Source organism: Salmo salar, chromosome ssa10 (assembly GCF_905237065.1).
Source record: "Salmo salar chromosome ssa10, Ssal_v3.1, whole genome shotgun sequence".
NCBI classification, from domain to species: domain Eukaryota; kingdom Metazoa; phylum Chordata; class Actinopteri; order Salmoniformes; family Salmonidae; genus Salmo; species Salmo salar.
Window position 1 is genome coordinate 97,135,832 of NC_059451.1, and position 288,358 is coordinate 97,424,189.

The following is a 288,358-nucleotide window of genomic DNA, read 5'->3' on the forward strand; positions in this document are numbered from 1 at the left end:
AATAAGTATTTCACTGTAAGGTCTACCTACACCTGTTGTATTCAGCACAAATAACATTTGATTTGATGTAAAGTTCATATTATGGGTAGAGTTTGAGTTGACTCCTGTGTGTGCTCTAGATACTGAGTTGAAGCAGCATTCATGTTTTTAATGGCCAAGGGGCTGCTGGGTTAACCTTTTGAATCTCATAGAGGTGCCCTGATCTGTTTTTGCCTCACCATAGTTTGCACCCTGGGTGTGTGTGTGTGTGTGTGTGTGTGTGTGTGTGTGTGTGTGTGTGTGTGTGTGTGTGTGTGTGTGTGTGTGTGTGTGTGTGTGTGTGTGTGTGTGTGTGTGTGTGTGTGTGTGTGTGTGTGTGTGTGTGTGTGTGTGTGTGTTTGTAAAGTGCTTGAACATTTTGAAGCTTAGGTTTTCTAGACAGCTGCCGTGGAGCAGACGTCTACAGTAGCTAGTTGTTGGTGACATCATGATGAATGAAGGGCAGGTAAGGATGAATACCATGGATTGAAAAGAGAGTTGAGAACGAGACCTCACTAAGTTAAGTTTCTTTTCCCCAAATGGAAAGGATGACCTTCCAGAGAGCTTCCCCAGAGCAGAATGTGTCATACCTTTAAACCTGAGAGAGGGGTGCCTTTTAATGGTTTTCTACATGCCTCAAACTCTCTCTCCTCATAGCATCTCACACATCCTGTCCTCCCCATACTGCTGCTACTGTATATGGGGTTAACTAACAGAAAACTTTGAGTATAGGACTAAATAATCTGACAAAGTCATTTCCCCTGTCTCTTCTTCAGCCTTATCTTCGATATCATTCACATGCAGCAATAGACATGCAATGTAATTTAGTTACCCTATTATATACACCACAGTTATCGAGCTGTGTAATTAGTGTGGATAACATGCAGTTCTCTCTGCTCTTCCTGGATGATTGCCTCAACAAAGTGACACCAGGTGTGTCCACTCCCTGCCCGGAACACCTCTCATGGAATGGAAGGAGCTTTACCGGGCTCCCGGAGCACAGAGCAGGGTAACAACCAGCACCTCTTATCCTACTGTAACATGCCTCATTTCTGATACTCTGTATCATACATATAACGTATTCATGTACACTTTAGTACATCAACTAGACATGGCAGGTAGCCTAGTGGTTAGAGTGTTAGACTGGTAACTGGAAGATTGCAGATTGAATCCCTGAGCTGACAAGGTAAAAACCTGTTGTTCTGCCCCTGAACATGGCAGTTAACCCACTGTTCCTAGGCCATCATTGAAAATAAGAAATTGTTCTTAACTGAGTTGCCTAGTAAAATACGTATTTCTAATGTGAGGCCATTTCCATGTTCCCAGAACTTCTTTACTTAAAGTTTGACGTATGACAAGTGTCGGCATTGAATCAATATTGGGGCCATAGCGTAAAACATGTATTACAATTATAAACTTAAAAATCACAATGTGTTTCTGTATTAAAGATTTCATAAGGCTACGGCCGGGATTCAATCTGTTCACGCTTCAATCAGATCACTCAGTCCAATCAAGGCTTTTAAAGGCAATGTTACCGTGTTCATTGAGATCGCTCAATTGGCTCAACTGGAAATTGCCTTTGAATGTCAAGTGCACTGTGCGGTTTTGTCTTGAATCCCGGCCTTAGTCTAGGTGCTAAAGCCTTTACCACTGTTTTTAAACCTCTATTTTCACAAAGTATCATCCTCTAGGTCTATGGTACAGTACGTATTTCAATGCTCCAATTACATTCGCTAACCTCTCTAGTTGTGGAGTGCCATAAAGCAGCTTATTTTTTCCCAAAGCCTAGACTTTGAAACCAGTCCAACTTCCATTGGGTTCTCTTAGGAACAACACAGCCACTCCTCGGAAACAAAGATTCCTCTTCTGGGTGTTGGCAGGAAGAATTGTCAGGAAGGGAAGAGAACTACCCAGCCATACCTGGTGCACGACCACTAGGAGAGAACAGATACATGTTATGAAACAGAACAATAACATTTCAATAGAATCCCTTCCATTTGAAAAGTTTCCTCCTGTTTTCTGCTAAATGTGTTCCTATTGGAACATCAGTACAGTGACATGGTAAGCCTACCCACTGGGCACAGGCATCAATTCAACATCTATTCCACGTTGGTTCAATGTAATTTAATTGAAATGATGTGGAAACAATGTTGATTCAACCAGTGTGTGCCCAGTGGGATCATCAGAATGATGTGTAAAGTAATGATGTCAGCATGAGACATTCTAGCCATCACCCACCCCCCCTCTTCTTCCCTTTATTCCTGCACACACACATGCATGCACGCACACTCGCGCACACACACCTCCCCCTCTGTGTGAGTTTGATGGTGCTGATGTGAAATACTAGACAGATGGGGCTGGCAGTGAGACAACAGGCCCGTAGTCCTCAGCGTCTGTTCTTCTCCCCTTTACTTTCTCTCCCCTCGTTCCCCCCCTTTCTTTCTCTCTTCCCAACTCTCTGCCCTCCGTCTCTTCTCTCTCTCCATCTCTTCCCCCCTTCTCTCTCCTCTTTCTCCTCTCTGTCTTTTTATTGCGGCCCCATGCCTGGCCCTGCCTTCATTAAATGTCTATTATACGCCACAGACCATGGATGGGACACAAACGATTTCCTGACCCTAAAAGGTCATCATGCTTATGGCCGTTCAGCTCTCCCGGAGTGGCAGAATGGCAGATGCTGAGGCTAGGTGTGGGGATTCCCCCTGACCAGGGGTTGGACCAAAGATCCTTCTATCATTTCCTTCTATCATATCCCTGTTGGATAGTAATATCCTGAGCGATGTACACATGCTATTTACTGTTTGTCCATCAACAGCGCACCAGTGAAGCACAGATCTCCCAAGTGCATCCTGTGTATTTTCTGGGAAGCAATATGATCTCTGTGCCCTATCCTTTGTGGCCTACTTATGCATGCTAATGTGGATGAGGGCTTGCATGTATGGGTGTCCTGATATGAGTGTGTATTTGTATGAGGGGCCCCACATTTGATCATGCATGTGTGTGTCAATGTGTGTGAATACTTTGGTCACACATCTGTGCAGTCCCCTGCTCGGTGAGGGGCCTCTATGCACGGGACCGGGGCTCCTACCTTGGTGTGGACAGGCCAGATGGTGAGAGTTGGCAAGGGGTAGGCCACATGTTGCGTCTCCCCATTCAATTATGTATGACTGAAGCATCCACAGGCTCCAACACTAAATACAACTATGATAGAATCCAGGGTGCAGTGAAACACACAGAGGACAGGAGTGGAGGAACAAGGAAGGGAGAGAGGAAGAGAGAAAGAAAGAAAGAGCGAGAAGGAGGGAGGGAGAGGAGGGGAAAGAAGGGAGTCGTGAGGGGACACACAGCAGGGACTTGTGTTATGGTCTAAAACTACATGCCTTCAAATGTTGATTCCCATTTCCTCTCTCTTTCTTCACCTCCTGTTAGGCCTCTCTCCTCACTCTTTCTTCACCTCCTGTTAGGCCTCTCTCCTCTCTCTTTCTTCACCTCCTGTTAGGCCTCTCTCCTCTCTCTTTCTTCACCTCCTGTTAGGCCTCTCTCCTCTCTCTTTCTTCACCTCCTGTTAGGCCTCTCTCCTCTCTCTTTCTTCACCTCCTGTTAGGCCTCTCTCCTCTCTCTTTCTTCACCTCCTGTTAGGCCTCTCTCCTCTCTCTTTCTTCACCTCCTGTTAGGCCTCTCTCCTCTCTCTTTCTTCACCTCCTGTTAGGCCTCTCTCCTCACTCTTTCTTCACCTCCTGTTAGGCCTCTCTCCTCTCTCTTTCTTCACCTCCTGTTAGGCCTCTCTCCTCTCTCTTTCTTCACCTCCTGTTAGGCATCTCTCCTCTCTTCTACACGTCCATCTCTCCTATCTCTGTCTTCACCTCCTATTAGGCCACTCTCCTCTCTCTTCCTTCACCTCCTATTAGGCCACTCTCCTCTCTCTTCCTTCACCTCCTATTAGGCCACTCTCCTCTCTCTTTCTTCACCTCCTATTAGGCAACTCTCCTCTCTCTTTCTTCACCTCCTATTAGGCATCTCTCCTATCTCTTTCTTCACCACCTATTAAGCGAATCTCTCCTCTCTTCTACACATCCATCTCTCCTCTCTTCTACATGTCCATCTCTCCTCTCTTCTACATCTCTCCTCTCTTCTACACGTCCATCTCTCCCCTCCTACACGTCCATCTCTCCCCTACTTCTACACGTCCATCTCTCCCCTCCTTCTACACATCCATCTCTCCCCTCCTTCTACATGTCCATCTCTCCTCTCTTCAACACGTCCATCTCTCCTCTCTTCAACACGTCCATCTCTCCTCTCTTCTACACGTCCATCTCTCCCCTCCTTCTACACGTCCATCTCTCCCCTCCTTCTACATGTCCATCTCTCCTCTCTTCTACACATCCATCTCTTCCCTCCTTCTACTCGTCCATCTCTCCTCCTTCTACATGTCCATCTCTCCTCTCTTCTACACATCCATCTCTTCCCTCCTTCTACACGTCCATCTCTCCTCTCTTCTACACGTCCATCTCTCCCCTCCTTCTACACGTCCATCTCTCCCCTCCTTCTACACATCGATCTCGTCCCTCCTTCTACACGTCCATCTCGTCCCTCCTTCTACACGTCCATCTCTCCTCTCTTCTACACGTCCATCTCTCCTCTCTTCTACACGTCCATGTCTCCTCTCTTCTACACGTCCATCTCTACCCTCCTTCTACACGTCCATCTCTCCTCTCTTCTACACGTCCATCTCTCCTCTCTTCTACACGTCCATCTCTCCTCTCTTCTACACGTCCATCTCTCCCCTCCTTCTACATGTCCATCTATCCCCTCCTTCTACACATCGATCTCGTCCCTCCTTCTACACGTCCATCTCATCCCTCCTTCTACACGTCCATCGCTCCTCTCTTCTACACGTCCATCTCTCCTCTCTTCTACACATCCATCTCTCCTCTCTTCTACACGTCCATCTCTCCTCTCTTCTACACGTCCATCTCTCCTCTCTTCTACACGTCCATGTCTCCTCTCTTCTACACGTCCATCTCTACCCTCCTTCTACACGTCCATCTCTCCTCTTTTCTACACATCCATCTCTCCTCTCTTCTACACGTCCATCTCTCCACTCTTCTACACATCCATCTCCCCTCCTTCTATATGTCCATCTCTCCTGTCTTCTACACGTCCATCTCTCCTCTCTTCTACACATCTGTCTCTACCCTCCTTCTACACGTCCATCTCTCCTCTCTTCAACACGTCCATCTCTCCCCTCCTTCTACACGTCCATCTCTCCCCTCCTTCTCACACATCGATCTCGTCCCTCCTTCTACACGTCCATCTCGTCCCTCCTTCTACACGTCCATCTCTCCTCTCTTCTACACGTCCATCTCTCCTCTCTTCTACACGTCCATGTCTCCTCTCTTCTACACGTCCATCTCTACCCTCCTTCTACACGTCCATCTCTCCTCTCTTCTACACGTCCATCTCTCCTCTCTTCTACACGTCCATCTCTCCTCTCTTCTACACGTCCATCTCTCCCCTCCTTCTACATGTCCATCTATCCCCTCCTTCTACACATCGATCTCGTCCCTCCTTCTACACGTCCATCTCATCCCTCCTTCTACACGTCCATCGCTCCTCTCTTCTACACGTCCATCTCTCCTCTCTTCTACACATCCATCTCTCCTCTCTTCTACACGTCCATCTCTCCTCTCTTCTACACGTCCATGTCTCCTCTCTTCTACACGTCCATCTCTACCCTCCTTCTACACGTCCATCTCTCCTCTCTTCTACACATCCATCTCTCCTCTCTTCTACACATCCATCTCCCCTCCTTCTATATGTCCATCTCTCCTGTCTTCTACACGTCCATCTCTCCTCTCTTCTACACATCTGTCTCTACCCTCCTTCTACACGTCCATCTCTCCTCTCTTCAACACGTCCATCTCTCCTCTCTTCTACACTTCCGTCTCTACCCTCCTTCTACACGTCCATCTCTCCTCTCTTCTCCACGTCCATCTCTTCTCTCTTCTACACATCCATCTCTCCTCTCTTCTACCCGTCCATCTCTACCCTCCTTCTACACGTCCATCACTCCTCTCTTCTACACGTCCATCTCTCCTCTCTTCTACACATCCATCTCTCCCATCCTTCTACACATCCATCTCTCCTCTCTTCTACACGTCCATCTCTTTTAATGTTTCAGAGAAAGTCAAGAGAGGGAGAGAGAGCGTAAATGAGAGAGTGAGAGTGTGAAAGAAAGAGAGAGTGTGAATGAGAGAGTGAGTGACAGTGAGAGAGACAATAAGAGACAGTGAGAGAATGGAAGATAGGTAGAGAGCGAGAGAGGGCCATCTGTCAGTGCTCATCCCTCCACTGTGAGAAACGGGGAAAGGAGTGCAGAGCACCGAAGAACTCACGGAACTAGTACAGTCAGTCCATTGAAGATGTGCAGGCCAGTGAAAGGTGTAGTCTCCAGATAGATATGAGCTCAATTATCACTGCAGCATTGTGGAACAGTAACAGTAACAGTGAGGAGTACAATGTGAAGAAAATTCCTTCCTCTCCTCTACACAGTGTCTGTTCCCCTAATGACACCCTAATCCCTTCATAGTGCACTACTTTGACCAGGGCCATATTGCACTATATAGGGTATAGGGTGCCATTTGGGACACTCATAAAAACCCACATCCACAGCACTTTTATCTCCCTTTTCTCCTTACTACCAGGGGCCTGATGCATGCCCCTGTCAGCGGTTGCCCAAAATAGGCGAGCAGTGACCCAGATAATCATGTTGGGACTGACCCCTCACTAAGGTGAGAGCAAACGTTTGGACAGGAGCTGCAGGAATGCCAGATGCTATGGGAGAGGACTTCCTAATAACTGGCCTGTGTCCTCTCAACTGAGAAGAAGGCCTTTAATAAGATAAAGTTATGTTGACATTGGGATTAATTGGTTTAGCATTACAACACAAAATGCATAAACATGAAAATCTCCTTGTGGTCACCTTGCTTAGGTATGGTTGTGTGTTTAGTCACTACGTGTTGGAGGAGTTGATGGGGTTTTGCTGCATTGGCTTCTAAACGGTGAGAAATGTGACAGAGAGTGACAGAGTGTCAAGCTGAGGGAGATTCACGTGGGAGACTGATGGTTAAGTTCAGCTGCACCCAGTGACCCACGTCCACCCCTTTTGCCCCCGGTTCATTCCCTCTGGCCTTCCTGTCCAGTCTTTGTCCATCCCTGTCCACCCCCTCTGTGTCCAGTCAGTGTGGCCTGGGCCCTGGGGTCAGTGCAGCAGCAGCCAGAGTGAAACAGGTCCTTTCTTTGGGCTGTTTGCTCAACGCCTGCCTGCATTCCCCTGCTGCTTGTGTGATCAGGCAACCAAGTTCAGCTCCAAGACGAACGCCATTATCCATTATCCCCCTTTGTCCCCCCAGGGAGATCTATCCTAACTTCTCCCTCTGGCAAAGGTTCCAGTGTTCCATCCGTCACCCATCTGTCTCGCTCTCTCTCTCTCCTCCACTCCAGCATTTTTGCATCATTAGAATTTTCTCTTTGACTCTCAACTTTCTTTACCTTTCCCCCTCTCCTCTTTTTCATCTCCCTCCCTCCCTCCATCCATCCCTTCTCCTTTCCTCCCTCCATATCTCTCTTCTCCTCTTTCCACCCCTCTCTCCCAATGTGGCCCAAGACACCCAGCAGTCTGTAAACTGTCCACCCAGGCCCTGTCTCCGAGGCCCTACTGCTCAGCCCCATAGGTAATGGCCATTGTGTGTCCTCATTGTTCCCTGATGGGGCCATATTGTGGCTCGGCATGACATCAGAAGCACAAAGACACTAGGCCTGCCGCATTGTCTCACACTCCAAATGAAGAAGTTCCTCTTCTGGCAAAGAACTGAGCCCGGAAATGTTGAGAGAGAGAGAGAGAGAGATTTTATATGGGAGGGTGGGTATTGTTGGAGATGAGGGCTGCATGTTACTCATTAATGCACCAGCATTCCACTCATTTGGAGCTAAATCCCAAACAGCTTCTCGCCAACGCATACACACACTTGTGAGAGGGCATGCACGGAGTTATCCACAAGTACACACGCAAGCGCACACACATGCACCCATTCACGTACACACATGCATGTGTTCCTGTGAGGATGCAGTCAAGTGTGGCTATGTGAATGAGAGCAGAGTTGCAGCTTCTATTCCAGTGGCAATATTCTAGATATGAAACTTGTACCTGTGTTAAACAGGTTAATAGTAGAATCACTCCCTTATATTGGTCTTGTAAATTAGTGATAATAGAATTTATATGTTTAAGGTAATGTCTAAATGATTCCACCCTGAAAGGGGAGAAACCTTTAGGCTTACAGTAGATTATGTAACATGTTCAGGATATGATAAGCAATGTATATGTGATAGAAAACTTTGAAACAGAAAAGTAAGTGTCAGAGAGGAGGAGGGGCATTGATAGGACCAAATGTCAGGTATAAAAGGCTGTGTACTCATCCCAAACCATCTCAATTGTGTTGAGGTTGGATGATTGTGGAGGCCTGGTCATCTGATGCAGCATTCCATCACTGTCCTTCTTGGTCAAATAGCCTTTACACAGCCTGGAGGTGTGTTTTGGGTCATTGTCCTGTTGAAAAACGAATTATAGTCCCACTAAGCGCAAACTAGATGGGATGGCGTATCGCTGCTGAATGCTGTGGTCGAGATGATGGTTAAGTGTGCCTTGAATTCTAAATAAATACCTGACAGTGTAACCAGCAAAGCGCCCCCACACCATCACATCTCCTCCTCCACGGAGGGAACTGCACATGCAGAGATCATCCGTTCACCTACTCTGCGTCTCACAATGACACAGCGGTTGGAACCAATAATCTCAAATTTGGATTTATCAGACCAAAGAACAGATTTCCACCGGTCTAATTTCCAATGCTCGTGTTTCTTGGCCCAAGCACGTCTCTTCTTCTTATTGGTGTCCTTTAGTAGTGGTTTCTTTGTAGCAATTTGACCATGAAGGCCTGATTCATGCAGTCTCCTCTGAACAGTTGATATTGAGATGTGTCTGTTACTTGTGAACTCTGTGAAGCATTTATTTGTGACCGACCGGCTCAATTTCAAATGGTGTTTTGTACATTGGATAAAAGGAGAGACTCGGAGCTACAAAATGGTATATCATACACTGCATTTTTTAGGAACAATTGGAAAGTAATTTTGCTTTGAAAGTTGATAAACTTGTAAACTCACTTCTGAGAAAATAGACTTTGAATGTTTTGGAACCTAGTGAAGAGCTCTTCTTTGTCTACACCCATTCAGCATCATTCACACCCTCTTAAGCTTTAGCCCCACCAATCTCGTTTCACTAATGGAGCAATGAGAGCACACTCTTGACGCTCTGGCCAATGATTTGTTTACCTCTGTATAACCTCTGAAAACAGCCTAACCAGCTCTGCTGGCAACAATTGAATTTAGCTTTTTTTGCCGACGTTTATTGACACCGGCCATATTCAACGGGTGTTGTGCGTTCTTAAATTCATCAGTTATTCTGCTCTCTGGCATACTCAGCCTGTAAACAATTAACTTAGCTAGGTAAACAACGTGTAAGATCATACACGCCACGTAACGTTAGCTAGTGAGCCAGCCAGCTAAAGTTAGCTAGGTAAACAACAATGAACATAGTGTCAACTCATGATGTTACTATGCCTTGCATGAATCTACTTGTAGTGGTAGCTAACCAACCAGTTTCAATGTAGGCTAGCTAACATTAGGCTCTAACTGGCAAAGCAAGCGGCTCTGAGATACAAATAGTAACATCATACATGTAACATTAGCCAGCAAGCCAGCCAGCTAGGTAACATTAGGCTCTAACTAGCCAAGTAAACAGCTCTGGGATATGAATAATAACTTCATACACATAATGTTAGCTAGGGAGCCAGCCAGCTAACGTCAGCTAGCTAGCTAACAGTACACTTTAGCTTGAAATGAAACCACTTTCTGTCAGAATTAGAAAGTTGTAATATCTGAAAATGTAGCTAGCTAGACTATCTTACCCATATACATCATCATGCATGATAGACACGTCTCCCTGTCACGGATGCCATGCCATGGTTGCCCTTAGTTTGAAGATGTAATCCGGAGACAGGTGTTTTCTCCATATCTTTAGTTATCATACTCTAATTCCACTGATTTCAAAACTTGATACTCCAGAAAGTGGAGATCAACACGTATGCAGCTCCACTACATGATACATTTAAAAAAGCCGCGTTAGACAGGTTTACCAACACAGACTGACCAGCTCAAATAGACAGAAGCCTTCTATATGGCAGACCAATCTGAACTCCTCTCTCGACATGTTCAGCCCATTTATTATCTCAGCCAATCATGACTAGTGGGAAGGTTGCTTACTTTTTCTGTGGCTTAACCAAATAGGCTCGTAATTTAACAATTGTATTCGTATTTACAGATGGCATGCAAGTTTGTTATTAAGGCACATGAAAGTTCACATGTTCCAGAAGGCATTTCTACCCCAAAAAGCATTTTGATTTAAAAAAAAAAGTTTAGGTTCAAATGGCTCTCGTGTGAAGTAGTGACCCGCGACATACGCCAAGTTTCCTGAAACAAGTCAAATTTGACCCAAGCAAATCTGTTCTTCTTATTGGTGTCCTTTAGTAGTGGTTTCTTTGCAACAATTTGACCATGAAAGTCCGATTCATGCAGTCTCCTCTGAACAGTTGATGTTTAGATGTTTCTGTTACTTGAACTCAGTGAATTATTTATTTGTGCTGACATTTCTGAGGCTGGTAACTCTAATGAACTTATCCTCTGCAGCAGAGGTAACTCTGGGTCTTCCTTTCCTGTGGCGGTCCTCATGAGAGCCAGTTTCATCATAGCGCTTGATGGTTTTTGCAACTGCACTTGTAGAAACGTTCGAAGTTCTTGAAATTTTCTGGATTGACTGACCTTCATGTCTTAAAGTAATGATGGGACTGTTGTTTCCTTTGCAAGTCCATATTCTTGCCATAATATGGACTTGGTCTTTTACCAAATAGGGCTATCTTCTGTATACCACCCCTACCTTGTCACAACACAACTGATTGGCTCAATTGTATTAACTTCTATGGGCTAGGTGGGAAGCTTGCGTCCCACCCTAGTCAACAGCCAGTGGAATCGCGTGGTGCGAAATACAAATACCTCAAAAATGCTATAACTTCAATTTCTCAAACATATTACTATTTTACACCATTTTAAAGACAAGACTCTCTTTAATCTAACCACATTGTCCGATTTCAAAAAGGCTTTACAGCGAAAGCAAAACATTAGATTATGTCAGGAGAGTACCCAGCCAAAAATAATCACACAGCCATTTTCAAAGCAAGCATATATGTCACAAAAACCAAAACCACAGCTAAATGCAGCACTAACCTTTGATGATCTTCATCAGATGACACTCCTAGGACATTATGTATTACAATATATGCATGTTTTGTTCAATCAAGTTCATATTTATATAAAAAAACAGCTTTTTACATTAGCATGTGATGTTCAGAACTAGCATACCCACCGAAAACTTCCGGTGAATTTACTAAATTACTCATGATAAATGTTGAAAAAATACATAACAATTATTTTAAGAATTATAGAAACAGAACTCCTTTATGCAATCGCGGATACAGATTTTAAAATAGATTTTTCGGCGAAAGCACATTTTGCAATATTCTGAGTACATAGCTCGGCCATCACGGCTAACTATTTTGACACCCACCAAGTTTGGGGTTCAGTAAACTCAGAATTACTATTAGAAAAATTGGATTACCTTTGCTGTTCTTCGTCAGAATGCACCCCCAGGACTTCTACTTCAACAACAAATGTTGTTTTGGTTCCAAATAATCCATAGTTATATTCAAATAGCTCCATTTTGTTCGTGCGTTCAGGTCACTATCCGAAGGGTGACGGATAAAAAGCCAGACTACAGTTTGCAACTGCACATGGGGACAAAGATCATACTTTTTGGAGAAATGTCCTCTGGTCTGATGAAACAAAAATAGAACTGTTTGGCCATAATCACCATCGCTATGTTTGGAGGAAAAAGGGGGAGGCTTGTAAGCCGACAAACACCATCCCAACTGTGGCAGCATCATGTTGTGGGGGTGCTTTGCTGCAGGAGGGACTGTTGCACTTCACAAAAATAGATGGCATCATGAGGATGGAAAATGATGTGGATATATTGAAGCAACATCTCAAGACATCAGTCATGAAGTTAAAGCTTAGTCATCGCAAGGCCCTGACCTCAATCCCATAGAACATATGTGGGCAGAACTGAAAAAAGCGTGTGCGAGCAAGGAGGCCTACAAACCTGATTCAGTTACACCAGCTCTGTCAGGAGGAATGGGCCAAAATTCACCCAACTTATTGTGGGAAGCTTGTGGAAGGCTACCTGAAACGTTTGACCCAAGTTAAACAATTTAAAGGCAATGCTACCAAATACTAATTGAGTGTATGTAAACTTCTGACCCACTGGGAATGTGATGAAATAAATAAAAGCTGAAATACATACATTCTCTCTACTATTATTCTGACATTTCACATTCTTAAAATAAAGTGGTGATCCTAACTGACCTAAGACAGAGAATTTTTACTAAGATTAAATGTCAGGAATTGTGAAAGTTTAAATGTATTTGGCTAAGGTGTATGTAAACTTCCGACTTCAACGGTACATCTGACGGGGGGAGCAAATATTGGTGTATTGATATTTGTATTAAACTTTTCTGTACATAACTATAACCATAACCAACAAACGTTCCAACAACTTTAGAGAACGTTCCATTGAGAGTCTCATTAGGTCATTACCTACCGTTTTAATTGGAGTGTTCCAGTGATGTGCAAGGACTATTTCCAAGATACCATTCTCGTAGCCCTTTCCTGCCATCAAATGACCAAATCTCCCTCTAGTGGCCTCATGGGTGGAATGTTATTAATATTTTTTATAATTTTATAATTAATAAATATTATTTCTAAAAACATTCCAATTAAATGTGTCTAGAATATTAATATCATACACAGAATAACCATGTTCTGTTTGGTGTGACATTAAGGGAATGCTCTTCTTAATCTAATGCCAAAACATGCTAAATAGGTTCTTAGGAGGTTTTTGCTAACAGACATAGAATTTTCCCCTAACTAACAGAAAACTGAACACTCAAACATCAGAAGAACATGACATGTAACATAACAAAAATGTTCTCTCTCCCAAGAATTGTTAGCTGGGTATACACTGTATAGAGGAGGGGTGCATATTTATATTTGTGTTGCACTTGCATTCAAACACTATACACTCCTTCCAACATATTAAGGAAGTGGTTGTGTGTATTTGCGCCGTGAATCAACAAGGTCAACAAGCCCAGCCAGCAGGTTGAGCAAACTGCCCCCTGTGAATCCTCTGTGAATCCTCTGTCTTGGCTGTTGACACTGATCACAGTCAGCTTGGCCATGGCTGTAATGCGGACATGGCCAGGGCACTGGGTGGAGTGTGTGAGCCCCTATGGAATGTGTGTCCTGCTTTCATTGAGTATCTGTAATCTTTCAGTTCAAGCCCTGCCAGCTCCCATCTCTCTCTCTCTCTCTCTCTCTCTCTCTGTCTCTCTCTCTCTCTCTCTCTCTCTCTCTCTCTCTCTCTCTCTCTCTCTCTCTCTCTCTCATTCCTCATGCTCCTCTAGTTGTCCATCCTTTCTCCTTCTCCCTCTTTCTCTAGCTGTCCTCCAGTCATCCTCACACTCTCCCTCTCCATCTTCATAAAAAATGCAGTCATCCCTCTCTCTTTTCCTTGTCTCTCCCCCTCCCTCTCTCCCTCTTTCTCTCTCTCCTTCTCTCATTTCTGCAGTAATGAGCATGCTCTAGCCACAGGCCCAGCCGTGGTGCTAGTTAATCCTTCCATTCAGCACTAAGGTCATTTAGAGTAGGAGCACCCAGAGCCCCTTCTAACAGTTAATTAAACATTCCTGCTGCTGCCTCGTTACCTCCATCTCTAAAAACACTCCCCCTTTACCACTCCCCTCCAAACCCAACCTCCCCCCTTTGGCACCTCTCCCCTTCTATAAACCTTCCCTACTCCCCCACCTTCCACAGCCCTCCAAAACCATTCTGCCTAATAGGGTAGTTTTGGAGGCTCTGAATGCCCATGCGTGTTTACATTGAACACAGGCCACAGTCACCCCTCCCTGGCTGGTGGTTGATGGAGGGGGAGAGGGCTCTTTGCTGATGACACCGCAGTCACAGTTCTCTTCAGCCAGGTGATGTTCTGTACGTCAGTGAAATTAAGAACAGAGTGTGTGAATTTCATTTATTTTCTGCAGTAGGTTGCCATTTTGTGCTATTGTCAGATCAATAGTTAGGGAATATTGACAAACTTGTATAAAAAATGTGCAAAGACCAACAATCCTTTTGGATTGGTTGAAACCCTCTGGAAGTACAGCGCATTCAAAAATTATTCAAACCCTTTGACCACATTTTGTTACGTTACAGTCTTATCCTAAAATAGATTAAATTATTTTCTTCCCTCATCAAACTACACACAATACCCCATAATGACAAAGTGAAATTTTTAGCAAATGTGTTCAAAATTAAAAACAGAAGTACGTTATTTACATAAGTATTCATAGCCTTTGCATTGAGACTCGAAATTGAGCTCGGCTGCATCCTGTTTCCATTGTTCATTCTTGAGATGTTTCTACAATTTGATTGGGGTCCACCTGTGGTAATTTAAATTGATTGGACATGATTTGGAAAGGCACACACTTGTCTATATAAGGTCCCACAGTTGACAGTGCATGTCAGAGCAAAAACCAAGCCATGAGGTTGAAGGAATTGTCAGTAGAGCTCCGAGACTGGATTCTGTCGAGGCACAGATCTGGTGAAGGTTACCAAAACATGTCTGCAGCATTGAAGGTCCCCAAGAACACAGTAGCGTCCATCATTCTTAAACGGAAGAAGTTTGGAACCACCAAGACTCTTCCTAGAGCTGGTCGCCCGGCCAAACTGAGCAACCGGGGGAGAAGGGCCTTGGTCAAGGAGGTGACCAAGAACCCAATGGTCACTCTGACAGAGCTCCAGAGTTTCTCTGTGGAGATGGGAGAACCTTCCAGAAGGACAAACATCTCTGCAGCACTCCACCAATCAGGCCTTTATGGTAGAGTGGCCAGACGGAAGCCACTCCTCAGTAAAAGGCACATGACAATCCGCTTGGAGTTTACCAAAAGGCACCTGAAGGACTCTCCGACCATGAGAAACAAGATTCTCTGGTCTGATGAAACCAAGATTGAACTCTTTAGCCTGAATGCCAAGCATCACATCTGGAGGAAACCTGGCACCATCCCTACGGTGAAGCATGATGATGGCAGCATCATGCTGTGGGGATAGTCAGGATTAAGTGAAAGATGAACGGAGCAAAGCACAGAGAGATCCTTGATGACCTGCTCCAGCGCGCTCAGGACCTCAGACTGGGGCGAAGGTTCACCTTCCAACAGGACAATGACCCTAAGCAGACAGCCAAGACAACGCATGAGTGGCTTCAGGACAAGTCTCTGAATGTCCTTGCTTGGCCCAGCCAGAGCCCAGACTTGAACCCGATCGAACATCTCTGGAGAGCCCTGAAAATAGCTGTGCAGCAACGCTACCCATCCAACCTGACAGAGCTTGAGAGGATCTACAGAGAAGAATGGGAGAAATTCCCCAAATACAGGAGTGCCAAGCCTGTAGCGTCATACCCAAGATGCCTTGAGGCTGTAATCACTGCCAAAGGTACTTCAACAAAGTAATGAGTAGTGGGTCTGAATACTTATGTAATATGTATACTTATATTTCAGTTTTTGCTTTTGTCATTATGGGGTATTGTGTGTAGATTGATGAGGGAAAAACGATTTTATCACTTTTAGAATAAGGCTGTAACGTAACAAAACGTGGAAAAAGTCAAGGGGTCTGAATACTTTCCGAATGAACTGTATATTGAAGGAGTTTAACAGAATACCTGTCACTCACTACTTACCACTAAATCACAACAGTTTATCCATCCTTTCAGAGAGTAAACCTCATAATCAACGTGATGATGACACATTAACATTTACATTAATTACTTAAAATAATGAGTTAATTACTTTTTGCAAACATTGTGAAGTATTTCATAACGGGTGTGTTTTTTCTTCTTCTATGTGATTAGATGGGCATTTTACAGGAATTTAAGGAATTCACTCAGTGCTTCTCTGCACCCTCATTCTACTGATAAAGTTTCTACCCTATAAATGACCTCTGTCTCACCCTCCTTCACCCAAACCGCCTTGAAACACCAATACACCAGTCATAAAACACTGGCATGTCTAATTGCCTCCTTATATTTGGGTTAACTCTTCTTCTCTTTTTCTCCTATCACTCATTGCCATTCATGTCAGAGGTCATTTGGCCATTGTCATTAAACTGTTTTTCCCCCATCTGTTTTGTAGTAGCTTGACTTGCCCCCTCCCCCTCCCTCTGTCTGTACTCTATGTCATTCAGACTGTTGAATTCTGTCAGGTTGTCATGGTTAAATGTGACAGACATGCTCGATTCGGTCTTATGTAGCAAAATTTGAAGACTGTGTTTTTTACATTGGATAAAAGTAGAGACTCAGAGCTAGAAAATTGTATATCATACACTACAGTTGTGGAACAATGGGTAAGTAATTCTGTTTTGAAAGTTGATAAACTTGTAACCTCACTTTTGATAAAAAGGCCCTTGAATGCTTTGGTTCCTACTGGAAAGCTCTTTGTCTGCATCCATTCAGCATCGTTCACACCCTTTTAAGCTTTAGCCCCACCCATCTCTTTAAGGATTCACATGTGAGGATATTTACTCAACAACCAAAGATGGCTGGTTTATACTATGGGTTTTTTCTTTATACTATGGGTTTTTACTACAATTTTTTTCTGGAGTGCCAGAGTGTGCTCTGGGCGTTTGTAAACTCAGAGCGTTGTCAGATTGGCCGTTTGTAAATTCAGAGCATTTCGCTCTCGAAGCTTCAAAGTGCACACTGGATGGTCTGGCCGAAAAGTAGGGTTCATCCGAGCGTTCGGACCTAACAACAGCACTCAAGCACTCAAGCTAACTGGCTAATGTTGGCTAGCTTGCTAGCTACAGTTCACTTCTGACCATTTTACTCACGCTAGCAGAGCTGGTTCTGCTGGTTTTATGTTATCCAGAGCGTTGGTGACTGAAACTGTGTTGCTAGCAACATTTTAGGTAGGTTTTTTGACAACATTTACTGACACCGGCCATATTCAACGGGTGTTGAGTGTTCGTAAATTAGTCAGTTATTCTGCATTCTGGCACACTAAGACAAGAGTACTCTGAAATTGGAGTAGATAGTCGTGTAATAGAAACATGTAATACATGGATGGACACTTCTCTCTGTCTGTCACAGATGCCATGGCTGCCCTTTGTTTGAAGATATAATCCAGAGACAGGTGTTTTACAGCAGCCTTCTGTGTGAGATCTTTTCGACTCTGTCTGCATATCTGCAATCAAACCACAGAATAAGCCTTAGCTATCACACTCTAATTCCACTGATTTCAAAACTCGGTCCTCCAGAAAGTGGAGAGCAACACTTATGCAGTTCACTACGTGACATCTTTCAAAAGAACTGCGTTAGAAAGGATTACCTGCACATACCCGACCAGCTCATGTTATAGACATGTCGTGACTTTACTTCCATTAATCTGATGACTGTTATGTATTGAATCAACTAACTATGTTTAATTGTTACCAGATTAAATTAATCCTATAACAATTAACTAATTAGGAATTTGGGGCACCATGAGAAAGGTTGTTTAAAAAGTTACCATCTCCCGAATTAAACTATAAAGTTCTTTACCTATCACATCCATAAAAAGTAAATGTATTAAATCATAACCTCTTATCATATCATCTGCCACAGTATCCACAGAAGGTGGCGCCACTCCCGGTCGGGGCGGCGCTCAGCGGTCGTCGTCGCCGGCTTACTTGCTGCCACCGATCTATGTTTCTGTGTTTGGTTTTGTCTGTCTACGTCTGCACCTGTTCCTTGTTTGTAATTAGTGTGGGGGTATTTAGTTTGTCTTTTTGTTCAGGTATTCGTGCGGGATTGTTTTGTGTCATTTCGAAGGGCTGTTCGTATTTTGACGCTGCCTGTTAGTTCAGCGTTCTGTGGAGCTGTCAATTATTATTGCCGGGCTGCGCCCCGTTCTCTTTATTGTTTTGGAGCTGTGTTCCAGTTGGGTGTTTAGGCGCACCCAGTATTGCGGCTGCCTATTTTTCCAAACAGTGTTAATAAACATCTGTGTTTTTGGACCTCCGTCTCCTGCCCTTGACTCTGACCCTTCCTGCTACACTGATAGCCGTGACATCATCATTCTGAACAGTTGTAACCGTCTTGGATCTGCATAAACCCCAGCCTTACTTATGGTTCAGTACTACACAAATTGGTTTAATTATTTACTTACTAGCTATCGAAATAACTGCAGTAATGAGTTGACACAATATGGTGGCTTTTTACACAATGACATTACATTTTTACACAATAACATGGAGAGGGAGAGAGAGAGAAAAAGAAAGAGAGACACTTATCATTGATACATTTTAGAAACTATTATCACAGTAGTCATAGACTTTGCACACAAACCGCCTGTTTGAAGTAAGAAGTCCTGAATCTATTTTACATTACGTGTGAATGCCTTCATTCGCCATTTATCTCTGTCAGAACCAGCCCTCCTTAGGAAGGTTGTTAGCCTTTCAGCAGCACTCTTGAATGGCTCTGAGCTGTCTCCTCTTTCCCATCTTCTACTGTTGTTCAATCTGGAAGATACTCCTTGGAAGATAGGCTAGCCAGCCATATCGACGGTTCCCATTGGAGATGAGAGTAGTAGGACACGGTGACTTGAGAAGAGTAGTAGGATGGTCCCACTTAAATTGGCTTTTCTAGATATTTGACTTAGGACAGCTAATCAGCCTTACCAGGGATTGTCTGGAAGCTGAGCTTCTCACCTCTTCCTCGTGTTGATATTCAAGGTTCAAACCACTCTGGACGTGAGCTGCAGCTCTACAAGCCTCTCTGGTCTGGGAGGTGGGTTTATTTTCTTCACCTCATGTTGAGGTTCAAAGTTCCAACCATTTAGAACGTGTAGCTACCACTTCACATTTTCTGATCTAGTGTTTATTTGTCCAACAATCCTTTTATGCACTCTGGCCGAAGGGGACGGCTCCATCAGGTTGACACGCTCTCTGACCTCACTCGGGCGTGGCAACTTACTATTCACAGTTTATAGGAGATAGATTCTCTTATTGCACCTAAAATCACATTCATATATTAAGAAAAATACCTTCATCATTTTCATCTTTCGTATACAACGTTAAGGATGGAGACTTCATCATAGTGTATATACTTTTCAAGTTATAGTATTTCCTTTGTAACCATTTTAATGACATCACAAAATAACAACCCCATATGACATGATTATTCTTTACATCACATACATAGAAATATTGTTCCAGTATTCGCTTTTAGGATGTGTTAGAGTTTCGGCGGGAAGACTGTCTGTGTTGACAAAGCACATTCCTTGGTGAATTTTGGAGAGGGAGATCTCTCTGGATCTCCTCTCCTTTAATTCACAACAGGGTGTGAGCTGTCAAACAGGCCCAGTTCCCTCCTCCCCTCTTCTGTGGGTGAGAAATTTTGATTTTATTTTATTTTGATCTCTTTTAGTCCTCATTTGGACTAATCTTCCAAGAGTCCTTAAACATTAAAATAAAATGTATATATACGAACACATTTTCACATTTAACCTCTTACATCTAGACGTTCCGCTAGCGGAACACCTGCTCCAATATCCAATGATAGGCGTGGCGCGAATTACAAATTCCTCAAAAATACAAAAACTTCCATTTTTCAAACATATGACTATTTTACAGCATTTTAAAGACAAGACTCTCCTTTATCTAACCACACTGTCCGATTTCAAAAAGGCTTTACAGCGAAAGCAAAACATTAGATTATGTCAGCAGAGTACCCAGCCAGAAATAATCAGACACCCATTTTTCAAGCTAGCATATAATGTCACAAAAAACAAAACCACAGCTAAATGCAGCACTAACCTTTGATGATCTTCATCAGATGACAACCCTAGGACATTATGTTATACAATACATGCATGTTTTGTTCAATCAAATTCATATTTATATCAAAAACCAGCTTTTTACATTAGCATGTGACGTTCAGAACTAGCATTCCCACCCGAACACTTCCGGTGAATTTACTAAATTACTCACGATAAACGTTCACAAAAAGCATAACAATTATTTTAAGAATTATAGATACAGAACTCCTTTGTGCAATCGAGGTATCCGATTTTAAAATAGCTTTTCGGTGAAAGCACATTTTGCAATATTCTGAGTAGATCCCAGCATCACAGGGCTAGCTATTTAGACACCCAGCAAGTTTAGCCTTCACCAAACTCCGATTTACTATTAGAAAAGTTTGATTACCTTTGGTGTTCTTCGTCAGAATGCACTCCCAGGACTGCTACTTCAATAACAAATGTTGGTTTGGTTCAAAATAATCCATAGTTATATCCAAATAGCGGCGTTTTGTTCGTGCGTTCAAGACACTATCCGAAGTGTAAATAAGGGTCACGCGCATGACGCATTTCGTGACAAAAAAATTCTAAATATCCCATTACCGTACTTTGAAGCATGTCAACCGCTGTTTAAAATCAATTTTTATGCCATTTTTCTCGTAAAAAAGCGATAATATTCCGACCGGGAGTGGTGGTTTTCGTTCAAAGAGAGAGAAAATAAACAATGGAGTCGACTCGTGTACGCGCCTCAGTTTCATAGTACTGTGACTGGCCACTATCCAAACGCGCTAATGTTTTTCAGCCAGAGCCTGCAAAGCCACGATTCAGCTTTTTGCCGCCTTCTGACAGCCCATGGGAGCCGTAGGAAGTGTCACGTAACAGCAGAGATCCCCTGTATTGGATAGAGATAATCAAGAAGGCCAAGAAATTGTCAGACAGGGCACTTCCTTAATGGAATCTTCTCAGGTTTTGGCCTGCCAAATGAGTTCTGTTATACTCACAGACACCATTCAAACAGTTTTAGAAACTTTGGAGTGTTTTCTATCCAAAGCTAATAATTATATGCATATTCTAGTTTCTGGGCAGGAGTAATAATCAGATTAAATCGGGTACGTTTTTTATCCGGCCGTGAAAATACTGCCCCCTAGCCATAACAGGATAACACACTATTACAAACATACATAATATACTGACATAATGAACCAATAAATACTCAATCTAAAAAATATTGATTCTTCATCTACTGTAATCCCACAACATTTCTGTGTATTATATTTAAATCATTTTAAAATAATGTTTAAATTTATATATGGAAAGGTTTCTGGTTTGCTCAGTTAATTTATTCCATTTCTTTATTGCTCTAAATCGAAATGTTCTTTTGCCTATTTCTCTTTTCTGTCTGGATAACGCATAGATGGTGGACAATCTATTTCTAGTATTTACAGAATGTCTGTCTCTTACCAACTGATTACCGTTGTGAATAGAACTTGGCCGTTTTAAATTATGTATATTATGAAATAAAATAAGCATGTTTTTTCAATTGTCTTGTCGATCGATGACCAACCAAGAACATTGCGCATGACTGCAACAGAAGAACCATATCTCCACCGTAAAACAATCCTTGCTGCTTTGGTCTGTGCAATCTGCAGCCTCCTAACTTCACTTGATGATGCATTTCCCCAGACCACAGAACAGTAGTTCACCTGACTCTCAATTAATACTTGTGTTATTTGCTGAATAATTTTTCCTGGTAAATATTTAGCTATCCTTCTGATTATGCATGCTGTTTTAATAATTTTTTTTTACATAGATTAGTTATTTGAGACGACCATGATAAGCAGTTGTCTAGCTGTACTCCCAATAGTTTGGTTTCTGCCACTTCTTCAATTTGTACTCCTCCCATACTTAATTGTATCCCATGCTGTTTTGGCCTTTTCCTAGTGGAACAGACCAACATAACTTTGGTTTTCTTGGTGTTTAAAACAAGTTTGTTCTGGCAAACCCACTCCCTGATATTCTCCAAATCTCCTTGTAAAGCTTGCTGTACCTGTTGAACCGATTGTCATGCTGCATAAATTGTAGTATCATCTGCAAATATAGTAGCTTGAGTTTCAGCTAAGGCATAGGGAAGGTCGTTGGTATATATTAAATAGAGAAGATATGGTTATTGTCATCAGTTGCCAAGCTGATCTGACCCATTCGAATCCTCACAGGACAGTCGTGACAGAAGCGTGCTACATGGCAGACCAATCCGAACTAATCTCTCGGCATGTCAAGCCCTCTCATTATCTCAGCAAATCATGGCCCGGGGGAAGGTTGCCGCCTTTTACTTTGGCTAAACCAACTAGGCTCGTAATTTAACAATTTTATTCGTATTTACAGATGGCATACAAGTTTATTATTAAGGCACATGAAAGTTAATATGTCCCAGAAGGTATTTCTGCCAAAAAACACATTTTGATTTAAAAAAAAGTTTACGTTCAAATGGCTCTCCTGTGAAGTAGTGACACGCGACAGACGACTAGTTTCCTGAAACAAGTCACATATGGCCAGTCTCTCTCTCAACTCTACTCTCAAGACTCCAGCCTCTTAATCACAGAGCAGCAGGCTATCTCTCTATTCTTCTCTTTTTCTCACTTCATAGCTCAGCTCGACAGGTGTAAAACCAGTTCCAGTCAGTTATCCAATCAGCCAACCAGAGGCAAGCAATCATCTGCGCTCATTTCCGTTGCAGTGAGTTTGTGTTTGAGTGTGTTATCTTCAGACGCGCTAACAGAGCCCTCATTCATACTCAGGCCTCTATAACAGGCCATAGAAAGAGTGATTTGGGTGAAGGTTTGTGGCAGAAGGAGGGGTTGTGTGTGGGGAGTTGTATTGTTAGACTAATCCGCAGTGACTAGAAAGTTGTACGCTGTGCAAATACTGCAGCCCTGCTTCGCAGTAAAGCCCCATCTGGTTTTCCTAACATTGAGATAAGGGCTGGGCTAGCAGGGGAGTCCCCCTTTTAATGGTCTGAATGTTGAATCTTATATGGCTGTACTGTGTAGTCAGTGTCAGTATTATGGCCTGTCTCCTATAGCAAACCCCCCCGACAGAGAGAGATAGAAGGTGAAAAGGAGAATGAGAGACACACTAAGAAACAGAGAGAAAGATAGACTGAAGGGCAGGAAATAGTTGAACCTTCAACTCTCACTTTATCTCTCTTTCTCTCTCCTGCTCTCCTCCTCACTCACCATCTCTCTCTCTCTTTCTCTCCTGTTCTCCTCCTCACTCTCCATCTCTCTCTTTTTCTCTCCTCCTCTCCATCTCTCTCTCTAGCTCTCTCCCTCACTCCCCATGCTTCACTTCCCATGCTTCTTCAGTTGTACAACCCATCACACTTGCACGCAAGCAGGCAGACACACACACACACCCTGAGCTATAAGGGTCTTGAATAAACCCGTGTGCAGTGCGTTAATAAGACATTTTAATGTGCATTTGAACTCCCATAGTTTATGATGATGCCAGTGGAGGCTGTGTTTTGATCTGTGGCGGTAAAGACAGAGGGGTGAAGAGAGGAGGTTTCTCTGGCTGTCTGATGGCAGGTTGTTGGCAGAGACAGGACCATATAGATATTTCACCTCGTTTGATGGGTGCAGAGGCTTGTAACACAGCCTGCAGGCTGCATGTTGGGTGTTGTGATGCTGCATGCTCCATGGATGATGTCTTTACACAAACGTTGCCTTCTTCAGGGAGTAAACTATTGCCCAACCCTAAACTGGCCTGAGGTGGTAAACGTTCACCTCAATCATTAAAAACACTACTATAGCATTCACAATCATGGGGCTGGACTATTGGAAGGATTTCTTCTTTCAATACATTTTTCCTTTGCTTACAAAACATTTAAGTCATTTAGCAGACGCTCTTATCCAGAGCGACTTACAAATTGGTGCATTCACCTTATAATATCCAGTGGAACAACCACTTTACAATAGTGCATCTAAATATTTTAAGGGGGGGGTTAGAAGGATTACTTTATCCTATCCCAGGTATTCCTTGAAGAGGTGGGGTTTCAGGTGTCTCCGGAAGGTGGTGATTGACTCCGCTGTCCTGGCGTCGTGAGGGAGCTTGTTCCACCATTGGGGTGCCAGAGCAGCGAACAGTTTTGACTGGGCTGAGCGGGAACTGTGCTTCCTCAGAGGTAGGGAGGCGAGCAGGCCAGAGGTGGATGAACGGAGTTCCCTTGTTTGGGTGTAGGGCCTGATCAGAGCCTGAAGGTACGGAGGTGCCGTTCCCCTCACAGCTCCGTAGGCAAGCACCATGGTCTTGTAGCGGATGCGAAGCTTCGACTGGAAGCCAGTGGAGAGAGCGGAGGAGCGGGGTGACGTGAGAGAACTTGGGAAGGTTGAACACCAGACGGGCTGCGGCGTTCTGGATGAGTTGTAGGGGTTTAATGGCACAGGCAGGGAGCCCAGCCAACAGCGAGTTGCAATAATCCAGACGGGAGATGACAAGTGCCTGGATTAGGACCTGCGCCGCTTCCTGTGTGAGGCAGGGTCATACTCTGCGAATGTTGTAGAGCATGAACCTACAGGATCGGGTCACCGCCTTGATGTTGGTGGAGAACGACAGGGTGTTGTCCAGGGTCACGCCAAGGCTCTTAGCACTCTGGGAGGAGGACACAAGGGAGTTGTCAACCGTGATGGCGAGATCATGGAACGGGCAGTCCTTCCCGGGAGGAAGAGCAGCTCCGTCTTGCCGAGGTTCAGCTTGAGGTGGTGATCCGTCATCCACACTGATATGTCTGCCAGACATGCAGAGATGCGATTCGCCACCTGGGAGTCAGAAGGGGAAAGGAGAAGATTAATTGTGTGTCATCTGCATAGCAATGATATGAGAGACCATGTGAGGATATGACAGAGCCAAGTGACTTGGTGTATAGCGAGAATAGGAGTGGGCCAAGAACAGAGCCCTGGGGGACACCAGTGGTGAGAGCACGTGGTGCGGAGACAGATTCTCGCCACGCCACCTGGTAGGAGCGACCTGTCAGGTAGGACGCAATCCAAGCGTGGGCGGCGCCGGAGATGTCCAGCTCGGAGAGGGTGGAGAGGAGGATCTGATGGTTCACGGTATCAAAGGCAGCAGATAGGTCTAGAAGGATGAGAGCAGAGGAGAGAGAGTTAGCTTTAGCAGTGCGGAGAGCCTCCGTGACACAGAGAAGAGCAGTCTCAGTTGAATGCCCAGTCTTGAAACCTGACTGATTAGGATCAAGAAGGTCATTCTGAGAGAGATAGCAAGAGAGCTGGCCAAGGACGGCGCGTTCAAGAGTTTTGGAGAGAAATGAAAGAAGGGATACTGGTCTGTAGTTGTTGACATCGGAGGGATCGAGTGTAGGTTTTTTTCAGAAGGGGTGCAACTCTCGCTCTCTTGAAGACGGAAGGGACGTAGCCAGCGGTCAAGGATGAGTTGATGAGCGAGGTGAGGTAGGGGAGAAGGTCTCCGGAAATGGTCTGGAGAAGAGAGGAGGGGATAGGGTCAAGTGGGCAGGTTGTTGGGCGGCCGGCCGTCACAAGACGCGAGATTTCATCTGGAGAGAGAGGGGAGAAAGAGGTCAAAGCACAGGGTAGGGCAGTGTGAGCAGGACCAGCAGTGTCGTTTGACTTAGCAACGAGGATCGGATGTCGTCAACCTTCTTTTCAAAATGGTTGACGAAGTCATCCGCAGAGAGGGAGGAGGGGGGGAGGGGGAGGAGGATTCAGGAGGGGAGGAGAAGGTAGCAAAGAGCTTCCTAGGGTTAGAGGCAGATGCTTGGAGTTTAGAGTGGTAGAAAGTGGCTTTAGCAGCAGAGACAGAAGAGGAAAATGTAGAGAGGAGGGAGTGAAAGGATGCCAGGTCCGCAGGGAGGCGAGTTTTCCTCCATTTCCGCTCGGCTGCCCGGAGCCCTGTTCTGTGAGCTCGCAGTGAGTCGTCGAGCCACGGAGCAGGAGGGGAGGACCGAGCCGGCCTGGAGGATAGGGGACAGAGGAAATCAAAGGATGCAGAGAGGGAGGAGAGGAGGGTTGAGGAGGCAGAATCAGGAGATAGGTTGGAGAAGGTTTGAGCAGAGGGAAGAGATGATAGGATGGAAGAGGAGAGAGTAGCGGGAGAGAGAGAGCGAAGGTTGGGACGGCGCAATACCATCCGAGTAGGGGCAGAGTGAGAAGTGTTGGATGAGAGCGAGAGGGAAAAGGATACAAGGTAGTGGTCGGAGACTTGGAGGGGAGTTGCAAACCTGTTGGCAATAGTGGGAGATTGGCTTGAAAGTTCAAATTCTTATATCAAAAGAGTATAATGATAAGGTTGAACAATGTCTGGTGGTACACCTTACAGATCAGCTGCATGTGTTGGGAGTCATTGCATTCAGTGATTGTGGATGAATCTCTGTAGCTTTGCACTAGACATTGGCTTGCTACATAGTCTTCATCCTGATCTGGGGCGCTTTAGATGCTTTAAAGGCCTGCTAAATCCAGACCATGGTAATCTGCAAGTCATCTGCATAGAACTGAATAAAACCAGAGCTCACAATGGAAATGGAGATCGACAGCAACAAGGGAAACTTGTTCAACAAAGTGTTGCTTTATTTCAGCACCCCTTCAAAACCCACATGCATAATCTATGGGGGTTCAGATTGGGGCTCTGAATATCCCAAAAGACAGAGCTTCCCTTTTTTTCTGTTGTTCGTATTTAGGAATTCCCTTATCTCACCCCAGCAGTGGTGTTGCAGAGAAAAGAGCAAGCTATTCTATTGTGTGCCCTTTGGAGTCCCAGTGCTGTTTGATAGTGTTTTCTATGGGTCACTGGACACCCCTCACACGCACGCACACAAAGACGCACCAAAGTGCACACGCACACATACACACATAAATGCACATGTGCATGCAAGTGCACACACGTGCACACACGCAAACAGCGTGCACGCAGGCAAACACAAATAGACACACACCGACACACAGATACACACAGATACACACACACACACACACCCATGCAAGCACGCTTGCACCCACACACACAACCCACCCTCCCGTACCCATCCACATTCTTTGCCTCTTCTATTCTTCCCTAACCAGATTCAGGGTATTTTCTTCGGTGTGTGTGTGTGGTTGTTTGGCAGAAGGATGGGGGGGGGGGGTAAGTGTGTAGGTGTGTAGGGGGGTACGTGAGATTTGTGGTTGGTTTGAAACCCTGAAAGGTTTGGTGCCTGGTAGCAGCGAGGCAGGGTGAACCCAACAGCCACAGAAGCATATGGAGCCTCCAGAACAATCAAATGACCTTTTTCTTCTCCCCTCTTCTCCCCACTTTCTCTTTTTCTTTCAGAATTGATCACAGCCCTTTGAGTTGGTCCACCCCGGTCAACCCCGGGGGACCAACTCACCAGGAATAACTGTGCTGCTAGCTCACATAATGGATTTGAAGACAGACCCAGGAAGAATTCTGAATATGTTTCTTTCCTCACCGTTTTATATTTTACTTTTGCATATGATACATTATCATAATTTGAACAGTTTTTCACAGCAGAAAAATTATCCTACAGCAACAGGAAATGTGAATTATTGTGCAGATTATAATTAGGAGAGAGTGGTGGAATTGAGCCACCTTTGTTTCTATGAAACCATACAGAAAAGTAATAATTTTACCAAATATTAAGGAAGAGTCTGTGAAGGATGAAACCACATGGAAAAAGTGGTAAGCAAATTAGGTCTAAAAAGCTGTAATTCACAAGTCAAATGAATTTATAGGTTTCATGATGCTTGTATCTAAACCAAAGTAGATAATTTTAAGATTGATCTATACATCAGTTGATGTCTCTATAAGCTTCAATATGAGGTCCTAAACCTAGCATGAAAGTGCATCCTTGTAGCTCTGTGGGTTAATATAATCAAAATGTTTGCATTGGAGTAATTTGAGTCAATGGTTGAGCCAATGGCAAGTAGAGCAAATTGATGTGTTTTACTCCCAGGCTTACTGCAGGGCATTATTTTGTTTATTTATTTATTTTTATTTAACCTTTATTTAACTAGGCAGGTCAGCAAAGAACAAACTCTTATTTACAATGACGGCCTACCCCGGCCAAACCCTAACCCGGACAACGCTGGGCCAATTGTGTGCCACCCTATTTTTTGTGGGATTTGAGGTAACAACGGGGCTTGGCCTATGTTTAAAGTGTAAAAAAGTCCAAAGTGTTTGTTAGGTGTGAAGCCTGTGTTAAAATATGATTAAAATGATTAAAAGACAAAAAAGCGATTGTGATTGTGTTGAATTGTGTTTGGGAAATAAAGATAGACATGGTTTTAAAAGGTAGTGGTAATGTTTCATTCAGTAAAAACATTTGTAGGCGGCTTAACTTAACCTGCCCCACGGCTCAACTCACCCATACCCGGGGTAAGTTGTGCCAAAATACCACTTTCTTTGGACAAGCTATGTTTTCAAAACTGTAATTTTTACAATTATTCAGATTATTTCCAGGTATACACAACATCCTGAAATATATGTAGATCTCTTTGTTAGAAAGAACACTACCCTGAGTGTACAAAACATTAAGGACATCTTTGTATGACATAGTTTGAGCAGGTGAATCAAGATGAAAGCTATGATCCCTTATTGATGTCACTTGTTAAATCCACTTCAATTTGTGTAGATAAAGGGGAGGAGACAGATTAAAGAAGGATTGTTAAGCCTTGAGACAATATAGACGTATTGTATTGTATTCAGAGGGTGAATGGGCAAGACAAAAGGAAACCCAAAGGACATCCAAAGGACATCCAGCCAACTTGACACAACTGTGGGAAGCACTGGAGTCAATGTGGGCTAGCATCCTTGTGGAGCCCTTTGGACACCTTCTAGAGTTCTTTGTGCACCTTGTAGGGGGGGACTGATGCTGAATGTAAAAAATGGCTCAGCTTACCCCACTCTCCCCTAATGGACATTTGTTTTGATACACTTTCTATTAGTGCAAATCCAGTCAGAAATGTTCAAATGGAATTTACAAAGTTTAGAAGCCTTTTTCAACCTTAGATACAAGTTTGCATTTCCTGCTGTGCAGGACATTTCATGCAACAACAGGGTGATCAAATTAACATCTCTATCTGTACCAATAAGATACTAAAGGCCTAGGTCTCCCACTGCAGGAGAGATCAGTGCTATCCGGGGATCCTTGGGACGCCACTACCCTATACCCTAACCCTAACCTTAACCCCTACCCTTACCCTAAACATTTTAAACATCAACTTCAATGGGGTATGGATATACCAAGGATTCCGGATAGCACGGACTGTGCAGGAGAGTGTGTGTTTTCAATGACATGTGATGCTAAGCTGCATAACTTCCACTGACAAACATAAAGCACTGAAGATAAAGCTTTCCCATACAAGATGCATTTTAACAGTACATCAACAACATAAGAATGCTACCTTATGCAGTCTTCTGCAGCAGATAAGGGGGAAAACATTTTGGGTTGCACCTTGCATTCGTAGTAACCTTTGAACTTCCGTATACTGTTCCTTTTTTCATTTGTGGTCTCTCGCCATAGCAACAGTGGCATCCTTGGACATTTAAATGTGGAGGTATAGGGAGAATGACCTAGGAGGGGCAGAGGGGCGATGTACTGCAGGGGAGCTAGAGACTCACATATTGGGGGTAACCCACGAAGGAGTCAATGCCTGGGTGGCCAATTAGCAGAAAGGAAAGAAAAGACCCTGTGTCATCAACCAATGACGGCTAGGGGAGCGGAAAGGGGGAAGTATTTTTGTCTGCTTTCTTTTTCCTTTTCTCACTCACTCCCTTTCTCCTTTTCTCTCTCTCTCTCTCTCTCTCTCTTTCTCTCACTCTGTCTGTCAACTTAGTGTCCACTGTTCCCAAGGCAAACCTCCAGCGGAATACAGAATGAGGATCACTAGACTGGAAGCAGTGGGATCTCTGGAATGGTGCCCATTTATGCATGTGTGTGTGCATGTACTTGTGTGTTTGCGTATGTGCGTGTGTGTGTGAGAGTTGTAACAGAAATGTCCCAGTTTGTCCCCAGACAGACAAGTCTTTGGTAGTGTCCCATTGATTCCCAGTGAGGATGACAGAGCCCTTCCCTTCTCTGTGCCTCCTCATACTGGCCCCCAGTCCCTTTACTCCCTATAGCTAGCTAATGACCCAGTGGGATACATTCATCCCACCATGCCCCAGGGATATTGCGAAAGAGACCGTTAGAAAAGTGAGTGCACACTAAATATTGATAATTACCCATTCTTAATTCTCTTACATCAAATTGTGAAGGACACCAGTTTCCTGTGAAACAGGTATTCTTTGGTAGTTTTCAATGTGGATGTGCATAACCTAATTCCTCCTTCCCCAACCTGTGGTGTGACAGCAGGCTGCACTGTAAGTGACTGTGATAAGGTAATAAGGTCCTCCACCATGTATAGGCCCAAATTCCCCAGGGTTTGATTCATCTGCAATTTAGCTGTATAGGGAACATAGTGGACAGCTATGGGAGCTTCCTCTCCTCTCCTTTAATAGAAACGGAGGACCACTGCAGAATAATAGAGATTAATTATAGTTTAGGCGGTTTATTTCTAAGTTAGTCTATAGTTTAATTAAGCAATAAGGCCCGAGGAGGTGTGGTATATGGCCAATATACCACGGCTAAGGGCTGTTCTCACGCACAACGCAGCCATGGTATATTTGGCCATATAACACAACCCCCCGAGGTGCCTTATTGCTGTTATAAACTGGTTACCAATGTAATTAGAGCAGCAAATATAAATGTTTTATCTTACCCGTGGTATACGGTCTGATATACCACAGCTGTCAGCCAATCAGCATTCAGGGCTCGAACTACCCAGTATGTAGTTTGTCTCTGTTGAGACAGTTACATACTGAGTCACAGACATATACTATTATGCTTTGATTTGCAGAAACTGGTTTGTGTAAAAAGGTTATTTGTGCAACGTAACTCTATGTTGATTTGGTTGGTGTGTGTGTGTGTGTGTGTGTGTGTGTGTGTGTGTGTGTGTGTGTGTGTGTGTGTGTGTGTGTGTGTGTGTGTGTGTGTGTGTGTGTGTGTGTGTGTGTGTGTTGGGGGATCTGCAGTCAGCTTTAACAACCATGGGCCTGTCAGTCAGAGTGGTGGAATTGAGAATAACTAATGAGTGTGTGTGTTTGTGTGTGCTTGGATACGGCAGGCCTGGAGTGGGGTGCTGTGTTTGGGTCTTTGTGCGTGTGTGTGAGGCAGGGTCGACCTTGTAGGGCTGGGCTGTGGGGCTCAGACAAAAGGCAGTGCAGGATTAGCCATCCAGGGACAAAGTGTTTGATTAGCATGAGAAAACATCTAGCTCTAGCCTGCAGTGCACAGCCAGGGAGGACAGGAGAGGAGAAAATAAAAGAGGAGAGAAAAGAGGAGAGAACTTCAATGGGGTATGGAGGAGAGGAGAGGAGAGGAGAGGAGAGGAGAGGAGAGGACAGGACAGGACAGGACAGGACAGGACAGGATGGAAGAGGAGAGGTGGGGACAGGAGAGGAGAGGAAAAGAGAGGACAGGAGGAGAGGATAGGAAAGCAGGCCCATGGTGTTTATGGAATGTATGCATTCCTTTCACACTGTGTATGAAGTGTGTTTCACAGTGTGTGTGTGATCTAACTTTAAGGTTAGGGTTAGGGTTACAGTTAGGGGTTAAGATTAGGTTTAGGGTAAGGGGTTAGGGAAAATAGGATTTTGAATTGGAATAAATATTTTGGTCCCCAATTAGATAGTAAAACCAGTGTGTGTGTGTGTGTGTGTGTGTGTGTGTGTGTGTGTGTGTGTGTGTGTGTGTGTGTGTGTGGTGTGCCTCACAGTATATGGTATGGTGTTAAGTGTATGTGTGTGTATGTATGTGTTCCACAGTGTGTGTGGTTTGGGATCGGCATATTCTAATCTGTGGTATTAGTGTGTGTTGTATGGTACATGGTGTGTGTTCTTGCTGTGGTGAGCCCACTCAGATCCCCTGGTCCATTGTAGAGGTTGGAGAGGTTGTGTCCTAAGCCCCTGATCAGTGGATCTGTCACCTTTTCATTGGAGAGCCTCTCTCTTTCTGTGGATTAGGGAGTTGAGGGGATGATCTTACACTCCTCTATCTCCTTATCTTTCCTTTTGTCTTCTTGGTCTGAGGGAGGACAAGAAGAAGAAGACCTCTTTGGTTTGGGGGAGGGAACCCACTCCAGCCTGGCCAGAGAGATGAAAAGGGGATGGACAGGAAGATCGGGGTGTTATAGGACTGGGAACATTATCGATCTTCAGAAGAACATTATGGCCACAGGGAACCCTGTACTCACACATATGCTGGTGCGCATGCACAAACACACACAAACACATACAGAGACATACACACACACACAGAACCAGGAAGATAACGAGTGTATTGTTTTAATTGGGTGGTGTCACCCGGTCGCCTCTGAGGTCATGAGTTCAGCGCCCTGCCTCCCTGACCCCTCACTGTTACAGCAGGTTTTGAGTTCAGAGCCCTGCCTCACTGACCCCTCACTGTTACAGCGGGTTTTGAGTTCAGCGCCCTGCCTCCCTGACCTCTCACTATTACAGCAGGTTTTGGGTTCAGCGCCCTGCCTCCCTGACCCGTCACTGTTACAGCAGGTTTTGAGTTCAGCGCCCTGCTTCCCTGACCCCTCACTATTACAGCAGGTTTTGGGTTCAGCGCCCTGCCTCCCTGACCCCTCACTATTACAGCAGGTTTTGGGTTCAGCGCCCTGCCTCCCTGACCCCTCACTGTTACAGCAGGTTTTGAGTTCAGCGCCCTGCCTCCCTGACCCCTCACTGTTACAGCAGGTTTTGAGTTCAGCGCCCTGCCTCCCTGACCCGTCACTGTTACAGCAGGTTTTGAGTACAGAGCCCTGCCTCCCTGACCCCTCACTGTTACAGCAGGTTTTGTGGGTGATGTTGTGCTTTCTCTCTTTCTCTGTTTTTTAATGACCTTTTTTTTCCTGGATGGAAGGATGGAAGGAAGTGATATAAAGAAAGGGAGGATGGCTTTAATGTCTGTATGTTTCTTTATTCCCTATCTCTGTGTCCTCTATTTCAATCCTACTCTCTTCTCTTCTCTCTTCATCCTTCTCCCCAATCTTATTGTCATTGCTCTTGTGAAAGCTTTTAGAATATATTTGTTTGTTTGCCTTCATTCCTGTCTCTTCCTCTACTCTTCTCCCTTCTGTTTCTTTCTATTCTTGCTCTCTCCCTCCTTTCTTACTCTCTCTCTCTCTCTCTCTCTCTCTCTCTCTCTCTCTCTCTCTCTCTCTCTCTCTCTCTCTCTCTCTCTCTCTGGTAAGATTCATGATACAGTCTGCTATGTGGGCCGGTTGACGTTTATATCTGACGACTGTAAACTAAAATAAAATGGGAATGGATTGGTTGTGGAACTATTTATCTTGTGTGTGTTAGCTGCCAAAAGGCAAGCCCGTACAAAGTGTCCTTGCTTAATAATCCTTGCTTATAAATCTATAAATATTTGACTTTCCTCTCCCTCTCCTTCACCCGAGAAGAGTCTACCTATCCCTGCTCCTCTTACCTGAGGGAGTTAGGTGGCAAGCCAACTGATAAATTGACTATAAGAGAAATATATATTTTTTGGGGGGAAACCTAGATAAAGTTTTGGCCTTATCCTCTTCATCCTACAAAGTAAATGACTAAGCAATAGATTACATACTTCTTTGTCTGTGACTTCTATAGTTGTATAGGGACAGTGAAGGAATCTGCCAGTGCTGTCATGTAATTACCACGTTGACCAGTAGAGGGGGTAAGTAGGATGGCTATTTCTTCTTGAAGTGTGTGTGTGTGTGTGTGTGTGTGTGTGTGTGTGTGTGTGTGTGTGTGTGTGTGTGTGTGTGTGTGTGTGTGTGTGTGTGTGTGTGTGTGTGTGTGTGTGTGTGTGTGCGCGTGTGTGTGTTAGCATATTTGCCTGGCCTGTGTGAAGGGTTTGAGGAGGCGGCTATGGAAGCTATGAGAGGGTCTGAGAGCAACACAGATGGTCTGGGGTCCCACACACTGACAGTTTTGCTCATTTATAACCATCAGAGGCGGAGGGTGCACCCCTGTCCCCTGCCCCAACCCCCTAGCCCTCCACTAGCCCCCCGCTGGCTGCATTTTGCCCAGCAACGCTCAGCCCTGTGGGTGTAATATGGGACACACAGCTAAAAAGGGCTATGTTGGCTATAACTTCTACAGGGGAGAATCAATGTACAGGGTTGTTAAGGCGTATTAGAACTGACATAAACATCATTATCATCAGCAACATAATTTTATAATTAATATAATTAACCCATTGCCTTCATCTAAAATTCAGGAGCAAAATATACAACAGTAAAAGGATGGGATTTCTAACCCATCTCTAAAACCACAGATTCAATTCTTTAAAATCGGATTTCCTCAAGTCGTTTTTTTCTTTCTTGAACATGTATATTTTGAATGAATCAATGACTATTACATTTTACGTTACATTTTAGTCATTTAGCAGACACTCTTATCCAGAGCGACTTACATTTCATACATTTCATTTCATATATATAGTTTTTTTTTCGTCCTGGCCCCCCGTGGGAATCGAACCCACAACCCTGGCCTTGCAAACACCATGCGTTGCAAACACCATGCTCTACCAACTGAGCTACAGGGAAGGCGGATATGGATTACCATCCACATTTGCCTAGTCAGGGAACTCAACTAGCTGTCATCCAGCCCCTCTGGTCCTATCCTCCATCCTCAGCCACCAGTGTGCATCAAACACAAGGCAGAGATGATCTCCTTTTGCTGTGTTCCCTGTTTAGCATAGGTCCCCACCCCAGGGCCTTTGGGCACAGCTCCATGGCCCTGATGACTGACTAGGGTGCTGACTGCAGGAATGCAGGCAGGGTTAGCTCAAAGCCCTGCTACTCAATGCTTTCTTATGGATCAGAATGCTCTTTAATGGGCTGTAAGGAGCAACTGCCGGATGGTACAGTTCACCTGGGTAAATCACAATCTGTGCTTACTGGGACCACACACACACACACACACACACACACACACACACACACACACACACACACACACACACACACACACACACACACACACACACACACACACACACACACACACACACACACACACACACACAGACCAGCTTTCTGATGTCTCAGCACTATTGTTCGCAGAGCTGAATGGAGCCCGGAATGTGGTCCACCATAGCTCCATTAAAGGGATACTTTGGGAGTTTGGCAATGAGGCCCATTATCTACTTCCCCAGAGTCAAATTAACTCGTGGATGCCATTTTTATGTCTCTGTGTCCCGTATGAAGCAAGTTAGAGATAGTTTTGTGAGCCAATGCTGATGAGCATTAGCACAATGACTGGAAGTCTATAGGTATATGCTAACATACCCATAGACTTCCAGGCATTCCGCTAACACTAGTTAGAAATTGCACTAGCACCAGTTAGCAACTTCCTTCAAACTGCACGCACTCACTGCCAAAATCCTGAAGTATCCCTTTAAGGAATGGTATGTTCTTGGGGTGAGGGGGGCTGTTACTGTTTGTGTTTGTGTTTGTGTGTGTGTATGTTAGTGTTCTTCCACCTATCAAGGAAGAATCTCACTCCCTTCTTTTTTTTGAACTCTTTCTCAGTCTCTTTTCACTTTATTCTTCTTTTTCTCTCTCTTTCTCTTAGCCGTCCTCACTCATTCCTCAATGCTTCCATTCCTCCCTCTCTCTCTCTCTCTCTCTGTCTCTCTCTCTCTCTTCAGGACCATCTGCAGAGGGCTCTAACAGGTATGAAGGGTGTTGATGGCTGCTTTATCAGAAAAGGGTGTGGACGTGACCAACGTGGGACTGCCCTCTCTTCCTCTGGGCTGAAAGACCGGGCATGCAGCCTGGACCCTCAGACACACACAGAAAAGGACCTGCCTTTGTTTACACTTAATGGTAGTTAGGGATGCTTCCCATTCACTCTGTCTGTTTTTCCTTCTCTCCCTCTCTCTGTCCTTCTCTCTCTCTCTCTCTCTCTCTCTCTCTCTCTCTCTCTCTCTCTCTATGTCTTTCTCATATTGGTTGAGGAGGCTTATTTCTCTTCTTTATCTGTCTCTCTTTCTCCCTCATCTTTGGGCAGCTGGAAGAAAGGTCATCTAGGGTCGTATTCTTCGATCAACCTGAGAAGTGTGTCCCTCTGGCGCTAGTAAAGCCCACTGCATGTTTGATCTGTCTCCCACCTGTGAGCTAATGATCTCTTCTCCTTTCTGTTTGTCTCCTTTCTTACCTCTCTCTCTCTCTCTCTGTCTCTCTCTCTCTCTCTCTCTCTCTCTCTCTTGCTTTCTCTCACCTCTCTTTGGGATGGGAGACAGGTCACAGTTGCGGGGGATGGTCACTCTGTCACATGTTGCTTTGTCTCCTACTTCACCAAGACATACCTACACACGTTACCCTAGTTACTTGCCTCTAGGAAGTACAGTTTGAGGGAACAACGACCACAAATTCACTGTTGCCTAGTCTCTCTCTCTCTCTCTCTCTCTCTCTCTCTCTCTTTCTCTCTCTCACTCTCACTCTCCCTCTCGCTCACTCTCTCTCTCTCACACAAACACTCCCTGTTGATCTCCCTGTTTTTCTCTCTCTCATTCTCTCTAGTTTTGTTCCTCCCTCCTCACCTGCAGACCACTGATCCACACCATTGAGCACTAGTGATCTGAGTTCTACAGTTGAGTGGAGGGGCCCCTGTCCCATGTTGGCCCTCTGAGGGAGTGCGATGGGAGATGAGGGGAGGGCCGGGCTGGGGTACCCCCCTTTGACAGCCCAACACAGAGAGGTTGCTGGTGAACAGGGGGCTATAGAGGGGGTCGAGCGGCCTGCTTTAAAGAGCAACACATCCCTTTCTCAATACCCCCGTCCCCAGCCCGTTGTCCCCCAACAGGAGAGGGTGTGTTTGGGGAGAGGCCAGGCGAGGAAAGGCAGGCCGTGAAACAAAGGCCTGGTCCTAAGGCCAGCACTGTTTTGCATGGTAGCGGTCTTATTCTTCTCCTCCTTGCCTTTTCTTTTCTTCTCTGGCTGCTATTATGGGGCTGAGGTGTAGACTGGGGGTTAATATGATGGATGGGCCTGGGGAGATGGAGGGATATAAGGATGCGGGGGGGTTGGGGTGGGTGGGGGGAGCAGTGTCATGCTCCCTGTTTGAGAGGAACGTGCGAGGCGTGGGGCTGCCATGGGGGTGGGCGGGTCAGTGGGGGTGAGGATGGGGAGAAGGGGTATGTTTAGGCTGTAGAGAGGGGGTAGCTACATGTTGGGATATGGGTGGGGGGAGGCGATGCCTCAGAGGAACGTGCGAGGCGTTGTGCTGCCTTGCAGGCGGAAGGGAGGGGGTGAGGGATGGATGGAGAGGGTGCATGTATGGGAGGTTCAGGGAGTTGAACTAGGGTATATGTGATGGGGGGTTGAAGTACATGTTCGGATTTGAGGGGGGTGGAAAAGGGGGTACGTGCTGTGTGTGTGGGTGAGGGAGTGTATTGTGAACAAGGGAGTGTGTGGGTGAGGGAGTGTATTGTGAACAAGGGAGTGTGTGGGTGAGGGAGTGTATTGTGAACAAGGGCATGTGTGGGTGAGGGAGTGCATTGTGAACAACGGAGTTTGTGGGTGAGGGAGTGCATTGTGAACAAGGGAGTGTGTGGGTGAGGGAGTGCATTGTGAACAAGAGAGTGTGTGGGTGAGGGAGTAGTATTTAAGGAGTGGTGAAGATGGGATCCAGCCTGACGAGGTGTTGGAGGAGGTCAGACAATGGCTCTGACCGATCTTAGTCTGGGCTTTCACCTGCAGGCTACTATCTTAAGATAAATATGTCTGATAGAGAGCATGCCCACATTGTTTCTCTTTTGTAAGAGAAATCTGCAACAGACTACTGTGATTTTCAACAAATGTTCAGAGTCATGAGAGCTGGAATGTTAACATTGAAAAGATGGTTTCATTCTAAAATATTCCCCTTCTATTTCTGTCCATAAGAACCTTCTAGATTTACAGAAATATTGATGATGCTTAAAATACAAAAATGCACAGCTTGACCAGAGTACATACAACTAGAACTCTGGAAACTTCCAAACTACACTGAAGATGAACTGATGGCCAAGAGCAGAATGCTGAGGCTAGCCCCTTACAAGACTGGATGGTGTATGTGTGTGAACAGTGGGTGCTATGTGTGTCCCAGCTCATCCCCAGGGTGTAGAGACAGATGAGGGTGTGTGTTGGAACCAGGCCATCATCTTTCATCACGGACAGGATAGAACCAGGGTTGGGATTACAAGAGTTTATAATAATCATCATCTCCCACCAACACAACACAGTTCAATCGAGGGCAGGCTTAACTGAATGAACAACAGAGACAAAATGCAAGCATGAACATTTATTAAAATAGATTGGGGAGGGGTCTCATCTCTGAGGGATGATCCTCGGAGCCAGATGCTATGATGGCAGGTACATTACAATATGTATTCCCATTGGTGAGAAGACAGAAAGGTGATTGCACAGGTAGATTATTTAGCAAGCATGGTAAAGTTGCATTATTCAGCTATGCTCATTGGCCGTAGGGTAATAGGAATGACATTCCTCATGTGGCTAATTGATAGTAAAGGAGGAGGAATGACATGACACTGTGCTGTTGATGAGAACGTTGTCAACATCAGATATACATTCCTAACGTTTTAATGTAAATGCTCAGCTTTGTGAGGCTAGCTGTGCCCATAGAAGAGGAAGCAATGTGAACTACAGGCAACTGCCCAAATAAAGGAAACACTTGAGTAAATGTGTGATACAAAGTATATTGAAAGCGGGTGCTTCCACACAGGTCTAGTTCCTGAGTTAATGAAGTGATTTAAATCCCATCATGTTTAGGGTCATGTTTAAAAATGTCCAGTTGCCCATTATTTTAGAAGAGCTAGAAGAAGAGATCTCTGTGACTTTGAAGGAGGGGTCTCAAAGGAGCATAGGGGTTTAAAGTGTGTGTGTGTGTGTGTGTGTGTGTGTGTGTGTGTGTGTGTGTGTGTGTGTGTGTGTGTGTGTGTGTGTGTGTGTGTGTGTGTGTGTGTGTGTGTGTGTGTGTGTGTGTGTGTGTGTGTGTGTGTGTGTGTGTGTGCGTGTGTGTGCGCGTGCGTGCGTGCCTCAGTCACCAGATCTCAACCTAATTGAACACTTATGGGAGATTCTGGAGTGGCGCCTGAGAAAGCGTTTTCCACCACCATCAACAAAACACCAAATTATGGAATTTCTCGTGGAAGAATGGTTCCAGTTCCAGACACTTGTATAATCTATGCCAAGGCAAATTGAAGCTGTTCTGGCGGCTTGTGGTGGCCCAACGCCCTATTAAGACACAGTGGGTGTTTCCTTCATTTTGGCAGTCACATGTATATTATGCTTACTGAATGAAGTAAACTGAGCTATCCAATCAGACCAACCTTACTGATTGAAACAATGTTATTGAAACTACATTACCACTCACACACACGCAAGAAGCCCTTTCCTCTTTTCAGACAAGATCTCTAACAAGAACTTATTATATATATATAATTATCTGTCTCTCTGTCAACCAATCCATCTATCCTTTATTTTCTCTTATTTTCTTTTCTATGTAAGCCCATAACCCAATAAATGGAGTATTTTATTCCCCAGAGGTGACCTCTTCGGTCTCAAGCCGTGGCCTCCTCTCTGCACCTTGTACTGTGGAATGTCCAGACACAACCAATCAATGCTGACTTCCCCTCTTCGATCCTCTGCCTCTCCCCCAGATCTCCACCTTGCAATGAGGAATTCACTATTCCTTAGGGACACACAAACAGCCACACATCTCCCAGGACTGTCCCTAAAATCTCTCTCCCCAAAATCAAAAGTCTTCTCAGCCCCATTTGACACCAATCCCCTCCCTAACACAAAGAGTGACAGTGGTGAGTGCATTCCCTCCCTACTGCAGTCTATCAGGCCAGCCGGGGGGCTTTGTCTCTCACACAGACCACCCGCTGTAAGACAGACACCACACGCCACACTCTCACTACCCAGAGACAGCTAACATACCTCTCCTTGCACATCCCGGATGGAAGGGAAAACTAAGACAAATGCCAATCTTACGCCCTTCAGAAATCCATCAGGGCCTAGCAATCCACTGTTTGCAGCCCAGGAGAAACAAGCCTTTAGGATTTGCCAACCTGCTGGCTAAAGCAGGCTCATCCAGGCTGGTGGTTGTCACCCAGTGCCCAAAAAGAGACATTGGCGGTGGGTTGTGTGGGGACAAAAGTGGCCTGCCCTGGGGATTAGCTATTAGCATGCTGGTGTATGTTTAGGCCTGGTCTGATTGGGGAGGGCAAGAGGCAGGGACCTGGGCTATTCTTAAGCTGGGAATTGTTGCTGTTTCAGCTGCAATTTTATTTATTTATTTAATTTATTTCACCTTTATTTAACCAGGTAGGCAAGTTGAGAACAAGTTCTCATTTACAATTGCGACCTGGCCAAGATAAAGCAAAGCAGTTTGACACATACAACAACACAGAGTTACACATGGAGTAAAACAAACATACAGTAAATAATACAGTAGAAAAATAAGTCTATATACAATGTGAGCAAATGAAGTGAGATAAGGGAGGTAAAGGCAAAAAAAGGCCATGGTGGTGAAGTACATACAATATAGCAAGTAAAACACTGGAATGGTAGATTTGCAGTGGAAGAAAGTGCAAAGTAGAAATAGAAATAATGGGGTGCAAAGGAGCAAAATAAATAAATAAATAAATACAGTAGGGGAAGAGGTAGTAGTTTGGGCTAAATTATAAATGGGCTATGTACAGGTGCAGTAATCTGTGAGCTGCTCTGACAGCTGGTGCTTAAAGCTAGTGAGGGAGATGTGTTTCCAGTTTTGGAGATTTTTGTAGTTCGTTCCAGTCATTGGCAGCAGAAAACTGGAAGGAGAGGCGGCCGAAGGAGGAATTGGCTTTGGGGGTGACCAGAGAGATATACCTGCTGGAGCGTGTGCTACAGGTGGATGTTGCTATGGTGACCAGCGAGCTGAGATAAGGGGGAACTTTACCTAGCAGGGTCTTGTAGATGACCTGGAGCCAGTGGGTTTAGCGACGAGTATGAAGCGAGGGCCAGCCAATGAGAGCGTACAGGTCGCAGTGGTGGGTAGTATATGGGGGTTTGGTGACAAAACGGATGGCACTGTGATAGACTGCATCCAATTGATTGAGTAGGGTATTGGAGGCTATTTTGTAAATTACATCGCCGAAGTCGAGGATCGGTAGGGTGGTCAGTTTTACGAGGGTATGTTTGCGTTTTTCTGGATTTTTTGTTGTTATTCTGTCTCTCACTGTTCAAATAAACCTACCATTAAAATTATAGACTGATCATTTCTTTGTCAGTGGGCAAAGGTACAAAATCAGCAGGGGATCAAATACTTTTTCCCCTCACTGTAGGTCTGTAGCAATTTGGGTCAAGAGTGTCCCCCCCTTTGAAGAGGCCGCCTCCCTGAGTTAAGCATACATCCAAATATATGAGAGGATCATGATTATCTATCGGTATGTGGTTTTTGTGCTGCACTAACATTTGGGTTTTAGGAATTACATTTTCTCAAACAGGAAATATGGTATATAAATTAATTAGTGTATTTGAATGGTATGTATTAAATACTTTTAAAACAAATGACCAAGACTTTATTGATGATGAGGATTGACACCTGCAATGTGTAGAGGACATGTGAATAATGAAGGGAGGTAGCAGTTGTACTGTCATTGACACAGAACAGTAGCCCTCTTCTTCCTTCAGTAGGTAGTCTGGGGCCATCCACACTGCACAAAATAGAGTAGAACTGTAGCAGAACCCAAACCTATTGGTACAGAGACCCACCTATAGCTTGTGGAGCTTTGTTATTTTACACTAACACACACACACATAAAACCAATGACTCTGGCCAGGATGCTATTTTTAGCCCAGACCTAAAACCCAATTAAGCCAGGAGAAGCTGCCATAGGGAGATACTGTATGAAGGTCCTGTCAGCGGCCTGGAACTCTCAGATAGACCAGAGCAAACACAGCTAACTGGACCCATACATACACACAGAGACTTAACACTCTGGATTAGACTGGAGCAAGGCACAGATCTTTAAACAAGAACAGTGGCAATTCAGGCTTGTTTTCTACAATCCCAGTCTGTGAAAATGGGGGAATGCTGATAACACCACTTTTAGCTGTTTGGGTGTTTTCCATAATAACTCCTAAACAAATAGAACAGTGGTCTGGCTACTGATCTGCTCTGTGAGACCCTGGCACTTAGACTGGAAACAAATAGACTGCTTGATTTAAAAAACAAATCTGTCTGTGTTCCTGTGTGTGTTTTGAATGTGAGTGTGCGTGTGTGTGTATACAGTATGTATGAATGTGATTAACGCGTCTGATGTGTGTAATCATGTGTGTGTGTACTGAGGCATGCTGGTTGGTGGCTGAGCTTGATGCTGGTGTGTGTCAGTGTATGATTGTGTCTACTCTAATGTGTGTGATTGAGTTTGTTATTTTGGGATTGTGGTGTGTGTGTGTGTGTGTGCTTAGCCTCGCTGTCCGGTGGCTGATAATAACACGAGACTGTGTGTGTTTGTGGACTTCTTAGCGTTGGGCTTTCCCACCGTGCTCAGTGCGTCTGAGCTCTGTGTGTTTTGGGGTTAAACGCGTGACTCTGCCAGCTGTTCTATTCTCCCCTCTCCCAGTCTCCTAGTCCCCCCCCTCAGAGGCCTGCTCTTCATCTGATAAGGGTCCAGCTCGCCAAGCCCTCAGCGAAGCCCATCAGAGCCACGCTAACAACACACCCTCCTTCCCCTCTCCTGCCCCTCCACAATCACTACATTTACATGAGAAAACACAGTCTTATGTCCAGTTCACTGGAGCTATGGATGAGCAGCCCAGTAGAAGACTGTGGGCTGTTTTTGAGAGTGTAAGTGAGTGGGAAGAAGAGTGTGTGTGAGCGCAAACGGCAGATACTTCTTACCTTATGCCTTGACTCTTTTTAACATGAACACTTTTATATTCATAGATGATGTGCTGCTTTTAGTGTCTGTGTCTTTATTGTGTATTTATTGTTGATGTATGTTTTGGGTGGTGCAATCACATTTAGCCTCTGGGGGATGAATACATTACTATCTTAATGTGTGAGAACAGAAAAGAGAATTTTGAGATCATTTGTTGGTATTTACTGTATGTATATTATTTTGCAATCATGAGATGGAACTACTAGAGTCTCATGACTCAATAATGCATTTTTCCAATTATTTGAAAGGAAATGGGACATCAGCCAGCTGCATCACACATGAGGTGCATCCAACAGCCATGGACGGTGGTAATGTAACACAAAGGAGAGTCCAGGAGCGAGGAAGCCCTTTCCCCTTAGCTATTTATCCTGTCAACCTGCCAACTTTTTATAGTATCTGCATCCTCACACTACCACCACAATCATTACCACCACCATCATCACTACCACCATCATTACCACCACCATCATCACACTACCACCACCACAATCATTACCACCACCATCATCACTACCAACATCATTACCACCACCATCATCACCATCATCACACTGCCACCACCACAATCATTACCACCACCATCATCACACTACCACCAACCACCACCATCATCCCTACCACCATCATCACCATCATCATCCCCCCCACCTCAGCACACCACCTCCATCAACCAACCCCAGCTCCGCCATCATACCCCGGGTCATTAAATCTGAGTTATGGGCTTGCTTTCATTTCCTTGGGGACTCAATGAAGGTCATCAACTCCAGATCATGGGCCACACTGAATCAACACTTTGTCTGTGTCTCTGTGTGTTGCCACGCCACCTCTCATTTCCCTGGGTAGCTATTGGATGTCCGCTCTCCTCCACACCAGCTGTCTGCTAGGCCTGGTCTGCCTAACCCTGATCTACAGATTACAAGGTCCTAGTGGAGATGGAGACACAGGACAGAGAGAGAGAGCGAGAGAGAGTGTGAGAGACAGAGAAGTCCTTTAATTAAGGCTTGTGTGGCTGGGTTGGGGCTACGCAAACAGGGTACCCCGCCATCAGTGTTTGGGTAGAGGGGAGAGAGAGGCAGAGGGTGAGAGAAGGGAGAGGGGGACAAATAGTTAGACACAAGGACAAAGGGGAGAGGGGGACAGAAAGGGATGAGAGGGTAGTGAAGGGGAGCCAGGGAGTGGGGGAAATAGAAGACTAGGGACAGCCTGATTCAAAGATGTTATGATGCTATCTGTTGTGTCATAATGTGATGGGGAAAGAGGGGTGAGGAAGGCAAGGTGGGGGGCCTGGGTGTTCAAATAATACCTTAATAAGGAGGAATGGGTGACCGGCCCAAAGGCAATATACCCTTTCTCTATGACTTTATGATTTCATCAATGTTTTCTTCAAATTCAAACCCTTGACAAATATTTGATGTTTTTCCTCTTGTGCCCTGATATCGATCAAAGCATAGACATACTAACACTGAAAAAAACGAAAAAATACATTTGATCATTGTTACGTTCCCCAGTTTCTGTGTTGTTATGGGTTTGTATGTGTGTGTGTTTCAGGAAACGGCTTCCTGGAATCCTAAAGCAGCTGATTGGTCGGCCCCATTGCTGATTGGAGCTCTGGCCCTCCCTCTCGTCAGGGGAAACAGCTGTCTCGTCAATTACCAACTCCTTGTCCAGCTTGAGAAAAGCCAGTGTTCAACCGGAAGGAGAGCTTCTTTTTATGTCCTATGTTGGTTAGTGAAAGTTTTGTTGATATTATTTTGTAGCTGCTCCTTCAGAGGTATGTCATTAGGACTTACTGTGTTTGGTTATTGAAATTGTTCACGTAAATTATTCTTTAATTTGTTCACAGGTGGGGAAGGGGAACTCACATTGGGAGTGTTTAGGCAAGAGGCCTGCGGGCATACATAACCTGTAGTATTTAATCTGCCTATGTACACTAGGTAAGACCTGGGTGGACCACCCCATGCATTTCGGTTAGCGCGCCAGGTGGTACTAAATGTTAGGTAAGAAGTGGTAAGGTAGGAGAGGGGACCCTTTCATTTTTACTTTCTTTGCTTTGGTTCCGTCCAGCCCCTTTTCCCCACTTTACCGTGTTAAGGAATAATAAATTCCCTGTAAATGGTATTTTTCTCTGCCTCTGTCTTTCCCCGCACCTACGATCACAAACTTTTTTCACTCCACGGTGAGTTGAGATGTAACAGGGTGTTGCGTTCCCACCAAGAGGTGTATGTAACAATCATATATATTTTTGAATGTGATTGTTTTCAGTTAAAATGGTCAAAAAGAAACATGACTTGTTTGCAAAGAGCAATTTCTCAAGCAAGAATTTTGCAAGGACTGTCTGAGAGTGATGTAAATGGAGAGAGGAACACTGAAAACTGTATTTTATTGGCAGAGAGGTTTGTAACTTCTTATTGGTCTAACGAATTACCGGTGATGTCTCCAGGCAGGCCAAAACCCCATCTGACCAAAACTGAAATGTGAGCTCCTACAATATCATTTTTACAATTTCAGTGTTATTCCAACCTCTGTGGAAATATAAAACAGAGGAAAATCCTGTTTTTAATAAGAGTTGTATGAACTAAGCATTCATCTCATGTTTGTCTCCAGTTTAATGAGAGAGCCTTTAGGGAGAGTTTGCACAAACCTGCCCACACATACTGTAAAGGTGTAGACTTCAAACAACAGTTGGTCATCTATAACCCAGGCCAATTATATTGTATGGAAAGATTGACATCTGGTGGTAGGATAAGTGAACTGAATCCCAGGCACAATCATGTGAAATAAAACAATAACTACACTTTACATAGATTATGATGGGAAACAAATACTGAATTTTGAGAAAAACCCTTGACACATCATTGAATCAGAAACACTTTATATTACTTTCAATGTACAGAATATATTTCATTAGAAACAAAAAGGTGGTGTCATCATTAATAAATGATAAACACGAAACATAAGTCTCCAACAGAATGGAACAACAAATCAGTAATCACTGTCACAAACCAAAAACCAAACGGATATAGTGACGTGAAAAGTGTAACAGTGTGTTGTAACTGAAACGCAACAGACCAGGGCTTTATTCATTAGTGCAAACCATAGCAAAATGTTTTCCAACGGAAAAGAAAATCACTTTTTATTGGACATTTTCAGGTAGTCCCTCCCTGTTTCAGCCTGTTTGCTTCTGATGGTTCCTAGTGAATAAAACCCAGCCGTGAGCAGATTCATCCTGAGACTGAGTATCATTCTCCAGTTATCTAGTGATGAACAGGATTTCCCCCTTTGTATAAGAGTAATACTACTCTTCATTCTCTAGTCAGCTAGGTATCTGAAACAAAACGAGGCACAACACTGTTTTTGGATGTGACTTTGGAGAGTAAGGCTTATCTTCTGGGTTTTATGGGGATGATGAGTGATAATCTTTGGTTTCTATGTTGTTTAATAATGCCACCAGCCTGATGACTGCTGGGGATATGGACAAAAGACAGAGGTACCATCCAAAGTAGCACGTTTCATAGTTAAACATGATTATATTAGTTTAAAGTCGAAATATGCTGCTTTTAAATAAATCTCTCTCTCTCTACATACATGGTCACATGAAACCCTTGACAAGTTCTGAAATGAAATGACACGACAACCACAATACATATGCACAGATCCTTCAGATAGGCGTTTCACCAGTCAGTCAATTAATAATACTAGTTACTGGGCGGGTGGGAGGGGGGCAGACAAACAGACAGAGACAGAGAGACAATGACAGTCTTCTCTCTAACATCATCTGTACAGTCGAGACATCTGTCATGCAACTTACACATTTCTAAACATACAATGAATTGGGACACTTAAAAAAAAATTGGAGTCATTTTCTTCTTTATCCAAACAAACATTATTGGGTGTCAATTGAATCGGTCAGATAGCTATGGTGCAAATTCAGAAAAGAATCTGCATAACAGGATAGAGCATTTGAGGCAGTTGGGATCCTATGATCCTTCCCCGTAGCTCAGTTGGTAGAGCATGGTGTTTGCAACGCCAGGGTTGTGGGTTCGATTCCCACGGGGGGCCAAGTACGAAGAAGAAAAAAAATTGTATGAAATGTATGCATTCACTACTGTAAGTCGCTCTGGATAAGAGCGTCTGCTAAATGACTAAAATGTAAAAAAATGGGATCCTGAGTCAGTCGGGATCCTATGAGTCAGTCGAGATCCTATGAGTCAGTCGGGATCCTATGAGTCAGTCGGGATCCTATGAGTCAGTCGGGATCCTATGAGTCAGTCGGGATCCTATGAGTCAGTTGGGATCCTATGAGTCAGTTGGAATCCTATGAGTCAGTTGGAATCCTATCAGTAAGTGGTTGAGTATGAATCAAAGAAATACAGTAAGAGAGACATTTAAATCAGGTAAATCAGTCACTTCTAGAGCTCCATCCAAAAATGATTGTCTAACTTTACTTACACATGTTTATTTTAGTGAATATTTCTTAACTCTTATTTTTCTTAAAACTGCATTGTTGGTTAAGGGCTGGTAAGTAAACATTTAATGGTAAGGCACATGTGACAAATAAAATGTGATTTAATTTGATTTGCCTCAACAACCCAGTAAGGACATTGATCTGATACAATTCTGTTTAAATAAGCACTACAAAGGGTTAACATGTTAATATGTATGGAGTCATAACTGTATATAATGAATGTATTTAAATGTAATTCGTGGAGCAAAAAATACCTTTTCTGATTGACATATCGCATAGATTGAAATACACCAATACTATGACCAACCATTTGTGACTATCAACAATTTCAGTTTGTCAGGAAAAACATGGAGGTAGATGGTACATGGTGCAGTCAGTAACACATAATTATGGAACCAAGGAGGAAATGGCTGATCTTTTTGTTCAGTGACTACATAAGAGCCAATTGAACAGCTTCTGTAATTAGTTACTGACTTGAATGATGTTTTTAACTTGAGGAGGATCCCAAATGCTTATTTCAATCTACACATTTGTGTTCCAAGGTACCAAGTGGAAGGGTCTTTGCTCGAGTCCACAGGAGAAGCACTTTATGATGTATTCTCTATTGTTAGATATTCTAGCTGTGGGGATGTTCTCGTCATGCACCATTTGTTTTCCTGCCAATAAAGTTACTACTGATGTATTTCTACACTTCCTCTTTATGCACTAATGAAAATGAATCCTTAAATGTATTTTTCTCTTCCCTGCCAAAATGTTTGTCTTGTGCTCTCAGGCAGCAGAGTGTAACATTAATAAACATGAAAACACTAGTCAGACGAGAAGTTCAATCTGAACATTCTTCTCCCCTCTGCCAAAGAGTCTGGACAGATATAATATCAAAATAAACCAATATGGACTGTCCTCATGGGCAGTAGAACATGACCTTAATAACATTTTGTCAAACTAGACCCTGAGTGGGACAGTAGACAAAGTCGTTAAACTTATATTTGAGTGCTTTGAAAAGGTCCAGATACCCCGAAAACTAACTTTCTTTGGGACCTTACTCAGTAGGGAGTATTTTTTATCCAAACGTTATCTTCCTCAAATAATACTTCCATTTGAGTTCATGGCAAAACATGAATTACTTGTAAACCCAGCCATCATGATAAGTGCTCTATGACAGAGAAATACAGTTATCCCTATGAAATGAAAGAGATGGCCAATGAGAACAGATTGAAGAGAACCAGCATTGTGCAATATGGATGGGAGGAAAACGTGCCCCATATCCATGTGTCCACTACCCACATGTTTCTGTGGCTAGCTGGTTGTCCTCATGTGCTAAACTGTAACATTACAGATCTGACCCTGTATCTCTATGTTTGCACAGCATATACATCTGCTACTGTAACTGTAACACCATGTGACATTTGACCCTTTATGAGTACCACAAACAATGTTAGTTACTGTGAGTCCTACTACATTGTTAATGCATAACTGTACTATAAAAGTTGACCATCCATCCAGTCAACACAACCAAGCTACGGGATCTCGCACCAACCAGGGTCTTCACCAGTTCAACAGGAGATGCATAGTGTTGAGAGGCTGTGGTAGTTTTTATTTTGTTTTATTTTAGTTTCGACCCTTGAAGTTGTTAAGCACACTGAGAAATTAATTTATAAAAAGCACTATATAGCCACAGATGAAATGCAATTGACTGATGATTGATTGATTGAATAAGTGAGCAACCCAGTCAGGGGATATGTAGATAAATCTCCAGCAGAGGGTGCCAGCATATAATAGCAATAAATCCAAGTGCCTTAGTCAGTCAGTTGTAGTTATCGATAGACTATAGCCTTGTCTCTCATTCTCACATTAGGCAGGACAATCCATTGGGTCTTCGCAAATTGAACAGCTCCTCTCTCTTCAGCCTTCCACAGCCCTGAGGCTGGGTATTGTAGTCCTATGTACATGCAGTCATCAGAGGAGGACTACAGCTAGTCCGACTCTTCTCTGGAGCTGAAGCTAGGCCAGGACATGCCTGGGGCCACAGTTCTGGGTGTGGGGGGCTCAGAGGAACGTGTGCTGGGCTGAGTGGAGGGCTCTGTGGGGGCTTCATACTGGGGCAGCTCTCCTTCTGACGGCAGCTCCCCGTCTGGGAGGTAGGGAGGCGGGGAAGGTCAAACCAGGGAGGCCGGCTGGAGGCATGATGGAGAAGGAAAATAGATACAGGAAGAAGCACACACATAAATTAACAAATGATGCTCCGAAGTATTCTGAAATCAAGTTTAGAGGCAGATCAATCCAAAAAAACATTTAAATAGGCAAAGCTACAGTTGGCAAAACGATTAGTCTCACGCTACTCCCTCCAGTACAGTACATTTACTGTATGTCTACCTGACATCCAGCACGGCCTGGGAGTAGGAGGGTGGCGGAGTCCATGGATACGTCAGCAGGGTAGAGGGTCCTAGACAGCATATGTAGCCCTTGTGGACCTGCACTGAACTGGGATTCTGCAGACGGGGAGGTGGGGGAGAGGCCAGGGCCAGCTGGGTGGATGTGTCCCCGGTCTAGGATGACCACGCGGGATAGCAGCAGGGGCTGATGGTGGTGGTGGTGGTAGGAGGACCGGACCTCCCGGGGCAGCAGCACGCTGCGCTTCCTCTGGTGGTGCAGAACCAAGGCCAACAGCGCCACCACCAGGACAAAGATGACAGCGCTGCCGATGACTGCGTAGGTGATGCTGGGGTAGTTGCGGTAGTCCAAGGTTACAAAGTCCTGGCCTGGAGCTTCTGGAGGAAGGAGGGAGAATAGAATAAGAAGGGTTAAGTTTTATGCTACTGTCAAGTTTAATATTATAATGTCACATTCATAATTGTTGAGGAATTTCAGTTGTACCCAGTGGAGAGGAGAGCAAGATGTAGCTCTAAGGGGCAAATTGGAGAAGCAAAAACCTTTGCAGAGTTCAGGAACTTACAGTATCTGAGATGAAAACAGAAAGCAACACTACAGGGAAACTCTGATTACTGCTCTAGAGGACGCGGCAAAACACACACACACACACACACACACACACACACACACACACACACACACACACACACACACACACACACACACACACACACACACACACACACACACACTTGCTTGTCCGCACACACACACCAGAGAGAGTAACACTTAGGAACTCACAGCTCAGGATGTGAAAGTGAATAGTTGGTGGTCAAAAACGGAACAGATGGAGTTGCCACACTAATAAGGAGCACTGTGCCTTATTATTCCAGATGAGTGGAAGGAATGGCACTTAAACATTTCCTCTGATAGTACTGGCTGAGAATTTCAATCAGCTGCTGATTGAAATTCAGCTGCAGAGATAGGAGCCCGGTAAGGCATCCATATTAGGACTTACCGGTACGGAATCTTAGTACGATTGACGGGTTCGGTATCCATATTAGGACTGACTGGTATGGCACCCATATTTGGAGTGGCGTAATGCTGCTTTGGTTTAGCGGATTACTGCTCTGAGGCAGAGAGAAGAAATCACATTGACTGGCTAGATGAGAATCAAGACCAGTCCCAGTAAGGCTTATACATTTCTGTCACAGTCTGAACAAGACATTAAGGAGTAGGATTACTGGGGTCCTTAAGGGTGCTATAGCCAATCCCATTACAATTCAGAACACCCCTATACGTTTAGAAAATATCCATATTGGCCCAGCACATTGCTTCTATTGCACTCAAAAGATTGGATATGTAATTCAAATATGTAATTCAGATATGTAATTCAAAGCCTGATTACAACTGTAGAAGTATGAGCACCTCTTTTACGATCTTTTACGATAGTCTGCATCTGTACAGCAAATGAAATTAAGCAATGTCAGTAGCCCACACAGAATGTGCTGATTGCTATCCACTTTCAAATCTGTCAGGCTTTGCCAGAGTTGTTTGAACGCTACCTGGCTTTGAGAGGCAAGGGGGTTTTGTATTGTTGTTTTCTCAGGTTGAGATTCTACCTACTCCATATACTGTACCTTTAAAAAAAAAGTAGGGGTGTGGATCAGAAAACCATTCAGTATCTGGTGTGACCATTATTTGCCTTATGCAGTGCAACACATCTCTTTTGCATAGAGTTGATCAGGCTGTTAATAGTGGCCTGTGGAATGTTGTCCCACTCCTCTTTAATGGCTGTGCAAAGTTGCTGGATATTGGTGGGAACTGGAACACGATGTCGTACACGTCGATCCAGAGCAAGCTCAATTGGTGACATGTCTGGTAAGTATGCAGACCATGGAAGAACTGGGACATTTTCAGCTTCCAGGAATTGTATACAGATCCTTGCGACATGGGGCCGTGCATTATCATGCTGAAACAGGAGGTGATGATGGGGGATGAATGGCATGATAATGGGCCCAAGGATCTCGTCACGGTATCTCTCTGCATTCAAATTGCCATCGATAAAATGCAATTGTGTTCTTGTCTTTATGCCTGACCATACCATAACCCCACCACCACCATGGGGCACTCTGTTCACAACAATGACATCAATAAACTGCTCGCGCACAAAAACACCATACACGTGGTCTGCGGTTGTGAGGCCAGTTGGACGTACTGCCAAATTCTCTAAAACAACATTTGAAGCGGCTTATGGTAGAGAAATTAACATTCAATTATCTGGAAACAGTTCTGGTGGACATTCCTGCAGTCAGCATGCCAATTGCACGCTCCCTCAAAACTTGAGACATCTATGCCATTGCGTTGTGTAACAAAAACTGCACGTTTTAGTTTGGCCTTTTATTGTCCACAGCATAAGGTGCACCTGTGTAAGGATCATGCTGTTTAACCTGTTATGGCTAGGGGGCAGTATTTTCACGGCTGGATAAAAAACGTACCCGATTTAAACTGGTTACTACTCCTGCCCAGTAACTAGAATATGCATATAATTATTGGCTTTGGATAGAAAACACTCCAAAGTTTCTAAAACTGTTTGAATGGTGTCTGTGAGTATAACAGAACTCAAATGGCAGGTCAAAACCTGAGAGATTCCTTTACAGGAAGTGGCCTGTCTGACCATTTCTTGAACTTCTTTGCCATCTCTATCTTTTACAAAGGATCTCTGCTCTAACGTGACACTTCCTACGTCTTCCATGGGCGCTCAGAGCCCGTGAAAAAACAGAATGTCGTCATCCCAGCCCCAGGCTGAAACACATTATCGCCTTTCTCAAGTGGCCGATCAAGGGACGGTGGGCTTAGGCGCGTGACCTGGCCGCCCCGTCTTTGTGATTTTTCCTCTGTTTGCCGAAAAGGAGATTCCCGGTCGGAATATTATCGCTTTTCTACGAGATAAATTGCATAAAAATTCATTTTAAACAGCGGTTGACATGCTTCGAAGTACGGTAATGGAATATTTAGATTTTTTTGGTCACGAATTGCGCCATGCGCACGACCCTGATTTACCATTTCGGATAGTGTCTGGGACGCACGAACAAAACGCCGCTATTCGGATATAACGATGGATTATTTTGGACCAAACCAACATTTGTTATTGAAGTAGCAGTCCTGGGAGTGCATTCTGACGAAGACAACAAAAGGTAATCAAACTTTTATAATAGTAAATCTGATTTTGGTGAAGGCTAAACTTGCCGGGTGTCTAAATAGCTAGCCCGTGATGGCTGGGCTATGTACTTAGAATATTGAAAAATGTGCTTTCACCAAAAAGCTATTTTAAAATCGGACATATCGAGTGCATAGAGGAGTTCTGTATCTATAATTCTTAAAATAATTGTTATGCTTTTAGTGAACGTTTATCGTGAGTAATTTAGTAAATTGTTAGCAAATTCCCCGGAAGTTTGTGGGGGGTATGCTAGTTCTGAATGTCACATGCTAATGTAAAAAGCAGTTTTTTGATATAAATATGAACTTGATTGAACAAAACATGCATGTATTGTATAACATAATGTCCTAGGTGTGTCATCTGATGAAGATCATCAAAGGTTAGTGCTGCATTTAGCTGTCTTCTGGGTTTTTGTGACATTATATGTTAGCTTGAAAAATGGGTGTCTGATTATTTCTGGCTTGGTACTCTGCTGACATAATCTAATGTTTTGCTTTCGCTGTAAAGCCTATTTGAAATCGGACAGTGTGGTTAGATAAAGGAGAGTCTTGTCTTTAAAATGCTGTGAAATAGTCATATGTTTGAAAAATTGAAGTTTTTGTATTTTTGAGGAATTTGTAATTCGCGCCACGCCTATCATTGGATATTGGAGCAGGTGTTCCGCTAGCGGAACGTCTAGATGTAAGAGATTAATCAGCTTCTTGATATGCCACACCTGTCAGGTGGATGGATTATCTTGGCAAAGGAAATATCACCACATTCTTTTGGAGAGATTGGAAACCCAAATTGGTCTACATGGACAAGTTCTGGCCTGGTTTAGATCTTATCTGTCGGAAAGATATCAGTTTGTCTCTTTGAATGGTTTGTCCTCTGACAAATCAATTGTAAATTTCGGTGTTCCTCAAGGTTCTGTTTTAGGACCACTATTGTTTTCACTATATATTTTACCTCTTGGGGATGTCATTCGAAAACATTATGTTAAATTTCACTGCTATGCGGACGACACACAGCTGTACATTTCAATGAAACATGGTGAAGCCCCAAAATTGCCCTCGCTAGAAGCCTGTGTTTCAGACATAAAGAAGTGGATGGCTGCAAACTTTCTACTTTTAAACTCGGACAAAACAGAGATGCTTGTTCTAGGTCCCAAGAAACAAAGAGATCTTCTGTTGAATCTGACAATTAATCTGGATGGTTGTACAGTCGTCTCAAATAAAACTGTGAAGGACCTCGGCGTTACTCTGGACCCTGATCTCTCTTTTGAAGAACATATCAAGACTGTTTCAAGGGCAGCTTTTTTCCATCTACGTAACATTGCAAAAATCTGAAACTTTCTGTCCAAAAATGACGCAGAAAAATTCATCCATGCTTTTGTTACTTCTAGGCTGGACTACTGCAATGCTCTACTTTCCGGCTACCCGGATAAAGCACTAAACAAACTTCAGTTAGTGCTAAATACGACTGCAAGAATCCTGATTAGAACCAAAAAATGTGATCATATTACTCCAGTGCTAGCCTCCCTACACTGGCTTCCTGTTAAGGCAAGGGCTGATTTCAAGGTTTTACTGCTAACCTACAAAGCATTACATGGGCTTGCTCCTACCTATCTTTCCGATTTGGTCCTGCCGTACATACCTACACGTACGCTACGGTCACAAGACGCAGGCCTCCTAATTGTCCCTAGAATTTCTAAGCAAACGGCTGGAGGTAGGGCTTTCTCCTATAGAGCTCCATTTTTATGGAATGGTCTGCCTACCAATGTGAGAGACGCAGACTCAGTCTCAACCTTTAAGTATTTACTGAAGACTTATCGCTTCAGTAGGTCCTATGATTAAGTATAGTCTGGCCCAGGAGTGTGAAGGTGAACGGAAAGGCTGGAGCAACGAACCGCCCTTGCCGTCTCTGCCTTGCCGGTTCCCCTCTTTCCACTGGGATTCTCTGCCTCTAACCCTTTTACAGGGGCTGAGTCACTGGCTTACTGGTGTTCTTCCATGCCGTCCATGGGAGGGGTGCGTCACTTGAGTGGGTTGAGTCACTGACGTGGTCTTCCTGTCTGGGTTGGCGCCCCCCTTGGGTTGTGCCATGGCGGAGATCGTTGTGGGCTATACTCGGCCTTGTCTTAGGACGGTAAGTTGGTGGTTGGAGACATCCCTCTAGTGGTGTGGGGGCTGTGCTTTGGCAAAGTGGGTGGGGTTATATCCTGCCTGTTTGGCCCTGTCCGGGGGTATCATCGGATGGGGCCACAGTGTCTTCTGATCCCTCCTGTCTCAGCCTCCAGTATTTATGCTGTGTCGGGGGGCTAGGGTCAGTCTGTTACATCTGGAGTATTTCTCTTGTCTTATCCGGTGTCCTGTGTGAATTTAAATATGCTCTCTCTAATTCTCTCTTTCTGTCTTTCTCTCGGAGGACCTGAGCCCTAGGACCATGCCTCAGGACTACCTGGTATGATGACTCCTTGCTGTCCCCAGTCCACCTGGCCGTGCTGCTGCTCCAGTTTCAACTGTTCTGCCTGCGGCTATGGAACCCTGACCTGTTCACCGGACGTGCTTGTTGCACCCTCGACAACTACTATGATTATTATTATTTGACCATGCTGGTCATTTATGAACATTTTAACATCTTGACCATGTTCTGTTATAATATCCACCCTGCACAGCCAGAAGAGGACTGGCCACCCCTCATAGCCTGGTTCCTCTCTAGGTTTCTTCCTAGGTTTTTGGCCTTTCTAGGGGAGTTTTTCCTAGCCACCGTGCTTCTTTCACATGCATTGCTTGCTGTTTGGGGTTTTAGGCTGGGTTTCTGTACAGCACTTTGAGATATCAGCTGATGTACGAAGGGCTATATAAATAAATTTGATTTGATTTGATTTGATTTGAAATATGCTCACTAACAGGGATGTAAACAAATTTGTGCATTTGGAACATTTTTGGGATCTTTTATTTCAGCTAATGAAACACGGGACCAACACTTTACATGTTGCATTTATATTTTTGATCAGTGTATATTTATATTCCGGTCTCTGATATTGCTCATTCTGTTATTTCTTCATTTTTCTGGAATGTGTGTGTCTTTTTTATGTATTATTATTGATAGCACTGTCAATTATTATTATTGATAGAACGGCACTGTTGGAGCCAAGCATTTCACTGCACCTGCGATAACATCTGCAAATCTGTGTACGCAACCAATAAACTTTGATTTGGATTTGATTTACAACTGTAAGGGTAGACTTTAGAGGGGAAGTGTCTTGTTGTAGGAGTTTTAAAGGCTTTCTCACGTGGATCTCTCGTTGATCTGCTATATCAGGATCCTATATGTCAGCTTTATCTGGCTCTGTAAGGGTTTATGGTTTTCAGTGGCCCTACAGATACTGTATATATACAGTACATATAAATGGTGTGTTTTGTATGTAAACATTATTAAAGTGACCAGTGTTCAATGATTAGAATACAGAATATACATATAAAGTGAGTAAAACAGTATGTAACATTATTAAAGTGACCAGTGTTCAATGACTATGTACCATACATATGGTAGCAGGATAGAGTACCGGGTGGTAGCCGGCTAGAACTGTGACTAAGACAAGTGGTGACTGTTTGAAATTGATGAAGACAGCTTGTCTGTCGAAACATTGGTTATAAAATTATTGCATCTGAGCTCCTAGATTGAGGCTCTCATTTTCTTTCTCTAGTGGTGACTGTTTCACAGTCTCTCAGTCCCAGTTTTGATGCACCCGTTCTGTCTCTGCCTTCTAGCTAGTAGGGTGGTGAACAGGATGTGGCTTGGGTGGCTGAGGTACTTGATGATCTTCTTGGCCTTCCTGTGACACCGGGAGCTGTAGATGTCCTGAAGGGCAGTCAGTTTGCCCCGACTGATGCGTTGGGGTGACTGCACCACTCTCTGGAGAGCCCTGTGGTTGCGGACAGTGTAATTGTCGTACCAGGCGGTGAACAGCCCGACAGGATGCTCTAAATTGGGGAATCTGTAGAATTCTTTGAGGGTCTCAGGGGCCAAGCCAAATTTCTTCAGCCTCCTGAGGTTGAAGAGGTGCTGTTGCTCCTTTTTCACCACGCTGTCTGTGTAAAGGGACCAGTTCTGGTTGTCAGTGATGTGCACGTCTAGGAACATAAATCTTTTAACCTTCTCTACTGCGGTCCCATCGATGTGGATAGGGGCACGCTCTCTCTGCTGTCTTCTGAAGACCACAATCAGCTCTTTCGTTTTGTTGTCGTTGAGGGAGAAGTTATTTTCCTGGCACCACTCCCTGTAGGCCTATCACTGTTGTGTCGTCAGCAAACTTGATGATTGAGTTGGAGACGTGCATGGCCACGCAGTCATGGGTGAACAGAGAGAAGGGGCTGAGCGTGCTGCCACTGTGGGTCCCCCGTGTTGAGGATCAGCGTGGCGGAGGTGTTGTTGCCTACCTTCACCACTTGGGGTCGGCCCATCAGGAAGTCAAGGATCCAGTTGCAAAGGGCGGGGTTCCCACCCAGGGCCCTGAGCTTAGTGATGAGTTTGGAGGACACTATGGTGTTTAATACTGAGCTGTAGTCGATAAAGAGCATTCTTACACCATCCCCTAATCTCAGCTTGTTACCTGTATAAAAGACACCTGGGAACCAGAAATCTTTCTGATTGAGAGGGGGTCAAATACTTATTTCCCTCATTAAAATGCTAATCAATTTATAACATTTTTGACATGCGTTTTCTGCATTATTTTGTTGTTATTCTATCTCTCACTGTTCAAATAAACCTACCATTAAAATTATAGACTGGTAATTTCTTTGTCAGTGGGCAAACGTACAAAATCAGCAGGGGATCAAATACTTTTTTCCCTCACTGTAGGTATTTCTCTTGTCCAGATGGGATAGGCCAGTGTGCAGTGCAATGGCGATTGCATTGTCCTTGGATCTGCCGGGGATTGCAAATTACAATGCGAATTGTAGTGGGTCTAGGGTGTGGGGTAGGGTGGAGGTGCTATGGTCCTTAACTAGCCTCTCAAAGCACTTCACCTACTGTAACAGAGGACAAAGCTTGCATCAAGACTATCTCCAGCTGTATGGATGGTAAACAGTGTGTGTGTGTTTGTGTGTGTGTGAGTGAGTGAAAGAGTGAGTGAGTGAGTGAGTGAGTGAGTGAGTGAGTGAGTGAGTGAGTGAGTGAGTGAGTGAGTGAGTGAGTGAGTGAGTGAGGAGGAGTATGGGTTTGTTTTCTCTCTTAGAACTATGCTCAATTACTCGGACCTGGCTGTTCTTTTCCTCAGTCCACTGGTTCCATTCATTATGCACCGAGCTCTGCAGAGAGAGGTCCAAAACAAAGAGAAATTATTACAGTAATTACCTCATAAAAAACTGATAAAAGGATCCCACCGCTGCCACCAGTCCCGCCCGCCAGGTCTCAATGGCCTCTTTCACAGAGTTCACAGACAAAAGGAACTCATAATGCCCCCGCATAAACAACTGGTGGGGATTTGGGGATTTTAGCAATAGTGGGCCTAACTGGAATGCCTGCTGGGTTTTACAAACTCGTCGCACGAGAGAGAAAGAGAGACAGAAAAGGGAGAGAAAGAGGTGGTTTCTTTTTTACTCTACAGCAATTCCCTAGCTGTCAGGGGAAGGAGGTAGTGTCTTGTTTCTACCCCCCGCTGTGTGTGTGATTGCTCCAAGCCTCTTGCTTGTGTTTTAACCCCTTACATACCGTGAAGTTCTTCACACAAAGGAAGGAGCTGTGCTACCACTAATAGGGTAGCTTTTCCCCTTCCCAGATGACATCATCACCTCTAGCAGAGTCTCTATACTCTCAGTGCTTTATACTCCCGCCTCAGAACAGCCTCAATTCGTCGGGGGATGGACTCTACATGGTGTCAAAAGCGTTCCCACAGGGACGTTGGCCCATGTTGACTCATGGAAAGCGCTGGTATTCTTAATGTTTAGTACACTCAGTGTATATTATACACTCAATACAATATACAGCCATCTCTCTCTCCCTTCTCTCCTCCATGCTGTTTCCCTCTCTCGCTCCCTTTTCTGCGACATGATTTTTCTCTCATCCCATTATCTGCTGTCTGCATCCATCTCATTAGCTGTGCTGTGGAAGGAGAGAATTATAGGGAGAAAGGTCAGACAGAGACCAATGGGAGGAGAGAGAAGGATTGAGACAGATATGGACAGAGAGAGGGGCAGTTAGAGACAGAGGAAGAGAAATAGAAAGAAATATAGATAAAGATAATGCGAGAGTGAGAGGGAGGGAGAGACAGGAAGGAGAGCCAGGGAGAAATACAAGATGAAAATAGAGAGATTGATAAAGTATAGAGGACAGTGTAAGAGAGAGATTGATAAAGTATAGAGGACAGTGTAAGAGAGAGATTGATAAAGTATAGAGGACAGTGTAAGAGAAAGACAGAGAGATTGATAAAGTATAGAGACAGTGTAGGAAAATACAGAGAGGGAGGGATTGCAGGAGGTAGTCATGCCATTGTAAACCCTATTTCCCTCCTGCAGTAGAGAGAGACTTTGACTATGTACAGACTCAGTGAGCCTAGCCTTGCTATTGAGAAAGGCCGCCGTAGGCAGACCTGGCTCTCAAGAGAAGACAGGCTATGTGCACACTGCTCACAAAATGAGGTGGAAACTGAGCTGCACTTCCTAATCTCCTGCCAAATGTATGACCATATTAGAGACACATCTTTCCATCAGATTACACAGATCCACAAAGAATTCGAAAACAAACCCAATTTTGATAAAACTCCTGTATCTAATGGGTGAAATATCACAGCAAGATTTGTGACCTGTTGCCACAAGAAAAGGGCAACCAGTGAAGAACAAACACCATTGTAAATACAACCCATATTTATCTTTATGTATTTTCCCTTTTGTACTTTAACTATTGCACATCGTTACAACACTGTATATAGACATAATATGACATTTGAAATGTCTATTCTTTTGGAACTTCTGTGAGTGTAATGTTTACTGTTAATTTGTATTTTTTATTTCACTTTTGTTTATTATCTACTTCACTTGCTTTGGCAATGTTAACATATGTTTCCCATGCCAATAAAGCCCTTGAATTGAACTGAATTGAGAGAGACAGATCCATGACCCCAGCCCCTGCGACAAGGACCTCAACATGACAGCAGGACATATTCCCAGGCCGTGAGCAGAGCAACAGGCCCAACTGCCACTATTACACCCGCCCAAGCCCCATCCTGCAACCTAAGAGGTACGTATCAGATGCTCAACATGCTCTGCTCACACCTACTGTGATGGTCCGGGCCTAAACCACAGAAAAACAACACTAGACACTATGGAACACAAAGCTTTTAGTATTCTAAACAAACAACAACGCGAAGAGTAATCTATCCAAAATGGAGATGTATGGATAAACCACTTCTCCAATCTTTCTGTCTCTATAACAAAGAACAAACAGCAAAAACATATACATGAGTTAAATACACATCTTAGAATAATCTATTATAAACTACCAGAACCCATTGGATTCTCCAATTACATTGAATAAACTACAGGACAAAATACAAACCCTCCAACCCAAAAGGCCTGTGGGGTTGATGGTATCCTAAATTAAAAGATAAAATATACAGACCACAAATTCTAATTGGCCATACTTAAACTCTTTAACTTCATCCTCAGCTCTGGCATCTTCTCCAATATTTGGAATCAAGGACTGATCACCCCAATCCACAAAAGTGGAGACAGATTTGACCCCAAATAACTACCGGGGGATATGCGTCAACAGCAACCTTGGGAAAATACTCTGCATTATCATTAACAGCAGACTCGTACATTTCCTCAGTGAAAATAATGTACTGAGCAAATGTCAAATTGTCTTTTTACCAAATTACCGTATGACAGAACACGTATTCACCCTGCACACCCTAATTGACAAACAAACCAACCAAAACAAAAGACAAAGTCTTCTCCAGCTTTGTTGACCTCAAAAAAGCTTTTGGCTTAATCTGTCGTGAGGGTTTGCTATACAAATTGATGGAAAGTGGTGTTGGGGGGGAAAACCTACGACATTCTAAAATCCATGTACACAAACAAAAAGTGTGCGGTCAAAATTGGCAAAAAACACACATTTCTTTTCACAGGGCTGAGGGGTGAGACAGGGATGCAGGTTAAGCACCACCCTCTTCAACATATACATCAATGAATTGGCGAGGGCACTAGAACAGTCTGCAGCACCAGGCCTCACCCTACTAGAATCTGAAGTCAAATGTCTACTGTTTGCTGATGATCTGGTGCTTCTTTCTCCAACCAAGGAGGGCCTACAGCAGCACCTAGATCTTCTGAATGAATTCTGTCAGACCTGGGCCCTGACAATAAATCTCCATCTAGACACCGTTGCCCTAGAGCACACAAAAACGATACATACCTTGCCCTAAACATCAGCGCCACAGGTAACTTCCACAAAGCTGTGAACGATCTGAAAAACAAGGCAAGAAGGGTCTTCTATGCCATCAAAAGGAACATAAAATTCAACATACTAATTAGGATCTGGCTAAAAATACTTTAATCAGTTACAGAACCCATTGCCCTTCATGCTTGTGAGATCTGGGGTCCACTTACCAACCAATAATTCCCATAATGGGACAAACACCAAATTGAGACTCTGGATGCAGAATTCTGCAAAAAATATCCTCAGTTTATAACGTAAAACACCAAATAATGCATGCAGAGCAGAATTAGGCCGATACCCGCTAAATATCAAAATCCAGAAAAGAGCCGTTAACTTTTTCATAAGTGAGTTCCAAATATCTCTAACGGTTGCCCCAGCGTGAGTTGTTTTATGCAAGTGATGTCAGAATGCCCTCACTGTCGAAAATGTGATTATTACGCAACAGGACAGTTAACACGTGCTTCCTGCTAATTATCTAGAGGCTATGTTTCAACTTGTCCATTTCAAATTATCTTCCAACAAGTTGTGTTTTCTAACAACAGTTTGAATTGAGGTGTGTTCCGCCTCCTCACTAATTCACATAGAAGTAGCCCATTTCAGCATTGCGGCCAATTTATGTTTGAGGCTTTACTGAGTCGGACAAACTTCTCTCTTCCAAGAGAGCCAACACACTTCACCAATGTTTGCGCAGATCAAGTATGCAGACATTTGCGCAGTCTTGCACAAATTGTAACATTTTCTGGCTGGCGCTTGCATTGCCTTCCTTGTTGTTTTCTTTACAAATAATAGCTTTGGAAATGTGTGCATTCCTATCAAATTAAGTTCCTGATTTTCTGTATATCGTGTTTACCATTTTATTCACGTTTTGTGGTCCTGGTGACAAATTATGCATTCCGATTCTTGCATAGATTGTAATGGACACATATGATGTGTGTAAAATACTTTTTTGAAGGATGTACTGATGTACTGAAGACCCAATGGCAACCAAGTTTTAGCTTCCTGAATGATGTCTTTAGATGTTGCTTCAATATATCCACATAGATTGTATCATGGGCGATGAAAAATTATGTTGTGAAATGCACCAGTCCCTCCTGCAGAAAAGCACCCCCACAACATGATGCTGCCACCCCCGTGCTTCACAGTTGGGATGGTGTTCTTCGGCTTGCAAGCCTCCCCTTTTTCCTCCAAACATGATGGTCATTATGGCCAAACAGTTCTATTTTTGTTTCATCAGACCAGAGGGCATTTCTCCAAAAAGTACGTTCTTTGTCCCCATGTGCAGTTGTAAACCATAGTCTGGCTTTTTTATGGCGGTTTGGAGCAGTGACTTCTTCCTTGCTGAGTGGCCTTTCAGATTATGCCGATATAAGACTCGTTTTACTGTGGATATACTGTAGATACTTTTGTACCTGTTTCCTCCAACATCTGTACAAGGTACTTTGCTGTTGTTCTGGGATTGATTTGCACTTTTCGCACCAAAGTACGTTCATCTCTAAGAGACAGAACGCGTCTCCTTCCTGAGCGGTATGACGGCTGCGTGGTCTGATGGTGTTTATACTTGCGTACTATTGTTTGTACAGATGAACGTGGTACCTTCAAGTGTTCAGAAATTGCTCCCAAAGATTAACCAGACTTGTGGAGGTCTACAATTCTTTTTCTGAGGTCTTGGCTGATTTCTTTAGATTTTTCCATGATGTCAAGCAAAGAGGCACTGTTTGAAGGTAGGCCTTGAAATAGATCCACAGGTACACCTCCAATTGACTCAAATGATGTCAATTAGCCTATCAGAAGCTTCTAAAGCCATGACATCCTTTTCTGGAATTTTCCAAACTGTTTAAAGGCACAGTCAAATTAGTGTATGTAAACTTCTGACCCATTGGAATTGTGATACAGTGAATTATAATGTGAAATAATCTGTCTGTAAACAATTGTTGGAAAAATTACTTGTGTCATGCACAAAGTAGATGTCCTAACCAAGTTGCCAAAACGATAGTTTGTTAACAAGAATGTTGTGGAGTGGTTGAAAAATGAGTTTTAATGACCACAACCTAAATGTATGTCAACTTCTGACTTCAACTGTGTGTGTGGCACCATGTTTGTTGACTTTATACAATGCATTCTGGGTGTCACGTAAATGCCTGTCTGACCAAATATGTTATAATGAGATGAAGGAATGATTCACTCAACTTTCGGGTAAACTTCCGGAAGTGAATGAAGGGAAGTGAATGATGGTAGACGACACACCTCCTTCAACATGCATACTATAAACAGACCAAACTCATCTTGTCTCCTGTTATTATCTTAGGTTGATGCAAAAAAACAAACATGGCCACGCATAAACTGCTCATCTTTGGATTACTTCCTATTTGTAGAAAGTGTTTTACTCAATTATTTTGATCAATGGTGAGCTCACCCATGATGTGATTAATTATAAATAGTAATTGCTATTAGCTAATTTATATTGTAGTTTCTGTCAGCCTAGAGTTATACAAATATGACTGCTTGTGTTACGTCAATCTTTCCTCAGTTAGCGCTAGGACAAACGTAACCTACATTTTTCGGGTTTGGATGATTGTGTAAGCTGTTGCTTCTTCTGTGAATGTCTGAACATTGCATCCAAAAATAAACTGGTCACATTCAGGACATAACTTTGTAAGGACTGTGTTTGTTCAAAATGTTTCTGTGAAAAAACAGTGTGGCCAGCTCAAACGCTGACTGTTGTGTCAATCGGACCTGAAAGTTCTAAATTAGCGTTCTACTCACACTGGTTTGAGCGTACGCTGCAGGGACCACTGTAGAATGATCACACCCGTGTGTTGGTACATGTGAAAAGGTTAAATTGCATAACTACCTAAAAGGAAGCAATTCCCAAACCTTCCACAACAAAGCCATCACCTACAGAGAGATGAACCTGGAGAAGAGTCCCCTAAGCAAGCTGGTCCTGGGGCTCTGTTCACAAATAGACACCACACAGCCCCAGGACAGCAACACAATTAGACCCAACCAAATCAAAACAAAAATATAATTACTTGACACAATGGAATGAATTTACAAAAAAACTGAGCAAACTAGAATGCTATTTGGCCCTAAACAGAGAATACACAATGGCAGAATACCTGATCACTGTGACTGACTCAGTGAGCATAGCCTTGCTATTGAGAAAGGCACCCGAAGACTGGCTATGTGCACACTGCCCACAAAATCAGGTGGAAACTTGAGCTGCACTTCCTAACCTCCTGCCAAATGTATGACCATATTAGAGACACATATTTCCCTCAGATTACACAGACCCACAAAGAATTTGAAAACAAATCACATTTTGATAAACTCCCATGTCTATAGGGTGAAATACCACAGTGTACAATCACAGCAAGATTTGTGACATTTTGCCACAAGAAAAGGGCAACCAGTGAAGAACAAACACCATTGTAAATACAACCTATATTTATGTTTATTTATTTAACTATTTGCACATCATTACAACACTGTATATAGACATAGTATGACATTTTAAATGTCTTTATTCTTTTGGAACTTTTGTGAGTGTAATGTTTACTGATATTTTTTTATTATTTATTTCACTTTTGTTTATTATCTATTTCACTTGTTTTGGCAATGTACACATATGATTCCCATGCCAATAAAGTCCCTTAAATTAAAATTGAAAATTGAGAGAGAGAGAGCGAGAGACCAACCAACCAACCAACCAACCTGAACGTCCTCAATGCTTATTGTTATTGTTCAATGTATGGTTATTTTGACCCTTGGTTATTGTTGTTACTGTTGTCCAATTGACAATATTTATTATTATTATTAATTATGTTAATATTGTAAATCTCCAAAGTAAGCTTTGGCAATATGTATTTTGTTACGTCATGCCAATAAAGCACATTTTATTTATTTAATTGAGAGAGAGAGAGAGAGAGAGAGAGAGAGAGAGAGAGAGAGAGAGAGAGAGAGAGAGAGAGAGAGAGAGGAGCGTGTTCTTGTCATTTCAACAGAGAGGTGGTGGTGTGGGAGGTAGATCCTTTGTGTCATCACAGTGTGTGTGTGTGTGTGTGTGTGTGTGTGTGTGTGTGTGTGTGTGTGTGTGTGTGTGTGTGTGTGTGTGTGTGTGTGTGTGTATAAAGGAAGAACACACGTTCACACACCACGGACAGAAACAACGGCAGTTACATTATGACACATAAACCTAAAATCAAAGCCTGAAAATAAAGTAACCTAGTTAATCTTTCTCTAACTCAAGGACCAGATGCATAGATAGGAGGCACAGACAGGAGAGTGAGACACAGTATTGGAGAATGCCTGATGTATTGAGTGACAAACAAACTGAGGGCCAACATTGTAACATAATAGCCTATTGAACATGCAGTGGTTACAGTGAGCAGCCCTGAAACTCTTCTTTGTCTGATTGTATCAAACTATGCAGCCACATCAATGGAACACTGCAGTTGGTTGCTGGGATACCAGGGCTTTTTTTGAAGCACATTCCTTTATCCTGATTAGACACCTGCCTGCGGGTATTCTAATGAGAAACATGAATGAGAATTGAGAGAATAGAGAGAGAAAGAAAATAAGAGAAAGAGAAAAAAGTAGCACCTCATCCTAATTGCCCCTCTTTATCAACAAAAAGAGGGAGCTGGGAATACTGGAATAAAGGAATAGAGACACTTTCCCTGCTTATACTATAGGGGAGGAGACCAGCATCTATGTATTGCTGTGCAATACATAGCACAGCAAATCCTTTCTCTACACACCTAGGACACATAATGCCTACACAGAAATATTGCACTTTTTTCAAGTAACTAAAAACGTTCCCTAAAAAATAAGTTGAAATTGACCAAAGTATTTGGTGTCCACAATTATTTATTTCAATGTCAATATTACAGAACCTTTGTTTTTGATTCAGAACTTAATATATCCATTTGAGGGTACGATCATAAATACACTCTGGCGATCTACTCCGATTTCAGAGCACTCTCATGTGAGTGTGCCAGAGCGTAGAATAACTGATCATTTACGATTTCTCAACACCCGTTGAATAAATGGTCAGAGTGAGGTGATCTCTCATTTTTGTCTGGAAGTTGCTAGCAAGCTAGCCAACCTTAGCATGTTAGCTTGGTTGCTTGACTGCCGTTGTGAGGTCAGAACGCTCGGATCAACCCTACTCCTCGGCCAGAGCGTCCGAGAGCGAAACACTGAATTTACGGACAGAGAATCTGACAACGCTCTGAATTTATGAATGCCCAGAACGTACTCTGAGGTCACTTTGGTACTCCAGATTGAATTTACGAACATACCCTAAATCAGAAAATAAACAGAAATGGCATTGACAAAATTATTGACACCCTAGACTTAATATTTGGTAACACAGCCTTTGGTAAAAAAAAGAACCTGCAATGAAGCGCTTACTATAACCATAAATGAGCTTCCAGGACCTCTGTACTGGCAGTTTGGCCCAGTCATCTTGTCCAAACTGCTCATGTTCTCCCATTTTTGAAGGGTGCCTTCTCCCAACTGCTGTTTTCAGATCTCTTCACAAGTTTTTAATGGGATTTAGATCTGGATTCATTGATGGCCACTTCAGAACAGTCCAGTGCTTCGTCTTGAGCATTACTGGGTGCTTTTTGAAGAGTGTTTGGGGTCATTGTCCTGCTGGAAGACCCATGACCTTCGACGGAGACCCATCTTTCTGACACTGGGTCCGACATTGCTCTACAAATATGCCTTGGAATTCTCCTGATTTCATGATGCCATTCAAATGTTCAAGACACCCAGTGCCAGAGGCAGCAAAGCAACCCCAAAACATCACTGAACCTCCACAATGTTTGACTGTAGGAAAGGTGTTCTTTTTTCTGAAGGCTTCATTTTGTTTTCTGTAAACCTAGAGATGGTGTGTTTTACCAAAAAGCTTTAATTTGGTCTCATCTGTCTACAGGACATTATCCCAGAAGGATTTTGGCATGTTCAGGTGTGTTTTGGCAAATTGCAGTCCGCTCTCTTATGTCTCACTCTCTGCAGTGGGGTCCTCCTGGGTCTCCTGCCATATAACCCCCTTTCATTGAGTTGGTGACAGATGGTGTGAGTTGAAACTGTCGTACCTTGTGTCTGAAGGTCAGCTTGAATCTGTGTGGCAGTTGATCGAAGTGCTTTCTCCACCATTCAAACAATCCTTCACTGCAATCTTCCGTCAAGTTCTCTTGCGGCTACGTCCAGTGAGGCTGGACGTAGCATTACGTATGGTGGAAACAGGAACATCAAGGTCTCTGGTGATGGACTTGCAGCCTTGAGATTGTCCACGCTTGGCTACAATCTTGTGTCGGACCTCCTCAGATAATTATCTGGTTTTCTTTCTTTTCTCCATACTCATTGCGATATACACAGTGACACAAAACAGGAGAATGTGTCCTTTTCTCTATTCAAACTAGTTGAATGAGTGATTTTTATATTGTAGGCACCTTCAACTCACCATAGGTGAGTTCAATTCCAAAGTAAAAGATAATTACCTGCTTGAACTCAAATTATTTCTAACTACTTCTAGAAGGTGCAAATAATATTGTCTGGGCCATTTTAGGATTTCTTTGTGGAATAAGCTAACATTTATTCTTTTTTTTTAAATTGTATTTTTAACTGCAAACCAAAGACATACATATGTGGATAGCAAATATTTTTTAATTTCAACAGTTTTCTGGAAGAAATGGTGCATTATTTGAAAAAAGCGCAAGGGTGCCAATATTTTTGGCCATGAGTGTACTCTCCAACAGAGAGAAAAATTAGGAAACTGGATTGTCTCCTACTAAAACATTCCACTGCTTGTAGAAGGTGTCTCCAGTTGATTGGTTTGTCTCATTACATGGAGGATGCGGCACGCCTTGTGGCGGTTGATAGTTACAGGTGCTGGTATAGCGCGCGGCCGGCGGCCCGGTTACCATGGATATGGCCATAACAACGAGAGAGGTGTGTGATGTTGGTGCAGCGATGGAGTCATTGACCAAGCTGGCCACTCCATACATCAACATGTATGGACCTAGAGCAGGGATGGGCAACTCCAGTTTTTGGGGGCCTGATTGGTTTCACACTTTAGCCCCACATCATACACCTGACTTCAATAATCATGATCTTCAGTTTATAATGCAATTAGTTTAATCTGCTGTGTTTTCCAGGCATGGGGAAAAAGAATGACACCACTCCGGACCCCGAGGACTGGAGTTGCCCATCCCTGAGCTAGAGTAAAGAAGGGCCATGCTGTGGAGTGGAGCAGTGGTGAGACGTACCACTAGGTGGCAGGCTGTTCCTATTTTTTCACCACATTTGGGGAAATCTGGTTCCCCTCAAACTCAAACAAGACTACTCCTCCCATCCACAGTCGACCCCTCTCACCCTATGGGCAGCCCTCCATATCGCCAGCAGAGTGCAGGGTATAACACAGCACAAACAGAGGAACCAGCCATCTGGCTAACAGACTTCAAACCCACCAACACGCCCGCCCGCACACACAATACACACAATTCCAGAATTCCAACACGTCTTTCATCTTGGTCCAAACTTCACTAACTAAACCCTTCCCACATAGAGGGAAATCAATGAATGCAGGAGAAACTACAAACAAGTTGTAGAGGCCATGCTGTTAATTCTTACGTATGTTAGCTACTCACTGTCACAATCCTCTGTCTGTGGAACAGTGAAGAGAGGGAAAAACACTCTTAAAAATTACTGATGTGGTGGGCTACTTGGTTGAGGGACAGACACCACACTCCATCTCTTCTCTCCTCTCCACCTCTCCTCTCCTCTCCTTTTCTCTCTCCTCTCCTCTCCTCTTTTATCCTTTCCTCTCTCCTCTCCTCTTTTCTCCTTTCCTCTCTCCCTCTCAATGCGAAAGGCACATTTCAGTTGAAGGCATTCAGTTGTACAACTGACTAGGTATCCTCCTTTCCCTTTCCTCTTTTCTCATTTCCTCTCTCCTCCCTTTTCCTCTTTTCATCTCATCTTTCCTCCCTCTCTCCTGTCCTCTCTGTGATAATATTAACACTGTATTCCAGTTGCTGGCCATGCTGCTCTTCTCAGCAGTAATAGAAAAGCGTAGCATGTTAGCTGCTGCAGACAGACAGACAGACAGACAGAACGACAGACAGACAGACAGACAGACAGACAAGACAGACAGACAGACAGACAGACAGACAGACAGACAGACAGACAGACAGACAGACAAGACAGACAGACAGAGAAAGACAGACAGACAGACAGACAGACAGACAGACCAGACAGACAGACAGACAGAAGACGAGAAGACAGACGACGAAGACGAGACAGACAGACAGACAGACAGACAGACCAGACAGACAGACAGACAGACAGACAGACAGACAGACAGACAGACAGACAGACAGACAGACAGACAGACAACAGACAGACAGACAGACAGACAGACAGACAGACAGACAGACAGACAGACAGACAGACAGACAGACAGGGCTATTCCTTATCACCAGCACATCATTACTCATCCATGCCTGTTGCTGCTGTGCTATTACACACTTCATGTGTGACCCCTCCTGTGAATATGTCCTGAGAGAGAGAGAGCGAGAGAGACCAGCCAAAAATTCCCTAAATTGGACAAACACCAAATTGACACTGCAAAAACCTCCTCCGTGTACAACGTAAAACCCCAAACAATGAACGCACAGCAGAACTAGGATGATTCCCACTATCTATCCAAATCCAGCAAAGAGCAATTCAATTCTATTACCACCTAAACATAAGTGATTCTCAAATCTAACAAAGCCCTCACCTACAAAATGATTAACCTGGAGAAGAGTCCCCTCTGCCAGCTGGTACGGAGATTCTGCTAACAAACACAAAAAGACCCCACAGAGCCCCAGGACCGCAACACAATCAGACCTAACCAAAACAAAAGATAATTACTTGAAACATTGGGAAGAATCAACAAAAAACTGAGAAAACTGGAATGTTATTTGTCCCTAAACAGAGTCCACATTAGTAGAATACCTGACCACTGTGACTGACCCAAAATTAAGAACATCCTTGACTATGTACAGTACAGACTCTGTGATCATAGCCTTGCTAGTGAGAGAGGCCGCCATTGGCAGACCTGGCTCTCAAGAGAAGACAGGCTATTTGCACACTGCCCACAAAATGAGGTGGAAACAGAGCTGCACTTCCTGACCTCCTGCCAAATGTATGACCATATTAGAGACACATATTTCCCTCAGATTACACAGGCCTACAAAGAATTTGAAAACAAATCCAATCCTGATAAACTTCCATATCTATTAGGTGAAATATCACAGTGTGCTATCACAGCAGCAAGATGTGTGACCTGTTGCCACAAGAAAAGGGCAACCAGTGGAGCACAAACACCATTGTAAATACAACCTATATTTATCTGTTTATTTATTTTCCCTTTCATACTTAAACTTTTTGCACATTGTTACAATACTGTACTTAGCCAATAATATAACATTTGAAATGTCTATATTCTTTTAAAATGTTTGTGAGTGTAATGCTTACTGTTCATTTTTGACTGTTTATTTCCCTTGTTTTGGTAACGTAAACATGTTTTCCATGCCAATAAAGCCCTTTGAATGGAATTGAGAGACAGAGAGAGAGCGGGAGAGAGAGAGTGAGAGAGAGAGGGAGGAGAAAGTTAGGATGAGAGACAGGGAGTGAGGATGCGCGAGAAACAGAGAGAAAGGGGGGGATCAATGAAGTGAGAGGGAACAACAAAGAGAGATAGCGAGTACGGCCACAATAGCGAGTGAAAAATAAAAAGGGAGAGAAAATAAAAAGAGAGAGCAGAGGAGGCTGGTGGGAGGAGCTATAGGAGGACAGGCTCATTGTAATTGATGGAATGGAATTAATGGAATGGAGACAAACACGTTGTTTCCATATGTTTGATACCGTTCCATTAATTCCATTCCACCATTACAATGAGCCTGTCCTCCCACCAGCCTCTTCTGAGAGAGAGGTATACATAAAAAAGATAGAGCGAGAGGTAGTGAGGTAGGGAGTAAGGGAGGTAGCCCCGCAGAGATGTGAGGAGAGAAGAGGTTTTCATGCTCTATCAGGTCTCCATTTGCCTGTCCTGTAATAACTTGTCCGCTCCATTGCCTGCCACTATCACAGCAGCCATAACACTCAGTCACACGGTTACAGCAGCATGGCCAGCCATGGAGGGAGGCAGGGTAGTTAACAGACCACGTCACAGATAGTACCACATCCATACACACTTGGGGAGGAATGGAGAGATGGAGGAATGAAGGGGGATGAAAGACTGATAGAAGGAATAGAAGTGAAGAAGAAAGAGTGGAGGAATGGAGACACAAATGGAGGGTGACAGAGTGGATGAATAATTGTATTGCAGTGAGCCAGACTTGGCTGGAATAGTGCAACAAAGATGTCAATAGGGATCCCAGTGAAGGAAAACGGTTGGGTGCTTTGGTGTAACACTGAGTGTGTCAAAGACGTTCAAATGTAGAATTCTATGGAGATGAGCAGTGATGGGGTGTGATGTGTGTGTAGTGTGGTTGGAGGGTCAGAACCTTCTGGAGGAATGGTAATAAAAGGGAGGGGCCAAAGGTCAGAGAGCGCTTTGACTACAGGCCACTCCCACTGAACCTGAGGGGGCTAATCTCCATGGTAACTGTGTGCTTTGGGCCAAGAGTTGACACACACACACACACACACTGAAGCCCCCCTAGGTCTTAGCCTAAGATGAGTGATAACCGATCATAAGTCCTATTCATGTCTGTCTGTCTGTCTGTCTGTCTGTCTGTCTGTCTGTCTGTCTGTCTGTCTGTCTGTCTGTCTGTCTGTCTGTCTGTCTGTCTGTCTGTCTGTCTGTCTGTCTGTCTGTCTGTCTGTCTGTGTCTGTCTGTGTGACGGGAAGGATCCACAGGATTAGGAGCCATCACAAAACACCAGGTTGCAGCCGGACACAATTGGTGTTTCTCAGTATGCATACTACTACCGAGTGTAATCTCAGAGGACGTTCTCTTGAGTACATTCTTGTGAGGACGAGAGTGTGGAGAACACATAAAACATTACATTTCAGAAGCACTCGCACTCCCCCTACTGTATTACCTCACGCTGCTCCTCCCCCTACGTATTACCTCACGCTGCTCCTCCCCTTACTGTATTACCTCACGCTGCTCCTTCAATGAACCCTCTTCAGCCAGGACAATGGCAACAATAGAGACCAAACAAGATATACACAAAGCAAACGTTTTACTTCATAACTACTGGCAGCGTTGGGGAGTAACGGTTTATATGCAAGTGATTAAAAAAAAACGGTAACTGTAATCCGTTACGTTACCAGCAAAAAATGATGTAATCCGATTACAGATACTTTTGAAAAACTAGAGGATTACTTCGAGGATTACTTTTAAATTCAGAAAGGATTTTTGTGAAAAAAATCTTTGACACTTCTCTGTTTTCGCAAAGACATTCAAATCAGATTTGAGAAAAGGCGCAAGTTAAAATTTCTCCACCTGAGCGAGTCTGACCACAAGTCAGAGACCACAATGATGACACACCAAATGGGTTTGATGGATTGCGGGAAAAGAGCAGAAATATGCTTTTATAGGCTACAGTCCAAGCTATGTCTTCCAATGGTGCGACTGCTGTCAGCATCCAAAGATTATCCAACTGGAATAAACGCTTGGAGGTAAGGATGACAGCAGCGTTGTAGTCTATGGCGATAAGGATATCACTTATTATTGATATCTACATAGCACATTGATGTGAATCCCACTGCTGCTCTCTCATTTAGCTATTTGCGCCTTAAGGATTGCGTTTGTTGTGGATGGCTGTTCACAAATCTAAATGTGTATCTGAACCCAATAATGGTTGAATTCAACAAGTTTAAGCTGCCTATCAATCATTGTTTTTGAAACCAGTGGACAGCCAGTGAAAAATGCACTCTTGCAACAGCTGCATAGTGCGGATCCCAGCCTATGAAATAAAAGTGGGGCATTTATTGCTCAATCTAATTCATGCTGATGGACACATGCTCAAATTCGCACACTTTTGATAGACTTAAAGGGGCAATCTTTAGATATTACATCTATTTTTTTACTTATAAATATATATATATCCCTTGATTCTTGAAGAATATGACTTATAAATGCCTCATGAGCTTAGTTCAACTGTCACACTCCACTAGAACCCACAATATCAGCTTGTTTTTCTCCAATGCTTGTAAACATTGTAAATGTAAACAAACACTGTATAACCTCATAACATGGATAAAACAATAACTTTTGATATCAAGATGCTCAGTCCTTACATCCATAGCACTGTCTATTAATCTGAGAGGGGTTAGATTTCTCCAGGCCCATCCCTCAGCTTTTTACCAAAAAAGGCGGCGTGGGTGTCCTGTTATTGTTTCATCTGTGGATTTGCCCTTTAAACAGCTGCATATTATCAAGATATCAAAGTGCCTATAAACATAGATGTGAATAGGCAACATTTCATTCCAAAGTCAGAGTAGATTTTTTTCTCGCTTCAGCTCAAATAATGGCCGACATTACCTAGGTTTCCATCCAACCTTTTTATGTGAGTAAAATACATGTCAGATAAGAATTAATGACAGGCCTGATGAAAAAAGATCATTTTTCAGTAAACTTTCCAAATGTTGTCAAAACAAAATGAATTATGCGAGAAATGTCCATGTAAATGCTTTTATAGGCAAATATCGATATAATAACCATCATATGGAAGTGAACTTGGAGACATGTGATGACATGTTGTGTGGTCCTCCCACTACGACTCGTCAGGAAAGCATGCAGTTCATTAGGCTACAGATTAAATAAGTTATGATGAATTTGTGCAAGGTGATGAGCTTGATGCTCCTTTCCAATAAATATTGAGGGTTTTATTCTGGTGACAGGATCATCGACACCTGGTTGCATTTGACAAAAAATTATCTGACATTTGACAAAAAATGATCTTGCTCTTTTGTCCATAATAATATCATCCTGTAGGCTTTACATGCACTCTAGCCAACAGCGTGAGTGCATGTTGGCTACTATTGGCTACTATATAACCCAGTTTTTCTGTGAGAAAACCAGCAGTAGAGTTGAAAATGCATGGGAATTTAACTGAAAAGGGTATTTTTATGTGCACTACGTCAACACGCACAGCCTTTTATCTGCAACAAGTCAATTTTAAGGAAACATATCTATGGTGGGAAAATACAGAATTTAGAATATTCGCAGGAAAATCTGTCGTCAATTGGATGGAAACCTAGCTATTAATTTCAATACCTTTTTCGTTATTTTTGCGTGGTTGCGTCATATTTCTGTGCATACTTTCCTTGGAACATTGCATCGATGCATGCTTCAAAATATGTACAAATCGAGTACGCATTCGAGAAGTGCCTCCATGCTCTGTTTCGCATACTTTGATTTGGACTCATCCTCCGACCCTCCCGTGCTTGATTTGCGTGCTTGAAGAAGGGTAGTATGCATTTTGAGAAACACGGTATGAGAGAGATACAGAGCCATGGCCACAGTCAAATCTAGGAAACACATTTATTTGATTGTCCCTTTATTTATGCAGGTGATGCTCTTTGAGATTAAAAACAGCGGAAATCAGACTCATTAATAGTTCAAAGTACAGACACAAACATATTCAGCTCCACAGCCAGGGCAGAGCTGAATAACTACCACTAACTTCATGACAGGAACATGAAATTAGACCATTCTTATTTTCCACATAACTGCCAAAAAATGATGTTTTTAAAAATGGATGAATGGAATGGAGGGAGCGGCTGTGTTTGAAGTCAGGGGCTAATGGGACGAGCTAATGATGCTGTCATGGGGAGAATGGACGCCATCGGTGGGGGTGTTTGAAGCTAAACGAGATCATTATTTTCAGTGGCGCGCACACACACACACACACACACACACACACACACACACACACAGAGCAGAGAGACAGAGCAGAGAGAGATACTGGGTCTGGGTAAGAGAACGCTGTATGGAGCAAGTTTGTGAGGGAGGGAGGGAGGGAGGGAGGGAGGGAGGGAGGGAGGGAGGGAGGGAGGGAGGGAGGGAGGGAGGGAGGGAGGGAGCAGAAGAGAGGAGGTCCCTTGAATGCATAACTGTCCCCCAATCCTCTCTTCTTCTGTTGGTACTATCTCTCTTGTGTCTTTACTCTTTCTTTCAACATCCAATTCATCCCCAAAAGCCAATTAAATGTATCTTATTTGAGGATATTGCCGGGAGAAGTAGTGTCTTTCCATTCTGTTCTGACTGTCATCTACTGGTTTTACTAGTCAACTTTCTGAAGATATGAAATGGTTATGACAGGCACACACACACACACACACACACACACGTATAATAATCTAACAGGTCCTTTGGCACTCATTCTTACAGCAACAAATCCTCCTCTACAGTACCCAATGCCCCAGGGCTCTGGTTATGAAAACTAGCAGAGTTAAGGATATGTTCCCCTTCAAATGTACACAGCTTATATCAAATCCCATTATAAGAGACTCAGTTAGTGCTGGGTACTTATCCAACTTAATACCTTTCCTTGGGGTTTCTATCCTAACATTCACAGGCTTTGAACAGGGAAATGTTAAATGTTAGCCATATTTCAAGCTATATTTAGAGCACTTTATATTGCTCCCCTTAGATCCCATAGAATAGAATATGGCTCAAATTAACGATCCTAGGAGAATTGTAACTACAGGATGTTAACTCAAAGTGCTCCCCCTCTGGCCAGGGAGGTATATCGCAGCTGCTGGAGAAAACATATTCAAGCGTTAAGATTTAGATTTTATTAGGATGCATTGCTGATGCAATGACAACAGCTTCTCTCCCTGGGGTCCAAAACATAACAAAAAATACATTACAGACAAAAAGACTTTGGAGCATAGATGGGGAACTGATCTAGAAATGAGGTTGGGGGCTGAGACACACACACAAACACACACTGAGCATTCCTCATTGTAACTCTAGCCACATGGGAACTGGTGGCGACTGGAGTCTTTGTGAGCGTTTGAAGATCAGGTTGAAGGTATGTGATATGTGCTCAGCACAGGAAATCATGTGTCAGGGTTCATGAAAAGACAACACGTGTGGGGCCCTCCATATCTCACACACGCACCCTCCTTATGATAATAGAGAGAGTGTGTGTGTGTGTAGAAGGTCATTGCATGCTGGACCAGACAAGGACATAGAGATTCTGGGCATGGCTTATCTGCTATAGTAACAGAGACCAGTGGATTTTCTCTTAGATCCAGTGTATCCAGCCATGCCATGAAAGATGAGTCCAGAGTGGACTGGGAAAGAGAGAGGCTCAGACTCTGGCTCTACAGTATGTGAGGCGATCAGAGTAACATAGTATACATCCACCCTGCTAAGTTAATACAAACACATGCAGACACTACCCTTACACACCATGGCTCTGAAATGCACAAAGGCTCCTGATGCTGATCACAGCATCTAATCCCCTCTCCTCAAACAATAGTCTGTCCAGCACTGTGTATGGGAGAGGGCCTTGGTCTCCTTATCACGGTTCACAACACAGCTCACATTTATGGACCACACCACTGCAGCTATATGGCTCTACTCAGCTCTGCCTGGGTGGAAGAGAAGCCAAGGGGCTCTTTCCCAGAGATAAGGAATGAGATGAAGCAAGATTCCCTCCATTGTCAAGTCCCTTTCTCTCTCTCTCCCTCTCCCTCCATCCCTGCTAATTTGCATTTGATTGTTCATCAAGTGCGTCTGGAAATAGCACACACACACACACACACACACACACACACCCACCACCACCACACACACACACACACACACACACACACACACACACACACACACACACACACACCCACAAGAGAACAAAAAAGTTCTGCAATGTTCATTCAGGCACGGCAACACAGAGAAAATTCACTCGAACACAGCTCTCCTGGCTATTAAGAGCCCAGAGTGCTGCCTGCTTACTAGGAAAATCTGTCCCTGGAGAGTCAAAACGAAACCAATTAAGATCAATACTTACACAATTAATTATGTATGGATGTACTGCAAGGGGCCTTAGTGTGTTTGGCCATGTCAGTGGGGTACCCTTTGTTCTTCTACAACATCCATTTGTCTGCTGACGTCTAATTATCTCCCTTACTCTCTTATTTACCCCACCTCCATTCTCTGTCCCCCTCTCCCTCCCTCCCTGCTCTGTCATCTGCAGGAGATTCTCAACTTGGGTGAGAACTGGGACTGGTTCACTCAATCAGTAACAAAGACAGCCCAGCGCATATCAAGACATACACAGCTGCAACACTTTCACTCTTATTGATGGCTCTGCATATCAAAACACCCCCCCACACACACACACTCAGAGAACACACTCACTCTCTGTGTCCATACCTCTGGCATGTGAGAGTCCATAGAATTGTTCCCTACAGAGACACTAGAGAAAAAAAGAGAAAGAGAGAGAAGAAAAAAGACAGTGAGAGGGGAGGATAAAATAAAAACTTCCACAGGAGCCAAGCTGAATTACAATTTCAAGCGCTGTACTCAAGTTTTCCCTGTGAACAAGAGCAACCATGAGAGTGCTAGAGGAGTGGAGAGGAGCAGAGGAGAGAGGGGGGAAGGGGAGCAGAGGTGAGAGAAGGAGAGGGGGAAGGAGGTGCAGAGGAGAGAGGAGGAGAGGGGGAAGGAGGAGCAGAGGAGAGAGAAGGAGAGGGGGAAGAAGGAGCAGAGGAGAGAGGCGAGAGGAGGGAAGAAGGAGCAGATGAGAGAGGAGGAGAGGGGGGAAGGAGGAGCAGAGGAGAGAGGGGAAGGAGGAGCAGAAGAGAGAGGAGGAGAGGGGGAAGGAGGAGCAGAGGAGAGAGGAGGAGAGGGGGAAGGAGGAGCAGAGGAGAGAGGAGGAGAGGGGGGAAGGAGGAGGAGAGGAGAGAGGGGAAGGAGGAGCAGAGGAGAGAGGAGGAGAGGGGGGAAGGAGGAGCAGAGGAGAGAGGGGAAGGAGGAGCAGAGGAGAGAGGAGGAGAGGGGGAAGGAGGAGCAGAGGAGAGAGGAGGAGAGGGGGAAGGAGGAGCAGAGGAGAGAGGAGGAGAGGGGGGAAGGAGGAGCAGAGGAGAGAGGGGAAGGAGGAGCAGAGGAGAGAGGAGGAGAGGGGGGAAGGAGGAGCAGAGGAGAGAGGGGAAGGAGGAGCAGAGGAGAGAGGAGGAGAGGGGGAAGGAGGAGCAGAGGAGAGAGGAGGAGAGGGGGAAGGAGGAGCAGAGGAGAGAGGAGGAGAGGGGGGAAGGAGGAGGAGAGGGGGAAGGAGGAGCAGAGGAGAGAGGAGGAGAGGGGGAAGGAGGAGCAGAGGAGAGAGGAGGAGAGGGGGGAAGGAGGAGCAGAGGAGAGGGGGAAGGAGGAGCAGAGGAGAGAGGAGGAGAGGGGGGAAGGAGGAGCAGAGGAGAGAGGAGGAGAGGGGGAAGAAGGAGAAGAGAGGAGGAGAGGGGGGAAGGAGGAGCAGAGGCGAGAGGAGGAGAGGGGGGAAGGAGGAGCAGAAGAGCGAGGAGGAGAGGGGAAGGAGGAGCAGAGGGGGGAAGGAGGAGCAGAGGAGAAGGAGGAGCAGAGGAGAGAGGAGGAGAGGGGGGGAAGGAGGAGCAGAGGAGAGAGGAGGAGAGGGGGGAAGGAGGAGGAGAGGGGAAGGAGGAGCAGAAGAGAGAGGAGGAGGAGAGGGGGAAGGAGGAGCAGAGGATGAAGAGTGAGTCAGGATGCACACATGCCTCTGCTCTCAAACAGAGATTAGAGCATAAGTGTGTGTGTGTGCGTGCGTGTGTGGTCACACTTTATTTGGATAGCCTGGATATTCCATCTGTAGATGCTCTACAAATGATCTGTTGAGCAACTGCTTGCTAAGGTCACGGTTAGGTTTAGAATAAGGGTCAGGGTAAGGGTTAAGGTTAGGTTTAGAATAAGGGTTAAGGTTAGGGTTAGTAGATAGTTAGTTGAAATGTTAATGATTGTCTGTAGAACAAATAAAGTTGAAATGTTAATGATTGTCTGTAGAACAAATAAAGTTTTACCAAACGTACAGAGAGAGACACATGGATGCCCTCTGAAGCTGTGCATTTTTAACCTTGTCCACAGAGAAAAAGAGGGGAAGAGAGAGATAAGTACAGAGAGAGTGAGAGACACAGAGAGAGAGAAGAGAATGAGAGAGAGGTAGAGAGGGCAGTTGAGCTCAGTAATGACCATTAATGAAAGCAGTGTTGCATGCAGGGATGAATCCTGCTCTCTATTCACTCTCTGGGCCTCAGGGACACAGCCCAAAATCTCCTCTGCTTTCCCACCTCTCTCTCCCTCCTTTTCACCCTATACTCCCTGTCACCCTCCCGTTTCCCTGAAGTCCCTCCTCATTCTCTCTCCTTACTCCTGTCTTCAACTTCCCTCCCTCTCTCCTTCACTCTCTCCCTCGCCACTTTTCCTAATCTCCCATCTCCATAAACTCCCTATTCTCTCTCTCTCTCTCTCTGCCGCTCCCATATCCCTCACATTCCACTATTTTTCATCCCATATTCTATCTCATTTCCTCCTCCTCTCGCATTTCAATCTCTCTCCCTTTCTCCGACACACAATCACTCCGATCTCTCCTGGGCACTCAGTCTCACTCTACTCAAGGATCTTTCCCCCTGCATTTCCCCTGACGAATACACACACTTACACCTCCACCGTCCTACACACACACACACACACACACACACACACACACACACACACACACACACCCTGCTCCGTTATCGACACACACACAGCTCCAACCCCTAAACACTCATCTATGTCTGAACACCTACAGTAGAAGTCAGAAGTTTATATACACTTAGGTTGGAGTCATTAAAACTCGTTTTTCAACCACTCCACAAATGTCTTGTTAACACACTATAGTTTTGGCATGTCGGTTAGGACATCTACTTTGTGCATGACACAAGTCATTTTTTCCAACAATTGTTTACAGACAGATTATTTCACTTATAATTCACTGTATCACAATTCCAGTGGGTCAGAAGTTTACATACACTAAGTTGACTGTGCCTTTAAACAGCTTGGAAAATTCCAGAAAATTATGTCATGGCTTTAGAAGCTTCTTATAGGCTAATTGACATCATTTGAGTCAATTGGAGGTGTACCTGTGGATGTATTTCAAGGCCTACTTTCAAACAGTGCCTCTTTGCTTGACATCATGGGAAAATCAAAAGAAGTCAGCCAAGACCTCAGAAAAGAATTGTAGACCTCCACAAGTCTGGTTTCTCCTTGGGAGCGATTTCCAAACGCCTGAAGGTACCATGTTCATCTGTACAAACAATAGTACGTAAGTATAAACACCATGGGACCACGCAGCCATCATACCGCTCAGGAAGGAGACGCATTCTGTCTCCTAGATGAACATACTTTGGTGCGAAAAGTGCAAATCAATCCCAGAACAACAGCAAAGGACCTTGTGAAGATGCTGGAGGAAACAGGTACAAAAGTATCTATATCCACAGTAAAACGAGTCCTATATCGACATAACCTGAAAGGCCGCTCAGCAAGGAAGAAGCCACTGCTCTAAAACCGCCATAAAAAAGCCAGACTACGGTTTTCAACTGCCCACGGGGACAAAGATCGTACTTTTTGGAGAAATGCCATCTGGTCTGATGAACCAAAAATAGAACTGTTTGGCCATAATGACCATCATTATGTTTGGAGGAAAAAGGGGGAGGCTTGCAAGCCGAAGAACACCACCAAGAACCGTGAAGCAGGGGGGTGGCAGCATCATGTTGTGGGGGTGTTTTGCTGCAGGAGGGACTGGTGCACTTCACAAAATAGATGGCTTCATGAGAATGGAAAATTATGTGGATATATTGAAGCAACACCTCAAGACATCAGTCAGGAAGTTAAAGCTTGGTCGCAAATGGGTCTTCCAAATGGACAATGACTCCCAAGCATACTTCCAAAGTTGTGGCAAAATAGCTTAAGGACAACAAAGTCAAGGTATTGGAGTGGCCATCACAAAGACCTGACCTCAATCCTATAGAAAATTTGTGGGCAGAACTGAAAAAGCTTGTGTGAGCAAGGAGGCCTACAAACCTGACTCAGTTACACCAGCTCTGTCAGGAGGAATGGGCCAAAATTCACCCAACTGATTGCGGGAAGCTTGTGGAAGGCTACCCAAAACATTTGGCCCAAGTTAAACAATTTAAAGGCAATGCTACTAAATACTAATTGAGTGTATGTGAACTTCTGACCCACTAGAAATGTGATGAAAGAAATAAAAGCTGAAATAAATAATTCTCTCTACTATTATTCTGACGTTTCACATTCTTAAAATAAAGAGGTGATCCTAACTGACCTAAGACAGGGAATTGTGAAAAACAGAGTTTAAATTATTTTGGCTAAGGTGTATGTAAACTTCCGACTTCAACTGTATATTGTATGATCTTAGTATCAATTTGTTGGAAGGACACCATTTCTATTAACAGTAATCCAACTCTGCCAGTCCTAATGCCAATGGCTCAATACAAACATATTCACATCAGAGAGAGAGAGGGACAAACAAATATATTAACTCATATGCATTAAGGTTGACGGATTCACTAGCTCCTCTCTATGCTGTCCATTAGCCTGTTGTGGCACTGATGGATAAAGTCTGTGTCTCAAATGGCACCCTATTCCCCTATATAGTGCACTACTCTTGACCAATGGCAGTAAATAGGGTGTCATTTGGGACGGGCCCAAAGAGTAGAGTAGCATTACCATGGGACACACATATACATCATGTCTCATGAGTAGATAATTGACAGATGAAGCGTGTAATGGTAACGGTAATGTTGTTCTCAGAACTGAATGGAGCCAGAGACCTTTAATGGATCCCCTGCAGACAGCTAATGTCTAGTGCTACAGATTGGTCCCATTAGAACAGATCCTAATAGATCCATATGACCACACAACCAATCAGAGGAGGTTAGTCTGCTGTAGGCCAATAGAGATGAAGCTTAGAGGTCAAAGGTGAGGGTAAGTGTTTTGACAAGACACATGATAAAACTCGTGTCAGAAGTGATGCTCTTTACTCATATAAGCTCTTAGTTTCCACCATCAATAAAGTGGCCCTATAGTCATAGAAACAGCTTTGGCACAAACTCTGGCATTAGCTCCCAGTGATGAACAGTTTGTTGAGCTGCCCTATATGACCTTGCCTAGCTATCTGCTTCGCTCTGCTGCTTATGGATGAGAGCATTAGGTATGTCAGCCAGGTAAAGTAATGATATGATAATTAAAATGGGCTTCTGGGCACATCACCACCTCTGAGAGTAGGTCTATTTCTCATACATTCATCATCAACCCTGCTACCTAGAAGGATGAAGTCATATGCTGCACCTATTCACTCATATCTATGAATTCCTCTTAGTTCTCAATTTTATTAAACAACAGAAAATGGGTTTGCACACCTCCTAGGCTAAAGAGGTCTGGACTATTAACAAGCTTCATTTATATGCATGCGGCAGTGTTTTGACATTATAACAGGTCAGGCAAGTGTAGGCCTAATTATTCAAACGCCTCTTTTGAGTTACTTGATAACACATTCTCTTCAGCAATTACGTCCTGGCCAAGAGGTTGAGATGGTTATGCAAAAACATGCTGAAAGGAGAGGAGTGGTTTCTATTCAGGAAAGAGTGAGAGAGCGGGAAAGAGAGGTTGGAGAGAAAAAAAGAGACCCTCAACTGTTCAACAAAAGACCTGACCCTATGAGTGTCATCAGTGTTTGCAACAGAAGCACAATGCAGCTGAATGTTAATGCTACAGTAGCCTCCACTCTACTCTGGCAGGAGAGCTAGTGTATTGTGAGCAGAGTGGAGCTAGATGACTGAATGTTAATGCAAGTGTAGAGTGCTTGACGTTGGCACAGAGAGGGACGCCGCTCCTGAGCCCTATTCAAACACACATATACTGGGTAGTAGCTCTACACACGTACGTGCACATGCACACATCACACACCACACACACACTAGAGAAGAGGGGCATTGGGTATTAGGAACAGTAGAGCTTTTGTCCCGACTGGAATTCCTCTTCACATCCCTTGGTGCTGGTTGTCAGTTGACCACCATCGTCATGGTGACTAAATGGGGTTAGATGTAGCAGAAAAAAGTTTGTTATTTTTGGGGATCTCAGAGAGAGTGGAATGGCTGGCCCTGGTTCAAAGACAGAGGGATTCACACAGACACAAGTCCAGGGAGGAGTGCTCTTTCCAAGACTGTTAGGCCCCTAACACAAGGGTCTCCATGAACACTGACACTCAGCCATGGTCGAGGTTAGAGTGCTACTTGCAATGGAGAGGAACATGGAAGGGGGCGTAAGAGGAGAACAACAGAGGGAAGAGAAACTTGGGTCCACACACGCACATACACACAAACTAAACGTTTCTCCTAGTTGAACTCCCTGGGCAGTAGCGTGTCCAACATCTTATTTTTGGCTCTGTCCAGTGACTGCTGACTCTGATAAACTGCAGCCATTATATTTCACTCCCCCATCTCAAACTGCAGCCATTATATTCCACTCCCCCACCTCACACTGCAGCCATTAAATTGCCCTCCACTCCCATGCCATTCTCCCTCTGCCTTCGCTCTCTGTGTTAATGACAGGACAAGACAGACCCACACCTCACACACACAGACAGACAGACTCACACCTCACACACAAAGACAGACACATGCACACACACCTCCAAAACACCCTTGGATTAACTTGTCATTTTAAACTACTGTGCCTATTTTCTGGCCCAAACTCCTGCAGAAATCAATGTGGGATATGGAGGCTGAAAAGCCATTAAAAGCAGAGTGATACCACCAATGGTGAATACAACCCAGAAATCTGTAATCACTGACATTCTCCATTCAGTCTATATATCAGTGTGATTGCAGGCCCTAATGGGTGCTTTACTGTGGACTCTAATGGTGAGGTGGAAATGAGTATTATGTATGTATCTGTTTATGAGCTGGTGTAAGCGGTTGGCCCGGGATCCAGGTTTCTCATGCATAACGTCTATGCAAAGCAGCAGATGCAGCCGTGAATCTCCTTTCACACTGAGGAAGGATCTATTAAATATAGAGCTGTAGATTATACTCTGTAGACTGAGTGCTTCTCCGGAGTTCAAAAGAGGCTCTCTGGAGTTTTACTGAGAGAAAAGAGAGAAACTTGTGTGCCACAAACATTTGAAGCCAAGGATTCAGAAGCCAGCTTCAACGGGTTCATATAGACCAATCTGTAATGACAGATTAATTGTTCTATCCCAAGCAGTTCCTTTTCAATTTAATGATGATCTACACGCTAAAAGCCTACATTCCTTCATTGCCATTTGAGAATAACTTAGATGATTGGCGATCACCATTCAAACACATAGGCGAAGCGATGAGAACACATATTGTAGATTAGCTAACACACACACACACACGCACAGGCCTTAGGTTCTCCCACACTTCCAACCACCAAGAGATGATCTTTAATCTGTGATTTCCAGCAGGGCTGTTCATGTGCTGACAGGCTAGTCATGTAGCAGGCTAATGCATTATGTCAGCCTGCCTGCCTGCCTGCCTGCCTGCTTCCTCTGTGTCTCTGCTTAGATGTAATTGGCTGTCTGACAGTCCTCTATGGACCTGTAGGCCACTGATTACACTGATGGGGTTGGTGGCAGGAAACGTAATGTGACCAAATACATGTTGTGACAGAACAAATCAGTTGGACGGGCATTTGATTTCCAGAGGCGGGCCTGTTTTTTCATGGGACCTCCTATGTGTGCACGCGCTTGCACTCATTTTTTAAAATGGGAGTAATAGTAAAGACCACAGGCAGCTCATGAGTTTTAAGTTAGGGGAAGCTTACAATTTATCCTACCATTTCTACCGATCTGCATGCCAGTTATGATTATTTATATATGCACATTTTTTGTGGAACAGTTACATTTTAATAATAACCTTTTCGTTTCTCAAAATCATTGTCACGTGGTTAATCATAAAAATCTGAAGTAAAATTATAGAAATCTAAAAGTTAAAATTCAACTATGGCTAGAGCACTAGCCTCTGCTATATAGACACATTGATACACTGTGATCCATTGGCGGCTAATGAAATGATTGTCTAGAACTCAGTGATAGCCTATAGACTAATGCAGCAGTAGGCCTATAACTTCCATCACCAACTAAGTAAAATACATAGGCCTAAAGCCAACAAATAAAAAAAATAGAAAATATACTGATGAAAATTCTGGTTCTTTTAATCGCATTAATCTCTCTTCTCCGCCTGTCTGCCTCCCTTTCTAGCTGTCTTGACCTGAGCTATTGCTAGTGAAGTTCAACATTGTACCAAATTATCACAGGGTCCGGCCCGAAGTCGTCATTAACAAACTCTCAACAGTGTATCAACTAGCCTATTCCGGGACCACAAAGCTTCCTGCGCCAGTGCGCTCGGGACAAAAAGCTGTTTTTTATGAAATCATCAGATCATGATATTTTGCTCTTTCACACAGAGGCTTGGTGATTATTGAGGTCAGGAGTGTTGGAAAGATTTTTCAAATACTGAGGAACTATCTTTCACAATGGATGTTAGAAACAGATTTTGTTGACATGTGTGAGGCGAAGAAAAAAATGGTGGTGTACGTGGTGAGTTAAGACAATCAGAAAGACGACATTGCCAAATGGGCACTTTTCTACATATGGATGCATTCTGGAGACAGACCATATCTTCGCCACACACCCCTCCCCTTCTTCTTGATGCAACATTTTAAATTATACTCAAAACACATTGTCTTCACACATATTTTAGATGCTTTCACTGACAGCCGCTACCCAATCAGCTAGACCTATTGCCACGTGTAATAACCAAATTGTGGCCTTCCCAAACACACTTGTGATTTGAAACAATCCACAGCTATTTTTTATTAAAGAAGCTAATGATAATCTGTGGCTAAGTCATGCTCCCTGTTGAAGTATATTGAATGATTTTATTTAGACAGGAGTAACTACATAATTTTGATTAAACATTAATTTACTTTAGTGCAATGTCTTCTTTCCAATTTGCAAGAGCATCAGATACATGTTCTACACATACTGAGAAAGAGGGGCGCTGTTTCACTTGCTTGGATGCTTTAACTGAGATTGATGCGTCTTTCTGTCGGCGCGTGTCTCGGTCAAATAAATGATCTATATTTCAATATTTTATTTGGATGGGCAAGGAGGTGTGGTAGGACAGGCTAGGCCCCCTAAGGCCCTCCCATAATACCGACCCTGGTGTGGTTACTGAAGCAGCAAAGTCCCACTAAGCGCAAACCAGATGGGAAGGCATATCGCTGCTGAATGCTGTAGTAGCCATGCTGGTTAAGTGTTTCTTTGAATTCTAAATAAATCACAGACATTGTCACCAGCAAAGCACCCCCACACAATCACAACTCCTTCTCCATTCTTTATGGTGGGAATCACACTCATGGAGATCATCCGTTCACCTACTTTGTGTCTCACCAAGACACGGTGGTTGGAACCAAAAATCTCAAATTTGGACTCATCAGACCAAAGGACAGATTTCCACTGGTCTAATGTCCATTGCTCGTGTTTCTTGGCCCAAGCAAATCTCTTCTTCTTATTGGTGTCCTTTAGTATTGGTTTCTTTGCAGCAATTAGACCATGAAGGCCTGATTCACGCAGTCTCCTCTGAATAGTTGATGTTGTGATGTGTCTGTTACTTGAAGTCTGTGAAGCATTTATTTGGGCTGCAATTTCTGAGGCTGGTAACTCTAATGAACTTATCCTCTGCAGCAGAGGTAACTCTGGGTCTTCCTTTCCTGTGGCGGTCCTCATGAGAGCCAGTTTCATCTTAGCGCTTGATGGGTTTTGCGACTGCACTTGAAGAAACTTTGAAAGTTCTTGACATTTTCCAGATTGACTGACCTTAACCTGTTATGGCTAGGGGGCAGTATTTTCACGGCCGGATAAAAAACATACCCGATTTAATCTGATTATTACTCCTGCCCAGAAACTAGAATATGCATATTAGCTTTGGATAGAAAACACTCCAAAGTTTCTAAAACTGAACGGTGTCTGTGAGTATAACAGAACTCATTTGGCAGGCCAAAACCTGAGAAGATTCCATGCAGGAAGTGCCCTGTCTGACAATTTCTTGCCCTTCTTGATTATCTCTATCCATTACAGGGGATCTCTGCTGTTACGTGACACTTCCTACGGCTCCCATGGGCTCTCAGAAGGCGGAAAAAAGCTGAATCGTGGCTTTGCAGGCTCTGTCTGAAAAAAGTAGCGCGTTTGGGTAGTGGCTGGTCACAGTACTGTGAGACTCAGGCTCGTGCCCGAGTCGACCCCATGCTTTATTTTCTTTCGTCTGTTTACCTAAACGCAGATTCCCGGTCGGAATATTATCGCTTTTTTACGAGAAAAATGGCATAAAAATTGATTTTAAACAGCGGTTGACATGCTTCGAAGTACGGTAATGGAATATTTAGAAATCTTTTGTCACGAAATGCGCCATGCTCGTGACCCTTATTTACACTTCGGATAGTGTCTTGAACGCATACGAACAAAATGCCGCTATTTGGATATAACAATGGATTATTTTGAACCAAACCAACATTTGTTATTGAAGTAGCAGTCCTGGGAGTGCATTCTGACGAAGAACACCAAAGGTAATCAAACTTTTGTAATAGTAAATCGGAGTTTGGTCAGGGCTAAACTTGGTGGGTGTCTAAATAGCTAGCCGTGATGGCTGGGCTATCTACTCAGAATATTGCAAAATGTGCTTTCACCGAAAAGCTATTTTAAAATCGGACACCTCGATTGCACAAAGGACTTCTGTATCTATAATTCTTAAAATAATTGTTATGTTTTTTTGTGAACGTTTATCGTGAGTAATTTAGTAAATTCACCGGAGGTTTGCTAGTTCTGAACGTCACATGCTAATGTAAAAAGCTGTTTTTTGATATAAATATGAACTTGATTGAACAAAACATGCATGTATTGTATAACATAATGTCCTAGGTGTGTCATCTGATGAAGATCAAAGGTTAGTGCTGCATTTAGCTGTGGTTTTGTTTTTTGTGACATTATATGCTAGCTTGAAAAATGGGTGTCTGATTATTTCTGGCTGGGTACTCTGCTGACATAATCTAATGTTTTGCTTTCGCTGTAAAGCCTTTTTGAAATCGGACAGTGTGGTTAGATAAAGGAGAGTCTTGTCTTTAAAATGCTGTGAAATAGTCATATGTTTGAAAAATTGAAGTTTTTGTATTTTTGAGGAATTTGTAATTCGCGCCACGCCTATCATTGGATAATGGAGCAGGTGTTCCGCTAGCGGAACGTCTAGATGTAAGAGGTTAATGTCTTAAAGTAATGATGGACTGTCATTTCTCTTTGCTTATTTGAGCTGTTCTTGCCATAATATGGACTTTGTCTTTTACCAAATAGGGCTATCTTCTGTATAACACCCCTACCTTGTCACAACACAACTGACTGGCTCAAACGCATTAAGAAGGAAAGAAATTCCACAAATTAACTTAAAGAGAGGCACTTGTTAATTGAAATGCATTCCAGGTGACTACCTCATGAAGCTGGTTGAGATAATGCCAAGAGTGTGTAAAGCTGTCATCAAGGCAAAGGGTGGCTACTTTGAAGAATCTCAAATATAAAATATATTTTGACTTGTTTAACACTTTTTTTGGTTACTACATGATTCCATATGTGTTATTTCATAGTTTTGATGTCTTCACTATTATTCTACAATGTAGAAAATAGTAAAAATTATAAAAAACCCTTGAATGAGTAGGTGTGTCCAAACTTTTGACTGGTACTGTATTTGTATATGTGAGGGTGAGTAGTAAACAAAGGAAGTCACTAGAGAAGGCTACCCTATGTAGAGTACATAATCATTGAACACTGGTCACTTTACTAATGTTTACATACTGTTTTACCCACTTTATATGTATATACTGTATTGTAGTCATGACTTATCCTCTATAACTACTGGTATATATAACTTTTCTATTCACATACTGTCTATACACACCATTAACACATGTATGTGTATGTAACACTATAGCTTCCGTCCCTTTCCTCGCCCCAACCTGGGCTTGAACCAGGGACCCTCTGCGCACATCAACAACAGTCACCCAAGAAGCATCGTTACCCATCGCGCCACAAAAGCCGCGGCCCTTGCAACGCAAGGGGAACAACCACTTCAGGTCTCAGAGCGAGTGACGTCACCGATTGAAACGCTATTAGCGCGCACCACCGCTAACTAACTAGCCATTTCACATCGGTTACATGTAGATACGTATAGATTGCATTTGGATTAGTGTTACAGTGATATTTGGGTTGTTAATTGGTTTCGTTCCGAACATCTCTTGACTTCTTAAAAAAAAAAAAAAAAATGTGTGTACTTGTTTGACATTTTACTGCATTGTTAGGCGCTAGTAACATAAACATTTAGCTAAATTGTGTACACGACCAATAAACTTTCATTTGACAAACATTGCATCTGTATTCAAATGCTCATTGGATGCTGAAATAGGAGTAAGGTTTGGGATTGGGGACATGAAACAGAGCTTTGGTAGAAAGTGGATGTGAATGGGAGCAATAATGAAGATGTTTTCAGAGCCTTTGTGCGCTATACTCTACATGAAGTCACTAGCAGAATCCCCACTGCATTTCTGAATTCCTGGATATTGTTTGGAATGTAAATATTTTATGACAATCTCTATTTGAAAATGTTTATGTTGAATGTCCACAGTTTACTATGAAGGGAGGTGTTGAGTGTTCAAACACACACAGAGCGTGCCAAAACAAAAGCCTTTGATGGTGGTCATCAGACAAAGCATGCCATGTCTTCAGAAATACACAAAGCCAGTTGAAAGCTTTCCCCTCTCTCTCTCTCTCGCTCTCTCTCTCTCTCACTCTCTGGATGACTCACTCCAACCTCATCATGTGTAACACACTGTGTCATTAGTCTACTAAGACAATTCAATGGCAATACTTTGAAAAAATGTCCCTTCGTAGCAGATTTGAAATAACTTTCCCCCATTCTTTGAATTAATATTACTGTTAAGACACGGTCTCCAACTTTCCATCTAACAGAGAACACTTCATCTTCAGCTCTCTGCATGTCTCATACTATTTCACATTCACAAACTTCTCCTTCTGATATTAGACTGCTGAAGGTCAGGGAGTTATACTGGGTGTATTATTGCTTTAGTGTGTATGTGTTTGGTGCTTGGGCATGCAGAGTGTGTCTCTGGTCTCCAATGTGTTTGTGTGTGTGTCTGGGACGTCTGTGCCCCCGGGCTCTTCTCCTGCTGTGACAAGGCAAAGGGGGGGTCAAACACACACCCCGTCCCCAACCCCCAACCCCTCCAACACCGTGCACCCAAACACAGATTTGTGAGGAAAAGTAAACACTGCTTTGCCGAATGGGCTTTAATGTTATTTCTGCTTCCTGAATTACAGAGCCCTCCCCCTCCCTCGCTCTGCCTCGGGGCTCGACTCTAGACTACTGCTATCCCTCTCTCACTGTCTCTCGCTCTTACTATCCCTCTCACTCACTTCTATCTATTCAATCCTCTTCTGGCTCCCATTTCACTCTGCCTCTCTCTATCTCAGCATCACTCTCTCTCTCTATCACTCTCCTTCACTTGATCTCAAATCCCCCTTAGCCTCTCATGCCTTTTATTCCAATGGTTTCTATTGCACTTTATTCTCTGTCTTCCCATGCTCTTCTTAGATTACATCGCAATACGTTTTTCTGCCAACTTTACTATACTGCCAACTTTTTTCCAGCTTTTCTTTATATCTGAAAGGTATACCTGTATCAAAGCCAAAACTTTTATTTCCAGCAAACAACGTAGTAATCATTTTGGTAAAGTTCTGCCTATATTTAACAAATTACAAGTCGTATGATATGTTACGAATTGTAATTCGTACAATATGTTATGAATTTGCAATACGTATGAATTCCACATTTTTTATGGCTAACGTTAGTTAGGTGGCTAAGGTTAGCTAGGCTAGGGGTTAGGTTAAGGGGTTAGGAGTTAGGTTAAAGGCTTAAGGTTAGGGGAAGGGTTAGCTAAAAAGTAGTAAGTAGTTGCAAAGTTGCTAAAATACTAAAGTTGTCTGTGATGAGATTCGAACACGGAACCTTCGGGCGGCTAGACGTTCACATTTTATGCCCACCCATCCACGCGCATTTCCTTTTTACTTTAAGTAACCTTCTGTCTTATGTAACCATACCAAACGTAACATCATCCTGAGTCTGCACAACTCTGCCAGGACCTAGGATCAAGGGAGATACTAAAGTGTTTTAGTACTATATCTCTTGACACAATGATGAAAATAATCATGGCCTCTAAACCCTCAAGCTGCATACTGGACCCTATTCCAACTAAACTACTGAAAGAGCTGCTTCCTGTGCTTGGCCCTCCTATGTTGAACATAATAAACGGCTCTCTATCCACCGGATGTGTACCAAGCTCACTAAAAGTGGCAGTAATAAAGCCTCTCTTGAAAAAGCCGAATCTTGACCCATAAATTATAAAAAACTCTCGGCATATATCGAATCTTCCATTCCTCTCAAAAATGTTAGAAAAAGCTGTTGCGCAGCAACTCACTGCCTTCCTGAAGACAAACAATGTATACGAAACACTTCAGTCTGGTTTTAGACCCCATCATAGCACTGAGACTGCACTTGTGAAGGTGGTAAATGACCTTTAATTGACGTCAGACCGAGGCTCTGCATCTGTCCTCGTGCTCCTAGATCTTAGTGCTGCTTTTGATACCATCAATCACCACATTCTTTTGGAGAGATTGGAAACCCAAATTGGTCTACATGGACAAGTTCTGGCCTGGTTTAGATCTTATCTGTTATCTTTGTGGGCTATACTCGGCCTTGTCTTAGGACGGTAAGTTGGTGGTTGGAGACATCCCTCTAGTGGTGTGGGGGCTGTGCTTTGGCAAAGTGGGTGGGGTTATATCCTGCCTGTTTGGCCCTGTCCGGGGTATCATCGGATGGGGCCACAGTGTCTTCTGATCCCTCCTGTCTCAGCCTCCAGTATTTATGCTGCAGTAGTTTATGTGTCGGGGGCTAGGGTCAGTCTGTTACATCTGGAGTATTTCTCTTGTCTTATCCGGTGTCCTGTGTGAATTTAAATATGCTCTCTCTAATTCTCTCTCTCTTTCTTTCTCTCGGAGGACCTGAGCCCTAGGACCATGCCTCAGGACTACCTGGCATGATGACTCCTTGCTGTCCCCAGTCCACCTGGCCGTGCTGCTGCTCCAGTTTCAACTGTTCTGCCTGCGGCTATGGAACCCTGACCTGTTCACCGGACGTGCTTGTTGCACCCTCGACAACTACTATGATTATTATTATTTGACCATGCTGGTTATTTATGAACATTTTAACATCTTGACCATGTTCTGTTATAATATCCACCCGGCACAGCCAGAAGAGGACTTGCCACCCCTCATAGCCTGGTTCCTCTCTAGGTTTCTTCCTAGGTTTTTGGAGTTTTTCCTAGGGAGTTTTTCCTAGCCATCGTGCTTCTTTCACATGCATTGCTTGCTGTTTGGGGTTTTAGGCTGGGTTTCTGTACAGAACTTTGAGATATCAGCTGATGTACGAAGGGCTATATAAATAAATTTGATTTGATTTTGATATCATACTAAATTGAGTGTCCCGGATTCTCGGTTTGATCAGTCAAGGAAATAAAATTGCGGAAAACATAGATGGAGAACAAGCTAAAGGATGAAAAATACCAGAGTTTTGGCACAGGTATAGCTGAGTAGCGCTAGCGAAAGTGTAAATCACAGTCCATAGATGCTGATAATTGATTGTCCTGTGTCCCATTGTGACATAGCTCCACGGCTCTGACACCACCATCTGCGGGGGACGCATAGCACCTCCCCACAATTCCCAACCAACGCGTCTCCGGTATGTATCCTCTATCATTTGAATGTGTTGACAGTTGGAGAAATTGTTTGAGCTGCGCTAAAAATTCTAAAAAGTATGAAAGCTAACGGTCCAATATTCCACTGTTGTGCATATGTGTATACATTTTGGTAAACATGCACGGGTATGATAAACCCTTAACGCCACTTGGCAAAAAATGTAATAAATGCTCCCACTTTTATAATTTTTATTTCTATTTCAACAAATCAATCAAATCAAAGTATCAATATAATATCGTCCAAAATAATATTTTGATATTGTAACGATCGTCTGGAAGAGGGGACCAAGATGCAGCGTGGTAAGTGGTCATAATGATTTTTAATGAGACTTCAAAAACAAACAGGGAAAATGATAGCCAACAGTTCTGCCAGGTGAACACACAAGACAGAAAACAACTACCCACAAAACCCCAAAGGAAAACAGGCTGCCTAAGTATGATTCCTAATCAGAGACAACGATAGACAGCTGCCTCTGATTAGGAACCCTACTCGGCCCAAAACAAAGAAATACAAAAACATAGAAAAAGGAACATAGAACGCCCCAAAACACACAGAAAAACACCCCCTGCCATGCCCTGACCAAACTACAATAACAAATAACCCCTTTTACTGGTCAGGACGTGACAGATATGTAACTGTATCGATTTTTTCCCTCACCACTATTTTATATTGCTACATTGCATTGTTCGCCACTTTGTCACTTCCCCATCCAAAAACCCATTACCCAATGAATAAATAGATTAAAAAACATAGAGGCCATTCTCTGTGGCTGTCTAACAAATGGGCTAAATCAGACTGCAGGAATAAAACAATGGAAGGATAAAACAATGAGTGCAGGCTAGATGTAATTATCAGACACGTCAGAGGCAGGTAACCCAAACAGCATTCTAACTACATGAGATGGGGAGTATAGAGAGGAAGAAGGGAGTGTGGGATGACTTCAGGTGGCTTAAAGCGGATATTGTGTGCCTTATCTGTCATCTGCAGCACCTCTGCTCTTATTCTAGAGAGAGGCAAAGTCAGAGAGGGGGGGCATGGATTGTGTGTTTGTGGCTGTGTTATGCCTCCTCTTCCTCAGCTCAGAGGGATAATAAACCCTGAGCTTCTCTTCTCCTCTCTGCGTGCTGCAATCTGTCTTGATGGCAGACCTCTACACGGTTCCCACCTGATGGATCCTGACTCCGGCCTATATCAGGATGGCCATGGAGGTCTGGGAGATGTGTATTGAGGCACATGTGCATGTTAACTTCCTCTGCAGGAACAAGCTAGCTTCTTGCTACTGACTTAAAGTTTACAAAGTTGGCTTGGATTGCAATTGGTAGCAAAGTACTGAATCCTAGTGAGCAATGTTGGATACTAGTATAATGGTGCCTTGTGACTGTGAAACCATTAGCATGTAGCCATGTTAGTGTATAGCTAGCATGTAGCTAGCATGTAACTGGTGTGTAGCTAGCGGGTAGTTACTATGTAGTGTGTAGCTCCTTACCTGCGGTGGTGAGACAGTGTTCCTCGTCACTGTTGTCCTGACAGTTGTCCTGTCCGTTACACAGGAAACTGCGGTCCACACAGCGCCCGTTACGACACTTGAAGCGGGCCTCCATGCACACCAGCGGGTTACCTGCTGTGAGAGGACCACAACACAGCTCAGAGGTTAGAGGTCAGGGGATAGAGGTAAGGGGTTAGGTATGTGATAAACAAACTGTAGGCATTCTTTTGTTTCATTTTTATAACCACCAGCTCCTTAAACTGAAGAGCGGGAGAAACCTAAAAAAACGAGAGAAACCTCAAACCTTTTACACAGTCCAATTGATCAATTTATCAAAGAAATATCAAGAGGGAATTAATGAAAAAATGAAATGCATCACACCGCATCGAGAGATACAGTAAAACCATTTGATCTCGGTTTTTGATTAGATACACAAATAGCATGAGAGACCTCAGAACACTTCTGATTCCTCTATGCACTCTTGTGCTGCTTGGCCTTTGTTCCAAGCCTGAGCAGAATGAGGCTGAATTATCTTGTAAGAATATCCAGACAATTAGGCAGTAAAGACATTGTGGTCGGTTCTCAGAGCGCGGTGTTCTAGCACAGAGCACGCGGAAGGAGCGCAGTTCCATTTAAATGGCTAGATTAGATGTGCATCAGCGTGGGGGCCTGTAGGCTAGGCACAGTGTCTCTGACGATGGAGAGTGATTGGCTCGTTAGAAACTGCTCTGCCGAGATGGAGAGAAACAGGAACAAAGGGAGGGAGCCATGTGAGCCCACTCCCAAATCCACCACTTCTATACAGTGGGGGAAAAAAGTATTTGATCCCCTGCTGATTTTGTACGTTTGCCCACTGACAAAGAAATGATCAGTCTATGATTTTAATAGTAGGTTTATTTGAACAGTGAGAGACAGAATAACAACAAAAAAATCCAGAAAAACGCATGTCAAAAATGTTATAAAATGATTTGCATTTTAATGAGGGAAATAAGTATTTGACCCCTCTGCAAAACATGACTTAGTACTTGGTGGCAAAACCCTTGTTGGCAATCACAGAGGTCAGACGTTTCTTGTAGTTGGCCACCAGGTTTGACACACATCTCAGGAGGGATTTTGTCCCACTCCTCTTTGCAGATCTTCTCCAAGTCATTAAGGTTTCGAGGCTGACGTTTGGCAAGTCGAACCCTCAGCTCCCCTCCACAGATTTTCTATGGGATTAAGGTCTGGAGACTGGCTAGGCCACTACAGGACCTTAATGTGCTTCTTCTTGAGCCACTCCTTTGTTGCCTTGGCTGTGTGTTTTGGGTCATTGTCATGCTGGAATACCCATCCACGACCCATTTTCAATGCCCTGGCTGAGGGAAGGAGGTTCTCACCCAAGATTTGACGGTACATGGCCCCGTCCATCGTCCCTTTGATGCGGTGAAGTTGTCCTGTCCCCTTAGCAGAAAAACACCCCCAAAGCATAATGTTTCCACCTCCATGTTTGACGGTGGAGATGGTGTTCTTGGGGTCATAGGCAGCATTCCTCCTCCTCCAAACACGGTGAGTTGAGTTGATGTCAAAGAGCTCCATTTTGGTCTCATCTGACCACAACACTTTCACCCAGTTGTCCTCTGAGTCATTCAGATGTTCATTGGCAAACTTCAGACGGGCATGTATATGTATTCTTGAGCAGGGGGACCTTGCGGGCGCTGCAGGATTTCAGTCCTTCACAGCGTAGTGTGTTACCAATTGTTTTCTTGTTGACTATGGTCCCAGCTGCCTTGAGATCATTGACAAGATCCTCCCAGGGAGTTCTGGGCTGATTCCTCACCGTTCTCATTATCATTGCACCTCCACGAGGTGAGATCTTGCATGGAGCCCCAGGCCGAGGGATATTGACAGTTCTTTTGTGTTTCTTCCATTTGCGAATAATCGCACCAAATGTTGTCACCTTCTCACCAAGCTGCTTGGCGATGGTCTTGTAGCCCATTCCAGCCTTGTGTAGGTCTACAATCTTGTCCCTGACATCCTTGGAGAGCTCTTTGGTCTTGGCCATGGTGGAGAGTTTGTAATCTGATTGATTGATTGCTTCATTGGACAGGTGTCTTTTTTACAGGTAACAAGCTGCGGTTAGGAGCACTCCCTTTAAGAGTGTGCTCCTAATCTCAGCTCGTTACCTGTATAAAAGACACCTGGGAGCCAGAAATCTTTCTGATTGAGAGGGGGTCAAATACTTATTTCCCTCATTAAAATGCAAATCAATTTATAACATTTCTGACATGCGTTTTTCTGGATATTTATGTTGTTATTCTTTCTCTCACTGTTCTAATAAACCTACCATTAAAATTATAGACTGATCCTTTCTTTGTCAGTGGGCAAACGTACAAAATCAGCAGGGGATCAAATACTTTTTCCCCCACTGTATACTACAGCTAAAGCTGGCTCACAAATTATCCTAACAAGAGGACAAGTTGCACTGATCATACAGTAGGTCCAGAAGACCAACCTGTGTTTAAATACAGTATGTGGTTATATAGAGAGTGGCTTCCATGACATACTGTACATTAAGGTCATGATGGGGTATTATGCCAGGATTATTATGGGATGGGAGGTGGTTGCTGTGGGATACTCACTGCATTTCTTCTCGTCGCTCCCGTCAGGACAGTCACTGAAGCCATTGCAACGGAACCGCCCGATGATACAGTGGATCCCGTTGGCACAGGCGAAGAACGTCGGAGCACACTTGGACTTTATCTTGGCTGTGGGGAGGAGAGGAGTGGGGGAGAGAGCGAGGGAGAGGAGGGGGAGAAGGGTCTGTTATTAGGATGATGGCAGAAATGACTATGGATGGATGATGCTACAGTTTTAAGTGTCTCATAATAGAGTTGAGCTGTGGGGAAAAGAGAGAAATATGAGAAAGAAGAATGAATGAGAAGAAGGGAAAGAAGTAGAGGGAGAGAAAGGGAAGGAAGGAGAGAGAGATGAAGAACAGGACAGTGAGTGAGGGGGAGACAAGGAGTGAGAGGCGAGTGGGAGGGATAGAGGGATGTGGGTCCTACCAGACTATCACTGTATATTACAGGCAACTGCTCGCATTTCATTCATGGCCTTAAAAGATCCTTCTTATTGACATTCTGGCAATGGTGAGTTCTAATACAGAATGTTACAAATGTAGTTCTGTTATACTAAAGGTCAGTCAATTTATCAGTTCTACTTGTCCTGCAGTACTTCTTTGCACTTTCTCTATAGACCTACCCCCACCTTAAGAGCTACATGTTGGAAACAGAATGGAAAGCAGTTAGGAAGGAGAGCAGACAGAAAGCAGACAGAGACAAAGAGAGAACAAAGTGGAGGGAAGCGTTAGTATAGATCCACCATCGATCAATCTAACGGAGGGTAGACGGAGGGAGGGCCAGATCTCGGTGGATAGCCAGGAGGTTGATGAGCCTCCACCCCATCACCCAGCCCTGTTTAACCCCAGCAGCACCTAACTTTAGCTGCCTGCTTTAGATACATTGATCCCCTCTCTGGAGGAGGAAAACACTGTGGAGAAAGTAGCTACACCAGGCAGAGGACAGACAGGGTGACGCATGGGGAGAAGTCGGACCAGAAAGAACTAGGTTACTTTGGATGCTTTTCAGTCCAGAGCAGATAATTACTTTCCAGGGCCTGGATAGGCGTTTTGAGAAGTGCATTGGATTTGCATAGACCCATGGAGTCCGTTTCATAGTGTGACCCAAGCCTGCTATGGCAAGATGAGTCCATCTGGGACACTCTGCCGTGCAAATTAAAGAACCTTAGTGGATTTCTAATGTAGATAATGCTCTATCTGGGGTGGGGGGGTGGGGGACAGAGAGAGAGAAGAGAGAGAGCTAAAACCACTTATCCTTCAGAACTTCTACTTCTTAATCTGTACTTTATAATTAATTCAACATTCAAAGTTTAATTCCCTCTGGAAAATGTATGCAACACAAAAGCTTAGTAAATCAGACGCTATAAGAAGAGATCTAACCTTCTGTAGGTCGCATGGTCAACTCAGCAGTCAGTTGAGCAACCACCAGTAACCAGTTAGCCACCAGTATGTGGGCACAGACACTGCATACATAACCGGCGGCTCTAGTAAAACCCAGCATTACAAAGCAAGGCCTCAACCCTCTGAATCACTGACACAGGAAAGGGGTGTAGTGAGTGGGTACACAGTATATCTCTAAGCCAGCCAACACCCAAACATCTCCCTGTGTTTTCGCCACTTTGAATAACAAAGAGAATTATTATTGGCCTGTCCATGGCTTGGCACTGCGCCATTTAAAATGCCAGGGGCACACATTTCTCCCCCTACAATCCATTGTGGTAGGCTGATTTATGAGCTCTTTCAAGCTGCAGCGATTATGTGTGGAAGAAGGAGGGGTACGCAGAGCACCCGCATACTCTCTCCTCTCTGAAATGCAATCCCTCAACACTGGAGCGTCTGGTCTGCCTGTGTGTGTGTGTGTGTGTGTGTGTGTGTGTGTGTGTGTGTGTGTGTGTGTGTGTAGCCTTTGTTTACAGCCACAGCGGAGGCCCTGAGTGCTTAAAGCCCATTCTGCATGGATGGTATATCACATTCATTAAACTCTGCGGAGAAAAAAGACATGGCTCTGAGTTGTTGTTTTTCTTCATATTTTCTCAATCTCTCTCACTTTGCTGTAGAAAACAATCAAAACAGATTGCAGTCTGTTTCTCACATATCATGTCTTTCTTGCATTTCTTTTGGTCTCCTAAGAAAGTGAGAATTCGAGCGGAGAATGGTTTGTGGCTACATTGAACTGAAGTCTCAATCCACTTCTTTTGTCTGCTCCTTTCCTTTATCATCTACTCATACGAAGGACAGGAGACGAGGATGCACCCCTGGAAAGGGGCCCCTTTCATTTTTCCCTTTATCCCGGACCCGGGGTGCATCCTCGTCAGTAGTCCAACTAAAATGTGTCTTCCACATTTAACCCAACCCCTTTAAATCAGAGAGGTGCGGGGGGGCTGCCTTAATTAACATCCACGTCTTTGGCTTCCAGGGAACAGTGGGTTAACTGCCTTACTCAGGGGCAGAACGACAGATTTGTACCTTATCAGCTCGGAGATTCAATCCAGCAACCTTCCGGTTACTGGCCCAATGCTCTAACCACTAGGCTACTTGCCACCCCATGCCCTGTCATGGCTACCTTTCCTCCTTCTCCCCCAGTAGCACCAGTATGGATAGCCACTGTCTGATCCAAGCTTATATTGTCAGAATTAGTTCAAAAATTTGCATTAATGTTAATTTCATGGCGGTCGCACAGAAACTGGATTGGTGGGGGTGGGTGGTGGGGTGTGGAAGGGGGAAGTTAATGTGCTTATAGCTGCATTCACATCTGTTTGGGGTCACCTCGTCCTCCACAGGCAGAGCAGAGTGCAGCTCTCAGGACATAAAAAAACAATCAAAGTTAATTAGAGAAGCTACATAGTTTTGGGTAAAAGAGGGGGAGCGGAGAGGGGAGAGACTTTACAAAATAAAAAATTAGACCCTGTTATTAAATGTCCCTTGTTTATTCCTCTGTGAAGGTGTTCTCTTTATTTTTGTTTCCTGGAATCCCTTGCTCTCCACCTCTCTAAATGTAAGTACTTTCTTGTTTATTTTCCAGAGCATTGTCCTTCAACCTCTCCCACTCCCTCCCCCACTCTTCCACCACTCCTATCACAAGCTCCCTCTTAGTTGAATTTCTCTAATTCTGGGCCAAGTTTTCCCCTTCTCCTCTGAGCCTAAATAGAAGTTGTTTACAAAAAACAGCCCCAGTTTTTTTGTATGGCTTCCAAAGTCAGTGGGGGTGTTCGGCTCAGCAGTACAAATTAAAACAAATGCGCCTGCAGTCAGGTAAGGCCAATACCAGCAGGAAAATAAAATTGAAGCTTATTTACTGCATTTCTACACAACTTAAAAAATAAAAAATAAATTTTGAGAACAGCAAAAAATAAGCTAAATTTACTTCAGACGTTATTACCTTGTTGCTGTAGCTTCATTTTACAGTGCATTTGGAAAGTATTTAGACCCCTAGACTTTTTCCACATGTTATGTTACAGCCTTATTCTAAAATGCATTAAATAGATGTTTTCCCTCATCAATCTACACACAATACCCCACAATGACAAAGCGAAAACAGGTTTTTAGAAATGTTTTCAAATATATAAAAAAAATATATATATACCTTATTTACATAAGTATTCAGACCCTTTGCTATGAGACTCGAAATTGAACTCAGGTGCATCCTGTTTCCATTGATCATCCTTGAGATGTTTCTAGAACTTGATTGGTGTTCACCTGTGGTAAAAACACTGCTATGCACTAGCTACATAAGCACCGTGATTAAAACTCTAGTTTAGTTTCATGTCAAATCAAACAGCAGTTACAGTACCAAGCCCAAGTCATCTACACAGGGGTGGAAAACTCCAGTCCTCGATTGGTGTCACACTTTTTCTCCATCCCTAGCAAACACAGCTGATTAATCAAATTGCATTGTAAACTGAAGATCATGATTAGGTGATTATTGGAGTCAGGTGTGTTAGCTAGGGCAAAAAAAAGCACTCGAGGACTGGAATTATAGCCATCTTTACCTGCCAATTGATGCCGCTGGCGCAAAGGCACACACACACGCACCCACACACACACACTTCATGGGTGAGTGCTTTTCCTTTCAAATCCTTCCTAAACCTTATACTAGAGAACATTCTTAATTGCAAATATGTTTGCCATAAAAGTATCTAAGCAGCGAAGAGCATGATAGTTTTAGCCTTTATTAAATCATTTAGATTTTTTCCTTACAGCATCCCTCCAACCTTCTCCTCTCCTTCCGCAGCCAATACTTTCCCTCCTTATTTTCCTTCCCCCTCTCCTGCCCCTCAGCACATCCCCCCTCAGCCCCTCCTACCTTCCTTCTCTCCCTCGCTCCATAAGAAAATAAGTCTCTGAGCACAGGTGGACCAGGTCGTGACGAGCATGCATGAGCGAGAGTGAGGAGTGACATGGAGCGGAGGGGAATAAAAGAAAATAGAGAAAAGAGAGAGAGAGAGAGAGAGAGAGAGAGGAAAAGGCTGAGGAGTTGAAAGGATATTCTCTGACCTTGCCTGTGCGTTTGTGTGGGAAGGAAAATCGATGGGTAATGGAGTCTGGGTGAAAGCAAGGAGGGCACACAGAGACAGAGGCAGTCTGCTAGGAGGTTGGGAGATCAAACTAATCAATCTGGCTCCTTCAGAGTCCTGGCCCAGTCTGACGCTGTACAATGCAATAAACATCTGAGGGAGAACAATGTACAGTAGGTTGGCACTAAAGAGCAGCCTTCGGCCTTGCTCTCTCTTCGCCCCGAAACGTTAATGGAACTTTTCGATCACGCCCAGGCCAGCAACGTTCAGGCGATATTGCCAACATGTGTAGAAGGGGAGCAGTGACTCCTAGACACCGTATGTCTTTGCAATGATTGAAAATCAGTCTATTTCATAAACTGTCAAGGCACTATGTGTAACCTTCTGTCAAGAAAAGTGTGTGCTATATCAAATATGTGGCACTGAAGGAGATGGCTGCTGTTTTACAATCCCGTAACCAATTGTGCTATTGTGTATGTTTTGTCGTGTTATTTGTAACTTATTTTGTACATAATGTTTCTGCCACCGTGTCTTATGACCGAAAAGAGTTTATTGATATCAGGGCAGCGATTACTCACCCCGTACTGGAGAAATTCTTCTTCCTCAACGAGTCGGGCGGGAAGGATTTATTCCAGACACGTGACAAGGCCTTCATCCGGTCATTCGCAGGAAGAAAAGACGGAGGTATCGTGGACGACGGTCCGGGTGCCTTGTAAGGATCCCTCGCTGAGAGGGTAATCTACCTTTACCATCGGTCCTATTAGCCAACGTACAATCAATCAATCAATCAATAATAAAATAGATGAACTACGAGCACGTATATCCTACCAACGGGACATTAAAAACGATAATATCTTGTTTCACCGAGTCGTGGCTGAACGACGACATGAATAACATACAGTTGGTAGGTTTTAAGCTTTTTCGGCAGAATAGAACAGCGGCCTCTGGTAAGACTAGGGGTGGCGGCCTATGCATATTTGTAAACAACAGCTGGTGGACGAAATTTAAGGAAGTCTCGAGGTTTTGCTCGCCTGAGGTAGAGTATCCCATGATAAGCTGTACACCACACTATTTACCAAGAGAGTTTACATCTACAATTTTCGTAGCTGTCTATATACCACCGCAGACCGATGCTGGCACCAAAACCGCACTCAATGAGCTGTATACGGCCATAGGCAAACAGGAAAACGCTCATCCAGAGGCGGCACTCCTAGTGGCCGGGGACTTTAATGCAGGGAAACTCAAATCCAGTTTTGCCTAATTTCTATCAGCATGTTAAATGTGCAACCAGAGGGAAAAAAATAGACCACCTTTACTCCAGACACAGAGACGCGTACGAAGCTCTCCCTCCATTTGGCAAATCTGACCATAATTATATTGTTCTGATTCCTGCTTACAAGCAAAAACTAAAGCAGGAAGCACCAGTGACTCGGTCAACAAGAAAGTGGTCAGATGAAGCCGATGCTAAGCTACAGGACTGTTTTGCAAGCACAGACTTGAATATGTTCGGGATTCTTCCAATGGCATTAAGGAGTACACCACATCTGTCGCTGGCTTCATCAATAAGTGCATCGATGACGTCATCCCCACAGTGACCATACGTACATACGCCAACCAGAAGCCAATGATTACAGGCAACATCCGCACTGAGCTAAAAGGTAGAGCTGCTGCTTTCCAGGAGGGGGACTCTAATCCGGAAGCTTATATGAAATCCTGCTAGGCCCTCTGATGAACCATCAAACAGGCAAAGAATCAATACAAGGCTAAGATTGAATCGTACTACACCGCTACGACGCTCGTCGGATGTGGCAGGGCTCGCAAACTATTACAGACTACAACGGGAAGCACAGCCACGAGCTGCCCAGTGACACAAACCTACCAGATGAGCTAAATTACTTCTATGCTCGCTTCAAGGTAAGTAGCACTGAAACATGCATGAGTGCACCAGCTGTTCCAGACGACTGTGTGATCACGCTGTCCATAGCTTTTAAACAGGTCAACATTCACAAGGCTGCAGGGGCCAGACGAATTACCAGGACGTGTACTCTGACCAACTGGTAAGAGTCTTCACTGACATTTTCAACCTGTCCCTGATTGAGTCTGTAATACCAACATGTTTCAAGCAGACCACCATAGTCCCTGTGTCCAAGAACACTAAGGAAACCTGCCTAAATGACTACCAACCCGTAGCACTCACGTCTGTAGCCATGAAGTGCTCTGAAAGGCTGCTCATGGCTCATGTCAACACCATTATCCCAAAACCCTAGACCCACTCCAATTTGCATACCGCCCCAACAGATCCACAGATGATGCCATCTCTATTGCACTCAACACTGCCCTTTTCCACCTGTACAAAAGGAACACCTATGTGAGAATGCTATTCATTGACTACAGCTCAGTGTTCAACACCATAGTGCCCTCAAAGCTCATCACTAAGCTAAGGACCCTGGGACTAAACACCTCCCTCTGCAACTGGATCCTGGACTTCCTGACGGGCTGCCCCCAGGTGGTAAGGATAGGTAACAACACATCCGCCATGCTGATCCTCAACATGGGGGCCCCTCAGGGGTGCGTGCTCAGTCCCCTCCTGCACTCCCTGTTCACTCATGACTGCATGGCCAGGCACAACTCCAACACCATCATCAAGTTTTCTGATGACACAACAGTGGTAAGCCTGATCACTGACGATGAGACAGCCTATAGGGAGGTCAGAGACCTGATCGTGTGGTGCCAGGACAACAACCTTTCCCTCAATGTGATCAAGACAAAGGAGATTATTGTGGACTACAGGAAAAGGAGGACCGAGCACGCCGCCGATATCATCGATGGGGCTGCAGTGGAGCAGGTTGAGAGCTTCAAGTTCCTTGGTGTCCACATCACCAACAAACTATCATGGTCCAAACACACTAACATGTTGACCAGACCGGACACGTTGAGTGCGCAAGCGTTGCAAAATACATTTCGAAATCCATGTTATTCAATTATTGCACCCACACTGCTCGCGCGCGCATAACAAGTGTCTGCGATGCCAAGGGCTAAAATAGAACTCCTTTCTATTTCTGATGCAGTTCGCGCTGCAAGTCCTGCCTCTCCCATCTCCTCATTGGTTTATAGAAGCAGGTACCCACGTGCCATCTCCTCATTGGTTATACCCACGTGGGTGATTGAAAGACAAATGTTTTTCCGGTTGTCGTGGTAATGCTATGAAAGTGTAGATGCCAATCACCATATAAGTTCAAAGATGAAAAAGCCTGGAAGGAGGAGAGATGACTAGAAACGATTTGGTTGGCCGTTTTATGTGTGGATTAATTGTCGGAGTAGAGGACCTTGTGCATTTCAGGTAAAATAACAACTCAATGTTTATATCCCAGGACAAATTAGCTAGCAACAGCAAGCTAGCTAAATAGGACAAATTAGCTAGCAAGTGCAAGCTAACTAGCTAAATTGCATACATGTTTAATGCTTTTCGACCTGTCCCCAAATAAATGTCATTGGTTCACAGTTTGTTTTGATATTTTAACCTGCGTGTAACGATCGCGGTTGGTGTGGGAGGACAAAATAAATGTATGCACGATAGCACGTGCACAGCCGGTTTGGGTTCCGTGTACGACAGTCGTGAAGAGAGCACAACAAAGCCTATTTCCCCTCAGGAGACTGAAAAGACTTGGCATGGGTCCTCAGATCCTCAAAAGGTTCTACAGCTGCACCATGAGAGCATCCTGACTGGTTGCATCACTGCCTGGTATGGCAACTGCTCGGCCTCCGACCACAAAGCACTACAGAGGGTAGTGCATACGGCCCAGTACATCACTGGGGTCAAGCTTCCTGCCATCCAGGACCTCTAAATCAGGTGGTGTCAGAAGAAGGCCCTAAAACTTGTCGAAGACTCCAGCCACCCTAGTCATAGACTGTTCTCTCTGCTACCACACGGCAAGCGCCAAGTCTAGGTCCAAAAGGCTCCTTAACAGCTTCAACCCCCAAGCCATAAGAATCCTGAACAGCTAATCAAAGGGCTAGCCAGACCCCTCTTTTACACTGCTGCTACTCTCTGTTTATAATCTATGCATAGTCACTTTAACTCTACCTACATGTACATATTACCTCAAATACCTCAACTAACCAGTGCCCCCCACATTGACTCTGTACCGGTAACCCCTGCTGTTTAATTATTTGTTACTTTTTCCCCCTAATTTTTACTCAACATTTATTTGTATTTGTTTTCTTAACTTCTTAAAGCACTGTTGGTTTAAGGGCTTGTAAATATGCATTTCACTGTAAGGTTTTACACCTGTTGTATTCGGCGCATGTGACAAATCCAAATTTGATGAAAACATCATGTTGAATGCATCTTCCTTTAAAAGCTGGCTTTGACTGGCCCAGCGGTCTAAGGCAATGTATCTCAGTGCGAAAGGCGTCACTTTAGTACCTGGTTCGAATCCAGGCTGTATCAAATCCGGCCGCCGCAATTGGGAGTCCCATAGGGCGGCGCACAATCGGCCCAGCATCATCCGGTTTCCCTCTGGGAAAGGCCTTCCCCTCTGGGATTTACTGATGGCCACTCATTTTTTACACGTCCTACTTTTTCTGCCTCTATATATTCTCATCTCTCCCTCTTTCTCACTCTGTCCTTTGTATATATTTTGTATATCTCTAGCTCCTCTCTTTCTTCTTCTCTCACCATCCTCCTTCTCAACTATGAGGGCCAGGTCCAGTAAGCCCAGTCACCCCCCTTATCTCTTCTCGCAACCCAGGAAATACATAAAACACACATACAGTACCAGTCAAAAGTTTGGACAACTCATTCAAGGGTTTTTCTTTATTTTTACTATTTTCTACATTGTTGAATAATAGTGAAGACATCAAAACTATGAAATAACACATATGGAATCATGTAGTAACCAAAAACATGCTAAACAATCCAAATATATTTTATATTTGAGATTCTTCAAAGTAACCACCCTTTGCCTTGATAACAGCTTTGTACATTCTCTCAACCAGCTTCATGCGGTATTCATCTGGAATGCATTTCAATTAACAGGTGTGCCTTGTTAAAAGATCATTTGTGGAATTTCTTTCCTTCTTAATGCGTTTGAGCCAATCAGTTGTGTTGTGACAAGATAGGGGTGGTATACAGAAGATAGCCCTATTTGGTAAAAGACCAAGTCTATATTATGGCAAGAACAGCTCAAATAAGCAAAGAGAAATGACAGTCCATCATTACTTTAAGACATGAAGGTCAGTCAATCTAGAAAATTTCAAGCACTATGATGAAATTGGCTCTCATGAGGAGCGCCACAGGAAAGGAAGACCTTCTGCTGCAGAGGATAAGTTCATTAGAATTACCAGCCTCAGAAATTGCAGCCCAAATAAATGCTTCAGAGTTCAAGTAACAGACAAATCTTAACATCAACTGTTCAGAGGAGACTCCGTGAATCAGGCCTTCATGGTCGAATTTCTGCAAAGAAACCACTACTAAAGAATACCAATGAGAAGAGACTTGCTTGGGCCAAGAAACACGAGCAATGAACATAAGACCGGTGGAAATCTGTCCTTTGGTCTGATGAGTCCAAATTTGAGACGCAGAGTAGGTGAATGGATGATCTCCGCATGTGTGGTTCCCACCGTGAAGCATGGAGGAGGTGTAATGGTGTGGGGTGCTTTGCTGGTGACACTGTTGATGATTTATTCAGGATTCAAGGCACACTTAACCAGCATGGCTACCACATAATTCTGCAGCGATATGCCATCCCATCTGGTTTTGCGCTTAGTGGGACTATCATTTGTTTTTCAACAGGACAATGACCCAACACACTTCCAAGCTGTGTAAGGGCTACTTGACCATGAAGGAAAGTTATGGAGTGCTGCATTAGATGACCTGACGTCCACAATCCCAACCTCAACCCAATTGAAATGGTTTGGGATGAGTTGGACCGCAGTGTAAAGGAAAAGCAGTCAACAAGTCTTCAGCATATGTGGGAACTCCTTTAATAGTGATGGAAAAGCATTCCCGGGGAAGCTGGTTGAGAGAATGCCAAGAGTGTGCAAAGCCGTCGTTAAGTTTTTGGTTACTACATGATTCCGTATGTGTTATTTCATCATTTTGATGTCTTCACTATTATTCTACAATGTAGAAAATAGTAAAAATAAAGAAAAACCCTTGAATGAGTAGGTGTGTCCAAACTTTTGATTGGTACTGTTCATGCACATGCATAAACTTGCAGATTTTGCATGCACGCATGTAGACATATACTGCCAAACTACTGAGACATTGTCACGCTCTGACCTAGAAGAGCTGTGTTTTCTCTGTTTAGCTAGGCCAGGGTGTGATAGGTGGGTGGGCATTCTATGTTTTGTGTTCTATGTTTTGGCCGGGTATGGTTTCCAATCAGAGGCAGGTGTCTATCGTTGTCTCTGATTGGAAGCCATACTTAGGCAGCCTGTTTTTCCTTCGTTTTTGTGGGTAGTTGTTTTCCGTTTTGTTGTAAGTACATGACTGAACTGTCTGCTGTCATTTGTGTTTATTTGTAAAGGGTTCATTTCTTTCATTAAACTCAAGATGAACATATTCCACGCTGCACCTTGGTCTGCTCATGTTGACGCCTGTGACAGACATGCACAAAATCTCACTTAACCCAGTACACAGTAGACACACGCTGCCAAAATACAGAATCCCTGAAGTTCTGTGATATACATGTTTTCATTTAACACACGCTTTTTGAAGGAAAAGGTAGTTCATGAGTTAAGTTTTAGAGGGCATTGACTTTGCACTGGCTTTGGAATACAGTAAAACAATAACTTGTGTAATGTTCCTGTTAGGGCTAGGGGGCAGTATTGACACGGCTGGATAAAAAACGTACCCGATTTAATCTGGTTACTACTCCTGCCCAGTAACTAGAATATGCATATAATTATTGGCTTTGGATAGAAAACACCCTAAAGTTTCTAAAACTGTTTGAATGGTGTCTGTGAGTATAACAGAATTCAAATGGCAGGTCAAAACCTGAGAGGATTCTGTACAGGAAGTACCCTGTCTGACCATTTCTTGGCCTTGTTGATTATGTCTATCAATTACAGGGGATCTCTGCTCTTACGTGACACTTTCTACGGCTCACATGGACTCTAAGAAGGCGGCAAAATGCTGAATCGTGGCTTTGCAGGCTCTGGCTGAAACAAAGTAGCGCGTTTGGGTAGTGGCTGGTTACAGTACTGTGAGACTCAGGCTCGTGCCCGCGTCGACCGAAAGCTTTCTTTTCCTTTGTCTGTTTACCTAAAAGGATATTCCCGGTCGGAATATTATCGCTTTTTTACGAGAAAAATGGCATAAAAATGGATTTTAAACAGCGGTTGACATGCTTCGAAGTACGGTAATGGAATATTTAGATTTTTTTTGTCATGAATTGCGCCATGCGCAAGACCCTGATTTACCATTTCAGATAGTTTCTGGAACGCACAAACAAAACGCCGCTATTCGGATATAACGATGGATTATTTTGGACCAAACCAACATTTGTTATTGAAGTAGCAGTCCTGGGAGTGAATTCTGACGAAGACAACAAAAGGTAATCAAACTTTTGTAATAGTAAATCTGATATTGGTGAGTGCTAAACTTGCTGGGTGTCTAAATAGCTAGCCCGTGATGGCTGGGCTATGTACTTAGAATATTGCAAAATGTGCTTTCACCAAAAGCTATTTTAAAATCGGACATATCGAGTGCATAGAGGAGTTCTGTATCTATAATTCTTAAAATAATTGTTATGCTTTTTGTGAACGTTTATCGTGAGTAATTTAGTAAATTGTTAGTAAATTTCCGGAAGTTTGCGGGGGTATGCTAGTTCTGAACGTCACATGCCAATGTAAAAAGCTGGTTTTTGATATAAATATGAACTTGATTGAACAAAACATGCATGTATTGTATAACATAATGTCCTAGGGTTGTCATCTGATGAAGATCATCAAAGGTTAGTGCTGCATTTAGCTGTGGTTTGGGTTTTTGTGACATTATATGCTAGCTTGAAAAATGGGTGTCTGATTATTTCTGGCTGGGTACTCTGCTGACATAATCTAATGTTTTGCTTTCGTTGTAAAGCCTTTTTGAAATCGGACAGTGTGGTTAGATTAACGAGAGTCTTGTCTTTAAATAGCTGTAAAATAGTCATATGTTTGAGAAATAGAAGTAATAGGATTTTGAAGGTATTTGAAAATCGCGCCACAGGATTCAACTGGCTGTTACGTAGGTGGGACGAATTCGTCCCGCCTGCCCTAGAGAGGTTAAAAGATATTTCAAGGGTATGTTTTATTTACATGCTTAGAGAAGAGAAAGAAGTAAACTGAGATATTGTATTTTTTTTCTGTGTGCTGTAGAATGCTATTTTAAAGTGGGTGGTAGTATTTACATGACTCTGGCTGACCCTGCATCAGAGATGAGATAGAAAACACACACACAGAGAGACAGAGAGAGAGAGAGACAGGGAGAGAGAGAGAAAGATAAGTGCCCTCAGCTCTATCAGGAAGAACAGATGGAAAGAGAATAAGAGAGAAATCAGAGAGAGATCAGATAAGCAGAGAGGAATCAGAGAGAGAGCAGAGAAGCAGAGAGAAATCAGAGCGACAGCAGAGAAGCAGAGAGGAATCAGAGAGAGAGAGCAGAGAAGCAGAGAAATACAGGCCAGATTGGTATGACTCTCTGAGATTAACTTTTCAACTGGTTGTCGTGGAGATAGGATGCAAGGAAGAGGATAGCCTGGGGCAACATAAGCACCACATTTCATTTTTTATGGTCGAGGTGTGTGTGTCACCGTGTGTTTGTGTGAAAGTGTTTGATCTCTCATAGTGTATCTGAGGTGTGTGTACTACAAGTAGCTGGACGTGTTTACTTCTGACAGTCTGTGTGTGTGTATATATATATATATATATTTTATTTTTTTGGAGTGTGTGGTTGTGTGTGAGCTTTGTGTCAAGAGCTATGTCATCATGCAACAGATGCAACAGCCTACACTCGGATTTGTTTTTATTAAATAATTTTCATTAAATCGTTTTTAATCTTAACTAAAGGTTGTAATGCTATTGATTCACCAACACGGTTAGCCTTTACAGCTGGGACCGCACGTTTGTGTTCCGGACTCCTGTTAAGTAGCAGTCAGTTGCTAGCCATCATGAAAATGGAGCACGTTAATGCTAGCAGTGCTAGCCCACCGGTGTGTTTATCCTCAGCTGGGCACAAATGGTTCAGGTTCGAGATGATTTCTACACAAGATAAAAATGAGGTGGAACTGGAAAATGGACAGGGAATTGTCTGCTCTAAATGCACCACCATCAAGAATCTTAGGGAAGTGATCCTCCGGCTGTTAGCTTGGCTGTGAGAAAAGGAAAACCTGCTTTCTAAGTACACTGACCTTGCTGTAACCCAGGCAAACTGAATCTCAGTTTTTAATGACTCCTATACCAAAGCTGTTGATGAGTCGGGGGGCGTTGATCTGTCCCAATCCAAAGGACAGATGTAAAGCTCAAGTATGCGGCCCATGGGAGACTGAACACTCACAAGGCATAGGAGATCGGGGAGGCAGTCTGGCCACCCATCTATCAGAGAAGATCCGATCCCGCTATCAAACAGCTTTTCCCCACTTGAGACGAACCTATCAGCCCCGGGAGTCAGCACAGATCCTGGGTGTATACCAAAAGCCGGCGGCCGCCCAGTGGCACCCTCCCCCACGGCAACCACAGTTCAGCAGGTCGTTTCCTCATTGGATTCCATCACTACCACCATCATTGTGGGCAGCTTGATGGTGAGAGATTTTGGCCTGCCTACGGTCTGTGGACCAACCAAGGTTCACTGTCACCCAGGAGCCCGTGTCCATGATATCAACTCTTGTGCCTATGGTTCTGTCCATCTACTCCAAAATTGACACCATCGTCACTAACGTAGGTTTTAACGACCTTTGTTTTAGGCGATATGAGGAACTGAGGGAGGACTACCATTTTTTAATAGCACAGGAAAGAGAATAATTATCTCTGGCCCCCTCCCGTGCTACCAAAGGGGTTCGGAACATTTCAGTCGACTCTTTGCCCTAAACATGTACCCAAAGAAACTTTGCAAAGGCATGAATGTCACATTTTTGTGACAACTTTGATTTGTTTGGGAGCAACCAGCACTTTTTAAAAGACAAGGGATTCACCTTAACCCCAGGGTTTCCAGGACTATTTCCAGCAACATTGCAAACTGTTTTAGAGACTGACAGACAGGGTCTGGTAGTGCTCCAGTTCTCCCCTGTCAGAATAAGCAACAGAGGACTTGGAAACCATTGCATCTCCTGTGGAAATGGCACTATGGTTATTGTGAGTAACCTACATTTATGTTCCTTTAACTCTGCCTTCTAGTGAGTTTATACAACCGGTCATCTCCTACCATTCTGATTGGAAACTGTCAGAAAATGTGGTTGTAACATTAATAATTTGCTTGTTATTCCATTGGTTACCTCTAGGCAGATGCCCCAGGGAAAGAGTGGTCCGCACTCATTTAATATGACACTTTTAAATGTTAGGGAAATCACTAGTTAAACCTTTCTCAAGAATGACCTCATTACTGAGCGCAAAGTTGATTGCATGTTTCTCACTGAAACATGGCTGCCTTCAGACTGTAGTGTGGCTCTTACTGAAGCCTCCCCGTGGACTACAGCTTTTCATACTCTATCAGAAAAGGGAAAAGGGTGGGGGACAGCCTCTATTTTTAATAATACTCTCAGCTGTAAGGACATTTCATTTGGCAACTTTGGGTCTTTTGAGCATCATGCTATACTGTTTAAATGTCAGCCACCAGTGCTGGCCATAACCCTGTATAGGCCACCAAAGCACTGCCTCACTTTCTTTACTGATTTCTATGAACTATTGTCTATTGTCCTTAAGAACTATTATAAAGTCATTGTGTTGGGTGATTTCAACATTCATGTTGACAATGTATTTTCTGAATGTTTTGAGCTCTATGGACTTTATCCAACATGTTACTGGGCCCACCCACAACTGCAGCCATACTAAAGACCTGGTTATTACCAAGGGGCTTTCTATTGACATATCCTCCATTGTTGATGTTGCTTTATCTGATCACCACTGTGTATTTTACTACCTTGTTTCCCATAGCACAGGGTAATACTGAACGCATTATTAAGAAACTCTAGCTTACCTCTGAAGTTGCAACAGATTTTATTGAGTGTATGAACAATACTCCATCACCTATTCTGCCTTCCTCTTGTGATGATTTAGTCAATAACTTTAATAGCAAATTAAGGGCAACAATTGATGCCATAGCTCCAGTAAAGTTGAAAAAGGTGACATCCAAACGGAGAGCCCCTTAGATGAGTGAGGAAACTAATACATTAAAGAGAAATTGCAGAGCGGAAGCAGAGAAAGTCAAAGTTGCAGGTCCATTATGATATTCTGAGAGAGCAACTTGGCATATATAACAAGGCAATTAGAAATACCAGACGGGCACATTTTTCTAACTTGATCACTAATAATCAGAATAATTAGAGAGTGCTCTTCTCGACCATTGATGGCCTGATAATTCTTACCTCCACAAATGTATGTCAACTGTCCTCCACATCTAAATGTGATGAGTTTGCAACATATTTCAGAGATAAAATAACAAACATTAGGCTGGATATCAGTCAAGCAAGACCTGATGAGAAGTTTGATGATATGTGGCCTAGCCTACCACCCAAAGGCACTATGAATTTATTTTCCCTGGTTGACACAGACATGCTCAGGAAAGTGATATCACAACTTAAGCCATCTACCTACCTTCTTGATCCTATCCCCACCACCTTCTTCAAAACAGTTTTAATTGCATATCTGAAGAAATGCAAGCTAGTGTTCACAGGCACTTTCCCCTCTGCACTAAAAACTGCTATGGAACTGCTAAGGGGTTTCACCCCTTCTGTAGAAAAGTAATCTAGATTCTTCAGCTCTTAGCAATTTTCGGCCAATCGCCAACCTTAAATGTTTAAGCAAAATACTGGAGAAATTGGTTTTCAAACAGCTAAATTATTTTTTAAGTGCCACCTTTATTTAAAAAAAAAATCCAATCTGGTTTTCGGGCCCACCACAGCACAGTCTTAGTTAAGGTGGTAAATAATCTCAGAGCCAACACAGATGCCAAACAGCCCTCTGTCCTTGTATTCTTGGATTTAAGTGCTGCATTCAACACTGTTCACCATGATGTCCTTCTGGACAGACTGCAGAGGTGGGTTGGCCTCTCAGGTCCAGTTCTAAATTGCTTTAGGACCTATTCAACCGGTCAATAGTTTGTCACTCTTGGTGAACATAACTTAGAGAAAATACATATCACATATGGCGTTCCACAAAGTTTGATTTTGGGTCCGGTACTAAATCAGTTTATATATGTGGCAACGTTATCAGGAAGCACAGCATTGATTTTCACTGCTACGCAGACAATACATTTCTGTGTCACCGGAGGATTTTAGCTCCATGGATAAATTATTAAACTGTATTAGTGATTTAAATACTTGGATGGCTGACAACTTCCTCCAGCTAAATCAAGACAAGACCGAGGTAGTTATTGTTGGAGCCAAAGCATAGAGAGAATCTGACCAGTCAAGTTCTTCCACACCAATCTCGACAAACCATTTCTGTATGGATCGCGCTTTGTGCACAGGGGCATTGAAACATGCTGACTAGACCGTGCGTCTGCGTGCGTCATCGCTCGCATGTTGATTTTGTCCCCCCACATCAGACGCGATCGGGACACGCAGATTGAAATATCAAAACAAACTCTGAACCAACTATATTAATTTGGGGACAGGTTGAAAAGCATTAAACATTTATGGCAATTTAAATAGCTAGCTTGCTGTTGCTAGCTAATTTGTCCTGGGATATAAACATTGGGTTGTTATTTTACCTGACGTGCACAAGGTCTTCTAATCCGACAATTAATCTACAGATAAATGGGTAAAAGTTTGTTTTCCTGTAATCTCTCCTCCATCAGGCTTCTTTTTCTTTAGACTTTGTTGGCAACCAACTTTATGGTGCATTACCACAACCAACTGGACTGGAGTGTGGACCTCAGTTCATCTTTCAATCACCCACGTGGGTATATGCTCCTAAAAATCAATGAGGAGATAGTAGAGACAGGACTTGCAGCTCGTTGAGTGTCACAAATAGAACCAAGTTCTATTTTAGTGCCTGGCTACGTAGACACTCATTGACGCACTCATCAGTGTGGATGCAATGATTGAATAACATGTATGTGCACATTTATTTTGCAACACGAGCGGTGTGGTCAGCATGTAATTCTGAAACAGGAAAGGCCCTTCCCCAAATTGTTGCCACATAGTTGGAAGCACAGAATCATCTACAATGTCATTGTATGCTGTAGCATTAAGATTTCCCTTCACCAAATCTAAGGAGCCTAGCCCGAAAAATAGCCACAGACCATTATTCCTCCACCAAAACTTTACAGTTGGCACAATGCATTGGGGCAGGTAGCGTTCTCCTAGCATCCGACAAACCCAGATTCGTCTGTCGGACTGTCAGGTGGTGAAGCGTGATTCATTACTCCAGAGAGAGAATCTGGCTGTTCATTTTAATCCACGAGCAAAAGATGAAAAACCTAGGTGTTATTTTAGATTCTGAACTCAATTTCGAATCACACATTAGGAATGTGAACAAAACAGCTTTTTACCACCTGAGGAACATTGCCAAGGTGTGGTCATTTCTCTTTCAGGCTGATACAGCGAGACTCAATGCTTTTGTTAAAAGCAGGCTTGACTACTGTAATGCTCTCCTGTATGGTCTACCCAAGAAAGCCATTGGTCAACTGAAAAACATACAGAATTCTGCAGCACGGGTACTGACCAAGACCATATGGAGAGCACACATTACACCGGTTTTAAGGTCTCTGCACTGGCTGCCTGTGTGTTTTATAATTCATTTTAAGATGCTTCTATTGGTTATTAAATCAATACGCAATTGTTCACCCCAATGCATGTCAGGTCCCTCAGGTCCTCTGGCAATGTCCTTTTAACAATCCCAAAGCCTAGGACCAAGAGGCATGGAGAGGCAGCCTTTAGTTACTATGCCCCCAGCCTCTGGAACAGTCTGACAGAGAACCTGAAGGGGGCAGAAACCCCTTTTTCGCTTTCCTTAGGGTGCTTTTTAGTTTTTGTTATTCTTTAGTTTTCATCCTCTTATGTTTGTTGTGTAGTAAATATTTCAGTTTATTTTCATTGTTTTTATAAATTTTTTCCTGGAAAGCACATTGTGTTGCATTCCATGTCTGAAATGTGCTGTATAAATAAAGCTTGATTATGTGAGTTTATACATTGTCAGTGTATGCATATGGGTCTCAGTGTGTAAAAATCAGTCATTTGCAAGTCCAGTTCAGCCAGCAAGCCAGCGCTCCAGCCCATTCATTCCCCCTAAGCTACATAATTTCCAAAAACAAATTCTCATTATTGGGACATGGGGGAGATCCCATTGAATATGACCTTTACTTCCAGCTCTGCATGAAAAACCCAATTTGTGTGAAGTCCGCCCACATCAGTGCTAACCGCTGGCTAAGTAGCCCTGTCTCTGGGGGGTTAGGAGAGAGAACCAGATATATGATTCCCATCCACTAGACAGAGGCAGAGCAGGTAGCTGAAAGGTTACTGCACTGCCTGGTACAACGTTCTGGTACAACACAGCTGCCATGGCCTCACTTACAAGGGTGATACATGATAGTAGATGAGGTGAGTTCCTAACGTTCTCCCTTTACTATGTAAAGCACTTAGAGCACCTGGGAAATAGGCTATATCCACGTAAAATAGTGATTACTATTCAGGACACAGAGGTAGGGAAGCTGGATAGCTGAAGGCTAATGGAATAACAGGCTAGTCCAGGCTTTAACGTCTACAGTAGACATACTGTAGATATGGCCTCACAACTGGAGATATGAAAATGTAAGCTGGCAAACATACTATCAAACTAGTTGCAGCTCATCTGACAAGCGACACATACATGTCCTGTTGTTGCTGCTGCGACGGCAGGAAGGAAGCAAGGTTAACATTAATGATAGTATTGATAATAAGTGTTGCCATGCATACAGGTAAGCAAGCAGCCAGACAAGAAACAAGACAGTATGTATACTACTGGTATGGAGGTGGATAAACAGTGCCTCATCCAAAATACTGAATAAAGGCACAGCTCTAAACCACAGGTTTGTAGTAGAAAACAAAGACACAAAGTTGTTTCAGGTCTTATAGGCATAATAGAAACATCAATGTTTTGAAACTAAACAAATTCAATAGAAGTTAGTAGGCTTATTTAACCTGTTATGGCTAGGGGGCAGTATTTTCACAGCCGGATAAAAAAACGTACCCGATTTAATCTGATTATTACTCCTGCCCAGTAACTAGAATATGCATATAATTATTAGCTTTGGATAGAAAACACTCCAAAGTTTCTAAAACTGTTTGAATGGTGTCTGTGAGTATAACAGAACTCATTTGGCAGGCCAAAACCTGAGAAGATTCCATGCAGGAAGTGCCCTGTCTGACAATTTCTTGCCCTTCTTGATTATCTCTATCCATTACAGAGGATCTCTGCTGTTACGTGACACTTCCTACGGCTCCCATGGGCTCTCAGAAGGCGGCAAAAAGCTGAATCGTGGCTTTGCAGGCTCTGGCTGAAAAAAAAGTAGCGCGTTTGGGTAGTGGCTGGTCACAGTACTGTGAGACTCAGGCTCGTGCCCGCGTCGACACCATGCTTTGTTTTCTTTCGTCTGTTTACCTAAACGCAGATTCCCAGTCGGAATATTATCGCTTTTTTTACGAGAAAAATGGCATAAAAATTGATTTTAAACAGCGGTTGACATGCTTCGAAGTACGGTAATGGAATATTTAGAAATCTTTTGTCACGAATTGCGCCATGCTCGTGACCCTTATTTACCCTTTCGGATAGTGTCTTGAATGCACGAAAAAAACGGCACTATTTGGATATAACAATGGATTATTTTGAACCAAACCAACATTTGTTATTGAAGTAGAAGTCCTGGGAGTGCATTCTGACGAAGACAGCAAAGGTAATAACATTTTTCTAATAATAAATCTGACTTTGGTGAAGGCTAAACTTGCTGGGTGTCTAAATAGCTAGCCCTGTGATGCCGGGCTATGTGCTTTCACCGAAAAGCTATTTTAAAATCGGACACCTCGATTGCACAAAGGAGTTCTGTATCTATAATTCTTAAAATAATTGTTATGTTTTTTTGTGAACGTTTATCGTGAGTAATTTAGTAAATTCACCGGAAGTTTGCGGTGGGAATGCTAGTTCTGAACGTCACATGCTAATGTAAAAAGCTGGTTTTTGATATAAATATGAACTTGATTAAACAAAACATGCATGTATTGTATAACATAATGTCCTAGGGTTGTCATCTGATGAAGATCAAAGGTTAGTGCTGCATTTAGCTGTGGTTTTGTTTTTTGTGACATATGCTAGCTTGAAAAATGGGTGTCTGATTATTTCTGGCTGGGTACTCTGCTGACATAATCTAATGTTTTGCTTTCGCTGTAAAGCCTTTTTGAAATCGGACAGTGTGGTTAGATAAAGGAGAGTCTTGTCTTTAAAATGCTGTGAAATAGTCATATGTTTGAAAAATTGAAGTTTTTGTATTTTTGAGGTATTTTTAATTCCCGCCACACCTATCATTGGATATTGGAGCAGGTGTTCCGCTAGCGGAACGTCTAGAGTACATAATGTGAATTGAACTTCAGTTATCTGAGATAGATACACTACATGGTAGTATGTGGACACCTGCTCGTCGAACACCTCATTCCAAAATCACGAACATTAATATGGGGTGGGTCCCCCCTTTGCTGCCTTAACAGCCTCCACTCTTCTGGGAAAGCTTTCCACTAGATGATGGAACATTGCTGCGGGGACTTGCTTCCATTCAGACACAAGAGCACTAGTGAGGTCGCGCACTGATGCTGGGTAATTAGACCTGGCTCGCAGTCGGCATCCAATTCATCCCAAAGGTGTTCGATGGGGTTGAGGTCAGGGCTTCGTGCATGTCAGTCAAGTTCTTCCACACTGATCTCGACAAACCATTTCTGTACGGACCTCGCTTTGTGCACGGGGCATTGTCATGCTGAAACAGGAATGGGCCTTCCCCAAACTGTTGACACAAAGTTGGAAGCACAGAATTGTCTAGAATGTCATTGAAAGCTGCAGTGTTAAGATTTCCCTTCACTGGAACTAAGGGGCCTAGCGCGAACCATGAAAAACGGGTCCCAGACCATTATTCCTCCTCCACCAAACTTTACAGATGGCACTATGCATTGGGGCGGGTAGTGTTCTCCTGGTATCCGCCACACTCAGATTTGTCCGTCAGACTGCCAGATGGTGAAGCGTGATTCATCACTTCAGAGAACGTGTTTATACTGCTCCAGAGTCCAATGGCGGCGAGCTTTACACCACTCCAGCTGACGCTTGGCATTGCGCATGGTGATCTTAGGCTTGTGTGTGGCTGCTCGGCCATGGAAACCCATTTCATGAAGCTCCGGACGAACAGTTATTGAGCTGACCTTGCTTCCAGAGGAAGTTTGGAAGCGCTATGCACTTCAGCACTTGGCGGTCCCGTTTTGTGAGCTTGTGTGGCCTACCACTTCGTGGCTTCATTGTTGCTCCAAGAAGTTTCCACTTCACAATAACCGCACTTAGAGTTGACAGGGGTAGCTCTAGCAGGGAAGAAATTTCACGAACTGACTTGTTGAAAAGTCAAAGAGCTCTTCAGTACGGGCCATTCTACTGCCAATGTTTGTCTATGGAGATAGCATGGCTGTGTGCTCAATCTTATCCACCTGTCAGCAACGGGTGTGGCTGAAATAACCAAATCCATAAATTTGAAGGGATGTTCACATACTTTTGTATGTAGTGTACTTCTTTAAACGTCTATTAGCGAAGTTCCACACTATAGTAGCCTGTATAAAGGGCCAACATCATAGCCCTAGACAGTAGGAATCTGTGTATATCAGCCCCAGCTGCAGGCCCAGCAGCCTTAATGAAGCTCTCCTCTCCTACTCCCCACTCAGAGGGCCAGCTATGCAGCCACACAGCCTCTAATAGAGCAGGGAGATTTGCTGGGGATTTGGAGGAGCAGTCACTGGAGATATCAGGTGACACATAACCATCTATTGCAGGATATTAAGGCCCACCTACACCCCGGCGTCTCAGACATTGTGTGTATGTGTGTGTGTATGTCTCTGTGCGTGCATGTGTGCGTATGTGTGTATGTGTATGTCTCAAACTGGGGCCCAGGAGGAGATAGACAATAACAACTAAATGCTCCCACAATGTAGGGAGAGCTATCAGGTAATTTTATACCAATGCATTCACTCTGCTTCAGCGTCAATTAGAATAACTTCCTGTGAAGCCATTCACTTTGTTTCAGCATCAATTTTAAATGATCTCATCCATGGTTGCCATAGCTCCTAGAGGCAGCCTTGGAAGTTTACTCCTGCAAAAGTATTTTTTATCATCAAGATTAAATTAGTTAAAATATTTGGCTTCTTCTCCAACCTCGCCACTCAACTAGCAAATTGTATTGATTCAAATAACAGCCTAGTTAGATCTTCATCTCATCTACCATCTACTGGACCAAAGGCTGGACCAAAAGATTCAGAAATGGCAGCAAACTTTATTCAGGATTCCTCACAAGATTTGCACAGATTAAAACAACCCTGTGTAAGGAGCTTACAAACAGCCTCTTTCGATATGGGCTCCTACAGAACATACGCAGACGGTGAGGTCGACAAGGTGGTAGGAGACTAATTAACAAACTAAAGTTAATTGTGTGCACTCGCAATGAGAGCAGTACAACATGCCCAGTGGAGTTGGATGATAAAGGTCACCATTTCTGCAGAACTTTCTAAACCTTGTGCAACATGTTAAATGTTCCCACCCACAACCATGTACACACAGAACTCATTATCACTGGATGTCCCTGCCTAAATTACTAGAGGGGATATGTCAAAAAACGACAAAGTTCCATAAAGGGGCGAAAATAGCATCTTGGTCAGGGAGAAATCCCAAACCAGTCTAATTGGAATGAATGGCAGTAGAGGCTCAGGTAATGTATTGCTTTTTCTTACGCAGGAAAATAAAAAAAGGCATGTGATTATTATTACAGTCAACTTAAAATAGTGTCAGACAATTATAAATACAGTTTATACATGTTTTATACACATTTTCTGTATAAATAGCCTATGTAAACAGACCATAAATGTCTCATATTTTGTTTTCTTGGAAAGCTGTGAGTGCAATTATATGATGCAATATCAGTACTCCATGCTCCAAGTCCTATCATCAACTGATTTCAGTCAGTGTATGGATGCGAATTGACTTCATTGTTTGAATGAAATGTTGGCATATTGGCTGTTAATTTGACAAATTAATGGAATCATTTCTTTAAAACTGGCTGTCTAGCTAATTCTTCACATGCATTATTTTACACAATATCTTATCACAGCACTGGCAAACCATGGTTGACCAACTACCTGACCATCATGGCTGACCTAATACTATGGCTTTGATACCGTCTCTGACTTCACTCACTCCTCTCCACCGCCTAAAGAGGACCATTAAATTACGCAACCTAAGGAAACAACCCATCCCTCATTCTGGAACACATCCAGCTCACCTTTGAGTCTGACTGCAGTGAGCTGGCCCTCAATGACATGGTCAACCTGTATGAGAACTCTGAGTACAACCCTGGACATAATGATCCCGAAAAAAACACAAAAATTTACCTTCCAACGCTCTTCACCCTGGTTCACTGATGAACTGCACACAATGAAGACTCATTAACGTACGCTTAAGAGGTGTTGGAGCAAGGATGGCCTCACTGTCCATCTACTGGTCTATAAAGACCACCATGCAAGCTACTCTGCTGCCCTAAAAGCACCATGATCAGCCTTCAACTCCACCACGATTGAAAACAACAAAGCTAATCCAAGAACCCTGTTCTTAACCAATCCTTTCTCAATCCTGCAAACGTATGCCCTCCTGCAGCCTCATCTGAGCAGTGCAATCACTTCTCAGATTTTTTCAAGAGTAAGTTGGACATCATCAGAACAAACATCATGGCCTCTAAAATGACCTGCACCCTACCTCAAGAAACTTCACAGAAGTCATATCCACCACAGTGCAGTCAATCGTCTGCATCGCCTGCTTATCTAGCCTTCTTCAGTTTGTCATTATCCTCAGCAACAAGTTCCTGCTGACCGGGGATGTACCATCACTCTTCAAAACAGCTGCTATCACCCCCAAACTTGACCAGGACATCCTCTCCAACTACAGGCTCATCTTCAAACTCCCCTTATATCAAAAGTCCTGGAGAAAGTGGTTGCAAACCAGCTTCAATCCGTCTTCCAATCAGCTCTAAAAAGTTTTTCAGCCTGGCTTCCAGCCCTTGCACAGCATTGAAACAGCTCTGGTGAAAGTTACCAACGACCTACTGATGGCTGCAGAATCTGGATCACCAAGCCTCCTCCTCCTCTTAGATCTCAGTGCTTCTTTTGACACAGTTGTGGTGTCTCAAAGAGCACACTGCAGTCTCTGGAACTGCTCTTAACCTGTTGGGGCTAGGGGCAGTATTTTCACGGCTGGATAAAAACGTACCCGATTTAATCTGGTTACTAATCCTACCCAGTAACTAGAATATGCATATACGTATTATATATGGATAGAAAACACCCTAAAGTTTCTAAAACTGTTTGAATGGTGTCTGTGAGTATAACAGAACTCATTTGGCAGGCAAAACCCTGAGACATTTTCTGACAGGAAGTGGATACCTGATGTGTTGAATTACCTTTAAGCCTATGCCATTGAAACACACAGGGGTTGATTAATGTTTTGGCACTTCCTATTGCTTCCACTAGATGTCACCAGCCTTTACAAAGTGTTTTGAGTCTTTTACTGTGAGATCTGACCGAACAAGAGCCATGGAACGGTGATGGCCGATTAGACTCTGGCGCGCGAGTTCATGTTGGGTACCCTCGTTCCAATACGTTATAAAAGAGAATGCATTCGTCCACCTTGAATATTATTCATGTTCTGGTTAAAAAAGGCACTAATGATTTATGCTATACAACGTTTGACATGTTTGAACGAACGTAAATATATTTTTTCCCCTCGTTCATGACGAGAAGTCCGGCTGGCTTAGATCATGTGCTAACAACACTGAGCTTTTTGGATATAAATGATGAGCTTTTTTGAACAAAACTACATTCGTTATGGACCTGGGATTCCTGGAAGTGACATCTGATGAAGAGAATCAAAGGTAATGGATTATTTACATAGTATTTTCGATTTTAGATCTCTCCAACATGGCCCTTTGTCTGTATAGCAAAGCATATTTTTCTGGGCGCAGTGCTCAGATTATTGCAAAGTGTGATTTCCCAGTAAGGTTATTTTTAAATCTGGCAAGTTGATTGCGTTCAAGAGATGTAAATCTATAATTCTTTAAATGACAATATAATATTTTACCAATGTTTTCTAATTTTAATTATTTAATTTGTGGTGCTGACTTGACTGCCGGTTATTGGAGGGAAACGATTCCCTCAACATCAATGCCATAGTAAAACGCTGTTTTTGGATATAAATATGAACTTGATAGAACTAAAAATGCATGCATTGTCTAACATAATGTCCTAGGAAGGTCATCTGATGGAGATTGTAAAAGGTTAGTGCATCATTTTAGCTGGTTTTATGGTTTTGGTGACCCTGTCTTTGAATTGACAAAACATTACACACAGCTATTGTCAATGTACTCTCCTAACATAATCTAACTTTATGCTTTCGCCGTAAAACCTTTTTGAAATCGGACAACGTGGTTAGATTAAGGAGATGTTTATCTTTCAAAGGGTGTAAGATAGTTGTATGTTTGAAAAATTTGAATTTTGACATTTATTTGGTTTCAAATTTGCCGCTCTTGAAATGCACCTGCTGTTGATAGGGTGCACCACGGGTGGCACGCTAGCGTCCCACATAGCCCCAAGAAGTTAACTGGTTCTCCTCCTACCTCTCCAATAGGAAGCAATACCACATGATTGGAGAGTCCAGCTTGGAGGAGTCTACAGTCACATGCGGTGTTCCTCAGAGGGGTGTTTTGGGGCCTATTCTGTTCCTAATCTCAGCAAAATCCTCAGACTATAACATCAACTTCCACTGCCAAGTATATATTAACACCAAACCAGACACCATCTCAGCCCTAGCAAAACTTGGCAGCTGCCTAGATGATATCATGGCATGGATGAGCAATAACGTCCTCCAGCTGAACAACAGCAAGACTGAGGCTATACTTATTTGGACACCCAAGCAGGTCACCAGTGCTGGAAACATCTACTCTACAATTTATGGTCAAGCTATCCCTCTGTCATTTCTAACCTGAGAGTCAAGTTTGATCCTTTGCTGTTCTTCAATGCCCATATAAAACATATCTGCAGAACATATTTTTTCCATCTCAGAAACATTGCCACGCTCTAACGTTCGCTCTCCCAGCCAGATGCAGAGAAAGTTGTCCACGCCTTCATCTTCCCCCGGATCGACAACGGCAACACTCTGTTTGGAGGCCGTCCAGCCAAATCACTTCAAAGGCTACAAGTTCTCCAGAATAGTGCTGCCAGAGTCCTGACCAGGACCAAGAACTCAGCCCACATCACCCCCATCCTTGCTGAACTCCACTGGCTACCGGTCAACTATAGGATTGACTTTAAAATCCTCTTCTTAGGGTTTAAAGCCTTTAACGGATTGAGTCCCACCTACATCAGCAACCTAATTTCTAGCAACCTAATTTCTAGCTACTGTAGCATTTATTTTACTATAAATCACTACTTGACTTACTTAACTATTTTTATGAAACACTCGCACTGTAGAGACTTGAGTGTGACCACACACCAACGTGGCTAGTGAATTAGATATTCTTATCCGCCAATGCCAAAATCTACCCGCATTTGGCGGGTGGTAATTTTAGGCCCTGAACACATTTCTACAGACTGTCTTTGATAAAGTCCTAATCTGGAAAGTCCTTTTAGCACCCAGCCTACTATTTTCTGCCTTGATTCTAAATGTATTATGTTTTAATTGTATGTTTATCATCATTATAATTTTTTTTTACCCATGTAGGGCTTTGATATAACTGTAATGAAAAGTGCTATGCAAATTAAATGTATTATTTATTTATTACTGCACATTAGCGTCAGTGATCTGGGGAGGTGAAAACACCTGACAGAGCAGGGAGCTGTCTGAAGAACCAAGTCTAACCTAGCCTGTCTGCTTTGCCAAGACCAGGAAGTGAAGTGATGGAAGTGAAGGGGGCGGCTTGGATGGATTACAGAGACCTCAGGCTGAGAAAGGAGAGGAGAAGTCTGCCCAAAAAAGTTGTACTGAAATGAACAAGACATCTCAGGCTGAGAGTGAGTGAGAGCGAGAATGAGATGGAGAGAAAGAGAGACAGAGAGATGCAGACAAAAAGAGATGCAGACATAGAGAGAGAGACTTTGAGTTGTCTGGTGACTCCCTGAGCTGCCACAGCAAACAGCAGAGTGTTGGTGAAGGGACAGAAGGAGAGGACAAGAGGAAGGACAGTGTGTGTGTGTGTGTGTGTGTGTGTGTGTGTGTGTGTGTGTGTGTGTGTGTGTGTGTGTGTGTGTGTGTGTGTGTGTGTGTGTGTGTGTGTGTGTGTGTGTGTGTGTAGTGTTATAAGTGTTAGGAAGTTGTGTAAACTGTGGCTGAGCAACATGTACATTTCCCCAGAGACGGCTAATAGTCTCAGGAGCGGGAGAGGGTTGAAGGGAGAGGGGCGAGGGTTGAGGGGCTGGGCTCAACCCTCGTGACCGGCAGTCACGAGTCATGAAGGCAGTCAAATTCTACATGACCGTTTAGTCACGGTAATTAGGCTTCTCCAAGCTCTAATGCTGCTGATGGTCATTAGTAGCCTACCAAACTTGCTAACTGTCCGGTACTCAGCATTCTATTGTCCCTCTAATCACTCTGACATCAATGCAAATGTAATCGAAAAGCTAATCAAACACTTCATGAGAGCCCATGAGCTCATGTTGCGCAACATTTCTACAGGCTATGCAATTACGCAAGAAAACAAAGTGATTGCCTCTATTAAAAAGAGGAGGATCCCATCAGCTTTCTGTAGGCTAGGCCTTCTATATTTATTTCTCAACTTTACTAATATGAAGCACATTGCTTCTCTTTAAAACAGGAGTATAGCCTACTTGGCCGGCATGAAGATGAACCACAGGAAAAGCATCCTCCATTTGTTATTTAAGTGCAGAGATAACATGTATTTTTTTCCCCTGCCCCCTGTTTCAGGAAGGTGCATGATAACGGTCCATTCCCAATCAAAACTAATTTCACACACTATGTTTGGAATATTTATTTCTCGCACAAAATAGGGCAACTTTTGTATTATGAGGGATAGTAGATTGACATAGGCTAGTGCTTTTGCTGTTCGCTAGGCCTACTCATCTTGTTGTTGACGAAAAGTAAATGTGGACAGTTCTTCCAATATCTTCAATATGCACCTCAGAATTGGATAAGGATGCACGCAGTTGCATCCCCGATCGGTCTGTCTTCACTTGTAGCCTGTGAGAAAGACCTGATCACATGATGGATCACATGATGGAGAACCGTGTGAGTGAGAGGTGCTTCGGAGCAGGCGCACTCAGGGAGAATGGCTGCAAAAGGCCAGATTTTTTTTAGGGTGCATTATGGCCACACAAAGGGGATACCGCTGGGAAATTCAAGTCATTATGAAGTGCTTGTCAAATTGTGAATGAGAGACTGACGAAGTGTCTAGAGCCTGCGCAAAAAAACAAAGCAGAGTTCATGCCTTTAAAGCAACTTTTTAAAATCATCATTAGTCGCATCATGCAACCTTACAATTTATTAAAAATCAAAACATACAGCCCAACATTTGTACAACTAAGATTACATGAATAACTCTAAATTAAGCATATAAGAGTTTTTTTGTCAACAGCTCAACACAGAATAGCTCTCTCAAATAATTTGGAGAAAATATCCTGTCTCTTTTATTGAGCTTTGTTCAATTGTATACTTCATACTATAAAATAATATAAAACAATGCCACGGAATTCTAAGCAAATCTTGTCTGCTAAATGCACTAGTGTAGCCCACAGCCATATGGATTAGCCAGATCAGGACCTAACATAAGGACAACTCAGAGTATGCTATTCTGTTCTTCTGAAATAGACTACACTTTTTTCGTATCAGGTTTCTTTAGACCTGTCTAAAATACATCATGGATTTATTGTGAAGGTGTAGGCTATTTCACATGGATTTATTAGACTTTTTAAAATGTAGATGTTCCAAAGTTCTGCATCAGTGGCTTGTAGGCTCCCGAGTAGCACAGTGGTCTAAGGCACTGCATCTCAGTGCTAGAGGTGTCACTACAGACACCCTGGTTCAAATTCAGGCTGTATCACAACCGGCCGTGATTGAGAGTCCCATAGGGCGGCGCACAATTGGCCCAGTGTCGTCCGGGTTTCACCGGTGTAGGCTTTCACTGTAAATAAGAATTTGTTCTTAACTGACTTGCCTAGTTAAATTAAAGTGTTTGGAAGCCAGGAGATGCTAAATGTGTTTATATTAATTAACGGTCAATTACAGTGAGACCGACAGTTATTTGTTTGACAATCACCGGCTGATGAAAATTTGTGACCTACACAGCCATATTGAGGGGAGTGAGTAGATGGGTGGGAGGGACCTAAAACCCTCCCACCCAACATGAGTAGGCGACATATTCCTTCATTGAAATCCAACCTTTGGTAAGAAATCAAAGATGTGTCAAATAAATGATATCCAGCTTAGGGCTCCAGCTATGCATTTGGTTTGCTATCTTGTTAGCTAAGTGGCTAGATTTCAAGATCAAGCTTCTTGGTAACATCAGATACATCCAAACCCCTCCTGGATCAAGAGTCCTGTTTCCTAAATTGTTTTCTTGCTTAAAAATAATATTTTAGAATTTTGGGAAATAGCGCCCCTTGTTTGCACTTCCGTTAATACCGTATACCCTGGGATGGAACAGAAATGGTATAGAAATCGGGAAACGGCCCAACCCTAGGTGACAGGGAAGGAGAAGGGGAGAGAGGAAGAGAGAATTAGCCAGCAGAGAAAGGGATCTGTACTCACGGCAGCCTTTCTCGTCACTCTTGTCGAAGCAGTCGGACAGTCTGTCACACTGCCACGCCCCTGGGATACACTTCCCGTCCCCACACATGAAGTTCCCTGGGTTGTTACAGTCTGTGGTGAAGTTGTTCCCTGGAAGGAGCTGGCTCTCTGTGGGAGAGGAGAGATGGAGGAGCAGAGGGAGGAGAAGGAGAGGGCAAGAGGAGGGGAGGAGAGAGGAGCATGAGAAGGACAAGAAAGAGGGGATGAGGCAAGAAAGGAGGATGGGGAAGATAGGGAAGAGAGTGGGGTGGGAAGAGGAAAATAATATAATAATAATAATAATAATAATAATAATAATAATAATAATAATAGTCCAAACAGAACTAGGACGATAAAATTATATTGCATTCAAAAGATAATAATCACAGTCAAAAGGCAGGCTATTATTATCTCCAAATGGAACATTTTTAAAGGCAGTGGCTCCATTCCTATATCAGTATACAGGCAGATCATACAAACAGAGGATAGCATCATGAATACCAATATGAGAGGTACGAAAGGGTCATATGGTGATAAGTCAGTCTCTGAGTCACTCTATTGCTGGATAATATAACGAAAGGCAGATAAGGGCACGCACTCACTAGGGATGGGAATGGTTATATGAATACTAAAATATCCAAACGGACAGTATTCGATTACTTGGGAGAGTATTCTTTTTTAAAATTTAAGGTGCAATATGCAGAAATCACTCCGCCATTTCCTGGTTGCTATAATTCTAATAGTTTGCCTAGTTTCAGATTAACAAACAGTAATTGTGTAGAGAATCAGTGTACCATCTAAACCGCTGTGAAATATATTTTCCATAAGCAAAAATATTGTATTTTCAGCTGTTTGAAGCTGGTGTATACAAGCAAAAAACAAAACTTAAGAACGAGAAGTATAGAAATAGCGCACATAGAGCAGATCTACCACTTCTTAGACTTGCTTTCAATGATAATGACAGATGTATAACTCATATTTCTACGTGAAAATATATCAGTTACATATCGCACCTTTTAAGGCTTTGTCTAAAATTAAATAAAATGATCTATGTGACATTGCTACATAGCTTACAAGGATAGATTTTTTTTTTTTTAAACAAGTTTTAACGCAGTTTTTATAAGTACGCCCCATAAAAAAGATACACTGGTAACCTACAAATGTTTCACACATGTAGTTTGTTGTTATTGTTGGACAATCAAAGAAGTGGGAGATTTCTAATCAATGCAAAATGGAATTAAGTTTGATAATAAAACGAGTAGGCTACAATGATCAACCAACATATGAATGGAGTTGTTGTAGACAAATCAAATTGTATTTGTCACATGCGCCGAATACAACAGTGAAATGCTTACTTACAAGCTCTTAACCAACAATGCAGTTAAGAAAATAGAGTTAAGAAACAAAAGTTTTAAAAAAGTAACACAATAAAATAACAACAACGAGGCTATATATTTTTATTTAACCTTTATTTAGTCAGTCAGTTAGGAACAGGTTCTTATTTATACTGACAACCTAGGAACAGTGGGTTAACTGCCATGTTCAGGGGCATAACGACAGATTTTTACCTTGACAGCTCGGGGATTCGATCTAGCAACCTTTTGGTTACTGGCCTAACGCTCTAACCACTAGGCTACCTGCCACCCCTATATACAGGGGGTAGGGGTAAAGTGACTATGAATAGATAATAAACAGCTAGTAGCAGCAGTGTAAAAACAAAGGGGGGGGGGCATTTGATTAATTGTTCAGCAGTCTTATGGCTTGGGGGTAGAAGCTGTTAAAGAGCCTTTTGGACCTAGACTTGGCGCTCTGGTATCACTTGCCATGTGCTGGCAATGAGAACAGTCTATGACTTGGATGATTGGAGTCCTTCCTCTAACACCGCCTAGTATAGAGGTCCCGGCAGTAAGCTTGGCCCCAGTGATGAATTGGGTAATACGCACTAACCTCTGTAGCGCCTTACGGTCAGATGCTGAGCAGTTGCCATACCAGGCGGTGATGCAACCGGTCCGGATGCTCTCGATGGTGCAGCTGTATAACTTTTTGAGGATCTGGGGACCCATACTAAATATTTTCATTCTCCTGAGGGCATGTCTTGGTGTGTTAGGATCATGATAGTTTGTTGATGATGTGGACACCAAGGAACTTGAAGCTCTCGACCTGCTCCAAGAATGGGTAGCGCAGCAAAATTGTCTCAATTAGCTTTGCTACTTTAGCTAGCTAGCTGGTTAACTTAGCTGGCTACTGTAGCTAGTTAACTTCTTTACAATGATTTGATGCAGTCAAGATGGGCACTACCAGATGGTATGATTGATAAACTTGTTGCTGCCATAGGTTATCTATCTTGTGAAAGTTGGTTTAGCTATTTTTGCACTCTCTCTTCCTCTGTGCCACACAGATAGACTGTCACACACACACACCAGCCCCTGCACCTCTCTCGCCCCTCCCCCACCTTTCTGCTGAAACAAGCAGAGCGCAACGCACCGACTCTCTCTCACGAGCGAGTTTTCAGTGAAGATTCCCCTCAAAATGTTTCTTTCAAACACTATCCAGATATCCTAAAAAAATAGCATGATTATTTGAATACTGAAATTATTTTAAATGTCTATCCCTAAACACACACACACCCACACACACAATTTATCCTCTGATTTCTCTGTCGCTCAATACGACAAGAGTCTGCTGCATGCAGCATTGAGTGAAGCCTCCTTTCTAGAGTCCTGTGTAGATTATAGACCTAGAAGACAATATGGATGGCTATATTTGTATGGCATCAAGTACATCCATAAAGCTCTTCCATTGTATGATCCATTGACACCTAAGCAGAGCAGCAGAGAAGCACAGTGGCCTGTCTGATCTTTAGTAAGTGGGACATGATGATGCAGAACTTGTTGACGCACTGCAACAGTATAGACAAATGGAGTTGGAATGTAAACCATGTGCTGCTGGGCTGGCTGGGCTCTGGCACTGGTTCTGGGTACGCACTAACAAACACCCCTACATTATAGTCGGCCTAATTATGACTTAAAGAGATAATTAACCTGAGTCAGATGAACTTGTGAATACCATTTTTATGTCTTTGTGTCCAGTATGAAGGAAGTTAGAGGTAGTTTTGTTAGCAAATGCTCACGTTAGCGCAATGACTGGAAGTCTATGGGTATCTGCTAGCAAGTAGATAAAAGGGCCACATTGCCAAAATCCAGAATTATCCCTTTAAGGATAACAAGGCAAAGGATGTGTCCCAAATGGAACCCTATTCCCTATACTGTACCCATAGAGCTCTGGTCAAAAGTAGTGCACTAAATAGGGATAATTATGGACCCATACACAGTTTCACTCTGTATCTGCATCCCAAACTGGACCAAGCTAGGGAGGAATACAACATGACAAGAGTCCAGTGTCAATATATAAATAATAGGCCTACATGCATTATAATTCAAGTTGACAAACTGGAACTAGTAAGTAGATTGTAAGATGTGTTAGATTGCTGCTGCTTGTAGTAACGGTGATTTTGTTATTGTCATTGACGCGCAACAGACAACACAGTACTTTAAACACGTTGTATTATTAAGTAACTAGCAACAGAACCAACATGTTTTCCTCTATATGCATCATCACACAGAAACAATGAAAACATTCACTTAAGTGTTCTGGATGGAAAATCACAATGTTAGCACATTGCTCATTACAGTTAACCCTTTAATGTTTTCATTAGACTATATCTGATGAGAGTACATCAAACACACCTACACACAGATAACCAGAAAGCCTGCAAGTCAAGTACTACTGTGCTTTACCCCAACCATCAGATCTCCTGCTCCAGAGGTTAAGTCCCGCCCACTTGTTTTGAACCTCCTCTGATCCAGCCACTCCCAGTGCTTCATCTGAGTGATTGACAGCTGGTATGAGTCATAGAGGGATTACAGCTGTATGAGAAGTGTTTCATTATCACCCTGGTCATTTAATGCCTTGATCACACCTACAGAATCATTGTGCAAAATGGTACGCAGCATCATCTGGAAATGTGTGCAACAAAAGCTCAACATTCACCTTCTGCTACCATTTCTGTCAAGCTGTCTACACATACAGTTTGACGCATACGCTCCAAAAATCCAAAGTATGCACCACACAGAACGCACTACAATTGCCTCTGCAACGCAAAAATGACTCTGCAACGCAAAAATGACTCTGCAACCAAAATGCAATGACGCTGTCGGTGTGATCGAGGCATAAACCTTGAGGTTCTGAAAACGTCTACATAACATCCCGTCAGAATGTTACACGGCAGCCCTCTCCTGATCCTTAGAGGGGGTGATGTAACCCTCACTTTTGTCTCTTGCAATAAAAGGAGAAAGGGACTGAGGGAGAAACAGAAAGAGACAAAAAGGGCTGTTGCCAGGTCTTTTATGTGTAGCATTCTAATAGTTATGTTTCTAATTGGCAGGAGGACGTGCCAGCGGGTTTGTAGGATGGCTACACTGAGCTGCTTAAACCAGCCTCCAGTAGCAGTGACACGCACACACCCACATGCACACACACATGCACGCACGAATGCTCGAGCACATAAATTCACATTGGTGCACACATACTGGAAATGTGGATGAGGGAGCCGTGCATATAGACTTGAGAGAACCGGGCTGTTTGCGAGAGGCAATGGGTTAATTAGAGAGCTGGTCTGGGACTGTACATGTGTGTGTGTGCACTAGCACTACACCAGGATATTGGCCTACACTTACTCACTCACTCTTCTACACCTCACTCAGTCCATCATGCCTTCATTCATTCATTCACTCTGAGATGTGTGTCCTTCCCTACATATGATGTCTTCCTACACAAGGACACACACTGTATGCATCCCAGTTCACTGGCTCCTTTTGTAATAAAAAGGCAATCTCATTTCACTGTCTGGAATCAGCTTACTGTAGGGTTTTCGTCAGTAACACTTAACTGTATACCTTAGTGCATCGTTCCTACTTAAATCCCCCAAGGTGACTTGGGATAACCTTTAATTGATTTGGCAATGCATTTACCCTTTCAGCATGAAACTCACCACATATGCATGCAGGCCCACATGCGCACCCGCCCCAGCACACTACTACTCTTCACCTAATTCACTTCATTTTTACTCCATATAAAATCATCAGAAAGTAAGATACCTGTAGGAGTCTCTAAACGAAGCATACCTGGGACTATGTGTTAACAGTAAGAACGAATATGAAAGCAATTACCCTGAGCCAATATTGACTAGACCCTGCTACCCTCTTCCTGTCAGCCCCCGCTCCCTTCACCCGCCATCAGCTCCCCCGCTTCCCTCAACCTCTGTCAACTAGAATCCTTGGGCTTTAAGCCTCCACAGAGACACAGTAGGCACGCCTGGACCAGTCTACGCATAATCCCTACTGTCCCACACACCTCAACTGTAGACACAGGGAAAAGAAAGGGATGGAGAGAGAGCGATGGAGAGAGAGGGACAGAGAGAGAGAGAGAGAGAGAGAGAGAGAAGATGTAAGAGAGTAGGATGGAGCAGACATTGCTTACTCAATACAGCTACCTCCATAGGGGGAATAGAGAGTGGAGAGGAGAAGAAAAGGCAACAGCCCATCTGGATGAGAGGCTGCATAATCCCCACTTCCACTGGAGCTACAGCCTCACAAGGAGGGGAGAGGGGGGAGAGAGGGGGAGAGAGGTATGGGGGAGCAAGGAATACAAGGAGAGAAATGACAGGTGGGGGATAGACTAATGGGGGGGTGGCAGAGGGGAGACAGAGGGGAAGGAGAGATAGGGGGTATGGAGAGAGTGGGAAAGAAGAGATAGAGGGGTTAGAGAGAAGTCCTGGCCTGAACTTTCCTGCCTCCACATTCCCCAGTAATACCATCATTCCTCACATTTACATTTACGTCATTTAGCAGACGCTCTTATCCAGAGCGACTTACAAATTGGTGCATTCACCTTATGATATCCAGTGGAACAACCACTTTACAATAGTACATCTATATCCTTTTTTTTTTGGGGGGGGTTAGAAGGATTACCTCAGCATGTTGATCCCTGTACCCTGGACTGTACACCCTTGGCTGTATCAATCTATAGCTTCAATCTATAACCTGACATTAAAGTGGGCTCTTTCACCCAGCCAGGGTATCATATCTCACCTACATTGATCAGGAGGGAGGAAGAGGTGAGACATAGATTCGAATGGTACATAATTGAATGAGGGGATTATATACACAGGGTGTATATACTGTACAGTAGCACTGATGTTAGTATTGACATACACTTTCTACAAGCAAAACCAACCAGTTCCCATGGTCACTGCAGAAAATGGTCCACAACAAAGCTCTACATAGTGTCACACACCCCATTAAGAATGTAAACTTCAGTTTGAAGCAGAAAAAATACACAGTTACATTTTCAGGACTCCAAATCCAATTCAAATACAGAAGGGCTTTTTATGTTTGAGGAAGGTAAAAATAAGGGAGGGGACGGATCAATATTAGACAGCTCTGAATAAGCCTGTCTTTTTTTATGGCTAGAGGTAGGAATTTATTTTCCAATTACAGACTGACTTTAATGGGGTTGGCTGTATCAGGAGCTTCTGAAGCACAGCGAGTGGTGGAGGAAAATTGGAGCCGTGTGTGTGTGTGTGTCTGTCAGAGTCTGTATGTGCGTGTGTGTGTTAGGGCTATGATGGTTATGGAATTTTGGATTACGGTAATTGGCCAGGCAAATAACCCCCCCCCAAAAAAATATATATTTTTGTAAAAAAAATATATTAGACATACATTTTCCCCTCTCCGCCGCTCCTGACTGTATGTGCTGACATAGCAATAGAATAGAACGGATGTCCCCATTCAAGTCACTGATTGCATAATGGGTGGACTGGAGACCATTGTGAGTGTAGCCATTGCAAAGAGGAAGATGCTAAACTAAATCTTCGTCCATAGGAGCAACACAGGAAGTAGAAATAGGATTATTGCGTCACAATGCCAGGCAGCCATTGTGAGTGTACCCATGAGTTTACCAGTCAAATTGCCAGGGTTAGAGGTTTCAAGCACGTTCTATTCATTCTATTTCTATGTGTGTCGCTGCTGCATTGTGGGGGTCTCGTTTGCTACAACACCTTGCTTGTTTTACGGTGGAGTCTTTGTTAGGGACATCAAGGTCACAGAGGAAGACTGTCCAGTCATCCCTCTCTTCTGTCCTCCTTGGCTCCTTTCCTTCCGTCTCCCTCTCTTCTACCTCTCTGCAGTGTCTTATTGTTCAGTCTCCAGATGGGAACAGCGCAGAGGACAGGGAGCACAGGGCACAAGTCACATAGCATTACATATTACACACACACGGCAGGGGGCACAGGGCACCGGTCATCCAATATAAATGAACAGTCTGTTTGAATTCCCTGTACAGGCCTGAGGCTAGGCCTCTGAAGGTCTCCTACATGTAGAGTTAGCTAGCCTGTAGCATTGACCAGTGTAATAACATACAGGCTTTACTGGAAGCTTTCAGGCATCACTGCTCTTTGTGCATTTCTCCCCATTCAGGACAGGTTAGATGTATGTGCTGCAGCCTGCTGTTATATCTCTGTCTATGGTGTCTTCAATTGATCTAAACCAGGCCAAAGGGTGTCGGATCTTTTCTATGATTCGTTACATTGAATACTACAGATGTCTCAAGTTTTGAGCAGTGGTGTGTATCATGGGTGCCAAGGGAAGGCAGGCTTCCTCCAAAAATGTACCAATAAAAAATAAAACAATATATATCTTTCGTCTCTCTGTGTTTCATAATGTTCCTTCAATTTGCAAGACGCTGAATGTATCTCACAGGAGAAAGCATCCAAGTGAGCGAAACAGCACCCCTCTGTTTCTCTACACGTCGGTCCTCTATCTGATACTGTCTGGTCCAAACGACTCAAAGGAGGCTTGCAGAAAAGTTTTTAACAAACACACACATGTGCACACAGCCTTCACCAGAGAGATCTATCAACTAAACAAAACAAATATGTCTGGACCCCCTCCCTAGCCACCTGAACACATGTACTACACCATGGGTACTAAACAAGCTGCCCCACGTGTCTGGGCTCTAGGTGGAGTGTACTAACGATACAGCATGCAGTCCATTGTGCCCAAAACAGTCAGTGCCTCACTCTCTTTTCTCTTGTTCCCTTTGCACACAAAGTACACACACAAAAACTAACACACACAAAAATACAAAGACACCCGCTTCACTGAGTTAAAAAAAACACACTTTGCATAATGTGAATAAATTACGGATGTGACAAATGGACAATTTTGCTTAACGTTTAAACTGAAATTCTATCATCGGTTTTCCATTAAAACGATAACAAAAAAATTCCCAATGCCGAATAATGGTCCTTTTATATATGTATGACCGCTAGGGCCGGGCAATGAAGCTACAGTATATCTACGCAGTCATATGCCCTTGAAAGCGCAGAAGAGTGATTCTGCAACTTCGGGCACTTTGGTCCTGCAAGCTTTCAGAAATGAAAATGTATTGAAAAACCATTTTACCAGTATTATAATTGTCTTGGATTTGTCTAGAAATAATATCTGATAATGGCTGCGATTGTACTATTCAGGAATTTATATATTTCTGTCATATTTCTCAGACAGCCATAGACAAATGTCATATAGATCACATCATTAAAAGTCAATTTTAGTTGAAAATGAAATATCATGCAATTAATTTATAACACATTTCTTATACATTTGTGCATTAGCTTGCATTGAATATATGGGTGTGGTGGAAATGACATCTATGTAAAAAAACAAAAATCGTATGAAAACAATATTTTATTGCAAACATTTTGAACAACAACCATTGTTAAACATTTAATTAATTTAAGACAAAGTAAGATTCCAAAAGTAGCCGATGGGCAGAGCTCAAGGAAGTAGGCCAGTGCTTTTGAAAGATGAGCTCAGATTGTAGAGGGGTCATCCACATAGAAGAGCTCAGTGAGCAAAGTGAAACTGTATCATTGGTGGTATATCCAACACAGGTGAGGAGGGTCACCTGCTTGTGAGAATCACCAAAGTGAACTGCCTGGATTTCACTGGTGTATGGATTTCACTGTGCTACCTGTCCCAGACCTGCTGTTTTCAACTCTCTAGAGACAGCAGGAGCGGTAGAGATACTCTCAATGATCGGCTATGAAAAGCCAACTGATATTTACTCTTGAGGTGCTGACTTGTTGCACCCTCGACAACTGTGATTATTATTATTTGACCATGCTGGTCATTTATGAACATTTCAACATCTTGGCCATGTTCTGTTATAATCTCCACCCGGCACAGCCAGAAGAGGACTGGCCACCCCTCATAGCCTGGTTCCTCTCTAGGTTTCTTCCAAGGTTTTGGCCTTTCTAGGGAGTTTTTCCTAGCCACTGTGCTTCTACACCTGCATTGCTTGCTGTTTGGGGTTTTAGGCTGGGTTTCTGTACAGCACTTTGAGATATCAGCTGATGTAAGAAGGGCTATATAAATACATTTGATTTGATTTGTATTTACACAGGTAGTTTCTCTGGGGCGCAACTTCGGTTTTTGAAGTGGGGGGGAAATAATTATTATAATTAGTTTTATCCAATGTAACGCCCTGGCCATAGAGAGGGGTTTTTGTTCTTTATTTTGGTTAGGCCAGGGTGTTATATTGGGTGGGCGTTCTATGTTCCTTTCTCTATGTTTTTGTATTTCTTTGTTTTGGGCGTGTGTGGCTCCCAATCAGGCACAGCTGAAGCTCGTTGTTGCTGATTGGGAGTCCCACAGAAGGAGCATGTTTTTCCTTTGGGTTTTGTGGGTAATTGTTTTCTGTTTAGTGTGTTCCTAACAGAACTGTTGCTAGTCGTTTTTTGTTTTCTTTTGTATAGTGTTCGTTGATCATTAAAACCTTTTATGATGAACACTAACTCCGCTGCACCTTGGTCTTCTTCCGACGACAGCCGTTACATCCAGTCGGATAAACACTCCAAAACAGCCTACCCGACCGCTCGGAGGTGTCTGCAGCATGCCTCATTGTGTATCACATTTCAATGCTAAAACTGGGGGGACAGAGATGCAATTTCAGAATCTGGTGAGGGGTGGATGTCCCCCCTGTCCCCAGTGAAAGTTGCGACCCTGAGTTCTCTGCAAAGTTAATATGCACGATGATCACTTTCCGCAGATTCTCTTTAAATTCTCTCAGTTTGGATTATTGGTGTCGAATGTTGTACACGTGTTTCCCCAACTTCTCTTTCAATCATTTGGAGAAGTCCTCCAGTAGAATATGCAGTGTGCCACACACATTTTCTTTAACTGTCAAATGTACAGTGAACTTCTCCATGTTTCCCTCTGTTTTTCATTTTCTCTCTCTTCAGCTTTGTTTTTCCACTCAAACCACCATGTCTGCTCACCAGCATCAAAGTCAGATGTTAAGCTCTTTTGCTTGGCAAAGAGAGCACTCTGTGTACATGCACTCTTTCTTCAGGTTCTCACAGCACAAAGACTCAACTAGGTTCTCATTGTTGCTGCAGCTGATCACTTTGTGATACTGTAGTTTGTCCCCCATGAACTGGAGGTTGGCGTGGGTTTTGCAGAAGCATGTGTCCCTATCCTGGACTGTTGGCTTGACAACCCAAAAAGGACATCTTTTGCAGAATTCATAGCAGGACATTTTAATCTCTGAATATTCCCTCTTAAAATTCTGATAAAGGTTCTGAATTGTGCCATTCAAGAAGCGCTTCTGCTTTTTTTCTTGTGTGTCCTTTTTCCCCTGTTGCTGCTCTAATGTTGACATCACGTTCATATAATCTAGTAATTTTCTCTTCTGTGGCTGTAGTAATTATGTTACACTGCTTTTTCCTGGAGTATTGCATACTTGTTGGCCTGTTTTCATTTGCCCTCATTGCTTTTGCTGAAAAGCCAAATTCTCTGTGTGCGGCGTTATCCAGGCCATACTTTCTCAGGATGTTGCCTCTGAGCATTTTTGAAGCCACTTGTTTGTCCTTGGCACTGCGTATTTTTTGATACTTTTGCTTTAACTCTGCAAGGATGGCATTTTGAAACAATAAAATCCTTCAAGTTCTTTGGAGTTCTCTTCATTTTCTGTCTTGTATTTGTCTTTGGGGAATATTGTCTCTCCATTTTCTTCATCAATTGATCATACCTTTTTTTGTATTTCTCAGTTTTCCGTTAAACTTTATCAAGTTTGACATTTGTCATGCAAAGATCGCTATGTTTTTAAGTGACCTCTTCCAACCTTTTCCTTCCAGCAAGTGTTCAACTTCTCATTCCTGTTGCAGATGATGAGGAAGGGGTATCAGGGCATGCATCAGGGGCAGGTAAGTTAGGGGCAGGTATGATGGCCTCATGTTCTGGCTGCAAGTTATCTGGTGACTGAGGTGGTGTGTTGCCTGATAGGTAGGTCTCCATTTCAACTGTTCTCTTAAAGTCTGTCTTCTATTCCGTTGGTTGCATTTCCATTGCCATCTCTTGCTTCTTTGTTCTCGCTTTGTAAGCTCAGAGATAGATTTCACTTCTCTCTTGCCTTTTTCTTCCAGTATCTCTCGCTATCTTTTTGCAGATGTTCCTGGTATCGTATAGGATACATTTTTATTTTGTTTCTACGTCTGTGACCTCTGTGCTGTTTTATAAGGTATTGTCTAAAAACAAGGAAAAATACTATTTAAGTTCTCCAATTGTGCACACATTGAAGCATTTTCTATATTAAAGGAATTTAAAACATGATTAAATAAGCCTAAAGTAAAAAAGAGTAAAAAGTAATAACAATGTATTTTTGTAATTTCCACCACGTTCTGTCATTTCCACCACAGTTAAGTTTGTGATGGAAATGACTATGATGGAAATGACGCTTCTACTGTTTTTGGAGAAAAATGAAAGACTGCTTAGCATGCTTTGGCTAGTATTACAGCTAGCATATAGTTAACACTAAATACATCAAATATATTTCAAAAAATCTAAATTCTACCACAAATTAAAGAATTTATAGCCTGTTTGGAAATTACTGACAATAACAATATTCTCTACACAAGTAATATTTACCTAGATTTTTCTTCAACTTCTGGACATCACTTCTGGAACAACTGTCTGCTGCAGCCATGTGCTTTAGTGTCACAATACGTTTCCATGGTAACTAAATTAACATTCTCTTGACAAAACTTTATTAATGAGGAATTTGCCCTCAGTGGTGGAAATGACACCATTACCAAAGGACATCAATGTTTTGTGTAAATAACAATATAAAAGGGCATACCCTCAATAAATATTGCCATGGATTTTATTTAATTGACGCTTTGAACAGTGAGAGACCGAATAACAAACAAAAAAAATCCAGAAAAACACATGTCAAAAATGTTATAAAATGATTTGCATTTTAATGAGGGAAATAAGTATTTGACCCCTCTGCAAAACATGACTTAGTACTTGGTGGCAAAACCCTTGTTGGCGATCACAGAGGTCAGACGTTTCTTGTAGTTGGCCACCAGGTTTGCACACATCTCAGGAGGGATTTTCTCCCACTCCTCTTTGCAGATCTTCTCCAAGTCATTTAGGTTTCGAGGCTGACGTTTGGCAACTCAAACCTTCAGCTCCCTCCACACATTTTCTACGGGATTAAGGTCTGGAGACTGGCTAGGCCACTACAGGACCTTAATGTGCTTCTTCTTGAGTCACTCCTTTGTTGCCTTGGCCTCCTTCCCTCAGCCAGGGCATTGAAAATGGGTTGTGGATGGGTATTCCAGCATGACAATGACCCAAAACACACGGTTCTCACCCAAGATTTGACGGTACATGGCCCCGTCCATCGTCCCTTTGATGCGGTGAAGTTGTCCTGTCCCCTTAGCAGAAAAACACCCCCAAAGCATAATGTTTCCACCTCCATGTTTGACGGTGGAGATGGTGTTCTTGGGGTCATAGGCAGCATTCCTCCTCCTCCAAACACGGCGAGTTGAGTTGATGTCAAAGAGCTCCATTTTGGTCTCATCTGACCACAACACTTTCACCAGTTGTCCTCTGAGTCATTCAGATGTTCATTGGCAAATTTCAGACGGGCATGTATATGTATTCTTGAGCAGGGGGACCTTGCGGGCGCTGGAGGATTTCAGTCCTTCACGGCGTAGTGTGTTACAAATTGTTTTCTTGATGACTATGGTCCCAGCTGCCTTGAGATCATTGACAAGATCCTCCCGTGTAGTTCTGGGCTGATTCCTCACCATTCTCATGATCATTGCAACTCCACGAGGTGAGATCTTGCATGGAGCCCCAGGCCGAGGGATATTGACAGTTCTTTTGTGTTTCTTCCATTTGCGAATAATGACACCAAATGTTGTCACCTTCTCAACAAGCTGCTTGGCGATGGTCTTGTAGCCCATTCCAGCCTTGTGTAGGTCTACAATCTTGTCCCTGACATCCTTGGAGAGCTCTTTGGTCTTGGCCATGGTGGAGAGTTTGTAATCTGATTGATTGATTGCTTCTGTGGACAGGTGTCTTTTTTAAGAGTGTGCTCGTAATCTCAGCTCGTTACCTGTATAAAAGACACCTGGGAGCCAGAAATCTTTCTGATTGAGAGGGGGTCAAATACTTATTTCCCTCATTAAAATGCAAATCAATTTCTAACATTTTTGACATGCGTTTTTCTGGATATTTTTGGTGTTATTCTGTCTCTCACTGTTCAAATGAACCTACCATTAAAATTATAGTCTGATCCTTTCTTTGTCAGTGGGCAAACGTACAAAATCAGCAGGGGATCAAATACTTTTTCCCCCTGTACCGGTACAGAGTCTATGTGCAGGGGCACAGGTTAGTTGAGGTAATATGTACATTTAGGTAGAGTTATTAAAGTTACTGTGAATAGATAACAACAGAGAGTAGCAGCGGTGTAAAAGAGGGAGAGAAATGCAAATAGTCTGGGTAGCCATTTGATTAGCTGTTCAGGAGTCTTATGGCTTGGGGGGTAGAAGCTATTTAGAAGCCTCTAGGACCTTGACTTGGCACTCCGGTACAGCTTGCCGTGCGGTAGCAGAGAGAACAGTCTATGACTAGGGTGGCTGGAGTCTGACAATTTTCAGGGCCTTCCTTCGACACCCGTCTGGTATAGGAGGTCCTGGATGGCAGGAAGCTTGGCCCCATTGATGTACTGGGCTGTACGCACTACCCTCTGTAGTGCCTTGTGGTCAGAGGCCGAGCAGTTGCCATACCAGGCAGTGATGCAACCAGTCAGGATGTTCTCGATGGTGCAGCTGTAGAACCTTTTGAGGATCTGAGGACCCATGCCAAGTCTTTTCAGTCTCCTGAGGGGGAATATGTTTTCTCGTGCCCTCTTCACGACTGTCTTGGTGTGCTTGGACCAAGTTAGTTTGTTGGACATGCTCCACTGCAGCCCCGTCGATGAGAATGGGGGTGTGCTCGGTCCTCTTTTTCCTGTAGTCCACAATCATCTCCATTGACTTGATAATGTTGAGGGAGAGGTTGTTGGCCTGGCACCACATGGCCAGGTCTCTGACCTCCTCCCTATAGGCTGTCTTGTCGTTGTCGGTGATCAGGCCTACCACTGTTGTGTCATCGGCAAATTTAATGATGGTGTTGGAGGTTGTGCAGTCATGAGTGAACAGGGGAGTACAGGAGGGGACTGAGCACGCACCCCTGAGTGGCCCATGTTGAGGATCAGCGTGGCGGATGTGTTGTTACCTACCCTTACCACCTGGGGCGGCCCGTCAGGAAGTCCAGGATCCAATTGCAGAGGGAGGTGTTTAGTCCCAGGGTCCTTAGCTTGTTGATGAGCTTTGAGGGCACTATGGTGTTGAACGCTGAGGTGTAGTCAATGAATAGCATTCTCACATAGGTGTTCCTTTTGTCCAGGTGGGAAAGGGCAGTGTGGAGTGCAATAGAGATTGCGTCATCTGTGGATCTGTTGTGGCGGTATGCAAATTGGAGTGGGTCTAGGTTTTCTGGGATAATGGTGTTGATGTGTGTCATGACCAGCCTTTCAAAGCACTTCATGGCTACAGATGTGAGTGCTACGGGTCAGTAGTCATTTAGGCAGGTTTCCTTAGTGTTCTTGGGCACAGGTACTATGGTGGTCTGCTTAAAACATGTTGGTGTTACAGACTCGGACAGGGAGAGGTTGAAAATGTCAGTGAAGACACTTGCCAGTAGGTCAACGCTTGCTCGCAGTACACGTCCTGGTAATCCGTCTGGCCCTGCGGCTGAAGAGAGCATGATCACAGTCTTCCGGAAGAGCTGGTGCTCTCATGCATGTTTCATTGTTATTTGCCTCGAAGCGAGCATAGAAGTAGTTTAGCTCGTCTGGTTGCCACGTGTCACTGGGCAGCTCTCGGTTGTGAAGAGCTTCAGAGCCGGTGTAGTACGATTCAATCTTAGTCCTGTATTGATGCTTTGCCTGTTTGATGGTTCGTCGGAGGGCATAGCAGGATTTCTTATAAGCCTCCGTGTTAGAGTCCCGTTCCTTGAAAGCGGCAGCTCAAGACCTTAGCTCAGTGCGGATGTTGCCTGTAATCCATGGCTTCTGGTTGGGATATGTACATACAGTTACTGTGGGGATGACGTCATCGATGCACTTATTGATGAAGCCAATAACTGATGTGGTGTACTCCTCAATGCCATCAGAGGAATCCCGGAACATATTGCAGTCTGTGCTAGCAAAACAGTCCTGTAGCTTAGCATCTGCTTCATCGGATCAATTTTTTATTGATCTAGTCACTGGTGCTTCCTGCTTTAATTTTTGCTTGTAAACAGGAATGAGGCGGATGGAATTCTGGTCAGATTTGCCAAATGGAGGGTGAGAGGCTTTGTATGAGTCTCTATGTGTGGAGTAAAGGTGGTCCAGAGTTTTTTCCCTCTGGTTGCATATTTAACATGCTGATAGATATTTGGTAAAACGGATTTAAGTTTCCCTTCATTAAAGTCCCTTGCGACTTGAAGCGCCGCCTCTGGGTGAGCGTTTTCTTGTTTGCTTATGGCGGAATACATCTCATTCAATGCTGTCTTACCACCACAGTCAGAGGCTGGCACTATGTAAACAGCTACAAAAAATACAGATTAAAACTCTCTAGGTTGATAGTGTATAGAACAGCAGGATAGTGTATAGAACAGCAGGATAGAACAGACACCGCTGTGTCTGTACATATCTGTCTGCCGGTGCAGCGTATAATCAGCCAACTGTATGTTGATAGTGTCCTCGTTCAGCCACGACTCCGTGAAGCATAAGATATTACAGTTTTGAATGTCCCGTTGGCATGTGTGCCCAGCTGGGCGTACTTGTGCATTTGGCTAATTCAGGAGATAGGTTGCAGTTTATAGGCCCTGATATCAGGAGCTGGTGGTAAAAGTTTGGTTTAACAATTCAGAGTCTGAAACGAATGAATCACATGAAATATTTAAGGAGAGCAAATTGATATACAATCCCAACATCAGCTGTATCTGTCAATAGTAAACCAAAGCTTAAAACAATGTTTGAGTGAACCCTGAATACAGAAAACGAATCTGGAAACTCTCTTGAGGCACACCTGGACATCACTACCCTGATTATTTCCCCTTTATCTAGCACTCCTTAGCATCACTATTCAGGCAGTATTGGTTCAGTTCTCTTGTCCAGATGCTTCACTTGTTTAGTAACTCTCCATGTTGGTTATTATTAAACTCCCCATCTGCACCTCCTTCCTGACACCCTGCGTCTACGTTACATAAAAAAGCCCTTTAAAGTCAGTTAAATACCGTGACTTATGGCATTTAGTAGAAAGAAACATCTTCCACTAGGAATCGACTCATGGCCACCCTCCTCCTATACCCCCGCGAAACTAGAATAATCCCAGTAAACAAAATGACGTAGAAAATAAGTATTTTCCAGACATTGAAGTTAAGCTCATTTTAGGTACTGAATGAAAAGGTGAAAAGATGTCTTTTGCAAAATTTGAAAATCAGGTTCATTTTCGCTTCTGAATGAAAGACGTCTTGAGTAGAGTAGGGTACAATCCAGTACTATACTCTACTGTGCTGTACTGTTGTACTCTACTGTACTGAACCATACTTTACTTTTCTTTACTGTACTGTGCTGTGCTCTACTGTGCTGTCCAAACTTGTGAAACATAGATGTCTATGATTGGTTCAAATGTTTGGGCCAAGTCAAGACCAGTCTGGACCGGACAAAATCTGAACCAATTATGGACTTCAATGTTTGGGCCAAATATAGGCTGGTCTAGACCAGACCAAATATAGACGTCTATTATTGGTTCAGATTTGGTCCGATCCGTTCATGCTGAAATAAAAAAAAGCCAGTCCAGACCACACCAAAAATATATTTTTGCTTACTGGGGTGTAGCCAAAAGTGTTGGCCCTCAAAGGAGGTCCCTCAATGAATGCCCATCCCTGTGGTAGACCTACCATTTGTAAAACAGGCAGCTGCATTGGCTTTATTAGTCCTGATTCCTGAGACTAACCATTTTGTGTATTTAAGCTCTGAAAGAGTCAGTATTTTGGAAGGGAGACTGTGTTTTGGAAGCACTGCAACTAATCAAACACACATCTTTAATAGCGAGCTAGCAAAAGACGGAGAGAGAGGTGTCCCAGTATAGACAGATTGGTCACCAGGCTGATGGAGTCAGAACCGTGCACCTGGCCTATCTATCGGCAATCAAAAAACTATCTCGCAATGCAATGCTGTATTTCGCAATTTCTTGACTTGCAATGTCTCGCAACATCAGTAAAGCAGCGCCTATCATCAATAAATAGGATAGGATATGCTACATGCAACAGACCAAAATCTGGACACACACTCGGGACCTGTCATTCAGGGCACCTCTTTTGAGCGTGACATTTTTAGCATTTTTTTATTTATTTTGACATTAATAAGTGTCACATATCAGTTTGCAAACAATGTAAAAAAAATATATATATCATTGAGTTAATAAAGCCGCATACAAACATGATCTCTTTTTGTTTTCTTGAGTAAGGCAGCTCCAAAATGCAGGTGTTTCAGCCTAGTTCAGTGCTTTCTGTGTGGTGGAGCAAGCCAGCAGAAAATACACAGCGTTGCGTCGTGATTGGCTCACTGTTCTGTCACTCATGTGGACACTACGATATCGCCAAGTATAATGGTAGAGCTAAAAAATTCAAGCCCCTTGGGTGCTGCCATAGAGTTACATTAGAAGTGCCCATCCAAGAAGGCTCAAAGTCATTGGCCACAGATAAAATTATATCAAATCACGTTATATCTACAGTAGCTTTGATTGGACATAAATATTACACAAGTTCAAAAAACGCAAATTCAACAATGAGTGGTTTGGAAGGAATCAGTGGCAAGCATTGCAAATCAATCATTAGCCTGCTATTCAGTGGAGTGGCTGTGTAGTCCCAAGTCTAAGATTAGTCTTTTCCTAGTTTAAAATGACAAACATTCAGCATTGGCCATGCTGTCAATGAATCATGATTTGTGCCGCGCTCAAAACAACTTAACTCGGAACTGCAAAATCTGAGTTCAAGACAACTGGGAACTCGGGAAAATGTTTTGAACTTTCATCAAACTCGGAATTGTAAATCGGGAACTACGTTATCTTTCTAGAGCTACGACCTGAAGATCACTGACGTCATCATGATTCAACATTTTTCCCCCCAGAGTTCCCAGTTGTCTTGAAAGTGCCATAAATCCAGAGAATGCCAGACTTTGATGAAAGTTATTGTATTTTGTTTTATTTAATTTTTTTACCCCTTTTTCTCCCCAATTTCATGCTATCCAATTGGTAGTTACAGTCTTGTCTCATCGCTAAAACTCCCGTACGGACTCGGGAGAGGCGAAGGTCGAGAGCCGTGCGTCCTCCGAAACACGACCCAACAAAGCTGCACTGCTTCTTGACACAATGCCCGCTTAACCCGCAAGCCAGCCACACCAATGTGCAGAGGAAACACTGTACACCTGTGTCAGCGTGCATGCGCCTGGCCCGCTACAGGAGTTGCTAGAGCGCAATGGGACAATGACATCCCTGCCGGTCAAACCCGCCCCTAACCCAGACGACGCTGGGCCAATTGTGCGCCACCCCATTGGTGTCCTGGTCACAGCCGGCTGCGACAGAGCCTGGACTCGAACCAGGATCTCTAGTGGCACAGCTAGCACTGCGATACAGTGCCTTAGACCACTGCGCAACTCGGGATGATGATGACAAAATTTGCCCACGAAAGACCGCTGTGCCATCTTCCTGTTGAAGTGAGCACAGCACAACAACGTGAGTCCAAACATGTCCTGTATGCTGCCGCATAAATTATGTAATATGCCAGGGACTTAGTATTACTTTCTTAGCTACAGCATACTTAAGTGTATGTTGTGAAGTAAGCTGTTAGTAGCCCATGTGCCTCACCCTAATAATTTGGTATATTTTCACCTCTTAATTTCGCCTACTGTTCTGACTTGATGGTGCACATGTAGCCTTTAACCTGTTTTTGAGAAATATAATCATTGAATATTGTAAGAGCTTTCATTGTCTGCTTATATGCCCCCTTTATTTATCCTACGGTTCTGACTTGGTGTACAGGGAGAACACTGAACATCGAATGGTGTTCTGAATTCTATCGGTGTACATTTCAAAAGTTCTGAAGAAATTGTTATATTGACTACGTCCGTCCAAGCTCGCTCAATGTCTTAATCAAAATTACGGATTGCCTGTTATCCGCTTGTCGTCTCCTTATGTCATAGTTTGTACATCTCGATTTTCAGTGGAAACCAGATTTATTGAAGCAAGTCAGCCATATCAGCTATGTTTTTTCAAAGGCAGTAAATGAGGCTGAATGAACTGTTTAGCTACAAGACAAGGCAACGCTGGTAGCCAGGTGTAGCAGTGGTATAGTGCAATTAATGTATTGTTTAGTGTTGTGTAGTGGCTTTGCTAGCATGCATCTACATAGGCTGTTTTAAAACTATCACTCGAACATTGTTGCGTTGAATTTGAGCATGCGCAAGCAGTCTTGCTCGGTCTACATCAATTCCATCGAAATTGCATCCAAAATAGATAATCCTGCCCAAGATTGATATACAGTGCATTAGGAAAGAATTCAGACCCCCTGACTTTTTCCACATTTTGTTACATTAAAGCCTTATTATAAAAATTGCTAAAATAGTTTTTTTCCCCCCCATCATCAATCTACACACAATACCCATAATGACAAAGCAAAAACAGGTTAACATTTATTTGCACATTTAAAAAAACTGAAATATCACATTTACATAAGTATTCAGACCCTTTATTCAGTACTTTGTTGAAGAACTTTTGGCAGTGATTACAGCCTTGAGTCTTCTTGTGTATGACGCCACAAGCTTGGCACACCTGTATTAGGGGAGTTCCTCCCATTCTTCTCTGCAGATCCTCTCAAGCTATGTCCGGTTGGATGGGGAGCGTCGCTGCACAGCTATTTTCAGGTCTCTCCAGAGATGTTCGATCGGGTTCAAGTCCTAGCTCTGGCTGGGCCACTCAATGACATTCAAAGACTTGTCCCGAAGCCACTCCTGCATTGTCTTGGCTATATGCTTAGGGTCGTTGTCCTGTTGCAAGTTTAACCTTCACCCCACTCTGAGGTCCTGAACGCTCTGGAGCAGGTTTTCATCAAGGATCTGTTTGTACTTTGCTCTAATCAGCTTTCCCTTCACCCTGGCTAGTTTCCCAGTCCCTGCCGCTGGAAAAACATCACCACATCATGATGCTGCCACCACCATGCTTCACAGTAGGAATGGTACTGGCCAGGTGATAAGCGGTGCCTGGTTTCCTCCAGATGTGATGCTTGGCTTTCAGGCCAAAGAGTTCAATCTTTGTTTCATCAGACCAGAGAATCTTGTTTCTCATGGTCTGAGAGTCATTTAGGCAAACTCCAAGCGGGCTGTCATGTGCCTTCTACTGAGGAGTGGCTTCCATCTGGCCACTCTACAATAAAGGCCTGATTGGTGGACTGCTGCAGAGATGGTTGTCCTTCTGGAAGGTTCTCCCATCTCCACAGAGGAACTCTGGAGCTCTGTCAGAGTGACCATCAGGTTCTTGGTCACCACCCTGACCAAGGCCCTTCTCCCCCAATTGCTCAGCTCTATTTCCAAACGTCTTCCCTTTAAGAATGATGGAGCCCACTGTGTTCTTGGGGACCTTCAATGCTGCATACATTTTTTGCTAGCCTTCCCCAGATCTGTGCCTAGACACAATCCTGTCTCTGAGCCCTACGGACAATTCCATCGGCCTCATGGTTGTTTTTTTCTCTGACATGCACTGTCAACTGTGGGACCTTATATAGACAGGTGTGTGCCTTTCCAAATCATGTCAAATCAATTGAATTTACCACAGGTGGACTCCAATCAAGTTGTAGAAACATCTCAAGGATGATTAATGGAAACAGGACGCACCTGACCTCAATTTCGAGTCTCATAGCAAAGGGTCTAAATACTTGTTTAAATAAGATATTTCCATTTTTTAAACACTTTTCTAAAAACCTGTTTTCGCTTTGTGATTATGGGGTATTGTGTGTAGACTCACAAGGAAAATAAATAAACGTAATGCATTTTTGAACAAGGGTGTAATGTAACAAAATGTGGAAAAGGTCAAGGAGTCTGAATACTTTATGAATGCACTGTATACAGTTGAAGTCGGAAGTTTACATGCACCCTAGCCAAATACATTTAAACTCAGTTTTTCACAATTCCTGACGTTTAATCCTAGTAAAAATGCCCTGTCTTAGGTCAGTTAGGATCACCACTTTATTTTAAGAATGTGAAATATCAGAATAATAGTAGAGAGAATGATTTATTTCAGCTTTTATTTCTTTCATCACATTCCCAGTGGGTCACAAGTTTACATACACTGAATTAGTATTTGGTAGCATTGCCTTTCAATTGTTTAACTTCGGTCAAACATTTCGGGTAGCCTTCCACAAGCTTCCCACAATAAGTTGGGTGAATTTTGGCCCATTCCTCCTGACAGAGCTGGTGTAACTGAGTCAGGTTTGTAGGCCTCCTTGCTCACACACACTTTTTCAGTTCTGCCCACCAATTTTCTATAGGATTGAGGTCAGGGCTTTGTGATGGCCACTCCAATACCTTGATTTTGTTGTCCTTAAGCCATTTTGCCAGAACTTTGGAAGTATGCTTGTGGTCATTGTCCATTTGGAAGACCCACTTGCGGCCAAGCTTTAACTTCCTGACTGATGTCGTTTCAATATATCCACATAATTTTCCGTCCTCAAGATGCCATCTATTTTGTGAAGTGCACCAGTCCCTCCTGCAGCAAAGCACCCCCACAACATGATGCTGCCACCCCTGTGCTTCACGGTTGGGATGGTGTTCTTTGGCTTGCAAGCCTCCCCCCTTTTTCCTCCAAACATAACAATGGTCATTATGGCCAAACAGTTCTATTTTTGTTTCATCAGACCAGAGGACATTTCTCCAAAAAGTACGATCTTTGTCCCCATGTGCAGTTGCAAACCGTAGTCTGGCTTTTTTATGACAGTTTGGAGCAGTGGCTTCTTCCTTGCTGAGCAGCCTTTCAAGTTATGTCTATATAGGACTCGTTTCACTGTGGATAAAGATACTGTTGGACCTGTTTCCTCCAGCATCTTCACACGGTCCTTTGCTGTTGTTCTCGGATTGATTTGCACTTTTCGCACCAAAGTACGTTCATCTAGGAGACAGAATGCGTCTCCTTCCTGAGCGGTATGACGGCTGCGTGGTCCCATGGTGTTTATACTGGCGTACTATTGTTTGTACAGATGAACATGGTACCTTCAGGTGTTTGGAAATTGCTCCCAAGGATGAACCAGATTTGTGGAGGTCTACAATTCTTTTTCTGAGGTCTTGGCTGATTTCTTTTGATTTTCCCATGATGTCAAGCAAAGAGGCACTGAGTTTTAAGGTAGGCCTTGAAATACATCCACAGGTACACCTCTAATTGACTCAAATGATGTCAATTAGCCTATCAGAAGCTTCTAAAGCCATGACATAATTTTCTGGAATATTCCAAGCCTGAATTGTGATACAGTGAATTATAAGTGAAATAATCTGTCTGTAAACAATTGTTGGACAAATTACTTGTGTCATGCACAAAGTAGATGTCCTAACCAAATGCCAAAACTATAGTTTGTTAACAAGAAATTTGTGGAGTGGTTGAAAAATGAGTTTTAATGACTAAGTGTATGTAAACTTTAGACTTCAACTGTATATTCACACACACACACACACACACACACACACACACACACAGTAGATGTCCTAGCCTACCTCTTTCAGGTAATACATTCAAGGCAGTATTTGCCTTATATTTAGCTAATGAATGATGGGTTATGCATAATAAGCATCTAACTTATAGCCTCTGTCTCATGCGCAATTCGCACCTGTTCTCCGCTGGCATCTCTCCTTAGCTCTTAGAGTCCCATGCAGGAAAAGCTATACTAGAATAGCTTGCTGGACATTTTCTTGTGCATTTCTTATACCAAATGACTATTCGAAGAGGGATGCAAGCTCTTGTTTGCTTAATGTTAAATACAGCTTCCAATAGAACTCATGGGTAGTATGAAAGAAGACCGAACGCGCGACAGCAGTAGGTTAAAGCAGTTATTTATTCAGACCCATAACCATTCAATCTTTGTGAAGGGAAGTGTAAGCTCTCTGCATCTAATTCTAGTCGTGTATTATTTAAGCATGTCATTAGAATGATGAAGATAAGGACAAGAAAACATATTTAATTTAACTGTTGAAATCTAGGAAGGAATGAAACAACAATAGAGAGAGAAAGAAGAGGTTAGTTAATAACTTTAGGGGGAAAATTATGAAAGGTAGCCTATATATGCATCAGCCTAATAATTATACAAATATGCCCTATTATTTTTCTAAGTTAAAATCAAATTCGCTAGCCTATACTTGTAACTTTGTAGGCTGCATGTGCTGCACCAGAATCGCATGTTCTCTCAGCTTTATCATGGTTTGAACAAGCTGCATAATTCCAGTCATATAATACAGTATAATACAATACAGTTATACAGTACAGTAATGCTGGATCTGTGTGTGTGGGTGTGTGTGTGTGTCTGTTGTCACTGAGAGCCAGACGGTCAATGCCACTTCATTCTTGGCCAGACAGTGATGTGTTGATCTCCCTGCATTAAGTGCTCTCAGACAGAGGGCAGGTTAACAGCTTGTTTATTTCTAGTATAAATCGAAGCCTTTCCGCTGGAATGTGACCACCCAGTGACTAGCTGGCAGCATGGATAGGGCCACTAAAGCCCAGTTAAATGCCTCCGCTCCGACGTATCTGAACCATATGTTATTGATGATCCATCTGTGGCTTAAAAACAGATGTGGAGTTAAAAGAGTATGGAGAGAGAAAGAGAGAATGGGGCAGAGAGAGCAAGAAAGAGAGAGAAAGAGAGGGGGCAGAGAGAGCAAGAAAGAGAAAGAGCGAAAACCATCCTCTACTCTCCTCTCCTGTTTCTCCCAGCAGCATCTGTCTGACCCTGAAGGTCAGAGACAAGGTCATGGCAAAAACCACAGGATCCACTTTCAAGGCCAATCCTTCAGTGCGGGGGTATGTGTGCACGCGTATGCACGTGCACGCACGCGCACACACACACACACGCTCAATTCCACCACCACTCCGCTACCTTTTCATTTCAGTGATGATGTGATTACTCAAACTTTCCTCCAACTGTCTAGCCAGCACTGTCTCTAGTAGCCTGGCCTAGTTCCGTTATATCCACGAAATACCATTAGATCCAGTAATCACAGTAAATAGCCTTGTCTCCTCTGACATGGCCTAATCAACATTAGCAGGACAACATTAGGAGATTGGCCTTTTTCCTTCCAGACGAAAGAGGAAACACTGATGCATAATGCAATGCTCCCTCCAATATACGTGATTAATATGAGTGCAATTCCAGTGCCCCCTAAAGTACAGAGCAGTTTCTACTATGGCCCAGGCTAATTACATTAGCAGAGATTGGCTGGATGATTTGGGATGCTTTCCTAATCTCTACTCAATCTTGCTGTTTTAATGTTTTTAATGTTTATTGTAGAATTGATTACAAACTTCTGTCTACTTACGTTTTCCACTTAGCTAATTAAATTAAAAGTGAATCCACAGTAATATCCTAAATGCTGTTTGCTTAATATACAGGCACACAAACACCATACCATATCATTAAATAATTCAACTGTAGTTTGATTCAGTGCTCTTGGTAAACACAAACATAATTCTGGTATTACCATGACACAGTCATAAACCTAATGTGCTCCAGTCTCCAGTGTTTTTAACAGGGCTTGTGAAGGCTGCTGTTGGGACAGAATGTGTTTGTTCCCACACTCGGGACTCTTATTCTATTGGTTACACTGACTCTTGGCCTCCCATCCTGTTCTAACCACCTCTCGTCGGCTTTGTATTCATGTTACCTGATGAAATTGCTGTACTATATGATCTTGTTGCCATCTAATGCACATTCAAATGTTATAAATCAACACTGCAGAGCTCTCCCTGACCTCTGTCATGCCCTGATTGTATTACTGCTAATTATATCTGGAAATGTGCACGTACACCCTGGCCCATCTACTGTTTCTAGCCCCAATTCTGATTTGTGCTCTAATATATACTTCACTGATTTCTGCTCTCGTAAAAGCCAGGGTTTTCTGCACGTTAACACTAGAAGCTTATTAACTAACATTTATCAATTGAAAGCGTGGGTTCACAGCTCCAATCTCATTACTGAGACGTGGTTAAGAAAGAGTGTTTTGAAAACTGATGTTAACCTTTCTGGTTATAACCTTTTTCGGCAAGACAGACCTTCCAAAGGTGGTGGAGTGGCAATCTTTACCAAGGAACACATTCAGTGATCGGTTGTCTACACCAAGTCTGTCCCAAAGCAATTTGATTTGCTGGTTTTACACATTATACTTTCAAAAAACTTTGTTGACAGTCGCTGGGTGTTATCAGCCACCATCAAGCACCGACCTGTACCCGGGACATGTTTAAAACCTGTTGGGGCTAGGGGGCAGTATTTTCACGGCCGGATGAAAAACGTACCCAATTTAAACAGGTTACTACTCTGGCCCAGAAAATAGAATATGCATATTATTAGTAGATTTGGGTAGAAAAAAACACTCTGAAGTTTCTAAAACTGTTTGAATGGTGTCTGAGTATAACAGAACTCATATGGCAGGCACAAAACCTGAGAAAAATTGAATCAGGAAGTGGGAGAAATTAGAAATGTAGTTTTTCTTTTGAATCCCTTGAAAACTACAGTGACATAGGATTTACGTTGCACCTCCTAACTCTTCCATTGGCTGTCAACAGTCTTTAGGAACTGGTTTCATCCGTCACCGGGCAGAAAATTGTGGCTCAGTCAATCACTGGCCAGTCTGAGGACAGGTGTCTTATGACGCGCGTGCACGTGACTTATTACCTATTGCCCGGTTGTAAAATTAGCGCAATTTTACGTAAAAAAATACCCTTAAGGATTGATTGTAAACATCGTTTGACGTGTTTCTACAAACGGTAATGGAACTTTTGACCATTTCGTCTATGGATTTGTGTCCACGCCACATGGCATTGTAAAGTGTTCTGGATGGGTCAACAAAACGGACGTATTTTGACATAAATGATGGACTTTGCAGAACAAATGAACATTTCTTGTGAAAGTGGGTGCCCTTCCGAGTGCATTCCGCCGAAGATCAGCAAAGGTAACAAAATATTTTGAACATATTTTTAGAGATTTGTCGATGCCGTGGTTGTAGGCTAACTGTATAGCTTAGCATTGAAGGCTCAGTTCTGTACTCAGAATATTGAACAATGTGCTTTTTCCATAAAGTTATTTTGAAATCTGACAAAGTGGTTGCATAAAGGAGTAGATTAATTCTTTAAATAATTGTTATACATTTTGTCAACGTTTATGAGTTCTTCTGTAAATGTATGTGCCTATTCACCGGAAGTTATGGGGAGAAAACATTTTCTGAACGTCACGCGCCAATGTAAAAATTGGGTTTTTGGATATAAATATGAACTTGATCGAACAAAAAATGCATGTATTGTCTAACATGATGTCCTAGGAGTGTCATCTGATGAAAATTGTCAAAGGTTAGTGCTTAATTTTAGCTGTATATCTGTGCTTGGAAAATGCCTTTTTTTTTGCTAATGTGCTATGCTAAAACAATCTAATGTTTTGCTTTCACCGTAAAGCCTTTTTGAAATCGGACAATGTGATTGGATTAACGAGTAGAGTATCTTTAAAATGTCGTATAATACTTTAATTTTAATTTTGAGATTATTTTTTTTAAGAATTTCGCACCATACTATCTCACTGGTTGTTGTCCAACCAATCCCGTTAACGGGATTTTATCCTCTAGAGGTTAAACCACCTGACCAAGTCCTAAAGCAATGGGACTCCCTAAATCTTTCTCAGATTACTACAAATCCCACAATATATGACTCTAAACACCCAGAAAAGGCTACCCTCCTTGATGTTATCCTTACAAATAACACTGATAGGTATCAGTCTGGTGTTTTTGTAATGACCTTAGTGATCACTGTTTTACAGCCTGTGTTCGTGATGGCTGCTCAGTGAAACGACCTGTCCTGATTTGTCATAGACACTTGCTAAAAAACTTTAATGAGCAATCATTCCTTCATGACCTGGCCTCTGTAAATTGGTATAGAATCAGCTTGATCCCCTCTGTCGCTTGCACCTACTTTGTTAAATATTTGCAGTAGTATCGTTAACAAATACGGGCCCATAAAGAAAATGAGAATTAAAAACAGGTTCAGCCCCTGGTTCGACCGTTATCTGGCAGAGTTACTCCACCTCAAGAATTCCCGCTGCTGATCCCCGGGATCGACCCTTGGGTTGGTGTCCTGCGGCTGGAGACGAACGCACCGGGAGGGGGGGTGCAGTCACGTATGCTCTCTCTCCGGACTGACAGGTTTCCTGTGCCTCAGCAGAGGTGACTGGTCCCCTCCTGATCCCCAGGTTCATCATTTTGGTCGGCGTCTTGCGGCTGGAGCCGCGCTTTGGGGAGGGGGTACTGTCACGTGTGCTCCCTCTACGGCCTCTAGATCACCAGGCTGCTCGTTATGGTGCACACCTGTCACCATCGTTACACACATCTGCGCGTCGTCACTCACCTGCACTCCATCACCCTCTTGATTACCTGCCCTTTATATGTAAATCCCTTTGATTTCTTCCCCAGTCGTCATTGTTTCTGTTTCCTTTCTGTGCGTTGTTCGTGTTTCTTGTTTTGTATTATGTTTCATTTGTTTATTAAAAACACTCACTCCCTGAACTTGCTTTCTGACTCTCAGCGCACATCGCTACGCTGGGGAGGTTCCCATTGCTTGGAAGGCAGCCATGGTGCATCCTTTATTTAAAGGGGGAGATCAAGCTGATCCTAACTGTTAGAGGCCAATTTCAATTTTGCCCTGTTTATCAAAAGTGTTGGAAAAACTTGGGTACGCAATCTGGTTTTCGGTCAGGTAATGGATGTGTCACTGCAACTTTAAAAGGTCCTAAATGATGTCACCATTGCCCTTGATTCTAAGCAATGTTTTTTTTATTGATTTGGCCAAAGCTTTTCAAATGGTAGGCCATTCCATTCTTGTGGGCCGGCTAAGGAGTATTGGTGTCTCTGAGGGGTCTTTGGCCTGGTTTGCTAATTACCTCCCTCAAAGAGTGCAGTGTATAAAGCCTGAACATCTGCTGTCTCAGCCACTGCCTGTCACCAAGGGAGTACCCCTAGGCTCGATCCTAGGCCCCACACTCTTCTCAATTTACATCAACAACATAGCTCAAGCAGTAGGAAGCTCTCTCATCCATTTATATGCAGATGATAGTCTTATACTCAATGAAAGAATGTCATGGGATCAATGAAAGAATGTCATCTAAATATATGCATATCCCTCTCCGCTTCAGCAACAATTGGTAGATTCAAAAATACTCTGATCCAGTTAGGTACAGTCGAAAGCCTACCTTGCCTCACAGACAACTGTACCGTTAATTCTGATTCTCCACTTTGGGCCGTCAGCAGCCCGCCACTAAACTAAACGTCACCAGTCCCCCTAACTCTCTTTGTATGGCACGGCACGAACACACACACAGGCAACCACACAGCTGTGATGGAGTTTAGAGGAAGCTGATTAAAGGTAAATGAAACAATAGAATGATAAATGTAGTCTATACCAACTGAAGGGAACTAATAGTAAATTGGAAGTTGAAGGGCTCCCGAGTGGTGGATCGGTCTAAGGCACTGCATCTCAGTGCTAGAGGCGTCACTACAGACCCTGGTTTAATTTCAGGCTATATAGTGGCTAATATTTAACATGAATTGGAAACTGAGAAAGTTGTGGTAGACTATAATTAAGACATTTGAGAGTGCCCATCCCTGCAAGTTAAAAGGCTGGGGAATTAAAATTCTGCAAATATGGCACAGCATTTCATTAACTTTACATTGGTAAAGTTGATATGGTGATATGCTTCAGTTTGCTGCAATATGGCTGGTTTCATATTTGTTAACAGCGATTATAAGGGAAAATAAAGTGTCATTTATATTCACAATTCCAAATCCAAACTGATTAGAGTGAACGTTATTTATAATAACGTTAACAAGAAGAAAATCAGACCTCTGAAATGAAAATGGTTGGCCCTCCATTCAGCAAAAAAAAAAATACTCCAGCTAAACCCTCCTTGAAAGCTTGAAAAAAAACAAGTGACCCTCCCCTATACCCAAAATAATAATTAAAACATAAACTGGACAGCACAAAACAAGTCTACTGTTTATCCTCACATCTTGGACAGACTAGAGACTTAGATACAGTGCAGTCGGAAAGTATTCAGAACTCTTGACTTTTTCCACGTTTTGTTACCTCACAGCCTTATTCTAAAATGGATTAAATAAAAACAAATCCTTAGCAATCTACACATAATAACCCATAATGACAAAGTGAAAACAGGTTTAAAAAAATTCTTGCACATTTATTAAGAATAAAAAACAGAAATACCTTATGTACATAACTATTCAAACCCTTTGCTATGAGACTCTAAATTGAGCTCAGGTGCATCCTGTTTCCAATGATCATCCTTGAGATGTCTCTACAACTTGATTGGACTCCACCTGTGGTAAATGTAATTGATTGGACATGATTTGGAAAGGCACACACCTGTCTATATAAGGTCCTCCAGTTGACAGTGCATGTCAGAGCAAAAACCAACCATGAGGTCGAAGGATTTGTCCATAGAGCTCCGAGACAGGATTGTGTCGAGGCACAGATCTGGGGAAGTGTACCAAAACTTACTGCAGCATTGAAGGTCCCCAAGAACACAGTGGCCTCCATCATTCTCAAATGGAAGAAGTTTGGAACCACCAAGACTCTTCCTAGGGCTGGCCGCCCGGCTAAACTGAGCAATTGGGGGAGAAGGGCCTTGGTCAGGGAGGTGACCAAGAACTAAATGGTCACTCTGACAGAGCTCCAGAGTTCCTCTGTGGAGATGGGAGAACCTTCCAGAAGGACAACCATCTCTGCAGCACTCCACCAATCAGGCCTTTATGGTAGAGTGGCCAGACAGAAGCCACTCCTAAGAAAAAGGCACATGGACAGCCTGCTTGGAGTTTGCCAAAAGGCACCTAAAGACTCTCAGACCATGAGAAACAAGATTCTCTGGTCTGATGAAACCAAGACTGAACTCTTTGACCTGAATGCCAAGCGTCACATCAGGAGGAAACCTGGCACCATCCCTACGGTGAAGCATGATCTATCTATTCTATCGTGCCCAGAAACCAGATCACTCTGTCATGCTGATTGAGATCGATTAACAGACTGGAAGCTTCAAAAGGAGGGTGGTGCTTGGAGTCATTGTTCTTCCTCTGTCAACCATGGTTACCTGCAAGGAAACACGTGCCATCATCATTGCTTTCTACAAAAAGGGCTTCACAGGCAAGGATATTGCTGCCAGTAAGATTGTACCTAAATCAACCATTTATTGGATCATCAGGAACTTCAAGGAGAGCTTCAGGGCGCCCAAGAATATCCAGCAAGTGTCAGGACCATCTCCTAAAGTTGATTCAGCTGCGGGATCGGAGCACCACCAGTACATAGCTTGCTCAGGAATGGCAGCAGGCAGGTGTGAGTGCATCTGCACGCACAGGAAAAACATCAGGGACAGACTGATGATCTGCAAAAGGTACAGGGATTGGACTGCTGAGGACTGGGGTAAAGTCCTTTTCCCTGATGAATCCCCTTGTTTGGGGCATCCGGAAAAAAACTTGTCCGGAGAAGACAAGGTGAGCGCTACCATCAGTCCTGTGTCATGCCAACAGTAAAGCATCCTGAGACCATTCATGTGTGGGGTTGCTTCTCTGCCAAGGGAGTGGGCTCACTCGCAATTTTGCCTAAGAACACAGCCATGAATAAAGAATGGTACCAACACATCCTCTGAGAGCAACTTCTCCCAACCATCCAGGAACAGTTTGGTGATGAACAATGCCTTTTCCAGCATGATGGAGCACCTTGCCATAAGGCAAAAGTGATAACTAAGTGGCTGGGGAACAAAACATCGATATTCTGGGTTCATGGCCATCAAACTCCCCAGACCTTAATCCCATTAAGAACTTGTGGTCAATCCTCAAGAGGCGGGTGGACAAACAAAAACCCACAAATTCTGACAAACTCCAAGCATTGATTATGCAATAATGGGCTGCCATCAGTCAGGACGTGGCCCAGAAGTTAATTGACAGCATGCCAGGGTGGATTGCAGAGGTCTTGAAAAGAAGGGTCAATACTGCAAATATTGACTCTCTGCATCAACTTCAAGTAATTGTCAATAAAAGCCTTTGATACATGAAATGCTTGTAATTATACTTCAGTATTCCATAGTAACACTGAGGCAGCAGACTTTGTGAAAATTAATATTTGTGTCATTCTCAACTTTTGGCCACGACTGTAGAGGTTAATCCAAGCCCTGCAGTGCCTAGCTCCACTCCTACTCCCCAGGTGCTCTCATTTGTTGACTTCTGTAACCGTAAAGGCCTTGGTTTCATGTATGTTAACATTAGAAGCCGCCTCCTAAGTTTCTTTTATTCACTGCTTTAGCACACTCTGCCAACCCGGATGTCCTAGCCGTGTCTGAATCCTACCTTAGGAAGACCACCAAAAACCCTGACATTTCCATGCCTAACATTTTCCAACAAGATAGAACTGCCAAAGGGGGCGGTGTTGCAATCTACTGCAGAAATAGCCTGCAGAGTTCTGTCTTACTATCCTGGTCCGAACCCAAACAATTCAAGTTTCTACTTTTAAAAATCCACCTTTCCAGAAACAAGTCTCTCACTGTTGCTGCTTGCTATAGACCACCCTCTGCCCCCAGCTGTGCCCTGAACACCATATGTGAATTGATTGCCCGCCCCATCTCTCTTCAGAGCTCGTGCTGCTAGGTGACCTAAACTAGGACATGCTTAACAACCCGGCCATCCTACAATCTTGATGCCCTCAATCTCACAAACTATCAAAACGGGCACCCTCATGAATATCATCCTAACGAACTTGCACTCCAAATACAGTGGGGGAAAAAAGTATTTGATCCCCTGCTGATTTTGTACATTTGCCCACTTACAAAGAAATGATCAGTCTATAATTTTAATAGTAGGTTTATTTGAACAGTGAGAGACAGAATAACAACAACAAAATCCAGAAAAACGCATGTCAAAAATTGTATACAATTATGAGGGAAATAAGTATTTGACCCCTCTGCAAAACATGACTTAGTACTTGGTGGCAAAACCCCTGTTGGAAATCACAGAGGTCAGACTATTTATTGTAGTTGGCCACCAGGTTTGCACACATCTCAGAAGGGATTTTGTCCCAGTCCTCTTTGCAGATCTTCTCCAAGTCATTAAGGTTTCGAGGCTGACGTTTGGCAACTCGAACCCTCAGCTCCCCTCCACAGATTTTCTATGGGATTAAGGTCTGGAGACTGGCAATGCCACTCCAGGACCTTAATGTGCTTCTTCTTGAGTCACTCCTTTGTTGCCTTGGCCGTGTGTTTTGGGTCATTGTCATGCTGGAATACCCATTCACAACCCATTTTCAATGCCCTGGCTGAGGGAAGGAGGTTCTCACCCAAGATTTGACGGTACATGGCCCCGTCCATCGTCCCTTTGATGCGGTGAAGTTGTCCTGTCCCCTTAGCAGAAAAACACCCCCAAAGCATAATGTTTCCACCTCCATGTTTGACGGTGGAGATGGTGTTCTTAGGGTCATAGGCAGCATTCCTCCTCCTCCAAACACGGCGAGTTGAGTTGATGTCAAATAGCTCCATTTTGGTCTCATCTGACCACAACACTTTCACCAGTTGTCCTCTGAGTCATTCAGATGTTCATTGGCAAACTTCAGACGGGCATGTATAAGTATTCTTGAGCAGGGGGACCTTGCGGGCGCTGCAGGATTTCAGTCCTTCACGGCGTAGTGTGTTACCAATTGTTTTCTTGGTGACTATGGTCCCAGCTGCCTTGAGATCATTGACAAGATCCTCCTGTGTAGTTCTGGGCTGATTCCTCACCGTTCTCATGATCATTGCAACTCCACGAGGTGAGATCTTGCATGGAGCCCCAGGCCGAGGGATATTGACAGTTCTTTTGTGTTTCTTCCATTTGCGAATAATCACACAAAATGTTGTCACCTTCTCACCAAGCTGCTTGGCGATGGTCTTGTAGCCCATTCCAGCCTTGTATAGATCTACAATCTTGTCCCTGACATCCTTGGATAGCTCTTTGGTCTTGGCCATGGTGGAGAGTTTGGAATCTGATTGATTGATTGCTTCTGTGGACAGGTGTCTTTTATACAGGTAACAAGCTGCGGTTAGGAGCACTCTCCTTTAAGAGTGTGTTCCTAATCTCAGCTCGTTACCTGTATAAAAGACACCTGGGATCCAGAAATCTTTCTGATTGAGCGGGGGTCAAATACTTATTTCCCTCATTAAAATGCAAATCAATTTATAACATTTCTGACATGCGTTTTCTGGATATTTTTGTTGTTATTCTGTCTCTCACTGTTCAAATAAACCTACCATTAAAATTATAGACTGATCCTTTCTTTGTCAGTGGGCAACGTACAAAATCAGCAGGGGATCAAATACTTTCCCCCCTACTGTACACCTCTGCTGTTTTCAACCAAGATCTCAGCGATCACTGCATCATTGCCTGCATCCGTAATGGGTCTGCGGTCAATCACTGTCAAACGCTCCCTAAAACACTTCAGCGAGCAGGCCTTTCTAATCGACCTGGCCCGGGTATCCTGGAAGGATATTGACCTCATCCCGTCCGTAGAGGATGCCTAGTTATTCTTTAAAAGTGCCTTCCTCAACATCCTAAACAAGCATGCCCCATTCAAAAAATGTTGAACCAGGAACAGATATAGCCCTTGGTTCTCTCCAGACCTGACTTCCGTTGAACAGCACAAAAACATCCTGTGGAATTCTGCATTAGCATCGAATAGCCCCGTGGTATGCAACTTTTCGGGAAGTTAGGAACCAATATACACAGGCAGTTAGGAAAGCTAAGGCTAGCTTTTTCAAGCAGAAATTTGCATCCTGTAGCACAAACTCAAAAAAGTTCCGGGACAATGTAAAGTTCATGGAGACTAAGAGCACCTCCTCCCAGCTGCCCACTGCACTGAGGCTAGGAAACACTGTCACCACCGATAAATCCACGATAATTGAGAATTTCAATAAGCATATTTCTACGGCTGGCCATGCTTTTCACCTGGCTACCCCTACCCCGATCAACAGCCCTGCACCCCCAACAGCAACTCGCCCAAGCCTCCCCATTTCTCCTTCACCCAAATCCAGATAGCTGATGTTCTGAAAGAGCTGCAAAATCTGGACCCCTACAAATCAGCCGGGCTAGACAATCTGGACCCTCTCTTTCTAAAATTATCTGCCAAAATTGTTGCAAGCCCTATTACTAGCCTGTTCAACCTTTCTTTCGTATCGTCCGAGATTCCCAAAGATTGGAAAGCTGCCGCGGTCATCCCCTTCTTCAAAGGGGGAGACACTCTAGACCCAAACTGCTACAGACCTATATCTATCCTACCCTGCCTTTCTAAGGTCTTCGAAAGCCAAGTTAACAAACAGATTACTGACCATTTCGAATCCCACCATACCTTCTCCGCTATGCAATCTGGTTTCAGAGCTGGTCATGGGTGCACCTCAGCCACGCTCAAGGTCCTAAACTATGTCATAACTGCCAATGATAAGAGACATTACTGTGCAGCTGTATTCATCGACCTGGCCAAGGCTTTCGACTCTGTCAATCACCACATTCTTATCGGCAGACTCAAATGATTGCCTCGCCTGGTCCACCAACTACTTCTCTGATAGAGTTCAGTGTGTCAAATCGGAGGGTCGAACAGAGCAAAGTACAAAGAGATCCTTGATGAAAATCTGGTCCAGAGCGCTCAGGACATCATACTGGGGCGAAGGTTCGCCTTCCAACAGGACAGCGACCCTAAGCACACAGCCAAGACAACGCAGGAGTGACTTCTGGGACAAGTGTCTGAATGTGCTTGAGTGGCCCAGCCAGAGCCCCGATTTGAACCCGATTGAACATCTTTGGTGAGACCTGAAAATAGCTGTGCAGCGACGCTCCCCATCCAACCTGACAGAGCTTGAGAGGATCTGCAGAGAAGAATGGGAGGAACTCCAAATACAGGTGTGCCAAGCTTGTAGCGTCATACCCAAGAAGACTTGAGGCTGTAATCTCTACCAAAGGTGCTTCAACAAAGTACTGAGTAAAGGGTCTGAAATACTTATGTAAATGTCATATTTCAGTAATTTTTTTCGTATTATTTTTTGCTGTATTTTTTGCGGGGTATTGTGTATAGATTGATGAGGGGAAAAAAATGTTTTAATCAATTTTAGAATAAGGCTGTAACTTAACAAAATGTGGAAAAAGTATACTTTCCGAATGCACTGTATAGCAGCCTATAGCCAAATTTTGTCTGTCAAACAGATAGGCCTACCTCTTATTTCTTAAATAGGAAGAAATGGGCTCCAACACAAAGCCCACTTGTTGTTAGTGAAGTCTAATTAAAATGAAGACGGTTTAAATGAATTATGTCTACTCAAATGTGCCTACTTTCATCACCATGAGCTGTCCATTTCCAATTGATTGTGCTATGGTTGCTGCTTCAAGTTTCAGCACCAATGTAAATTACTCTAATCTGGTTTATTGTGAGTTCTATAACCCTGATAAATTGACCTACATCATGGGCAAGAAACATATTGTTTATAATAAATCAATTACAGTAATAGCAAACTATCAAAGTTGACCTCCGGTCCTCCTTCTCATCTTCTTACACTCTTTCTCAAACTGAACAGAACATACAGTAGGCTATAGGATAGTCCACATGCAAGGTAGTGCATTTTTTGGACTAGGCTTAATCAAAAAATATTTTGGGAACTGCCCCCATAGGCCTACATAGCACATCAATTGGTTAGGCAGCACACAAAAAAGTTTTGGATCAGCAGAGGCCAGGGCTCAGGGTTGGAATATCCATTGCAGTGTGTAATGCATCCTAGTTTTATTTACACCATCCCAGCAGCTACCTTAGAAAAATAACTTTCATCTGTGCTTCTCTGAGTATGCACGTCATAGCCTATAGGCAAATCTTTATATACCAGAGCTGCGAGAAAAGTTATATTTATTATTGAAACAATGTTGCGATTGTTTGTAAGAATGCCAACAGGTGTGGTTCCCGTGGGGGAAAGATTAGCAAAGGCAGGCATTAAAGGTCCTGCACTTAAAAAAGGATGCTGAAGGGAAAAGAGAGGGATGAGAAAGAGGAGAAGAAGGGACAGAAAGGACCGGCCACCTGCTCTCTTTTCTCTCGTTCTCTCTGTCCTGTTTCTGTGTTTTCAGGTAATGAGCTCCTAATTGTGTAGCAAGGAGGACGAACAGAGCACCACATGATCTATGCACACCAAAAGACCAAAGCAGAGAGGTGGGGTGCCAGAGAGAGAGAGAGAGAGAAAAACAGAATATGGAAAGAGAGACAGAAGGGGGCAGAGAGAGAGAGATAGAGGTGCATGCTTTGATGTGCTTTTCAATGTAATGTAGATGAGGAATGAGAGGCCATTCTCCTTGTCTGTCAGAGAGAAAGAGGAGAGGAGCAGGTGTTTCATTTCCTCTCCCCCTCCCTCTCCCTCTCAAGGGGAGTTGTTCCTGTTGTTCTAGGGAGGTGAGTGAGCTCCTGGTAGTGAGAGGACGATATGAGGTGCATGGGAAGGTGTTGCTGTGTGTCATCATTGAGACTTGGAAGTCCTGAACAATATAGCTGGACTTCATAACAACAACAAGTCCAGCTTGCTTAATCCTGGCTTTACTTCCCCACTGTGAGAGTGGATACATTAAGCAGATTGGATGCTGTGCAGAGGAGGAGGCAGGGAACGACAGAAACCATCCTCTCCTCCCTCCCAGCAGCATCTGGTTGACCCTGAAGGTCAGAGACAAAGTCATGGCAGAAACCACAAGATCCACTTTCAAGGCCAATCCCTCAGTGGACATAAACGTAAAAGTTTCTGAGAATTAGTTATTAAAGAGGAACTAGCAATACAATAAACAAAGCAAGGCCACCTGTTCTGGCGATATGATGCACTTGTTTATTATCTCTCCACGGAATGATGCTTACGAAAGAGGAACTAACCTATCTAAGCATTTTGTCTCAATCACCAATGTGGGACTCAGAGTTAGATTTGATGTCCACAGTCAGAACCCTTAAATCTTCCCTCCCTACTGTGCCTCTAGTCATCTTGAACATTTCCTGCTCTCCTCCTCTCCGTTTAGTCTGCCCTTCACATCAGTATTCAGGAAGAAAGCAGAGACAAGTGTTTTGGAGGTCTGCTGGAGGGTAACGTATGGAGACATGAAGGAGCGTGCACGTGTGGCAGCTCCACCTCATTTCTTTTCACTACCTCTCCCCGTACCATATGTGATAATGTTTGTGTGTGACGACAGTGACGACACTGTACCAAATAAAAACAAATGAACCACTCCAAAACAGCGTCCACAGGTTTTTTTCCACCCTGTCGGTCGGTCGGTCGCTGTCTGTCTGGTGAGTTTGATGTTTGATTGGGTTTGGTTGAGGACCAGGAAGTGCTGAAGCTCTGATAATCTGTTGTGCAGATCTGGGTTTTTCTGCGCTCACAGGAAAAAAACCGAAACTAAATGGAATTAAAATTGAACCCATGTCGGTCAATTAGTTGTTTAAAAACGAAAAATAAACAACATTGCAGTTAAATGCCCAGCACTACTTAATAGAGGGCAGGCAGGTCAGGCCAGAGTTTGGCCATTACTGAGGCTGTATTCATCTGCAGGAGAGGAAGTGATGTCGGAGATGGTAATTGAGTTAGTCTCTGTGCAGCCCTTGTCTAATGAGAAGCTACAGGCTGGAATTGTGACTCATTTCTTCTGCTCCGGATAATGTGTCAGACTATCAGAGAGACTTGCCCTCCTCCAGCTCAGCTAATGACTACATAGGCCTAATGAAGGATTGGTGGGATTTCTCTGACTGACTTTGGAGCTAAGTATTATTACACTCCGAGGTTGTTCTCCACCTATTTTTGAAGTTAATTTACTAGATTGATGCTTGAATTTAATTCTGAGGCTGATGTTAAGTGTTTTAATGATGTTCAGAAATACTTGTCATTGTGCCACTTTTGATCAATACTTCAGGTATGACTAGCTAAGTAACAGGAGGGAGAGTGATATCACTCTGTTATTAGCCTGTCTGGTCTCCTATTTGACTGTGTGAAGAAATCTATTGACATGCCACAAGAGTGTCCTCACTCTTCAGTGTAAAGTCCTAACTGTGTTGTAAAGTAACATGCTTAAAATGTCAAGAAAGCAGGTCCACATTACCAAAGACAGTGAACATCCAATGCTTTCTCAAATGATGTTTATCTTGCAATATGTCCGATACGGGTTAGGAGATGGTGTCTGAAAGAGCAGCCAATTATGAAGGATCATGAAGAATGATCCTTTGACTAGACACACAGTCCTTTGTAGGATGTTACCAACACAACACAAGACCTGGGTTCAAATTCATGTGTATTGAAGTATTTCACATTTAAATGCTTATTCTGTGTATTTGACTAATTTCAAATCAGGTGGTGCTGAATCAACTACTTTTAATTGAAGTATTTGAAAGAATTTTCTAATAATTTCCTAGAAATAGCCTACTATTTGAAACTATTTTCAAATACATTATTTCAAATAACATGGACCAAACAGACCTGAGTTAAAATTCATGAGATATTTACATATTTGTACTTGAAAGTATTTTTTTAAATACATCAAATCAAAAGTTATTGGTCACATACACATGGTTAGCAGATGTTATTGTGAGTGTAGCGAAATGCTTATGTTTCTAGATCCGACAGTGCAGCAGTATCTAACAGGTAATATCTAACAATTCCACAACAAAACCTAATACACACAATCTAGTAAAGGAATGGGATAAGAATGTATAAGTATAAAATATATGGATGAGCAGTGACAAAGCGGCTAAGATGCAATAGATAGTAAAGAATAGATAGTGAAGGATACAGTATATACATATGAGATGAGTAATGTGAGATATGTAAACATTCTTAAAGTGGCATTATTAAAGTGACTAGTGTTCCATTTATTAAAGTGGCCAATGATATCAAGTCTGTAGGTAGGCAGCCGCCTAGGGTTGGAAAGGGTTGGAAACTTTCCGGTAAATTTCCATGGGAAGTTAAGCCCTGAAATTTGGGGAATTTTACTTAAATTCATCAGAAAGGTTAGTTTATAACAGTGAACCTTTTTTTTGTGGGACACACAAGGCAATTCTAGGTCTTGTGGCATATGTTGGTTAAGGTTTTCTGGGCTACCAATGTAAGAAATAATACATAAAAAACAAAAATACTACAGTTTCCTAAGGACTTGAAGTGAAGCTGCTGTCTCTATCGGCACCATCTTGAAACATGCCAATACCTTCGTGGTATATTTTCAAAAAAAATAAAATTTGAAATAGTATTTGAATAAATAATCGAAAACTGTGATTATTTTTTATTTAACTAGGCAAGTCAGTTAAGAACAAATTCCTATTTACAATGATGGCCTACCAAAAGGCAAAAGGCCTCCTGCGGGGACGGGGGCTGGGATAAAAAAAAGAAGATGTTTTGACAACACACACATCACGACAAGGGAGACAACACAACAGTACATAAAGAGAGACCTAAGACAACAACATAGCAAGGCAGCAACACATGACAACAGAGCATGGTAGAAACACAACAACATGGAAGCAACACAACATGGTAGCAGCACAAAACATGGTGCAAACATTACTGGGCACAGACAACAGCACAAAGGGCAAGAAGGTAGAGACAACAATACATCACGCAAAGCAACCACAACTGCCACTAAGAGTGTCCATGATTGAAATTAGTTTATTTTCATTTCCAGTTGTTTTGATAGATGTGGACGGTTAACCTCTTACATCTTGGCGTTCCCCGCCAGCGGAACCCCTAGCCAACAGCCAATGGGATCGCATGGCTCTAAATACAAAAACCTAAAAAATCCAATAATTTCAATTTTTCAAACATACGATTATTTTACACCATTTGAAAGATAAACCTCTCCTGAATCCAACCACGTTGTCCGATTTCAAAAAGGCTTTACAGCGAAAACAAAACATTGTGTTAGGAGAGTACATAGACCAAAATAACCACACAGCCATTTTCCAAGCAAGCATATATGTCAATAAAACCCAAAACACAGCTAAATGAAGCACTAACCTTTGATGATCTTCATCAGATGACACTCCTAGGACATTATGTTATACAATACATGCATGTTTTGTTCAATCAAGTTCATATTTATATCCAAAAACAGCTTTTTACATTGGCGCGTGATGTTCAGAAAATGTATTCCCACCAAAAACTTCCGGTGAATTTACAAAAATACTCATCATAAACGTTGACAAAATACATAACAATCATTTTAAGAATTATAGATACAGAACTCCTTTATGCAATTGCTGTGTCAGATTTTAAAATAGCTTTTCGGTGAAAGCACATTTTTCAATATTCTGAGTACATAGCTCACCATCACGGCGAGCTATTCAGACACCCACCAAGTTCGGGGCAACCTAAACTCAGAATTAGTATTAGAAATATTGTATTACCTTTGCTGATCTTCGTCAGAATGCACTCCCAGGACTGCTACTTCCACAAGAAATGTTGTTTTTGTATGAAATAATCCATAGTTATGTCGAAATACCTCCGTTTTGTTCATGCGTTCAGATCACTATCCAAAGGGTGTAAGGGCTGTCTTCAGGAATGGACCAAAATGCAGCGGAGTTAGTATTCATCTTTCAATTTAATTAGAAAGAACACTATAACAAACAAAACAAGGAAACTGACAGCCAACAGTCCTGTCAGGTGCAAACACACTAAACAAGAAACAATTACCCACAACCCCAAGGAAAAACACACACTACTATATAGGACTCCCAATCAAAGGCAACTCAACACACCTGCCTTCAATTGGGAGTCCAACCCCAATTAACTAACACAAAACTTCTGCCACGTCCTGACCAAAACTAATACAATTACGCCCTCTGACAAAGGGTAACGTGCGAGCGCAATTCGAGACACAAAAAGTCAAAACGTTCCATTACCGTACTTAGAAGTATGCCAAACTCTGTTTAAAATCAATTTTTATGGTATTTTTTATGTAAAATTGCGATAATATTCCAACCGGACAATAGTGCATTCATTCAAGGAGGAAAAGAAAAAACAGCGTGCTCGCAGGAACGCGCATATCCAATCTCTTTGTCCTCAGGCAGACCACTCAGTAACTGAGCTCCTATACTCTGCCCAGAGACAGGAGAAGGCTCAATCCACTTTCTGAAGTCTTTAGACAGCCAATGGAAGCCTTAGAAAGTGCAACGTAACAGCACAGATACTGTAGTTCCAAAAGGGACTAGAGAGAAGAATTACATTTCTCAGATCCCACACTTCCTGGTTGACTTTTTCTCAGGTTTTTATGATAATATGCATATTCTCGTTTCTGGGCAAAAGTAGTAACCCGTTTTAAATCGGGTACGTTTTTTCATCCGGCCGTGAAAATACTGCCCCCTATCCATATCAGGTTTTAACACCTTGAATTGGTGGGCCCTATTTAGATTTTTGGACAAATGATCCTTTATCTGATTTTGTTTTGCTCCACCTTTTTTGGTTTGCTTCCCGTCTAAGTTTGGTGTGGTTTTTCTTTTGTTTGGTGGGTGCTCATTGTGGGTGTCTTTGGTTCCAGTTGTTGTTGCTAGTCAACTTTCAGTAGACACCCCATGAGTGGCTTTCAGAACCCCTCCTAAAACACCACCTGTTTTGGTTGTTGTCAGTGACTTTGTTAGTTCCCCCTTCTGTTTGAGCGACATTTGGCTTTTCTTGCTGGGGAACGTAAGTGAAGTTATTAATTAAACTTTGGATGGTGTATCAATACACCCAGTCACTACAAAGATACATTCCTCCTTCCGAACTCAGTTGCCAGAGAGGAAGGAAACCGCTGAAGGATTTCACCATCAGGACAATGGTGACTTTAAAACCGTTGCAGAGTTGAAAGGCTGTGATAGGAGAAAACTGATGGCTCAACAACAATGTCATTACTCCACAATACTAACCTAAATGAGTGAAAAGGAAGCCTGTACAGAATAAAATATTCCAAAACATGCATCCTTTTTGCAATAATGCACTAAAGAAACTGCAAAAAATGTGTAACATAAATAAAATCAATGTCCTGAGGTCAAAGCACTATGTTTGGGGCATATCCAACACATAACTGAGTACTTATCTTCATAATTTCAAGCATGGTGGTGGCTGCATCATGTTATGGGTATGCTTGTCATCGGCAAGGACAAGATTTTGGGGGGATAAAAAGAAACGGAATAGAGCTAAGCACAAGCAAAATCTTAGAGGAAAACCTGGTTTCCAACAGACACTGGGAGACATATACCTTTCAGCGGGACAATAACCTAAAACACAAGGCCAAATATACAATGGTGTTGCGTACCAAGATGACATTGAGACATTGAATGTTCCTGAGTGGCCTAGTTACATTTTTTACTTAAATTGGCTTGAAAATCTATGCAACACTTGAAAATTGCTGTCTGGGGGGGGGGGTGAAACAATGTGCTCCTCCTCTCTCTTCTGCCAGAATTCAATTCACCTCTCCTCACTATAAATGTTCAGACAGGCAAATATTATTGCTTTCCTGCCTTACTTGACATATTCCATCAGCCATTACACACCAGGGAGAACAGCCAGGCTCTGGTATGATCCTCTGAGCTGATCTGGGCTTAATGAGAGGGATTTTCAGGTAGCAATAATGAGAAATTCAATATCAATATCATGGGGTCTTAAGTCAAATCTTTTAAATTAACTGTGACAAAGTGGTAATTATTTATAGTCTGCCAAATTGAGATTGATCTTATTTGTTCATTTATGCATTTGCCTGGGAGAGTTACATCAAGTGCGTAATGGCTTTTGCGTTGTGAGATTTTCATCTGTGATTGGAGTTTCACCCCAGAGGTTGGTGAATGAGATGTGTATCCATGTGAGTGAGCACTAAATAAAAAGGTGGAGATAATTCCACTGGCAGCCTCAGCTGAATGCCAATATGCTGCGAGTCCATGAGTCCATCATTCTGTCAGTCACTAGTCTCTATAATAATTTGTTACTCTTGCAATTATGTTTACATGAAGAACCACAGAGATAAAGCATATGCAATGGTTTTGGTTTAGTATTCATATGAATATTTATCCAAAGGAATGCGGTCTTTGTGGAGGGATGACTGAGAAAAGGCAGAAACATAGGAGCATGTCAAATTGGGTGTCAAATTAAATTACATTTAAAAATGAAGGCATACAGTGCCTTCAGAAAGTATTCACACTCCTTGATGTTTTCCACATCTTGATGTGTAACAAAGAGGGATTCAAATGGGTTTGTCATTTTTGGTCAACGATCTACTGTACACTGTACAGGGTGTGACCATTGAGAAAGTTGAGGAGGCTAAACTCCTAGGTATAACATTGGATGGTCAATTATCCTGGGCAAGTAATATTGACAAAGTTGTTGTGAAGATGGGGAGAGGTATGTCTGTTTATAAAAAGATGTGTCAAAAAACGCAGAACGTCTACTGTACTAGTCGTTCAGGCTCTGGTCTTGTCCCATCTTGATTACTGTCTGGTATGGTCAAGTGCAGCAAAGAAAGATCTAGCAAAGCTGCAGCTGGCTCAAAACAGAGCAGCATGCCTTTCTCTTAACTACACATACAGAACTAACATCACCAACATGCATGCCAGTCTTTCCTGGTTGAGGGTTAACAAGAGATGAACTGTTTCTCTTTTTGTTTTTATGAGAAATATTATTGTGATGAAAATTACAGATTGTCTGCATAATCAAATAACATTCAGATCAGACACCCATGCCTACCCAGCCAGCAGCATACCACCCTGCATCCCACTGCTGACTTGCCTCTGAAGATTAGCGCGGTTGGTCCTGGTCAATCCCTGGATGAGAGACCAGATGCTGCATGAAGTGGTGTTGGAGGGCCAGTAGGAGGCACTCTTTCCTCTGCTCTAATAAAATATTGGGCCAGTGATTGGGGACATTGCCCTGTGTAGGGTGCTATCTTTTGGATGGGATGTTAAACAGATGTCGTGACTATGTGGTCACTAAATATCCCCATGGCACTTATTGTAAGAGTAGGGATGTTAAACCTGGTGTCCTGGCTAAATTCCCAATCTGGCCTTCATACCATCATGGCCACCTAATCATCCCCAGCTTCCAATTGGCTCATTTATCCCCCCTCCCCCCTGTAACTATTCCCAAGGTCGTTGCTGTAAATGAGAATGTGTTCTCAGTAAGCTTACCTGGTAAAAGAAAATTAACATATTCATATATGCAACCAGGGGTCTCTTGACAGTCCCCAAAACAAATTCATGGCAACACAGTTTTATAAAGAGCCATGATTGCATGGAACTCCCGTTCATCTCCTATATACTCAAGCAGACAGCAAAATTACCTTTAAAAACACAGATTAAAAAAACAACTCATGGAACAGCAGGGACTGTGAGGGGACACACACACTAACACACCATTGTTGTTATATTTTTTGTATTATGTTTTTGTTGCATTGTTTGTATATCGTATTTTAAATTTGTCTGACTTTCCTTGTCTATCAGTGTTTTGTTACTTGTCATGTTTTGTGTTTTTTTGTGGACCACAGGAAGAGTTGCTTCTGCAAAAGCTAATGGGGATCCAAATAAACAAATAAATTAGTGTGTGAAATTGCTAATGTTGGCACACTACCTGTTCTACATGCTACAGTAAACAGTGCAGAGTTTTAGTTCTATTTTGAGGCTAAGAGTTTCTTTTGCTCAGTGTCGGACTACATTGTACTTTACCCTTGGCAATTCCACGGTCACGGAATTGCGCTGAGACCAATGTTTTTTGCCAAACAAAAAACATTGATTTAAAAGTTTAAGAAACCACAAGGTATACTTAACAATTTACACTGAACATTTGACAAAAAAACTTGCTGGATAAACTGCAGATGCAAAGTTTAACAGAATTTCAGTAAAATCTCCCTCAGTTTTTTGTGTGCACATTTTCCAAAAACTCTTACATTTCTTCTCCGAATTAAGATTCAACTATGTCTACAAAAAGAATGGGGTGTCAGCTACGACATGACACATTGAACTACAATAAGTGAAGTGGATTTACACCCAGTAACGGAATTTCATCATGGGTCCCTGATCTATATTAAACAGAAATGCATAATTATGGATATGAATGTAATTATTTTCATGGTGATGTATCCTAAATAGGTACACAAAATGTATACATATGCAATATCCTCCTTTGCATATTTGGGTATTATTCTACACACTGGCTATTATTTAAATAAGCTCTGCCCACAAGACTAAATTTGGTTGGTACAGACCAAATTTGAACCAATCATAGACATCTATGTTTCACAAGTTTGGACATCAAAGTAGAGTACAGCACAACACAGAACAGTAAAGTAAAGTAAAGTATAGTTCAGTACAATAAAGTGTACTCAACTCTAATGTGCTCTGTGGACTTTACTGAACTATACTGTGGTGTCCAAACTTGTCAACCCAACTGTGGTTTGTGAGTATTATGATTTCCCATTGCTGTCACCAATTTTTTATATATATTAACTTTTTTTGGGGGGGTGAATTTTGAGTTGTAATCACGTAAATATATAATAAAACAAATTATCTATTTATCTCAGTAAAAACACAAACTAATTGATAGGTCTACGTCTACCTTTACTTGTTACTTCTGTGAACTTTCATTATCCTCCATCCTATTAGAAAGATATGTGGGTTTTTGGTAACGAAATTGCAAGGCACAAGGCAATGTTTCTTAAACTTATAGAAGGCAGAAACATTTCTCAAACTAAATATACAGTGCCTTCGGAAAATATTCAGACCCCTTAACTTTTTCCACATTTTGTTACATTACAGCCTTGTTCTAAAATGGATTACATTTTAATATTTTTTCAGCAATCTACACACAATACCCAATAATGACAATGTGAAAAAAGTTTAGACATTTTTTTAAACATAACTTATTTACAGACCCTTTGCTTTGAGACTCGAAATTCAGCTCAGGGGCATCCTGTTTCCATTGATCATCCTTGAGATGTTCCTACAACTTGATTGGAGACCACCAGTGGTAAATTCAATTTACTGGACATGATTTGGAAAGGCACACACCTGTCTATATAAGGTCCCACAGTTGGCAGTGCATGTCAGAGCAAAAACCAACCCATGAAGACGAAGGAATTGTCCATAGAGGTCAGAGACAGGATTGTGTCGAGGCAAAGATCTGAGGAAGGGTACCAAAAAATGTCTGCAGCATTGAAGGTCCCCAAGAACACAGTGTCCTCAATCATTCTTAAATGGAAGAAGTTTGGAAGCACCAAGACTCTTTCTAGAGCTTGCTGCCCAGCCAAACTGAGCAATCAGGGGAGAAGGGCCTTGGTCAGGGAGGTGAACAAGAACCCGATGGTCACTCTGACAGAGCTCCAGAGTTCCTCTGTGGAGAATGGAGAACCTTCCAGAAGGACAACCATCTCTGCAGCACTCCACCAATCAGGCCTTTATGGTAGAGTTGCCAGACGGAAGCCACTCCTCAGTTAAAGGCACATGACAGCCTGTTTGGAGCTTGCCAAAAGGCACCTAAAGACTGAACTCTTTGGCCTGAATTCCAAGCGTCATATCCGGAGGAAACCTGGCACCATCCCTACGGTATAGCATGGTGGTGGCAGCATCATGCTGTGGGGATGTCTTTCAGCGGCAGTGACTGGGAGACTAGTCAGGATCTAGGCAAAGATGAACAGAGCAAAGTAAAGAGAGATCCTTGATGAAAACCTGCTCCAGAGTGCTCAGGACCTCAGACTGGGGTGAAGGCTCACCTTCCAACAGGATAACGACCCTAAGCACGCAGCCGAGACAACGCGGGAATGGCTTCGGGACAATTCTCTGAATGTCATTGAGTGGCCCAGCCAGAGCCCGGACTTGAACCCGATCGAACATCTCTGGAGAGACCTGGAAATAGCTGTGCAGCAACGCTCCCCGTCCAACCTGACAGAGCTTGAGAGGATCTGCAGGTGTGCCAAGCTTGTAATGTCATACCCAAGAAGACTCAATGCTGTAATCACTGCCAAAAGTGCTTCAACAAAGTACTGAGTAAAGTGTCTGAATACTTATGTAAATGTGATATTTCAGATTTATTTTATAAATTAGCAAGAATTTCTAAAAACCTGTTTTTGCCTTGTCATTATGGAGTATTGTGTGTAGATAGTTTGTTTTCCCTCAATTTCATCAATTTTAGAATAAGGCTGTAATGTAACAAAATGTGGAAAAAGCCAAGGGGTCTGAAAACTAACTATTCAGAGACTGTTTCAAAATGTAGGTAACCTCTCTCAATAAGATTTAGTACAGACCAGGTCTGACAAGAAATGTGGAAATAGTAGCCTACTTTGAGAACAAGTCAGTGAATGCAACAAGTATTAGATGGAGCCAGATAAAGAGAGAAGATTCAAAACACAACAACACAATAAAAGATTTGTAGGATGAATTCATATTTCACACATTCACCTTGGTGTTTGCATTTGCTGTAGCCTACAACATGTCATAGAACTTCTGTAAGCATGGCACCATCCTACAAAGTGGCAGAGAACACCCAAAGGAGGTTTCTTCACATCTACCACTCTTTGCCCTGTGTCACCCACTTTCAAATGAGTTACAACTTGGGCCACGCCCTGGTGCCACACTCTTGGCTCCCTTATTCCTGCCACTGTAGCCATATCACAAAGTGACTGCACAAGCTACATTTTGAATGCCTTCAGGGACCAGCACCTGCAGTTTCTGAGAAAGGCCTTTGCAGGGTCCCCCACGCATTTATGTTGCAATGCTGAGTATCCTCCAAAACACATACTTCCACCATTTTCTGCCTGTGCGTCCAGCATTGTAATAGCTCCTCAGCTGGTCAAGATGGTCAAGCTCTGGAACAGATAGAAGTTCCTACCACTTTTAAAAACAACTCCAAAACCTTTAGGCCCAGGATGTGTGGTACAAGGGTAAATGGGGGTACTTGGCAGACACACTCCATGGAAACATAGGCTCCCCTCCACTCCTCCTTCATCGCTCCATATCTCTATCCCTCCAATCATCTCTAACTCCTCTTCGTCCCTGCCCTTTGCAGCTGAGCCCTGACTCTCCACATCACTTACTTTGCTTTCACTAACCTAGAGGAACAGAGTAACAGTGGGAGAGGAGCAACAAGTAGGATACAATTGTGGTCTCTCCTCTCATCTCTCTCCAACTCTTGCTTTTTTTGCCTGACAGACTCAGCTTGCAAATGTTCGCTGATTAGTTATGAAGCTGGGACAGTTTCCAAATTAATTGCATCAGTAGAAACAGGACAAAACAAGCAACTTGTTATCTGGTTATTTAAACAAATATCCAACTTCTCATATGAGCGCCACTGAACTGGCATCTAAAATCAAATCAAACGTTTTGTCACATTCGCCGAATACAACAGGTGCTTACTTACAAGCCCTTAAGCAACAATGCAGTTCAAGAAATAGTTAAAGAAAATATTTATTATATAAACTAAAGTAAAACTTTTAATAAAAATTAGCACAAAATGACAATGACGATGCTGTATAGCTATATATTTATTTTTTACTTTAGCTTATTTGGTAAATATTTTCTTAATATTTTCTTAACTCTTGGTTAAGGGCTTGTAAGTAAGCATTTCACGGTATGGTCTACACTTGTAGTCGGCGCATGTGACAAATAAAGTTTGATTTGACAAAACAAACAACTAGTTAGCAGACTATATACAGCAAAACACTGCAACTGTTTCCATGAGACAGTAAGCAATCATTTGAGCCCCACTGCTGATGTGCTCGCCTGGACCAACCAAGTAATCAGGACATGACAGGATTTGCTATTCTGAGAGTTATTCCCCAAGTTTCACAACACCAAACATATATTTACTTATTACACTCACCTCGACATCATCACTTTTCAAAGTGCAATGACGTGTCCGTATCACCAACCAACATAGATGCAACTTCTTTCACAATGAAAAGTTGTGTCCGCTGCAGCGCCATTTTGAGTAATGAAAAAAAAATTTTTTAAGGTCAAATGACAACATACCGTATTTCCAATTTCCGGTTGGTAGCCACGCAAATACTACAGCAGGATGTTAGCAAGTTAATTTTGCGATATTGACACATTATTGTTAGAAAAACAAGGCCGTTCATGTTTCAATTACTAAGGTTCTCTATGGCCGCAATGGGTTCTAAAGAGTTAATTACACTTTGTATTGTGTATCACACCAAGTCACTACAAAAATACAGGGGTCCTTACTAACTCATTTGCCGGAGAGGAAGGAAATTGCTCAGGGAATAGTGATTTTACAGTTACAGAGTTTAATGTCTGTGATAAGAGAAAACTGAAGATGTATCAACAGCATTACAATTACTCCACAATACTAACCTAAATAACAGAGTGAAAAGAAGGAAGCATTCAAAACATGCAGCCAACACATCACTGAGTACAACTCTTTATATTTTCAAGCATGTCATCTAGGGAGTTTTTTAGGATAAAAAAATGTATGGAATACAGCTAAGCAAAGGCAAAATCGTAGAGGAAAACCTGTTTATCTTCTTTTCAACAGACACTAGGAGACAAATTCACCTTTCAGCAGGACAATAACCTAAAACACAAGGCCAAATCTACACTGAAGTTGCTTACCAAGACGACATTGAATGTTCCTGAGCGGCCTAGTTACAATTTTGACTTAAATTGGCTATCTAGCAATGATCAACAACCAACTTGACAGTGCTTAAATATATTTTTTAAGAATGAGCAAATATTGTACAATCCAGATGTGCAAGCTCTTAGAGACTTACCCCAAAAAACTCACAGCTGTAAACGCTGCCAAAGGTGATTCTAACATGTATTGTCTCAGGGGGGTGAATACTTATCTAAATCAACATATGTTAGTGTTTTATTTTTCATAAATGTTAGATTTGTTTTCCATTTTGACAGAGTATTTTGTGTACAGTCGTGGCATAAAGTTGAGACTGACACAAATATTAATTTTCAAGTCTGCTGCCTCAGTTTGTATGATGGCAATTTGCATATACTCCATAATGTTATGAAGAGTGATCAGATGAATTGCAATTAATTGCAAAGTCCCTCTTTGCCATGCAAATGAACTGAATCGCAAAAAAAACATTTCCATTGCATTTCAGCCCTGCCACAAAGGACCAGCTGACATCATGTCAGTGATTCTCTCGTTAACACAGGTGTGAGTGTTGACGAGGACAAGGCTGGAGATCACTCTGTCATGCTGACTGAGTTCGAATAACAGACTGAAAGCTTCAAAAGGAGGGTGGTGCTTGGAATCATTGTTCTTCCTCTGTCAACCATGGTTACCTGCAAGGAAACACGTGCCGTCATCATTGCTTTGCACAAAAACAGCTTCACAGGCTATTGCTGCCAGTAAGATTGCACCTAAATCAACCAATTTTTCGGATCATGAAGAACTTCAAGGAGAGCGGTTCAATTGTTGTTAAGAAGGATTCAGGGCGCCCAAGAAAGTCCAGCAAGCGCCAGGACATCTCCTAAAGTTGTTTCAGCAGCGGGATCGGGGCACCACCAGTACAGAGCTTGCTCAGGAATGGCAGCAGGCAGGTGTGAGTGCATCTGCACGCACAGTGAGGTGAAGACTTTTGGAGGATGGCCTAGTGTCAAGAAGGGCAGCAAAGAAGCCACTTCTCTCCATGAAAAACATCAGGGACAGACTGATATTCTGCAAAAGGTACAGGGATTGGACTGCTGAGGACTGGGGTAAAGTCATTTTCTCTCTCTGATGAATCCCCTTTCCGATTGTTTGGGGCATCCGGAAAAAGCTTGTCCGGAGAAGACAAGGTGAGTGCTACCATCAGTCCTGTGTCATGCCAACAGTAAAATATCCTGAGACCGTTTATGTGTGGGGTTGCTTCTCAGCCAAGGGAGTGGGCTCACTCACAATTTAGCCTAAGAACACAGCCAAGAATAAAGAATGGTACACATCCTCTGAGCGCAACTTCTCCCAACCATCCAGGAACAGTTTGGTGATGAACAATGCTTTTCCAGCATGATGGAGCACCTTGCCATAAGGCAAAAGTGATAACTAAGTGGCTCGGGAAACAAAACATCGATATTTTGGGTCCATGGCCAGGAAACTCCCCAGATCTTAATCCCATTGAGAATTTGTGGTCAATCCTCAAGAGGTGGGTGGACAAACAAAAACATAAATTCTGACAAACTACAAGCATTGATTATGCAAGAATGGGCTGCCATCAGTCAGGATGTGGCCCAGGAGTTAATTAACAGCATGCCAGGGCGGATTGCAGAGGTCTTGATAAAGAAGGGTCAACACTGCAAATATTGACTCTTTGCATCAACTTCATGTAATTGTCAATAAAAGCCTTTGACACTTATGAAACGCTTGTAATTATACTTCAGTATTCCATAGTAACATCTGACAAAAATATCTAAAGACACAGAAGCAGCGAACTTTGTGAAAATTTATATTTGTGTCATTGTCAACTCCAGTTGTACATACACTGTACAACTCGAAGGTCAAGAGCCGTGCGTCCTCTGAAACACAACCCAACCAAGCCGCACTGTTTCTTGACACAATGCTCACTTTACCCGGAAGCCAACCACACCAATGTGTCGGAGGAAACACCGTACACCCGGCGACTGTGTCAGCGTGCACTGTGCCCGGCCCGCCACAGGAGTCGCTAGTACGCGATGGGACAAGGACATCCCTGCCGGCAAAACCCTCTCCTAACCTGGATGATGCTGGGCCAATTGTGCACTGCCACATGGGTCTCTCAGTCGTGTCTCTCAGTCGTGTCGAACCCAGAATCTCTATTGGCCTTAGACCACTGCGCCACTCAGGAGGCCGAGACATCTCAATTCTGAGTTGGAGTTTCACATTTTAAAACATTTCGCTCCATGAGTAAATACTTTCTTCAGTGGTGAGTGGGACCTGGAGTTTATCCCTGTCCAAACAGTGAGTTTATTTCGGGATAAGCCAACATGTGTAGAATATATACAGTATAGAGTTCAGCGCTCCACTGCAACCGCATTCATATAGCCATTAATATATATTTCTACAAACTACCCATACACTTTGCCAATACATCCATGCAGTGTAGCCCAAACACTATGATAACATTTAGTAGATGCTCTCATCCAGTGTGACCTTCCCTCAGCACCTTAGTACACAATCAATGTTACTTAACAGATAGTACAAAAGAGCAAATAATAAATCCTGTAAGCCAAATGATCCAGTCTCCCTCCCTCCCTCCCTGGACGAGATCCGTGTCTCTGTTGACCTTAGAAGATCTTTGTTTGGATTGGATTGACAGAGGGATGCTGGGATTGCGGTCAAAAATATCCTGTCGGTGTCCCCGGTGCCACGCTGTGTGACACAACACAGCAAATGACTCCTGATCGCAAGGACAGCAGGGGACCCAGCTGTCTGGAAGGCAGCAGTCAATCATCCTCTCAGGCAAGTGGGGTACAACACAGGGCCATGCTAATGGCCTTTTCCTACATACAACACGAACAACAAGAGAGAACAGAAGAAAACATACAGAGAGATGGAGAGACAGAGGGAGAGATGAGGTAATGGTGTGTGTAGGCGTCACAAACAATCTGAAAGTTTATTTGGTTCTTCATGGGAGATACCAAGTCATATCCACTGCCGCCCCCCAGCCAGCATGAGGGGAATGGAATCTCCAACCTCATCAGGCTTCCTTGTTTCCGTGGCGATGGTGGGTTAATGGGTCGCCAGGAGACAGCACTGCAGTGACATGAAACACTGCCATGTACTCACTCAACACGGCGCTGTCATTTCATTCTAAAAGACTGCATTCAGATAAATAAAAGCAGCCCTGCTGCTACTCCTTGGCTTTGGTTCAAGTGTGTGTGTGCCAGTGAATTAGTGCAAAACAGACAAAAATACAGTCAGACCTAGCTCACAGAATAAGTCCTACATCTCATATTACAGTTTGGAAGTTGAATTTGTGAGAGGCCGTTACAATGAAGAGTAGAAGTGACTGCAGCAATATTATAAACTCCAAGGGGAAGAGTATACAGCACATTCTAGGCCAGACCATGGTGAGCCGTAGGATTAACAAGTCATACTTTATGAATAGCCATTATTCTAATATTTCACCGGGGCTACAAACTTTCGCCCACCGAAGTTAGCGGTACAATGTCTGAACTTCAAAAAGTATTTCAGAAAAGATTCTAAGCTATCAATGAATAAAACCCACTCCAACCAGTCTTGAGTTTGATCTTGTCTTGATCTGCTGCAACGACTGAATTCTGTATGTAGTGGTCTGGTCCAGCGCAGTTCTTTAACAGGCATACAGGTTCAAATCACAGCACTGGTATAGGTTTTAGAGTGTGGTGCTGTGCTGGGGAAACGTGACTCCTGTCATATGGCTTTGTTTAACAACTCTGGGAACTGAAACCACCTCTCTCAAAACACAAGGCAGGCCTAATCCAAGGGACACAATAGGACTATGATTGGAAGCATATCAGATGACGTAAAACACACAAAACAAAAAAAAAAAAAACACACACACACACACACACACACACACACACACACACACACACACACGTATGTATGCACAAACCGTACAGACATACAGTCACAGACATTTGCCTGACACGCGGACGGACACACACTAGAGATGTGCACGGTTATTAGAATATTCGAATGGACATTAGTATTTGAATACTTGTGTGAGCATTCATTTTTGCAACAACTAAAAAAAACAGCTTATTTTAACACTGAAAGGACTTTTTCTAAATTAAATTTAAATATCCATGTGATATACCATGACAATCAAAATTATTAATTATTCAATGTATAAAAAGACCCGTAGCCGACCGGTAGCCTTCACCTGTGTAGCTTGTTGTTTACGTTGGCCAATCAAAGTGGAAAAGAGGTTCTTCAAAGTTAGCGAAATGAGAAGGAGTAGTCTACAAGGACGAACCAACAGGTAGGCTGTTTCATCTGAATAGGGTTGTAGGCTACAAGGACGAACCAACAGGTACGCTGTTTCATCTGAATGGGGTTGTAGGCTACAAGGACGAACCAACAGGTAGGCTGTTTCATCTGAATGGGGTTGGGGAGGAAGCTTAGCTAGCTAGGTTCCCTAGGCTACTCCAGTCAAGAGAGGCACTGTTATATGGGATGATAAATAACATTAAGGCTGCCACATGTTTTTCGCATTTCCGGATACCTGACAAAAATTCTTGATACTATTTGAAAAGTTAAATTATTTTGAACCCCCATACCTAACACACACACACAGACTAGGGGCATTTTCTTTTTGTCTTTCGTTAAAAATATTGCGATTGCGATTTGACTTGTGATATTGATCAAAATACTTGGGTGAACTGTTGGAATCATTCAAATTAAATGATTTATATTAAGAAGCAAAGTGAAAAGCAGCATCATTCTTGTTTGTAACAATTTGTTGACTGCATTTGACCTAACAGAACAGCATGAAACTTATATTGAATCTAATAATAAGGAGGAGGAACTGTACTGCTTGATTGATAGACGGACGGACGGACGGGGGGGCAGCTGCAAGATGCGAGTGAGAGAGACAAACGGAGTAAGCAAAACAAAAACAAAAAACGGATGTTACACGCGGCTTAGTGGCGTTTAGAAAATAGTGTATGTGATATTCATATTGTACGTCAAGATTACGATTTCGATATGAATTAGATTCATTGTGCAGCCCTAACTAACGCATGCGCGCACACACACACACACACACACACACAGGGCTAGCCACTAACCCCACTTCCCCTGACAACAGGAAAAGCCAGGAGCAAAATATGACCCAAAACAATACACAACATGGTTCTGCTCCTTGACTGAGTGTCACCAAGTGAGAAATTACTGTGCTTATGTATGAAAACATCGGGCCACCTGTCTCCTGCGGTGTGAGGTACTACTGGGACTGTAATGGAACACATTAATCTTGATTAAGGAGATATCGGAGCATGCTCCTGTCAGTTTGCTCACATTGCCATTGCTGATGATGCATCTTTGACTCGCTGCGTTACAGTAGTAAATACAATAAGAAGTGAGGATGGCAGATATAGCGGATAGTCATACAGTACTAAATAGTATCTACCCTCCTATAGAGAGAAGTGATAGCTGGTGTGTTTGTCAGGTTGAGAGTGCAGTATCAGACCATGAGGCATCAGCAAGCCAATAAGGTGTGACAGATGTGGTATGCCAACACTATCGCCTGATCATACATTCATATTGACAAGCGAGACATGGGGAACACCCTTATTCCATACCGCACACAGATTACTAATAAAAGCTTTATTGGCCTTTGTCACTTCACACACACACACACACACACACACACACACACACACACACACACACACACAGAGTAATTGCAACTATATTCCAACCAGGTCTGTTGTGATTGATAGGGTTCATTATAACAAGAATACTTTACTGTGCAAGCTGGCAGAACACATACAGGGTGCCAGAGAACAGAGTCACAGGGGAAGGGAGATTACAAACAGACAGGGGGTCCATTTTGGAAAGATATATTTACAATACATGCAGGTTTAATTTGCTCTGTGTGTGTGTGGGTCGTGTTAGGTCTGGGTGACGATGATTGGTCAGACCAAAGTGGGTTGGTCACATAGTGGAAGTCTAAAGTTTGGCAGCCTTCTCTAAATTCACTACAACCTCAGGCACTAACGTTCATAACTATAACATGTTTAACGCCTGTGTCTTACAGTGGCTTCAGAAAGTATTCATACCCATTGACTTACTCCACATTTTATTGGTTTACAGCCTGAATTCAAAATGGATTAAATTGTTAGATTTTCCTCACCAATCTACACACAATAGCCCTTAAAGGAAAAAAGTGAAAACATGTTTTTATATTTTTTTGCAAATTTATAGAAAATGAAATACAAAAATATCTAATTTACTTAAGTATTCACACCCCTGAGTCAATACTTTGTAGAAGCACCTTTGGCAGTGATTGCAGCTGTGAGTCTTTATGGGTAAGTCTAAGAGCTTTCCACACCTGGATTGTGCAACATTTGCCCATTATTATTTTTTAATTCTTCAAGCTCTGCCAAATCGATTGTTGACCATTGCTAGATAACCATTTTCAGAACTTGCCATAGAGTTTCAAGTAGATTTAAGTCAAAACTGAGCATTCACTATCTTCTTGGTAAGCAATTCCAGTGTAGATTTGACCTTGTGTTTTAGGTTATTGTCCTGCTGAATGCTGAATTACTTCTCCCAGTGTCTGTTGGAAAGGTTTTCCTATAAGATTTTGCTTGTGCTTAGCTCCATTCTGTATTTGCTTCATTATCCTGAAAAACTCCCCCAGTCCCTAACGATTACAAGCATACCCATAACATGATGCAGCCACCACTATGAGTGGTACTCAGTAATGTGTTGCATTGGATTTGCTCCAAACATAACACTTTGTATTCAGGACAAAATCTTAATTGCTTTGCCACATTTTTGCAGTATCACTTTAGTGCCTTACTGCAAACAGGATTCTTGTTTTGGAATATTTTTATTCAACACAGGCTTCCTTCTTTACACTCTGTCAATTAGGTTAGTATTGTGGAGTAAGTACAATGTTGTTGATCCACCCTCAGGCTGTAACACAACAAAATGTGGAATAAGTCAAGGGGTATGAAAACTTTCTGAAGGCACTGTATGCATACATTTATGACATTGTAAATAAAAAAATCAACCACTCTATTCCCAACTAAAGTAATCAACAAACTGTTCTGCAATACTGAGACTAAGACACTGTAACTTGTCCCAAATTGCACAAGTGCCAAACCAATGAGAAATGAATTAGAGATACAGAGAAAGACATCAAGACAATGGCATCAGCTAAAAAAAATTAACTTTCACCAATTCCAGAATGTATAATGATTAACAGAATATCAGCTGGTTTGGATTTAGATGTCAGAACTAAATCCGTTTTAGAGCACAAACAACCAGTGAAAATATTTGTAATTCTATTTAAACTGTGTATATCTTACAAACTGACAGGTGGTATAGGCTACACAGCTGAATTATTTGGGTCTACAATTCTGTGGACAACTCAACTCCGTACCCCGATGTCACCTTTAAATCTGAAACATATTGTGTTTTAACAATAATGAGGCATTTTCTATTGAACTCCCATTGCCTTCAAAAAATGTGGCTGCAGATGTTTTGCACAACAAATCAATTCTCAATGGTCTGTCTTTATTCAAACTGTGTAGAGTGTTCATAGGTCTATGTATATCAACTGGCTAATAGTCATCATACTAGTATGCCTACACTGGACTTCATTAAAAGAAAATCAAGCAGCCCTTTTATTTAGCTACACGTTAAAACAATGTTTTTACTAGTGTTTCTGTGTAGTTACTCCTCTCAATAGGTCTCTGATGAGAATAGGCTAATTTCAAGAATTCTAAATTCCATCCATGACTAGGCCCACAACTTTCATTTTGAAAGCAGATCAAAACCTGTCCTGGTACTGTAATACAATCAGACATGGGTTCAAAAACTATTTCAAATATCTCAATTACTTTCACAAAAGTTTGGACAACTACTCATTCAAGGGTTTTTCTTTATTTTTAAAAATGTTCTACATTGTAGAATAATAGTGAAGACATCAGAGCTATGAAATAAGAATCATGGAATTGTGTAGTAACCCAAAAAAAAGTGTTAAACAAATCAAAATACACTGCTCAAAAAAATAAAGGGAACACTTAAACAATACAATGTAACTCCAAGTCAATCACACTTCTGTGAAATCAAACTGTCCACTTAGGAAGCAACACTGATTGACAATAAATTTCACATGCTGTTGTGCAAATTGAATAGACAACAGGTGGAAATTATAGGCAATTAGCAAGACACCCCCAATAAAGGAGTGGTTCTGCAGGTGGGGACCACAGACCACTTCTCAGTTCCTATGCTTCCTGGCTGATGTTTTGGTCACTTTTGAATGCTGGCGGTGCTTTCACTCTAGTGGTAGCATGAGACGAAGTCTACAACCCACACAAGTGGCTCAGGTAGTGCAGCTCATCCAGGATGGCACATCAATGCAAGCTGTGGCAAGAAGGTTTGCTGTGTCTGTCAGCGTAGTGTCCAGAGCATGGAGACGCTACCAGGAGACAGGCCAGTACATCAGCAGACGTGGAGGAGGCCATAGGAGGGCAACAACCCAGCAGCAGGACCGCTACCTCCACCGTTGTGCAAGGAGGAGCAGGAGAAGCACTGCCAGAGCCATACAAAAATGACCTCCAGCAGGCCACAAATGTGCATGTGTCTGCTCAAACGGTCAGAAACAGACTCCATGAGGGTGGTATGAGGGCCCGACGTCCACAGGTGGGGGTTGTGCTTACGCCCAACACCGTGCAGGACGTTTGGAATTTGCCAGAGAACACCAAGATTGGCAAATTCGCCACTGGCGCCCTGTGCTCTTCACAGATGAAAGCAGGTTCACACTGAGCACGTGACAGACGTGACAGAGTCTGGAGATGCCGTGGAGAACGTTCTGCTGCCTGCAACATCCTCCAGCATGACCGGTTTGGCGGTGGGTCAATCATGGTGTGGGGTGGCATTTCTTTGGGGGGCCGCACAGCCCTCCATGTGCTCGCCAGAGGTAGCCTGACTGCCATTAGGTACCGAGATGAGATCCTCAGACTCCTTGTGAGACCATATGCTGGTGCGGTTGGCCCTGGGTTCCTCCTAATGCAAGACAATGCTAGACCTCATGTGGCTGGAGTGTGTCAGCAGTTCCTGCAAGAGGAAGGCATTGATGCTATGGACTGGCCCGCCCGTTCTCCAGACCTGAATCCAATTGAGCACATCTGGGACATCATGTCTCGCTCCATCCACCAACGCCACGTTGCACCACAGACTGTCCAGGAGTTGGCGGATGCTTTAGTCCAGGTCTGGGAGGATATCCCTCAGGAGACCATCCGCCATCTCATCAGGAGCATGCCCAGGCGTTGTAGGGAGGTCATACAGGCACGTGGAGGCCACACACACTACTGAGCCTCATTTTGACTTGTTTTAAGGACATTACATTCAAGTTGGATCAGCCTGTAGTGTGGTTTTCCACTTTAATTTTGAGTGTGACTCCAAATCCAGACCTCCATGGGTTGATAAATTGGATTTCCATTGATTATTTTTGTGTGATTTTGTTGTCAGCACATTCAACTATGTAAAGAAAAAAGTATTTAATAAGATTATTTCTTTCATTCAGATCTAGGATGTGTTGTTTATGTGTTTCCTTTATTTTTTTAGCAGTCTATATTTTATATTTGAGATTCTTCAAAGTAGCCACCCTTTGCTTTGATGACAGCTTTGTACACTCTTGGCATTCTCTCAACCAGCTTCATGAGGTAGTCAAATGGAATGTGTTTCAATTAACAGGTGTGCCTTGTTAAAATATCATTTGTGGAATTTCTTTCCTTCTTAATGCGTTTGAGCCAATCAGTTGTGTTGTGACAAGGTAGGGGTGGTATACAGAAGATATCCCTATTTGGTAAAAGACCAAGTCAATATTATGGCAAGAACAGCTCAAATAAGCGAAGAGAAACGACAGGCCATCATCACTTTACGACATGAAGGTCAGTCAATCCGGAACATTTCAAGAACTTTTAAAAAGTTTCTTCAAGTGCAGTTGCAAAAACCATCAAGCGCTATTATGAAGCTGTCTCTCATGAGGACCGCCACAGGAAAGGAAGCCCCAGAGTTACCTCTGCTGCAGAGGATAAGTTCATTAGTTACCAGCCTCAGAAATTGCAGCCCAAATAAATGCTTCACAGAGTTCAAGTAACAGACACATCAACATCAACTTTTCAGATGATACTGTGTGAATCAGGGCTTCATAGTCGAATTGCTGCAAAGAAACCACTACTAAAGGACACCAATAAGAAGAGGAAACTTGCTTGGGCCAAGACACATGAGCAATGGAAATTAGACCTGTGAAAATCTGTCCTTCGTCTGATGATTCCAAATTTTAGATTTTTGGTTCCAACTGCTGTGTCTTTGTGAGACGCAGAGTAGGTGAACGGATGATCATCACATGTGTAGTCCCCACCGTGAAGCATGGAGGTGGTGTGATGGTGCTTTTCTGGTGACACTGTATGTGATTTATTTAGACCAGCATGGCTACCACAGCATTCTGCAGCGATACGCCATGCCATCTGGTTTGTGCTTAGTGGGCCTATCATTTTGTTTTTCAACAGGACAATGACCCAAAACACCTCCAGGCCGTGTAAGGGCTATTTGACCAAGAAGGACAGTGATGGAATGCTGCATCAGATGACCAGGCCTCCACAATCCCCTGATCGCAACCCAATTGAGATGGTTTGGGCTGAGTTGGACCGCAGATTGAAGGAAAAGCAGCCAACAAGTGCTCAGCACATGTGGAAACTCCTTCTAGACTGTTGGAAAAGCATTACAGGTGAAGCTGGTTGAGAAAATGGTTAGTACATGATTCCATATGTGTTATTTCATAGGTTTGATGTCTTCACTATTATTCAACAATGTAGAAAATATAAAAAATAAAGAAACCCTTGAATGAGTAGGTGTCCAAACTTTTAACTGGTACTGTACATTTGAAGTAAGTATTCAGATAGGCCTATATTTTATTTGAAAAATAAACCAAGTAGTTTAATATTTGTATTTATTTATAAATAGACTTTGAACATTTTTGAAGAACTCAAATACACCGACTCAAATACACTCCCATACATTTAACCCAGGTATTTGAAATAAGTATTTTAACACTGTCAAATTGAACTTGGCAGACGATTTGGTTTTTACAAATAAACATTGAAGTACTCAAATATAAGTACTTGTTTAGGGCTGTGTATTTGAAAATACTCAAAATAAAGTTTCAATACCATATAGTCAAATACATGTATATGAAACCAGGTCTGCGTACAATCCCATGTCTGCTGCCCAGGCTGCTAGAAGTGTAAATTGAGGCAAAAGAGGCTAGACTTCCATACAGCTTCTCAGGACCCCAGCTGCCATGGCACAGATTGACTTGTCAACAACCCTCGTCATAACTTGCCTACATCCTCTCCCTCTGCTTCAACTCTAAACAGCCTCCACACCTCAATAAAATAACGGGAATTTTATAATTGCCCGCTGCTATTGGGTTTGCAAAAGCAAAACAACGGTACGTACAGTATCCAAGCTAAATCGACGTCGCAGCCTATGATGGTGCACATACTTTGCCCCAACTTTGTTTGAAGTTAGCGGTGGCTACATTGTAAGGTTGTGACAACAACGATATCGTGGACACAAAAGTAAAGAACAGGCTACGTCTTAATTGTTACTTGTTGCGAAAGCACGCTTGTTCTTTTCTGATCTCCCAGAGCAGTCACGGCGGCACTGTTTGAAGAGCTAACAGAAGTGAAAGCTTGAACACTGAAAGCTAGTGGTTTTGAAACTTACCAACCAAGCTTGAGCCCGTCCCCGAACCAAGCAAGAGGTACCAGATCCACATCATATGGTATTTTCCAGCCTGCTTTTATCCACCCCGCCGTGGCCAACAATCTGGGCAATATAAAACGTATTTGGTTCGCTTTTATCTTCACTTTTCTGGTTGTTTTATCCTTTTTTTCTCTCTCTTCGGGCCAAAGTTCTAAAATCGCTTGCGTAAAGAGGTGGCTTATCGCTGAGACAAACGTGTGGAATAAGTGCTATGGAGGAGGATGGCGGTGGCAGGGGAGTTGGAGTGAGTGGGGATCGGGTTATCGCTGTGAGAGAGAGGCGGAGACTTGTGGTTGCTACAGAAGACTAGAGGTCGGTTGGGAGTAGGACCATGTGCAGCACTCACAAACTCTTTATCACAGAACTTGTGATATAGCCAGGCCAATGTTTATTCAAAAAGTTTGGCACATCCTATTCTATTCAGCCATTAGTTATTCCTCCTTTATACGTCCCGTGTGGCTCAGTTGGTAGAGCATGGTGTTTGCAACGCCAGAGTTGTGGGTTTGATTCCCACGGGGACCAGTACGAAAATAAATATATGAAATGTATGCATTCACTACTGTAAGTCACTCTGGATAAGAGCGTCTACTAAATGACTAAAATGTACTTTATTAGCTTGTGAGAGAAAATCTCTGTTGACTTTAGATACCTGGGAAAAGACATGTCACGTGTGCACTCAGTGAGAAGTTTGAATAAGCTACAGCTCCTTGTTTGCTCTCTGCCCCCCAAAAATCGAATTCATGAAAACATCAGTTGACATTTTTAAATGTGCATGTTTTTTTCTCCCTATGTGAACTTCTATTTCAATAAGAGAAAGTACACTGCATATTTTACCTTTATTTAACTGGGTGTAACCGATGTGAAATGGCTAGCTAGTTAGCGGTGGTGCGCACTAATAGCGTTTCAATCGGTGACGTCACTCGCTCTGCGACCTTAAGTAGTTGTTCCCCTTGCGCTGCAAGAGCAGTGGCTTTTGTGGCACGATGGTTAACGATGCTTCGTGCGTGTCAGTTGTTGATGTGCACAGAGGGTCCCTGGTTGAAGCCCAGGTACAGAAGCGATACTGTTACATGGGCAAGTCAGTTAAGAACAAATTCTTATTTACAATGACAGCCTACTGGGGAACTGTGGGTTAACAGCCTTGTTCAGGGGCAGAACGACAGATTTTAACCTTGTCAGCTCTGGAATTTGATCCAGCAACCTTTTGGTTACTGGCCCAACGCTCTAACCACTTGGCTACCCACCACCCCGATATGCATATACAGTACAACACTATTGTGAAAAGCATCACTCTTTATAACACACATACAAACACACACTCAAGCATGTATGCATGTACACACACTCACACATCCACACACACTCATGCATGCACGCGTACACACACACATCAGTCTGGCTGTCAGTGTCAGTGTTGTGAAAAGTGTGTAAACGCTGAGAACAGAGGGAGCAGACAGAACAGAAGCGATGAGCTTTCACCTGAGTGGACCTTTTCTCTTTATCATGCAATGCAGCTGTGTGAAGTCAAAGCCCAGAGTGTGTGTGTGAATGTGTTTGTCGGCTGTGTAAAAGTCAAAGACAGCCCCAGTTCAAACAAAAAAACTGCTTTTGAGCCCCCACTATCGAACAACCCCCGGCCCTGAAAGAATTCATCAACACATTGCTTATCAAGGCAGTAGGGCTTGGAGCAGGCAGGCAGGGAGCCAGGCAGAGTGATGTATGAGGCCATTGTCAATAATCTCAGTTTGATCCATATGGGTCATTATGGGAAAATCTCAAAGCTCAAGATTTCTTACTGTCTCATGTGTACTACAATACATAGTTTTCCATACTACACTAAAAACAAAACAAACTGTATTCCACATTATCATGAACATTTGCTGGTACTTGACTCAACTTCATGCAATACAGTTACAAAATTGAAGAATTTCACTGTTATGTGGAGCAGAGATTGAGACGTAACACATATGTTCCAGTCAGTTAATATCTAATGGATTCATAAGTGAGGGAAGCCCTTGAGTTGCTGATGAAAATAATACACCATAACAATACAACATTGCTAAACAAAAACCTCCATAATGAATGAGCCCAGCACAGAGCAGAGTAAACATTTTGAGGCCTTTGGTCCCCCCCTGGGCCCTGTTCCAGAAAGCGGGTTTAGTGAAAACTCCGAGTTAGTTGACTCAGAGTTAGTTGACTCAGAGTTGAAGGAAACTCTGGGTTTTCGGTTTCATAAAGCCAGTTCAGCTTAACTCTGAGTAAGTTACTATGGCAACATACTCCATGAAGCTAACCTGCTCGCTGGCAGGTTTTCTTCAACTAACCCTGAGTTTCTCCTCCTCTTTAGCTGAAGCCTGCAGACTGAAGGAGGTGTCAGACATGTCATGTCCTTTTCTTGAAGAGCCATTTGATATTGAAGCACAAATACTCCGCAGAAATCTCTGTTGGGAGAAGGTGATCCCGCTTGGACGTTTTATCATTCCCTGATGATTATCTGTTTGAGCGTTTCCGTTTTTTCTGCACAATCGATCATTCATCTGAACAATATTCTCAGCCCTCATATCGTTCATATGACACTAAGACCGCACTCAGTCAGCTGTATAAGGAAATAAGTAAACAGGAAACCACTCACCCAGAGGCGGCGCCCCTAGTGGCCAGAGACTTTAATGCAGGGAAACTTAAATCAGTTCTACCTAATTTCCATCAACGTGTTAAATGTGCAACCAGAGTGAAAACAATTCTAGATCACCTGTACTCCACACACAGAGACGCGCACAAAGCTTTCCCTCGCCCTCCATTTGGTAAATCCGACCACAATTCTATCCTCCTGATTCCTGCTTGCAACCTAAAATTAAAGCAGGTACCACCAGTGACTCGGTCTATAAAAAAGTGGTCAGATGAAGCAGATGCTAAACTACAGGACTGTTTTGCTATCACAGAGTGGAACATGTTCCGGGATTCTTCCGATAGCATTGAGGAGCACATCACATAAGTCACTGGCTTTATCAATAAGTGCATCGAGGACGTCGTCCCCACAGTGACTGTACGTAGTTACCCCCAACCAGAAACCATGGATTACAGCAACATTCGCACTGAGCTAAAGGGTAGAGCTGCTGCTTTCAAGGTGCGGGACTCCATCCCGGAAGCTTACAAGAAATCCTGCTATGCCCTCCGATGAACCATCAAACAGGCAAAGTGTCAATACAGGGCTAAGATTGAATCATACTACACTGGCTCCGATGCTCGTGTTCTGTGGCAGGGCTTGCAAACTATTACATACTACAAAGGGAAGCACAGCCGCGAGCTGCCCACTGACACGAGCCTACCAGACGAGCTAAAACACTTCTATGCTCGCTCGAGGCAAGCAACACTGAGGCATGCATGAGAGCATCAGCTGTTCCGGACGACTGTGTGGTCACGCTCTCCGTAGCCAATGTGAGCAAGACCTTTAAACAGGTCAACATTCACAAGGCTGCGGGGCCAGACGGATTACCAGGATGTGTGCTCCGGGCATGTGCTGACCAACTGGCAGGTGTCTTCACTGACATTTTCAACATGTCCCTGATTGAGTCTGTAATACCAACATGTTTCAAGCAGACCGCCATAGTCCCTGTGCCCAAGAACACGGAGGCAATCTGCCTAAATTACTACAGACCTGTAGCACTCACATCCGTAGCCACGAAGTGCTTTGAAAGGCTGATAATGGCTCACATCAACAGCATTATCCCAGCAACCATAGACCCACTCCAATTTGCATACCACCCAAACAGATTCACAGATGATGCGATCTCTATTGCACTCCACACTGCCCTTTCCCACCTGGACAAAAGGAACACCTATGTGAGAATGCTATTCATTGACTACAGCTCAGCGTTCAACACCGTAGTACCCTCAAAGCTCATCACTAAGCTAAGGATCCTGGGACTAAACACCTCCCTCTGCAACTGGATCCTGGACTTCTTGACGGGCCGCCCCCAGGTGGTGAGGGTAGGTAGCAATACATCTGCCACACTGATCCTCAACACCGGTGCCCCCCAGGGGTGCATGCTCAGTCCCCTCCTGTACTCCCTGTTCACCCACGACTGCATGGCCAGGCACGACTCCAACACCATCATTAAGTTTGCAGATGACACAACAGTGGTAGGCCTGATCACTGACAGCGACAAGACAGCCTATAGGGAGGAGGTCAGAGACCTGGCCGGGTGGTGCCAGAATAACAACCTCTCCCTCAACGTAACTAAGACTAAGGAGATGATTGTGGACTACAGGAAAAGGAGGACCGAGCATGCCCCCATTCTCATCGACGGGGCTGTAGTGGAGCAGGTTGAGAGCTTCAAGTTCCTTGGTGTCCACATCACCAACAAACTAGAATGATCCAAACACACCAAGACAGTGATAATGAGGACACAACAAAGCCTATTCCCCCCCAGGAAACTAAAAAGATTTGGCATGGGTCCTCAGATCCTCTTCTACAGCTGCAACATCGAGAGCATCCTGACTGGTTGCATCACTGCCTGGTACGGCAATTTCTCGGCCTCCGACCACAAGGCACTACAGAGGGTAGTATGTACGGCCCAGTACATCACTGGGGCTAAGCTGCCTGCCATCCCTGACCTCTACACCAGGCGGTGTCAGAGGAAGGCCCTAAAAATTGTCAATGACCCCAGCCACCCCAGTCATAGACTGTTCTCAATACTACCGCATGGCAAGCGGTACCGGAGTGCCAAGTCTAGGACAAAAGGCTTTCCAACAGTTTTTACCCCCAAGCCATAAGACTCCTAAACAGGTAATCACATGGCTACCTGGACTATTTGAATTGTGTGCTCCCCCCAACCCCTCTTTTACACTGCTGCTACTCTCTGTTGATCATATATGCATAGTCACTTTAACTATACATTCATGTACATACTACCTCAATTGGCCCGACCAACCAGTGCCCCCGCACATTGGCTAACCGTGCTATCGGCATTGTGTCCCACCACTCTCCACCCGCCAACCCCTCTTTTACGCTACTGCTACTCTCTGTTTATCATATAGTCACTTTAACCATATCTACATGTACATACTACCTCAATCAGCTCGACTAACAGGTTACTGTTATAGCCTCGCTACTGTTATTTTTACACTGTCTTTTTACTGTTGATTTTATTTCTTTACTTACCTATTGTTCACCTAATACCTTTTCTGCACTGTTGGTTAGAGCCTGTAAGTAAGCATTTCACTGTAAAGTCTACACCTGTTGTATTCGGCGCACGTGACAAATAAACTTTGATTTTATTTGACATTGTGGACATGCTCTCAGTTCGCAACAAATTCTTTGTGTTGCGCTTAGTTTTTTTGCCAATCGGAGTTTTCTATATGACATCGGTGACGCTGAGTATATTTCCAAGGCAACCGTCTCTTGCACTGAAACGCTTACTGTACACTTTTGTGGTGTTCCCACAGACATAGATGGCAGTCATATTCCTATCATAGCTCCTTCAGTAAATGAAGGAGATATTGTGAATAGGAAGTCTTTCCACAGCATTAATGTGCAGGTAGGCCTAAATAGTAGCCTCTAGGATTCCAAATGAAAGATACTTCACATTACAGCTACTGCAGCTAGTTACTGCTCTGCACTCTGAAGATCATATGTAATGTAGCCCACGTCATCAGCAACGTGGATGCAAAGTGGCCTGGATCTGTGCCCGCGAATTTCTTTTGTGTACACTGAGCACTAGATTTGCCCATGGTGAGTTTATAATAGAATATAGCTATATATGATATATATAATCAATATTTTGTTTCCTCCGATTGCAACTGAAAATTTCAACTCTATCCTCGTATTATCATAGGAGAGTTTGATGGTTACCTGCTCGGTGACAGAGGGACACGAGCCAGGGTATAGATGACCATTGCGATGCTCAAGGCCCGGTTCCAGTGCCTTCGTAGGCTCAGGGTCACCCCAGAAATGGAAATGGACATTATTGTGGCATGTGTGATTCTGCACAACATTGCCACAATTAGAGGAGAACAATGTCCTACTCAACCAGTGAACGATCCTGACCACCCCGCTGACGCACGAGATGAAAGAGCAGTCAGACACAATATGCTACCATCATTTCTGATTGACCCATCACCTCCCCAGTGTCAAATAAATACATTATGCCTTTCTTTTTATGAAGTCTTCTTTATTTCCTGCAAGTACACATGCAGTACAGTAGTTAGTATTGTTTTATGTTGTTCAAACAAGTAAAATCATCCACCTGTGGGCACATCACCCACCTTTAACTGATGTTCCAGCAATTGTATTTCTATTTTTATCTTTTGCATCTGCAGCCTTGTGGTCAATTTCTAAATTACATTTTTCAATTTGTTTCTTTAAGTACACCTTGTACAGCTGTTTCACAGGGGGCTATAGGAACACAAAAAATGACATTGAATTTCACAGTGCCAGGTCTATTTACTTTCATTGTATGTCATGGGCCAATGCTGAACAACATCTTACTGAGGTAAGTTGTGCTGTGGAGGTGGATGGACCCTCTTCCTCATTGTAATTTCCAGAATTGCTCTGTTAGAGAAAAGGAAGGTGCAAGTTTTATTATGGTACAACACTATCATCAACTGTTAATGTTATTTTTAAAGTGTAAACCTCAATAGGCCTCTCTGTATCTTCCCTCTCTGTGGCAGCTAACAAGGTGTCTTCCTCATCCTCCTGTAATGAAAATTAACAATTTTGGTGTTCTACTCCAACCTATTATGAAAACTTTGTGGAGTATTAAGAGTACATACAACTGCATGGAGGTCTGTTATGGCAGAAGGCTCCACCAGACAGATTACACCATCAGTAACTGGTAGAAGATGAAGATTAGACAGTTAAATTATAACTTTACCCAGAAAAGTGACCCACCTAATTTGAATTTTACAACAGTGTGCAGGCCGCATCACAATTTTTGAAATATTTAACTCTGAGTCACCTTAAAATAGATTATGATGTCTGAAGGACAACTAAGAATCTGAAAAAGTAACAGCAGTCAATTACAAAGAATTGTACCGCTACAAGAAAACCAGTGTGCCAAGTTGTGTCTAAGATGGTACCCGTGTGGGCATCACTGAGGTAACACTGGCAAAAGGATGAATGTACATATATCATTAAGTTGAATAACTAACCTCTTATTTAGGCCCTTGTGTGTGGTTGGGTCAGATGAGCTTCCTCCACAGATGCCTTCAGCAATAAGTCGCCCACTGTTTTGAGGGCTCTCTCTTCAGCCTCTGTGAGTGTGGTGGTGGTGGAACCCCACGTGTTTTTTGGCCCTCAACATTTTTTCTATTGGCTATAATGGAGGTCAAATTTGAACATGTCCAGTAAGCACAAATTTGGAGACTTGTATGTATAAAGGCATTTAGGTGTTACTTTCAAATAGACAATATTAAATACTGGCAGTGTTGGGATGGCTGAAAATGTTTACTTAGAAAATTTCACTAACTACTTAAATATATCACATGTTGAATGTAACCACTGAATGATGTTTAATTAGGTAGGGTAGGCTAAACAATATCACAATTGCTTGTTATGAAATTATACCTTACCTGTTTGATGTATATTTTTACATATAATCTTTAGTTGCTGCCAAGTACGTTTTGTGCCTGTTGGGTTGCACCTGCATAAATATTAAACACATATTGAACACACATATACACTGCTCAAAAAAATAAAGGGAACACTTAAACAAAACAATGTAACTCCAAGTCAATCACACTTCTGTGAAATCAAACTGTCCACTTAGGAAGCAACACTGATTGACAATAAATTTCACATGCTGTTGTGCAAATGGAATAGACAACAGGTGGAAATTATAGGCAATTAGCAAGACACCCCCAATAAAGGAGTGGTTCTGCAGGTGGGGACCACAGACCACTTCTCAGTTCCTATGCTTCCTGGCTTCCTGGCTGATGTTTTGGTCACTTTTGAATGCTGGCGGTGCTTTCACTCTAGTGAAAGCATGACACGGAGTCTACAGGTAGTGCAGTCTGGCTCAGGTAGTGCAGCTCATCCAGGATGGCACATCAATGCGAGCTGTGGCAAGAAGGTTTGCTGTGTCTGTCAGCGTAGTGTCCAGAGCATGGAGGCGCTACCAGGAGACAGGCCAGTACATCAGGAGACGTGGAGGAGGCCGTAGGAGGGCAACAACCCAGCAGCAGGACCGCTACCTCCGCCTTTGTGCAAGGAGGAGCAGGAGGAGCACTGCCAGAGCCCTGCAAAATGACCTCCAGCAGACCACAAATGTGCATGTGTCTGCTCAAATGGTCAGAAACAGACTCCATGAGGGTGGTATGAGGGCCCGACGTCCACAGGTGGGGGTTGTGCTTACAGCCCAACACCGTGCTGGACGTTTGGCATTTGCCAGAGAACACCAAGATTGCCAAATTCGCCACTGGCGCCCTGTGCTCTTCACAGATGAAAGCAGGTTCACACTGAGCACATGTGACAGACGTGACAGAGTCTGGAGACGCCGTGGAGAACGTTCTGCTGCCTGCAACATCCTCCAGCATGACCGGTTTGGCGGTGGGTCAGTCATGGTGTGGGGTGGCATTTCTTTGGGGGGCCGCACAGCCCTCCATGTGCTCGCCAGAGGTAGCCTGACTGCCATTAGGTACCGAGATGAGATCCTCAGACCCCTTGTGAGACCATATGCTGGTGCGGTTGGCCCTGGGTTCCTCCTAATGCAAGACAATGCTAGACCTCATGTGGCTGGAGTGTGTCAGCAGTTCCTGCAAGAGGAAGGCATTGATGCTATGGATTGGCCCGCCCGTTCCCCAGACCTGAATCCAATTGAGCACATCTGGGACATCATGTCTCGCTCCATCCACCAACGCCACGTTGCACCACAGACTGTCCAGGAGTTGGCGGATGCTTTAGTCCAGGTCTGGGAGGAGATGCCTCAGGAGACTATCCGCCACCTCATCAGGAGCATGCCCAGGCATTGTAGGGAGGTCATACAGGCACATGGAGGCCACACACACTACTGAGCCTCATTTTAACTTGTTTTAACCTGTTGTGGCTAGGGGGCAGTATTTGCACGGCCGGATAAAAAACATACCCGATTTAAACTGGTTACTACTCTTGCCCAGAAACGAGAATATGCATATAATTAGTAGATTTGGATAGAAAACACCCTAAAGTTTCTAAAACTGTTTGAATGGTGTCTGTGAGTATAACAGAACTCATATGGCAGGCCAAAACCTGAGAAGATTCCATACAGGAAGTGCCCTGTCTGACAATTTGTTCTCCTTCTGTGGCATCTCTATCGAAAATACAGCATCTCTGCTGTAACGTGACATTTTCTAAGGCTTCCATTGGCTCTCAGAAGGCGCCAGAAAGTGGAATGACGTCTCTCCTGTCTCTGGTCGAAAAACAGCAGGAGATTTTGTGAGTGGTCAGGCAGTGAACAGTGACACTGGAGATGCGCGTTCATGTGAATTCTCAATTTTTTTCTTTCAGCCTTTGAATGAATACAATGTCGCCCGGTTGGAATATTATCGCTATTTTACTAGAAAAATCGCATAAAAATTAATTTTAAACAGCGTTTGACATGCTTCGAAGTAAGGTAATGGAATATTTTGACATTTTTTGTCACGAAATGCGCTCCGCGTCACCCTTCGGATACTGACCTGAACGCATCGAACAAAATGGAGGTATTTGAATATAACTATGGATTATTTGGAACCAAAACAACATTTGTTGTTGAAGTAGAAGTCCTGGGAGTGCATTCTGACGAAGAACAGCAAAGGTAATCCAATTTTTCTAATAGTAATTATGAGTTTGGTGAAGGCCAAACTTGGTGGGTGTCAAAATAGCTAGCCGTGATGGCTGAGCTATGTACTCAGAATATTGCAAAATGTGCTGTCGCCGAAAAGCTATTTTAACCTCTTATGGCTAGGGGGCAGTATTTTCACGGCTGGATAAAAAACGTACCCGATTTAATCTGGTTACTAATCCTACCCAGTAACTAGAATATGCATATACTTATTATATATGGATAGAAAACACCCTAAAGTTTCTAAAACTGTTTGAATGGTGTCTGTGAGTATAACAGAACTCAAATGGCAGGTCAAAACCTGAGAGATTCCTTTACAGGAAGTGGCCTGTCTGACCATTTCTGGAACTTCTTTGCCATCTCTATCTTTTACTAAGGATCTCTGCTCTAACGTTACACTTCCTACGTCGTCCATAGGCGCTCAGAGCCCGGGAAAAACCTGAATGTCGTCATCCCAGCCCCAGGCTGAAACACATTATCGCCTTTCTCAAGTGGCCGATCAAGGGACTGTGGGCTTAGGCGCGTGACCTGGCCGCCCCGTCTTTGTGATTTTTTCCTCTGTTTGCCGAAAAGGAGATTCCCGGTCGGAATATTATCGCTTTTCTACGAGAAAAATGGCATAAAAATTGATTTTAAACAGCGGTTGACATGCTTCGAAGTACGGTAATGGAATATTTAGATTTTTTTGTAACGAATTGCGCCATGCGCACGACCCTTCTTTACCATTTCGGATAGTGTCTGGAACGCACGAACAAAACGCCGCTATTCGGATATAACGATGGATTATTTTGGACCAAACCAACATTTGTTATTGAAGTAGCAGTCCTGGGAGTGCATTCTGACGTAGACAACAAAGGTAATGAAACTTTTGTAATAGTAAATCGGAGTTTGATCAGGGCTAAACTTGGTCGGTGTCTAAATGGCTAGCCGTGATGGCTGGGCTATCTACTGAGAATATTGCAAAATGTGCTTTCACCGAAAAGCTATTTTAAAATCGGACATATCGAGTGCATAAAGGAGTTCTGTATCTATAATTCTTAAAATAATTGTTATGTTTTTTGTGAACGTTTATCGTGAGTAATTTAGTAAATTCACCGGATGTTTGCGGGGGTATGCTAGTTCTGAACGTCACATGCTAATGTAAAAAGCTGGTTTTTGATATAAATATGAACTTGATTGAACAAAACATGCATGCATTGTATAACATAATGTCCTAGGGTTGTCATCTGATGAAGATCATCAAAGGTTAGTGCTGCATTTAGCTGTGGTTTTGTTTTTTGTGACATTATATGCTAGCTTGAAAAATGGGTGTCTGATTATTTCTGGCTTGGTACTCTGCTGACATAATCTAATGTTTTGCTTTCGCTGTAAAGCCTTTTTGAAATCGGACAGTGTGGTTAGATAAAGGAGAGTCTTGTCTTTAAAATGCTGTGAAATAGTCATATGTTTGAAAAATGGAAGTTTTTGTATTTTTGAGGAATTTGTAATTCGCGCCACGCCTATCATTGGATATTGGAGCAGGTGTTCCGCTAGCGGAACGTCTAGATGTAAGAGGTTAAAATCGGACACCGCGATTGCATAAAGGAGTTCTGTATCTATAATTCTTAAAATAATTGTTATGTATTTTGTGAACGTTAATTGTGAGTAATTTAGTAAATTCACCGGAAGTTTGCGGTGGTTATGCTTGTTCTGAACATCACATGCTAATGTAAAAAGCTGGTTTTTGATATAAATATGAACTTGATTGAACAAAACATGCATGTATTGTTTAACATAATGTCCTAGGAGTGTCATCTGATGAAGATTATCAAAGGTTAGTGCTGCATTTAGCTGTGGTTTTGGTTTTTGTGACATATATGCTTGCTTTGAAAATGGCTGTGTGATTATTTTTGGCAGGGTACTCTCCTGATATAATGTAATGTTTTGCTTTCGCTGTAAAGCCTTTTTGAAATCGAACAATGTGGTTAGATTAACGAGAGTCTTGTCTTTAAAATGGTGTAAAATAGTCATATGTTTGAGAAATTGAAGTTATAGCATTTTTGAAGTATTTGTATTTTGATCCACGCGATTACACTGGCTGTAAACGCAAACATCCCACCTTTCCCAGGGAGGTTAAGGAAGTTACATCAAAGTTGGATCATCCTGTAGTGTGGTTTTCCACTTTAATTTTGAGTGTGACTCCAAATCCAGACCTCCATGGGTTGATAAATTGGATTTCCATTGATTATTTTTGTGTGATTTTGTTGTCAGCACATTCAACTATGTAAAGAAAAAAGTATTTAATAAGATTATTTTATTCATTCAGATCTAGGATGTGTTATGTTAGTGTTCCCTTTATTTTTTTGAGCAGTGTATTACACATATATTTATACAGTCGTGGCCAAAAGTTTTGAGAAGAACACAAAAATTAATTTTCACGAAGTTTGCTGCTTCAGTGTCTTTAGATATTTTTGTCAGATGTTACTATGGAATACTGAAGTATAATTACAAGCATTTCATAAGTGTCAAAGGCTTTTATTGACAATTACATGAAGTTGATGCAAAGAGTCAATATTTGCAGTGTTGACCCTTTTTCCAGACCTCTGCAATCCGCCCTGGCATGCTGTCAATTAACGTTTGGACCACATCCTGACTGATGGCAGCCCATTCTTGCATAATTAATGCTTGGAGTTTGTCAGAATTTGTGGGTTTTTGTTTGTCCACCCGCCTCTTGAGGATTGACCACAAGTTCTCAATGGGAATAAGGTCTGGGGAGATTCCTGTTCCTGGCCAATGACCCAAAATATCGATGTTTTGTTCCCCGAGCCACTTAGTTATCACTTTTGCCATATGGCAAGGTGCTCCATCATGCTAGAAAAGGGATTGTTGGGAGAAGTTGCTCTCGGATGATGTGTTGGTACCATTCTTTATTCATGGCTGTGTTCTTAGGCTAAATTGTGAGTGAGCCCACTCCCTTGGCTGAGAAGCAACTCCACACATGAATGGTCTCAGGATGCTTTACTGTTGGCATGACACAGGACTGATGGTAGCGCTCACCTTGTCTTCTCCAGACAAGCTTTTTTCCGGATGCCCCAAACAATCAGAAAGGGGATTCATCAGAGGAAATGACTTTACCCCAGTCATCAGCAGTCCAATCCCTGTACCTTTTGCAGAATATCAGTCTGTCCCTGATGTTTTTCCTGGAGATAAGTGGCTTCTTTGCTGCCCTTCTTGACACTAGGCCATCCTCCAAAAGTCTTTGCCTCACTGTGCATGCAGATGCAATCACACCTGCCTGCTGCCATTTCTGAGCAAGCTCTGTACTGGTGGTGCCCCAATCCTGCAGCTGAAACAACTTTAGGAGACGGTCCTGGCGCTTGCTGGACTTTCTTGGGCGCCCTGAAGCCTTCTTCACAACAATTGAACTGCTTTCCTTGAAGTTCTTGATGATCCGATAAATGGTTGATTTAGGTGCAATCTTACTGGCAGCAATACCCTTGCCTGTGAAGCCCTTTTTGTGCAAAGCAATGATGACGGCACGTGTTTCCTTCCTGGTAACCATGGTTGATAGAGGAAGAACAATGATTCCAAGCACCACCCTCCTTTTGAAGCTTCCAGTCTGTTATTCGAACTCAGTCAGCATGACAGAGTGATCTCCAGCCTTGTCCTCTTCAACACTCACACCTGTGTTAACGAGAGAATCACTGACATGATGTCAGCTGGTCCTTTTGTGGCAGGGCTGAAATGCAGTGGAAATGTTTTTTGGGGGATTCAGTTCATTTGCATGGCAAAGAGGGACTTTGCAATTAATTGCAATTCATCTGATCACTCTTCATAACATTCTGGAGTATATGCAAATTGCCATCATACAAACGGAGTCAGCAGACTGTGAAAACTAATATTTGTGTCATTCTCAAAACTTTTGGCCGCAACTGTATATATATATATATATTGTGGCGTACAGCAGGTCAGCCACCAGGGGGAGACTCGTTGAGGCCTGGTGACGGACGGAGTATACATCACGAGGCGATGGCTCCATCTGCTGGACGTGCCAGGTCTCTACGGGGGAGGAAAGGACTCCCGTATAGTTGGGGACGGTACTAGAGCTAACAGGAGGGAGTTCAGTTTTTGATCCCCACAGGATACAGCAAGACCCGGAGCCCAGAAGACGATATCCCGGAGAGGGTCTCTTGGGCGAGACCGATTCTTTTCTTTTGGACTTCTATTCTAATAAACACCTTTGAAACTGAACTAATCCTACTCTGTCCGTGTCTGATCTGTGTAAACGTTTTGACCCAACCCCCTGGTCTGCCACTATATGTGTGTGTGTGTTGAATAAGTGGAACACTCAAGATAACTTTATTTTTTATTTGTATTAATTCTCATGCAGTTTGACAGCTCAGAGTTAGTCAACCTAGAGTTCAGGTTTAAACTCAGTTTGTTAAACCTGCTTTCTGAAACAGGGCCCCTGTCTATAGACTACGGGAATGCCAACACAAGAAAACGCTCCCCTCGCCATAAACCAATTGGTATACTCCTCAACTACTCTCTCCTCACCTCCTTCTCAAAAACCCATTGGATGAGAAAACCAAAGGTCCCAATTGAGATTCTCCCAAGGTTTCCATCCAACCTTTTGATGTGAGTAAAGTACATGTTGGATAAAACATTTCACGACAGGCCTGATGGAAACAGAATATTTGTCTGTAAACTTTCCAAATGTCGACAAATAAACTAGACAAGGTGGGATCTTTTTGTGTCTGTAAAATTGATTGTGTGAGAAATGGCGATGGAAACGCCTTTGTGCTCAAATATTGATATAATAACTATCAAAATTGAAGTAAAGTTGGAGTCACGCAATGGTATGTTTTATGGTTCTCTAACTATGACTCAGGAAAGCATTCAATTTATTAGGCTATAGATTAAATAAACTATGAAGGAATTTCACATGGTAATAAAATGCATGGTGATTCCTTTCCAATAAATATCGAGGATCTTATTCTTTTTTTAGGTGGTAGATTCGCTTTAATATTGCAGATTGTGGCTTCTATCAATGTAATTGTCTGCATAATTTCTGAACCCCCAAATCACATTTTTGTAAATATATATATATATATACACAGTGGGGAGAACAAGTATTTGATACACTGGCAATTTTGCAGGTTTTCCTACTTACAAAGCATGTAGACGTCTGTAATTTTTATCATAGGTACACTTCAACTGTGAGAGACGGAATCTAAAACAAAAATCCAGAAAATCACATTGTATGATTTTTAAGTAATACATTTGCATTTTATTGCATGACATAAGTATTTGATACATCAGAAAAGCAGAACTTAATATTTGGTACAGAAACCTTTGTTTGCAATTACAGAGATCATACGTTTCCTGTAGTTCTTGACCAGGTTTGCACACACTGCAGCAGGGATTTTGGCCCACTCTTCCATACAGACCTTCTCCAGATCCTTCAGGTTTCGGGGCTGTCGCTGGGCAATACGGACTTTCAGCTCCCTCCAAAGATTTTCTATTGGGTTCAGGTCTGGAGACTGGCCAGGCCACTCCAGGACCTTGAGATGCTTCTTACGGAGCCACTCCTTAGTTGCCCTGGCTGTGTGTTTCGGGTCGTTGTCATGCTGGAAGACCCATCTTCAGTGCTCTTACTGAGGGAAGGAGGTTGTTGGCCAAGATCTCGCGATACATGGCCCCATCCATCCTCCCCTCAATACGGTGCAGTCGTCCTGTCCCCTTTGCAGAAAAGCATCCCCAAAGAATGATGTTTCCAGCTCCATGCTTCACGGTTGGGATGGTGTTCTTGGGGTTGTACTCATCCTTCTTCTTCCTCCAAACACGGCGAGTGGAGTTTAGACCAAAAAGCTCTATTTTTGTCTCATCAGACCACATGACCTTCTCCCATTCCTCCTCTGGATCATCCAGATGGTCATTGGAAAACTTCAGACAGGCCTGGACATGCGCTGGCTTGAGCAGGGGGACCTTGCGTGCGCAGCAGGATTTTAATCCATGACGGCATAGTGTGTTACTAATGGTTTTCTTTGAGACTGTGGTCCCAGCTCTCTTCAGGTCATTGACCAGGTCCTGCCGTGTAGTTCTGGGCTGATCCCTCACCTTCCTCATGATCATTGATGCCCCACGAGGTGAGATCTTGCATGGAGCTCCAGACCGAGGGTGATTGACCGTCATCTTGAACTTCTTCCATTTTCTAATAATTGCGCCAACAGTTGTTAACTTCTCACCAAGCTGCTTGCCTATTGTCCTGTAGCCCATCCCAGCCTTGTGCAGGTCTACAATTTTATCCCTGATGTCCTTACACAGCTCTCTGGTCTTGGCCATTGTGGAGAGGTTGGAGTCTGTTTGATTGAGTGTGTGGACAGGTGTCTTTTATACAGGTAACGAGATCAAACAGGTGCAGTTAACCTCTATGGGCTAGGTGGGACGCTTGCGTCCCACCTACTCAACAGCCAGTGTAATCCCGTGGCGCGATATTCAAATACCTCAAAAATGCAAAAACTTCAATTTTTCAAACATATGACTATTTAACACCATTTTAAAGACAAGACTCTCGTTAATCGAACCACACTGTCCGATTTCAAAAAGGCTTTACAACGAAAGCAAAACATTAGATTATGTCAGCAGAGTACCCAGCCAGAAATAATCACACACCCATTTTTCAAGCTAGCATATAATGTCACATAAACCCAAACCACAGCTAAATGCAGCACTAACCTTTGATGATCTTCATCAGATGACAACCCTAGGACATTATGTTATACAATACATGCATGTTTTGTTCAATCAAGTTCATATTTATATCAAAAACCAGCTTTTAACATTAGCATGTGACTAGCATGTGACTAGCATTCCGCCCGAACACTGCCGGTGAATTTACTAAATTACTCACGATAAACGTTCACAAAAAACATAACAATTGTTTTAAGAATTATAGATACAGAACTCCTCTATGCACTCGATATGTCCGATTTTAAAATAGCTTTTCGCTGAAAGCACATTTTGCAATATTCTAAGTAGATAGCCCGGCATCACAGGGCTAGCTATTTAGACACCCAGCAAGTTTAGCACTCACCAAAGTCAGATTTACTATAAGAAAAATGTTATTACCTTTGCTGTTCTTCGTCAGAATGCACTCCCAGGACTTCTACTTCAATAACAAATGTTGGTTTGGTCCCAAATAATCCATTGTTATATCCAAATAGCGGCGTTTTGTTCGATGCGTTCAAGACACTATCCGAAAGGGTAAATAAGGGTGACGAGCATGGCGCATTTCGTGACAAAAAATTCTAAATATTCCATTACCGTACTTCGAAGCATGTCAACCGCTGTTTAAAATCAATTTTTATGCCATTTTTCTCGTAAAAAGCGATAATATTCCGACCGGGAAATCATTTTTTATTACAAAGAGAGTGAAAGTAAAAGCATGCTATCCCCTCATGCACGAGCCTCAGTCTAATGGCCCTCTGATAGAGCACTTGCCAAACGCGCTAATGTGTTTCAGCCTGGGGATGGAATTACATCGTTCAGCTTTTTACCGCCTTCTGAGAGCCCATGGGAGCCGTAGGAAGTGTCACGTCATGCCAGAGATCCCCTGTATTTGTTAGAGATGATCAAGGAGGGCAAGAAATGGTCAGACAGGCCACTTCCTGTAAGGAATCTTCTCAGGTTTTGGCCTGCCAAATGAGTTCTGTTATACTCACAGACACCATTCAAACAGTTTTAGAAACTTTAGGGTGTTTTCTATCCAAAGCCAATAATTGTATGCATATTCTAGTTACTGGGCAGGAGTAGTAACCAGATTAAATCGGGTACGTTTTTTATCCGGCGTGCAAATACTGCCCCCTAGCCCCAACAGTTTAATACAGGTAATGAATGGAGAACAGGAGGGCTTCTTAAAGAAAAACTAACAGGTCTGTGAGACCCGGAATTCTTACTGGTTGGTAGGTGATCAAATACTTATGTCATGCAATAAAATGCAAATTAATTACTTAAATATCATACAATGTTATTTTCTGGATTTTTGTTTTAGATTCTGTCTCTCACAGTTGAAGTGTACCTATGATAACAATTACAGACCTCTACATGCTTTGTAAGTTGGAAAACCTGCAAAATCGGCAGTGTATCAAATACTTGTTCTCCCCACTGTATATATACAGTTGAAGTCGGAAGTTTACATACACTTAGGTTGGAGTCATTAACTCATTTTTCAACCACTATTTTTTAACCACTTTTCAAACTATAGTTTTGGCAAGTCGTTTAGGACATTTACTTTGTGCATGACAAGTCATTTTTCCAACAATTGTTTACAGACATTTAATTTCACTTATAATTCACTGTATCACAATTCCATTGGGTCAGAAGTTTACATACACTAAGTTGACTGTGCCTCTAAACAGCTTGGACAATTCTCGAAAATGATGTCATGGCTTTAGAAGCTTCTGATAGGCTAATTGACATCTTTTGAGTCAATTGGAGGTGTACCTGTGGATGTATTTCAAGGCCTACCTTAAAACTCAATGGGAAAATCAAATGAAATCAGTCAAGACCTCAGAAAAATAATTGTAGACCTCCACAAGTCTGGTTCATCCTTGGGAGCTAGAGATGAACGTACTTTGGTGCGAAAGTGCAAATCAATTCCAGAACAACAGCAAAGGACTCTGTGAAGATGCTGGAGGAAACAGGTACAAAAGTATCTATATCCACAGTAAAACGAGTCCTATATCGACATAACCTGAAAGGCCGCTCAGCAAGGACGAAGCCACTGCTCCAAAACCACCATAAAAACGGCAGACTACAGTTTGCAACTGCACATAGGGACAAAGATCGTACTTTTTGAAGAAATGTCCTCTGGTCTGATGAAACAAGAATAGAACTGTTTGGCCATAATGACCATTGTTATGTTTGGAGGAAAAAGGGGGATGCTTGCAAGCCGAAGAACACCATCCCAACCGTGAAGCACGGGAGTGGCAGCATCATGTTGTGGGGGTGCTTTGCTGCAGGAGGGACTGGTGCACTTCACAAAATAGATGGCATCATGAGGAAGTAAAATTATGTGGATATATTGAAGAAACATCTCAAGACATCAGTCAGGAAGTTAAAGCTTGGTCGCAAGTGGGTCTTCCAAATGAACAATGACCCCAAGCATACTTCCAAAGTTGTGGCAAAATGGCTTAAGGACAACAAAGTCAAGGTATTGGAGTGGCCATCACAAAGCCCTGACCTCAAACCTATAAAAACTTTGTGGGCAGAACTGAAAAAGCGTGGATGAGCAAGGAGGCCTACAAACCTGACTCCAGTTACACCAGCTCTGTCAGGAGGAATGGGCCAAAATTCACCCAACTTATTGTGGGAAGCTTGTGGAAGGCTACCCGAAATGTTTCACCTAAGTTAAACAATTGAAAGGCAATGCTACGAAGTACTAATTGAGTGTATGTAAACTTCTGACCCACTGGGAATGTGATGAAAGAAATAAAAGCTGAAATAAATCATTCTCTCTACTATTATTCTGACATTTCACATTCTTAAAATAAAGTGGTGATCCTAACTGACATAAGACAGGGAATTTTTACTATGACTAAATGTCAGGAATTGTGAAAAACTGAGTTTAAATGTATTTGGCTAAGGTGTATGTACATTTCTGACTTCAACTGTATATATTTTTTATACAATATATATTATATATTATTTTGCCCTAACCCTAACACCCCTCGCCTAACTGGAGTAAACAAATGAAATATATTTTCCTTCGTTATTATGTTCCCCGAAGCCTACCACCCGCCCCTAATTGGAGTAAACTAATGGACAACAATAGTTTGGCTTCTACTTCCTGCTTATACATACTATATGCATTTTACAGACATATATTACATTAGTTTATCTTTTGTTTGTTTTTAGTCCCAGCCTTCAGATACATTCAACCCCTCCTATCTATCACTGAAGACCATCCAGTTTTGATTTTGAGCAGCCATATATTTTTCCACTGTGCTGTTACGTTTCACAACAGTTCTGAACCTTTCTATTCTCACAGTTTTTACAGATTGTAAATTAAATAAAACATTTTGCTAAGAGTATTATTATATTATTGATCAATTGACTATTAGTTTTCAAATCACCCAGCAGTACTATTTGCAGAGTTAGCTCCTACTAAATGTTGTAATTTTCATTCATTCCCGAACCTGCGACCAAAAACAAGCTACATATGGGCAATACCAAAACAAGTGATCTAATGATTCTGTCTCTTGAAAAAGTGTTGAATCCAGCGTCGTTTTGTGGATCAAATCAAACTTTATTTGTCACATGCGCCGAATACAACAAGTGTAGACATTAACATGGAATGCTTACTTACAAGCCCTTAACCAACAGTGCAGTTCAAGAAGAGTTAAGAAAATATTTACCAAATAAACAAAAGTAAAAAGAATAAAAAGTAACTGTAACGCTCGTCGTAAGAAGGAGAAGTGGACCAAGTCGCAGCGTGGTAAGTGTTCATGATACTTTATTTCAAGAAGCACTCAAACAAAATAACAAACGGCGAAAAAACTTAAGCACAGAGTTCTGTCAGGTTCACAATGCTGAACAGAAAATAACCTCCCACAAACACAGGTGGAAAACAGGCTGCCTACATATGATTCCCAATCAGAGACAACGGTAGACAGCTGCCTCTGATTGGGAACCACACTCGGCCCAAAACTAAAGGAACAGAAAACATAGACTTCCCCACCCGAGTCACACCCTGACCTAACCAAACATAGAGAATAATAAGGATCTCTTGCCATGTGGTAGCAGACAAAACAGTCTATGACTTGGGTGACTGGAGTCTCTGACAATTTTTGGGGCTTTCCTCTGACACCGCCTGATATAGAGGTCCTGGATGGCAGGAAGCTTGGCCCCAGTGATGTACTGGGCCGTACACCCTACCCTCTGTAGAGCCTTACGGTCTGATGCCGAGCAATTGCCATATCAGGTGGTGATGCAAGCTATCAGGATGTTCTCGATGGTGCAGCTGTAGGACCTTTTGAGGATCTGAGGACCCATGACAAATCTTTTCAGTCTCCTGAGGGGGAAAAGGTGTTGTCGTGCCCTCTTCACGACTGTCTTGGAGTGTTTGGACCATGATAGTTCGTTGGTGATGTGGACACCAAGGAACATGAAACTCTCAGCCTGCTCCACTACAGCACCTTCGATGTTAATGGGGGCCTGTTCAGCCTGCCTTATCCTGTAGTCCACGATCAGCTTCTTTGTCTTGCTCACATTGAGGAAGAGGTTGTTGTCCTGGGACCACACTGTCAGTTCTCTGACCTCCTCCCTGTAGACTGTCTCATCATTGTCGTTGATCAGGCCTACCATTGTTGTGTCACCAGCAAACTTAATGATGGTGTTGGAGTCGTGTTTGGCCATGCAGTCGTGGGTGAACAGGGAGTACAGGAGTGGACTAAGTACACACCCCTGAGGGGCCCCACTGTTGAGGATCAGTGTGGTAGAAGTGTTGTTGCCTACCCTTACCACCTGGGGGTGGCCCGTCAGGAAGTCCAGGATCTAGTTGCAGAGGTAGGTGTTTAGTCCCAGGGTCCTTAGCTTAGTGATGAGCTTTGTGGGTACTGTGGTGTTGAAGGCTGAGCTGTAGTCAATGAACAGCATTCTCACATAGGTGTTCTTTTTGTCCAGGTGGGAAAGGGCAGTGTGGAGTGTGATTGAGATTGTGTCATCTGTGGATCTGTTGGGGCGGTATGTGAATTGGAGTGGGTCTAGGGTATCCGGGAGGATGCTGTTGATGTGAGCCATGACCAGCCTTTCAAAGCACTTCATGGCTACCGACGTGAGTGCTACGGGCAGTAATCATTTAGACAGGTTACCTTTGCTTCCTTGGGCACAGGGAATATGGTGGTCTGCTTGAAACATGTTGGTATTACAGGTATTACAGACTCGGTCAGGGGAGAGGTTGAAAATGTCAGTGAAGACACTCTCCAGTTTGTCCGTGCATGCTTTGAGTACACGTCCTGGTAATCCGTCTGGCCCCGTGGCTCTGTGAATGTTGACCTGTTTAAAGGTCTTGCTCACGTCGGCCATACTGTGCCCGATCTTGTCTAGCCATCTTGTCTAAAGAGGACCACAATGGAAATAAGTCCCAGACTTTATTGTGCGTTATCCTCGATGGTTTTATTCATGTGCATGTATGGCTTTTCCGAATTTTATGTGTGCTTGTTTTTCAAAATGGTCGAATGAATAAACTAAACTAAAAAAAAGCACGTGCCATGGAATCGGTATATTGAAAATCTCCTCCCAATATTGCAACATGTATGGCGTAGCTGTCCATTTTTTGGTCCTTAAATGAAACTGGTATACTTTTTTTAATGATCACACTTTTTTGGTACGATTTTGGTCTTTAATGCAGGGCCAACAGATAAGTTCCTTACCTTCTCCCCTTTCCACTTGCCTCCTCCATTTTTGCAGTAATGCTGCAATCAGCAGGATGTAATTTTGGATAGAGCAGACATTTCCATATGTTTTTGTTAACTGCATGTGTGAAATAACTCCCCAAGTCCTATTTATGATATCACTTCCAAAGATTTTTTTCCCCAAAAAAAAAATTTTAAAAAAAAATATTAATAAATTATTATTTTATGATTGTTTTTTTGTGAAAATATATCATGTTTTAAAAAAACCCAAAAGTGAGAAGTGGTAATCTGAATGAAGGGAAACAAGCCATTCTTGAACTCGGGTTGAGCCATTCTTACTAATATGCTAGAGAACCAGTTTGGATTGAAGTATAATTTTTGTATGACTGAAGCCTTTAGTGAGAAGAACAATGCTTTAATATTTAATAATTTCTGAACTCCGAATTCACATTCTTTATATAAATAGGCCTGTAAAAAATGTCCTGGCTTGCAGTTCCAAATAAAGTGGAATATGTTTTGCTCCTATAATAAAAAAAACAAGTCATTAGGTGAAAGCAGAGCCATAAGTAAATAGGTAAACTGGGTTTTGACTAAATTTGAATCAGGGTGATTTTTACACAAATAGACAGGTGTTGTCCTTTCTATGCTACTGTAGCAAAAATGTATCTAATTTGGATAACTTTATATTAACATATATTGTAGTGAGATCATTTCTTTCTTTCAGGATATGAATCCAGACTATGTCCACTTCACCGTCGGACCATTTTATTGGTAAACTGCACGGTAATGTTAAAGTTTTTTTTTTTTTTAGATCCAATACGTATTATAGTGCACTTATCATAATTCATTTTTTAATCCAGAGATACTTTCTGAGAAGTAGACATTATTTACAATTTTACACCTGGGGTTATTATACATAACTTTAACCCATTTGTATAAGAGATTCGGCTAAAGTACGACTGAAATGTACATTCCAGTCGTACTTTATCAAAGGCCTATTCAAAGTCAGCTATGAATACCAGGCCTGTATTCCCAGATGTTTTATAATGTTCTATTGTTTCCAGTACTTGTTTTATATTATCGCCAATGTATCGTCCATGTAAAACACTGATTAGGATGAATAATATCCGACAATACCTTTTTAATACTATGCATTTTGCTAGGATTTTGGCATCACAACACTGAAGTGTAAGAGGTCTCCAGTTTTTAGGTCTACCGGATCTTTAAATTTACCACCTGTTTCAGTAATAGTGAATTCAGACATTCTTGCTGCCTATCTGATAGTCTACCATTTTAATAAGAGTGGTTGAAACATGTTAATAACGGACCTTTGACTACATCAAAGAATATTTGATATACATCTTTCTTTCAACTGGTATGTCATGCAGCCCTGGAGTTTTCCAGGACTTGAAGGCTTTAATTGCATCTAGAAGCTCCTCCTCTGTAATTAGTCCTTCACATGAGTCTTTCTGTATAGCTGTTCATTTTACACTATTAATAGAATTTTAAAAAACGTACAATTAACTTCAGTTAGTGGAGATGGAGGATACTGAAATGAAAACATATGCTTAAAGTACTTTGCTTCTTCTTTCAAATTATCGTAAAATGATATTTGCACTGTTAAGCATACTGTAGCTGTGACTAAGTAAACCCCTAATTGTCCTTCAATATTCCACCCGCTAAAACCTCCTCCCCATTGTGACAGAAAAATTACATATTTACCTCATTTGTTGGATATTTAACATTTAACAATTGTCTACTTAACAAACAGTAAGACATTTATGTTCTATTAAATGTCTGTGTGAACTGAGAGGAGCCTAAAACATACAGCTGGCATTCCATAGACAAGAATGAAGAATGCCAAATAAGTTCTGTTATACTCACAGACATTATTCTAACAGTTTTAGAAACTTTAGAGTGTTTCTATTTAATTCTACCAATTATATAAATATCCTAGCTGGGCCTGAGTAGCAGGCAGTTTACTTTGGGCATGCTTTTCATCCGGACGTGAAAATACTGCCCCCTATCCCAAACAAGTTTTAAACTCTTCAAAGTAGCTACCCTTTGCCTTGATGACAGCTTTGCACAATCTTGGCATTTTCTCAACCAGCTTAACCTGGAATGCTTTTCCAACAGTCTTGAAGGAGTTCCCACATGTGCTGAGCACTTGTTGGCTGCTTTTCCTTCAATCTGCGGTCCAACTCATCCCAAACCACCTCATTTGGGTTGAAGTCAGGTGATTGTGGAGACCAGGTCTTCTGATGCAGCATTCCACCACTCTCCTTCTTGGTCAAATAGCCCTTACACAGTCTGGAGGTGAGTTTTGGGTCATTGTCCTGTTGAAAAACAGAATGATAGTCCCACTAAGTGCAAACCAGATAGGATGGCGTATCGCTGCAGAATTCTGTGGTAACCATCCTGGTTATGTATGCCTTGAATTCTAAATAAATCACAGAAAGTGTCACCAGCAAAGCACCACCACACCATCACACCTCCTCCTCCATGCTTCATGGTGGGAACTACACATGCAGAGATCATCCATTCACCTACGTTTTGTCTCACAAAGACCCAACAGATTTCCACTGGTCTAATGCCCATTGCTCATGTTTCTTGGCCCAAGCAAGTCTCTTCTTCTTATTAGTGTCCTTTAGTAGTGGTTTCTTTGCAGCAGTTAGACCACGCAGTCTCCACTGAACAGTTGATGTTGAGATGTATCTGTTGCTTGAACTCTGTGAAGCATTTATTTGGGCTGCAATTTTTGAAGCTGGTAACACTAATGAACTTATCTTCTGCAGCAGAGTTAACTCTGGGTCTTCCTTTCCTGTGGCGGTCCTCATGAGAGCCAGTTTCATCATAGCGCTTGATGGTTTTTGCGACTGCACTAGAAGACTGATTGGCCTTCATGTCTTAAAGTAATGACGGACTGTCATTTCCCTTTGCTTATTTGAGCTGTTCTTGCCATAATATGGACTTGGTCTTTGTAACGGCCGTCGTCAAAATGAGACAAGATGCAGCGGAGGATGTGTTCATCTTGAAAGACTTTAATGGACTAAATGAACACTTACAAAATAAACCAAAAAACGACCAGCAACAGTTCTGTCAGGTTGTAAAACTAAGCAGAGAACATTCACCCACAAACCCCAAAGGAAAAACAGGCTGCCTATGTATGACTCTCAATCAGCAACAACTATCTACAGCTGTTCCTGATTGAGAGCCATACACAGCCGAAATAAAGTAATACACCAACATAGAAAATGGAACATAGAACGCCCACCCATGTCACACCCTGGCATAACCAAAAATAGAGAACAAAAACCCTCTTTATCTCCAGGGTGTTACAGTACCCTCCCCAAAGGTGCAGACTCCGGCCGCAAAACCTGACTCTAAAGGGGAGGGTCCGGGTGTGCCTTCCTTTCGGCGGTGGCTCTGGTGCGGGACGTGGGCCCAGCTCCACCTTCGGCTTGGCCCACTTAGGTGGCGCCCCTGGCTGCGCCGGAGGACTGGCGGGCGACCCTGGCTGCGCCCGGATGGCGGGCGACTCTGGCTGCGCCCGGATGGCGGGCGACTCTGGCAGCTCCGGACAGGTGGGCGACTCTGGCGGCTCCGGACAGGCGGGCGACTCTGACGGCTACGGACAGACGGGCGGCTCTGGCCGCTCTGGACGGCGGGCAGCTCTGGCGGCTCCGGACTGGCGGGCGGCTCTGGCGGCTCCAGACTGGCGGGCGGTTCTGGCGGCTCCGGACTGGCGGGCGGCTCTGGCGGCTCCGGACTGGTGGGCGGCTCTGGCGGCTCCGGACTGGCAGGCGGCTCTGGCTGCTCCAGACTGGCGGGCGGCTCTGGCTGCTCCGGACTGGCGGGCGGCTCTGGCTGCTCCGGACTGGCGGGCGGCTCTGGCTGCTCTGGACTGGCGGGTGGCTCTGGCTGCTCCAGACTGGGGAGACCCACTGGAGGCCTGGACCAAGGAGGAGGCACAAGATAGACCAGGATGGGGAGACCCACTGGAGGCCTGGTCCGAGGAGGAGGCACAGGATAGACCAGGATGGGGAGACCCACTGGAGACCTGGTCCGAGGAGGAGGCACAGCATAGACCGGGCTGTGGGGGAGCACTGGAGTTCTGGTGCGTAGGCTTGACACCCCTACTCCAGGCTGAATGGCCACTCTAGCCCGGCACGGGCAGAGCGCAGGCATAGGATGAACTGAGCCCTCCCAGCACCCTGGAAACACAGTGCACAGAGCCGGCGCAGGATAGCCTGGACCGAAACGGCACACTGGAGACCAGACGCGCTGAGCTGGCACAATCCGTCCTGGCTCGATGCCCACTCTCGCATGGCACTTGCGGGGGGCTGGCATGTAGCGCTCCGGGCTATCAACGCGTACTGGGGACACCGTGCGCTTTACCGCATAACACGGTGCCTGACCAGTACTACGCTGCCTCCTGTAAGCATGGGAAGTTGGCCCAGAATTCCACCCTGGCTCTGCCACGCTTCCCGTGTGCCCCCTCAAAACATTTTTGGGGGGCTGCCTCTCATGCCTGTTGCGTTGCCTTGCCTCATACCACTGCCTCTCAGCTTTCGCTGCCTCCAGCTCCTCTTTAGGGCGGCGATATTCCCCAGCTTGACTCCATGGTCCCTTTCCGTCCAGTAATTCCTCCCACGTCCAGGAATCCTGAACCCTCTGCTCCTTCCTCTCACACTGCTTGGTCCGATTAGGGTGGGTGAATCTGTAACGGCCATCGTCAAAATGAGACCAAGGTGCAGCGGAGGATGTGTTCATCTTGAAAGACTTTAATGGACTAAATGAACACTTACAAAATAAACCAAAAAACGACCAGCAACAGTTCTGTCAGGTTGTAAAACTAAACAGAGAACATTCACCCACAAACCCCAAAGGAAAAACAGGCTGCCTATGTATGACTCTCAATCAGCAACAATGATCTACAGCTGTTCCTGATTGAGAGCCATACACGGCCGAAATAAAGTAATACACCAACATAGAAAACGGAACATAGAACGCCCACCCATGTCACACCCTGGCCTTATCAAAAATAGAGAACAAAAAACCCTCTCTATGGCCAGGGCGTTACAGTCTTTTACCAAATAGGGTGTCGTGACTTGACTTTAACATTCATCTGAAGACGACAGCGGTTCTTTAATGAGTTACCATCTCCCGGATTAAACTCTAAAAGGTATTTTACTTTTCACATCTTTAAACAGTCAATTTATTAATCATAACCTCGTATCATGTCATCATTCTCAACAGTCGTAACCTACTTGCATCTGAAAAAAACAGTGCCTTACTTATGATTCAGTACTACACAAATTGATTATTGATTACTTGATTACAGATAAATTAATTATTTATTTACTAGCTAATTAAATGGTAACACAGAATAAACATAGACACTTAATACCTTAAAAACAGGTCCCTAGCGGAATGACACAACGTGGCTGATTGTTACAACAGAGATGGCGAGGGGGACAGAGACACTTTACATTGGTACTTTCAGAAACTACTCTCACTTACAGTAGTCGTATACGTTGCACACAAACCGCCACCCTCTTTGAGTAAGAAATCATAAATGTATTTACATGAAATGCCTGGGTTCATCTTTCTCGGAACCGGGCCGCCTTGTCAAGAGGGTTTGGCCTTTTCATGGCACACTTGTAAAGGCTCTGATTGTCCAAAAGGGTTCCAACAAGTCTTTTACTGTTGTTCTCCTATGTAGTTGTCTGGTATCCGGTGACTTGTCGTGTAGTCCTAAACATAACTAAAATGTAAATGTAAAATAACTACAAAGTTTATTTTCCTTCCATTCGCTTCTGAAGATGCTTCTTTGAAGATAGGCTAGCCAGCCGGGTCGATGGTTGCCAGTGGGGTGATGAGAGTAGCGTAATATGATGGTTTGAGCAGAGTAGTAGGATGGTCCTACTTAAATTATCTTTTGAAGATACTTTACTTAGGACAGCTAATCAGCTGTACCAGTGATTGTCCGGGAGGTGAGTTTACCATCTCTACCTTGTGTTGAGATTCAAAGTTCAGACCACTTTAAAATTACAGCTGCATCTTCACACTTTTCTGGTGCTATGATTATTTCTTACCCATCATTTATACAGTTTGCAGGGAAGGGGCAGTTCCGGCAGGCTGACACACTCTCTGACCTCACTCAGGGGCGGTGGCTACTTACTGTGCACAGTTATAAAAAAAACAAATATCTGTTATAGTTTCTCAAATCACATCCCTCTCTTAACAAAAACACTTTCATAATGTTTCATATTATATGCACATGGCATAGGATGGGCACTTCATACATGTAGTTGGTATACTTTCCAAGTTACACTATTTCCTTTATAACATTTTTAATGACATCACAAAATAACAAACAAAATGACATTAGTGTTCTATATATCGCCTCTATCCATTCCCCACGTTCTATGTTAGAAATATTGTTCCAATATTTGCTTTTGAACATGTTAGAGTTTCGTCAGGAAAAGTCTCTTGAAACAAAGGCACATTCCTTTGGTGAATTTGAAGAGAGACCTGAATCTTCTCTCCTTTATTTGCAACAGGGTGTGAGTTGTTACCCCCCCCCAGTTCTTTCCATCCCTGTCTCTGCGGGTGAGAGGGGGTCTGATTGAAGTTATTCATTGCAAACCTGATCTGATCGATTTGGATTCTCGTGGACAGTCATGACAAGGACTATCTTCTGTATGCCACCCCTACCTTGTCATAACACAACTGATTGGCCCAAACGCATTAAGAAGGAAAGAAATTCCACAAATAAAATTTTAACAAGGCACACCCGTTAATTGATTTGTTTAACAATTTTGGTTACTACATGATTCCATGTGTTATTTCATATGTAGAAAATAGTAAAAATAAAGAAAAACCCTTTAATGAGTAAGTGTCTCCAAACTTTTGACTGGTACTATATATATAAAGAAATCTTGCATATCTTAATTTATTCCCACAAGTGATGAATAAAATGCTTAATATTATACAGTGCTTTTGGAAAGTATTCAGACCCATTTACTTTTTCCTCATTTTATGTTACAGCCTTAATCAAAAATGGATTAAATCATTTTTTCTCTCATCAATCTGTACACAATACTCCAAAATGACAAAGAAAAAAAAACATATTTTAAAATTTTAGCAAATGTATTTAAAAAAAACTGAAATATCACATTTACATAAGTATTCAGACCCTTTACAGCCTCGAGTCTTCTTGGGTATGACGCTACAAGCTTGGCACAACTGTATTTGTGGAGTTTCTCCCATTCTTCTCTGCAGATCCTCTCAAGCTCTGTCATCTTGGATGTGGAGAATCGCTGCACAGCTATTTTCAGGACTCTCCAGAGATATTTGGGTTGAAGTCTGGGCTCTGGCTGGGCCACTCAAGGACATTAGGAGACTTGTCCAGAAGCCACTCCTGTGTTGTCTTAGCTGTGTGCTTAGGGTCGTTGTCCTGTTGAAGGTGAACCTTCAACCCAGTCTGAGGTCCTGAGCGCTCTGAAGCAGGTTTTCATCAAGGATCTCTCTGTACAGTGCTCCGTTCATCTTTCCCTCGATTCTGACTAATCTCCCAGTCCCTGCCGCTAAAAACATCCCCACAGTATGATGCTGCCACCACAATGCTTCACCGTAGGGATGGTGCCAGGTTTCCTCCTGATGTGACGCTTGGCATTCAGGCCAAAGAGTTCAATCTTGGTTTTATCAGATTAGAGAATCTTGTTTATCATGGTCTGAGAGACCTATAGGTGCCTTCTGGCAAACTCTAAGTGGGCTGTCATGTGAGGAGTGAGGAGTGGCTGAGGAGGAGTGTCAACTGAGGAGTGGCTTCCGTCTGTCCACTCCACCTTAAAGGCCTGATTGGTGGAGTGCTGCAGAGATGGTTGTCCTTCTGGAAGGTTCTCCCATCTGCACAGAGGCACTCTGGATCTCTCAGCGTAACCATCGTGTTCTTGGTCACCTCCCTGTCCAAGGCCCTTCTTCCCCGATTGCTCAGTGTGGCCGGGCAGCCAGCTCTAGGAAGAGTCTTTCTTGGTGGTTCCAAACTTCTTCCATTTAAAAATGATGGATGCCACTGTGTTCTTGGATGTTCAATGCTTCAGAAATAGTTTTTTGGTACCCTTCCCCAGATCTGTGCCTCAACACAATCCCATCTTGGAGGTCTACGGACAATTCCTTCGACCTCATGGCTTAGTTTTTTCTCTGACATACACTGTCAACTGTCCAACCAATTTAATTTACCACAGGTGGAAACATCTCAAGGATGATCAATGGAAACAGAAAGCACCTGAGCTAAATTTCGAGTCTCATTGCAAAGGGTCTGAAAACTGATGTAAATAATGTATTTCTGTTTTTATTTTTAATGCATTGGCAAAAATTCTGGATTTGTCATTATGGGGTATTGTGTCTGGATTGAAGAGGGAAAAAAAACTTGTAATCAATTTTAGAATAAGGATGTAACGTAACAAAATGTGGAAAAAAGAAAAGGGTGTGAATACTTTCCGAATGCACTCCAAGCACTTCTACGAAGGATGGTTATCTATCTATAACAAGGGTTGGCAGTAGGAATTCTATTTTTGCCAACAGATGTGGGACGCATACACTCACTCACTCACTCACTCACTCACTCACTCACTCACTCACTCACTCACTCACTCACTCACTCACTCACTCACTCACTCACTCACTCACTCACTCACTCACTCACTCACTCCACCCCTCCCAAACAAACACCTCTGCCCCTCTCTCCCCTTCCACCAATATATCTACCTACCCCCCCCCCCCCCATAATTGTTATGTTTTTTGTGAACGTTTATCGTGAGTAATTTAGTAAATTCACCGGATGTTTGCGGGGGGTATGCTAGTTCTGAACGTCACATGCTAATGTAAAAAAGCTGGTTTTTGATATAAATATGAACTTCCTTGAACAAAACATGCATGCATTGTATAACATAATGTCCTAGGGTTGTCATCTGATGAAGATCATCAAAGGTTAGTGCTGCATTTAGCTGTGGTTTGGTTTTTTGTGACATTATATGCTAGCTTGAAAAATGGGTGTCTGATTATTTCTGGCTGGGTACTCTGCTGACATAATCTAATGTTTTGCTTTCGCTGTAAAGCCTTTTTGAAATCGGACAGTGTGGTATTAACGAGAGTCTTGTCTTTAAAATGCTGTAAAATAGTCATATGTTTGAAAAATGGAAGTTTTCGGATTTTAGAGGAATTTGTATTTCGTACCACGCCCATCATTGGATATTGGAGCAGGTGTTCCGCTAGCGGAACGTCTAGATGTAAGAGGATATACACCCCCAGGGAGAATATGACACTTGAAAAATAAATCTGACAAGTGACCATTTAGATATGGTCATTTTCACATGTTCATAAATTCTAAGAATGTTTGGGAATTATGTACACAAGGCATTTGTGAAAATTCTATAGCAATATAGAGTGGGAAAGCAGCTGTGCGTTTGGACAATTAATAGACACTACAGTAAATAAAACCAAATAAAAGCATCTGTCTTGTCCAGGACCGGAAACTATAGATACCAGTGTGCTTTAGCCAATCAGAACTACAGTAGAACTTTATACAAACAAGCCATTTGCCAAACGAGTCTGCCATCATTCACTTTGAACTGGATTGTGTGTTTACAGGCAGTTGCAACAGTGCGATTTTAGATCATTAGATCTAGCCACACAATACACCTAAATAGATTTCTACAAATGTTCAAACACCACGGGAGTCTTCTTACATTTGGAAACTTTACAGTCCTGTTGATCAAACAACCATCAAAAGGTAGGCTCTCTCTCCCTCAGTTATGCACATCAACAACAACAAGATCAACAACTAATGCTAGCCAGAGCAAGATGAGCTAAAATCTAACAAAGGAACATCAGATAAACCCTCTCAAACTTTTTCAGCTAGTTGGCTATCAAAATTGCACTGATAAACAATGGGAAATTGTAGCCTCCTTGTCCTTCTGCAGCTTGCCTGCCAATGCATGCTTGTCCCAGCCAAACACCCAAACTAACTGGCTTGCTAGCTAGCTACTTCCAGACCAAAATGAGAGAACACCTCACTCTGACCATTTTACTTGCCGCAGCAGAGCTGGTTGGGCTGTTTACATGTTATCTAGAGTATTCGTGACTAACGATTACTTTTTTTTGTCTGTGTTTACTGACACCGGTCATATTCAGCAGGTGTTGTGCGTTCGTAAATGTATCAATTGTTTTGTGCTCTGGCACACTCTGTCAATTCTCCCTAGGAGAGGTGGGGGGAGGGGGGGGTGAAGTCAGGCGCAGGAGACCAAATATGCAAGAGAAGAGCGTTTATTCCTGAGTCCAAACAATATGAACAGGCACAGGACCAGAATAAATAGTCCACCAAAATAGATCCGGAACGCAGTCCAGAAAGTACGCCTGTCCACTAAAGACAAAGAAAATACGACGCAACCCAAAACCACGACAGGTAAAACAAAACAATCCCGCACGAACCCAAACTGGTAGGGCGAGAATAAATAACCCACTAATGAACCTAAACTCAAAACAGGTGAAACACAAGACAGACAAAACCAAACGAAAAGGAAAAGGGATCGGTGGCAGCTAGTAGACCGGCGACGACGACCGCCGAGCGCCGCCCGAACAGGGAGAGGAGCCACCTACGGTAGAAGTCGTGACACACTCAGACGAGAGTCCTCTGAAATCGGAGTAAATAGCCAGAGTGAATTTGCAAACACAGGAGATATATTAACTGTATAAAAGTTGCTAAAGTTCTTTCTAGCTAACCAAATGACACCTGCATCTCTAGCTGTGTATAGCGACCGAAAAACGATATGAGGGGAAAAAGTCAGTCACTCACCCACTCCTCCAATGGATTGACATGACATTGTCTTTGCAGCTAGCTATCTAGCTTACTTTAGGCTCCATGTTCTTAGCTTGCTACATAAATAGATATGCTAGCCTATTAGCCACGTTATGTCTGACTTGTGATCATTGCCCTTTCTAGTTTGATTGTATTGACATTCCCAGCCTTAGTTACATTTGTCTGTTTTGTGCAGAATATCGAGTCATTGAAACTGAAACAGTGCATCCAGAATGAAGGCAGCAAACAATGTACCAGGCCAGGTATTATTTACAACCTGATGGTAATATATTTTTGGACTAACAAGAAATGTATTGGTGAATCATATTAATCATGGATTGAATAGCATCCATCTATTCTGCCACAATACAGAATGACGTACACAATTAGTGTACGTCCTGGAACGTTGAGTCAAATTGAACCTATTTTTAAAACCTCTTATAAAGTTGGTTTTGTAGCATAAACTGGGAATTTGATATTTTTGACTGATATTATGAATGCCTGTTTGTTTCATATCTGCAAAGTAGTTAAAACGATGTCAGTTCCACTTTAAACTTTAGGTGACCAGTTACTTTATGTGCTAAATGTGAAATGTTTTTTGCAATGGGAAGTAATAGTTGTACATTTAGATTGGGAAATGCTCAATAGTTATGTTTTTGTATTCTGTGATTGGACCTACTGGCTTATTATGCCAGAGTTTATGGACAGCTTATCCTTTAACTTCATGTTGTCTGTGACTGCTGTCTTTCCATTGGCCCTATGCAATGGCGTAGTGGCGCCTGGAGAAGTGGGTATACTCTAACTTTGCCCAAAAGTTCACAAAAGGCCCGCCCAGCGAAGGAATGGCACCCTGTGTGAAAAATCCTGTTTTCCTATGGTTTTGTAAGATATTCACTCTCAAAATCACACTTTTTAAACAGATCATCAAATTACTGTATTTTTTTCTGTCAGGGCCTGGCTCCCCAATTGGTGGGCCTCTGCCCACCCAAGTCCATCCATGTCTATGCCCCTGATGCAAACAGCTCATGATAGCCCATCTATAATTTAGCCCAAACAACTACCTCTTCCCCTACTGTATTTATTTATTTTATTTTGCTCCTTTGCACCCCATTATCTCTATTTCTACTTTGCACTTTCTTCTACTACAAATCTACCATTCGAGTGTTTTACTTGCTATATTGTATTTACTTTGCCACCATGGACTTTTTTTGCCTTTACCTCCCTTATCTCACCTCATTTGCTCACATTGTACATAGACTTATTTTTCTACTGTATTATTGACTGTATATTTGTTTTACTCCATGTGTAACTCTGTGTTGTTGTATGTTGTCGAACTGCTTTGCTTTATCTTGGCCAGGTCGCAATTGTAAATGAGAACTTGTTCTTAACTTGCCTACCTGGTTAAATAAAGGTGAAATAAAAATAAAAATAAATGATGACAATTGTGCATCACAAATAGCCTACTAACCAACACTTCAGACTAAACTTTTTCAATACCTGGTTAACAAACTATATATAAACAAACTATACCTCTTAATTTTAAAATGTATATCCCATATCTGCACAAAAGTGACGACTTTCACTCTGTCACAACTCCTCGAGGGTCTTATTCTGGTGACACGATGATCGAAGCTTTGACAAATAAAAATAATCTCCTCTTTTGTCCATAATAATCTCATAATGTAGGTTATAGTTTACCCACACTGTATCTGTGAGCTATTGGCTAGAGCGCACATGCCAAGACCAGAGTGTGCACATTTGCTATGTAACTGTCACGAGAATTTTCAATCCCAATGATAATAACTAACACTTATTTAAGCTTTGACTAATTCCTGGGGTTTGTAAGACCCTGCGTATAATAATAATTAGGCAAAGTCTCAGCTTCTGCAAAAGGTTCGTACAGTTTACTCACGAGAACGTTCTAAAGTCCACAATACAAAGACATGCCATTTTATAACTCACTCCCTACTTACGCACATACCTCCACACAAACAGTAAATAGCCTACGCACATACATACACACGAAGAGTAGGTAGAATGTATCCTTCCCCATGGTTCTCACCACTGTTCATCATTACCAAACTGGCAGTTCCATCCCCCTGAGATTAGAGGAACCTTGAAAGGACTCCCTGTCCTATCGTAAGTTTCTCAGAGTTCTAGCCAGGTCAGGTCATACACAGTTTAATTGTTCTCGGTATCTTCTCAGTCACACACATACATTTCTCTCCCTCACATGTCTCTACCGAACCTTATTGGACATACATTTAGTACTTTACGTTCATTATACATCCTACATAAACTAATAATCACGAATAGTTACGTTTCAGGGTGGAATTCTTTAATCATTACCTTTAAGCATATAAATTGCCTTATCAATAACGCAACATTCTTTGTGACAAATCCATCAGTAGAGTTGAAAATGTGATGGAAACCCAATTAATTTTTTATCGGTACATGGGAATTTAACCCCAAAAGTTCTTTTTATGTGCACTATGTCATCACGCACAGCCTTTTATCAGCAACAAGTCAATTTGATGGAAACACATCTCTGTTTTTATGAGGGTTTTAGAATGTTCTAGAAAATCTGTCACCAATTGGATGGAAACCTAGCTATTGATTAACACGCAGAGCTCTCAGTAATGTCCCATCAATTAGCTGAGGCTATTTATAAACAGCAGGCCTGCAGGACCTAATTAGCTTGTTGGCGACTGACAAATGCCTTTAATGTAACGGCCGGCAACCACCGGCCTCATTAGGGGACATTAAACTCTAATAGGAAGGTTGTTATTGACCTAATCGCAGGAGAAACCCAATTAGACGGCAGGTTGGGAAAATGACTCTGGGTTAGTGGGACGATGTGACTGGTGAGGTTGCATTGATAAAGGGAAGGAGGCAAAGTGGTGGAGAGAGGGAAAGAAAGAGGTCAAGTAGGGAAAGGGGGGATACTGAAATGAGCCCTCCGCATTTAACTCAATCCCTCTGAACCAGAGAAGCTAGTTAGAGGGAGAGAGTGGATATTGAGAGAGAGAGAAAGAGAAAGAAAGGTAGGGAGTGTAGGTATAGAGGTTCAAATCAATTCACATTTTTTCAAACGCATTGTAAAAAACAGGTGTAGATTAACAGTGAATGAAGTTAGATCTATAATTGTTTAAGAAGGAAAGCCTTAAGATAAATAATCCACTTCTTTGGAGAGAAAATATATATATATTTTTTTAAGTAGTAATAAACTCAGCAAAAAAAGAAACGTCCTGTCACTGTCAACTTCGTTTATTTTCAGCAAACTTAACATGTGTAAATATTTGTATGAATATAACAAGATTCAACAACTGAGACATAAACTGAACAAGTTCCACAGACATATGACTAACAGAAAAGGAATAATGTGTCCCTGAACAAAGGGGGGGTCAAAATCAAAAGTAACAGTCAGTATCTGGTGTGGCCACCAGCTGCAATAAGTACTGCAGTGCATCTTCTCCTCATAGACTGCACCAGATTTGCCAGTTCTTGTTGTGAGATGCTACCCCACTCTTCCACCAAGGCACCTACAAATTCCCAGACATTTCTGGGGGGAATGGCCCTAGCCATCACCCTCCTTGACAACAAGTCCCAGACGTGCTCAATGGGATTGAGATCCGGGTTCTTTGCTGGCCATGGCAGAACACTGACATTCCTGTCTTGCAGGAAATCAAGCACAGAACGAGCAGTATGGCTGGTGGCATTGTTATGCTGGAGGGTCATGTCAGGATGAGCCTGCAGGAAGGGTACCACATGAGGGAGGAGGATGTCTTCCCTGTAATGCACAGCATTGAGATTGCCTGCAATGACAACAAGCTCAGTCCGATGATGCTGTGACACACCGCCCCAGACCATGACGGACCCTCCACCTCCAAATCGATCCTGCTCCAGAGTACAGGCCTCGGTGTAACGCTCATTCCTTCGACGATAAACGCGAATCCGACCATCACCCCTGGTGAGACAAAACTGGGACTCGTCAGTGAAGAGCACTTTTTGCCAGTCCTGTCTGGTCCAGTGACGGTGGGTTTGTGCCCATAGACGGCGTTGTTGCTGGTGATGTCTGGTGAGGACCTGCCTTACAACAGGGCTACAAGCCCTCAGTCCAGCCTCTCTCAGCCTATTGCGGACAGATTGAGCACTGATGGAGGGATTGTGCGTTCCTGGTGTAACTCGGGCAGTTGTTGTTGCCATCCTGTACCTGTCCCGCAGGTGTGATGTTCGGATGTACCGATCCTGTGCAGGTGTTGTTACACGTGGTCTTCCACTGCGAGGACAATCAGCTGTCCGTCCTTTCTCCCTATAGCGCTGTCTTAGATGTCTCACAATACAGACATTGCAATTTATTGCCCTGGCTACATCTGCAGTCCTCATGCCTCTTTGCATCATGACTAAGGCACGTTCCCGCAGATGAGCAGAGACACTGGGCATTTTTCTTTTGGTGTTTTTCAGAGTCAGTAGAAAGGCCTCTTTAGTATCCTAAGTTTTAATGACTGTGACCTTAATTGCCTACTGTTAGTGTCTTAATAACGACCGTTCCACAGGTGCATTGTCACGACTCCCGCCGAAGTCAGCCCTTCTCCTTGTTCGGGCGGCGTTCGGCGGTCGACGTCACCGGCTTACTAGTTGCCACCGATCGATGTTTCACTGATCGTTTGGTTTTGTCTTTATTGTGTACACCTGTTTTTGATTTCCCTAATTATGTTCATTATTTACCCTCTGCATTTCCTGTTTGTCTTGTCAGTGATTGTTTCCTGTTTTGTGTTGTTGGAGGGGTTGTTCCCCAATCCTGTATTTTTGGATTTGGAAGAAGTTTTATTAGGAATTTTAGTAAACACGTATTTGTTTACACTCATTCGATGTGTCCTGCGCCTGACTCCGACACTTCTTCTAACTAGTGCATTACATGCATATTCATTCATTGTTTTTGGTTCATTGAACAAGCATGGGAAACTGAGTTTAAACCCTTTACAATGAAGATCTGTGAAGTTATTTGTATTTTTACGAATTATCTTTGAAAGACAGGGTCCTGAAAAATCTATGTTTATTTTTTTGCTGAGTTTATGTTGAATGAGTGTGTTGGGGGCAATTTTCCCCCAGTATTAGGGGGTAACTGGCCCCTTGGGGGCTAGTTACCCCTTTATGGTTATAAATGTGTTTCTAGCAGTCATTTAGACAATAGCTGTGTTTTAATTATCATACTAACTGCACTAACCGTAGTATTTGTGACGTAAATTGAGCATGTAGTATGCTTATTGGTCATACTATGGTTATAGTTTGTATGCCAAAAGTTCCCCGATGTCGTACTATATAATTATTCGCCAAAATACGAAGGACATAAGCATTGGACACTCTTTCCGTGCTTTTAGGGCCCATAATGCATTTCATCAGAAAATGGGCGTGGCTTCACCACGGTTTCAGATTTGAAGTAAATGGCGGAAAATATGCAGCCGAAGTCCGACGAGAACGGATACAAATTCATTGCTTTAACTAATTATGACAAATGTTAACCTCTATGGGACCCCTTCCCATTCTCATCCCGTTAACGGGATTTATTTTGACAACAGCCAGTGGAAAATCAGAGCGCCAAATTTAAAACAGCTAAAATCTCATAATTCCATTTTCTCAAACAATCAACTATTTTACACCATTTTAAAGATGAACTTCTCGTTAATCTAACCACATTGTCCGATTTCAAAAAGGCTTTACGGCGAAAGCATAAAATTAGATTATGTTAGGACATAAACTTCACAAGAAACACCACACAGCCATTTTCCAAGCAACTAGATGCATCACAAAAACCCAAAACACAGCTAAATGAAGCACTAACCTTTGACGATCTTCATCAGATGACACTCCTAGGACATTATGTTACACAATACATGTATGTTTTGCTCGATAAAGTTCATATTTAGATTCAAAAACAGCATTTTACATTGGCGCGTAATGTTGAGAAATGTTTTCCCTCCAAACCTTCCGATGAATGAGCACAATGAGCACACATAGTATGTAAATTCTCATCGTAAACATTGATCAATATAGAAGTGTTATGCACAGAATTATAGATACACTTCTCCTAAATGTAATCACTTTGTCAGATTTCAAAAAAGGTTCACGGTGAAAGCACAATTTGCAATAATCTGAGTACAGCCCAGATGACACTAACAACTAGCAAACAGAAACCCGCCATCTTGGAGTCAATAAAACTAAGAAATGACATTATAAATATTCACTTACCTTTGATTATCTTCATCAGAAGGCACTCCCAGGAATCCCAGCTCCCCAATAAATGTTCGATAAAGTTCATATTTATTTCCAAATAATCCATTTTGTTTGCACGTTAGGTTCACTATCCAAATCCACTATGCGCGTGCTTACTTAGTACAGACGAAAAGTCAAAAAAGATATATTACAGTTTGTAGAAACATGTCAAACGATGTATAGAATCAATCTTTAGGTTGTTTTTATCATATACCTTGAATAAAATTCCAACCGGACCTATCCGTTCTCTTTAGGAGTGAATATGAACTCAGCTCGCTCCCAAGTCATTGCGCGTGACATGAGTCCATGACTTATAATGGGACACCAGTTTACCACAGCTGGTATTCCCTTCAAATTCACCATAGAATCTTCAAACAACGTTCTAAAGACTGCTGACATCCAGTGGAAGCTTTAGGAAGTGCAAAATGAACCCTAAGTCACTGTATACAGTCAAGGCAATCACTTGAAAGGACTACAAGCACCAGACTTCCCACTTCCTGCTTGACTTTTTCTCAGGTTTTTGCCTGCCATATGAGTTATGTTATACTCACAGACACCATTCAAACAGTTTTAGAAACTTCAGAGTGTTTTCTATCCAGATCTACTAATAATATGCATATTCTAGTTTCTGGGACAGAGTAGTAACCTTTTAAATTGGGTACATTTTTCATCCGGCCGTGAAAATACTGCCCCCTAGCCCTTAAGAAAATGTTGAGCAATGTAATAAAGTAATGACTTTTCAAATAAATTACATTACACGTTATGTTGGCTGACAATTTATTAGCTACGCTATCCTTACAAACCGCATAGCATATCATTACAGCAGTATGTACCGGTATGTTACCTAGCTACCTAACGTAACGTTAGTTGGCAACTAATACATCGGACTTGCCAGTATATTAACTGTATACTGTCTAACTAACTACCCAAAGTTTATTGACGTGATTATTCACTTCATTCTTAGTTTAGCAAAGTGGTATAGTCGTTCTGCGTTCTCAATGGACATTGTTAATTCGCTCTGGCTATCTACACCGATTTCAGAGCACTCTCATCTGAGTGTGCCAGAGCGCAGAATAAATGATGAATTTACCGAACGCTCAACAACCGTGCACAAAATCTAATATTAAGGAAGTCTCAAGGTTTTGCTCGCCTGAGATAGAGTATCTCATGATAAGCTGTTGACCACACTATTTACCACTATTTACTTCAGTACCAGTCAAAAGTTTGGATACACCTACTCATTCAAGGGTTTTTCTTTATTTTTACTATTTTTTACATTGTAGAATAATAGTGAAGACATCAAAACTATAAAATAACACATATCGAATCATGTAGTAACCCAGAAAGTGTTAAACAAATCACTATCCTTCTTGGTCAAATAGCCCTTACACAGGCTGGAGGTGTTGGGTCATTGTCTTGTTGAAAAACAAATGATAGTCCCAGAAAGCGCAAACCAGATTGGATGGCGTATCGCTGCAGAATACTGTGGTAGCCATACTGGTTAAGTGCACCTTGAATTCTAAATAAATCACAGACAGTGTCACCAGCAAAGCACCCCCACACCATCACACCTCCTCCTCATTGCTTCATCCATTCACCTACTCTGCGTCTCACAAAGGCACGGTGATTGGAACCAAAAATCTCATATTTGGACACATCAGACCAAAGGACAGATTTTCACCGGTCTAATGTCCATTGTTCATTCTTCTTGGCCCAAGCAAGTCTCTTCTTATTATTGGTGTCATTTAGTAGTGTTTTCTTTGCACAAACACCAAATTCACACAGTCTCCTCTGAACAGATGATGTTGAGATATGTTTGTTAGTTAATTAATCTCTGTGAAGCATTTATTTGGGCTGAAATCTAAGAGGCTGTTAACTCTAATGAACTTATCTTCTGCAGCAGAGGTAACTCTGGATCTTCCTTTCCTGTGGCGGTCCTCATGATAGCCAGTTACATCATAGCGCTTGATGGTTTTTGTGACTGCACTTAAATAAACTTTCAAAGTTCTTGAAATGTTCCATATTGACTGACCTTCATGTCTTAAAGTAATGATGGACTGTTGTTTCTCTGGCTTATTTGAGCTGTTCTTGCCATGATAGGGTTATCTTCTGTATACCCCCCCTACCTTGTCACAACACAACTGATTGTCTCAACACATTAAGAAGGGAATAAATTCCACAAATTAACTTTTAACAAGGCACCCTGTTAATTGAAATGCATTCCAGGTGACTACCTCATGAAGCTGGATGAGAGAATGCCAAGAGTGTGCAAAGCTGTCATCAAGGCAAAGGGTGGCTACATTGAAGAATTTCAAATATAAAGTATATTTTGACATGTTCAACACTTTTTTAGTTACTACATGATTCCATATGTGTTATTTCATAGTTTTGATGTGGAAAATATGTAGAAAAATATAAACAAATAAATAAGAAAATTACTTGAATGATTAGGTCTTTCCAAACTGTTGACTGGTACTGTATGTTTTCTCAACAACAGGTTATGGTCAATGATATCAAAGGCTGCACTGAAATCTAACATTACATCTCCCACAATCTTATTATTATCATTTGTCATTTGTGTCAGTGCAGTACATGTTGAATGCCCTTTTCTATAAGCATGCTGAAAGTCTGTTGTTCATTTCTTTACAGAGAAATAGCATTGCATTTAGTCCCCAAAAATATTTCCCACAGTTTGCTAAGAGCTGGCATCAGGCTGATAGATCTGCTGTTAGAATGAGTAAATCCTCAATAGCTTTCCTTCTAAGTTATCAATGCCATGAGTTTTGTCATTATTGATAGATAACAATACATTTTCCACCTCCCCCACATTAATTTTACAAAATTCAAACCTGCAATGCCTTTCTTTCACTATTATTTTATTTTTTTATGCATAAGTACAATGGCTCACTGTTCGTTGTTGTCATTTCCTGCCTAAGTTTGCCCACTTTGCCAATTAAATAATCATTAGAATAATTGGCAACTTGAAATGTTTTTCATCATCTAATTTGATGAAATATGGAGTTGAATTTTGATAAGTAGAGAGAAATGTAGAAGCAAAGACAGAGGGGAGATGAGTAAGATGGTAATGTGAGAGAGAGGGAGGAAGAGGAGGGTAGGTGTGAAAGAGCAAGGGAAGCAGAATGAAGAACAGAGGAAGCCACAAGGCATTCTGGGATGTTAATTTAACCTTGCCAGTTATCTTGTGCTCCACTGTGAGGTCATCCTTAACGCATGACTTTAAATCCATCATTTTTTACTACTGCATCTGAGGGAGAGTAATAAAAGTCACATAGGCTTCAGGATGACATGCCCTTGTCATGTTGGACTGCTGTCACAGCAGCTGGGAAATGCCAAGCTCCCTAAAGGACTGGCTAACAGGAGGATGTGTGTGTGTATCTCCTTCAATACCCATCCCAAACGTAATAACCACGATAGTGTACAGTATGTCAGGAGTGGTGTGATGTGAAGGACAACTCTGTGTGTGTTTGTGTGTCTGACAGAGCAGAGCAGAGGACACTTCAGCGGACATACCACTGATGATTTCAGCAAGAATCTGCCTGCTAGCCCATTAGCACATCCACTTTGGTGGCAAATGGACCACACACACCCATGCATGTGTCATGTAACACGCTCAAGGATAAACACACAGAGAGACACAGACACACAGTCCCTCTCTCTCTCTCTCTCTCTCTCTCTCTCTCTCTCTCTCTCCCTCCCTCCCTCCCTCCCTCTCTCACACACACACACACGCAAATATGCACACCCATGTGTTGTGTCACATCACCCCGAAGTCTCCATCATGCTCCTCTAAAGGCATTCATTTATTCTTCAATTAAGTAATACTTTTATCTCTCTCCTTTGACATGGGTAGTTCGTATAGCAGACGTCTTGCCAGCTGCCGATGCAGAGAAACAGCAAATAGGCAATGCCAATAAAAATGTATTTTACTCACTTTGATACGATTTTCACAAGTATGTGGTACATTTTCACAACTTTTAGTACAAATCTCCAAACTGGTCACACTTGTAACGCTGCCGGTCTTTCATTCGAAACCTGTCATTGTGCATTCATTTTGATTGTAAACATCTCTCACCACACAACAATTGGTCACTTAGAAATGTCCTTGTTTATGAAAGAAAAGCTATTATTTTCTGTCCATTAAAATAACATCAAATTGATCAGAAATACAGCGTAGACATTGTTAATGTTGTAAATGACAATTGTAGCTGGAAACAGATGATTTTTAATGGAATATCTAAACTGAGCAAAAAAATAAACGTCCTGTCACTGTCAACTGCGTTTATTTTCAGCAAACTTAAAATGTGTAAACATTTCTATGCACATAACAAGATTCAACAACTGAGACATAAACTGAACAAGTTCCACAGACATATGACTAACAGAAATGGAATAATGTGTCCCTGAACAAAGGGAAAGGGTACCAAAACATTTCTGCAGTATTGAAGGTCCCCAAGAACACAGTGGCCTCCGTCATTCTTAAATGGAAGAAGTTTGGAACCACCAAGACTCTTCCTAGAGCTGGCTGCCCAGCCAAACTGAGCAATCGGGAGAGAAGGGCCTTGGTCAGAAAGGTGACCAAAAACCCGATGGTCATTCTGACAGAGCTCCAGAGTTCAGAGAATCTTCGAGAAGGACAACCACCTCTGCAGCACTCCACCAATCAGGCCTTTATGCTAGAGTGGCCAAATGGAAGCCTTCCAACAGGACAACGACCCTAAGCACACAGTCAACACAACGCAGGAGTGGCTTTAGTACAAGTCTCTGAATGTCCTTGAGTGACCCAGCCAGAGCCTGGACTTGAACCCGATCTAGCATCTCTGGAGAGACCTAAAAATAGCTATGCAGCGACGCTCCCCATCCAACTTGACAGAGCTTGAGAGGATCTGGAGAGAAGAATGGGAGAAACTCCCCAAATACAGGTGTGCCAAGCTTGTAGGGTCATACCCAAGAAGACTCGATGCTGGAATCGCTGCCAAAGGTTCTTCAACAAAGTACTGAGGAAGGGTCTGAATACTTATGTAAATGTGATATTTCATTTTTCAATATTTAATAAACTTGCCAACATTTCTGAAAACCTGTTTTGGCTTTGTCATTATGTGTTTGTTTTTTGTTGATTTTAGAATAAGGCTGTAACGTAACAAAATGTGGAAAAAGTAAAGGGGTCTGATTACTTTCCGAATGCTCTGTATGTGTACTGTCTAATCAAATGTAAGATATTAAATGCATTTGGCCATACATTCTCATCCACATCACAGTGAAGGTCCTCATTGTACAAGCACTTCAAGAAAAACCTTTGGCATGGCGAATCCAAGCTTGACATTGGTCTGCATTGATGTTGTCCCATCCACGGCCAGAAGGAGGGTGTCACGCTCATAGGGATGGCCATCGTACACCTCCACCTATATGCTGAAAAAATCCTCATTAGGGTTGAGGAAAGGAGTGTATGGGGCAGGTATAGGGTCATGAATCGGGGATGGGCCCGAAACCATGCCTGAACCATCTCTGCATGATGGAACCTGACATTGTCCCACACAATGACATAAGTGACCCCTTCACCTTGACAGGCCTGCTCAATTTCATTGAGAAACACAATGAGGTGTGCAGCGTTGTATGATCCAAGTAATGACCTACGTCCTACCGCATCATCTTCAGAGATAGCATCGCACATGTAGATGTTTCCCCTACCTTTTCCAAGGAATTTGGACGGTCACCCTATGGCCGATGAGGTTCCTCCCACGGAGCCGAGTTTTGGTCAGGTTGAAGCCTGCTTCATCAACAAAGATATACTTGTGATGGTTCACAGCAGCAAAAAGCACCATCACCCTCTAAAAATATGTTTTGGTAAGTTATTTTTACAGTATAATTCCAATTTGATATTGTGAAGTAGCATGTACATGAAATAGTAACAGTAATACAGTATATACTGCTGTACCTGAACATACTCGACCCGCAGTTGTTTCACCCGGTTGTAGTTTCTCTCAAAAGGCACTAGATAAATTTGTTTCATAGATACCTGGTGCCTCTTCAAAAGGTGAGTGATTGTTGGTAGACTACTGGATGCCACATTGGCAAAGGTGTCATCGTTCTCCTCAATGGCCTGCTTTATTTCGGACAGCTGTATGTCATTCCTGGCACTCACCATTTCCACCACTGCCAACTCCTGCTGGTGGACCAGTACTCTGCCTCTACCATGGGGTCTTCTGTCAATTCTGAGGGTAGAACAGAGTATACTGTCAATAGATCGTACTGTAAGAATACTGTAACATGTTTTGTGAATTTACATGCATTACAATATGTCATTTACACAATGAGGTTTAATGGTAAAGCATAGTGCATATCCTGACTTACCGGTTTTCTTGGCAAAAACATTGACAGTTGATCTTTTCAGAACGGGGTGAACTAATCTGGCAGCCTTTGCAATTGTAAGGCCTCTGTTTACCACATGGTCAACGGTGATGGCCCGGTCTTCATCAGACACAACAGTTCCCTGCCGTCTGCCTCCCTCTCTTTGATGTCCACCACTTTGAAGGGGCAATGCCCACCTCATTGACCTCTTTGATGGGGCCCCTGCCCACCTTTCTGACAGGCCCCTTATCCACGAGCACTTCGATTTCTTCTTCTCCCTTGTTGTCTATCCTGCTCCATGTTGAAAGAAATTGCAAGTTCCCCTTTTGCATAGTGGTGTAAAGTACTTATGTAAAAATACTTTCAAGTACTACTTAAGTCGTTTTTTGGGGTATCTGTACTTTACTTTACTATTTATATTTTTGACAACTTTTACTTCTCTACATTCCTAAAGAAAATAATGTAAGTTTTACTCCATACATTTCCCCTCACACCCAAAAGTACTCGTTACATTTTTGAATGCGTAGCAGGACAGGAAAATGGTCCAATTCACACCCTTATCAAGAGAACATCCCTACCGCCTCTTTTTTGGCAGACTCACTAAACCCGAATGTATTGTTTGTAAATTATATCTGAGTGTTGGAGTGTGCCCCTGGCTATCCATACATTTTAAAAAACAAGCAAATTGTGCCATCTGGTTTGCTTAGTATAAGGAAATTATGTATACTTTTACTTTTGATATTTAACTCTTATAGCTTCTTAAGGATAGGGGGGCGCTACAGCGAATTTTGAAAAGAATACGTGCCCATTTTAAACGGCCTCCTACTCAAACTCAGAAGCTAGGATATGGATATAATTAGTATATTTGGATAGAAAACACTCTAACGTTTCTAAAACTGTTTGAATGGTGTCTGTGAGTATAACAGAACTCATATGGCAGTCAAAACCCCGAGACAGATCCTAACAGGAAGTGGAAATCTGATTTGTGGAATCACCTTCAGCACTTTACCTATAAAACACACCGTGAGTTAGGATTCATTGAGCACTTCCTAAGGCTTCCACTAGATGTCAACAGTCAAAGTGGTTTGAGTCTTCTATGGTACAAACTGACTGAAAGAGAGGCTTGGGAAGTTGGTCATAGATCCACAAGTATTAATTATATGCATATCCTAGCTTCTGAGTTTGAGTAGGAGGCCGTTTAAAATGGGCACGAATCTTTTTCAAAAATCACTGTAGCGCCCCCTATCCTAGGCGACCGTCAAGAGGTTAAACAGAAATGATTAGATTTGGTTATGGTTAGGTTATGAATATGGCGCTCTGATTTTTCGCTGGATGTTGATCCCGCATACAGGACCAATTACATTTACTTTTGATACTTAAGTATATTTAAAACCAAATACTTTTAGACTTTTACTCAAGTAGTATTTTACTGGGTGACTTTCACTTTTACTTGAGTCAATTTCTATTAACCTGTTGGGGATAGGGGGCAGTATTTGCACGGCTGGATAAAAAACGTACCCGATTTAATCTGGTTACTACTCCTGCCCAGTAACTACAATATGCATATAATTATTGGCTTTGGATAGAAAACACCCTAAAGTTTCTAAAACTGTTTGAATGGTGTCTGTGAGTATAACAGAACTCCTATGGCAGGCCAAAACCTGAGAAGATTTCAAGCAGGAAGTGGCCTGTCTGAGAAGTAGTGTTTCATCTTGGCTCTTTTTATTGAAGACTCAGGATCTGTGCAATAACGTGACACTTCCTACGTCTTCCATAGGGTCTCAGAGCCCGGGAAAACGTTGAACGATATCGAGGCAGGCTCTGGCTGAAACACTTTATCGCTTTTGGCAAGTGGCCACTCAGAGTACTATGGGCTTAGGCGCTTCGACCGAATGGTTTCTTTTCCTTTGTCTGTTTATCTAAATGCAGATTCCCGGTCGGAATATTATCGCTTTTTTATGAGAAAAATGGCATAAAAATTGATTTTAAACAGCGGTTGACATGCTTCGAAGTACGGTAATGGAATATTTAGAATTCTTTTGTCACGAATTGCGCCATGCTCGTCACCCTTATTTAGCCTTTAGGATAGTGTCTAGAACGCACAAACAAAACGCAGCTGTTTGGATATAACGATGGATTATTTTGGACCAAACCAACATTTGTTATTGAAGTAGAAGTCCTGGGAGTGCATTCTGACGAAGACAACAAAGGTAATAACATTTTTCTTATAGTAAATCTGACTTTGATGAGTGCTAAACCTGCTGGGTGTCTAAATAGCTAGCCCTGTGATGCCGGGCTATCTACTGAAAATATTGCAAAATGTGCTGTCACCGAAAAGCTATTTTAAAATCGGACATATCGAGTGCATAGAGGAGTTCTGTATCTATAATTCTTAAAATAATTGTTGTGCTTTTTGTGAACGTTTATCGTGAGTAATTTAGTAAATTCACCGGCAGTGTTCGGGTGGGAATGCTAGTCACATGCTAGTCACATGCTAATGTAAAAAGCTGGTTTTTGATATAAATATGAACTTGATTGAACAAAACATGCATGTATTGTATAACATAATGTCCTAGGGTTGTCATCTGATGAAGATCATCAAAGGTTAGTGCTACATTTAGCTGTGGTTTGGGTTTATGTGACATTATATGCTAGCTTGAAAAATGGGTGTCTGATTATTTCTGGCTGGGTACTCTGCTGACATAATCTAATGTTTTGCTTTCGTTGTAAAGCCTTTTTGAAATCGGACAGTGTGGTTAGATTAACGAGAGTCTTATCTTTAAAATGGTGTAAAATAGTCATATTTTTGAAAAATTGAAGTAATAGCATATCTAAGGATTTGAATAACGCGCCACAGGATTCAACTGGCTGTTGAGTAGGTGGGACGCAAGCGCAAGCGTCCCACCTAGCCCATAGAGGTTAACGTTTCTTTACTTTTACTCAAGAATGACAATTGGGTACTTTTTCCACCACAGCTTTTACATGGTGACCAATTGTGGTTACCACTATGTGAGATCAATTAGCAATAACAAGTAGTCATTATGTATGGTTATCATGTATCATATAGGTCATTTAGATATTTATACTTTACAAGCACACATTTTATTTCTGTTATTCTCTAAATCCATATATAGTAGACAAACCAGTTTAAAATCTATAGGTTTACCAAACGGTTAAGTGATTAACCATTAAGTGCAGTTGGATTAAGTGATGGTCAAAAATATTATTTTTAAATGAGAAGGGAATGATATGAAAAGTATTGTGAGCTTTGCATTGTAAAAGGCAATTACTTCATATGAAAGGTATTTCTAGATAAAACACTAATTGGGTTTGGTGAAAAAGTTAATGTGTGATTTTGTGTGTTGTACTTAGTCAATTTAACATTTTTTGAAAGTTTTGAAAAACCAGCCTGATTGATGATCTGTTTTGAGTTTTGCAATTTTACCACATGCTTGTGAAAATAGTACCAAAGCGATAAAAAACCCCCACTGTAAATGAGGAGGAAAGGGAAAGGGTAGTGTGTGTGCGTCATTCTTCAAAGTTATGCCACTCCTCACCCCCTAAGACACACCTGTCCTTGACACATCCTTCAGTTTATAGGTATTTCCAGTGTGTGCTGTCCAGCCTCCCTCCCTCCTTTTGTCCCCATGCTCCCTCTCTCTGTCGCTTCTTCCAGCATCCACTTTCCAGGTAATTCATCTAATCTTTTTATAGTTATTTCATCTTTGTGCCGTGTGTCCAGCCTTCACCCTTCACCCTCCCCCCTTCATCCATTCCTCTATTCCTCTCTCCATCCATCCCTCCCTCCCCTCCACCAGTAGCCACCTTCCAGGGAATTGACTACCACTTTCTCTCATCAAGGATGAGAAACGCAGAGGGAGAAATATAGAGGGAGAAAGAGAGATAAAGATAGAAATTCTGCTAGAGAGAGTGAGGGTAAGAGAGATAGCACATGTGCGAAAAATGACAGGCGGAGGGGGGGGGGGTGCTAGTGGAGAAAGGCCAGGCCCCATCACCAGTTTTCCCAGCAGGCAAGGCCTGTTTTACTGCTGGCAGCTTGGCTTGGCTGGCCCTATCTCAGCCCTCAGCCCCATGGCCTGCCTTAGTGGCCCACCAACTGCCTGCTGCAGGTGTTTTTTTATGGACCAAAGTGGGACATTCCCTGCCTTCTCTCACTGCCCCCACTCTTGCATATTTCAGAAGCCTGCTCTGGGCTATATTTGTATATCCATTAGATAAAAAAAACTTCAGCCCTGTGAAAGAGTAACATTGAGTATAACCTTGGGCTGATTAAAACATCTGATATTAAAAAGGTTGAAAATGAATGGAAACTGCAAGATAACAGTGAGAGAGTGACTGAACTGGAGAGGAGTAAGGTGTTTGCGTTGCACAATTATTATGATTAAGAGAACTGGGTTTGTGACATCTAGGAAAGGGGAATTTTTATATATTTTATTTAACCTTTATTTAACTAGGCAAGTCAGTTATGAACAAATTCTTATTTACAATGGCGGCCTACCAAAAGGCAAAAGACCTCCTGCAGGGACAGAGGATGGTATAAAGAAAATATTTGTAAAAAATAACATAGAAATATAGGACAAAACACACCTCATGACAAGAGAGACAACACAACACTACATAAAGAGAGACCTAAGACAACAACATAGCAAGGCAGCAACACACGACAACATAGCATGGTAGCAACACAATATGACAACAACATGGTAGCAACACAACATGGTAGCAGGACAAACATGGTACTAACATTATTGGGCACAGACAACAGCACAAAGGGCAAGAAGGTAGAGACAACAATACATCACGCAAAGCAGCCACAACTGTCAGTTAGAGTGTCCATGAGAGTAGAGGTTTGGATAGGGAGGACAAAGTGAGTAGGAAGTAAGAAGTCAAAGGTTAAAGCGGTGGAGGGTGAAAGCTGGCTAGAGATAACAGTGAAAGTGGGGAGGGGATCGCAGTTAAGCGGACAGGGGGAAGAGCTGAAGTGGACATGGGGTAACAGGCAAGCAGGCAGGGGGTAAGAGCTGAAGTGGACATGGGGTAACGGTCAAGAAGACAGGGGGTAAGAGCTGAAGTGGACATGGGGTAACAGTCAAGCAGACAGGGGGTAAGAGCTAAACAGGTTTGAAAGCGGGCAGGGGGTAACGGTCAGGTGGTGGCACCGGAGGTGTCCTGGGCTCTGGGATAATGAGGGCTGTCGATAAAGGCTTAGTGTTCACGCCTGACTTACCTCAACCCTGACTAGAACAGTGGGAGGAGATAGGTGGAGAGGACAGGGAGGGAGAGAGGAAAGTGATTAGAAGAAGGGGCTGCATTAAGTGCCTTTTTGTGAGGAAGGGTAGGGAGGACAGGAGAGTAGAGGGAGAGACGGGGGGAGAGGAAAGGAGAGGGAGGGGGAAGAAGGCCTTTGATCACCCAGAGAGGAATTACCAGCTCGTATCCACGGCTCCTGGGCCCCAACTCCACAAATCATTCTGGGAAATGGTTCTGGTTGGATTAGAGTACAATACACAGACTCCAACCAAACCCTTACTCTCTATGTCCCTGGAACACACACACATGCACGCACCTTACTTAATGTCTTTGTTCCCGCACTTTGCCTTTTTTCATTAGAGTCAACAGTGAGGAATGTGGGCCGTGACACACAGAGCCATACATACACACAGAGACACACACATAAAGAAGAGGTGATGCCAAACTCCATTCACTCACACAGAGAGAAGCAGAGACACAGTGAGAGAGAGACATAGAGACACAGTGAGAAAGAGACAGAGAGACACAGGGACAGTGAGACACAGTGACTGTCACGTCCTGACCAGCAGATGGAGCTGGTGTAGTAGTTTGGGGGTCAGGACGTGGCAGTCTGGTGTGTGTCTTGTGACTCCTGATCAGGAACAGCTGGGAATCGTTGTTCCTGATTGGGAGTCACATATGTAGGAGTTGTTTGTCACTGGGGTTTGTGGGTAATTGTTTCTTGTTTAGTGTGGTTGCACCTGACAGGACTATTGGCTGTCAGTTTCCTTGTTTTTGTTTTGTATAGTGTTCGTTCTAATTAAATTGAAAGATGAATACTAACTCCGCTGCATTTTGGTCCATTCCTGAAGACAGCCCTTACAGAATTACCCACCAAACAAGGACCAAGCAGCGGAAGAGAAAGGAGCAGCGACAGGAGAGAAAAAGGGAGGAATGGACATGGGAGGACGTCCTGGACGGCAAGGGAGTCTACACCTGGGAAGAGATCCTGGCCGGAAGGGATCGCCTCCCATGGGAACAGGTGGAGGCACTCAGGAGAGTGGAGGCAGCTGGACAGAGGAACCATCGGGAAAGTTACGCTGGAACACGGTTGGTTAGGAAACCCGAGAGGCAGCCCCAAGATTTTTTTGGGGGGCACACGGGTAGCTTGGCCAGGCCAGGGAAGAGCCGTAAGCCAGCTACCCGTGACTACAGGGAGGTGCGTACGAGGTGGAGGGCGCCATGTTACGCTGAGGTGCGCACCATCTCGCCTATACGGACGCACAGCCCAGTTCGCCCAGTACCAGCGCCCGCAGGTGCCAGGGCAAGGGGAGCATCGAGCCGGAAGGGGTGATGCCAACCCTGCACTCAAGACCGCCAGTGCGCCCTTTCGGTCCGGTGTTTCCCGCCAGACGCACTAGCATGGAGGTGCGTGTCTCCGGGCTGGCACGTCCTATACCAGCCCCGCGCATCAGGAGTCTAGTGTGTCAACCCAGCCTCGCCAGTCAACAGTCATCAGAGCTGCCCGCCAGTCAACAGTCGTCATCAGAGCTGCCCGCCAGTCAACAGTCGTCATCAGAGCTGCCCGCCAGTCAACAGTCGTCATCAGAGCTGCCCGCCAGTCAACAGTCGTCATCAGAGCTGCCCGCCAGTCAACAGTCGTCATCAGAGCTGCCCGCCAGTCAACAGTCGTCATCAGAGCTGCCCGCCAGTCAACAGTCGTCATCAGAGCTGCCCGCCAGTCAACAGTCGTCATCAGAGCTGCCCGCCAGTCAACAGTCGTCATCAGAGCTGCCCGCCAGTCAACAGTCGTCATCAGAGCTGCCCGCCAGTCAACAGTCGTCATCAGAGCTGCCCGCCAGTCAACAGTCGTCATCAGAGCTGCCCGCCAGTCAACAGTCGTCATCAGAGCTGCCCGCCAGTCAACAGTCGCCAGAGCTGCCCGCCAGTCAACAGTCGCCAGAGTGGCCAGACTGCGCTGAACTGCCGGAGTGGCCAGACTGCGCTGAACTGCCGGAGTGGCCAGACTGCGCTGAACTGCCGGAGTGGCCAGACTGCGCTGAACTGCCGGAGTGGCCAGACTGCGCTGAACTGCCGGAGTGGCCAGACTGCCCTGAACTGCCGGAGTGGCCAGACTGCCCTGAACTGCCGGAGTGGCCAGACTGCCCTGAACTGCCGGAGTGGCCAGACTGCCCTGAACTGCCGGAGTGGCCAGACTGCCCTGAACTGCCGGAGTGGCCAGACTGCCCTGAACTGCCGGCGTGGCCAGACTGCCCTGAACTGCCGGCGTGGCCAGACTGCCCTGAACTGCCGGCGTGGCCAGACTGCCCCGAGTTGCCAGACTGCCCCGACTGTCCCGACTGTCCCGAGTTGCCAGACTGCCCCGACTGTCCCGACTGTCCCGAGTTGCCAGACTGTCCCGAGTTGCCAGACTGCCCCGACTGTCCCGAGTTGCCAGACTGCCCCGACTGTCCCGAGTTGCCAGACTGCCCCGACAGCCTTGAACGGCCTGCACCTGAGCCACCTCCAGGATAGGTGGGTTGGGGAGGGAGGGTGTAGCACAGTGCCGTCGTTGACGGCAGCCACCCTCCCTTCCCTCCCTTATGGTTTAGGGGTTATTGTTTGTTGGGTTTTTGTTGGGGTATTGGGGATTTCTTGTTTTTCTTTTTTAGGTGCATTCCGGGGTCTGCACCTTGAGGGGGGGTACTGTCACGTCCTGACCAGCAGATGGAGCTGGTGTAGTAGTTTGGGGGTCAGGACGTGGCAGTCTGGTGTGTGTCTTGTGACTCCTGATCAGGAACAGCTGGGAATCGTTGTTCCTGATTGGGAGTCACATATGTAGGAGTTGTTTGTCACTGGGGTTTGTGGGTAATTGTTTCTTGTTTAGTGTGGTTGCACCTGACAGGACTATTGGCTGTCAGTTTCCTTGTTTTTGTTTTGTATAGTGTTATTTCTAATTAAATTGAAAGATGAATACTAACTCCGCTGCATTTTGGTCGAGAGAGAGAGAGAGAGAGAGAGAATAGTTAAAATGCACGTTCATAACCTTTCTTTATGAAAAATCCAATGTTTTTCAGGCAGCCAATCTAGTCTCAGTCTGTAGGCCTGAAGAGTGACTCACTCAACCACAAGAACAAGCATTAACAGACATAATCAACTCAGCTAGCACATAAAGTTCTGAGAACTGTATGTTTCTTAGTTTGGTGTTAGCGTGTTTGTCCTATGGTTCCGGAAATGGTGCAGGATACCCAGTTAGTTTACAGTTTTAGTCATTTAGCAGACGCTCTTATCCAGAGCGACTTACAGTAGTGAATGCATACATTTCATGTCTTTTTTGTGTTCGTACTGGCCCCCCGTGGGAATCGAACCCACAACCCTGGCGTTGCAAACACCATGCTCTACCAACTGAGCCACAGGGAAGGCCTAAGGCCTAAGTTAGTGCATAACGTTCTGAGAACCATATGTTTCTTAGGTGGTAATTTCAGTACTTCAGCATAACGTTTTCTACAGGTTTCCTCGTGGTTCTATTTAAAGTCAAGTTCTCTGAATGTTTAGAAAACGTTAAGAAACAATGTTCTTTTGTGGGAATTTAATTATTCAGCATAACGTTTTCTGCAGGTTTCCTCATTGTTCTATTTAAAGTCATGTTCTCAGAACATTCAGAAAAATTAGAAACACAAAACAATGTTCAAAGAACGTTCTAAGAATGTTATTTAAAAACATCTACATTCCGTTCTCAGCGTCAACAAAACTCTCTATCTTGTTAAGTGTGTTCAGGTGTGTTGGCCATGCCCTAATTTGCCAAACCCGATCTTAATGAGTGCTTGTTTCCTTCAAAATGGGGTCTGTTTGAATAGACTTAAATGAATAACTTTGTATGAATTAAAAGCACATGGCATGCTAGCTCCATCCTTGTGGCGCAGTGGACTGATTAATGCCTAAGGAACTAAGCTAGCAGTGTTACTAAAAGTCTTATTGAAACATGTTCTCTGAACAATATTTATTTACCTTCAAATAACCTAGAATTTCTGTTCTCAGAATGTTAATAAAACCGTCCCAGGAAAACGTTCGGGGAAAAATAATAAATCGTTCTTATAACCTCCCAGCAACCTAAAATGTAAGGTTCCCAGAACAGGTGAAATTTTCATTTCCGTTCTCAGAACATTCAGGTAACTTGTGGCTTCATTCCCAGAACCAATGGGAAACCAACTTCCAAGGAACCAAATGTGCTAGCTGGGAAAAGATCTGAATAGTGGGAAATGGTGGAATTCAAAATATGTTTAATCTTTCTTTGAGAGTCAATAGTTTAGGTGCTGTAGCTGGCTGCAGAACTCCCCATGCATGCCTGCGTTTACAGTGACTGAGGACCAAGGAAAAATGTCTGGAAGAATTTAAACAGGTCAGAATATTTTAATTTCTGATGCTGCGGTTGTCTGCAACATTCACCTAGAGTCCACACTGACTGAAGAGGAAGGACAGGTCCTAAAGCATTTATTAAACGATAGGTACAACTGTAGGAATGCTCATTTATAATCTCTCTCAGAGACTAAACAACTAGAACATTGGATATGCATGGTACATTTATAATATTCATTTAGGAAGGAAAACATCTATGTTTTAGATCCCTAATGCAGGGGAGTTAGTGTGAGTGTTGGCCGGTGGTGTTTGTCTCCCTCCCTCCCTCCCAGCCTCCTGTCGCAGAGGAAGGAAATGTGAGCGTGAAATAAGGCCGGCTTTGATCTTCCCTAATCCTCAGAGGAGAGGCCTACCTCAGCACCCTTGGAGAAATGGGTGGACCAAACATTAGACTTTTGGAAAGATGGTGTGTGTCTGTGTGTATGGTGGGGTGGGCTGTAGGAATATGCTCCAATCTACTCCAACATTTTCATGGGGCTACAAACTGCCACTGCAGGATAATAATAATCAGGCTGGATTTAGGATTGTGGAGAGGATAGATGGTATAAAGAGGTGCATCAAACCCATCCACCAGAAGGTTTCATTGGGCCATAAACTGCCTGCCAGGGCATTTTAAAGACCACCACCAGTCAGCATATCACATAAATGTCAGCCGATGGCAGAGGAAGCTGGCCTCTCTCTTTGTTTCCATGCTGATCATTTAATTGAGAAAGTCTCATTAAATAGTGCTGCCAGTGGCAGCTAGTGCACAGATACATGCTGAGGCTGAACTTTCACCAGAAGAACAATTAACATGACTGGGCGCTCGTTTAATCAGAAGGGTGTTTTATCATATCTTTATGAGAACCCATACATCATGGTTACAATCAGAGCCTGTTTGCTTCAATGTGGTTGCTTGGGTACTGAGGCGGGCACAGAGGAAATGCAGCGCTCTAATTGGCTGTGATCTAAGAACCAAAACACATATCATCAAATAACTAGGGCCCTGAGTGTCTTCTGACCATGTGACATCACCAGTCAGGCCCTGCATGGAGGGGTCCTGTGGTCCGGAAAATATTCTGGCCCTACAGATAACCATTACAACAGAGACAGGAGACAGGGAGGAGAGAATGGTTTGTTACTTCTACTCAGAGATGCACTACCTTTTCGATGCTCTTAACTTCTTTGCAACAGTGCTCTGAATACAGCGAGGCCTTAATTGAAGCGTAATGTGAATAAATAGAAATATGTCTCCAGTAATTCTCAGGGCTGAACTGTTCATCTTTTCCTCTCCTCCTCAGTGGGCCAGATGAGATGAGCGGAGTGCGTCTGCATGCATATCTCCACCATCTATTTGCCTGCTACGCTATCAGCCAAGCAGGACCCTGTTTAGGTAGAGAGCAGCTCAGCACCAGGCTCATTAGAAACATTGTTAGAGAGTGGACTTCGCAAGAGGTTCCTGCTGTTGAAAGGGTGTGGGTGTGACTATGCCACCCACAGGCAAGGCTCGAAAAAAGGACTGAAGAAATTGCAGAGCCCTGGGACACACACATTCACTCAGTCAGTCAAACTCTATCCCCAGGCATCGAGCACTCTGAGGGGTGTCACAAAATAGAAACAGATTCATTCCGTCTCCCATAGAAAATCCCTCATGGGCCTCTCTCTAGCAGAGACATATCAAACAGAAAGCAGAAATGATTCTGTGGTATGTCACCTTATAGTAAAGAGTGGAAAAACATTTGGCCCTTCCGACATCACATGTATGATCTATATGTTTGTATTGTGGATTCACCCTTGAAGAGCAAAATCTCCTATTTCCCAACTACTTGTTTATTTCTGTTCCCTCTCTCTTTCTAACACTTTCTCATTTTCAGTGCAAGTCTATGATACAGGCCTGAGCATGTACAGTGCCCTCTGTAATTATTGGGACAGTGAAACATAATTTTTTCTTTTGGCTCTATACTCCAAAAAATTGAATTGAAATCAAACAAAGACTATGAGGTTAAAGTGCAGACTGCCGGCCTTAATTTGAGGGTATTTTCATCCATGTCGGGTGAACTGAAATTACAGCACTTTTTGTACATAGTCCCCCATTTTAGGGAACAACATTTATTGGGGCAAATTCACTTATATGTGTATTAAAGTAGGAAAAAGTTAAGTGTTTGATACCATATTCCTAGCACGCAATGATTACATCAAGCTTGTGACTCTACAAATTTGTTGGATGCATTTGCTGTTTGTTTTGTTTGTGTTTCAGATTATTTTGTGCCCAATAGGAATGAAAGGTAAATAATGAATTGTGTTATTTTAGAGACACTTTTATTGTAAATTAGAATAGAACAGAGTAACTTCTACATTAATGTGAATGCTACCATGATTATGAATAATCCTGAATGAATCACGAATAATGATGAGTGAGAAAGTTACAGACGCACAATATCATACCCCCACAAAAAACGAACCTGTTTGAGCATCTAACTTTCTCTCTCATCATTATTTACAATTATTTCTGGATTATCAGTAATCATGGTAGCATCCACATTAATGTAGAAGTGTTTAGAAACATATTTTCTTCTTATTTACAATAAAAGGGACTCCAAAATTACACCATACATTATTTACCAATAATTTCTATTGGGCACAAAATAATCTGAAACACAACCAAAACAAACTGCAAATGCATCCAACAAATGTGTAAAGTCACAAGCACGATGTAGTCATACACTCACATTAAATTTGCATTCAAAGTCATTGTTTGATTTCACAAAAAAATGCTTCACTTCCAAATAACTACAGAGGGCAATGTATGTCCATGTAGTAGAATAGACTAGTGGTTCACATTTGAGAAAGGTAATTTGTGGGATAATTTACGATCTTTTTCACAAAGATAAGCTGAAGCCTGACAGTATGTCTAATACAGGTACAATGGTAGACAGTCAAAGGCCTGGGCAGTTTTTAAGATGTAAGAACTAGACCAGATAAATAGCTGTCTTCTGGACTATGTGGGGCCCCGGTCAAAACTAGTGCACTATATGAGACTGGTCAAAAGTATTGCTCTATATCAGGAATAATGTGTTGGGAGCACACACAACCATGGCCAGACTCTGTATACAGTATATTTCCTGCCTGCATGCAGCTGTGCTTACCAGGGTGGATGGATTCATCAAGCCAGATGCAGATTGCTCAGCTCAGTGGGTGAATGCTTATCCATCAGTGGTTTGTTTACCTGAGTCTCTTCCTCAGTCATCCCAGCATCACTGTTGCTGCTCCTAGCTTTTAGAAAATACTGCAGAGAATCAGCAGTGATTATCATAAGGACATCTACAGACATCTGCATGTAAACGTTTTATCATCATCACCCAAATCCAATTAGGATCCACTTTTTTATCCGCCCGTCATCTTGATTAACCGGTTGCCATGGGAAGAGTCTGAGAGAAAGAGAGAGCAGAGTACCAGGATGATGTACAGTAGGAGTGAGTGGGTGGAGAGACTCAAGGACAGAATACAATAATATATGACAGATAACAACAACAGGACAAGATCAACCCAAGGTGAGACAAGGGTGAGACAATGTTGGACACACGCTATTTCATTGCTCAGCATTTAGTTGACACTCATGATACGCAAAATGACTGTGACAATTTACATTTTCAAGAAAGCTTGATATTATACTGCTTGACGTTTTATATTCCTGTATTTCAATCTGAAAGCCAATTGGAGCCACTCATTATGGAAAGAAAATGACTGCATAATTTCAACTCTGTGAGACGGCATTTAAGTCTTAACAGGGTCATTATAGCTTAGAAGTCACTTTAAAACCACTCAATTTCTACTCATTTAGCAGATGCTCTTTACCAGTGTGACTGAGTATAATTCCATCCCCATCATCCTGAATCTCAAGTAAGAGCAGAATGGTTGGAGTGACTGAAGAACCCTCCTCCCAAAGTTTGTTTTATTCACTGCTTTAGCACACTCTGCCAACCCAGATGTCCTAGCCGTGTCTGAATCCTGGCTTAGGAGGACCACCAAAAACCCACAAATGTCCATCCCTAACTATAACATTTTCCGACAAGATAGAACTGCCAAAGGGGGCGGAGTGGCATTCTACTGCAGAGATAGCCTGCAGAATTCTGTCATACTATCCAGGTCTGTGCCCAAACAATTCGAGCTTCTACTTCTATAAATACACCTTTCCAGAAACAAGTCTCTCACCGTTGCCGCTTGCTGTAGACCACCCTCTGCCCCCAGCTGTGCCCTGAACACCATATGTGAATTGATTGCCCCCCCATCTATCTTCAGAGCTCGTGCTGCTAGGTGACCTAAACTGGGACATGCTTAACACCCTGGCCAATCTACAATCTAAGCATGATGCACTCAATATCACACAAATTACAAATTAACCTACCAGGTACAACCCCAAATCCGTAAACACGGGCACCCTCATAGATATCATCCTAACCAACTTGCCCTCCAAATACACCTCTGCTGTCTTCAACCAAGATCTCAGCGATCACTGCCTCATTGCCTGTATCCGTAATGGGTCTGCGGTCAAACGACCATCCCTCATCACTGTCAAATGCTCCCTAAAACACTTCAGCAAGCAGGTCTTTCTAATCGACCTGTCCCGGGTACCCTGGAAGGATATTGACCTCAACCCGTCAGTAGATGATGCCTGGTTATTCTTTAAAAGTACCTTCCTCGCCATTTTAAATAAGCATGCCCCATTCAAAAAATGTAGACCTAGGAACGTATATAGCCCTTGGTTCACTCCAGACCTGACTGCCCTTGACCCGCACAAAAACATCCTGTGCCGTACTGCATTAGCATCGAATAGCCCCCGTGATATGCAACTTTTCAGGGAAGTTAGGAACCAATATACACAAGCAGATAGGAAAGCTAAGGCTAGCTTTTTCAAACAGAAATTTGCATCCTGTAGCACAAACTCAAAAAAGTTCTGGGACACTGTAAAGTCCATGGAGAGTAAGAGCACCTCCTCCCAGCTGCCCACTGCACTGAGGCTGGGAAACACTGTCACCACCGATAAATCCACGATAATTGAAAATATCAATAAGCATTTTTCTACGGCTGGTCATGCTTTCCACCTGGCTACCCTTACCCCGGTCAACTGCCCTGCACCCCACACAGCAACTCGCCCAAGACTCTGGACACCTACAAATCAGCCGGGCTAGACAATCTGGACCCTCTCTTTCTAAAATTATCTGCCGAAATTGTTGCAACCCCTATTACTAGCCTTTTCAACCTCTCTTTCGTATTGTCTGAGATCCCCAAAGATTGGAAAGCTGCCGCGGTCATCCCCCTCTTCAAAGGGGGAGACACTCTAGACCCAAACTGCTACAGACCTATATCTATCCTACCCTGCCTTTCTAAGGTCTTCGAAAGCCAAGTTAACAAACAGATCACCGACCATTTCGAATCCCAATGTACCTTCTCCACTATGCAATCTGGTTTCCGAGCTGGTCATGGGTGCACCTCAGCCACGCTCAAGGTCCTAAACGATATTATATCTGCCATTGATAAGAGACAATACTGTGCAGCCGTATTGATTGACCTGGCCAAGGCTTTCGACTGTCAATCACCACATTCTTATCGGCAGACTCAATAGCCTTGGTTTCTCAAATGACTGCCTCGCCAGGTTTACCGACTACTTCACTGATAGAGTTCAGTGTGTCAAATCGGAGGGCCTGTTGTCCAGACCTCTAGCAGTCTCTATGGGGGTGCCACAGGGTTCAATTCTCGGGCCGACTCTCTTCTCTGTATACATCAATGATGTATTCTCTGATTCACCTCTACGCAGACGACACCATTCTGTATACTTCTGGCCCTTCTTTGGACACTGTGCTAACTAACCTCCAGACAAGCTTCAATGCCATACAACTCTCCTTCTGTGGCCTCCAACTGCTCTTAAATGCAAGTAAAACTAAATGCATGCTCTTCAACCGATCGCAGCACACACCTGCCCGCCCGTCCAGCATCACTACCCTGGACGGTTCTGACCTAGAATATGTGGACAACTACAAATACCTAGGTGTCTGGTTAGACTGTAAACTCTCCTTCCAGACTCACATTAAGCATCTCCAATCCAAAATTAAATCTAGAATCAGGTTCCTATTTCGCAACAAAGCATCCTTCACTCATGTTGCCAAACATACTCTCGTAAAACTGACTATCCTACCGATCCTCGACTTCGGCGATGTCATTTACAAAATAGCCTCCAACATTCTACTCATCAAATTGGATGCAGTCCTTCACAGTGCCATCTGTTTTGTCACCAATGCCCCATATACCACCCACCACCGTGACCTGTACGCTCTCGTTTGCTGGCCCTCGCTTCATACTCGTCGCCAAACCCACTGGCTCCAGTTCATCTACAAGTCTTTGCTAGGTAAAGCCCCGCCTTATCTCAGTTCACTGGTCACCATAGCAGCACCCACCCAGATCATTGCACCTGTACATAGCCCATCTGTAAATAGCCCATCCAACTACCTCATCCCCATACTGTATTTATTTATTTATTTTTCTCCTTTGCCCCACCGGATCTCTACTTGCACATTCATCTTCTACACATCTATCACTCCAGTGTTTAATTGCTATATCGTAATTACCTCGTCTCTATGGCCTATTTTATTGCCTTACCTCCCTTATCTTACCTCATTTGCACACACTGTATATAGACTTTTTCTACTGTATTATTGACTGTATGTTTGTTTATTCAATGTGAAACTAGCTAGCCTACTCCACCAGCCAGCAGTACTGTATCATTTTAGTCAATAAGATTTTTGCAACGTAAGCTTAACTTTCTGAACATTCGAGACGTGTAGTCCACTTGTCATTCCAATCTCCTTTGCATTAGCGTAGCCTCTTCTGTAGCTTGTCTACTATGTGTCTGTCTATCCCTGTTCTCTCCCCTCTGCACAGGCCATACAAACGCTCCACACCGCGTGGCCGCTGCCACTCTAACCTGGTGGTCCCAGCGCGCACGACCCACGTGGAGTTCCAGGTCTCCGGCAGCCTCTGGAACTGCCGGTCTGCGGCCAACAAGGCTGAGTTCATCTCAGCCTATGCTACCCTCCAGTCCCTAGACTTCCTGGCGCTGACGGAAACATGGATTACCACAGATAACACTGCTACTCCTACTGCTCTCTCCTCGTCTGACTACGTGTTCTCGCATACCCCTAGAGCATCGAGCCAGCGGGGTGGTGGCACTGGAATCCTCATCTCTCCCAAGTGGACATTCTCTCTTTCTCCCCTGACCCATCTGTCTATCTCCTCATTTGAATTCCATGCTGTCACAGTTACCAGCCCTTTGAAGCTTAACATCCTTATCATTTATCGCCCTCCAGGTTCCCTTGGAGAGTTCATCAATGAGCTTGACGCCTTGATAAGTTCCTTTCCTGAGGATGGCTCACCTCTCACAGTTCTGGGTGACTTTAACCTCCCCACGTCTACCTTTGACTCATTCCTCTCTGCCTCCTTCTTTCCACTCCTCTCCTCTTTCGAACTCACCCTCTCACCTTCCCCCCCTACTCACAAGGCAGGCAATACGCTTGACCTCATCTTTACTAGATGCTGTTCTTCCACTAATCTCATTGCAACTCCCCTCCAAGTCTCCGACCACTACCTTGTATCCTTTTCCCTCTCGCTCTCATCCAACACTTCTCACTCTGCCCCTACTCGGATGGTATTGCGCCGTCCCAACCTTCGCTCTCTCTCTCCCGCTACTCTCTCCTCTTCCATCCTATCATCTCTTCCCTCTGCTCAAACCTTCTCCAACCTATCTCCTGATTCTGCCTCCTCAACCCTCCTCTCCTCCCTCTCTGCATCCTTTGATTTCCTCTGTCCCCTATCCTCCAGGCCGGCTCGGTCCTCCCCTCCTGCTCCGTGGCTCGACGACTCACTGCGAGCTCACAGAACAGGGCTCCGGGCAGCCGAGCGGAAATGTGGGAAAACTCGCCTCCCTGCGGACCTGGCATCCTTTCACTCCCTCCTCTCTACATTCTCCTCTTCTGTCTCTGCTGCTAAAGCCACTTTCTACCACTCTAAACTCCAAGCATCTGCCTCTAACCCTAGGAAGCTCTTTGCTACCTTCTCCTCCCTCCTGAATCCTCCTCCCCCTCCCCCCTCTCTGCGGATGACTTCGTCAACCATTTTGAAAAGAAGGTTGACGACATCCGATCCTCGTTTGCTAAGTCAAACGACACCGCTGGTCCTGCTCACACTGCCCTACCCTGTGCTTTGACCTCTTTCTCCCCTCTCTCTCCAGATGAAATCTCGCGTCTTGTGACGGCCGGCCGCCCAACAACCTGCCCACTTGACCCTATCCCCTCCTCTCTTCTCCAGACCATTTCCGGAGACCTTCTCCCCTACCTCACCTCGCTCATCAACTCATCCATGACCACTGGCTACGTCCCTTCCGTCTTCAAGAGAGCGAGAGTTGCACCCCTTCTGAAAAAACCTACACTCGATCCCTCCGATGTCAACAACTACAGTCCAGTATCCCTTCTCTCCTTTCTCTCCAAAACTCTTGAACGTGCCGTCCTTGGCCAGCTCTCTTGCTATCTCTCTCAGAATGACCTTCTTGATCCTAATCAGTCAGGTTTCAAGACTGGGCATTCAACTGAGACTGCTCTTCTCTGTGTCACGGAGGCTCTCCGCACTGCTAAAGCTAACTCTCTCTCCTCTGCTCTCATCCTTCTAGACCTATCTGCTGCCTTTGATACCGTGAACCATCAGATCCTCCTCTCCACCCTCTCCGAGCTGGGCATCTCCGGCGCGGCCCATGCTTGGATTGCGTCCTACCTGACAGGTCGCTCCTACCAGGTGGCGTGGCGAGAATCTGTCTCCGCACCACGTGCTTTCACCACTGGTGTCCCCCAGGGCTCTGTTCTAGGCCCACTCCTATTCTCGCTATACACCAAGTCACTTGGCTCTGTCATATCCTCACATGGTCTCTCATATCATTGCTATGCAGATGACACACAATTAATCTTCTCCTTTCCCCCTTCTGACAACCAGGTGGCGAATCGCATCTCTGCATGTCTGGCAGACATATCAGTGTGGATGACGGATCACCACCTCAAGCTGAACCTCGGCAAGACGGAGCTGCTCTTCCTCCCGGAGAAGGACTGCCCGTTCCATGATCTCGCCATCACGGTTGACAACTCCCTTGTGTCCTCCTCCCAGAGTGCTAAGAGCCTCGGCGTGACCCTGGACAACACCCTGTCGTTCTCCACTAACATCAAGGCGGTGACCCGATCCTGTAGGTTCATGCTCTACAACATTCGCAGAGTACGACCCTGACTCACACAGGAAGCGGCGCAGGTCCTAATCCAGGCACTTGTCATCTCCCGTCTGGATTACTGCAACTCGTTGTTGGCTGGGCTCCCTGCCTGTGCCATTAAACCCCTACAACTCATCCAGAACGCCGCAGCCCGTCTGGTGTTCAACCTACCCAAGTTCTCTCACGTCACCCCGCTCCTCCGCTCTCTCCACTGGCTTCCAGTCGAAGCTCGCATCCGCTACAAGACCATGGTGCTTGCCTACGGAGCTGTGAGGGGAACGGCACCTCCGTACCTTCAGGCTCTGATCAGGCCCTACACCCAAACAAGGGCACTGCGTTCATCCACCTCTGGCCTGCTCGCCTCCCTACCTCTGAGGAAGCACAGTTCCAGCTCAGCCCAGTCAAAACTGTTCGCTGCTCTGGCACCCCAATGGTGGAACAAGCTCCCTCACGACGCCAGGACAGCGGAGTCAATCACCACCTTCCGGAGACACCTGAAACCCCACCTCTTTAAGGAATACCTGGGATAGGATAAAGTAATCCTTCTAACCCCCCCATTAAAAGATTTAGATGCACTATTGTAAAGTGGTTGTTTCACTGGATATTATAAGGTGAATGCACCAATTTGTAAGTCGCTCTGGATAAGAGCGTCTGCTAAATGACTTAAATGTAAAAATGTAAATGTAAACTCTGTGTTGTTGTATGTGTCTGTCATGGTTGTCTGAAGAATGGGACCAAAGCGCAGCGTGTGTATCGTTCCACATTTTATTATAATTGTGAATCTATGCAAGACATACAAATAAACTAAATGAACAAAACAACAAACCGTGATGAAGAGTTGCAACATACACTTACTCAAAATACAATCTCCTACAAACCAAGGTGGGAAAAACAACTACTAAAGTATGATCTCCAATTAGAGACAACGATGACCAGCTGCCTCTAATTGGAGATCATCCCCCCTCAAAAAAACATAGAAATACAGAAACAAGAACATGACAACATAGAAAATCTAAACTAGACACAACCCCGTCATGCCCTGACCTACTCTACCATAGAAAATAAAGCTTCTATGGTCAGGACGTGACAGTGTCGAACTGCTTTGCTTTATCTTGGCCACGACGCAGTTGTAAATGACCACTTGTTCTCAACTAGAATACCTGGTTAAATAAAGGTGAAATGAAAATAAATAAATAAATAAAAAATTAAAGAATTAATACAATTTTACTTTCGTTTCAATTTGCCAATTGGCAACCCATCCCAGAAGGGATTAATTGACACATAAACTAACATTACAATAATTCACTATGGTAATTAAACTATAATTCTTCTTCCGGCGTTCTCTGCATTGTGCATCATAAAGAGTGAAAAATATTATAATGAACAAATAAAAAATGTCGATACATAATAGTAAATAAGGTTATCCAAACAATAATTACATCCCTAGAGTGTCACGCCCTGACCTGAGAGAGAAGGTTTGTGTCTCTATGTGGTTAGGTCAGGGTGTGGGGTGGGGATTCTATGTTTTTGTATTTCTTTGTGTTGGGCCGAGTATGGTTCCTAACCATAGGCAGCTGTCTATCGTTGTCTCTGATTAGGAACCATACTTAGGCAGCCTGTTTTTCCTTTGGGTTTGGTGGGTAGTTGCTTTCTGTTTTGTTGTAAATACCTGACGGAACTGTCGGCTGTCATTTTTGTTATATTTGTAAAGTGTTCTATTTTGGCATTAAAATACAAGATGAACATATTCCACACTGCACCTTGGTCTACTCATTCTGACGCCTGTGACATAGAGCAGTAAAATAATATACATATACATAATAGTAAATAAGGTAAATAGTAAATAATAGTAAATATCTAAACAATAATTACATTCCTAGAGCAGTAAAATAATATACATACAGTTGAAGTCAGAAGTTTACATACACTTAGGTTGGAGTCATTAACACTTGTTTTTCAACCACTCCACAAATTTCTTGTTTCAAACTATAGTTTTGGCAAGTTGGTTAGGACATCTACTTTGTGCATGACATATTACATTTGTCCAACAATTGTTTACAGACAGATTATTTCACTTATAATTCACTGTATCTCAATTCCAGTGGGTCAGAAGTTTACATACACTAAGTTGGAAGAGCTTGGAAAATTCAAGAAAATTATGTCATAGCTTTAGAAGCTTCTGATAGGCTAATTGACATCATTTGAGTTAATTTGAGGTGTACCTGTGGATATATTTCGAGGCCTACCTTCAAAATCATCCAAGACCTCAGAAAAAAAATTGTAGACCTCCACAAATCTGGTTCCTCCTTGGGAGCAATTTCCAAACGCCTGAAGGTACCACGTTCATCTGTACACACAATAGTACACAAGTATAAACACCATGGGGCTACGCAGCCATCATACCGCTCAGGAAGGAGACACATTCTGTCCCCTAGAGATGAACGTACTTTGGTGCGAAAAGTGCAAATCAATCACAGCAAAGGACCTTGTGAAGATGCTGGAGGAAACAAGTACAAAAGTATCTATATCCACAGTAAAACGAGTCCTATATCGACATAACCTGAAAGGCCGCTCAGCAAGGAAGAAGCCACTGCTCCAACAATGCCATAAAAAAGCCAGACTACGGTTTGCAACTGCACATGGGGAGAAAGATCGTACTTTTTGTAGAAATGTCCTCTGGTCTGATGAAACAAAAATAGAACTGTTTGGCCATAATGACTATCGTTATGTTTGGAGGAAAAAGGGGGAGGCTTGCAAGCCGAATAACACCATTCCAACCGTGAAGCACGGGGGAGCAGGATCATGTTGTGGGGGTGCTTTGCTGCAGTAGGGACTGGTGCACTCCACAAAATAGATGACATCATGAGGAAGTAAAATTACGTGGATATATTGAAGCAACATCTCAAGACATCGGTCAGGAAGTTAAAGCTTGGGTCGCAAATGGGTCTTCCAAATGGACAATGGACAAATGGACAAGCATACTTCCAAAGTTGTGGCAAAATGGCTTAAGGACAACAAAGTCAAGGTGTTGGAGTGCCCATCACAAAGCCCTGACCTCAATCCTATAGAAAATTTGTGGGCAGAACTGAAAAAGAATGTGCAAGGAAGGAGGCCTACAAACCTGACTCCGTTACACCAGCTTTGTCAGGAGGAATGGGCCAAAATTCATCCAACTTATTGTGGGAAGCTTGTGGAAGGCTACCCGAAACGTTTGACCCAAGTTAAGCAATTTAAAGGCAATGCTACCAAATACTAATTGAGTGTATTTAAACTTCTGACCCACTGGGAATGTGATGAAATAAATCATTCTCTCTACTATTATTCTGACACTTCACATTCTTAAAATAAAGTGGTGATCCTAACTGACCTAAGACAGGGAATTTGTACTAGGATTAAATGTCAGGAATTGTGAAAAACTGAGTTTAAATGTATTCGGCTAAGGTGTATGTAAAATTTTGACTTCAACTGTACATGCATATATACACATACATACATACATACATACCATATACAGACAAACAAATACAGAAAATAGAAACAGAAGTAACTTGAACCCAGTCTGACACAAAGAGAAGATTCATATGGTAGACAAGCCTATACACAATATATATACTGCTCAAAAAAATAAAGGGAACACTTATACAACACATCCTAGATCTGAATGAAAGAAATAATCTTATTAAATACTGTTTTCTTTACATAGTTGAATGTGCTGACAACAAAATCACACAAAAATAATCAATGGAAATCCAATTTATCAACCCATGGAGGTCTGGATTTGGAGTCACACTCAAAATTAAAGTGGTAAACCACACTACAGGCTGATCCAACTTTGATGTAATGTCCTTAAAACAAGTGAAAATGAGGCTCAGTAGTGTGTGTGGCCTCCACGTGCCTGTATGACCTCCCTACAACGCCTGGGCATGCTCCTGATGAGGTGGCGGATGGTCTCCTGAGGGATCTCCTCCGAGACCTGCACTAAAGCATCCGCCAACTCCTGGACAGTCTGTGGTGCAATGTGGCGTTGGTGGATGGAGCGAGACATGATGACACAGATGTGCTCAATTGGATTCAGGTCTGGGGAACGGGCAGGCCAGTCCATGGCATCAATGCCTTCCTCTTGCAGGAACTGCTGACACACTCCAGCCACATGAGGTCTAGCATTGTCTTGCATTAGGAGGAACCCAGGGCCAACCGCACCAGCATATGGTCTCACAAGGGGTCTGAGGATCTCATCTCCGTACCTAATGGCAGTCAGGCTACCTCTGGCGAGCACATGGAGGGCTGTGCGGCCCCCCAAAGAAATGCCACCCCACACCATGACTGACCCACCGCCAAACCGGTCATGCTGGAGGATGTTGCAGGCAGCAGAACGTTCTCCACGGCGTCTCCAGACTCTGTCACGTCTGTCACATGTGCTCAGTGTGAACCTGCTTCATCTGTGAAGAGCACAGGGCGCCAGTGGCGAATTTGCCAATCTTGGTGTTCTCTGGCAAATGCCAAACGTCCTGCACGGTGTTGGGCTGTAAGCACAACCCCCACCTGTGGACGTCGGGCCCTCATACCACCCTCATGGAGTCTGTTTCTGACCGTTTGAGCAGACACATGCACATTTGTGGCCTGCTGGAGGTCATTTTGCAGGGCTCTGGCAGTGCTTCTCCTGCTCCTCCTTGCACAAAGGCGGAGGTAGCGGTCCTGCTGCTGGGTTGTTGCCCTCCTACGGCCTCCTCCACGTCTCCTGATGTACTGGCCTGTCTCCTGGTAGCGCCTCCATGCTCTGGACACTACACTGACAGACACAGCAAACCTTCTTGCCACAGCTCGCATTGATGTGCCATCCTGGATGAGCTGCACTACCTGAGCCACTTGTGTGGGTTGTAGACTCCGTCTCATGCTACCACTAGAGTGAACACACCGCCAGCATTCAAAAGTGACCAAAACATCAGCCAGGAAGCATAGGAACTGAGAAGTGGTCTGTGGTCCCCACCTGCAGAACCACTCCTTTATTGGGGGTGTCTTGCTAATTCCCTATAATTTCCACCTGTTGTCTATTCCATTTGTACAACAGCATGTGAAATGTATTGTCAATCAGTGTTGCTTCCTAAGTGGACAGTTTGATTTCACAGAAGTGTGATTGACCAGGAGTTACATTGTGTTGTTTAAGTGTTCCCTTTCTTTTTTGAGCAGTGTATATACACACATCATTAACCACATAGAAGCTAAATATTTAGCCCTTTTTCTTTTATTCAAGGCTTTATCTCAATATTCCGCAAACGGAAATACACAATAAACTAAAAAAACATTTCAATTTCTCCTCATCACTCAGCCACATAATGCCAGGGTATATCTGCTGTGCTTTCTGGAATAAGAGCAAGTGTATATCACGATAGAAAGGCCAATAGAGGATCAAATTAGTTTAATTCTCTATTTCTTCGAGGTCACAATAGTTACATAGTCTTTCCTCTTCCATTTCACCACAATACCGAACTGTTTCAATACGCAGAGGCAAAATACCTAATCTTACCTGTTTCAATACGCTGAGACAATATTCCTGATCTTACCTGTGCACATAGCGATCTCTTGCTTTTAGGTAGGTTATACATAATATATCTCTCACACACAAACTCATCCTTAATCAAACAAAAGGTTCTCAATTTGGGTTTATGATTAATCTCCTCCACCCATTTTTTTCATATTGCATCAAGTTGTTTTTTAATCATATCTATGTCTCCCTTAATTTGGTTTTCATACAGATGTTCACAGTCAGACTGTTGAAAAAGTCAGACATTTCAGTTGCCCAGGCTCACCCTATGGATAGATCCCATTGAAAAACTTTTCTAGCTATTCTGGCAGTTGGCATATCCAACAATCTATTCCAGTCTCACCATACACACCTACCATCTCACATCACAGGATTCCCAGCCCATGTCCCCAGTTATTGCAAGTATAGGTGCTAACTTGTGGACACCTAAAAAGTTATGTACTGCTCTGTTATGGACATGTTCATATTTGAGATACCTCGTAGCACCCCACCCTCCTGCTGAATAGTCCAGAACAGGACACACGCCGGTCTGATACAGTTTGGAATACATGGCATAACCAATGTCTTTGAGTGTTTTTGTTTTTCCTATAACTCCCCCAAGAGCTCTACTTGCTGAGTCGGCCAGGTCAGATGTTGCGTATAGAAAGGTAATATGTTCATCAATAAAAAGACCCAAATATTTATAAATATTAGTAAACTCAAGAATGTCTTCACCAAAACAAAACTGAAAAACAGTTTCTGTGTTTTTGTCTGGTTAATCATGAGTCTCCATCTTTTACAGCAATTGACTGCACATAATAACATGTTCTGCAGGTCTTGTTCAGTTTCTGCCATCAAAATAATATCATCAACATATAAAAGGATACTTAGCATTTTATCATATCTTACTCCAATATTTAACTGTTTAATTTATTTTGGCAAATAATTTATAAACAAAGCAAACAAAGTCGGTGATAAGGTGTCTCCTTGTTTTACACCCGAGGGTGTGGGAAACCAATCTGTACGATATTCATTAAAACGCACACAAGCAATTGGTGCTTTGTAAAGAGACTGGATTGCATGATAAAATTTTCCATCAACCCGTCTTTAACAAATTATAGGCTAGAAGATCCCTACTTACAAAATCAAAGGCTTTCTGGAATTCAATGAAACATGCAAAAGTAGGCTTCTCTTCATGTAATCTATTTCTAATTATTGTGCAGACCAAGAAGATATGATCTATACAGGCTCTGGATTTACGAAAACCATTTTGTTCTTCCACCAGAATGTTTTGGTCCTCCAAAAATGTAATTAGCCTATTGTTAAGGATGGATGAATATAATTTATAAAACATATGCCTCTATAGTTCAGTGGCACTGTTGGGTCATTTTTTTGGGAAGATTCGGGAATGGGATTCAATATAGACTTATACCAAGTGGATGGCAGTACACTGTACTCAAAACAAATTTGGAGCAAATCATATAGAACATCAATTAATTTAGGGTATTTTAAAACCTCATTAGGCAGTTAATCAATCCCATGTTTTGCAGCATCAATCATCTTCTTAACTTCTGCCACAGACAGCTCCTCATTTAAATACGGGTTACATATATAAGAGGGTTCTAACATTGTATTTTCCATTTTAGTTCTCAGGGAAAATGTCTTTAAAAAATGATTCCTCAAAATATGCCACATTTTCGTTACCTGAGAGCAAACTAGCAAACCCCTTCTCCCACTCCTTAAGTACCTGTGTAATATCAGTGTTCAGCCCCCCTGCTCTTCCCTGACTTCCATTGGAATTTTCTTATGTTGTTTTGGTCCTAACTTGTTTATCTGGCTCCAAAACTGTTGAGGACTTCTTGTCTGTATCTCCTCAAGGTGTATTAACTGCCCTCTCTGATATCTCCGTTTAAATAGGCACAGTCTTTTGTGAAACACATGCCGATTCTTCTTAAATTAATTCCAAAACACTGTTCTCTTGTATTCTTATCTTCACACTGTAAAAATAAGTACTCAGCCTTCCGCATTACTGACCATAGATCCCTTAACTCATCATTCCAATAAGGCTCGTTCGGCTTGTAAACTTTCCTGGACTTGGTGGTGTATTCATTATTCACATTTCTTCCCACTTCAGAATATATAATATAAAAAAATGTCATATCACAAATGTTGTTTCTTGGCATCTTTGCAGAGTTTCAATGAGTTCCACCAGAGCTCTACATGCCATTTCAGAACATAAAAGTCGTTTGGCACATTTCTTTTCTTACATTTATGCCTATGCGGGATATGTATATTTTGCCCTGTGTGATGCACAGTAATACCTGGTTGAGAAAGTTTGTGGCCAACAGAAAAGATCATAAATAAAAGAGAATGATCAGGAAGTCAACTTTTCTCCAATTAAGTCAAAACATCCATGTTCTTCAACCATCTGTGTAGGAGATAACACCTTCAATTCCAAACAAGTTTCTAGACAGTCGTGCAGGGTAACTATATGGTCCACCACAGCTTTTCCTTTGTCAGATATGGATGTAAAGTTATTGCTTAAGGGGCATATCCTTCCATTAATGATACACATTTCAGAGTCCCAAAGGAATTCTAATAGGGTTTCCCCATGATGATTAACAAAGTCATCCAAAGCAACACGTGATGAAATATCATCAAAATAATTTATATAGTCATCTAATCTCCCAATTTGACTGTTAAGATCCCCGCATATGTAAATAGCATCTGCTTCTGTATATAGGTATACTTGACTTAACAAATGACAATAGAAGGAGGATGCATCTCTACCCTATGTGGACTGTTCAGGTGGCAAATAGTATGAAAACCCAACAAAACAATATTCTGACTCCCTATGTTCAAAGCGCAAACCAATAATTCCTTATATGGATTTATCGATAATTTCAATTTTATATGCTTTCATCATATCAGACTTTACACATATTCCCACTCCCGCAGAGCCTCTGGGGGCTATCACATGAGTTTTTCTGTTGTGTCCATACCATGCATACCATTCAATATCAATAGTTTCTTGCCGACACAAATGCATCGACTCTATGTAAACTGGAAACCACATATCCTGAGGCTGTAGCTGGGGATTTTAACAAGGCTAATCTGAAAACAAGGCTCCCTAAATTCTATCAGCATATCGATTGCACAACCCGGGCTGGCAAAACACTGGATCATTGTTATTCTAACTTCCGCGACACATATAAGGCCCTCCCCTGCCCTCCTTTCGGAAAAGCTGACCACGACTCCATTTTGTTGCTCCCAGCCTATAGACAAAGACTAAAACAGGAAGCACCCGCGCTCAGGTCTGTTCAACACTGGTCCGACCAATCGGATTCCACGCTTCAAGATTGCTTCGATCACGTGGACTGGGATATGTTCCGCATAATGTCGAACAACAACATTGATGAATACGCTGATTCGGTGAGCGGGTTTATTAGCAAGTGCATCGGCGATATGGTACCCACAGCATCTATTAAAACATTCCCCAACCAGAAACCGTGGATTGATGGCAGCATTCGCGCAAAACTCAAAGCGTGAACCACTGCTTTTAATCAGGGCAAGGTGACCGGAAAGATGACCGAATACAAACAGTGTAGCTATTCCCTCCGCAAGGCAATCAAACAAGCTAAGCGTCAGTATAGAGACAAAGTTGAGTCGCAATTCAACGGCTCAGACGCGAGAGGTATGTGGCAGGGTCTACAGTCAATCACGGACTACAAACGAAAAACCAGCCCCATCGCGGACCACGATGTCTTGCTCCCAGACAGACTAATAAAATTCTTTGCTCGCTTTGAGGACAATACAATGCCACTGACACGGCCCGCTACCAAAACCTGCGGGCTCTCCTTCACTGCAGCCAACATGAGTAAAACATTTAAACGTGTTAACCCTCGATAGGCTGCAGGCCCAGACGGCATCCCCGACCGCGTCCTCAGAGCATGCGCAGACCAGCTGGCTGGTGTGTTTACGGACATATTCAATCAATCCTTATCCCAGTCTGCTGTTCCCACATGCTTCAAGAGGGCCACCATTGTTCCTGTTCCCAAGAAAGCTAAGGTAACTGAGCTAAATGACTACCGCCCTGTAGCACTCACTTCCGTCATCATGAAGTGCTTTGAGAGACTAGTCATGAACCATATCACCTCCACCCTACCTGACACCCTAGTAGACCCACTCCAATTTGCTTACCGCCCCAATAGGTCCACTGACGACGCAATCGCCATCACACTGCCCTAACCCATCTGGACAAGAGGAATACCTATCTAAAAATGCTGTTAATGTCACGTCCTGACCAGTAAAGGGGTTATTTGTTATTATAGTTTGGTCAGGATGTGGCAGGGGGTGTTTGTTTAGAGTATTTTGGGGTTTGTTGGGCTATGTACTTATGTAAGAGGGGTGTTTGTTTTATGTGTTCCGGGTTTTTTTGGTCTTTGTTCTATGTTAGTGTATTTCTATGTTCAGTCTAGTCTATCTATTTCTATGTTTAGTTCATTGGATTGACCTTCAATTGGAGGCATCTGTTCCTCGTTGCCTCTGATTGAAGGTCCTATGTATAGGGGTGTTTTTGTAATGGGATTTGTGGGTAGTTGTCTCCTGTTTTGTGTCTGTGCACCTGACATTACTGTTTAGTGTCGTTTGTTGTTTTGTATACGTGTTTCTTTTGTTTTTCCTTCTTTTAATAAAAAATAAAGAAGATGAGTATACACGTTCCCGCTGCACCTTGGTCTAATCCTTACGACGCCTGTGACAGTTCATTGATTACAGCTCAGCATTTAACACCATAGTACCCTCCAAACTCGTCATTAAGCTCGAGACCCTGGGTCTCGACCCCGCCCCTGTGCAACTGGGTCCTGGACTTCCTGACGGGCCGCCCCCAGGTGGTGAGGGTAGGTAACAACATCTCCACCATGCTGATCCTCAACACTGAGTCCCCACAAGGGTGCTTTCTCAGCCCTCTCCTGTACTCCCCGTTCACACACGACTGCGTGGCCATGCATGCCTCCAACTCAATCATCAAGTTTGCAGACGACACTACAGTGGTAGGCTTGATTACCAACAACGACGAGACGGCCTACAAGGAGGAGGTGAGGGCCCTCGGAGTGTGGTGTCAGGAAAATAACCTCACACTCAATGTCAACAAAACAAAGGAGATGATCGTGGACTTCAGGAAACAGCAGAGGGAGCAGCCCCCTATCTACATTGACGGGACAGTAGTGGAGAGGGTGGAAAGTTCCTCGGCGTACACATCACGGACAAACTGAAATGGTCCACCCACACAGACAGCGTGGTGAAGAAGGCACAGCAGCGCCTCTTCAACCTCAGGAGGCTGAAGAAATTCGGCTTGTCACCAAAAACACTCACAAACATTTACAGATGCACAATCGAGAGTATCCTGTCGGGCTGTATCACCGCCTGGTACGGCAGCTGCTCCGCCCATAACCGTAAGGCTCTCCAGAGGGTAGTGAGGTCTGCACAACGCATCACCGGGTGCAAACTACCTGCCCTCCAGGACATCTACACCACCTGATGTTACAGGAAGGCCAAAAAGATCATCAAGGACAACAACCACCCGAGCCACTGCCTGTTCACCCCGCTATCATCCAGAAGGCGAGGTCGGTACAGGTGCATCAAAGCGGGGACCGAGAGACTGAAAAACAGCTTCTATCTCAAGGCCATCAGACTGTTAAACAGCCATCACTAACATTGAGTGGCTGCTGCCAACATGCTGACTCAACTCTAGCCACTTTAATAATGGAAAAATGTATGTAATATATTTATCACTAGCCACTTTAAACAATGACACTTTATATAATGTTTACAAACCCTACATTACTCATTTCATATGTATATACTGTACGCTATACCATCTACTGCATCTTGCCATCTTGATGTAATTAAATGTATCACTAGCCACTTTAAACAATGCCACTTTATATAATGTTTTTATACCCTACATTACTCATCTCATATGTATATACTGTACTCTATACCATCTACTGCATCTTGTCTATGCCGTTCGGCCATCACTCATTCATATATTTTTATGTACATATTCATATTCATTCCTTTACACTTGTGTGTATAAGGTAGTTGTTGTGAAATTGTTAGGTTAGATTACTTGTTAGATATTACTGCATGGTCGGAACTAGAAGCACAAGCGTTTCGCTACACTCGCATTAACATCTGCTAACCATGTGTATGTGACAAATAACATTTCATTTCATTTCATTTATTGAGATAATGTCTGGGTTTAAGGATTTTAGTATTATTATTTGTAATTTATTGTTCAATGTAGTCTATCCGTTAACATTCCAACTGAAATTAAATGTCGTAGGGGATGGGAAGCCCCTCAGTATCTAGTAGGTCTGTCCACCCCATGTCGTTGTCCGCGTTGTCCTTCTGGTTGATCTCGTTTCATGATCCATCCACTTCCCATGGCAAAATAGTAATTTCCTCCTGGTATTTCCCTCAGCAGCGTCTTGAAATTCAGTTCTATAAGGCGATCGGTGTGGGACTTGGCTGATCGAAGGAAGAATCGCAGCTTTTGTTTTTCCGTAACAGAGCCACTTTCTCCTCCACGGACCGACACTTCACCTTCACAACCCTGGGACCTTAACCTCTCTCCCTCATCCTCTCAAATGCAATCACCTCTGTTTCGCAGCCTAGGCCTACCGATATCAACTGGTTCACTTTGGAGATTAGGTCCTCGTTTTCATCAGCTATGATAGACACGTCTGGGTTGAACTTTGTTGTTTTGGCAGCACCTATTCTCCCAGATTCTAGGAATTCTACACAGAACTCCAGACGTCCAACTTCAAGAGCTATGTGGTCTTGTAGCTGCTTGTTATTATTCTCCCGTTGAGTCAGCAAAGCTGTATGATCATTCCGAATGGCTTTCTCCAAAGATGCACGTAAGCTGTCAACTTTACTATTCATTCCTTTTTCAATACTCAGCTTCATTTCATCCATCTTTTTTTCAATTTTTGTACCTAGACTCCTTATCTCAGTCATGAGATTAGCCATGCTATTGGCACTTTCTTACTTTGATAAATTTGGCTCCATACTTTTTTCACCACTGCGTAGATTTCTATCAGAAGCCATATGTTTCAGCGGTTAAGTGTTTCTGTTATTGCTGTTCAAGGTAACGTTAGATAGCCAGCTAAATGTAACGTTATAGCTAGGCTAGCCAGATTACTTGCCAAACAATCCCCAACAAGTCTGTCTATTGACTGTCGTTCACCCTCACAGGATTCAGACTTCAGCTGCCTCCATTTACGATCCGATCGCTATGTTTTAAACTTTGAAAAAGTTAAAATGAAAAAGGTTGGAAATAGTTTGGTCCCATAAAGAAGCAGCAGCATCCCCCTCATCCTGAATCTCATGTAAGAACAGAATGGCTTGAGTGACAGTTATAAGCAGAGGTAGCAAACTGGCATACCTTGAGCTGACACTCCTAACAAGGTCTCTCAGTCCTTTAACTGTCCCTAAAAAGGAAGAAAGAACAACCTTTCCATGTCATCAAACAGAAAGCAGATGTGATGTGACAGAGGAGGGCAGGGCCTGGGGGCAGGACAGAGGCCATGTGGCATACCCTGAGCTGCCACGCTGCCCCCACACTACTAGACAGAGCAATTAGACATGCTGACTCAAACACTGTCCTGTGTCGCCACCGCAATTAACAAGCTCTGGAGGAGCCTGGACAGCAACAGAGTGACAGACCGCATACACAGAGTGAGGGATGAGAGGAAGGAGTAAGGAGGGAGAATGGAGAGAAAACACGCGCAGGAGGGTGGACATGCTGGGTTGCCAGGTTGTAGTGAACAGCTGGTGTAGGCGGGTGGCAGAATCATCACAACAACCAGCGCTGTTCTCTTTCTGAGAAAAAGAAAAAAAAGAAACATGTTTTAAATTCTGAGTCGGATGCTCAACTTTCTTCTTTGACACAAACATGATGAAACTGTTTTTGGGGTGAGCCTTTTCATGTACCACTTTGATGATGCAATCCAGAGTTCTATTGTTTTGCTGTTACCTGTACCTGTGGGATAACAGATAGAGAGAGAGAGTTTGAAGAGAGACCGTTTGGAGGGAGAGAGAGAGAGAGAGAGAGAGAGAGAGAGAGAGAGAGAGAGAGAGAGAGAGAGAGAGAGAGAGAGAGAAATAGAGAGTTTGGAGAGAGAGAGAGAGAGAGGGAGAGAATGTGCTACAGCTCCCAGATGGAACACCAGCAGGATGGGTATCTGCCGCAGGATCACATTTTATTCACACACACGTACCGTTTTCACCGACTGAGAAGGAACCAACCTTCTCTACACACACATACACACTCCCAGTGACAGACAGACAGATTGAATGGGCTAACAGACCTGGCAGCAGACAGGCAGAGACAGACAAGTTCTAGAGACACAAACTGATCCAGAGCCAGGGAGACCCAGACAGACCTACAGACAGATGGGTGGACCAGAGGTCATGTTGGCAGACCTGGGGACAAAGGAGTGATGAAGACAGTGGGAGATGGATTTCTGGGCCCTCTCATTTCCACACAGTCATTGTTCATCAGTGTGTGTTGCCTGACACCTGTCTGTCTGTGCCACACCTGACAGATGCCACCTGTCACTCAGTCTGTGATGGGCCAAAATCTCTGACACAGCTGTCCATCTTATTGTCTCTACACACACACACACACACACACACACACACACACACACACACACACACACACACACACACACACTTAGGCCAGAGCCTTGGACACTGTTGTTTCTGATGATTTAGGTCCTTCTGCAATGGAGGACAGGCAGTTTCACTATTCATCCCGTCGACTTCAGACGACTAGATGATGATGAGCCCAACCCAGTACCAAAAACCACCCTCTGATTCAGAGCTCAGACCACAAATAGGCATTTTAGTCCTCTGTGTTTTTAACTAGCCCAGGCAGGCACATAACTAATCAATCTATTAAAGCAGTCCACTTCCAGGTTTTCACTTAGAAAACCACAGCATTAAGGAACATTGCCTTTTAAAGCTGCTCAATTAATACTAGGGCTGTCAAAGTAAAGGTGTTAATAACATTTTAATGAGTTCAGTTTTTTATTCCACACATGTTTTGGACACCATTAATCACATCTAAATGTATTTACTGCAATGACCCTTTTTAAGCACATACAGTGCCTTCAAAAAGTATTCAGACCCCTTGACTTTTTCCACATTTTGTTACATCACAGCCTTATTCTAAAATTGATTAAATCGTTTTTTCCCCATCATCAATCTACACACAATGCCCAATAATGATAAAGTAAAAACAGTTTTTGTAAAAAAATGGAAATATTACATTTACATAAGTATTCAGACCCTCTACTCATTACTTTGTTGAAGCGCCTTTGGATCTCTCTGTGCTTTGCTCCGTCCATCTTTGCCTCGATCCTGACTAGTTTCCCAGTCCATGCCGCTGAAAAACATCCCCACAGTATGATGCCACCACCACCATGCTTCACCAAAGGGATGGTGCCAGGTTTCCTCTGGATGTGACGCTTGGCATTCAGGCCAAAGAGTTCAGTCTTGGTTTCATCAGACCAGAAAATCTTTTGGCTAACTCCGAGCGGGCTGTCATGTGCCTTTTACTGAAGAGTGGCTTCTATCTGGCCATTCTACCATAAAGGCCTGATTGGTGAAGTCCTGCAGGGATGGCTGTCCTTCTGGAAGGTTCTCCCATCTCCACAGAGGAACTTTAGAACTCTGTCAGAGTGACAATCGGCTTTTTGATCACCTCCCTGACCAAGCGCAACACACAACACACAACACAGTGTGCTGTCACGCCCTGACCATAGAGAGCCTTTTTATTTCTCTATTTGGTTAGGTCAGGGTGTGATTTGGGTGGGCATTCTAGTTTATGTATTTCTATGTTGGCCTGATATGGTTCCCAATCAGAGGCAGCTGTCTTTCGTTGTCTCTGATTTAGGCAGCCTTTCCCCACTTGGTTTTTGTGGGATCTTGTTTTTATTAGCTGCTGTTAACCTGTTTGGGATAGGGGGCAGTATTTTCACGTCCGGATAAAAAACGTACCCGATTTAATCAAGGTTACCACTCCTACCCAGTAACTAGAATATGCATATACTTATTACATATGGATAGAAAACACCCGAAAGTTTCTAAAACTGTTTGAATGGTGTCTGTGAGTATAACAGAACTCATTTGGCAGGCAAAAATCTGAGAAGGTTTCATGCAGGAAGTGGCCTGTCTGACAAGGTGTTGTTGTTCTTGCTTCTGTTTATTGAAGAGTCAGGATCTTAGCTGTAACATGACATTTCCCACGGCTCCAATAGGCTCTCAGAGCCCGGGAAAAACCTGAACGATGACGAGGCAGCCTCAGGCTGAAACACATTATCGCCTTTTCCAAGTGGCCCATCAGAGGACAATGGAATTAGGCGCGTGCCCGATTCGACCCAGTGATATATTTTCCTTCGGCTGTTTATCTAATTGCAGATTCCCGGTCGGAATATTATCGCTTTTTTACGAGAAAAATGGCATAAAAATTGATTTTAAACAGCGGTTGACATGCTTCTAAGTACAGTAATGAAATATTTAGAAATCTTTTGTCACGAAATGCGCCGTGCGTGCGACCGTTATTTACCATTGGGATAGTGTCTGGGACGCACGAACAAAACGTCGCTGTTGGAACATAACTATGGATTATTTTGGACCAAACCTACATTTGTTATTGAAGTAGAAGTCCTGGGAGTGCATTCTGACGAAGAACAGGAAAGGTAAGACCATTTTTCTTATAGTAAATCTGATATTGGTGAGTGCTAAACCTGCTGGGTGTCTAAATAGCTAGCCCTGTGATGCCGGGCTATGTACTTAGAATATTGCAAAATGTGCTTTCACCGAAAAGCTATTTTAAAATCGGATATATTGAGTGCATAGAGGAGAATGTATCTATAATTCTTAAAATAATTGTTATGCTTTTTGTGAACGTTTATCGTGAGTAATTTAGTAAATTGTTAGTAAATTGTTAGTAAATTTAAATAGCTGTAAAATAGTCATATGTTTGAGAAATTGAAGTAATAGGATCTTTAAGGTATTTGAAAATCGCGCCACAGGCTTCAACTGGCTGTTACGTAGGTGGGACGAATTCGTCCCGCCTAGCCCATAGAGGTTAAGCCTGCAGAACTTTACGTTCGTTTTTGTATTTTCTTTGTTTTGTCGGTGTTCATCGAAATAAAATAAGATGTACGCTTACCACGCTGCACCTTGGTCTCCTTCGTACGACAGACGTAACATGTGCACTTTCGATGGCAGTAGGTCTTAAGTAGCTATGAAGTGAAATGTTGGCCATTCAGGTCTCATATGTTGCGTCACTACAATATTTTATCATAATACGTTAATACTGTGTTCAGTTTATGTTTAACTGCTGAAAATGTTGACGTGGTGCGCATGCTTATTGATTAGGAGCAGGTTTACAGAAATCTATGCTAAGTCAATAGGACAAAGAGGCTAATTTGGTAGCTAGCTAGCCAGCCATGTAGATTTTACATTCCGGCATTTCATTTTAGATCGTTTTTTTGTATGTTTGACTAGTTGGCTAGCTAGATGAATTCCATTTACACTCCTTCGTTTAGAATTGTGAAGTAAAAAGTTTGCTAAATCTAGTTATCCTTATGTCTGCATTGCTATTGACTTCACTGGCAGTAGGTTGAGTGGACTTAACAAGGCAGGGCCAACACCTCTTTGTTTCAGCTCGTTTGTTAGCTGGCTGGGTTTCTGTACAGCACTTTGAGATATCAGCTGATGTACGAAGGGCTATATAAAAATAAATTTGATTTGATTTGATCAATTCCAGTACAGATGTGTCAGTCCACAGGCAACAACAAGCTATAGGAGATAAGTAAATAAATGGTGAAATGTAGTTTAAAGTTGATGTCCATGTTCCTCATTGCTCCTCATTGCTGCAGTGTCTCATACCCCACTCCGTGGCCAGCAACATTGCTCTGCAATATTACCCAAAAAATTGCAAGTGTATCATCAGTTTAATGATTTTAATTACAACAGGACATCCATTCCATTTAGCTACTTTTTTTGTAGTAGCTTGTGACTAGTTCATCATGTTGAAGAACACGGATAAGTAGCCTAGGCTAGATCTAATCAGAAAATGGGAGAACACAAATTTAGAATGCCTGAAGGTTAAAACTTCTTCAGAATAGGGTCTATTCTTCTCCATTTCCGCCTGACCGACATGTCCAAAGTAAACTGCCTGTTGCTCAGGCCCTGAAGCCAGGATATGCATATAATTGGTACCATTGGAAAGAAAACACTCTGAAGTTTGTAGAAATGTTAAAATAATGTAGGAGACTATAACACAATAGATATGGTAGGAGAAAATCCAAAGAAAAACCAACCAGAAATTGTTTCTTTTTTTGAGAGCCAATGGAACGTATTGGTAAAAAATAAAATCTAGCTCCCAGTATGCAATTCCTATGGCTTCCACTGGATGTCAGTAGACTTTGTTCAAGGTTTCAGGCTTGTTTCTTCCCAAACAAGGAAGAATAATGAGTTTTGATACAGGGACACAGACTTAGAAATCAGTGTATGCGCGCGCGATGAAGAGGACACGCACCTGCTAATATCATTTTCCTATTGAACATACTTCTTTCCATATGAAATATTATAATTTAATTACATTTTAGGGCATCTGAGGATTATATAGAAACGTATTTTGACTTGTTTTAACAAAGTTTAGCGGTAGCTTTTTGGATTCCTTTCTCTGCATGTTGAACGAGTGGATTACTCAAATCGATGGCGCCAACTAAACAGACTTTTAAGGATATAAAAAAAGCATTTTGATGTGGGGCGCTGTCCTCAAACAATCGCATGGCATGCTTTCGCTGTAAAGCCTACTGTAAATCGGACAGTGCAGTTAGATTAACAAGAATTTAAGCTTTAACCAATATATTACACTTGTATGTACATAAATGTTTAATATTCATAATTTTTATGATTACTTATTTGAATTGCGCGCCCTCCAGTTTCACCGGAAGTTGTCCCGCTAGCGGGACGCCTTTTCAAGAACATTGTAAAGAGAGAGTAGGCCAATTTAGAGTAGGCCAATTTATAGTGACTTTTGTGTTGGCTATGATGAAAATGCTCTTATAAACATTCTGATAGAGAATGTTTTGTGTTTCTGTCCCTTACAATAAAAGCATAGTATGCCTGTAACTCAATGCACTGCTTTTTAAATGAATTAATTGCGATTAACTACAGAAAATACTACGTTTAATCGCAATTAATTATTGTAATAGTTTGACAACCTTAATTCAAACGAATCACTATTGTATCCAAGCTTCTCAGTGTTCAACAACATGTGAATAATGTTACTGTTTTGATATTCAGCCTCTCCTTTTATTAAAAATGGTTGTTGCATTCTGAACAATTGGTGAATTGATGCTGTAGGAAAAAGGACTTCATTGTATGTAGTAGCAGGGTTCAAGAGCCAAAGGAATGCAGGGTGGAATCCTGCTGTTGATCCTTATCTCCCGAGAATGTGTGTGTGTGTGTGTGTGTGTGTGTGTCTGCTCGAGGGGGCTGGGGAAAGGTGAATCGGAAAGTGCTTTTACCCTGAGACAGGCAATACATTCTCTTCACCTGTGAGGCACTATGCAATCTAGGCAGGGGTGGGTCTCCTCAAATAAACGGCTCCTATCTTAGACAGGCCATCACGCACGCGCAAACACAAATGTGCAGCCGCATATTGAAAAGTGCAGCCATACAACCAGGTTTGAGCCTCTTGCAGTGTGTGGTCTGAACATTGAACATAATTACCATTTCCTCCTGCTACTCAAGGCTTGATGCCAATAAGCAGAATCATTAAAGCATGTCATAGTAGGAAGGTGGGCGTCTGAGCTGCTCTGCTACTCTGAAACCACAGCCTACATTTTTAAATGACATAGAGAGACAAAGGGTCTATTAAACACAGTAATTAAAGCCACCCGCCACTAGCATCCCCGTCACGTAGCTAATTTAATCTTACAACCCACAAAATAATAAATTATTGTCAATACAAACACACATATTCTCTATTTTGCCTGTCGGGAAGACTGTGGTCTAACGGATGTGTGTGTGTTTGTGTGTGTATCTGTGCCGGTGTGTGTATCCGTGTGTGTGTTTGTGTGCAGGCATGCATGTTTAGCCCAGCCTGGGAGAACAGGTGTAATTGGGTGTGGAAAAAAGACAACCTTGTGGTCTCTCTTGCTAAATTAGATCAGACTATCTTCTCCTCTCCATTTCCCCCTCAGGCATGTTATTATTGCTTTGATCAAGTCGAAATCTACGATCGAGGCAACACGTATGACAGGCTAATGATTACGTGTTGAAAACAGCCCTCCTTTGATAGCATGAAAACCCCTCTCCCTCTATGCGTTTTCTCTGGCCAAAATCTATTTAGCAGAGGAAAAAAGTCCCCACTAGAAGGCTTTGAGTGCTTTGGTCCACTGACACTCAGCAGTGGCTTAGCCAGGCCTGGGGATCAATGCCTCCTACAGTAAGTCATTAAGGCCCATTATTTCTATAAAGGGAAACCGGTGAGGAGAGAGAATGCAGAACCGCATACACTCCGGCTCCAGCTAACCATAACCAATTGTTAAATGAGTTTCTAGCCGTCGATATCTCAACGCAAAGACATTGGGAGGTCTGCTGAGACAGCAGCACCACACTTAATGGAGCGTTCCATCTCCGCTTGAAAGCAGGTGTGAATCCGCAGTGCGTGCTGTGCCCCGATTATGTGAAGGCATAAAAAGGAAAGTTGGGGGGAGCGGAAGATGAGACACTGTTTTCGATTACGGCTGTGAGGGGATGAGAGTGGTTCGTTCTTGGCGAGGTCTAAGGGAATCTCTCCCTGGCTGTTGACTGCATTTAAAAGGTGCTAGCAGTTAGAAGATAGAATTTAAGAGGACTTCTCCTTCTCCCCTTTCCTCCATTCATTCCTCTATTCACCCAAACCCATCTGAATCAAACGGTGCCATGAATCTTGAAAAAGGAAAGACTGAAAAATACTCCCTTCCTCACCCAGCTCATCTACTCCTCCCTCCCTCCCAAAGTTTGCCTGTAAGTTGGCGAGAAGGAATGTCCCTCACATATGCTGCAATAGTTTATGTGTCGGGAGGCTAGGGTCAGTCTGTTATATCTGGAGTATTTCGCCTGTCTTATCCGGTGTCCTGTGTAAATTTAAGTATGCTCCCTCTAATTTTCTCTCTCTCCCTCTCCCTCCCAGAGGACCTGAGCCCTGGGACCATGCCTCAGGACTACCTGGCCTGATGACTCCTTGCTGTCCCCAGTCCACCTGGTCATGCTGTTGCTACAATTTCAACTGTTCTGCCTGCGGCTATGGACCTGACCTGTTCACTGGACGTGCTACCTTGTCCTGGACCTGCTGCTTTCGACTCTCTCTACCGCACTTGCGGTCTCTAACTCTGAATGCTCACCTATGAAAAGCCAACTGACATTTACTCCTGAGGTGCTGACCTGTTGCAGCCTTTACAACCACTGTGATTACTATTATTTGACCCTGCTGGTCATCTATGAACATTTGCACATCTTGGCCATGTACTGTTATAATCTCCACCCAGCACAGAGTACTGGCCACCCCTCAGAGCCTGGTTCCTCGCTAGGTTTCTTCCTAGGTTCTTGCCTTTCTAGGGAGGTTTTCCTAGCCACCATGCTTCTACATCTGCATTGCTTGCTGTTTGTGGTTTTAGGCTGGGTTTCTGTACAGCACTTTGTGACATCGGCTGATGTAAAAAGGGCTTTATAAATACATTTGATTGATATGGGACTGGAAAACACCTCTTCACAGGACTCAGCTTGTGTAACACATTACTAAGGGAGACAATAGGCTTCTGAAACCATTATCTGTAATTTCATTTATTAATTAATTTAACCTGTTTAGGATAGGGGGCAGTATTTTCACGGCCGGATAAAAAACGTACCCGATTTAATCTGGTTATTACTCCTGCCCAGAAACTAGAATATGCATATAATTGTTTGATTTGGATAGAAAACACCCTAAAGTTTCTAAAACTGTTTGAATGGTGTCTGTGAGTATAACAGAACTCATATGGCAGGCCAAAACCTGAGAAGATTGCTTACAGGAAGTGCCCTCTCTGACCATTTCTTGGCCTTCTATAGCCTCTTTATGGAAAATAGAGGATCTCTGCTGTAACGTGACATTTTCTAAGGCTCCCATAGGCTCTCAGAAGGCGCCAGAACGGGGAATGATGACTCTGCAGTCCCTGGCTGAAAAACAGTAGCGCATTTGGATAGTGGTCGATCTGAGAACAATGAAATGGAGTGCGCGCATGCACGTGAAGAGTCCATTTTACATTTTCAGTCTTTGAACGAAAACGACGTCTCCCGGTCGGAATATTATTGCTATTTTACGAGAAAAATCGCATTAAAATTGATTTTAAACAGCGTTTGACATGCTTTGAAGTACGGTACTGGAATATTTTGAATTTTTTTGTCACGATATGCGCTGGCGCGTCACCCTTTGGATAGTGTCTTAAACGCAAGAAAAAAACGCCGCTATTTGGATATAACTATGGATTATTTCGAACCAAAACAACATTAGGTGTAAACTAGAAGTCCTGGGAGTGCATTCTGACGAAGAACAGCAAAGGTAATCCAATTTTTCTTATAGTAAATCTGAGTTTGGTGAGTGCCAAACTTGGTGGGTGTCAAAATAGCTAGCCATGATGGCCGGGCTATCTACTCAGAATATTGCAAAATGTGCTTTCACCGAAAAGCTATTTTAACCTCTTGGCGTTCCCCTAGGATAGCGATTTTTGAAAAACATTCGTGCCCATTTTAAACGGCCTCCTACTCAAACGCAGAAGCTAGGATATGCATATAATTAATACTTGTGGATAGAAAAAACCCTAAAGTTTCGAAAACTGTTTGAATGGTGTCTGTGAGTATAACAGAACTCATATGGCAGTCAAAACCCCGAGACAGATGGAAACAGGAAGTGGAATTCTGAATTGTGAACTCAACTTCATCACGTTGCCTATTAATCACACCGTGAGCTATGGTTCATTGAGCACTTCCTATTGCTTCCCCTAGATGTCCCCAGTCTTCACAAATTGGTTTGAGCCTTCTACTGTTAAAATTGAATGAATGAGACGCTGTGGAACGTGGTCACACGGAGAGGACCATCACCATTATGACGCCGGCGGCCCTGGTTACCCTCCCCTTTCGAAACGTTTTGAAACACAATGCAATCGTCCCCCTCGAATCTTATTGGCTCTCTTGTTGAAACAGGCCCTGAAGATTTATGTTATACAACGTTTGACATGTTTGAACGAACCTAAATGGGAAAAAAATGCTTTTTGTCGAAATGGCTGTCCCGCGCCCGACGGAGGATTTGGATCAGCCTTCAGACGCGCTAACAAGAACAAGCTAATGGAACATAATGGATGAACTTTTTCGAACGAAAATACATTTGTTGTGGACCTGGGATTCCTGGAAGTGCTTTCTGATGAAGACAACCAAAGGTAAGGGATTATTGACAATAGTATACAAGACTAGATGTGATATGCGATTGTTCCAAGATGGCGCTGACATGTAACGTTAGCCTATTTTTCAGCGTATCGCATCCCCTTTCGTCGCAAAGTATGATTACCCAGTAAAGTTAATTTTAAATCTGGTATTACAGGTGCTTTCAAGAGATATTCATCTATAAATCTTAGAATAACAATATTACATTTTAAAAATGTTTTCGAATAGTAATTTAGTAAATTGTAGCTCTGTTTCATCGGATGCATTTGAGGGAAAATAGTTAGTCAACGTTACGCACCCGATGTAAAATGCTGTTTTTATATATAAATATGAACTTTATCGAACAAAAGAATGCATGTATTGTGTAACATGATGTCCTAGGTGTGTCATCTGATGAAGATTGTCAAAGGTTAGTGCTGCATTTAGCTGTTTTTTGGTTATTTGTGATGCATGTGGTTGGTCGGAAAATGGCTATGTGGCTACTTTTACGATATACTCCTCTAACATAATCTAATGTTTTGCCTTTGCTGTAAAGCCTTTTTGAAATCAGACAACGTGGTTCGATTCAGGAGAGGTGTATCTATAAAACGATATAATTTGAATTTTTTATTTTTATTTTTATTATTAAATTTTGTTATGCTAATGGGGATATGATTTTTTCGCTGGATGTCCGTCCCGAGGCCGCACAGGGGTTAAAATCTGACACCGCGATTGCATAAAGGAGTTCTGTATCTATAATTCTTAAAATAATTGTTATGTTTTTTGTGAACATTTATCGTGAGTAATTTAGTAAATTCACCGGAAGTTTCGGTGGGTATGCTAGTTCTGAACGTCACATGCTAATGTAAAAAGCTGGTTTTTAATATAAATATGAACTTGATTGAACAAAACATGCATGTATTGTATAACATAATGTCCTAGGAGTGTCATCTGATGAAGATCATCAAAGGTTAGTGCTGCATTTAGCTGTGGTTTTGGTTTTTGTGACATATATGCTTGATTGAAAAATGGCTGTATGGTTATTTCTGGCTATGTACTCTCCTAACATAATCTAATGTTTTGCTTTCGCTGTAAAGCCTAATGTGGTTAGATTAATGAGAGTCTTATCTTTCAAATGGTGTAAAATAGTCCTATGTTTGAGAACTTTGAATTATGACATTTTGTGGTTTTCAATTTGGCGCTCTGATGTGTCACTGGCTGTTGAATACTGCGGGACGATTTCGTCCCACCTACCCTAGAGAGGTTAATTTAAGGCAACAAAAATTAAAACAATTTAATGTCTTGACTATTTTCCTTTCACCCTCTTTACTCTTACCATTATTGCTGAATAGAAACAATCAATGCATCTCTTTCTAGAAATCATTATATGACTGCTACAAAGTAACCTGATCCATTGGGTAGGGCTGAGTCCTGCTCACAACTCAAATCATATTGATTAGGTCAAAGGTCACCTCCTTTCACATTAAGACTTGTCTCTAGATCACATCACAAACAAAACACACACACACACACCCTCTGTATGTGAATATTGAAAGACATGATGGAGTAAGACATAGTTCTGTGTGAAGTCAGTCATCAGGAGTCAGGACTGTACTGTCTTGTCACACCCTGACCATTGAGAGCCTTTTATTCTCTATGTTGGTTAGGTCGGGGTGTGACTAGGGTGAGTAATCTAGGTTGTTTTATTTCTATGTTGGCCTGGTATGGTTCCCAATCAGAGGCAGCCGTTTATCGTTGTCTCTGATTGGGGATCATATTAAGGCAGCCATTTCCCCACTGTGTTTGGTGGGATCTTGTTTTGTTTTTGTGTAGTTGCCTGTGATCACTTCACTTGCTTCATGTTTTGTTTGTTCGTTTATTGTTTTGTACTTGCTGAAGTTTCACTTTATAATAAAGATGTGGAACGCTACGTACGCTGCGCCTTGGTCCAGTTCTTATGACGATCGTGACAGAAGATCCCACCACAACAGGACCAAAGCAGCGTGCCCAGGAGGAGAGAGTATCCTGGACTTGGGAGGAGATTTTGGATGGGAAGGGATCCTGGACTTGGAAGGAAATCCTGGCAGGACAGGATCGCCTTCCTTGGCGGCAGACGCAAGGAGAGAAGGGAGGACAGTGACGACGCCGGGGTTTGCGGCCACAAGGAAAGCCCAAAGGACAGCCCCAAAACATTTTTTTGGGGGGGGGGCACACGGGGTGGTCGGCGGAGCCGAGGAGTGAACCAGAGCCAGTCTGGGAGAAGATGGAGAAATTGGAGGAGAGTGAATGGAGAGAGTCAGAGACTGTCAGTGAGTTGATGGAGAAATTGGAGGAGAGAGAAATGAGAGAGTTGTTGTGTTGGTGTACGATCCATGACATTCGCCCTAAGGAGCGTGTTATCTGTTTGATGCCACCTGAGTCAGCTCTCCGTACTCGTCCTGAGGAGCGTGCTAGCAGTCTGGTAAAAACTGTTCCAGCTCCATGCACCAGGTCTCCAGTACGCCTCCACAGCCCTGTATGTCCTGTGCCAGCTCTCCGCACTCGCCTTGAGGAGCGTATCATTTGTCTGGTACCATGTGTGCCGGCTCTACGCACCAAGTCTCCAGTACGCCTTCACAGCCCGGTATGTCCTGTGCCAGCTCCCCGTACTCGCCATGCGAAGTGTGTCATCGTTCCGGTACAATTTGTGCCAGCTCTACGCACCAGGTCTCCAGTGCGCCTCCACAGCCGAGTACGTCCTGTGCCAGCTCCCCGCACTCGCCGTGCGAAGTGTGTCATCGTTCCAGTACGATTTGTGCCAGGCTTATGCACCAGGTCTCCAGTGCGCCTTCACAGCCCAGTACGTCCTGTGCCAGCTCTTCGCACTCGCCCTGAAGAGTGTGTCACCAGTCCGGTGCAACCTGTGCCGGTCCCACGCATCAGGCCTCCAGTGCGCCTCCCCAGTCCGGCATGTCCTGTGCCTGCTCCCCGCACTCGCCCTGAAGTGCGTGTCACCAGTCCGGTGCCACCTGTACCGGCTCCATGCACTAGGCCTCCAGTGCGCATCAACAGTCTAGAGCTTCTGGCAACGGTCCCTAGTCCAGAGCATCCAGTGACGGTCCCCAGTCCAGAGCTTCAGGTGACGGTTCACAGTCCAGAGCTTCCGGCGATGGTTCACGGTCCAGAGCTTCCAGCGACGGTCCACAGTCCGGAACCTCCTACGACGGTCCACAGCCCAGAACCTCCTACGACGGTCCACAGTCCGGAATCTCCTATGATGGTCCACAGGCCGGAGCCCTTCTTTGCGCCGGTGCCCAGTCCAGGCACGGCGTCCAGTCCCGCTCAAGGCCGGAGCCTTCCTTTACGCCGGTGCCCAGTCCAGGCACGGTGGCCAACTCAGCTCCATGGCCGGAGCCTTCCTCGGCGCCGGTGCCCAGTCCGGTACGGCGTTCAACCCAGCTCCATGGCCGGGGTCCTCCTCTGCGCCGAGGGCCAGTCCGGGCATGGCGTTCTACCCGGCTCCATGGCCGGACCCGTGGTCTGGGCGGGGGCAAAGTCCCGCACCAGAGCCGCCACCGATGCTGGCGGATCCATGATCGGAGTGGGTACTTCGCCCCACACCGGAGCCGCCACTGATGCTAGATGCCCACCCGGACCCTCCCCTATAGAGTCAGGTTTTGCGGCCGGAGTCCGCACCTTCGGGGGGGTACTGTCACGCCCTGACCATAGAGAGCCTTTTATTCTCTATGTTGGTTAGGTTGGGTGTGACTAGGGTGGGTAATCTAGGTTGTTTTATTACTATGTTGGCCTGGTATGATTCCCAATCAGAGGCAGCCGTTTATCGCTGTCTCTAATTGGGGATCATATTTAGGCAGCCATTTCCCCACTGTGTTTGGTGGGATCTTGATTTGTTTTTGTGTAGTTGCCTGTGATCACTTCACTTGCTTCACGTTTCGTTTGTTCGTTTATTGTTTTGTACTTGCTGAAGTTTCACTTTATAATAAAGATGTGGAACGCTACGTACACTGCGCCTTGGTCCAGTTCTTACGACGATCGTGACATGTCTGTGCAGATTGTCTCGGGGTAATGAAGCGTGGTATTAGAGAATGCTGACACTGCACAGAGGACTATTACATACAGGTAAGATACACTTTGATTTTCACCTAGCATGTACTCCGCAGCTCTCACAAATTAATAATGTGTCAATGCTTCATCTGATGATGGATCTGACAAACACACACACAAGAGGAGGGAGTGGGGAGAATTTGAAGGTGAGGTAGAAGAAGAAGAGGAGAGGACATGAGAGGTGAGTGCTAGGTTGTATTTGTATGTCAAGGAAGATTTTCGAGACACCTGTAATACATTTCCCTTTAGAGTATAAAACAGGAACACCCACCTTGTCCTGTACATTCTATGTTCCTCCTCTGATCTAAGTCTTGTCACCAGTCAACTTTTCTATTTTCAAGGCTGCTTGTCAAAACAAAATATACAGAAGAAATTAAAGTAAAGCACAGCGTGTCACATTAAGGATTTCATGTTCTATTCCTGACCTCAGCTGGGTTTTAGCAGGCACTCAGCCGCTACGCTTTCCTACCCATAGTCCTCTCTAAGCCAAGCTCACCAGCCAAGGATCTGATTGGGTGTGAAAATTGAGCCTGACGGAAATTGATTGCATGGATGTCATGCTCCTCAATTAAAATAGTTATTGTAGTTTTAAAAGTTCTGAAAGCAATAAGATCCATTTTGTTACACCACCAGCAGCCTTCTTCAAGGTCACTCCAATGTGAGCAGACATGAAGAGAAAAGGAGACTCTCTCTAGTGTTGGTCTCCTGGACAGAGGTAGGAGGAGAGAGAGGAGATTTGTCAGGGGGCGTGTCCCATTGAGGATCCAGACCTGCCCTCTCCATAGTCCCTGGGGTCTCGTCTCGGCTCAGGGAGTCTGATGGAACGAGACACACAAGAACATCTTCGTGAGAAGAAAATCTCTTTCTCACACACACGCAAACACACACAGACGCACAAACTACATGTCACCAATCAAGTCTTAATATTGACATTTTGTATAGAAATCTTTCTACTTAGTGGCTGTCGAGTGACGCAGATAAAGTGATTGCCAAATTGGTGGAGCCTGTAGCAATCAGAGAGAGTGTAATAGATTCCATTCCACTGGGGACAGGCTGCACTAATCATATCCCTTAATTGGACAACGTTCTGAGGGTGATAGAACGACAGAGAAGGGAGAGGAAAAATACATAGTTCTCCCCTCCTGCTCTAATCCTCCTCCTCTCATCCCTCCTCTTACCTCTCCCCATTCCTCCCTGAGAGAGAGAAGACAAGAAACAGACATACTCCTCCTCACTTCTCATGTCTGCACACTTATCCTTCTCTTTTTCTCTCTATCCTTTCCTCCCTTCCTTCTACCCACTTCCTACTCTTCCCCCTCAAACGTTCTATCTCCCCACTCTGCTAACTGATCTTTCTCTGTACTTCTAACCATTCTCTCTTCTTAGCCCCTTTCCCCTCCCAAAGACCACATATCTGCTGGCGCTTACTCTGTCTGAATCCAAACATCCCTCTCTCCCCTCTCTCTCCTATCCTCTCTTGTTGGAATCTGGTCAAAGAGCCTATCCTCTGTTCTCTCCTCTTTTAACAACCCGTACCACCCATTCCTCTGTCCTTCCTCCCTCTCCTGCTCCCCAGCTTTAGACTAAGGTGCTGTCTTAGGCAGCAGAGCACCACATCCATTAACCAGGACCAGGCATGCAGCTAGCTATCCCTGAGCCCTACTAAGCCCACCTCTGTGTGTTTGTGTTTGTTTGTTTTGCTCTGCAGTGTGTGTATGTATGTGTGAGTGCGCATGTGTGTATGCTCTGCAGTGTTTGTGTATGTTCTGTTATGTGTATGTGCATACTTCTCTTCTGGCTGCAGATATAAAGAGCTGCTTCCTCTGGTTCTGCACCTCAACACACCTCTCAGCCAACAAGGGCACCTCATCAAAGAGTAGACACTCAAACAAACACACATATGCACATGCACACGCACACACACACACCATTCCCCATGCCTGACATGAGGGGAGAAGCTGAGTTAAGGGAGAAACTCAGAAAGGCTTTTTGTGTTAGGCAATTTCATCTTTTATCTCCAGTCAACCAAAAAGTCTCCCTGCTGTTTGACATAATTACAAATATATTTACATGGCTCCCCTACGTTGATAAATGAACTATTTCTATTGCAATTGTCCTGGCTCAGCCCTAGGAGCCATGTATGTAATAACTTAAACAGTATATTCTACCCGACCCGCAGGAGAGAGGCCATTTTGTCTAGAAAGAGAGAAAGCAGGGATAGAGTTAACATGGAAGAAATGTCAGAATAAAGAGATAAATATTCCCTACAAGGTTAGAATACCTCTTTCTTTTTACCTGTCTCTCTCTGTTTCTCTGGAAATGCACACACGCACATGCATGCACACTTCCCCATCACCTCTCTGTCTCTCTCTCTTTCTCTCCAGCTCTCTCCACCACCTCTCCATCTCTCCCTCCGCTCTGCCCTGGTTAGAACAGTCGAGTTGTGGGGAAGTGCTATCTTAAAGAGGACATTCCGGGTTCTTACCAGCCATTTCTTATTTATGGGCTTTAATGTAGTCGATGCATTATTGATCACAACCAATCATTTCCTCCTCCCCTTGCTTATGACCGTGGCCCATGGATAGGGGGCAGGCTGAGCTGAAAAGCCCAATGCGGAGCTCACTGCAGAGTCTGGGGTTGGGACAGTCCTGGGGCTCCTGGGTGATGGACGGAGAGATGGGGTTGGATGTGTATCTTGTGTGTGTGTGAGAGACAAAGCTGAGAAAGAGAGAGTGCTGTGGGGGAAAAATTTGCTGAAAGTGTCAAACGTCTCCAAATCGTACTAATATCCACTGACTGGTTAATTTGGAAATGCCTAGCCAGTCACCCCTAAAATGAACCCATCACTCATTTTGGAAAACTTTAGGTGCCCCGCAAGGAACCAGAGAGTAGGATCAAGCACCATGTTGCCGACACACTTTTCTCTCTCTGTTCTTTTTCTGGCGTCGTTGCTGAGGTCTATAGAGACAGACAGAGAGGGAATGAGGGAGGGAGAGATGCAGAGAGGGAGGAGGGGAGCGAGCTGTGCCCTGATTGAGTTTGAATTCCCTGCTCTTGGCCTAGAAACCGCAGGGCTTCTAAGTCATCATCCGGAAATGCGCCCATCACGCTCCAGCCTTGCCTCCTCAATCTTGTCACAAGTGTAGAGAGGAGTAGGCAGGAGGCAGTCACAGGTTTAGAACTACTGAGATTTATTAAAGCACCATATAGAAAAGCGGGACGAAACCCAAAGTGCAAAATAATAAAGTACTCAGGAAATACTAGGAGAGATTCCTCTCAGGAAAACAAGCAACTTAATACAATGACTGCGTATATATACAGTGATAGAGTGGGGATTGGAACCAGGTGTGTGTAATGATGACGAGACAAGTCCGGGGTTGATGAGTGAAGGGCGTTTGCCAGCAACAGGTTCGGCAGCAGCTAGAAGGCCGGCGACGCCGAATGCCTGAGCTGGACAGGAGGGGCAGCCAAAGCGAAGGTTGGTTTGACAAATCTAGCCTTATTGCACCATGCATAATCAATCAAAATTGAGACTGTGGCTGTGCCAGTTAGTGTGCCAGAGCTGCCTCCAGAACAAGATTCATGATGAAAAATGCTAACCTGTGTGAGGGAACAGAGATGCAGAGGAGAGGCACTCATGGCAGTCATCCGTGGGTTAAATAAATATCGCCATTTGCATTTCCAAAAGCAGGGCCGCCAACTGACCCTACTCGATAACATTAGGCAGGGAGAGAGAGGCCCATTTCTCAGGGGCCCCAAGGGCCTGCGAGGAGAGGGGCCGTAATGAGAGAGGATCCTTAACGGATATTGATAGGGCCCCCAGGACAGCCTCTTATCCTAGCTCTCCAGTAAGCAGTGCCGCTACTTAATGAAGTAAAATTTGTAGCTTCCCCGGGAGGATATAACATCACAAACAGCTCTGAGACATGGACTGATCGAGAGGGAGAGTGGTAGAGGGAAGGAAGGAGAAAGGGAGAGAGAGAATGAGTGAAAGTATGAGTGAGAACAAGAAAAGAAAGAGTTAGTCCACCCACATAAAAAAACTAAAGTTTACTATAGAATATTACAGTACTTACTATAAAATGTTGCAGTAAACTGTAGAATACTATACTACACACTGTAGTATCCCCCAATCATGTGTAGTACTTAGTATATCATTTTGTAGTATACTGTAGTAAATACTACAGAAATGTCCACAATAACACTACAGTCCGCAAAAACACTACATTTTTTTAACTATAGTAAATACTACAGTATCCCAATTTGTGCAACCCATAACTGAGAAACTTACATGCCAAGTATATGTCATATTCTGTTCCCTACAGAAGCCCTAAACTCTCCATTCAGAACCCAGTCCTACCTACAGGCTATGGAACATTTGCTCTTTTAGTCTTTATCCAGTAGGTTTCCTCAAGGAGAAAGCCACCCACTTCTACATCAAAGATAATAAAACACTTCAGTAAATACAGAAATGTACCCCAAAACACTACAGTAAAAATGAAAGTCAGCAAAAACACTACAGTAAATCCTATCAGCGCTGCGGATTTTGCAACAAAGTGACAGAATCATGAGATCACTGTTTTGGTACTGCACCTTATGTAGCATGTTTTTGGTCGCAGGTCCAGGAATGACTGAAGAATTGCAACATTTACCTGGAGCTAACTCTGCAGATAGCACTGCTGGGTGTGTCTTAATCCATTATATAATACTCTTAGCAAAAATGTTTATCTGTAGAAACTATGAGAATTGAAAGGTTTTCTAACTTTTCTAAAACATCACAGCACAGTTGAAAAAAAGATGGCAATTAGAAATCAAAATTGGATGACCTTCAGAGATAAATAGGAGGGGTTGAGGGTAGCTGAAGGGTGCGATTAAAAAACAGTAAATTCAACAGTATACTGCAGTAAATACTACAGTATTCACTGTTGTGTTTTTGCGGACTTCAGAGGCACTATAGTATTTTTTCCATTGGGCAGATGGCGGTCCCTTGTGGAAAACGGAAGCAGGGGTATGATGGGTAATTTGACTTATCACAGCGAACGATCCACTGGGTCTAATTGACCATTGTCCTGCAGGACACCATCTCTCTTTTCCTCTCTCGGTCTCACTCTCTTCCTTTCTCTGTCTCTCTTTCCCTCTCCTTTCCTCTCTCTTCCACTCACCATCCCAATCTCTCTCTCTTTTCTGGTTAATGTCAGTAGATCAGTCCTCCACCATTCATCCGACAGCTGTTCTGTGAAAAATGTGTAATTTAGAAATGGCCCCTGCTCATCCACCTGTCCCTGGGAAACCCTGTGCCAGTCTCCAGCACTTTGTACTGCAATCATCCTGCCATGGAGAATCTCAGCTGGGGATGAAGTGTGACGAGAAGAAATGCAGAGTGGATGGAAGGAGGGAAGGGAGGGACGTAGGGAATGAGCGAGAGAGAGACATGGAAAGGTGGAGAGGAAGAGAAAAAAAGATCACTGCTTCACATGAAGCCTGAGGAGGAAATGGATTCTCTGTCAGAATGATTCAGAGGAAGCAGGAGGAACTGCTATAATGTAAATTGGAGATTGTGTGTCTGTGTGTGTGTCTGTGTCAGCGCGTAGAGTTTCATAGGTTGAATGGGAAGAGAGGATTTTGTAAATGTATGCTTCCACCACATCGCCTCTAGATAAGAGCTGTGAATAGCTATTCAGTAAGTGGATCTTTCTACATACAGCTGTTATTGACGTTGGAGTGTCTATTATAAACTGAAGCGGCTTGCTGAGGCAACCTTCCCCGACCTGACAGGGAGTGAACACCTGCCGGCCAGTCCACTCACTCATCATCATCTCACTCTTCACTTCACAGCAGCCACCACACATACACATACTGTATA

At 43.2% G+C, this 288,358-nt stretch overlaps 1 protein-coding gene and 1 pseudogene across 1 annotated transcript; one reads left to right on the top strand and one right to left on the bottom strand.

The window, feature by feature from the left end:
* Positions 1-49,608: 49,608 nt before the first annotated feature.
* LOC106561314 (low-density lipoprotein receptor class A domain-containing protein 3) lies at positions 49,609-191,037 on the bottom strand. Its single transcript, XM_045688748.1, has 6 exons — positions 190,662-191,037; positions 128,449-128,595; positions 97,725-97,850; positions 95,107-95,241; positions 50,014-50,403; positions 49,609-49,766 (listed from the first exon to the last, which is right to left on the bottom strand). Exons 1-6 carry the CDS (start codon positions 190,714-190,716, stop codon positions 49,609-49,611), a joined length of 1,011 nt encoding a protein of 336 aa, XP_045544704.1. The 5' UTR covers positions 190,717-191,037.
* Positions 190,922-197,410, top strand: LOC123724574 (putative nuclease HARBI1; annotated as a pseudogene).
* Positions 197,411-288,358: the final 90,948 nt, after the last annotated feature.

Bases quoted from the DNA above. Each gene is read 5' to 3' on its own strand.
- LOC106561314 (XM_045688748.1), bottom strand. From the start codon at position 190,716: ATGATGTGGATCTGGTACCTCTTGCTTGGTTCGGGGACGGGCTCAAGC. The intron at 97,851-128,448 runs GTGAGTACAGAT...TCCTCCCCACAG, and splicing joins GAGTGACGAGAAAGGCTGCC to CCAAGATAAAGTCCAAGTGT. The intron at 95,242-97,724 runs GTGAGTATCCCA...GTCCTCTCACAG, and splicing joins GAGCGACGAGAAGAAATGCA to CAGGTAACCCGCTGGTGTGC.